Below are 239,033 nucleotides of genomic sequence, written 5' to 3'. Positions count from 1 at the left end.
CCAGTGTGTCAAATATCTGCCCCGTCTCAGGTCTCATTCTGCTGCTTCCCCCTTGTGATCATACCCTGCCCCTCCCCACTCCCCAAGGACTTCTTGGCCTTAGCCCACAAACCTATGCAGGTGGTTCCATCAGAGACTGTCCCCCCCAGCCACCCCAGCCCTCATCCTAAGTCCCATGCTCCCCTCCCCTGCAGGAGGCCACTCCGTCCTCCTAGTACTCTCTTCTCCCAGCATCTCCAGTTCTCCACTGCCCGCTTTTCCTGCTGCCCCACTTGCTGGTCCCCTGGAGTCCCCCAGACATCATCGCTCCTGCAGTCAGCAAGGATTTGGTGGGTGCCTGTTGAGGGGGCCGCTCCTCTGGGGCTGGAGTGCAGCGATGCGTGAAACATTATGATCCCTGATCGCCTGGGGCTTCTGGTCCCATGGGATTTGAGGGTTCCTTGGTTTTTTTCTCTTTCAACCCTTCTTCTCCCTGGGTGACCTCATCAGTTCCCATGGATTGAAATATCCTTATGCCAATGACTTCCAAATTTGTCTCTTCAGCCATGACCTCTCCTCCAAACTCTGGACCCATATATCCGGCCATCCACTTGACATCTCCCTTTGGGGTCTCCCAGACATGTCAAGCAGATCGTGTCCAAGCTGGTGTCCAATCCTTTCCCAGGCAACTCAACTCCCATCTTCCCCATCTCAGTAAATCCCACTGCCACCCCTCCACTAGCTCCATCCAGAAACCTCTACAATCTCCTTGCTTCTCCCTGTCCATATCCACGATCAGGAATCCATCCACAGACCTGTGCATCCTGTCTCTGCAGATCCACAGCCTCACCCCCATCAGCACCCCGGTCCATAGAGAGAGACCTGGTGACACAGATGGTACTTCAGAGAGAGGACATGAATGGTGTCTCTAGTCATGAGAGTCAGGGTTTAGGTTGAAGCTACTCCGCCAGGGAGAAGTGGAGATCCAGGGCCCATCCAGGGACACGCAGGGAGAAACCGCTTCCCCCAGCCTCAGGGTGGAGCCCCTGGTTACCCTCTGAGCCCCAGAGCCTTGTGTCCCCAGGGAGGCAGAGGGTGGAAAAGACTGATGGGTAGAGAGAGTGAGAGCATCAAGACCCCTCTACACTGCAGTACAAGAGGCTCCCTTTTGGGTGGGCGTGACAGGAGACATCCCAGTACGTGGATCCCAGCCTTTGGACTTGGTGACTGTGATCAGCTAAGAGTAAAACTGTTCTTGCTTTATTCTTCTGGGAAAGGGCTACACCTGCTGGGTTCCACACCAGGTGAAGACCGGGCAGGTATTCTATTCAAAAGGGTGTGGCTTTGCCACCCATTTGACAGGAGAGAAAACGGAGGCATGGAGTTACCAGGATGTGAGCAGCACAGCAGAGCAGTCCTGTTCAGGGCCTCACACTCCCTCCCCACAGCCCCCTTCCTGACCCTACAGCCCCCGTTCCAGGCAGTTCCTAGCACCATAAGGTAAGTGGACAAGCCTCACTCTGGAAGGAGAGCACAGGGCCCTGTCCCTCCTGGGGGCCCGCTGAGAAGCACAGTGGAGTTCTCCAGGGACCACCATCACACCGAGGACACGTTACCATAAAGAAAGGGCCCCTGCTCACACACATTTCCCAGTCACTAGCAGTGAGCACGTGGCAGCCTCCAGCAGCTCGGATTCCTCCAGGCCACACCCTAGACCTGGCCACCCACATTCTGGCTTCTCAGGGCACATGGAGCAGCCATTCCCCTGGGCTCTGGGCCCCAGGCACAAGAGACCCAGGCTTGCAGCTGTTTTGCAGAGAGTAAGGGCAAAATGGAAGCTGCAGTGATGAGGGAGAAGGTGCTGGGGAGAGGGAGAGAGATAGCTGGATGGGCAGGGCCGCTGTTGCTGGGACCTCAGCCCCAGGACGGGCATCCTTTCAGCAAAATCTTTGCTGGGCAGCTATGGTGGGCTAGACACTGTGAGGTGATGGCGTCTGGGCAAGACCTACAGGACAGGGGACGCGCAGCCCAGTGGGAAAGACAGGGAATCAGCTCAACCGTCCACCATGGGCCATGTCAGATCCAGTTATCCTACCATCCAGAAGCAGGGGGCCAGGAGGTTAAATGACGTGCTGGTGGCCATGGTGTGGGGGCAGAAGGGCCAGGGTTCAAAGCCATACCCCTTTGAACAGAACAGGTGTAGCCTATTTACCCGCCTCTCCCTCCATCCATCTGCACATTAATTCATTCATTCATTCATTCATTCATTCGCTGAGCACCTGCTATGTGCTGGGCCCTGCTCTCAAGAAGTTTGGATTCTGGTGGGGAGGAAAGAAAAAATATCCAGGTTCATCAGACAAGCAAATAATACAACTACAAAAGTTGTCAAGAGTCTCCTGGAAGAGAAGGAGCTGGCTATGTGGGGCCTGCACACACACGTATGCATATATTCACATGCATGTTCATCCATGTACACATGTGTGCATGCATGTCTGTGTGTGCTTTGAGCATGACTGTACCTGTGTATCTGTGTGTGCACAGATGTGCATGTGCACGTGTCTATCTGAGTGTGTCTGTGTGCAGGCAGGTTTCATGGATGTTTCTGTGCCTGCATACATGTGTGTGAGTGTGTGTGCATGTGTGAATGTGAATGTAATTCCCAACAGAGGTATGAACATAGCTCAGAGGTGGGTGGACTCAGTGGGATGTGCTTTAGGGAGGAAAAGAGGCCCAGTGTGCCAGGGGTCAGGGCGTGGGGCATTGAGGGGTTTCGGGAGGAAGGAGCACGTGGAGGCCAAGCTGTGAAAACCCTGTAGACCATGAGAGGAATTTGAGTTTTATTCAAAATGCAAAGGGAGCCAACAGAGGAATTTCCACATGGCTAGAAAAAAGCACACAGCCATGGGACTGTGGGGAGCACGGAGTGGAGGGGGTGTGAGTGGAGGCAGATGGCCAGGCCAGAGGCCAGCACTGCACCTGCCCAGGTGAGAAAGGCTGGGAGATGAGAAGGAAACCCACACTGACCAAGATTAAAAACAATACGATACAAGGAATTAACAGCAGATGAGACAGTGTAAAAAAAAATAATAATAATGAACTTAAAAACACAGTCATAGAAATTCTCCAAAATGGAATACAAGGAGAAAAAAGACTTAAAAAAAAGACAAGGAAGAACAGAACAGCAGTGAGTTCTGGGACATCAAGTAGCCTAGCATAGGTAACTGGAGTCCCCAATGAACCCCAGTGAGCGTGACCCAGTATCCGCCTAGTAGGACGCTGAAATAAAAATGACTGACCGACTCAGTGCCAGCGAGGACATGGGGCCACTGGACCCCTCCCACACCACGGGTACCAGCTCTTTGGAAACCTCTTCTGCAGATTCTTCCAAAGCTAAATATCCATCTATGTGTGACTCAGCCATTCCACTCCTGGGTATTCTCCAAAGGGAGATTAAAGTGCACAGCCTCCCCAAATCTCGTACACAAAGGTTCCCAGCGGCTTTATTTGTAACAGCCCCAAGCTGGAAACCACCCAAATGCCCATCAGCAGGTGCTTGGGTAAGCAGAGGCCTGGGGTCACCGTTGGTTCAGCTGTTGGCCTCTCCTTCTGTCTCTCCAAGCGCCCTAGGGCAAGTGGCATCTTCAAGCTGAGCCTTGGTTTCCTTTCCTGTGAAGTGGGTCTAGTGAGTGGGCCTGATTTGAGGTGGTGGGCAGGATCAGCGTGGCATCACTGGGGAAGCTCGCAGCCGAGTGTGAAGGGCCCGGCATGGAGGGGTGGAAGATGTCAGGCTCCAAGCAGCCCCCGACGCTGGCAGTGCTCAGGCTGACCCTTGGCTGCCTCAGCTCTGGGAACCCCATGCAGCACGAGGCGTCGGGGCAGGTAGTGGGGCCATAGGAGGCGGCAGGGCCTGGGCTGTGGCCCCGTTCCCTGAAGGGCTCCGTGTGTTCCATGCAGCGGGCAGGGTCAGGGGTCATGTTTAAACGCGGGGGAGCCCAGGGCAGTACCTCCAGGCCGCATGCTATCCAAGTGGCGTGGGCAGGCGGCCCCTTGGATGGTCTCGGGACAGCACAGCAAGGCCCTGGGCACTCACCTGACCAGTCACGTTGGGGCCGCCTGAGGGAACAGGCAGGCAGATCCAACCCATGGTGGGGGGCTGGGACTTAGGATGGTTTGAGGGGTGCGCCGAAAGCCTGGGAAGGAGCCTGGGTGGGAGAGTGGATGCCCGGCACACACACTCGAGTGGACCAGAGGCGGTTGGCTAGGCCACAGCTATCCCGTGCCCAGCACCCTGGTAGCCAGTTCAGAGTGACTGTCCCAGCCCTAGCTGAGGGTATGCAGCCAAAGCAGGGCACACCTGGTGTTTCTGGAAACCCCTCTCCCCATGCCACTGCGTGCCAGCTCCAGTGGCCCCCGTGTCGGTCCTTAGGACTCTGGCCACCCACACGCTGAGCTCCCACAGGGCAGGTCCAATGCCCAGCACACAGGGGAAGCTCAGCCCATGTGCCGGCGGAACGGTGAGATGGGTGTGAATGAACAAATGAAGCATCTCTCTCCCCCTCCCCTCCCCAGCTTCTCAACCACAGAATCTGTGCCTGGCTCAGGAAATGTACCCTTCGTGTGGGTTTTCTATTGCTGCGTAACAAATGGTCACCAATTGAAAAGCTTAAAATGGCATTTATCTATTGTCTTAAAGTTTGGGCAGGTCAGGAGCCAGGACATGGCATAGCTGGGTCTTCTGTCTCATGGGGCTGCAGTCAAGGTGCCAACCGGAGCTGGGGTCTCCTCTGAGGTTTGGGACCCTCTTCCAAGCTCTCTCGGTTGTGGAAGATTGCATTTCCTTGCCCCTGTTCCTCATGGGGCTGGATCTCCAAATCCTGCAGGAGAGTCTCTGACTTCAAGGCCATTTTGAAAGGGCTCACCTGATTAGCTTGGGCCCACCCAGGATCATCTCCATTTTGATTAACTCAAGGTCAGCTGGTTAGGACCTTAATTACACCTGCAGAAGTCCGGCACCTTTGCGATATAAAGTAACCTCACCACGGGAGCACATCCACCCTCTTTGCAGCCCTGCCACACTCCAAGTTGGGGAGTACACAGGTGTGTAGACACCTGGGGGCAGGGATGCTGGAAAGCGTCTGAGTCTCCTCCCAACCACGCTCTCCTTGGCTCTGAGACTGAGTCCTGGCCCCAGGTAGGTAATGAGTGAAGCTTTGCGGAATGAATACACGAGGGAATGAGTGAGTGAGTGAATGTGTGAGTCTGGCATCTTCCATCAAACTGTGACCTTCCCAGGGCCAGGGTCCACATTGGACTCACCTCTGAAATCGCCATGCCAACTAGTGCTCCTGGTTACCTATGACGCTTTGAATGCTCACCTGAGCGAGTGGAGGAGGGAGTGGCGCCCCTGTCTCTCCTCAAGGTCAGTGTCTGTGCAGAGCAGCTCCAAGACCCATTCCTCTGGGAGCCAGGTACAGGGCCGCAAGCTCTGTCCTCGGCACCATCTCCTCTGGCTCCTCCATGCAGCTGACCCTCCAGTGCACAGCAGCAGCCCCCAGGGCAGCACTGGCCACACAGGGACCAGTGGAGGCAGGCTCCTGGCTGTGAGACCTTGGGCAAGGCCTTCTGTCCCGACCCTCCTGGTCTCCATCAGCAAGAGAGGGGTGGCAACACCTGGCTGGCGTAAGGATGGAGCATTCCCCGCATGGCCAGCTCTCAGGGCAATGCCTGGTGCCGTCCAGATGCCCACACCGTTGCCTCCTTTCATCCCTCCAAGAGCATCACCAGGCAGGTGCTGTCATTATGCCCATTTTATAGCTTGGTAAACTGAGGCACAGAGAGGTTAGGTAATACATACAAAGCTGGGGATTGGGCCCAGACAGTCTGGCTCTAGCCATATTGGAAGGGCATTCCCCCTCACCCCTGACTACTGGGTTCCTGAGTAGTGAGTTGAAGACCCTGCTCGTCAGTGTGCTGTGTGACGTTAGCAAGCCAGCTGTCCTCTCTGTTTTGGCCACTGTGTTGGGCTTCCTGGGGCTGCTATAACCAAGTGCCACAGGCTACACGGCTTAAACCACAGAAGTGTATCGTCTCACAGCTCTGGAGGCCAGAAGTTCAAAATGAAGGTTGGGCAGGGGTGGTTCCCGCTGGAGCTCTGAGACGAGGATCTGCTCCAGGACCTCCTTGGCTTGGAGGTGGCCGCCTTCCTGTTCCCAGGGCGCCCTCCCTGTTTGTGTCTCTCTCTGTGTCCAAATTTCCCCTTTTTAGAAGGATGCCAATTAAATTGGATTTGGGCCCACCCTCATGGCCTCATTTTAACTTAATTACCTCTCTAGCGACCCTTTCTCCAAACAACGCCACATCCCGAGGTACTGAGGTATCCTGAGATACCACATCCCGAGGTACACTCCAACATATGAATTTTGGGAGGACATGATTCAGCCAATAGCAACCACAGCAAACTGAGGTGAATTTCCATCCTTGCCCCAGGTAGCACTGTGAGGGACTGAGCTGCTAGGCACCTTAACTCTTTTATTTTTATTACCTGGGGCTCTGAAATCTCACACCCAAACCTTGGGCTGTGTGTCCGTCCCTGGGAGGTCCTGACCTCACTGGCCTCTGACCCAGGGCTTATCTGTCACTCCTCTTTCTTCTGGATTCCGGTTGCAGGCATTGATCCCTTCCCTGGGGTTTATTTTGCTGGGTGTCAGGCAGGAAAAGGGTCAAATTCCAGCATGCAGGTCCGATGTTGCATACCAGGACAGCAGGCATGGGCCACTTCCCCTGGCTGCAGGGAATTTGTCCAGACTGAAGAGGATGCGGCCCTGCCAGCGGCCCAGAGCTGCTGCTCCTCCAGGGGCAGCTGAACTCAGCACCCAGCCTCAGGAAACAGCGGATTTGAAAGCAGAAATCCTTTTCTCTGAAAAGGGAAAAGAAAGTTCCTTCTCAGCATCTCTGGCTTCTTCTCCCCTCTGCTGACCCCAAACTGAGGCACTCATTTTACCTTAGCAGGGGTAAGAAAAAAGGCACGTTAAAAACATTTTGTTTACACTTATTACAAAAATAACGCATCGTCTTTTACCTCGACACGTCCCCAATCTCCCCTCAATCATTAGGGGCAATCCTGGGTTCGGGCTGATTCCAGACGTCCAGAACAAAAGGAAACACTCGACCTCACCCCTTCCCTCGCATATGGCTTACTATCTATCTATCTATTTATTTATTTGAGTTATACAAGCAATACATGTTCAGTATGCACACCTTGGAAAGAAGAGATGGAAAAATATCACCTGCAACCTCTCAGCCACTAATAACCCTCACAAGGATTAGCATGTACCCTTCCATTCTTCTTCCGACACACGTGTGCATGGCTGTGTGTGCATTTACACGAGTGTAGTTACGCACTAATTCAATCCTGCAAACTTGGTGTTAGGGTTAGACAGCTGCCTTTCTTATTAGATAATTTTTTTTAAATTCCAGTTAAAATTAGCAAAGGTGGCAAGGTGCGGTGGCTCACGCCTATAATCCCAGCACTTCAGGAGGCTGAGGCGGGCGGATCACCTGAGGTCAAGAGTTCAAGACCAGCCTGGCCAACTTAGCGAAATCCCGTCTCTACTAAAAATGCAAAAATTAGTCGGGCATGGTAGCGCATGCCTGTAGTCCCAGCTACTCGGGAGGCTGAGGCAGGAGAATCGCTTGAACCCAGGAGGCGGAGGTTGCAGTGAGCCAAGATGGCACCACTGCAATCCAGCCTGGGCGATGGAGTGAGACTCTGTCTCAGAAAAAAAAAAAATTCATCGAAGGCAAGGAGTTGTTATACACCTTAACGTTAACAAAATGGGTTTTAAAAAGAGAAAAGTGGTTTCTGGGGAGGATGTGGCAAAGCTGGCACTCACACATGTATCAGCAGGTTCATGGGTATGAAGCGCACATGTGGTCAGTACTGCCTTCCCACGCGCACCCACATGCACCCACGCGCACCCACATGCATCCACGCGCACCCACACACCCATGCACACTTGTGTTGAACCTTTGTCCCTTGCCTGTCCAATATCTCTCCCACTTCTTCGTCTCGTTTTTAAAGTTAATTTTATTTTTTTCTGGCAGTTTCAGGTTTACAGAAAAATTGAGAAGAAAGTGCAGAGAGTTTCCACATCCGCCCCCTACCCGCAGTTCCCCCTATTACTAACATCTCACTTTGGTGCCGGGTGTCAGGCACCAGGCGTCCTTCTGGCCACGCTGATCGGCTCCTTTGTCACAACTGAGGAGCGCCTGGGATTACTTTATTATGAGACTAAGGCTCCTAGTTTACATGAGGGCTCACACTTGGTGCAGTACGTTCCATGAAATTTGACAAATGTTATGGGGACATGTGCCCACCGCGCCAGTATCCTACAGAAGAGTTTCACTGCCCTAAGCATCCTGTGCTCCTCCTGTCCATCCCTCCCTCCCCGCTAACCCCTGGCAACCACTGACCTTTTTACCATCTCCATAGTTTTGCCTTTTCCAGAAAGTCACGTAGTTGGAATCATAGAGAAAGTAGCCTTTTCGGATTGGTTCTTCTATCTAGCAATATGCATTTCAGCTTCCTGTGAGTCTTCCCATGACTTGCGAGCTCATCCCTTTCTAACAGGAAAAAATATTCTTCCCTCTGATTGGCCCAGGGATGGCCACATGACCCAAGCTAGACCAATGAGAGTTCTACCTGGGATTTCGGCCAGAGTGGGTCTGAACATAGACTCTTTCTTCCCATCAGAATCACAAAAGTCCCTCGCGTTGGCCTGAAAGTGAAGTCAGCATAGAGACAGCAGATGCACAGAGATGGTGTTGTCATGCCATCATTGTCACCTTCTCAGTCGTGTGGTGCCTAAGGTTTACAGCTGGGTTCTCTTGTTACATAAGCCAGCATGTTCCCAGTTTTGCAGAAGGGTTAGGGCTTCTGTTACTTGCAACCAAAACCCCTAAGATAAAGACAAATGTTTTTTACATGCACCTTTTTTTTTGTCAACAAATTCATATGATGTTATTATTTTAAACATTTTTATTAGGGTAAGATTTGCATGCAATAAAATTCACCCTTTTAAAGTGTACAGTTATGTGAGTTTGACAAACACAGCTGTGTTTGATCCCTTTGCCACAACTGAGATCCAGGACAGCCTCATCAGCACAAAAAACTTCTCACTCTGCTCCCCCTCCTCCTGCTCCTGGGAAACACAGAACCCGTTTCCTGCCCCTACAGTCTTGCCTTTTCCAGAACATCACATAAATGGAATCATACAGTGTGCAGACTTTGAGTCGGCTTCTTAGCACGATGCATTTTGGACCATCCATTTGGCTTGTTCTTTTTCATGGCTCAGTAGTATTCCACTGAATGGATGTACCACAGTTTGTTCATCATTCCTCAGCTGAAAGACATTTGGGTTGTTTCTAGTCTGGGGTATTTAAGAATACAGACTCTACACACATCTGTGCACAGATCTTTGTGTGTACTTAAGTCAACTCTAAGGAGGTGTTAGGACCTTGAAGTCAGGACAGTTGGGCCCTCAAAGGATTCTCCTCAGCCTTGCCACATTGCTTTCAGAACTCAGACATATTCTAAGAATGAGAAAGAGGGCTGCTAGGAGAATTCCCCCTACAATCATCAGAAGAAAGGCTTCCAGAAGCAGCCACCCCACTCTTCTCTGTTGGCCTGAACGAAGCCCACCATCAGATGATGAGATTCAAGGGTCCAGTGGGGTGCAGTGTAATGTTTTGATAAACACATACAATAGGGAATGATTCAATCAAGCTATTAACATATCCATCTCCTTGCTCACAGGTATCAACGCATCACATAAATATACAATTACCATTTGTCAGTGCAAAATAATGTTAATATACAATTACTACTTGTCAATGCAAAATAATATTAACATACAATCACCATTTGTCAATGCAAAATAATATTAATATACAATTATCATTTGTCCTTGCAAAATAATATTAATAATAAATATGAATATTAATAATATTAACAATGCATAATAATGTTTACATAATTAATATTAGTCAGTTAATAATATTAATAATTAATACTCAATGCAAAATAATATTAATAATAAGAGCATCCAGTTGGAGTTGCCAGGATGGAGATAACAATGACAAAAATGATGATAATGATTATCTAATGATCCACTCAGCCCTGGCATGGGTCTGACACCCACATGTTATTTTTTTCAGGTCTCATAATACTATTCCAAAGGTCCCCGTCCCTAGTGTCACTGTGAAGATCCTGAAGCTTGCACATGCTCGAGGCAGAGTGAGAGGCATGCCTTCTGTTCACCCGAGACCCACAGTCTGCTTTAGATCCCAAGCAGGTGTTTACGGCAGTTCTCCCCGAAGGACCCCAACCATTGCATGGCAGTTCTCATGGCTTGTTCCATTTGGTGCATCCGTAAGGAGACTCACCCCAGGGCTGGGCCAGGAATTTCACCCTCCCACCTGCTTCCGACTTACAGATGGGACCTGGCTGGGCCCTCACCGCTGTCTTACCCTGGCCAGGCGACTCAACTCAAAGGAAGCCACCTACGCTGTTCAACCTGGTTGGAAATGGAAAGGACTTTGGATGCCATCCAGCCGAGGACTGCCACACCACTGAGAGACCCAGGACACAGAGACACACGGCAGGCCACTGGCAGGGTCCTGCCAATGGGGTGGCTGACCAGAGCCAGGCCTGGCCAGTCCCAGCCCTCCTGCCAGCAAGGACGCAGATCAAAGCAGTGCATGGGCTGTTTGATTTTCTTGTAAGGTCTTGCTGAGTGGATAGTTTCACCCTGGGCTGCTCAGATCTCGGCGACAGAAAGGGAGAATGTGTCCTCTGTCCTCTCACGCCCTGTGTCTGTGCTCCTTGCAAAGGTTGTGAACACATTCACGTGGATTTAATTAATCGCCGCAGGTGCACGTCCACCTCTGCCTTTCCCTCTCAGTGGGTTCCCATGTTTCCACATGGTGGGTTGAGTGTCTGCACGCTAACTGGCTTAGACGTTTGGACGGTCTCCATTGTCAGCATCATTTATTCATTCAACAAACATCCACCGAGCATTTCCTGACCGCCAGATTCTCCTTTGGGTGCTGAGGGTGCAGCGGTGAACAAGTCACCATCCTCAGGAGCTGACATTCTGTAGTTCAGGGAGATGAACAATAAACCAAATAAACAGTAAGTAACCATGAGATGGACCATGTTGGGTGGGCATAAGTGCTCTGGAGAAAAACACACAGGCAAAGGAGTGCGGGGGGATTGGGCAGGTGCCTCTGTGGATACCAGGGCCAGCTCTGACCTTCCTGAGGGGGGCGGTCTGAGCAGGGGTGGAGGGGTGCCGGAGGGAAAACCTGGATGCCAGGGTTGGGGAAGTTGCTTCAAGAAAGCGCAAAGCCCCCAACACGAGAGCTTGACTGGTGGGGAAATGCGGGAGTTTCGGTGGGCTGGGGCAGGGTGAGCGACGAGCATTGAAATAACAGGACGTGGACGACGACGATCAGCAGGTCTGTCTCAGCAGGGGCCTCGTTACATGGGGCGGGGAGACTATTTCCTTGGGATCAGTGTTTAGGCCTAGAATCATTAGCTTTGGGGCTGCGTACATTTTCATGGCCCTGGCTCAGTAGTTGTTATTTCTGTACTGTTTTCCCTCGGTCCTGATCCAGTTTATAGTTACCACCGACAGGATATGATAATCATGCTAACCAACCCTTCCTGAGCACATGCGTGCTTCACACGTGTGAACCTGCTGATGCCTGCGTGAGCGTTGGCTTCATCACATCCTCCCCAGCACCTGCTTTTCTCATTTTAAAATAATTTTGTTAACATGAAGGTGTAGAACACCTCTCTCTGGACTTTGCTGATTTTAACTGGAATTTTAAAAATCCCCTAATAAGAAAGGCAGGCCAGGCGTGGTGGCTCACGCCTGTAATCCTAGCACTTTGGGAGGCTGAGACAAGCAGATCGCCTGAGCTTAGGAGTTTGAGACCAGCCTGGACAACATAGTGAAACCCCATCTCTACTAAAAATGCAAAAAATTAAGTGGGCGTGGTGGCGCACGCCTGAAGTCCCAGCTACTCCAGAGGCTGAGGCAGGAGAATCGCTTGAACCTGGGAGGCGGAGTTTGGGGTCAGCCGAGATCACGCCACTGCACTCCAGCCTGGGTGACAGAGCAAGACTCTGTCAAAAAAAAAAAAAGAAAAGAAAGGAAGGAAGAAAGAGAGAGAAAGAAAGAAAGAGAGAGAGAGAGAAAGAAAGAAGAAAGAAAGAGAGAGAAAGAAAGAAAGAAAGAAAGAAAGAAAGAAAGAAAGAAAGAAAGAAAGAAAAGAAAGAAAAGAAAGGCAGCCATAAGTGAACCCTAACACCAAGCTTGCAGAATTAAATGAGCAAATCGTGTCGCCTCTGCCTGCCTTTCTACCATCATTGCATACGAAGCTTGTTACTTATGTCTTCATCTCACTGTGTCCCCAAATCTGGGGCTGTGTGAGCTGATTTGGGGTGGGACACAGATGGCTGGGTTTTAGCCCTATTGTGAAGGGTGACTTTTAATGTGTAATCTATTTATGGCAAGTGACGTTGATCCACCACATATGGCAGTGCTATCAAGTAGCCAGTAAAAGTACATTTATTTAAGAAAATAAGCAGAGTGGAAGCATCGTGTCAGTGATGGGACAGGTGGTATTCAGCAGCCTCAAGGTGCTGGCGGCAGCTGATGTCTTAAAGACTGCACTGTCTCATTTAATCATCCCAAGCACGGATACTGGAGGGAGTCTTTTTTTTTTTTGAGACAGAGTCTCACTATGTCACCCAGGCTGGAGTGCACTGCCACAATCTCGGCTCACCGCAACCTCTGCCTCCTGGGTTCAAGCGATTCTCCTGCCTCAGCCTCCCGAGTAGCTGGGATTACAGGTGCGTCCCACCATGTCTGGCTGATTTTTGTATTTTTAGTAGAGATGGGGTTTCACCATGTTGGCCAGGCTGGTCTCGAACTCCTGACCTCAAGTGATATGCCTGCCTCGGCCTCCCAAAGTGCTGGGATTACAGGCATGAGCCACGGTTCCCGGCCTGGAGGAAGTCTTATTAGCCTCATTTCATGGAGGAGAAACTGGGGCTCCAGGGCATGGAGGCTGCCTGTGGCCACGCAGCCTGGGAGGCTTGTCAACCTCCTTTGACAAGCACGCCACCTGCATCACAGAACAGCTGCATTTCTAATGTCAGGCTTCTGCTTACATGCAGTTGGTCTTCTCCTGTGAATGGGGAAACTGAGGCCTTGGAAGTCAGTCAGCAGGTCAGGACACAGTTCAGCCCAGAGCCGGGGCTCTGGCCCCATCCAGGGGCTCCCCCAGCAGCCAACTCTGCCAGCCTTTGATGCCTCGCTGAGACAGAGGGTCTGGACAGTGGCCACTCACCCACTGGGCCCACATCCCCACAGGCCTGGGCTCTGGACGCTGGAGGCCTGAGGCTGCACCCCAGGTTGGGGCTGGCCTACCTGCCACGGGGCCAGGGCTGGGTGCTTTCTGCTGAGTCACTAACAAAGCTCAGGCCTGACCACAGGACATTTTTGAGATTCCAGGGCTGGTTCCACAACGGCCGGCATCGGCCCTGCGGCATGTCCGGCTTCACCCTGCCCAGAATCACAGCCTCACAGAGTCTAGAGGGCCCGTGGGGACGGGAGTCCTGGGAACCGAGGTTGGGAGACAATGGGTGGCCCCTCGGTGTGGTGTCCTCTGCTCACCCCTTAGCAGGACCCTGACGGAACTGGGTACAGGCAGAGATTCATCTTCATGGCAGGACTTCAGGCAAGAGAGGCCCCGGGGTTGAAGACAAGGGGCTCAGAGCTTGCTTTTTATACACTTTCAAATTTTCTCAGAGTAGAACAATTTAAAAAAATATAAAATATGGTTAAAAAATTCTCCTACTTAAGACTCCCAGACCCCTAGTTTTCCTCCCTAAAGGCAACTGACATTACCAGTTTCCTGGGTATCCATGCAGGGATATTTTATGCATAAACAACCAAATCTCTATACATGTCCATAGAGAGAGGCAGACGTATCTGCATGTGCATAAACACTCGTGTGTGTGTCCTTTTATCCCAAAGGAAACACTTCTTTTTCCCTTGACAAAGGACATCCTCTGCATCTAGCTTCTAGAAAGTGCTGCCAATTTGGGGACCAAGGGAGGGAGGCTGCAGAGGAACATCGTTTGGTCAAATGTGAAATGTGATCAGGAAGCCGGTGCTCAGCAAACTTATCTGAAGCTCTTGGGGACCCCACAAAGATGAGCGGGTCCCCTTCCCAATTTTCGGACCGTCTTGGCAGAGGCTCCCTGTCATCAAGGACCTGAGGTTGTCACAGCCGGATGGTGTGGGAGCTGGCACTGCCGGGGCTCCCGCTGCCTGGGACACGTACGGCTGCCCAGTGATCCTGAGCGCCGACCCCTGAGCACCTCAGTGTCCGTGACTGTGGAGCGGAGGTACGTGCAGAACCAGCTCTGTCTTCCCAGACACTGTCGCTTTGGTCTAAAGTGATGTAATGTTGCCACGGAAATTCTAATCCCTCCCATCAGGCAAAAATACTTCGATGGGACTGTGTTCTTTCAGCAGAGAGGGTGTGCATTTGAAGTATAGATTTGTTAAACATAGATGCTGAGAACATGACTCTGCTTGGCGTTCCATTTAATTGACCAGAAACCCGAAAAATGTCCTGGTCCTCTTCTTAAGTCTGGGGGTAGCTGCTGCCCCACTATGCACCATCGCTTATCTGTTCTTTTCTGCCCCCTGCAGCAGGGAAGGGGCTCTGGAAGGGTCTGAATCTGGTGTGTCCAGTGTGATCCCTGCACCCATGCCCGGAGCTGTGCCTGGGACCCTGCCCCAAGCAAAGTAATAATCTGAATGATATCCTCAAAGGAGCCTGGCTTGGGCTAACAAGGAAGAACTTCCAACGTGGAGAGCTGTCCTGGCACCATTTCTTCCTGCTGTATTAGTTGAAGACCTACTGTGTTCAGGGCCGTGAGCCAGGGCACAACCACCCCTTGGGAGCACACTCTGCCTCAACCCTGGAGTGGCTCCGAAATGAGTCTTCAGTCCACAAGACTGAGGGTTGCCAATCCTTCTCGGTGAGCCGTGAGGGTGATTCCTCCTTGGGCTTCAGGGGCAGGATGCCCTCAGAAAGATGCCCTCCACTGCCCCCGCACACTTCAGGCTCCCCATGACCCTATGTGGGGAAGGTGTTGTTGCAAGAGGCCCATGGGTGTGTGGGGGTAGTGGGGCTTGTTGGCTGAGCAAGAGCTCAGGCAATACTGCCCGGGTGGAGATTCTGGGACTTTGCACAAGTTGATTCACCTCAACCAGCCTCAATTTCCTTGTCTGTAAAATGGCGCAGTAGTAGTCCTTGTCTTACCGGGTTGTTATGCAACTTAAATAAGAATATCGAGGCCAAGCGCCTAGCCCAGTGCCTGACATGTCGAAAGTGCTTGGTGGGTGCCAGTCTTTCCCCTCCTCATCAAGTCCTGTGGCAGACAGGCCCCCCAGCAGAGCCGGACCTGCCCTGGGAGTCAGGGTAGGAAACAGATGAGGACCTCAGCCCGGGACTGGCTCCCCTTCGGCCAGCACTGTGCAATAGGAAGACTATGTCAGCCTCACCTATAATTTTTAACTTTCTAATGGTCACATTAAACAAAAAAAATTGGCTGGGTGTGGTGGCTCACGCCTATAATCCCAGCCCTTTAGGAGGCCGAGGCAGATGGATCACCTGAGGTTAGGAGTTTGAGACCAGCCTGGCCAACATGACGAAACCCCTCTCTCTACTGAAAATACAAAAATTAACTGGGTGTGGTGGCGCACGCCTGTAATTCCAGCTACTCAGGAGGCTGAGGCAGGAGAATTGCTGGAACCCGGGAGGCGGAGGTTGCAGTGAGCTGAGATCACGCCATTGCACTCCAGCCTGGGCAACAAAGCGAGACTCTGTTTCAAAAAAAAAAAATTCAATTTTTAATTTCTGTGGGTACATAGCAAGTGGTGGCCACATTTTAAAAAGTGAACAGGACAGGTGAAATACATTTTAATAATATGTTTTATTTAACCCAATATATCCAACATATGATGACAACATGCATTCGCCGTTGTGATTATTAGTGAAGTCTTTCACATCCCCTTTTTCCTACTAAGTCTTCAAAATCTGGGGTGTATTTTGTTCTTCCAGGGCATCTTGAAGCAGACCAGCCACGTTGCAAGTGCTTGGAGGCCACGGATGACTGGTGGCTGCTGTTCTGGGAGACAGAATCCTATAGCATCCCCAGTCCTGCAGCACACAGGTGGGACAATTCCAGCTTGATGTCTCAGCCAGCGGGTTCCCACGTCCTCCCCGCCTCTCCCAGGCAGAAGACAGAGTGACCCAGGTAACCAGGTATGGACAGGCGTATCCCTGGGAGAATTTTAGCAGGCTGCCCCAGCAGCAGGGTGTGTCTGTAACACCGTGCCCCCTGCCCCTCTCAAATCCACACAGTGGGCAGCTTACACAGGGACAGAAACCACACTGACTGTCGTTCCTGCCACCTGACTATTGTCCTGTGGCCCAGGGCTGCCCAGAGCCCCTTCCTGCCCAAGTGGCAGCTGGCCCGCTGGATCTGCAGGTGGGTCTTGGGGACACTTCTCATCAGCTCAGCCACGCCGCCCGGGCAGCTCCTCATGAAAGGCCTGCCTTGTGCGCCTGGGTGTGCCCAGGCCGCCGACGTCACCCGAAGCCCCTTCTCATAAATTCCAGCTCCGAGGTTTGCAGTTATCGGGAGGAAGTTTCCAATTGCTGGCTCACATGTGGGAAAATATGTAAGCAAGTGAGAGGCCCTTTTGTCTGGGGCTCAGAGGGGGCCAGTAACCAGGAGGGAGGGTGGCCTGTCCCCAGTGGCGGGTGCAGAGGAAGCGGCTGCGCTCAGGTTTAATGAAGTGCCATGAATCATGACCACCCATCAGGCGCAGATGCTATAAATCACCTGTGACGGGCTTGGCTTGTTTGTTCTTTCTGAAGCCAATACATTGATCAGGGCAGTGGACACGTGAGAAGGCTCACTGGAGGCTCAGACCCTCAGCGACCTGCCGAGGTGAAATCAAACCCTCTTCTTTTAACTTGCAGGAAAACAAGGCCATAAAAAAGGAACTCCTACTAATGAAACCTCCTAGATTCCAAGGAGGAAAACGTAGCTCTCAGACCAAGTCCGTTTTCGCCCTTGCATCTGAAAGGGAGTCCAGGGAATTGCTAATTTTGAACTTTCTATACACCCTTCCTGCCTCTGGATGTGGCCGCCTGACTCGAATTCCTTTGCACAATAAAATGAGGGGGAAAAAAATCACATCACTTCAGCAAAACACAGGCTCGATTTTTCTTGATTAGCGGAAAAGTGTGTGCTATTTAAAAAGACACGTCATATAACTTTTTATTTTTTAGCATTCCCAAGCAAAAAAAAAAAAAAAAGGAGGGGAGTGTGCATTTTGGGAATATGAGCTCAGCTCAGCACCTAATTTGGAAAGACCTTGTGTTTGGTGATGGACTTGGAAAAACAGGCCTGAATCTGCATTTTAAGAAGATGAGATGTGCAGGGTTTCATTCCTTCTTCTCCTGGGCTTCTCTCAGACTCCAAAGAGAAGGGCCCTCTGCTTCTCAAAGTTCACAGGACAAAGGGGCACCTTGGTCCATGGCTGAGAAACTGAGTTGACCCTTAGGGAAGGGTGACCAGGCTCCCTGGCAATCTGCCATCCCTAGAGGACCCCATCTGTACCTGCCTGCTGCTGTCACCTGGCTGATGTCATTCTTTTTTGGGGAGGGTGGTCGGCGATGGACCCTGGACTGCCTCAGGGCGGTCTTTGGAAGTGGCCTCTGAGTGCGTGTTTAGATGACTCCTTGACAAGCACTGGTTTGCTTGTCATCTTCCTCTTCCTCCCCAGAGTGAGAGCAGGAAACCAGGCCTTGTCAACTGCAGGCCTGCACTCCTGCCCCTGGGCGGCCCCAACCTGCACACGCCGCCTGCCCGCCCGCCAGTGCCAGGGCGCCCGCTGCCTGTCAGGAAGGCCAGGGAGCAGATGCTTGTGCCGTGTGCATGGTGGCCGAGCCTGTGGTTGGGCCACGGGTGCAGGGATCCTGTGTGGCCCCTGCCAGGACCGTGGGCTCTGCAGGAGGGCCAGGGCCATAGCATGGGGGAGGCAAGGGGAACCTTGTCATGGTCCCTGTCCTCAGAGACCCCTCCAGCCAGACCTTCCAAGGTGGGTGGTGGGCATTGGGGCCCTGCCTGGAAGAAGCCACTGCCAGCCCCCTCTATGGGACCTCAGGGACCCGCTGGGCTGCGAGCTGGGAAGGGCTCAGCTCAGCCTAGGAGGGCAGTGTGTTTCCAACTTCGCAAGGTCGGCTGAGCACAGGGGTTGAGGAGTCAGTGTCCTTCAGGGAAGGTGGCCCTTCCTTCCTGGTCTTGGCCCATGTCAGCTCTAGAATGTAGGCTGGCTGCAGTGGGGGAGTCTGGACTAGAGGACACTTTTGGGGGGCCTCCTGCTATACTCTGCGTGGGAGAATACAGGAAAAGCCCAGGTCTCAGTAGGCCAGTACCAGCCAGGCTCGCCCTGGGCTCCCATTGACGCTCTGTGGAGTGTGAGGGTCTCACCCCAGACTGGGAGGAAGGGGTGTGAGGCTGAGAAGGCCAGTGACATCCTCGGATGACCTGGGATGCAGCAGAGCTGAGCTGGGGCCAGATCTCATTTCTCCGCCTCAGTGCAGCCTGCTAAGCGTGTTTTCTGTCTGTGGCTGTCTAGGTACGTGGCCAGCAGGCAGGGTCCTGTCCTCAAGCCCAGTGGCTCTGCTGGGGTATAGGGCTGGCCACAACTCACTCACTCATTCATTCATTCATTCAGTCAGTCAGTCAGCCAACGACCATTGTGAGCACCCCCCTCCTGCCCCCCACCTCTGCTGCCAGCCACAGCATCAACCCTTGAAAGTTGCCACAAATACTTTCCCCGGGGCCTGGCTTCAAGTCGCATTCAGAGCAAATCAGAGCTCCTCATTTTGGGATCTTGTCAGGAAAATGAAGGTGTTGAAAGCTGCTCCCCACAGCCCTGACCCAGGGCACTGGACATGGGAGCAGGCGGGGGCCGAGGTCCGGCAAGCTCTGGAACCCCATCCCGCCGTCCTTGGCCTCCCCATCCTCTCCTCTGCCCCTCAGCTTCCTCTCCTGGCCCCTCTCCCCCGGCTTCCCTTCCTTGCAGGGCAAAAGGAGCAATTGCCTCTCTGTGCGTTTCTATTTCTGCACCTTCCGCTTCCTGGCTGGTGGCCGGCTGGCTGCTTCAGAAAGTTCTGGAATCCGCAAGGCCAGCTGGTCCTGGGTCAGGATGTGGGGGCCTCAGATTTCCTTCTCCCCAACAGCTCCACAGGCGTCCCAGGGGCCGGGCGCCCAAGGGTGTCGGGGAAGGCTGTCACCAAGTGAAGGGATTGGGGAGCAAGTGTGTGAGGGGCAGGCAGATCAGCTTTGTCATGGTGACTGACCAGTGCCTGCACTGGCAGGCAGGTAGAGGGCCTGCTGCTGGTTCCACGGACACGCATTGTGCACCTACTGCACACCAGGCCCTGTTCTAGGCTCTGGAAATGCAGTGACGAACAAATACACATACTAGACTTTATTTTGTCCTTTGCAATAGCCCGCAAGGTAAGCACCTTTACTATCAATTTTTCAGACAAGAAAACGAGTTTTAAGTGATTTGCCCAAATCTACATAGTTAGCAAACCACTCAGAATTCAAACACAGGCAGTGGGCTTGAGGCTGTGCCCTTGCTCATCCTCTTCAATAAGTGGATGGTTGTGTGTGTACCTGTGAGAGAGAGGTGGAGAACAGGGGGCTCCAGGTATAGTCACTAGAAGTCTAAATTGTAGTGTACTGTATTAGTCTGTTCTCACGCTGCTAATAAAGACAATACCTGATACTGGGTAATTTATAAAGGAAGGAGGTTTAATGGACTCACAGTTGCACGTGGCTGCAGAGGCCTCACCATCATGGTGGAAGGCAAGGAGGAGCAAAAGCACATCTTACATGGCAGCAGACAAGAGAGTGCGTGCAGGGAAACTCCCACTCCCCTTTATAAAATCATTGGATCTTGTGAGATTTACTCACTATCACAAAAACAGCACAGGAAAGACCTGCCTCCATGATTCGATTGCCTCCCACCAGGTACCTCCCATGACACATGGGAATTATGGGAGCTACAATTCAAGATGAGATTTGGGTAGGGACACAGCCAAATGAAACCATACCAAACACATTTTTTTTTTTTTTTTTTTGAGATGGAGTCTTTCTGTCACCCAGGCTGGAGTACAGTGGTGACATCTCGGCTCACTGCAGCCTCCGCCTCCTAGGTTCAAGCGATTCTCCTGCCTCAGCCTCCTTAGTAGCTGGGATTACAGATGCCCACCACCATGCCCAGCTAATTTTTGTATTTTTTAGTAGAGACGGGGTTTTGCCAGGTTGGCCAGGCTGGTCTTGAACTCTTGACCTCAGGTGATCTACCTGCCTCGGCCTCCCAAAGTGCTGGAATTACAGGTTTGAGCTGCCACGCCCGGCCCAAACACATTTTTAAAAAATATCTCAGTGTTCCAGTGTCTGGTTGTGAATCCTCACATCACCTCTGGGCCTGCCTTAGGGCCGAGGTAAGAGCATGCAGGTATTGGGAAATCTGACTTGGAGTCACACACTCCCTCTCTGGGCCTCATGCTGTCTCTGTGGAAGGAGCTGCTGGTCTCTACTGGGCAGGGGTGAGGCCAGTAGAGTGGTGCAATGGGTACGACCAAGCTGGCAACCCATGCCATGTGTGCAGGGGAGAACACGGCCATCACCACCCAACACTACTTGGAGGGCTAGAGGTGACCCCGTGGGCAGCTGCCCATGCCTAGAGACACATGGAGATATACATTGGCTGCTTAAAAAATGGGATTGTTCTAGACCTGCTTTCCTGAAACCTGTTTTGCTCACAGATTGGTACAGCGAGGTCATCTTTGCATGTCAATAAAAACAGAAAGCAGGGCATAATCTCCATTGCCTGGCAGCATCCCCTGCATGGTTGCATCATCATTTTAGGGACCATTCTCATGTTGATGGACGTGAGTGCTGTTCCCAGTTCTCCTCTTATCAGCGACTCTGTACGGAGCCACCTTGGACACGTGTCCTTTAACACGCATGCGAATAGCGCTGTGGGCTAAGTTCCTGGAGGGAGGATTTCTGGATTAAAGGGTTTGCAAATTTTACACGTTGATTCCTATGGGAGGTGCCTCTGTGTTTCTGAGGAAAGCAAGAGGATGGGCCCTTAACATTGCACACAGGGTTATTGATGAGTTCGGGGAGTGCCTTCTTCTTTATATTAAAAATCTTTTTTCTTTACTACACTTCAGTGTAGGAAATCCAGGAAGTACAGCAAAGTACTCGTTCATTCATTCAGTCATTCATTCAGTCAGCCAACTATTTTTTTTTTTTTTTTTTTTTTGAGATGGAGTCTTGCTCTGTCACCCAGGCTGGAGTGCAGTGGCGAGATCTCGGCTCACTGCAAGCTCCACCTCCTGGGTTCATGCCATTCTCCTGCCTCAGCCTCCCGAGTAGAGTAGCTGGGACTACAGGCGCCTGCCACCACGCCCAGCTAATTTTTTGTATTTTAGTAGAGACGGGGTTTCACCGTGTTAGCCAGGATGGTCTCAATCTCCTGACCTCGTGATCCGCCCACCTCAGCCTCCCAAAGTGCTGGGATTACAGGCGTGAGCCACCGCGCCCGGCCCCAACTGCTATTAATGAGCACCGCCTTGCGCTCCCCAGCTCTGCTGCCAGCCAGAGGATCATTTAAAAATTGAAATGGCCTGTTACTCCACACAGAGGTAACCTATTAATCTATCTGTCTATCTCGTATGATATTTGGTTCGTTAAATGTCTTATCATAAGCCCAGCCCTGTGTTGTTAAATAGCCTTCAAAAAGATAATAATAACAAGACCTTTGGCCGGGTGCAGTGTCTCACGCCTTTAATCCCAGCACTTTGGGAGGCCGAGGCAGGAGGACTACTTGAGTCCAGGAGTTCAAGACCAGTCTGGGCAACACAGCAAGTCCCCATCTCTACAAAAAATAAAAATAAATTAGCTGAGTGTGGTGGTGCGCTCCTGTAGTCCCAGCTACATGGGAGGCTGAGGTTGGAGGATCGCTTGGCTCAGAAGGTGGAGGCTGCAGCGAGCTTTGAGTGCCACTGCACTCAGCCTGGGTGACAGAGCAAGAATCTGTCTCAAAAGAAAGAAACAAACAAACAAAAAGAAAAAGTTCACCATAGCTCATGCTTATTGTAGAAAACTTGAAAAATTTGGAGCATTGGAAACTGCTCAGTGTCTGTGTTTACAGGCTGGTATGCTTCACTGTGGTATATTTGTTATGCGTATGCAGACGTTTCATTTTATGTAATCAGTATCATATTGCGGTACCAGTTTTGTCTCCTGCATTTCACTTAACAGACCGTGATTATTTCCCCATAGTGTTAAGTCATTTTTGAAACATGATTTTTAATGGCTGAATAATGTTTTATAGAGCAGATGTTTCATCAATGACCTGTTTTTGCTGTTTCCAGCTTTTACGCATTACAGGAAGTGCTGTGATGTTCCTACTTGCACACAGGTCTTTGCACACATGCAGAAGGGTTTTTTAGAGTCATTCTTAGAAGTTAGATATGAAGTCTAGCTGCATAGTGCCAAACTGTCCTCCAGAAAGCTGGTAGCAATTATATTCCCACCAACGTTGTAAGAGAATACGGCCATCAACACTGCTGAGTAAGGATATTTTGTCTATAATGGCTGCAAATCACATTTCTTTGCTTACTAGTGAGAACAAACACCTTTTTAAAAATAGGATTATCAACCATTTGTATTTTGCTCATGAAATTCCTATGTAGCTTTTAGTCAGTCATCTAGTGGTCATTGGTCTTGTTGATTTTTAAGCGCTTTTTATATATAACAATATATTAATCTTTTGTTTTCTGCGTTGTGGTATTTTAGCAGTGTCTTTTGAGTAATCAGTTTGGTTTTTTTCTTAATATAGAGACTTTTATTTCATGATCAAATGTCTTGAACTTCTTTTTGGTCACTATTATTTTGTTCTTTTTTTTTTGACAGTCTTGCTCTGTCGCCAGGCTGGAGTACAGTGACGTGATCTCGGCTCACTGCAACCTCTGCCTCCCAGGTTCAAGGGATTCTCCTGCCTCAGCCTCCTGAGTAGCTGGGACTACAGGTGCCCACGACCACACCTGGCTAATTTTTGTATTTTGAGTAGAGACAGGGCTTCACCATGTTGGCCAGGATGGTCTTGATCTTATTTTGTTCTTTTTTAAGTTCAGAAAGATCTTTCTTAACTAGAGCTTGGTTAACTGTGCATTTCTGTTTCTGCAGCTGGGGCCCAGCAGCACCTCAGCTGGAATGTGGCGTTTTTCGTTGCAGGGAGAAGTGGTGAACCTGCGGCCCTCAGGCTTGTACCTGCTTCACTGGGGGAGGCTTCGGTGAGGGGGTATCTGGGGGACAGAAATGGCCTGTAGGGTGATCCCACCCTAGAATGTTCAGCAAAGCCTACAGAAAGGGGGTGCTCTGCTCTCTCTCTGCAGAAGGTGGCCCAGCTCAGCAGACACTGTGTGGATGTCACAGCCCAGTAGTTCAGAGGACCCTGGACCACCACCTAGACAGAGAAGGCCACAGCCTTGGCAATGTCCAGACCCTTCCTCCTCTGATCCCACAGGTGTGGCGTCACCCAGACAGGAGGCTGCAGCTGTAGAGTCAGACAGCCCCCTTTCTGCACTGGCAGGAGACGCCCAGGACTGGAGCCTTTGGCGGGGGTGGGAGGGCTGATGGCGGGTGTGATGGGGTGGGAGGGTGACGGGACAGTATACCTTAGGTGTGCATGCTCCTGTGGTCTCATTCCTATCTGTAAATGGGTCCCCCCATTTGTCCTAGCTTTTACATGAGGACACACATTTGTCCTAGCTTTTATATGGTTCTATATTTTCCAACTACTCATGTGTCCCTGGGTTTGCTCATTCATTCATTCATTCATTCATTCATTCATTCATTCCCAGTGCCAAGACTGAGGATTCAGCAGTGGATGAGCTTGATAGTGAAAGAAGAATCAACCAACCATGGGAGGATGAGATAAGCTCAGCAGCGGGGAGGGCATGAAGCCAGGCAGGGGACAGAGCTGGGTGGGGCAGGATGTGGGACATTTTAGACGTGGGAAGGAGAGTGGGGAGGGGAAGTCTCGTTCAAGCAGAGACACTTGAGACACTTGAGGAGGGTCTGGTTGAAGCACACAGTGGTTGCGGATCAGTGTTCCAGGCGAGGGGCAGGGAGGTGCTCTGTGGGCAGAGGCCCCAGGAATTCATTCTGGAATCAGTGATGAGACTGGGACTTCGCTTTAACGGATCCCGGACCCCTAATTAGACCGTCCCATCTTCCCTAAGGATTAAAATGCCACCTTCGCAACACGCTAAATTAGTGTGTGCATAGCAGGTGCCGTTGCGGGCATTTTGTCAGGTCCCTGTGAGTCCCCACCTAAGGTGCTATGGTGGGAGGGAGTGATAGCCAAGGAGAGGCAGGGAGGGGCTCAGGGTTATGTGAGGAGGGGTCTTTGGACTCCAGAGTTCCCCATCTTACAAGTTAAATGTCTGGAAATACATGGCTTTTGGCCCCACCAAGAAAGCCAATGATACTGTAATGCCCAGTTCTTGCATTTGGAGTGGTTTGAACGATTATGTAGTAACTCCTGAGAAGAACAAGCATTTTACTTCCCCCACCATCCCAAAGATTCACAGGTCTGTCCTCCTTGGGACAGTGGAGAGACAGTGGATTCCTGCCTGAATAAGCCCTTCTCACCCCACATGACTATGACGCTTTGTAAAGGGGCATTGCAGAAGGATGTGCTGGGGGTGGCAGAGAATCCTGTGGAGCTCTAAGCAGGGCTTCCTCAGGAAGAGAGTCCCTCTCCTGCCCCTCCACAAGGTGGGTATCCCCAGGAATGGGGCCCCACTCTCCATCTTGGAAATAGAACACAGGTGTGAGGAAGGCCAGGGCCCCCCAACCCCCTCATTGGGGCAGATAGGGGTCCAGATGAGGCAGGTTCAACCCAAGGTCATCAACAAGTACTAGCAGAGATGCCTGGAGCTGGCGGGAGGACAGAAATGGAAACTGCTCATGGAAGCCCTGGGCAGGCGTGGGATGGGAATAACTTTCACCTGGCTCAGTTCAGGGGAGAACTGTGTTTTCAGTATAGTTAGTGGGTAATGACCAAGTTATTTATCTCCAGAATAAGGGTAGGACACAAATAGCTAAAATTAGAAAGTGGAGACAATACTACCAACCTTACAGGGATGAAAGGATGATAAGATAATAAATACTATGGACAACTGAGCACCAACAAATTAGATAACCTAGAAGAAATGGACAAATTCCTAGAAACACACAAGTTACCTAACCTGACTCAAGAAGAAATAGCAATCTAATAGGCCTACAATTAGTAAGAAGCATGAATCATTAATCAAAAGCCTCCCAACAAAGAAAGCCCTGGACCTGATGGCTTCAGGAGTGAATTCTACCAAACATTTAAAGAAGAATTAATACCAATTCTTCTCAAACTCTTCCAGGAAAGTGCAGAAGACAGAACATTTCTTAACTCGTTCCATGAGGTCAGCGTTACTCTCACGCCAAAGCCGGACAAGGACATCATAAGAAAAGAAAACTACAGACCAATACCACTCAGGAATACAAATGCAAAAATCCTCAACAAAATATTAACTAACCAAATTCTATAACGTATTAAAAAGATTATTCACCATGGCCAAGTGGGAGTTATCTCAAGAAAGCAAGGTGATTCAGCACAAGAAAATCAACCAGTATAATTGATCATTAGGAGAATGAAGGGGCTGAGCACAGTGGCTCACACCTGTAATCCCAACACTTTGGAAGGCCAAGATGAGAGGATTGCTTGAAGCCAGGATTTCAAGACCGGTCTGGAAAAAATAGCGAGACCTCATCTCTACAGTTTTGTTTTCTTTTTAATTAGCCAGGCTTGGTGGTGTGTGCCTGTAATCCCAACAACTTGGGAAGCTGAGATGAGGGGATCACTCGGGCTTAAGAGTTTGAGACTGCAGTGAGCTCTGATTGTGCCACCGCACTCCAGCCTGGATGACAGAGTGAGATCCTAAGTCCAATAAATAAAAAAATAATAGAATGAAGGGAAAATAAAAACCCCACATGATCATCACAGTTGATGTGGAAGAGGCATTTGAAAACACTCAGCACCTTTTATGATAAAAATCTAAGTGAACTAGGAATAAAGGGAAAACTTCTCAACGTGATAAAGGGTATTTATGGAAAATCTATAGCTAACATCATATTCAATGGTGAAGGGGTGAAAGCTTTCCCACTGAGATCAGGAACAAGCTAAAGATATCCCCTTTGCCATTTCTATTTAACATTGTACTGGCAGTTCTAGCCAGAGCCATTCAGCAAGAAAAAGTAATAACAGGCATCCAAATTGGGAAGGAAGAGGTAAAACTATCCATATTCACAGATGACATCCCCTCCCCTCCCCTCACCTCCCCTTTGCTTCCTTCATTAATTATAGAGACAGGGTCTTGCTCTGTTACCCAGGCTGGAGTGTTGTGGCACAATCATATCTCATTGGAGCCTCAAAGTCCTGGGCTGAAGCGATCCTCCCACCTCAGCCTTCCAAGCAGCTGGGACTAAAGGTGTGTTCCACAATACTTGGTTATTTAAAAAAAAAGTATAGAGCTAAGGTCTCACTATGTTGACCAGGGTGGTCTCAAACTCCTAGGCTCAAGCAATCCTCCTGCCTTGGCCTCCCAAAGTATTGGGATTATAGCTGTGAGACACTGCACCTGGCCTCATAATCTTTTATAAAGAAAATTCCAAAGAATACACAAGAAAGTGACTAGGCTAATAAATGAATTCATCAAAGCTGCATGGCAAAACATCAGCACACAAAAGTCTGTTGCGTTTCTATACACCAGCAATGAATAATCTGAAAAGAAAATTAAGAAAGCAATTCCATATATAATAGCATTTAAAATAATTAAATACTTAGGAAAATACCTAGCCAAAGAAATGAAAGACTTTCATGCTAAAAACTACAAAACACTGCTGAACAGAATGAAAGGATATCTAAATAAATGAAAAGACATCCCATGTTCACAGATAGAAAGATTTAACATTGTTAAGATGTCAATACTATCCAAAATGTTCTATAGATACAACATAATTCCTATCAAAATTCCAAGAGCCTTTTTCACAGAAATGGAAAATCCAATCTTGAAATGTGTATAAATTGCAAGGTGCCCCAAACTGTCAAAATTACTTTGAAAAAGAATAAAGTTGGAGAACACACATTTCCCAACTTCAAAAAAATTACTAGAAAGTTACATTAATTAAGAGTATGGTACTAGCATAAGAACAGACATATAGACTGATGAAATAGAATAGATAGCTCAGAAATGAACCCTCACATATATGATCAATTGATTTTTGACAAGAGTACCAAGACCACTCAAATGGGGAAAGAATAGGTTTTTCAATAAATGGTGTTGGGAAAACTGGCTATTCACATACAGAAGAATGAAATTGGACTTTTACCTTGCACTATATACAAAAGTTAACTAGGATCAAAGACCTAAACTGAAGAGCTAAAACCATACAACTCTTAGTTAGAAAACACTGGAAAAATCTTTTTAACACTGGATTTTATAACAACTTCATAGGTATGACATCAAAAGCACAAACAACGAAAGAAATGAGATAGATAAATTGGAATTCATCAAAATTAAGATTTTTTTTTGCATCAAAGGACATTATTTAAAACGTGAAAAAGGCTCGGTGTAGGGCTCACATCTGTAACTCCAATACTTTGAGAGGCTGAAGCAGGAGGATTGCTTGATGCCAGGAGTTTGAGAACAGCCTGGGCAATGTAGTGAGACCCTAACTCTACAAAAAAAATTAGCAAATTAGCCAGGTGTGGTGGAGTGCACTGGTAGTCCCAGCTACTCAGGAGCCTGAGGTAGGAGGATTGCTTGAACCCAGAGGTTTGAGGCTGCAGTGAGCTATGATCACACCACTGCACTGCAGCCTGGGTGACAGAGAGAGATGCTATCTCTAAAAACAAAATGAAGCAAAAAAATGACACACACTGTGAAAAGACAATCTACAGAATGGAAGAAAATGTTTGCAAATTGTATATCTGAGAAGAGATTAATATCCAGAATACATAAACAACCCCTACAACTCAACAACAATAAAAACCAACAATGCAATTCAAAATGGGCAAAGGACACAAAGAGACATTTCTTTAAAGAAGATGGCCGGGCGCGGTGGCTCAAGCCTGTAATCCCAGCACTTTGGGAGGCTGAGATGGGCAGATCACAAGGCCAGGAGATCAAGACCATCCTGGCTAACACGGTGAAACCCTGTCTCCACTAAAAATACAAAAAATTAGCTGGGCGTAGTGGTGGGCGCCTGTAGTCCCAGCTACTCAGGAAGCTGAGGCAGGAGAATGGCGTGAACCCGGGAGGCGGAGCTTGCAGTGAACCGAGATGGCGCCACTGCATTCTAGGCTGGGCGACAGAGCGAGACTCCATCTCAAAAAAAAAAAAAAAAAAAAAAAAGAAGATATACAAATAGCCAACAGGCATAGGAAAAGTCATTAGGGAAATTCAAATCAAAACCACAATGAGATACCACCTCATGCTTACTAGGGTGGCTATTACTTGAAGGAAAAAAAAAGGAAAATAGCAAATGTTGGTGAGGGTGTGGAGAAACTGGAAGCTTTGTGCAGTTTGGTGGTTCCTCAAAAACTTAGACATAGAACTAAATATGACCCAGCAATTTCATGCCTAGATACGTACTCAAAAGAACTGAAAGCACACCAGTGTTCACAGTAACATTATTCAGAGCCAAAAGGTGGGATCGACCTAAGTGTTCATCAACAGATGAATGGATAAACAAAGTATAATACATCCAGACAATGGAATATTATTCAACTATGAAAACTATGAAAATACATGAAATTTTGATACATGCTGCAACATGAATGGACCTGAAAAACATTATGGCAACAGTCTTTGGGAGGCTAAGGCGGGTGAATCACCTGAGGTCAGGGGTTTGAGACCAGCCCGGCCAACACCGTAAAACCCCGTTTCTACTAAAAATACAAAAATTAGCCAGGCTTGGTGGAGCACACCTGTAGTCCCAGCTACTCGGGAGGCTGAGGTAGGAGGATCACTTGAACCCAGGAAGCAGAAGTTGTCATGAGCCGAGATCACGCCACTGCACTCCAGCCTGGGCAACAGAGTGAGACTCCTTCTTAAAAAAAATAAAAATTATATATATATATATATATATATATATATATATATATATATATATCAAGTGAAATAAGCCAAATACAGAAGGACAAATACCATATGACTCCACAAATATGAGGTGCCTGTGATAGGCAAATTCATAAACAGAAAGTAGAATACAGGTTACTAGGGCTGGAGGAGGGGGAGAGGAAGATTATTGTTTTATGGGTACAGAGTTTCCTTTTGGGAAGATGAAAACTTTCTGAAGATTGATGATGGTAATGATCATACAACACTGTGAATGTATTTAATGACACTGAATTGTACACTCACAAATGATTAAAATAATAAATATGATTTTATGTGTATTTTACCACAATAAAAAGTAGAAGTAAATCTGTTACAGGAATGGATTGTTCCCCCAAAATAATAATAATAATGAAAGGAGGCTGTTGGTTCAAGCTCCTCCCTCCCGCCTTCTGCTTCAAGCATGTGCCTGCAACAGCCAAAGGTTATAAACTGGTGGGTTTGAAGCAATGTCTCAGCACAAGACATGAAATGTACCACCTGTGCTGGTGCTCTCCTTGTGATAATAATGGTTATTAGCAGAGAAGCTGGGCAGGGTTGGACGCAGGGCCATCTGGACCCCTGAGCTCTGCTGCCCTGGCTGGGAAATTTAGGGTCCTCACTATGTGACAAGGACCTCTTAGCAGGAAGCACAGACTAAGTGGAGGTCATTGCACCTGGGCTTGTGGGGGGGCCTCGGATGTTCACAGCCCCTACAGGGGAGCACACAGCTGAAGCTTGACAGGGAGCCACGGATGGCTTCTCTTTGGAAAGTTCTGCATACCAGAAAGTTCTTCTCCTACTTCCCCAAGTCAGTCTCCCTGCATCTCCCTGACCCCACCAGCTCCAACTGTGGGGCCTGTTCTCCTCCATGGAGTTGTGAAGACAAAAGTGAATGTCCTTTCATGGGACTCACCTCCAGATGCTCAAAGACAGTATGACATCCCCCAAGAGGCCTCGTCCCCAGACCATCCACCCCGAATTCCTCCAAATCTTCCTCATAGCTCCTGTTCTGCTATTTTTATAGCACATGCTTTATTGAAGGGCATGACTCACAGACAGAAAAGTACACAAATCGAAGTTTACAGCTTGAGACAGAGGTTGACCAGAATCCTCCCCAGAAGCCCAGCATCCTTTCCAGTCATCGCACCCTGCAAGGGAGCCACCAGCCTGGCTTCTGTCGCCACAGATGAGTTTTGCCTGTTTTGAACTCGACTTAATGTGATCATGCAGAATGTGCTCTTTTGTGCCTAGCTTCTTTCACTGAACATGGTATCAGTGAGATTCATCTATGACGTTATGTGTAACATAGTCCATTCATCATCATTGATCAGATTCATCATCATATGAAGATACCACCATTTATCCATTCCACTACTGATGGGCTTTTTATGTTAAGAACATTCTCATATATGTCTTTTGGGACACATATATGTGTGTTTCTTGCGTGTTTACCGAGGGGTGAAGTAGCTGAGACATAGGGTAGGTGAATTAGTCTGTTTTCACGCTGCTGATAAAGATATACCTGAGACTGGGCAATTTACAAAAGAAAGAGGTTTAATGGACTCACAGTTCTACCTGGCTGGGGAAGCCTCACAATCATGGTGGAAGATGAAAGGCACATCTCACATGGCAGCAGACAAGAGAAGAGAACTTGTGTAGGGAAACTCCCCTTTATAAAACCATCAAATCTGGTGAGACTTATTTACTATCATGAGCATAGCACAGGAAAGACCCATCCCCATGATTCAATTACCTCCCATTGGGTCCTTCTCACAACATGTGGGAATTGTGGGAGCTACAACTGAAGATGAGATTTAGGTAGGGACACAGCCAAACCACATCATTAGGCATGTTGCAGCTTTGTAGAGACCACCAAACCTTTCTCTACTGTGGGAGCGCCACTTACTCTCGCCAGCTGAATGTGAGCATTCCAGTTGCTCCATATTGTCTCCAACACTTGGTTTAGTTGGCCTTTGTCAGTATAGTCCTTCTGGTGGAAGTAGCATGGGGTTTCTGAATGTCCTTGCTATGCTAGCCCCACAACAAGACCCAGCTATCTTTGCTCCTCTCAGCACAGAGCTATGGGAGGGCTCTCAAGTCTTTAACCTGGTGTCTCATCTTCTGTTACTGTAATCTCCCATTCCACACCACCTCTTTGGCAGACACGTGACATTGTTGGTTCATTTTGAGCTTACTGTTGACTGAAACTCTAAGGTCAGAGCCATCCTCCGCCATGCCTGGCTTCCTCTTCCCCACTGTTCTCATGTGGAGGGTTCTTGGAGTCATGGCAGTTCAAGTCCCAGAGCCTAGGGACCTCACAGCCAGGTAGCTCTGCAGTCCCCATGGCCTGGACGGCATCCACTCTGTGTGAGAAGATGGGGCTCAGCGTTCAGCTTCTGCTGCCACAGGGAGACCTCAGGCAAGGCCCTCTGCCTTCTAGGCTTGGGTCTCTGCCTTTCCAGTCAAGGTGATAAATTCACCTGCCCAGACTGTTGCTGGGAGACTTATCAGGGTCTCTGGATGCTGGTGAAACCCCAGCCCCAGCCAGTTTCCAGGTTATTGACACCATCACAAGAAAGAATTTAGAGACAAGTCAGGTGAAGCGAAAGGCAAGGAGCTTTTATTGCAAATCCAAAGTACACACTCAAGAGGGAAGCACAGTGTACTCATGAGAAGTTTGAGTTTCTAATTTTGTGGACGTTTCTTTAATTAAAGGGTGGAATCATCAGGTGTTCTGGAAAAAGAGGGGATTTCAGGGACGCCCCCTGGTTACTGCCCTCTTTCTCTCTAATTTGGGTTTGCCTGGAAGAGTCCTGGATATATCACCCTGACCGCTGTGGCTCAGGCCGTTTTCTCTCCCTTATTTTGGGTTTTCTGTTATCTTGTGGTTTCTTCGCCTAGTTCCTGTTTCAGCTTTTTGGGTTTTTCTATCCTCCTGCCAACACCTCCTGCTATCTCACTTTCTGTCTCACAACAGGAGGTCCTGGAAGTGGACCTACTTTATCTACTGCAAAAGGCCTCAAGAGTGGATTTTTGCTGTCCCTCTTAGAGCCCTCACTGGCATTCTCTTGGCAGGTGGGAATCGGGTGGGATTCCCAGTGGACAGGCCATGCCCCTTTGGCTGTGGGCATGTGTGTCACCTGCTCCTCCCCCTCCCTTGTCCCTTCCCCTCCAGCCCTGCCTCTCCGCATTCCGGGCTCTGACTTACTTGGTTTTTGTGTTTCCAGTGTCATCTCTCCTTCTCGCATCCTGTCTCTGTTTCTGTCTCACTCTCGGTCTCTCTCTGAATCTCTCTTTTCTCTGACTTGGCAGGTCTGAGGTGCCCGCTGCCTGCTGAGGCTCCCTCCTCTGGATGAAGGCTCCTAGGAAGTTCATGTTACCCTGACACGGAGCTCATCCCTGATCCCAACCACAGGGCCTGGCACCTGCTCCGAGGGCCAACAGCCTCCCAGGCGCCTGTGCCAGCAGGGAACACCTGCAGCTTCTGCTTGGCAGCCTCCAGGAAAATGGGGTGCAAGCAAGGCCAGGACAGAGGCAAGACAGGTCGCTTCACTCAGTCCCTGCCGCCTCTGAGGGGACTCTACCCTCAAAGGAGCCACGTAGAGTGCCAGGCCTGGAGGACACAGCACCTCACCTTGTGTGGAAATGCAGCATGGGAAGGACCGCAGTCATGACCGTGGGAATTGCCGGCATTTTCCACGACTTTGCTTTCTCCTAGGCCCTGTGCTGAACACATTTCACGTGTGACTCAGGGGATCTTCCAGGCAACACTGCGAGTGACTTGTCACAAACAAGGAAACGGCGGCATGGGGTGCTGCTGGCTCAGGATGGGGCAGGCCTGGAACCTGAGCACACTGTCGGGCCCTGGACCCCTCACCATCCTGCAGTGCCAGGAGAGGGCAGGGGCGGCCCCCAGGGAGGGCACCCACCCAGCCTGAGAACCGGTGGGGGTGGGCAGGAGGAGAGGGAGTTGTTCCCGCTATAACCCAAAGGATCACGGGGAAGCAGCCACAGGAAGGGAAGGGTCAGGGTGGGGGAAAGAGGCAAAGATCTGGAGGCGAAGAGGGTTTTGGCTCCTGGGGAACTGAAGGAAGCATAGTGCAGTTTGAGGACCCACTAGGCAGGGCTCTGGGGTGGGGTGGGGTGTGGGCAGCTGCATCATGCATGCTCCTGTCTCAGAGAAGACAGTGGCATTTCTGGTCCTTTTCTTGCTACATGGGGTGAGCTACTGACCATGTTACACAGATCTAGAATTTTCTCCAGTTTGGGGGTTTCTCTCAGAATGATAATAAGGCAAATTCCTCTTGTACTCCCCAGATGGACCTGTTCTTCCTACCATCCCTTCTCTGCCTCAGGGAGCCCAGTGGGTACAGACCTCCCTGGAACTGCCTCCAACTCACCCACCCATCCACCCGTTTATCCACCCACTCACCCATCCAGCCATCTTCCTACCTATGATGGTTAACTGTATGTGTCAACTTGATTGGGCCACAGGGTGCCCAGATATTGGGTCAAATGATTCTGGGTGTGTCTGTGAGGGTGTTTCTGGATGTGATTAGCACAACGATGTGTAGATGGAATAAGCAGTGTGCCCCCCTACCCCCACTCCCAGGGATGGGCCTCACCCCATCCATCCAGGGCCTGTAGAGAACACAGGGGCCCACCCTCCCCCAGGCCAGTGGGGATTCTCCTGCCTCCCTGAGCTGGGCCACTGGTCTTTTCCTGCCTTCAGATTCAAACTAAACCGTGGGCTCCTCCTGGGTTTAGAGCCCACCAGCCTCTGGACTGGAACCACACCACAGGCCCTCCTGGGCCTCCAGCTTCCTGATGGCAGAGCCTGGAACTCACTGGCCTCCATCACTGTGTGAGCCAGTTCTTCAATATAATTCTCCTCTATATACACACACCCTATTGATTCTGTTTCTCTGGAAAACCCTGACTAATGTCCCTCCACATTCTAGTGCCTCCCGTGTCCCCTCCGTATGCTGGGTCCTGTGCCCCACATGGGGACTCTGGTGAGAGCAGGGCGTTTCCTCAAACACACGCACCACTCATGTGAAAGCACACACAGATATTCTCACATGCCCAGACACAAAAGCACACAGACTCGCCCAGGCACCCACACCCACACACAGAGTGTCTGTGCAAGTACACACGTGCACACATGTATGTTCCCAGATATCCACAGAGAGACCTGTGCCCTGACAGGTGCCTGGGCATGTTAGCTCAGGTGCACACCAAACTGTAGCTGCAGGCCACACGAGGCACACGCCCTGCAAACACAGGCCCATGCCCCAGTGCACACGGGCAAAGACGTGTGTGCTCCCATGTGGGTGTGCATGCTCATCAACTCACATGGGTGCCCTTGACCAACTCACACAGCACACAGGCTGACTCACAGACACGCAATACCCCTACACACACATGCACACATGCACACGCATGCACATGCACGTCGGCCCACAGTCATCCACGATGGTGAGTATTTTCCACGTTCCTTGTTGCTAACCGAGGTCACCAGTTGGGACTTGCTAAATTGCTGCTGCAGAAAAAGAGCCGTCAGCAGTTTCTGGCTCAGGCTGCCTTGCGGGGGTGCCCTCTGGCTCCTCGGCTGCCTGGTAACCAAAACCCAGGCCCGGCCTCAGGAATGCTGGCAGCAGGAGGGAGGGGGAGAGTGCATTTACCCCGTCATTTAAACATCTCAGTGTGGTACACAGCACAGCTCGGTGCTGCCCGTGCCCAGCCTGCTGTGGGCACGTGAGGGGTGGGGTGGCTGGCGTGGCTGCTGGTGCCCAGGGATCCCGGAGTCAGCATTTGCCCCGGGCCCCCCCACATCCTGCTGCCCAGAGCCCCCTTCCTGGTCCCCACTGTGGCCTCTGTCTTGCTCACCACACCCACCCCACACCCTACGCCCTACTGAGCCCCCCCGATGTGGACCCCCTCGCTCTTCATGTCCCTTCTCTGGCCACCCCCACACAAGCATGCTTCTGGGGGCTCTGCAGGCCCCCGGTGGTCTTGCACCCACAGCTGGGCTGAGGACAGCGCCCCAGCTGCTCCGCTCTCTAGGCTTCCCAGACTCCACAGGGCCCTCAGCCTCGGCTGTCCTCAGGGCGCTGCCTCCTTCCTCCTGTCCTCGTCGCTTCCTCCTCTTCCTCCTCCCCCATCCCTTTCATAATGAGTTTGCTGTTTCTGTCACTTGCATGTCCTTCTAAGTCAGGCCTAGCAATGGGGTTGGTTTCCAGATGAAACCAACTGGACATGCTGGCTTCCTGAGAGGGAGCCCTGAGGAGAGATCCTAGGGGGGAATCCTGAGGGAGGGGGTCCTGAGGAGGAATCCTGAGGAGGGATCCTGAGGAGGGAATCATTAGGAGAGATTCTGAGGAGGGATCCTGAAGAGGGATCCCGAGGAGGGAATCCTGAGGAATCTTGAAGAGGGATCCTGAGTGGGGATCCTGAGGAGGAATCTTGAAGAGGGGATTCTGAGGAGGGATCCTGAGGCGAAATCTTGAGGAGGGGATTCTGAGGAGGGATCCTGAGGAGGAATCTTGAGGAGGAGATTCTGAGGAGGGACCTTAAGGAGGGATCCTAAGGAGGGAATCCTGAGAAGGGATCCTGAGGAGGGATCCTGAGGAGGGATCTTGAGAGGGATCTTGAGGAGGGAATTCTGAGGAGGGATTCCAAGGCAACCACATCACAATGACTGGGGAGTGAGGGTTTTACGGCCATTCTTACCCCCAGATGACAGGTCAGACTGTGGTCAGAGGGATGTCTAAGCCACTAAATGTGACTGTATCAATTTAATACCCTGCAAGATCTCCCCATTGTCTGGACTTTAGGACACAGCTCATCACCAATGTCTACATTTTCCTGCTTGGTCACACTCATCTCTCCCCACTAATACTGGTCCTTCTGGCAGTTTATGGAATGAACCACATTCTTTCTGACCACAGGGCCTTTGCACAGGCAGTCTGTGAATTCCCTCCTCCTCCTGACTGGGGGCATGGGGCTGTGTCCATGCAGACAGGTGGGCGCTGTTCTAGCTCAGGCTGCTGTGACAAAGCACCACACACGAGTGCCTAAATAGCAGGCATTTATGTTCTCACAGTCCTGGAGGCTGGAAGGCCATCATCAAGGTTTCACAGGGCTGGTTCCTCCTGAGGCCTCTCTCCGTGGCTTGTAGACACTGCCTTCTCCCTGTGTCTTCACATGGTCATCCCTCTGTGTGTGTCTGTGTCCTCATCTCCTTTTATTAAAAGGACACAGTCATATGGGATTAGGGCCCACCCTAATGACTTCACTTTAACTTGATTACCTCTTTAAAGACCCTAGCTCCAAATGCTGAGATACTGGGGGTTAAGAGCTCAATGTGTGAATTTCAGAGGGATACAATTCAGCCCATCACAGGCAGCTTTTAAAAATTCACCCAAATGTTCCATGTGAGTGAGCAAGGGCTCTAGATGCCACCTCATTCTTGTTCCAATATCTTCTCTGACCCCAGCCTCCTTCGTTCAACCCCTCAAGCACTCTGTCCAAGCTCACTGGTGGCCCAGGACACTCTAACTCAGCTGGTAGTGTTTGATCCCCCGAGAGTGGGAGCTGCAGGAGCAGGCATTGTGTCTCACTCATCTGCTGACCACTGGGAGGAAGAAGGCTGTGCCCTGGCCAGTGCTGTGCTGCTCTGCTGCTCTGTGCTGGGCTGTGGAGGCAACCACGCTTCTGCCCTGCCCTCCTAAGGCCCATGGTCCAGCCAGGGGGATGAATGGATGTCACAGCATGAATTGTTGGACCCTTTAACAAAGGCCTACAGCATGGGGTTTCCAGAGGGGTTGGGGGATGGCTTCTTGGGGGTGGGATTCTCTGGGTGGATCCAGTCCTGGTGGCTACAGGAAGGGATGGGCCACATTTGTCTGGCATCCTGCCTACAGTAGGCACCGGTTTCCACCACCCAGTGTCCACTGTTGTCTTTGGATCACAGCACCTGAATGAATCCCTTTTTGGCCCTGAAGCCACCAGCACTAGGCATGGCCTGGGCAGAGGTCACCACTCGTGTGCCCAGCTTCTAAAAGCCAAGGGTGGTCATTGCCCTGGGCAGGGTTCTTTGGACATAAAAACAGAGGTGGATGGCGGCAAGGACAGAAAACAGAAACGGCTTCAGCCAGCCCATTCCGTCAGTGACTTCTGGTGGGACAGCTGTCATTCACAAACCTGGGAGGACTGGGTGTGCCCTTGGAGGCTGGTGAACAGGGGGGGCCCACAAATGGATAAAGGGCCTGTGCTGCTTGCACTAGGGTGGGTCAGTTGGCCTGGAAAACAGAAGGGCAGCTGCCTCCTTCTCTAGACTGGCTCTGTGGTCATCTTTCACCTGAGGGCGTCTGTTTAAAAGAAAATCCTCAGAACAAGATGTCGAGATCAGCCGGTAGCTCTCTTGTCCTCCATTGGCCCAAGCTCCCTGGGGGCAGGCCAGAGTTTCTGGGCCTCTGCATTTCTGACATTTGGGGCTGGGCCATTCTTGGGGTGGGGCTGTCCTCGGCCCTGTAGGATGTGTAGCCGCAGCCCCGGCCTCTGCCTGCAGGATGCTCATAGCACTCCTCCCCTCTCCAGAGTTGTTACAGCCAAAAATGTCTCCAGGCACTGCCACGTGGCCCCTGGGGGCACCATCACCCCCTGCTGAGACCCTCTAATCTAGCCTCAGTACCTTGTACTGTTAACTGGACACTGTGAGGGGCCACAGGGCCACGGGTCTGAGGTGGAGGCAGGCGTGTCCATGTGTGTCTGGGGTTTCTGCAAGGGGAATGCTGGTTCCAGCCGGTTTCTTCAGGGGAGTTACGGCTGTGCCTCTGGTCATCTCTTGGCTTTCAAGAATGAGTTTTCTGGGCTTTTCCTTCTGGGCTTCCCTGGAGGATAGAGGTGCCCACTCATGAAGCCTGTGCCTCGAGACTTAGGGCTAAGGGGGCTCTGCTTGGTTGGGGAAGGGTGGTGGACTGCAGGGCCTCGAGCTTGGAGGAAGGACCGGGGGTCCCTGAGCAATATCACAGAAGCTTTAGGAGCCAGCAGGCCCAGCCAGGGGATGCTGGACAAGTGCGGGAAAACTCCCCAGGAATCCTGGATCCCATCTGTGGGGTCTCTGGCTGCCTCCTTCCTGGGCTTCATCCCAGGACCTGGCCCCGATCTGGATGGTTCTGTCACTGAGGGCAGGGTTCTCATCACCTGGAGCCCTGCTGTCTGCAGCAAGAGGGAGGGGCCTGGGACCCTCTTGCTGTCAGTGGTAGAGGCTAGAAGAGGTAGCTCAAGGACTCCCACCCTTCTCCCCTGCCCACACACGAACTCTGGCCGACTGCCCTCTCCCGACTCAGCCAGCTGCCACCAGCCACTGCATTCTCTGGTTCCTTTACTCCAGCCCATCTCTGCCAGCAGCACCTCGCCTTTGTTCCTCTCTGTCAAGAAGACAAAGATCCAAGGCAAGGCGCGGTGGCTCACGCCTGTGATCCCAGCACTTTGGGAGACCAAGAGGAGAGGATCCATTGCCTGAGCCCAGGAGTTCAAGACCAGCCTGAGCAACACAGCGAGACCCCACCTCTGCAGAAAATAAAAAAATTAGCCAGGCATGGTGGTACATGCCTGGGGACTCAGCTACTTGGGAGGCTGAGGGGTGAGGATCGCTTGAGCCTGGGCTCAAGGCTGCAGTGAGCTGTGATTGCACCACTGCACACCAGCCTGGGTGACAGAGCAAAGCCTCCACTCAAAATAGGAAGAAAGAAAAAAGACAAAGATTTCTTCCCCGTGGTGTTTCTAGTCTAGAGGGGGAGCCAGGCAGCCAGGAACCAGGGCACCGACAAAGCAGATGTGTGATGATGAATTAAACCACCGCCCACGCCCACCACTGGCTTTTCCAGGCTGCCCGCAGAAAACATCCCTCTTAGGGGTCCAGCGACCTGGACCTAAATCCAGCCCTGTCCCTGCGTGGCCCTGTGATCATGGCAGGTTTCTGTTCCTTGTGTCTCTTACTTGGCAGAGGCCCGAGACCCACACTGCTCTGCTCCTGTCCCCACGGCGGGGGGACCTGGGAGGGAATTAGCAGGATTCTGCTTCCACGCCAGCTCCCAGGGTCCGCTGCTCTGTGGAGGCGCAAAGTCTTTATCTGGTGCAAGAAGCCACAGGACCCAGGCAGAGCCCTGGGGGACTGTGCTGTTTCCCACAGTGTTCCTCCCCATCCCCGCTGCCCTCCCCGGCCCTCTGGGGGATGGGAGCAGAAGCCTCTGTCTTTCCCAGGCCCAAGGAAGGGCAGAGGCCGTGGGCGGGCCCTGCAGTGTGGATGGCCTGCCAGCCTCTCCTTCCCGATGGCTGGGGTCAGTGCGGGAGGATGAGCCGGGAGCAGCAGCCCTGGAGAATCGGCCAGGTCACCCAGGTTGGCAAATCCCCGTAGCTCCCACTGCCACCCCCAAGTCCAGCTTCCTTCATGGTCCAGACGCTCCGGCCCCACCAGCTCCTTCCCCTCTTTCAGATCTTCTAGTGGGCCATGCTCCGGGCTACCCCAGGGCCTTTGCATGGGTTTTTTTGGCACCAGGCAGGACTCTCATCTGCCTCCCGCTTTTGCCTCCCATCCTTCCCTTCAGGCCACTCCCTGCCTTGGATCAGACCACAGCCTCGCCTGCCGGCCCACCCCTCTTCAGAGCAGGTTGTAACGTTACCTCCTGCCATCATGAAGCCACCTCCAGCCCTCCCAGCAGCCGGCTTCCGAGGGAGATAAGGACGACAGCTGCCCCACCTAGCATTGGCCCCAGGGGTGCTCAGTGATGATGGGGGAGGCACCCTTGAGGCCCACTGGGGATCGGTGCAGAAGATGGGAGTCCGATTCTGCCCTTCCACAGAGCTTTCCCACCCTGGGATACCTTGTCCTTGCCTGTACCCCTGCCCTCCTGGGAGTCACCTTACTGCAGGTTAGTACTTGGGGCCCCAACACCAGCCATGACTCCACTGTGGATTTGATCAGCAGCCTGGGGCCAGCTGCCCACCCTGCTGTGGACACAGGGTCCCTGTCACCTCCAGGGGTGTCTGGAGTCTGGGGACATATTAGCCTTGAAGGGATTAGTGTCTGGCGTGGACGACGACGTCTCCCACTGCACTGCTGCACCACAGGCCCTTGCCAGGGCATGGTAGAGCTGGGCTGTGTTGGGATCCCTACTGAGGGGCACGTGTCCATCTGTCTCCCATAGCTGGGTCCCGACAGCATGGAGCGGGCCTCTGGAACCTACTAGGCACAGAGCCAGGGTGAGGCGCTCGCTGCCGGGACACACAGGAGGCCCGGTGACACCAGAACAGCCATCACAAACGGTGGAAACACCAGCCAGGCAGTGATGGGCTAACCAGGCCAGTGCTTCCCAGGCCTCATCTCACCTTACCATGCCCAGTGCAGGAAGAGAGGCACAGAGAGGGGGAGCAACCTGCCCAGGGCTGCACAGCACATGACGGGGACTGTGCTGTGTGACCCTGGTTTCTCCTGGTCCCACGAGCCAGTGTCACCCACACCACATGCTGGTGTTCCACCGGCCACCTTCCTTCCTCTCCATGTTCCCACCAGAATCAACTGATTTTTTAAAAAATTCAGTACAATGTTCATATAGTAAAACAGCCAGATCTTACGTGACCACTCAATGACCTCTTCCACTTGTCTACACCTACATCACCCACACTCCCAGCTCAAGAAACGGAACTACTTCATCCACCCTACAAGTTCTCTCAGTCGCCAGCATACTCAATACGTCTCATTGCCATAGACGAGTTTTGCCCGTTTTGAACTTTGTATGAATAGACTCACATGGTGCGTTCTCTGTCTGGCTTCTTTTGCTCAGCGCAGTGTTTTCGGGACTCACCAATGTCGCATCTGTGGTTTGTCCTTTTTCCCTGCTGAGTGATGTTCTGCTGTGTGGATCTACCGCTGTTGCCTACTGGTGGGCGTGTGGGTGAGTCCAATTTGAGGAATATAGACGCTGTGAACCCCCATGTGCACGGAGCTTCCGTGTGGAAGGACGTCTGTACTCATTTCTCCTGTGCAGATACCCTGGAGTGGGCTTGCTGGGCCATAGGATTGACAAAGGCTTAGCTTTATAAGAAACTATGATTCGAATGCCCTTTAACAATTACTATGGAAAATTGCAAACATTTACGAAAGGAGGAGAGTGGAGTGAACTGTGGAAACCAACTCCAATCCCTGGAGGCGTTTTGTCTGCAAATTTCAATACGTATGACAGGACTGACTTCCACAGAACGAGCCTTTGGGGACAGGCTGCCTCCAGGGGTGGCTGGTGGAGCCCCTCAGCCCAGAGGAGCCCCCAATACTTCCTACACCCCACAGACACCAGCCTTGGCCACTGTCTTCCTTGAGTTGGGGGATCAGTGGAGGTACCCGTCCACCCTGGAACATCCCAAGAGGGGGCCAGTGTTCTGGGGGGACTGGATATGGGGCCAGACGGGCTGGGATGCAGAGCTCCCCCCCCTCTGCCTCCTCCCCTGTGGTCCAGGAGGTCTGGACCTGCCTTGGGATCCCTGCCCGGATCCTGGGTCCTGCTCCTCCACCCTTGCCAGTTTTCTCACCTGCTGGTCTAGGAAAGCCAGTTTCCAGGCAATCCACTGGGGCCCCGCCGTGCGGGGGAACGTGGGTGTGTGTGTCCAATGCACAGTTGAGGCTGGCCACTGTCCCAAGCTCCCCAAAAGACTCACCCCCCTCTGCCCCAGCTGGATTCCTCCCCAGCCTCCCCACCAGCCTGGGCATATCCCAAATCCCAGCTTCTACTCCAGCCCTGGGGCTTCTGGATACACCTGGCTGCCCATGGGTGTTTGCAGCCCTTTAAAATCAGTGTAGTGAGGAACCCAGGAGGCGCCTGCAAAGGCCACTCCCCTAAGGACATCGTTTTCACTCAATCTCCCCTCCAAAGGCATCGGTGTGAGTTTTGCAGATTAATAAGCAGGGCTGCTGCGCTGAGTGCGTGGAGCCGCCATCACCATGCTTTGTGGGCCCCCCGACCCCGGCGGCCAAGCAGGACCCTGGCTCCCCAAAACAATGCCCGCCCGGCCTGGGTGGCACTGTGCGATCCCACTTGAAAAGGCCTTTCGCCGGGGCTGCCTTTTAAGAGGGGGACAATTGGCAAGAGGCCTGGCGCTTATTCATGCAGAACAGCAGTGAAAAGTGCTCGCAGCCAGTGTCAGGGGTGGGCAGTGCCCAGCACAAGGGGCCCGTGGGGTGGCGGGACGTCAGTCGCTAGGAGACGGGCCCGCCAGGCATCTCCCCAGGGCCCCTCTGGCTCCCTCAGTAGGGCTATCCTAGCCGCGCTCAGTCCCTGTATCTGTCAGCCCCTGAGCCTTTTCCTCAGCTCGCCCGGGTGTGCTGGGAGACATGGGCAGCCATGCACCCTCTCTGAGCCTCCATCATCCAGGGGCAGTTTGGGATATTCCCAGCATCCTTTGCTGTTCTAACCTGCTCCATCCCTCATATCACTCTCTGCCTCCCACATGTCTGGACCTCGCCAGCCCCGTCAAACTTTGACCTTGTCCCCCAAACTCCTCGTTTTCTCTGCGAACCTCCCCTGCCTCCGAAACCCAAGGCAGCTGCCGTCCAACGATCGGTTCCCTGTTTGTTTCCATCACGCACTCCACCTTCCACTCCTGTCTGCCTTTGCAGCAGGATACCCCTGACCCCGAAACCCAGGGCAGCTGCTGTCCAACGATCAGTTCCCTGTTTGTTTCCATCACGCACTCCACCTTCCACTCCTGTCTGCCTTTGCAGCAGGATCCCCCTGCCGCCCTAACACAGAAGGAGGCGGACGGGCAGAAAGGGAAGGGGCAACCCTGGGGTCTGGTGGTGCCTAGGCAGCTCTCCAGACAGGATCTGGGTCTTTGAGGTAGGATCGTGCTGTTGAGTTACTAGAATAATCTCTGCCCACACATGGCCACAACCCAATGCCCGGGCCGCTGGCTCCTTCTTCCTTCCCCAAAGGTCTTCACAAATCCACATTCCATCCCCTCTGGGGATTTAGCTCTGCGGTGAGAACCCAGGAGGCCCCCTGAGTCCTGGGCCAGAACACTTCTCAGTGCACCTTGGATGGGGCCACCCTCCCCTCTCTGTCCAAGGTCTTGGTTTTGTTTGCTTATCTGCTGCAAGCACCACTCCCCTGTCGCGCCCCATCCTACCCCTCCTCAGCACCCTCCCATACCCGCGTTCCCCATCCCTTCTTACCTCTCCCTCCTCCTCCTCCTCTCCCTCCCCTCCTGTCACTGTCTGACCCTTCACCTTCATGCCAGTCTTCCCCTCCAGGCTGCTTTGCCCTCTGGTCCCTATGTGCTGAGGGGGATGTGGAGGTGAAGGGGCTCAACATGAGCCCTCTTCCCAGCTACCCCTAGACTCAGCAGGGAAGCGTCCGTTGCCCACACTGAAGAGGAACAGAAAGAAGCAAAGTTTCCCAGGGCCCAGGGCTGCAGGACAGCCCAGAGCGGAAGCCAAGTCACCTGAGTGATTCCATTTATCCGTGATGGAGGGAGATGCTGGTGGCCAGGGCTCACAGGCCTTGAAACCCTGAGCCTGAGAGGCCAGCCCCAGCTCTGCCATGGCTCTCTGTGTGGCGCTGGCAAATGCTTTCCTTTTGGCCTCAGTTTCCTCATTAGGAAAGTGAGCTGGCACATCCCCCATGCCATGCACTCATTCGCTGGTGGAAGTCGGTGGGCATGGCATTGCCTATCCTCTGTCCCAGAAGACTGGATAGGAGAGGTAGCAGAGCATGGAATCGTTGCATTTAATTGAATAATAGAGACCTGGAGGTGGCAGGAGGCTTGCAATTGGCCACTGTGGGATTGTTTACACCATGGAAATTGGCAAACACTGATTGATTGTTTTGTTGACTGTCTAGACTTCAGAAAGTGCTGGAGAAAATGTTATTAATGTTAATAATGCAGATTAAACATGAAAGTACATCATTCTGTAGCTGTTACACCATGAATAGCATAGAAAAAGAGAGGAAATATTCTTCCGGTATTCAAGAATCATGGCCAGGCATGGTGGCTCACACCTGTAATCCCAGCACTTTGGGAAGCCGAGGCGGGTGGATCACCTGATGTCAGGAGTTTGAGACCACCCTGACCATGGTGAAACCCTGTCTCTACTGAAAATACAAAAAGTGGCCAGGCATGGTGGTGCATGCCTGTAACCCCAGCTACTCGGAAGGCTGAGGTAGGAGAATCATTTTAACCCAGGATGCAGAGGTTGCAGTGAGCCAAGGTCACACCATTCCTCTCAAGCCTGGGCGACAGTGTGAGACCCTGTCTAAAAAAAAAAAAAAAAAAAAAAAAAAATCATTACCCAGTTCAGCAAAGAAGTATCTCCCATTCTTGACAAATGAGGTAAAGTTCTGATATTATGCCTTTGTTATTTTATGTAGGTGTTATTTGTGGAATGAAAATGTCAACCAACAGAACCACACTTGTTCATAAGTTGATCCATACGTTGGCTACAGATACAGAATTCAGCAAAATCAACACAAACATTCACTGAGAATCAATTGGCAGTGTGGAATTTACAATAGAGAGCATTGTGTATTTTATTATTGTTTATAAATTGGGTCTGGGCTTTGGGGAGGGCTCCCTGGCAGAACTGGTTGAAAATCATAATGGATAGCCAGGGAGAATTCTTAACTCATGCCTCAAAAAACTAGCCAGTCTTAAGTGCACAGATCAATGAATTCTCACCAGCTAAATCACAGACCAAGCAGCAAAACATTGCCACTGCTCAGACACACCCATCTGCTTGCTTCCAGTCCCTCTCTCTCCCACAGTGGAAGTGCCTTCCTGACTGGACCCCATGGGAAATGTCACCTGTTTTTGATATATAGCATACATTCTTTTGTGTCAGGCTTCCTTTGCTCAATATTATGTAGGTAGGATCCATTACATTGCTGCAGGTAGCTGTTAATCATTCATTCTCATGGCTGCCTGGTATTCAACTATTCAAATATTTCACAGCTTATTCACTCATTCTATTGTTGGTGGACATTTGTGTTGTTTCCAGTTTGGGATTACTATACGTCAGTGTTGCTATGAACAATCTCATGTGTCTCTTTACGTAAACATTTATGTAGGGCATATACATAGGAGTGGAATTGTTGTGTCTTGGGTTATCATGTGTTCAGCTTTAGCAGACTCTGCAAAACAGTGTCCAAAGTGGTTCCACCTGCAGGCACTGCATGGCTGCCCTGGGTGCCCCATCTCACCTCCAACACTTGCTATTGTCTATCTTTTTTCTTCTTTTTAACTATTCTGGTGACCATACATGGTATTTCATTGTGGTTTTAATTTGAATTTCCCTGACAACTGACACAAGTGAGCACTTTTTTGTATGCTTATTGGCAATTAGAATATCCTCTTTTGTCAAGTGTCTGTTCAAGCTTGTTGCCCATTTTGATGTCAGTGCAGCTGTTTTTCAAAAATTATTGCTGTAAATGAGTTCTTTTTAAATGCTACATACTCAGACACTGTACTGCAGATAATTTCTTCTACTCTGTGGGTTTAATTTTCACTTTCTGTTGTCACTTAATGAACAGATTTTCTTAATAACCTTAGTACTGTTTAACTTATAAGCATTTCTCTTTATGGTGGGTGCCTCTTGTATCCTGTTTAAGAAATCATCATCTGCTCATGTGTCATGATGTTCCCTTACGTTTCTCCCAAAACCCTCACATTTCAATCTGTAATCCATCAGCTATTGCATTTTGTGCATGCTATAGGGCAAGGGTTAAGACACAATTTTTCCTTAGGGATACCTTGTTGATTCAAACCCACCCCCTGCAGGGACACCTCTGCCACAACATGTGGACCCTATGTCTGTGGGTCTCTGTTCCATTGATGGTTTGGCTGCCTGTCAATGCTTCACCATCTGATTTACTGTTGCCCTGTCATCACTTTTGAGACCTGCTGTCAGCCCTCTGCTTTTGTTCTTCTTCATGATTGCTTGACTATTCTTGGCCCTTTGCAATTTCCCGTGAATTTTTGAAATCTGCTTGTTAATGTCCAACAAGAGGGACTTTGACAGGAAAATATGGGGGTGAAGCAAAGCGGATTCCAGGAAGAGGAAATTGCTTCATTCGGTCATTTTTCCATGCATTTAACACCTCCTTTGTTCTAGGCCCTGGGAACCCTGAGCTGAGTGGATTAGCACCAGGCAACCACCTGAGAGGGAGGCCCTGCACCCATCCATGTTCTACTGATGAGTAATTTGAGGCCTGGAGGAAAAAAAATCACTGATCCAAGATCACAGAGTAAGTGCTGAGTGAATGTGCACCCAGGCCCATCTGAGGTTAAAGCTCATTCACTCATTCATTCATCATTCCACAAACATTAACCTAGCACCTACCATGTGCCAGGCACTGTGCTAGGTGCTGGGGATGTAGCTGTCATCATCCGCATCCCTAACCTCCTGCATCTGCCCAGGCTGCCCACAGGATAGATAGAAGTTTGAAGGAAGGAGAAAAGGGGGACATGCCAGACTGAAAGAATGGCATGTGCAAAGGCCCAGGGGCATGAAAACACCTGGTGCATCTGGGGACCACAAGTGAGTCCTTCTGACCGAGCAGAGGGAGGAAGGGACAGTGGGTGGTGGAAGGTCTGATCCAGGGTGAGGAGCTGGGCTCTGTCCCAAGGATGTCAGGGGCTAATACATGCCAAGGGTTCATGGAGGCCCTAGGGAGGAACATGAGGCTGGAAACAAGCAGGCGAGCTTTCCTTGTTCAGGAGGGGACCAGTCCTGTCCTACTGGCATTGACGGTGGCCTGCAACTTATGGCGGAGGAGGGGTTGAAGGGAGGCCTGGAGGCATGGTCAGCAGGACATAGACAGAAGAGGAGGGCCAGATCCAGGAGCAGGGACAGGGATGCAGGGATCAGAGAAGAGCTAGGAGTGGGGGCAAGGAGGCAGAAGAAGATGGCCCAGACACCTGAAGGCCAGCCTTAGAGGACATGAGGGTGGCTGGGTCACAGAGTGAGCCAGCTGCTGTGGTCACCTAGGCCATGAAGCCCAGGCAGCATGGAGTGGCGGTGGGGAAAGCCTCTTAGCTGGCTACGGGTTTGGGGTCAGTGATGCCCCAGACACCTCGGCCTGAGGCTCTGGGCCTCAGCATAGGCTTTTGCACACAGTGTGCTCAATGAATGAATGAATGGATGAGACCCTCTGTTTGCAAGCATTGAGCCATGCTCACTTCCTAAATATTGGCTGTTATTTCACCTGTTCCCCTCAATAGCCCCAGGGAAATGGAGGCTCAGAGAGAGAATGGAGCATCCATGGCCACATGGCTAGGACCCCCTGTGCCACCCACATGGGGGAGTTTTGAGATCAGATCAGCCATCCTTTGTCCTCCCTGTGCCACATGACTGTAGCCAATGGATGCCTTTCTCATTCTCGCTAACAAGGAGATGCCAAGCCAGGCCTGGGTGTTCCTGGGAGCCAGGTCCCCCAATTTAGCTGCCATGTCCAGACAAGCCTGGAGTGAGGCTAATGCTGGGGTCGGCAAACCCGGGGGGCAGCCCCTGCCCCACCCTCAGCCACCACGCTCCTATTCACAGCCACGGAACAGAGGCCAGAGAGAAAAGGGCTTGCCTGGGGTCCCAGTTCACACAGTTCCCAGGTCTCTGGGCAGGCGACTTGCCAGCAGGAAGCATCGTGTACAGGTGCACAGGACTCCGAGGCTCAGAAGGCCCCTGGACTGCTCTACACTCTTGAAATTCCTCCTCATCTTGGAACAGGCGCTGCCTTTCACTGTGCCCGGGCCCCACATGTTACCTGGCTGGTCCTGACTCGGCCACCTCCCTCTGCCAGAGCAACACAGCGTCTCCTTTCCCTTGAAGGCTCTTGTCCATTCCAGGGCACAATTGCTCGGATTACACGTCAGGAAGTGCATGAAGAAAGGACAGGAAAAAAGGAAACATTCAAACTTTTCCTGGTGAAAACAGGGGCTCATTTTAGCTTCAACATCAGGGCATCTACACACCATTGCAAATGCAGAGGAAGATTAAGGCTGGGCATGTCACAGTGGGGGGCTACCCCTGGAACCCACTTCCCAGGAACAGTGCACAGGGGTGCTTGGAGCCAGGCTGCTGCCCTCCGGCATGGGGAAGGGGCAGCTGGAGTGCCCGGTTCAGAACCTCGAGCCCTGGCAATGCTGCTTCTGGCTGGGAAGCACTGGGAGAACCTGAGCCGGCTTGGGCCTCAGTTTCCCCTCTGCAAGCTGGACTCTCCAGAGAGCCCACCTGTCTGGGTTGGTGTTGTGTTCATGGGATTGTTGGGAGGAAGTATGGGAAGCCCCTTCCACGGTGCCCAGTTTAGGTGAGTGTGCCATAAATGATGGCTTGTTATCTGAGTGTCAGCACCACAGCTCTTCAGGAAAGCCCCCACTGGGGTGCTCTGCAGAAAATAAACCTGAAGCTTCAACTGGGCTCAGCATAAACTGTCCCCACAGGGACTTTCAGACACCAAAGTGACTCCCTGGCCCAACAGGGACCACTGTTGAGTGGCCCAGATGAGCAGGAATCTCCCTCACGAATCCATGCAGGAGGACCAAGGGCCCCAGGACCTGTGGGCAAAGAGCCCAGGCTCCTCCAGGGTTTCTTATAGCAGGAGGAGGAGGAGGATGCCTGGTGGCCCCATTGATAACAGTTGGAGACCCCGTCTCTCCATCCCCTTCTTGCCATCTCTCAGTCACTCCTTCCCCACAGCCTGGCCCTTAGGTGGGCTGTGAGGGGGCCCTGGGCACGGGATTGAGAGCAGCCCAGGAGCAGCGGCCCCCAAGTTGTTTTTCCCAATGCAACCTTTTTCCAATTAGAATCCACAGGCCTCTAGTCACTTAGACCTCCCAGAGGGCAGGCCACCTAGGGCAGCGGAAGGCGATAGCTTTTCCTGGGTGTGCTGAAAGCTGGGGCCACCACACCAGGCTCCATCCCCTGAACAGCAACCACTGTCCTCTTTGAGGAGGCCTGCGTTTTGGCAGAGGTGCTGACAGCTCCCAGCTAGGTCAAGGGCTCTCATCTGGCCTCTCCATCTCCTCCTCCTCAACCTCAAGGTGAGACGACCGCGGATGCACAAGGTGGGACGACCGCGGCTGCGCAAGGTGGGACAACCGCGGCTGCGCAAGTTGGGACGACAGCGGATGTGCAAGGTGAGACGACCGCAGATGTGCAAGGCGGGACGAGGGACGACCACGGATGCACAAGGTGAGACGACTGCAGATGCCCAAGGTGGGGTGACCACGGATGCCAAAGGTGCCCTAGGTGGCAGAGGACAGCATACTTTGTGTTTTCTTTTTTTAACTTTTGCTTTTACTGTCATTGGATATAGGCTTCCCAGGAAAGCATGGGGCCTCAGGCAAGGGGACCCTCTGCAGCTGACAGCTGTGCGTTTGGCAGGCCAGTCTCTAGCCCCTCCAAGCCAGCAGTGAGAGGCACACAGTTTGTGATATGTGCAGCAGATCCCCGTGGTCACGGCCCACTCCCACACCTCCTTGCTGCGAAGTGGGTCCCTTAGCCTGACTTGAGGCTCTGCGGGCTCCCAGGCTGGTGGATCACACACTCAGTAAGCCAAAAGGATGGTGCCGCTGGGGGGCTGGGACAGAAAAGACAAACTCTGACCTGAAGTTTGTGTCCACTTTAGTCCAGATGAATCTCCGATCTTTCAAGAGTTGAATATAGCCAACTGGCCAAGCAGCCAGCTGGCCTCAAGGGAGGGGCTTTACAGGGGACATTCAGCAGACAGTAGCTAGGTCAGCCTTAGTAAGTGAGGGCCCATCCTTGCCATCTCGGCTACCCTCTCCAGTGATCCATGGTGCCGGCCCTGGCATGGCCAGTGAGACTGACTGATGACAGCTGGTTGGACCACCTTGCCTACCTGATTGTTCAGTGCCTGTTTGGTGGCAGATGCTTCCTGGAAGGAGCGCAAAGACCTTCCTCTTTAATTCCCACTCCTGTACGCCCATCCATCAACCTCTGCTCCAGGCCTCTTGTCCCTCATCTTTCTCCTTCCGGGCCCCTGATGAGCTGGCCAAGCCATTCACTGCTGCCTCTCAGCCCCGGTGTTTTGACCTCAGGCTGCTCCTCTTCCCACACACAGCGGAGGGCCAGGTGCATTGCCTGAAGCTCTGCCCATCAGAAGTATTTGTGTTTCTTTCAAGGTCATCACTGAGCGAAGCTGTGGTTCAGCAGCTATCCACCTCAGGTTGTGCTCACCATCCATAAGCCATGCTCCAGCTTTTTCTTCTCTGGCGTCTGGCCCTACCGAGTTTACATGTGTCCCTAGATGTGAGCTGAGGGACACTGGAGCCGCAATGGTGAATGAGGCAGGGTTCAAGGACACCTGCTCATGCCTGCTAGTCCTCCTGGTGTTCCATCTCAGGTGGCCATCCTCTCTTATGATGCAGTCTTGCCAGGCACATCCAACTTATGATGTGGTGGAGCTGATAGAACCCAGCTAACGATGGGTGGCTGTGGCCACATGCTCCCCAGTCCTAGGAGAGGGAGGGACTGTGGCAAGGATTTGGGTGGTGAATGAAGCACTGGCCCCCAGGAAGGGGAGCCCAAGACAACCTCTGGCTCTCAGAACAATGGTATCGTGTCCAGGAATGCTCAGTGCTGAGTCCTCAAAACATTCATTCATTCATTTATCTAACAGCTCCCAAAACCGACTTTGTGACAGGGTCTGAGCAGAGTCCTAGGATGCAGAGAGGAATTCAGCCTAGTCCCTGCCCATGATGAGAGACAGGCAGTGAGAGTCACAGGGGGACAGACACCTTGTGGAAAGGAAAATCCAATTCAACTCACCCACAGTTTGAGTTCCCACCCAAGACTTAAAGCCTGGAAGACTTCCTGGAGGAGGGAGTGGTCTCTGAGTCTCCTGAAACTGACAAGCAATCCCTTCCAGATGGATTATCAATGACAACCGCATCACTGAGCACTCACTGTGCTGAACCATTTCCGCCCATTTCCTGTTCAGTCCTCACAGCAACTCACGGGCGGCCTTTGGGGCGAGTGGACCTGGGCTTGAATCCCAACCCTGGCTCTGATAGCTGGATGATCTTGACAAGCTGTGTCTTCATACCCCAGCGAAGGAACGCGAAGTTCAAGGGAGATACAGCTTGTCAGGGTCATCCAGCTATCAGTGCCAGGGTTGCGATTCAAGCCCAGGTCCACTTGCCCCAAAGGCCAGGCCCTTAAACCGTGGTGCTTTCTGGTGCTGTTCACCGTGGACGCCTGGCTCTCATCTCCGAGCCTGGGGCAGGCGCACTTCCGGTCCCTCTGCTGGCGGGAGAGTCATGTGACTGGAGCTGGCCAATGAGTTGCAAGGGGAGGAGTCGCGTTATTTCCCAAGCAGAGTATCTTATTGCAAGATTTCCCCGTGCTCCCCTGCCCTCTGCATATCTGGGAGGCCCCTGCAGGTGTGTGGGGTACACGTTGTGTGTGTGAGGAATCAGCCTTTGCTGTCTGGAGCTGCCGAAATTTGGCATCCTCTGTTCCTGCAGCACGACTTCCTCTATCCTGACTGATGAACACGGCTGGAGTCAGGCCTGCTGAGCCAGTGATTCGGGCGTGGCCTGAGTATCTGCTTGCTTGAAAACAGAGCCTTGGGGCTTTGACACAGGCCACATACAACGCCTGTGCTGGGTGGTCCTTCATCCTCTTGCAATGTGACCACAAACCCTGACCCTGTGTGATTCCCAGCCACGCATCTTTGGCGTCTCCTGCCTGTCCTCCTCCGTGTCTGCTCTCCATCCTCCTGTTGTGGTCTCCTTTGCAGCGTGCTCAGGCCCCAGCACGGCAGCTCTCCTCTGAGATTCCTGGGCCGTCAGGCAGGTGGGCCTGTTTGAGGTGCCCGGCAACTAAGGCCTCGTCCTGCGGACAGTGACCTTGGCCCTCGGCAGGCAGCAAGGAGCTGCCCTGAGAACGTCTCCTGTGTGCCCTGGGCACGTGGGTCTCTGCCTCCCAGACAGGATTCTCTGGCTGCTGTGGTCACCACAAGCCCAGCGGCCTGCCCCGCCCCTCCCCATGGACTCTTCCTTTTGCGCCACTCACGGTTGTGTCTGCTCTGTGCTCCCCCCGACCCAAGCCCAGTTCTGGACTCTTTGGGGCTATAGGAACTTGGAATGAAAGTTCCATGCCTGGTCCTCCACGCTGTCTGTGTAACCACCCACAGGGGCCTGCAGCATTTGTGTACACTTCCTGGTACAAGTGAGTCTGGTGGTGGTTTTGGATGGGGATCATTTACAGCAGTCCCGAGCCAGGAATCCAAAGCCCCTTTTGCCCCCTAGGGCAGTGGCTCTCATTTGTGGCTGCTGGGGCCACTAAGTCCTGAAGTTGTTTGCGAGCTCCAGATTCCAAGATGGCAGCCAGGTGTCTGCGGCCCTGGCACCAGTTGATCCTCGCTGGGTGGCTCTCCTTGGGGTCTGAAGCTTGATGCCATCAGGCCAGAGCACACTAGTGGCCAGAACCATTGGGCATCCTGACTGGCCCTTCTGCTTCTGGCCCGACCAGCCACTGGGGTGAGCTTGGCTGTGCAAAGCCTCCCTGCTCCTCCCAGGGGGCCCCGATCCTGCTGGAGGGAGCATTCTGGTTGCCCTGGCTCTGAGAAGGTTGCTTTGAGAGCCAAGGAGGTCACGAGGCTGGGAAGTTGCCCCAGGAATGTGCCCACTGGCTGTCCAGCCTTCCTACGCCTCACTGCCAGTGAGTGGCCACTCCAGGCCGGCCCCAGGGCAGGGCAGAGACCAAACCCCATGGCCCTGTCTGCAGACCTGAGTGTGGTCTGGCTTCCCAGCTGACCGAGGTTGGTCCCCACATAGTCCCAAGTTCCAAGCAGAGCCACCCAGGGCCCCTTTGTGGGCTCTGAAAAGACAAACAAACAGCTCCAACCGGTGGAAACATCTCTGACTCTCCCAGTTCAGACAGCCTGGGCCAGGACATAGAGAGACCCCAAAGGGAGCCGCTTCAGCAGCAAACAAGCCACAGCCTGTGTGCAGGGAGCTGACCAGACGCCCTGCAGCCGCCGGGAAGCTGGCAGAGACAGATGGCGTCTGTGCTCAATGGGGCACACAGGGAGCAGAGGCCTCCGCTGGAGCCCACCCGGCCACCCGCCCGGCAGAGGCTCCTGGGCCGGCCATGCAGGCAGGGAGAGGAGCGCCAGGAGGTGGGGGATTGGCCTGCCATGAGGCCCGCTGCGTGCCCGGGCCCTCCTGGAGTCGGGTTCCTCATGGTACCAGCAGCCATGGATCGTTGTGACAGCAGAGGAAAGGCCAAGGCACCCCACACAGGCCTCCCTGGCACAGGGAAGGCGACGGGGGCCGGTTCTAGTTAGAATCTGTCCTCTCGGTCTGGACCCTTATTAGTTAAGTGCTAATATTTTATCAGTACCTGATATGAACACCTGCATGTCAGCCACTGTTCTCAGGGCTGTCCCTGCTCTATCATCTCTTGGACTCCTCAACAACCCACAATGCAACATCCGGTGATGATTCTCACTTTGGGGATAGGGAAACTGAGACCCAGGGGAGCTCCATGACAGTGCCAGAGAAATTCAATCTCTGGCCCCAGTACTCTGCCTCTGCAGTGCTCTTGCTGAGCCCCTCCAGGGATAGTGCCAGCCAAGGAGTTTCATTTTTTCTGAGTCATGTTTTAAGAGGAAGGAAAGACCAGGCGCGGTGGCTCACGCCTCTGATCCCAGCACTTTGGGAGGCCAAGGTAGCCAGATCGCCTGAGCTCAGGAGTTCGAGACCACCCTGGGCAACATTATGAAACCCCGTCTCTACTAAAATACAAAAAATTAGCCGAGCATGGTGGCATGTGCCTGTAGTCCCAGCTACTCAGGAGGCTGAGGCAGGAGAATCGCTTGAGCCCCAGAGGCAGAGGTGGCGGTGAGCCAAGATCATGCCACTGCACTTCAGCCTGGGCAGCCGAGTGAGACTCCGTCTCAAAAAATAAAAATAAAAAATTAAGTAAAAATAAGATGAAGGAAAGAGAGCTTTTCATAAAGTTAGAAGGGAACCCATTCATCAAGCACCTACTGGCTCTTGGGCAAAGATTCTCCTCCTCCTGACTCCTGCCACCTCAGCGGCTGTGGCCTCACAGTCCACACAGTCTGTACTTCCTGGGGCCCTACTGTGTGCGGGATGGGAGCCATGTGCTTTCTGAGCCTGGTCCTACTTCATCTTCTCAGCAATGCTGTCAGGCAGGACTTTGTTTTTTTTCTTTTTCTTTTTCTTTTTCTTTTTTTTTAAGACAAAGTCTGTCTTTGTCGCCCAGGCTGGAGTGCAGTGGTGTGATCTTGGCTCACTGCACCCTCTGTCTCCCAGGCTTAGGTGATCCTCCCGTCTCATCCTCCTGAGTAGCTGGAACTACTGGTTAAGTTTTGTATTTTTAGTAGAGACGGGGTTTTGCCATGTTGGCCAGGCTGGTCTCGAACTCCTGGACTTAAGGGAATCTGCCCATCTCGGCCTCCCAAAGTGCTGGGATTACAGGCGTGAGCCACTGTGCCCGGTGGAGAGGGATTTTTGTTCAGCTTTTACAGATGAGAAAAAAGAGGCTAGAAATGGTTCACCTCGTGTGTCTGACTTTAAAATGTTGAGGGAAGATGAAAAGGGAAGGGCAGGGAGGATGCTGAGTAAGGGGGTGGCTATCCGCTGTCTCCACCTCTGCGGGGAAGGAGGGTCCTTAGCCATGCCCTGTCCCACAGTGACCAGCCTCGGCAGGTGTGGCGGTACTGAGCTTTGAAACGGACAGGCGTGAAAGCCAAACCCCAGGGGCACTGTGGTCCTTGTCACACCAGGTGCTGATGATCCTAACCTGGTTCTGAGCTCCACAGGGGTGTGCACCCCGCACCCTGTGTCCAGGGCTCACCCGGTGCCTGTGTGCAGAGGGCAGGGGCCCTGTTGGGATGGAAGGACACAGAAGCCCTGTGCCACCAGCTCTTGCAGGGAGAGCATAGCCCTCGCCAGGCCAGTGGTCCTGATAGCTCGGGTGCCAGCAGATGCAGTGTGAGCTCTGGAGGGCTCAGCGGATCTTCAAGGCTTCACGACGCCCCAAATCTCAGGCCTCAGGAACGGGAGGGCTCAGAGTAGGGCAATCCCAATTCAGGCTGCGTGGGGTCCCGGCTCAGGGAGAGCAAACAGGGAGAGACAGCAGCAGCTCCAGTGTTCAAGAGAGCAGGGGCGTGACCATCCCAGCCTCCAGAACCGCCTGGCCCAGGGCTCTGCACTCAGTAGGTACCAACTAATGCGTGCCAGGGAAGGAGCTGATGAATGGGGGCTGCCTCCCTGTCCAGTCCAGGCTGTGCCTCCCCATGGGTTTCCCCGGGGCACCTCCGCGAAGCCCAGTCCGGCTTGTGGTAGAAATGGCTCTTTCGTGGACCCGTGGCTGCTCATGTCCTTCGTGTGTGTCCAGCACGGGACACCCGGCCAGCCGTGTGGGTGACAGAAGGAGGTGCCCCACCCTGAAAGGACCCCTGAGCCCAGACCTCTATGGGACCTTTTCTAGAGATCTGCCGAGCGCAGGTCTTCTCCCTGGGAGCCTGGAAGGGGAGCAGGAGCCTGTGATCGAGGGAAGCAAACCCCCTGGCATCTCCAGGGAGAAGCCCATGGGCAGGGCGTTTGGGAGGGAGGCAGCCACCGTGACATGGGACATCAGGCACCTGAGTCAGTAGCCCCAGGCAGGTCCCAGCCCTGGGAAGTCGGGGTCCACAGTGGCCCCTGCTGGGTTAGGTGTGAGGCATGGGGGCGGCTGCGCCCGTTGGGTGCTCTGTGTTACAAAGGGGCTGGACGGTAGAAGCCTTGGCCATTCTGGAGTCGCAGCCCCCGACGCTCCTGCCTGCCTGGAGTCTCCTGAGGCTGCTCGTTATATGGGAGGTCCCCAGCCCCTGCCCTGACACTTGAAGGCCATGGGAGACTGATCCCAATGTGTCTCCTTCGCCCAACTGTCTCTAGTAGGGTGAGCGACTTGTCCCGGCTCGCCCAGGACTTTCCCAGTTTCAGCACTGAAAGTCTCACATCCTGGGAACCCCCTCAGTTCCCACACATCGGAGCAGCCTCGGAACAGCCTCTGCCACCTAATCCCACAGTTTGTGCGACGCCGCCCTTGGTATCTGCTGCAGGGTGCAGGGCTCTTCACCCCTGCTCCAAGCCCCCTGCCCCCCACAGCATTGGCGTTTGAGTTCTCTCTGTTTTTAAATCAAGTAGATTTTTTCCCAGAGAGGTCCATTTTCAGCTCCGACTGACTCTAGATGAGAAGCTGCATGCCATGCCAAACAGAGCTGGGCACGTCGCCCCCTGGGGTGGCCATGTGCGTTCACGGGTGGGCGTGTGCGTTCCTGGGTGGGCGTCTGCGTTCACGGGTGGGCGTGTGCATTCCTGGGCGGGCGTCTGCGTTCACGGGTGGGCGTGTGCATTCACGGGTGGGCGTCTGCATTCACGGGTGTGCGGTTGCATTCCTAACTGGGCGTGTGCGTTCCTGGATGGGCGTGTACGTTCACAGATGGGTGTGTGCGTTCCTGGGTGGGCGTGTATGTTCCTGGGTGGGCGTATGTGTTCACGGGTGGGTGTGTGCGTTCACAGGTGGGCGTGGGCATTCCTGGGTGGGCGACTGCATTCACGGGTGGGCGTGTGCGTTCACAGGTGGGCATGGGCATTCCTGGGTGGGCGTCGGCATTCCTGGGTGGGCGTGTGCGTTCCCAGGTGGGCGTGTGCGTTCCCCAGTGGGCGTGGGCGTTCCCAGGTGGGTGTGTGCAGGAGCACTCGGGGTGTGTTCTTGTGTGTGCTGGGTGTGTTGGTGTGTGCGGGTGTGTGCCTCCAAGCCCTGCCTTCTCCTACCCAGGGACCTGCCCTGCCACAGAGCCAGTTTCTGACCCTGCTCTCACCCCTCTGGGCCACCAGCCCCCATCTCACCCTCTCCCGCCTGTCAGTTCCCCAGGGTGAAGGCGAGAGGGTGAAGGCGAGAGGGTGAAGGCGAGAGGGTGAAGGCAAGGGTCTGATGGGTTCGTTACTGTCTTATCCCTCCCAGACAATGGGAAGAAGGGCCTCCTGGAGGCCTGGCAACCCCATCTGGCCCCATTTTGGGCTGAAGGCATGGGCCTTGGCTGGACCCCCAGACCCCTGGCACCCCCTTCCCAGGAAGGGAAGAGGAAATGTTCAAATGCTCCCCACGGCCCCGCAGGCACCAGCCTGAGGCCCATTTGAGACCACCCCCAACACCACCCCAAGATCCTCGAGGCCACCCCAGATAGGGCCTGCAGAGGCTTCTGGGCTCAAAGCTGCTCAGAGAAGGGGCTGGGCTCAGCACAGAGCCAGCAACCCTGGAGGAAGGGCCGGAGAGCTTTCAGCCGAGGGTCATTGTGAAGCCGAGATTAGACCCAGGTGTCCCCGACTCACCGCTCTGCAGCTGTGTGTTGTGGGCTGACCCCAGTCGCCTCATGTGTACGCTGGGGTGATGATAGGAATTACCTTCCTCATAGGCAGCTCCAAGACCCATTCATTCATTCACACATTCATTCATTCTGTAGATAATGATGGAGACGCGCCCACCATAAGTCAGATGCCCTGGGCATGGTGTGAGGACCTTGAGCTGGAAAGGACACGCTTCCGGGCCCCAAACTGACATCTAGTGGGTGGGGTGGGGAGTTGGCTGTGAAGGGCAGACAAACAAGCGGGTTGTTGGGGAGCCGCGGATGACGCAGGAACTGCAGGCAGGCGTGGGCCACAGGCCAGGAGCCCGCTTCCTGGGTCCTCGGAGCCTGGGCCCTCGGTGCCCATGTGTCCCTGGCCTGAGAACCCCTTGCTCTTCGCCTGGGGAGGGCCAGATGGGGGCCCTTTAAAGCCGGGGCCTGGAGAGGGAGCTGCGTGCTCTGGGCCCAGCTAACTCTCTGGTGCTCCCCAGCATGTCTCATCTTCCCAAATCACCCAGACGTGCTGACACCCCACTCTGTGCTGTCCCTGGGACCACCACACCCACTCCTCCCTGGGGGATCCTCTCCTGATGTCTTTACCCCTATGTCTCCTTCCTGTGTGCAGTTGGCTGAATCATGGCCCCCAGACGTCCACATTCTAATCACAATTCACATGGTGAATGTGCGACCTTACCTGGCCAAAAGACTCTGCAGACGTGACTGGACTATCCCTGGGTGACCGAGGAGCCGGTCTGTGTGGCCCCAGGCCCAGGGAAGTAGCTGCTGTTGTGAGGACAAACAGGACAAGGAGGAGGAGGCCACCCCTGAGAACAGCTCTGCACAGCGGGGCTGACCTGCTGGCCACACTGCACAGCCCGGGACACACACAGAAACCTGGGGCCCACGCCGGCCGCCACTCTCACCTATGGGCTGAGGGACTCACAACTTTGCTGGCACCTGTCCCTGCTGAGACAGTGTGAGGACAGGGAGCTTTCCTTCTCACTGCACCAAGGCCTCTCCCCAGCCCTGCTCAGGGCTAAACCCATCCTCTTCTGGAGTAAGAGTCTGCAGGGGGCCCCTGCCAGCATGAAGTGTGGCCTCTCCAGTGCCACCTAGGGACCCCAGGGAGTCCCAGGCCCATTCTCCCTCTCAGCACAGTTGGAGGAAGTGGGTCAAGTGGGGTCCTGTCTGCCCAAGGTCACACTTCGAACCCTGACAGTGACAAACAGGGCACCAGACCCCACATCTGGGCTCAGACTCCATATCTAGAGTCACCCTGAACCATCTCCTCTACCAAGGGTCTCTGGGAAAAGGCCAGCCTGGTGACCCCTCAGGCCCAGGGCGAGCCCTGTCCTTTCCATGTGGCCTCTGTAGAATGTGACCTCGTCCCTCATGGGCCGCTCAGCCCCAGGCAGTAGACTGTGCTGGGAATGGGCTTCCTGCTCTTGCAGCCCCATGCATGGGGGAGCAAGGTGAAGAGGCAGCTACCCCTGGGGTCCCCCCACCCCAGTGCCATCCGGGGAAACCTGGGGAATGAGCAGGGCCCTCCCTGGCCGCAGGTCTGGTTCATCTTGGCCCCAGACTCCGGCCCACCCCCACATGGAGCAGTGGACGGCAGTGGAGAGGGTCCTGGCTGAGCTGCAGGATCTGCAGGAAGCAGACCCATGCAGAGGAAGTGTCTGGTGGGATAAGCTGCCGCCTGGCTGCGAGCAAGATCTGCCCCACCCACCCCGGGCACAACAGGCTCCCAAGGGGTGGGCTGGGGAGGAGCCTCCGAGGCCTGAGGTGCCCTGTCCTGGGCACAGGAGGCCGCTGGAGAGGAGGCCACACCCATCAGGCCTGTTTTCCTCTGCAGCTGTAACACGCCAGGTGTGGGTCGCAGCTGAGCAAGTGCTGACAGCTGGTGTTCCCATGCTCCTGGGGGCAGCATCTCGCAGCCACTCCAGGGGCCATGTGCACGCTGCCTGCCACCCGGCCCCGCCTCCCCCAGATGGAGGTGAGTCCAGGAGGTCAAGTCCTGCCCCAGCTCAGCCACCAACTCCCAGGTGCCTGACTGGGTGCCGCACTCTACGAAGAATCTGTTTCTTCGCCCATGGCGGTGTGCCCTGCTCCACGCCCACCATCTGCCTCACCCTGTGCTACAGTTCCTGCAGGCACCATAGTGCAGCACCGCAGGCTGGGGCTTCCAGGGCAGACATGTGTTCTCCCACATTCTACAGGCTGGAAGTCCAAGGTTAAGGTGTCGCAGGCCTGGGTCCTCCTGAGGCCTCTCTCTCTGGCTCGCGGGTGTCGCCTTCCCCCTGTGTCCTCACACGGTTGTCCCTCTGTGCATGTCTGTGTCTCAATCTCCTCTTCTTATAAGGACAGCAGTAGGGCCCATTCTAATGGCCTCATTTTAATTTAACTACTTTTTTTTTTTTTTTGAGACGGAGTCTTGCTCTGTCACCCAGGCTGGAGTGCAGTGGCGTGATCTCGGCTCACTGCAACCTCTGCCTCCCAGGTTCAAGAGATTCTCCTGCCTCAACCTCTCAAATAGCTGGGACTACAGGCACCCACCACCATGCCCAGCTACTTTTTTGTATATTTAGTAGAGATGGGGTTTCACCACATTGGCCAGGCTGGTCTTGAACTCCTGACCTCAGGTGATCCACCTGCCACAGCTTCCCAAAGTGCTGGGATTACAGGCGGGAGCCACCACGCCTGGCCTTAACTTAATTACCTTTTTAAAGATTCTGTTGCCAAATACAGTCACATTCTGGGGCACAGAGGGTTAGGGCTTCAACTTAGGAATTTTGAGGAGAATGTAACTCAGCCCATAACACTCCCCAAGGAAGTAGAAGACCACCATTGGTTCACTCATGCATTCACTTACCCCACAGATACTGGGTGGGTGCCCTGCAGAGCTGTGGACAGTGGTGGCCATGAGGGATAAGATGGCCAGGGGTGACCCCAACCTCAAGGGGCTCACAGACTGGGAGGCAGAAAGGAAAGATGGATGAGACAGGCAAACACAATCTTGAGGTTTAGAGTCATGCTGGGCCCCTTCTTCTCTTGCCTCCTCCATCTGATGCAGGAATCTAGTAAGCCCTGCTTCCAGAACCTTCTGGAACCTGCCCGCCTCTACACACGGCCACCACCCTGGTCCACTTGCATCTCTATCCTGCCCCAGCTGCTGTCCTTATGCTCATAGCGCCCAGGGATCCTGCCTAGCCTACGTCAGACTACAGCCCTCCTCTACTCAGAACTTACCGTGGTTGCTTGTTCCCATCAGAGTAAATGCCCAGGTCCCCACAACAGCCTGGAAGGCCATACCGGGGGTGGCTGTGACCTGCTGTCCACGTCTCCCACTGCCCACCCTCTCCCCTGCTCCAGCCGCCCGGACTCCTCACTCCTGCCTCAGGGCCTTTGCATAGCCATAGTTCCCACTACCTGGGACACCCACAGAGCTCTTCCCCTCTCTTTCTCCAGGTCATAAGTGAGGCCACCTGACACCCTTCTTTCAGTCGCCCTCCCCACCCTCTGATTTGCTTCCTGCTCTGACTCTCTCTCTAACATGTATCCCCTGCAGCCCAGACAATTTCCTTCTTTATTTTGCTTGTTCTTTCTCCCTCCACCAGAATGTTGTCTCCACGAGGGTAGAAAATTCCAGTTTCATCATGGCTGTGTGCCCAGCACCTAAAACAGGGCCTGGTGCTCAGTGCTTGAGTGCATCTGACAAGTTATTATTTTTTGCTCAAGCGTCGGCAAACATTTCTGTAAGTGGCAGATGGTCAATGTTTTTGGTTTCGCGGTCCTGAAGTCTCTGCCAGAGCTCCCCGACTCTGGCATTGGAAAGCAAAGCAGCATAGACAACATGTACAAGAATGGGCATGGCCATGTTCCAATAAAACTTTATTTTAAAAAGCAGGTGGGGGCAAGATTTGGCAGGTGGGCTGTAGCATGCAGGCTCCTGGTTCATCTAATGAGTCAGCGACTGATCCCCACACTCCACAAACCCACAGACCCTCTCTCTGACAGCCCTCCCTGTCCTGGCCATGCCCTCCACCCCAGATCTGTACCATCCATAAACTTCCAAGGCCACCAGGACATTTGCAGCTCTTGGTTCTTTGGGCCCCTGGAGTCCCCAAGGAGGAGGCTGGGCAGGCACAATTCTCCCCATTCTGCAAACAGCAAAGATGAGGCTCAGCCAAGCCAGCATTCAGGGCCATGGCTGAGAGGCATGTGGCCCTCTCTCCTCCCGCTCTCTTCTTTACCTCACTTCCGGGGCAAACTGTACCACCTGACGCTGCCGTAGCCGTCTGCCCTTTCCTCCCGGATGGCCTTCCCAGCCGCCCTCTCCTCAGTTCCACCCAAGCCCTCAGATACGGTGTCTCGGGGCAGCCATCTTGGTGCACCCCGAGCCAGCCCTTCCTGCGTTCTGTGTCCTCCTGGAGGATTTGTCAGGTTCCCCAGAGCTTCTAGGAGAGACGCCAAGTCCTGAACCTCAAAAGAGATGAGAGAATCACAGACCAGCGGCCCTCAAGTCCTCTTGGCCCCCCACAGTGCTGAGCACACTCTGCCTGGTGCTGAGGCTGCTGCTGGGGCTGGGCACTGTAACTTGGATGCGAGTTACCTGCTGGTCCCAGCAGCAATTGCGCCTGCACTCTGCTAGTGCCTGCACTCTTCTAGTGCTGGGCCTTCACTCATCTCCCTATGTGCATTCCAAGCAGTACCCCTAGACACTGTTACCATCCCCATTACAGCTGAGGAAACTGAGGCACGGAGAGGTGAAGTAACATTCCCACAACCACACAACACAACAGGCATTCAGGCAGCATCTGTCTGTCTCCAGCGATTACCTTTTTGGTTCCCTCTGAAAGAAGACTTTCTAAAGGATGATTACTGCTGGGCTTTGAAGGATGAATAGAAGTTCACCAAGGAAAATGGTGCAAAGCGCAAAGGCAGGAACTGCTCTGGTCTGGGTGTGCAGACAGCCGCAGGAAACTGTGGAGGCATAGACACGGAAAATAATGTGAGAAACCTTCAAACACCAGTCCAGTCTCTACCCACAAAATGGAATAAGAACGGGACCAGTCATGGAGGTTGTTTAGGGTTCAGGCTGAACCCCACCACTGCTTCTTTTCCTGGAGGTTTGGGGGGCCAGAGGCTGATCTAACATTCCGAGGCCAACCTGGCAAACACTTGCATCCAGTTCTCTACTTTCTGCCCACAGCTTTGGCCGTCACCTGTTGTGCGGTGCGGACAGACACAGCCCGTGGGAGCACACCCCAGGGCCCCCCGGCTCCTCACTCACATGGAAGTGAGCACCCACAAACCACTGTGGTGGAGACCCACCGGTTACAAGCAAGGAAACCCACTCTCACTCCTCAAATAAAAGGGGAATACTATTACAAGGATGCAAAAGACGAGTTCTCAGGTATTGGGAATGAATTGATTTTTCCTAAAAAGATACGTTCATGCCTGACCCCTAGTACCGTAGATGTGGCCTCATTTAGAGACAGGGTATTTATAGAGGGAATGGAGTTGAAATGAAGTCATGAGTCTGGGTCCTAACCCAAGAAGCCTGGTGTCACACAAAGGGGAAATTCAGACACAGGGACAGACAAGCATGGAGGGAAGGTGGCCACATGAAAACCGGGGCAGGAGTGAGACCTCGACCAGCCAGGGAACCTCAAAGACCCACAGGAAACTGTCAGGAGCCAGGGAGAAGTGAGGAAGCATGCTTCCCCAGAGCGTCTGGGGATAGCATTGCCCTGCAAACACCTCGTCCCAGACTTTCAGCCTCTAGAACTGGGAGAATAAGTCTGTCTTCTCGAAGCCACCCAGTTTGGGGTACTTTGCTCCAGCAGCCCCAGGAAACTCTTGCAACAGCTCACTGTGGACAGGAGCTGAAAGCAGCTGGTGCTCAGTTCGAGGCTGCAGTGAGCTATGATCATGCCACTGTCCTCCGGCCTGGGTCACAGAGCTAGACCCTTTCTCATAAATAAATAAATAAATAAATAAATAAATAAATAGAAGGGATTTTTAAAAACTTACCAATTCAATTTCAGGGCATCTGGAAATGCCAGGGCTTCCCAGGTCTCCTTCATCCCTGCTTCTCTCTCCACATCACCACGGCCACCATTTCTCCAAGACTAGATTCTTCTGTTTCTCCTTGTCCCACACATGGCCCAGCATGGGCACCCCACCCCAATGTACTGCAGCCTTCCTGTGAAAGCACCTTTCCTCAATGGGCAATGCCTGCCAGGCCACTGGTCAGCCACAGGGGTTGGCTCAGCTCATGGGTCCTTCTCTTGCCCAGTCAGCTTTGGCCAGGGAGGAGACAGGCCATTGATGTCTACTTCCGCCTCACTTGACCTTCTCCTCTCTGCCTATTCTGTTCTGTCCACCTCTCTACTCTGCATGTCTGTCTCAAACCTCCCTCTGCCCCTCTGTTAATAAGGACACCATCATTGGATTTGGGGCCTACCCAGATAATCCAGGATGATCCCTTCCTCTCAAGCTCCTTAACTCAATTAGCAAGTCCTTTCCTTAAGGGAAATGTCAGAGGCACATCTTCATGTCTACAGTGATAATGAATTATTAGTATCACATACACACACAAACACTTAAATTGTGAAAAAAAATCATCCTATAGAAAAATGGGGGGAAACCTTAACAGAAGAGGAAATTTAGAGACAAAGCTTGGATGACAAATAACCATTGAGAAACTGTTCAACCTAACAGGGAAATGCAAATTCAAACAAGTCATGTCATTTCACATCCTGCTCCCCCAAGATTTACAGAAATTTGGAAGTCTGACATTAGCAAGTGCTGCAGGAACATAGAGAAATGGGAACTCAGACTTTGCCAGAGTAAATTGGCCAAGGGACTTTGGAAAGCAACTTTGCTTCCTAGTGAAGCCGACTCTGGCCCTTCCCTGTGAGCCTGCAATTCCGCTCCTAACCCCAGCCCTAAGCGCTCATAAGAAGATGTGCACAAGGAAGTCCACTGCAGCATTTTTAATGGCAAATTTGAAAACAGCCTAAATGTCCATCAATAGGAGAGTGGATGGATAAATTGTGCTGTTTTCACACAATAAAATACCGTGGAACAGTGAAGATGAGCACACACATCAGATATCACTAACATGACATTGAGACTAAGGAGGCATACAGCTACATACAACGTGGTGTCCTGAAGTCCCAGGATCCTGGAACACAAAAAGGACATGAGTGGAAACACTGGTGGAATTTGAGCCAAAGTGTGACTTAGTTGATGGGGATGCACCAATGTAAATGTCTTAGTTTTGATCAATGGACTGTGGTTATATAAGATGTTCAGACTAGGGGAAGCTGGTGAAGAGTGTCAGGGAACTTGGCATCTGTGCAACTCTTCTGTGAATTCAACATTATTTCAAGAGGAAAAGTAAAAACAAAAGCAAGTTACAGGCAAGTATATACAATATTAGACTGCTTGTATTCAAGTGACGCTTATGGAAAATTGTTTCATATATTGTTTAGGGAGATATAAGAAGTGAGCGCATAAAGAGAGCTGAGGGCCATGCTTCTCCCCACTGCGAGTGGGGTGGGGAAGGGTTGTGGGAGACTGGGGAGGGGGAAGAGGGATGCAGGAGGGATTTCCACTACCTTGATACTGTTTTACTTCTTCAGCTGAGTAGGGGTGTGCCTAGGTGTTTATTCTATGACTCATTACACTTTTGGTATGCCTGACATATGTCATGATAATTTTTTAGAATCCTGTAAACCTTATGTAGCCCCAACTGCTCAATGCACAGGCAAAATCAACTCAAGAAATCGGCGTCAGAGAGGGGCTGGGAACGAGCCTCCAAGTTCCAGTTTGGAATCTCTCTTCACCACATGAAATGCTTCCTGGGCGGGTTTTCTGGGTGCAGACAGGAGGTTATAAGTACTCTAACAAGTTCGAGGGGCCCACTCCAGAAGGGCAGGTTCCAGCCACCCTGACTTGCCCAGGGCAGGGACACAGCCTCACTCCAGGCACATGGCTCCTTGCCCCTCTCTCCCTGACTCGAGACCTTGCCCAGACCTAGCCCCATGCCCAGGGTCTCCTGGCCCCTGAGTTGACTTTTGCTTCTAAACAAGGTGAAAAGGCAGTTGATGTAGCAAGTGGGGGTGGCAGTGTTCCCTGAGGGGTTGAGTGGGTGGTCCGTGTATGTGGGTGTGTGGTCACCGGGGCCCTGGCACTCAGAGAAGATGCCTGCTGTGCCTGAAGAGGGAGTGTGAGGCACACTGAGGGGGCTTTGCAAACACTGATGGTTTCTTCTCTTATTAAAGTCAGGCATCTCATTAGGGCAAACCTGAGAAATGCAGAAAAAGCAAAAAATTTAAAAATAAAAGAGAAAAACAACCACATGCCCGCTTCCCCTGCCCCCCATAACCACCACTTATGCCCCGAGTTTTTCCTTTATTTTTCTGAAGTGCAATTACTAGGTCAAAGTGAATGAATAATTAAAGACTCAATGCAAAATACCAAAGATTTGACCTTTGGTATATATAGAGAGAGGGAAAGACAGAGAGAGGAATAGAACCTCCCTTCTCTAGTGAGGGGAAGGGGATCATTTTTATAGCCCAGTTTTACTTCTTGTAAAAGTCCCATGACACCAACATTCAACAGCATTCGAACTGAGTCACCTCACCCTGAAGCTCATCATTAATTTCAACATGAGATCATTTCTTCAGCCCTGCCAGTCTTCATCTACAAAGAGGCAAGTTCTGGTTTGCAAGTGACAGTTGGTAGACGTCCTTGGAAGTCAGCTTTCTCCCCGTGCCGGTTTGCCACACAGATGGGTTCACACAGCATTTTCTTGGTAGGAACTATCTGATGAGCAGCAGACACCTCTGTGGTGGATGGACTGTGGGCTCGAGGGTCCAGAGGGGGCACTCCCTGTATTTCGAGGGCTACGAAGCTTAGCTGGCCCCTATGTCTGGGCCTGGGGTTGTTTTCACAGATGATTCTGCAGGGGTGGTGTCCGCACGGTGGTGGGTTGCACTCAGTGGATCATCTCTGCACAGAAATCCCCAGCTTAGAGCTGCACTTCGTGGCACTGAGTGTGGAAAGTGAAGTTGTTGGCCTGGTGAGGATCATCAACAGGAAGCAGGTGTTGGCTGGACTGGGGAGAGCGTGTCCCAGGCCCCCCACCACCCTCCGCCCCGCTCTCCAAGCCCGGACTGCCTCATCCATAAGCCCGGACTGCCTCATCCGTAAGAAAGGACAAATAATACCAAACTCATAGACCTGTTGTGAGGTAAATACCTGGGCAAATTTTCACAGAGGCTTTAAATGCTTTAAACCAGGAATCTCCAAACTTCTTTTGCTGTCTTCCATTACTTAAAAAAAAAAAATTTTGAGCTTGCATCCCCAGTAAAATATATATAAATTTTCTTTTAATTTGTATACATGTACATCTACCATACCAATAAGTTATAAAACATTAGAAAACACATAACAATATTGAAATTAAAAAGAATGAAATTTAGGGCTGGACATGGTGGTACACACCTGTAGCCACGCCTACTAAGGAGGCTGAGGTGGGAGGATTGCTGGAACCCAGGAGTTCAAGGCTGCAGTGAGCTGTGATCACACCACTGTCCTCCGGCCTGCATCACAGAGCTAGACCTTGTCTCTTAAAAAAGAAATAAATAAATAAAAATAAAAGGGATTTTTAAAAATTTACTAATTCAATTAGTTTAAAGGTTAAAGGGCTAACACAGTTTTTAATTTCTTGAGTCTGTTTCGTAAGAAATGTACCAATTCATTTACATTTTCAGATTTATTAAGCATATAGTTTAGTAGACACTATCTTTTAAATATTCTGATTTGTTCCCTTTTTCTCTTTGCTCTTTTTTTGATTGTCATTTATTCATTTTGTAAAATGTGCTGTATATTCATCAGGGTTATACGGAGAAACAGATTGATTTTAAGAGGAATCAGCTCAAAAAACTATTACAGAGTATCACAGTGTTGCCCAGGGTGGTTTCGAACTCCTGGACTCAACAATCCTCCTGCCTTGGCCTCCCAAAGTGCTGGGATTACAGGCGTCAGCCACTGCACCTGGCCTATTCCCTTTGGCATTTTTCTCTTTTCTGTTTTTGTTTCTCCATCTCTAACTTAATCAATCTTTGCAAAGCTTTGTTGTCGAAGCACTAGTTATTAGCTTTGTTGATGCTGTTTTTTTCCTTTTTTCTATCTTATTAATGTCCTCTCTGATTGTTATTATTTCCTTCTTTTTACTTTTTTTTAGTTTCCCCTATTTTTTATGTTTTTTTTTTTTTTTCCGGGGGGGAGTTGGTCACTTAGCTTTGTAAAAGTTTAGCTTTTCTTCTTTTCTAATATAAGCATTTTAGACTTTAATTTTTCTTTAAATGTCACTTTCACTGCATCCCACAAATGTCAATACATAGCATTTTACCATCTTTTAGTTAAAAACATCGTATCATTTCCACAATTTCTTCTTTTCTCTTTGAATTACAGTTGACCCTTGAACAACAGGGGTTTGAACTGCATGCATCCACTTATAGGCAGGTTTTCTCCCACCTCTGCCACCCCTGAGACAGCAAGCTAACTCCTCCTCGTCCTCCTCCTCTTCCACCGCCTCCTCCTCCTCCCCACTCCTCACCCTCTACCCCCTCCTCCTCCTCAACCTACTCCTCCTCCTCCCCGCTTCTCCTCCTCCACCCCTCCTCCTCAGCCCACTCAACATGAAGATTGTGAGGATGAAGACCTTAATGATGATCCACTTCCACTTAATGAATAGTGAATATATTTTCTCTTCCTTATGCATTTAAGAACATTTTCTTTTCTCTAGCATATTTTATTATAATATTATAAGACTATAGTATACAATACATATAACATACAAAATATGTGTGAATTGATTGTTATCCGCAAGGTTTCCAGTCGACAGGAAGTTATTAGTAGTTACATTTTTAAGGAATCAAAAGTATACGGGGATTTTAGACTACACAGGGGATTGGCACCCCAAACCCCACATTGTTCAAGCGTCAAATTACAAGTGTGTTCTAAAATTTTTGAATATGTAGGGGTTTTTGAGTTATTTTATTATGGATTTCTAACTTAATTTCATTGTAGTCAGAAAATGTGTTCTATATTATATCACTTATTAGAATTTGTTGAACTTCTGTGGCCTGACACGTTGCCAATTTTTATAAATATCCCATATGTTCTTGAATACACAGAATGTTATTCTTTAATTGTCAGGGGCCGGATATGCTTATGTCCATTAGCTCAGGATAGTTTATTTTATTTAACAAACACTTAGAGATTGCTAACAATGGACCAGACTTTGTTCCAAGTGGTTTATAAATACTGAGTCATTTAATCTTCGTAGCACTCCTTTGAGGTCCATACAGTTATTACCACCATTTTAGAGATAAGCACGCTAAGGCTTTACAAAATTTACCAACTCAATTTCTTTAGAGGCTAAAGGGCTAATATAGTTTTCAATTTCTCGAGTCCATTTTTTTAAGAAAGGTACCTCATTTCATTTACATTTTCAGATTTATTAAGCATATAGTTTACTTAAGTAGGCACTATCTTTTAAATATTCTGATTTCTTCCCTTTTTCTTTTTGTCTCTTTTTTTCTTGATTGTTGTTTATTCATTTTGCAAATGTACTATATATTTGTCAGGGTTATCCAGGGAAACAGATTGATTTTGAGGAATTGGCACAGAGAGGTTAAATCATTTTCCTGAGCTCAAACACACAGCCAGTAAGTGAGAGAGAACTGGGATTTGAACCACGTAGTTTAGCCAGAGTTTGTCTTCTTGAATACCGTTCTATGCTGTGATATTCTAAACTGCTCTATTCTTTTTTTGGCCGGGTGGTACTACCAAATATCGAAATAGACCATTAAAATATCACTCTATAATTATGAATTTATCTATTTCTCTTTGTAATCATGCCATTAAAAAAAGATACTTCTAAGGCAATACTGACAAATGCAATAAATTCTAGCGAATTGTTATATCTCCTTGGGAAATTGTACCTATCATCCTCTACACTTTTTTATAATCTTAAAAGCCATTTAGTTTGACATTAATATCGCTGTATCAGATTCTTCTTGGTTAGTTTCTGCTTAATACATACTTTTCATCCATTAACGTTTCTATGTCTTTACATCATAGGTGTGTCTCTTGTAAACAGCATATAGCTACATTTTGTTTGTTTCTAGTCAGTTCATACAAACTCTTTTGAATTGTGTTTTTAGTTAATTTACATTTACTGTAATTAATAATATTATAGGAGTAATATCTACTGGTGTCATTTTGGACTTGCCATTTTTGATGTATTTCTTATGATTATTATTCTCTTGTTTGTATTAGATTAACTGAGTTTCATTCATTCCTGTTTTGCCCCCTACTCACCTGGAAGTTATATAATAGACTTCTAATCTTTTGGGGCTTTAATTTACAATGTTTAACACACATGTTTGACTTAAGTAAGTATAAATTAACTACCTCCACCCAATTGGGTGAAGAATATAAGAACTTGCTGAAGAATATAAGAACTTATAGTCTTAAGATTGTCTTCCTTTTATCTTGTTAATTTTATTCAGTATTATTTTCACATTTTTCAAAGTATGATTTTATTATAATAATAGTATTTTATACTGTCAATGTTTGTTAGGATTTACTCACATGTTCATCAAATTCTTTCCAATTTCTTTATATATGCATTTCTTTCAGTGTAGATCTCGTAAGTGGTAAATCCTATTTTATCTTATTTTATTGTGGTAAAAAACATTTACCATGAGTTCTATCCCCTTGACAGATTTTTAAATGCCCAACTCAGTCTTATCTTTAGACATAATGCTGTATAGAGATCTCTAGAACTTCTTCATCTTGCGTAACTAAAATTGATACTGGGTGATTAGCACCCATCTTACCAGCCACCCCTAGCACTCACCATTCTAGTCTTTGCTTCTGCGAGTTTGACTACTTTAGCTACCTCATGTACATAACATACTATATATTATGGTATATATAGTATATTTACAAAAAAGACTACATATTATGGTATATATAGTATATTTACATAATATATTACATGTAAAATATATGGTGTATTTTATATAAATATACTATATAATAATATATTGTCTATACTATATATTATAATATATAGTATATACACACTATATATTATATTATATATAGTATATATAATGTATATAGTATATATATAATGTATATAGTATATACACACTATATATTATAATATATAGTATAGATAGTATATAATTATATAATTATATAATTTATTATATATTATATTGTACATTGTATATTGTACATATAAATTTATATTAATACATATATAATAGATTATATATTATATATTTATATTGTATATTGCATTTAGAATATATTATGTATTTATTATATATTATATATAATATAGTACATATCATTATAATATAGTATATATTATATCATATATTGTACATATATAATACATTATATATAATAAATGTCGTATATATACACCACATTTTTAAAAACCCACTCATCTGTCAAAGTAAGTGGTAAATTCTATTAATATTTTGGGTCCAAACATGTCTTTATGTCACCCTTGCTCTTGAAGGATAGTGTATCAGCTATATAAGCACCATTTGATCATCATTTTTTCTCAACCTTTGTATCATTTCTGTTGTTTTCTGGTTTCTATTTTTACTGTCAGCCTAATTGGGCTCCTTGGCATGTCATCTGCTTTACTTTTCTATCAGATGAATTTATGAGTCCTCAACACTGGGGCCACCATGCTTTGCTCCTGTGCCCCTCCTTCTTTCTTTCTCCAGAAACTTGCCACTAGGTGGAAGCCAGAGTGGTTGTCATACCCACTTTGTGTGTTTCCCTCTCCCGGGGGCCCCAGTCCTGCTCTACCTGTTGGCATTGTGTTTAAAAAAATCGTTATTTCGTCCATTTTATCTCATTTTCTAGTTGTTTCAATGGGTGAATTAACCCAACCCTTTTCATGACCATGGCCCAAACAAAGAAGTCTCAAGACATGGAGCTTTAATTTAACTTTTAATTTTTAGAAATTCTATTTGGTTCATTTTGAAACATATCTATTTCATCTTCATGATGACTTGCCATTTCCGTGTTTTCAACTCCTCCTTGTAGTTCCTTGAACATTAAAAATGTATTATTCTATCGTCTTCACCTGCAAACATCAGTGCCTTTGAGGTTTTAAACCCATGCATGCTGATTCTACTCCTGGTGATCAGTTCCTTTGTGTTTGTAATTTATTATTGTGAGCTCATCTTCCGATGGACTTTATTTATAGAAATCCCAGATGGTCCTGAAGTCTCTCTGGTGAGGTTTTGGGTTTGATTCTTCTAGATGCCCCATGGGTCACTGGTTCAGGCTCACTCTCTATGGTAATTTCTTGACTTGAGAGTTACCAGGCCATAAGGTAAATAGAGGCATTTCAATCTGAATGCAGTCTGAAGACAGACCAATGATGATGGGTTCCTAGTAGAGAGGTTTTTCTTCCCCTGTCAACTTCATTTCATTTCCCTGAGCCAGTGGGCAGACTTACCTCCTTTACCCGTGTCCTGAGAGGGAGGCACTTTGTGAACACTGGCTCCCCATGGGGTGCTCAGCTCTGACTCTGCCCCACATGGGACAGGAGCCTCATCCCTGGCCCCTTCCTGGCTGTTGAGCACGGCTGCAGCCTCCGGGGAACCACAACCAGCGATCCCTCCCAGGTCTTCTGCGGCCTCACCCCACAAACTTCCCACCCTTCGCTTTAATTCTGTCTTTATTTCCACACCGCAGAGATTTCCCTTGTTTTCTCGTGCCCCTTAGCTATGCACTGAAAAGGATGTTAGTTAAAATGTATACAACATTTCTGAACGTTGCATAGAGGAAAGGCATAGAGCTAATCTGTACTTCCATGTCGCTGAAGGCAGACGTCTTTCCTGTAATATTCATTATGCCCTCATTAAGTAGGTGCTATTCTTGCCCCCATATGTATAGACGAGGAAACTGAGGGACAGAGGGGTTAAGTGACTAGGCCAGAAGTCCACAGCTACCAGAGGCAAAGGCCAAGATTTGAATCCAGGCTGTCTGGTGTCAAAGTCCAGGTTTTTTCCACTGGGCTTGCTGCTTCCAGGGGCCCCAGTGCTGCCAGTGAGGGCTGCCAAATAAAGTAAAGGATGCGGCTGGGTGGGGCTGTGTCACCCATGGGAGATAAAGGAGAAAGGACATGTTACATCTTCTAGGAAGCTTCCTTAAACAGGCGAGTAGCATGCACTTTCTTCGATCCTTTGTCCATACAGTATTTAGGTTATACTAAAACTTTTGTTGTTTATCAGAAATTCAGATTTAACTGGGCATCCTGTATTTTTATTTGGAGTGAAATCTGGCACCCTGCTGCCAGCTGCGGTTAGGAGCCGTCAGGCCTGCCCCAGCCAGGCTGATGCACATTTCCGGGCATTTGCAGCACAGCATCTCAAGGCTTGGTGGCTGTACTCCTTGTCCATCTGATTGAGGGGCCAGGGTGATCACCCACAGGATGCCTGCCCCAGCCCCTCATTCAGGGTGGCAGCCACTGCCCCTGTTTAGCTCAAACAACAGCCCCAGGCACCTGCCCCTGCTTAGCTCAAACAACAGCCCCAGGCACTATGGGAGGCTCCTGCTCCTTGCTGTCATCTAGAGGGGTTGGGACCTCATGATTGGTGTTGTCCAAGGCAGGGGCTTCCCCAAGGATCCCACTGGGAGGATTGGGGGCACACTTCCCCGACCTCTACCATGGGGAAGGGAGGAAAAAGTCCTAAATTTGGAGTAAATATGGGAGCAAACCCACAATGCCAAGAGGGACCCAGCAGGGGCAGCTGAGCCTCAGGTCTGGGGACATTCTCAGCTCCATCCTGAGCCCCCACAGCATGGTGAGGAGGATTGCAAACTGGGCCAACCTTTCTGAAGGGCAATTTCTCAATTCATGTCCAAATGTCAAAAGTGTATCCTCTTTGACTCAGCATTTCTACTTCTGGGAACTTACGGGAAGGAATGTTCCAACCCGGTGCAAAGATGATACATCCAGGGGTGTCAGGGGCTGTAATACCAGAAAACTGGCAATGGTCTGCATGTCTGTTGATACTGGTGAAATCATCAAACCTCTGCCTGATGGAATTGCAAGCAGCCTTTAAAAATCTGTGAATCTTTATTTGTGGGCGTGGGAAGCTACCTGTGATCCCCTTTACAGTGAAAAAGACACATGGCCCACCTGTAGTAAAGACCATCTATCTGGACTCTCTTGCAGCTAGGTGTGGCCATGTTACACATGGGAAAAGAAGATAAAGAAAAGGACATATTGTAGCTTCCAAAAGTCTTCCTTAAAAGGCAAGTGACATGCACTTTGTTCATCCCTTCTTTTTTCTTGCTGCCTGGGACTTGGACGTGATGGCTGGAGCTCTGGCTGCTGTTTTGGACCCAAAGGCAAGAACCATACCTCCAGGTTAACGGCTCAGAGAATAGTCAGGAGGTGACTGTCTCCAAAGGCTTTGCAGAGCAGGACCAACCACCTCCTATCCCATTTCTAGACTCTCACTTGAGAGAGAAAGCAATTTCTGTGTTGTTTAGTCCACTGCTATTTGGGGAGGTGTCTATTATTCACACTAGAACCTAACCCTGACTAATATAAGTAGTTTCTTTGGCAGGTGAGATTTGTAGGGATTTAAATGTTCTTTTAGATTTTTTTGTTTCTTTTGCATGTATGTCTTGAACATTTATCTGTCATTTATATTGTTTAAAAAAACTTGATTTCAAAGCAAATAAGGAAAAAATAAAGAAATCTGACAAACACCCAGCTCTTACAGTGAGCCAGCCACTGTTCTGAGGACTTTACATGAACTCTCTTGAGTCTTCACAGCAGTCCTGTAGGGTGCGTTAGTATCCCCATTTTACAGAGGGAGAAACTGAGGCACAGGGCAGTTGAGTCCCTTGTCTGTGGTGCCTCAGCCAGATGATGAGAGCATGCAGGCAGCTCCATGGGAGCATGCAGGCAATCCATGACCTCGATCATGATGCCACCCTGCCACCCTGGAGACCTCCAGCCTCAGAGGCTACCCAGGCCTAGGCTCCTACCTTCTTCTCTCCCACCATTTGAGGCTCTTCCCCAGAGCTGCTTTGGAAAGTACCTTAAGTTCTGGGCTGCCTTAGCCAGGGGCATAGGCCATGGAGTTGGCCAAATTCATTCCTCTCTTCATTCATTCTACAAACATTTCTGAGTGCCCACCCTACATCTGCCACTGTGCTGGGCACAGGGATGAAGTGGTGGGCAGGAAGGCATGGGCCTCACCCTCAGTCAGATGTTAGAAGACAGCCCTGTGTGGCATTGCTGCTCCTATAGAAGAGGCCCCTGGGGGACATGGGGGTGGCCTTAGCCAGGGAAGTCAGAGGCAGCTTCCCCGGAAGGGACACGTGATCTGGGATCCGAGGCAGGGGTGGGAGTTACCTGTGTGACGGGGGACGGGGAAGATGCTAGCTGGAGGGGATGGCATGTGCTAAGGCCCTGTGGCAGGAGGGGTTAGCCCACACACCCATACACACCCCCTCATTCCATGCCCACCACAGCCCACCCTCTGCACCCTCCTCCAAGAAGGCAGACAAGTCACCCGTCCTTCCCCAAGGCTGGAGGACAAAGACCTGTCCAGGTGCATCTTGCCAGGGAGCCTGGAGCTGTGCTCTAGCCTGGACCTGCCTGCAAAGGGGGAGGGGGCCCCAGAAGAGCAACCCACCCATTCCCCCCACCACGGAGCCCTTCCAACACCCCCAGGGCCTCTCAGGCTGGCACTGGGTGGTCAGCCTCACAACTCACTGCTCAGTCCCTGAACACTGTGAGAAGTAGGCATAAGAACCCCATTTTCTTCAAGGAAAGAACTGGGTCCTTGAGGGAATAGGGGCTGGCTCACGCATGGGGTTACAGGAAAGGAAGCCCCATGTGTGGCCTGTCCTCGACCCCACAGTGAGGACTGGTGACGGAAGAGTGAGGGCACCAGCCAGATCCTGCCTCTCAACTGTGGCTTCATTAAAATACATAGACACATGCACACTCACACACACGCACACACCTGCACCTGCACATGCACACACAGGCACACACATGCACACACTCGCACGTGCACACATGCAAACACATGCAGACACACACCAGCACCTGCACATCCACACACTCGCACATGCACACACATGCACACACACACACACACCTGCGCATGCACACACACATGCACACGCATGCACCCCTTATATTCATGCCTTTATGGGCTCACAGTTGGTGCGAACTGTGAGCAGAAGGTTTGCAGGGGGCTAGATCCGGCTCTGGCCCTCCCTGGCTGTCACCTCCAGCAAGTGTCCTCCTTCTCTGTGGGACCCATTTCCCCACCTGCAGCGTGGGCACCCCGACAGCCTCTACCTCCTGGGCTTGCTTCTGGAGGATGAAAGCAGTCCCATGCCGAGTCCCTGGTGCAAGGGACAGCTCAGAAGGAGGTCACCATTGTTACTCTGCCCCTCTGAGGCTATTGTGGTCACCCTGTCCCACTGCCCTGGACTGGCTTGGGGGCCAGGCTGGCATGATCATGCTGCTCTAGGCTGGCAGGTGGAGCATTCCCAGCCCCGGTTCCAAGGTCCCCCGAGGCGCTGACAACACTTGGAGGGAGACCATGCAGGCTGGGCTTCCTGACCACCCAGACCCTTCAGGACCACCCCCCATCCCACCCCACCATGGATGTGGCAAAGGCCCTGCCTTGGCAAGCCTTCCCCAGACCCTCTGCTCTGCTGGAGCTCCAGAGCCTCCCAAACGGGGCCCCCAGTTCCTGCCATGAAGACCTGAGGTTGAGGCGGCCTTGGGAGGCCTTGGCATGATCTGGGGCCCCTTTGGGCCTGAGTGGCCACTAACTCCGTGGCTTCTTGTGTTAAATGTCATTCACATTTGTCACCCCATCGTGCCCCTAGTTCAACTCACACCAACTGCAACATGTTTCCAATGGGGGTCGCACTGCCCCAACTTCCTGAGACACTTATCTGACCCAGTCACTCTCCCTCTCAATCCTTCAATAGCTCCCTATTGCCTTCAGTCTCAATGCTGTCTCTGCATCCCAGGCAGCCACACAGCAGGGGCTCTGTACCCGTCTGCTGCCTTGGAGGGTGGGGAAGGGGCATCTGCCCCACATGTGGCCCCACCTGTCAGGTTTCCCCGATGCTCAGATGTGCACCAGCTCCCATGGGAGGGGAAAGGAGTGTGGGGGCGAGACTTTCAGCCTGTGCTCCCAGCAGCAGTGTTTCAAAAGAGTTTGTTTTCTTTCAAAACAGAATATATCGAGCGTCCGGCCGGCCAGTGGGTCTGGGGCCAGAGACCAGAGAAGTGCTGCAGGCACTGGGCATGCTGAGTGACATCACCATGGGCCGGTGCTGGCAGGGGCTGGGCCAGACCACAGGCAGCGGGTAGTGCAGAGCCCTCCCCGAGCTGGGCCAGGTCTGGCACAGGGGTCCCAACCCTAGTGGGTTCCCAGATAGGGGCTGAAGAGTCCCTGAGTCCCCTGAGCTCCCGGTGGACTCCACTGTCTCAGTGTGCCAGCCCAGTCTTCACTCCACCCACTGGGGTGCTCCTGGGCAGTGGGCAGACCTCCCGCTCTGTCCTCCTGGCCCAGCATGGAGGTCTTCGGGGGCGGGAGAACAGTGAGGTAGTCCCCCTTTACCTGCGGGTGCACTGTGCCTCGTCAATCAGTCTTCCAAGCAGCCTTTGAAACTGCTTCCCTCTCTACAGACGAGGAAACTGAGGCTCACAATGCTTACTGTACATGCTTAGAGTCCAGTGTTTCCTCTTCCCTCCCTCCCTTCCTTCCTCCCTCCTTCTTTCCTCCCTCCTTCCCTCCTTCCTTCCTCCCTCCTTCCCTCTCTCCTTCTTTCCTTCTATTCTTCCCTCCCTCCCTCCATCCATCTTTCTTCCCTCCCTTCCTTCCTCCCTCCTTTCCTTCCCTCTCTCTTCCCTCCCTCTTTCCCTCCTTTCTCGCTCCTTCCTTCCTTCTCTCCTCCCTCCCTCCCTCTTTCCTTCCTTTCTTCCTTCCATCCATCCTTTCCTCCTTCTCCTCTCCCTCCCTCCCTTCTTTCCTCCCTCCTTCTTTCCCTCCCTACTCCTCTCCCTCCCTCCTTCCTTCTCTTCATCCTCCCCCTCCCTCTTTCCTTCCTTTCTCTCCCATCCCATCCTATTGTACAATAATGTAATAATGCTTCGCTGGGCACGTGGCCTCCCAGATAAACACTGCATTTCCCAGACTCCCTTGCAACACATCCCAGCCATGAATAAGTTCTGATTGAGGCCACTCCAGCTGAAGCTCCATAAGCCCTTTTAAGCCTTGCCCTTAATGGCAAGAGGTGTCCCCTCCTCCCTCCCCATCTTGGACCCAAGATGGAAGTGACTTGCTGAGGATGGCGAGGGAGAGAGATAGAAGGAGCCAGGCCCCTGGCACTGTCAGGCCACCAATCAGCCCTGGGCTGCCTATCTCCCTTTTATGTGAGATCTTGACGCAGGGATTGAGCCCCTGTGTTTTTAGGTGTCTTTGTTGCAGCGGTGTAACTAACTCATGCAGAATTGCCCCAAGCTTCGATCTGGGGACTCACATCTTTTACCACCATGCGCTTCGGCCTCTTTATGTTTCATTTGGGCAGTTGGATCTCAAGGGGTCTCGCTGCCAGCAAAATGAACAAGCTGCAGGCTACCAGGGCACCACGGTTTGGTTGGCTCTGGGCTCTCAGCTCTCCATACCCAACCCAGGACCTGGCCCAGGGCAGGGGACCGGCAGAGTCTGAGAGTCCCAGAGCCTGGACCTGGGTGGGTGCTTTGGGAGGCACAGAATAAGGAGGGCGGCTAATGCATATCCAGTGCATTTGGGAAGGGTGCTGGGCTGGGCATGCCTCTGTGTGGTCTCCATCCATCTCTTGGGCACCTGCAAGGGGTTTGACCCAAGGCTAGGCACTTCCCACATGGTCCAGCATTCTTTACTTTTCTTTTTTTCTTTTTTGAGACAGAGTCTCGCTTTGTCACCCAGGCTCGAGTGCAGTGGCAGGATCTCGGCTCACTGCAACCTCCACCTCCTGGGTTCAAGTGATTCTCCTGCCTCACCCTCCCAAGTAGCTGGGATTACAGGTGCCCCCCACCATGCCTGGCTATTTTTTATTTTTTATGTTTTTAGTAGAGACAGGGTTTCACTATGTTGTACAGGCTGGTTTCGAACTCCTAATCTCAAGTGATTCACCCACAGCTTCATCGAGGTGGAATTCACGAACCAGCAGTCCACCCATGTGAAATGTGCAATTCAGTGGTCTTCAGTATATTCAGACTCGGGCATCCAACACCAGAATCAATGTTAGGATATTTTCATTCTCCTGGAAAGAAACTCCACACCTTCCAGCCATGCCCCACAACTTCCCCACCCCCCATTCATTCCCCAGCCCCAGTAACCACCCTTCTACTCTATCCCTCTACAGACTTGCCAACTCTGGGCATTTCATTAAATGGAATTCTACGACATTTAGTTTTGTTGTGACTGGCTTCTTTTACTTGGCCTAATGTTTTTGAGGTTCATGCATGTTTGCAGCATGGACCAGGAGTGCATTCCTTTTCAGGGCTGAATAATATTCCCTTGTGTGGCTAGACCACAGTTGGTTTCTCTGTGCGTCAGTTGCTGTGGACATTGGGTTGTTGCACTGTGGCTGCTGTGGATGGTGCTGCTGTGAGCTTGGCTGTGCAGGTTTTTGTGCAGACATGTTTTCTGTTCTCTTGAGCAGGTACCTGGGAGTGACTTGCTGGGCCCTGTGCTAATGCTGGTTAACCCTTTAGGTTCCTTGTTGCACTGGAACTATGCAGACTGTGAAGGCGGCCTGGGCTTCTGTCTGGCTCCAGCATCTGCAGCTGGCAGCCTTGGGCAAGTCCCAGCAGCTCAGATTCTGCCTTTGCTGTCAGTAGCACAGCAGGGGGCAAGCATGTGTGTGAATTTGCAGGGGGTCCTGTAATTCATAGCAGGCCCACTGGGGCTGCTCACCGAGCTCCATTCTCTCCCCCTGGCTGAGGCGGTCAGAGGGGATGAGACAGAGAGATGCATAAGGATCCACCCTCCCAGCCGACCTCCTGCTGCCCTGAAACCTGCTGCTGAATTTCTCTGGGCCCAGCCTGGGGCTTTGCACACCTGCCCACTAGCCCCTGACGACACCATCTCAACCCAAAGCTCCCTCCCCGGGCCTTGAGTTATCTGGGGAGGGGGGCGTCATAGAGCCCTCAACTCTCCCTCACACCCATGGCAGAGGCTGGGCCTGCCCTGGAGCCGATGAGGACCTTGCAAGGGGGTCTGCCACAGTCCTGGGGGGTTCCCTCCAAGGGAGGGACTGAGCCCCACCCATCCGTGACTCTGTCTTGACGTAGGCTCCTGCCCCAACCCCAGGTCACTGTCTCTTCTCCACGATTGCAAGTGACCTTAGCCCCGCTGCACCGTTGGAAGGGACGTCGGCCTGTGTGGGTGGCAGTTGGTATGTGGACTCAAGACCTGCGGCACCTCTCAAAGGCTCGCGTGGCCCCCGGACACCCCTGGTGGCCCTGCCCTGACCCCAGGCGTAACCTCACCTGGGCCCTCTGATTCAGCACCCACAGGGCCCCTGTGAAGCAGATGCTATCACCATTGCCCCTTCACAGATGAGGAAACTGAGGCACAGAGCAGGAAAGAAACTTTACCATGGTGACACTTGCGGCAATTCAGAGCCTGCTGTCACTCAGGGACCTCATCCGGCCTTCACTGCCCACAGCACTGCCCAGGGTCAGCACCAGTGCACCTTTGGGTGGGATGGGAAGCTGTGAAACCCAGAGAGGGACAGAAATGGGCCCAGGAAGCAGCCCAGGCCAGTCTGGGAGGTGGCTCTCCACCATCACCTTCTCTGATACTCAAGGTGAGGCTGTAGGGGTGGGTGGGAGTGGGGTCCCTGCATCTGGAGGGCAGGGTAGGATAAGCAGGGTCCCTACACCACCTTGTTCTTGCTCTGTGACCAGAAATGCTGCACATCCCTGAGAAACAGTTCTGTTCTCTATCAAATGGCAAAACCTATCATGGGAATGCTTGTTGTAAAGGCTACTAGTATTTACATATCAGGTATCAATAAGGATAATAAATTGTGAGCTTATTATTTGCTAGCCCTATGCTGAGTGTTTACTAATGATTGCTTCATTTAGCCTGAAATGTGAATTCAGATCAGATTTCAGAGCTGACATTCATAATTGCTACCTCCTCCCACAATAATCATTTAACAGCTGCCATTTACTGGGCTCTGGCTCTGGTAGGCTGCAGGCTGTGATTTCATGTGACTTCTTACTTGATCCTCATGACAACCCTCTGAGTAAGTACTGCTACCATAATCTCCACTTCACAGAAGAGGAAACTGCAGCTCAGCGAGGGTGAGTCACTTGCCCAAGGTCACACAGCTGGTCTGCAGCAGAGCTAGGATTTGAGTCGGGGTTGTGTGGCTGTAAGAGACATGCCTGTAGCCATTCTGCTCTGTGCTGCCTCCTAAAATGCCCAGCCTGTTGTCCTAAACTGGAAACAGCCCAGCTGTCCATCAGCAAGGGACTAGATCAATAGACTGCAGTATGTTCATGCAATGTGGTATCACCCAGTAATGAAAAGTCATGAACTATTTCTACATTTAACAGCATGGAGGCATCCCACAGATACTATGTTTTAAGAAAAGAAGCCAGATGTTTTAAAACACATATTGTGTGGTTCTGTTTATGTGATATTCAGGAATGGACAAAACTAACCAATGGTTAAATAAGTCAGAATGATGATTACTTGTGAAGTGAGTACACCCTTGGAGTGGGAATTCTGGAGGGACTAGAAATGATCCACCTATTGATCTAAGTGGTTGTGATTGTTCATTTTGTGGGCCAGCTAGGCTGGGCCACAGGATGCCAGATAGCCAGTGAGTGATTTCTCGGCGTGTCTATGAAGGTCTGGAGGAGACTGGCATTTGAATTCATGGGCTGAGTCAAGCAGATGGCCCTTCTCAGGGTGGGTGAACACCATCCAACCTATTGTGGGTCTGAATAGAACTAATAGATGGATGAAGGGTGAATTAACTCTGCCTGATGGCCTGAGCTGAGACATCAGTCTCTTTCTGTCAGCACTCATGGTTCTCAGGCCTTCAGATCTAGATTGGAATCAACACCATTGGTTCTCTGACTCTCAGGCCTTCAAACTACACCACTGGCTTTCCTGGGTCTCCAGCTTGCAGAGGGCAGCTTGTGGGACTTCTCAGCCTCCATAATCCTATGAACCAATAACTTACGGTAAATAAAGAAATACACACACATGCGCACACACACACACACGCACACACACACATATGCACACACGCACATCCACACACACAGGCACACACACACATCCATGCACACACACCACACACACACATCTCCTGTTGGTTCTATTTCTCTGGAAAACCCTGACTATTATAGCAGTGGTTATGTGGATGCACACATATGTATGAATCAATAGCCTGCTAAAACAAAGACATCTACATAATTCAGAGGATCTTAACAGAATGTAGAGTCTATATAATATGACATTAAGATTGTCTATGATACAATCCAAAATTATTTGACATACAAAGAAACAGGAACATGCAGCCCATTCTCAAAGGATAAAAAAATTAACAGATGAAAGCACCAAGATGACTCAGACATTGAAATTATCAGACAAAGAATTTAAAGCATCTACTACAACTCTACTCAATGAGATCAAGGAAATACATTTGAAATGAATAAGCAAATAAGAAATCCTGGCAGAGAAAGTATTAAAAGAGGATATTGGAATTTTAGAAATAACAAAGAAAATATTTGAAATGTTTAAAAATCACTGGATGGATCAATAGCAGAATGGAAATGAGAAAGGCAAAAGTCAGCAAACCCATAGATCAATAAAATGAGTCAATCAGAAGGACACAGAGGAAAAAAAGATTGAAGAAGGAAAGGAACAAAGAGCATCAGGAACCTGTGAAGCCATATCCAAAGCTCTTAAACATTATAACTAGTCCAGAAAGAGAGGAGAGTGAGATGGGAGCAGAAAAATCTTTGAAGACATGACTGAAAATCTTATATATTTAGTGTAAGACATAAGTTTACAGATTCAAGAAACTCAGAGAACCCCAAACAGGATAGAATCAAAGAAACCATGCATAGAGCAACTACATACACACAGGGAAATGCAGCCAAACAGCCAACAGATAAATTAATATGGAATACTATAAAATATTCAAATAATCCAAAAGCATGCAGAGAAAGGGGAATAAAGGAACCAAAAAAGAGAAAAGATCAGCATTAAATGTTAATGTTCTAAACACTCCAATGAAAAGGAAGAAATTGACAATATGGATTTTTAAAAGCAACACCCAATTATGTGCTGCCTACAAGAGATTTACTTTGAATACAAAAACACAAATAAGACAAAAGTAAATAAACTGAAAAGAATAAACACAAGATGCAAAGAATAAACACAAGATGTCAGGGTGGCTATAATGATATTAATTAATCAATATGAGACATTATTAATAATAATTACTCAATAAGATGTTAACTAATGTTAATAATTATGCATATTGATCAGTTAATTAATAATAATTACTTAATATTATATTATGAGCAATTATTTTTAATTACTCATATAGATTAATATTAATACTTATGTTGATATTAATATTAATAACTTTCAATACAGCAATATCAGAGATAAGGAGAGACATTTTACATAATAAAAGGAATGATTAGAAAGGCATAAAAGTGTAAATTTTGATTTGTCTAAAATATATAATATAGCTTCAAAATATATAAACAAAATTAATAAAGGGAAGAAATGCACACAAATCCCACTATCACAAAGAGAGATTTTAATACCCTTTCTCAGCAATTAAAAGAACAAATATATAAGAAATTAGTAAAATAATTAATAATAATTACTCAATATGATGTTAACTAATGTTAATAATTACACTTATTGATTAATTAATAATTACTCAATATATTAATATGAGTAATTATTTTTAATTACTTATTTAATTGAAATTAAATGGCAAAAACCGCAATTACTTTTGCACCAACCTAATATAAACATAACTATTCATCACCTTGATCTGACTGATAACTATAGCACACTATACCTAGCAACTGTATGTGGTACATTTCACCAAGAAAGACCATATGCTGGGCCAGAAAACAAGTCTCATTAATTTTAAAAGAATAGAAATCATGTAGGGTGTGTACTCTGACAACAACTGAACCTAATTAGAAATCAGTAATAGTAGGATGTCTAGCAAAACCCCAAATATCTATAAATGTTTCATGCGTCTACAAATGACTCATGAATTCAAGATGAAATCACGAGGGAAATCAGAAAATAATTTGAATTGAAAGACAATGAAAATACATCCTATCAAAATCTGTGGGATTCAGCCACAATAGTTGTTAGAGGGAAGCTCAGAACTTTAAATACTTACATTAGAAAGCAAGAGCAATCTAAAATCAATTACCTGAAGATCCACCTTGAGGAGTTAGAAAAGAGAAGAGCAAAGTAAAGCCAAATTAAGTGGAAGAAAGGAAAAAATAACAGTAAGAGCAGAAATAAATGAAATAGAAAACAGACAGACAAAAAAGAAGGAAAAAAAGCCAAAAGTTGATTATTTGAGATCAACAAAATTAATAAACTCTTAGCTAGACTGTTGAAGTAAAAACGAGAGAATACAAACTACCAGTGCAGAAACTGAAAGGGTATTTATTATTAACACAGATCCTACAGACTTTTAAGGGCTATCATAAACATCTTTATACCAAAACTTCAACAACTTAAATTAATTGGACAAATTTCTTGAGAAGTAAAACTTAAATTGATACAAGAGGAAACAGAATATCTGAATAGCACTACACCTGTTAAAGAAATCTCATTATTATGCTAAAGTTTTTTTTTACCAAAAACTTTTTAAAAAGGAAAATCCAGAGCTAGACTGTTTCATTGGTTAATTTGATCAAATATTCAAGGAAGAAATAAACTAATCTTAAGGAATTTTTTCAGAAAATGAAGGAAGAGGTAGCATCACCCAACTCATTTTATAAGGCCAGCATAACCCTAAAGAAGGCAGCAGCTGCTCAGGAAGGCAGCAGGGGCTGCACCTTCCATGGAGCCACCGGGAGCTGGGGGAACAAGCGGGAGCCCCACCCCTTCTGAGTTGGCTGAGGAGCTCCCTGAGTGCTCCTGCCACCACCCAAACTGTGGCTGCAGACCCAGGCCTCCAGTTCCACGGAGAAGGCAGGAGACCCACCCTCCTGGGTGAAGCTGCAGCCACCCAAGTCTGGCTTCCTGACTTCCCAGGCACCTGCTACCTGGCTTATCCCTTTTGTCGGTGCCTACTCTGATCTTGGAGCAAAGTCAGGGCCAAGCCCAGGCACCATGAACAGCAGTGGGAGGCAGACAGATTCCTGGGCAGAAGAGGACAGGTCCACTGGTGAGGCCCCCACATTCAGGCCAGGAAGGGCCTGAAGGCTAGGGACCAGGCTGCCTGTCCCATGCACCAGAGTGGGAGCTGGTGCCTTTTCTCAGCTGCCCATGGCTGCCCATGGCTGCCCATGGACCAATCGGTGTGCACTTCCTCCCCTGTGAGGCCCATAAAAGCCCCAGGCTCAGTCAGAGCTGAGCAGACAACAGGATGACCAGCTGCAGCTGGGAGCTACCCTGTTCAGGGACTCTCTCTGCTGAGAGCTGAACACTCAAGGGGATGACCTGCCTACAGAGAGGAGCTACCCACTGCGGGTCTCCTCTGAGCTGTCCTAACACTAAATAAAGCTCCTCTTCATCTTGCTCACCCTCTGCTTATCTGTGTATCTCAGTCCTCCTTAATGCAGGATAAAAACTCAGATAAACGTGCCACCAGCCATACAGAGGTTTCTGGCCAGAAAAGTGACACCCTGCAGATTCCATAACACTAATATAAAAACCTGGCAAAGACATTCAAAAACAGAAAATTGTAGACCAACATTCCTCATGAATATAGACACAAATATTCTTTAAAAATATTAGCAAAACAAATCTCATCATATATAAAAATAATATCAGAACTAAGTAAGGTTAAAGCCAGGAATACAAGGTCTGCCAAATGTTCAAAAATCAATCAATATGATTAATAATATTAACCAAATATAGGAGATAAGCCTTATGAATTTAAAAATACATATTAGAAAAGCATTCAATCAAATTTTATGCCCACTCATAGTAAAAAAAATTCCAGCAAACTAGTAATAGTAGGGAACATCCTCAAATGAACGAAGGTCATCTACAACAAAGCTACAGGCACTATTATGATGCTGAGTCTCACATTTTTTCCCCTTAAGGTCAAGGAAAAGGTAAAGGTGCCCACCTTCTGTAGCTATATCTGGTCAACATTGTACTGGCAATCCTAGTCATTGCAATAAGGAAAAAAAAAGAAAAGAAAAGGAAAGCTATAAAGTTACTAAAAATTGAAAAGGAAGAAATAAAACTGTTTCTATTGGCAGCTGCTATGAAAATTTACATAGAAAGTCTCAGGAAACCCATAAAATAACCATCACAACTATTAAGTGAGCTTAGCAAGATCACAAGATCCAAAGTTAATGTACCAAAATTAACCCCATTCTTATACAAATAGCAGCAAACAGTTAAAAAATAAAGAAAATTGGCCGGGCGCAGTGGCTCACGCCTGTAATCCCAGCACTCGGGAGGCTGAGGCGGGCAGATCATGAGGTCAGGAGATCAAGACCATCCTGGCTAACATGATGAAACCCTGTCTCTAGTAAAAATGCAAAAAATTAGCTGGGCGTGGTGGCACGTGCCTGTAGTCTCAGCTACTCAGGAGGCTGAGGCAGGAGAATCACTTGAACCTGGAAGGTGGAGGTTGCGGTGAGCCAAGATTGCGCCACCGCACTCCAGCCTGGGCAACAGAGCAAGACTCCATCTCAAACAAATGAATTAATTAATTAAAGAAAATTTAAAATTCTATTTAGGGTAGCACCAAAATAAATAAATAAATAAACTTCCACAAAAAAACTTAGGAATAATCTGACAAAAGACAACCAATACTCAACACCACAAATTATGAAACATTGCTGAGAGAAATTTAAGACCTAAATAAATTAAGACATATATCATTGTTCATAAACTGGAAGATTCAATATTAAGGTGGCAATTGTTCACACATTTACAGAGTCAACACAATCCTGATAAAAATTGTCAAGCTAATTCTAAAATTTATAGAGAAATGCAAAGACTTAAAATGATGAAAAAAATTATAGACAAGAAAACAAAGTTGGAGGATTTGTCTAATTTTAAGTCATACTTGAGAAGCTACAGGAATTGAGACAGCCTCGCATTGGTGGAAGGACAGACACACAGATCAATGGAATAACAGAATAGAGAATCCAGAAACTGCCTCACACACATACAGTCGATTTATTTTTGGCAGAAGTGCCATGGCAATTCAGTGGAGGGAACATAGAGTCTTTTCAAAAACTGGTTTCAATCAATTGGATTCCCAAATGAACAGCAATCCTCACTGAAAACTGTAAGTCTTCTAGGTGAAAATAGAGAAGAAAATATGTGTGACCTCAGGGTTGGCCCAGATTTCCTAGATAGACTACAAAAAGCACAAATCATGAATGCAAAAAGTTAATACATTGGTCTTTACCAAATTAATAACTCTTGCTCTTTGAAAGATGCCAGTAGGAAAATGAAAAGGTAAGTGTCAGACTGGGGAAAAGGCAAGTGTCGTGTTGGACTGGGAGATAACATTCATTACACAGATCAGATAAAGGACTCATATCCAGAACATATCAATAACCCTTACAGCTGAAGAAGGACAAGGCAGGCCAATAAAAATGGGTAAAAGATTTGCATTAATTCTCCACTGAAGAAGATAAACAAATGGTCACATGAAAAAATCTTCCATATCATCAGCCATTGTAGAAATATGGATTGAAATGACAATGAAAGATCACGATGCCCTTATTAGGATGATGAAAATTAAAAAGACAACACATATCATGTGCAGATGTGCATAGCAAACAACTAGAGCTCATATATACACTGCTGGGAGTTTGAAATGGCTCAGCCACTTTGGAAAAGTTTGACTGTTTCTTAGAAAGCTAAATAATATATACCTATCATCTGACCTAACCATTCCATTCGCAGGTATTTACTCAGGAGGCATGGAAACTATGTCCCTACCAAGAATTGTACATGAATGTTCATAGCAGCTTTATTCCTAATGGCCCCAAGCTGGCAACAACTCAAATGTCAATCAATGGGTGATTGATTGAATACTCAAACTGTAGTGTCTCCGTGGAATGGAAGACTACTCCGCAATGAAAAGCAATGATTGGCTGGGCGCGGTGGCTCAGGCCTGTAATCCCAGCACTTTGGGAGGCTGAGGCAGGTGGATCATGAGGTCAAGAGATCGAGACCAACCTGGCCAACATGGTGAAACCCTGTCTCTACTAAAAATACAAAAATTAGCTGGGCATGGTGGCGTGCACCTGTAGTCCCAGCTACTCAGGAAGCTGAGGCAGGAGAATCACTTGAACCCAGGAGGCGAAGGTTATGGTGAGCCGAGATTGTGCCACTGCACTCCATCCTGGGTGACAGAGTGAGACTCTATCTCAAAAAAAAAAAAAAAAAAAAAAAAAAAGGTAAAGAAAAGAGAAACAATGATTTGTTGATGCACACCACACCACGGATGAATTTCAAAGCACTTATGCTCAGAGAAAGAAACCAGATAAAAAATTAGAGTACATCCTTTGTGTTTCTATTTGTGCCGAATTCTGGAAAATGCAAACCAATCTATCATGAAAGAAAGCAGGCCCATGGTTGCCTGGGGACAAGCCTGGAGATGGGGGTGGACTACAGGGGCACAGGGAAAAGAAATGTGTGACGGGGGATCAGGGATGGCCTCACAACCTTGACAGTGTCAATGGCCCCATGTGGTTTACATACATCAAACTCGTGAAATTGCACACTTTAAGTATGCACAGTTTATTGTACTTTCATCATATCTCAGAAAAATTGAATTAAAAATTCATGAAGCTGTACACTTAAATTTCCTGTAGCTTATACTTTAATAAAAAAGTAAATAAAAATGTAAAATATATCTTTGACCCTGTCATCCTTGTCCCCCTGAGCCCTCTCTGAGCTCAGCACTTCTGCATGTGAGCATCCAAAGCCCCATTATACCAGTTTCTCCAGACTTCCTTAACCAAGTTCCACAGGCTGGTGATAGGGTTTGGCTCTGTGCCCCCGCCCAAATCTCATCTCAAATCATAATCCCCACTTGTCAAAGGAGGGACGTGGTGGGAGGCGATTGGATCATGGGGTGCTTTCCCCCAGGCTGTTCTCATGATAGTGAGTGAGTTCTCAGGAGATCTGATGGGTTAAAGGTGTGCCACGTCCCCACTCCTTGCTCTCCCTCCTGCCACCTTATGAAGAAGGTGCTTGCTTCCCCTTCACCTTCTGCCATGACTGTAAGTTTCCTGAGGCCTCTTCAGCCATGTGGAACTGTGAGTCAATTAAACCTCTTTTTCATAAATTACCCAGTCTCGGGTAGTTCTATATAGCAGTGCGAAAACGGACATTTATCATCCCACAGTTCTGCAGGCTAGAAATCTGACAAGGAGTGAGCAGGGCTGGTTCCCCCCAAATCCTGTCTTCATGGCCTGTGGATGGCATCTTCTCCCTGAGTCCTCCCATGGTTGTCTTTCCATACGCATCTCTGCATCCAAATCTCCCCTTTTTATCAGGTCAACAGCCATGTTGGATTGAGGCCCACCCTGATAACGTCACTTTGACTTGATTACGCTATAAAGACCCTATCTCCATATAAGGTCACACTCTGAGGTACTGGGGGTCAGGACTCCAACATACACCTTTGGGAGGGGGTATAATTCAACTGTAAACACCATCCCTTCCAGAACACCCTCATCTCTTCCCTGGCCATTCTCTCCCACCCCTTCTCAGCTCACTGACTCTCTCATCACAAAGCATTTCTGGGCCCCCAGGCCAGGCCTGCCCCTGTCAGAGGACTCATAGAACCTCCAGCTTGTCACACGAGGTGCAGCGGTCACTTCTGGTCTCACTTTGTCCTCTCCTGCTAGTCCTCGATGAAGACCAAGATCCAGCTGCTGCCTCAGGGGTTTGCTGGCAGAGTCCACAGTGAATGAATGAAGGAAGGAATGGGTCAGGGAATGAGTGAGTTGCTGTGGCCCTGCTGCACCTCCGTCTCCTCCGCATCTCAGAGGTCACGGGGATCGGACACAGAAATCACGCTGCTTCACCGCCTGCCGGCTGCACGTTCTGGCCCAAAGGGGTCTCGGGAAGCCCAAAGCTGCTGTCTGCACCTTCTTGGCTTTACATTTAGCAGCAATGCTGAGGGAGGCCACAGCCAGAGGGGCCTGGATTCCTGAGATGCTGGTACCTTGGTCCTTTCACATGGGAAGAACACGGGGCACACCAGGAAGAGTCCCCAGGGATTGATGGCAGCACAGGCAGTGGAGTGGGCCAAGGGTGGGAGCTGCTTAACCTGGCAGGGTACTTGGCCTCTTAGAGCCTCAGTTTCCCTACTTGTAACACAGGGATGATAGTGGCCCCAAGGCACAGGGCTGCTAGGAAGCCTAGACTGTGTGTGACAGCTGGCATCAAGCTTGGCACCAGGACCTTCCTCACTCAGGGATGGAGGCTGGTCAGCAGGAGATGCTTGGGAGTCCCCATCCCATGACCAGGTAACAAATGGGTCCCTCAGAGCTGACCAGCAGGGAGTTGATTCCACACAGCAGAATTGCATGCCACCTCCAAGTTTGCAAATCAACCCAACAATGATAAGTGGCAAAATGGAAGATCGAAGAGTGTGCCGTGGGTATGGCGATGGATGATTACAATTCTTTGGCTGTTTAGGATTCATTCTACCTTTAGGAAGGAAGTATTCCCTCTGGTTCAGTGCAAATGCGCCGTGTCAGATGGGGCTGGCTGGTATGTGGTTCCCTCCTTGTGCACTGGCAGCTTAGCCCAGAATGCGCAACTGCTTCCTCAGAGGTGCTGTCAGCGGACTTTCTGGTCCCCAGGGAGCTGAGGGGCCTCCGGCTCAGGCCACCTCAAGGCTCAGCCCTTCAGACAGAAGCACGCGGCCCTGGCTGTTTTGCAGACGATGGCATGAGGCTGGGGGCCTGGGACCCAGCCCCTGTCCTGTGAAAGCAGCAGGTCTTTCACGCCCACTCTGGCTCCTTTCTGACTCTTTCCTGGCTCGCTTTGCCTGGACTTAGCCTCTGACCCCATCATATGAACAGCAATGCCTGGGAATATTGGAGCAGGCTGTCCTCTCTGTTCCCTTCTGTGTCCCTGCCACCATCCCCAGGAAAGAACCCACTGCCTGGGCGGGGACCCCCAGGCCTGCAGGACTGGCCTTTGCCTGTGTCTGGCCTTGCCCCATCGTGCACGGCCTGCCCCTTGTTTCTCCAGGGCACAGGACTCTCTTGCTGCCTTTGCACCTGCTGATCCCCCAAACACCTCCCCTCCCTTCTTGTGAATTTATGCCCATCTTCCAGGTGGGTATTCCTTTGCTCAGGCTACTGTAACAAAGCACTGCAGGCTGGATGGCCTCAACAACAGATGTTTATCATCTCACAGTCTCAGAGGCTGGAAGTCCAAGATCAAGGTATGGGCAGGGTCAGTTCCCCCAAGGCCTCTCTCTTTGGCTTATCCCCGTGCCTCTCTCTGTGACCACATTTCCCCTCATTACAAGGCCACCCATCAGATTGGATTAGAGCCCACCCAAACGACTTCACTTTGACTTAACTACCTCTGTAAAGACCCTATCTGCATATAAGGTCACATTCTGAGGTGTTGGGGTTAGAACTACAACAAATGAATTTAGGGAGACATAATTCAATCTATAACAATGCCTAAGCCCCAGTGTCATTTCCCCAGAGCCTCCAGAACAGATCAGATGCAGGCACCACTCCCTTCCACTCCCCTGTCGTGGCCTCGCATCCCTCAAGGGCATACGTTCCCTGTCTGCTCCACCCCCACTTCCGGAGGCAAGTGTCCATCTGCCTTATAACCTCCGCCGACCCCATGCCTGTCACCAGCAGGTGCTCAACACATATTTGTCAAAAGACACATAACCAAGATTTTGGCCGGGCGTAGTGGCTCACGCCTGTAATCCCAGCACTTTGGGAGGCTGAGACGGGTGGATCATGAGGTTAGGAGATCGAGACCATCCTGGCTAACACGGTGAAACCCCGTCTCTAATAAAAAACAAAAAATTAGCCGGGCGTGGTGGCGGGTGCCTGTAGTCCCAGCTACTTGGGAGGCTGAGGCAGGAGAATGCCATGAACCCGGGAGGCAGAGCTTGCAGTGAGCCAAGATCGTGCCACTGCACTCCAGCCTGGGCAACAGAGCAAGACTCTGTCTCAAAAAAAAAAAAAAAAAAAGACACATAACCCTGTTGGAGCCATGCCCCTTGCGGTCCAGTCTCAGTGCTGTGGTTAAACACACACACACACAGAGTCTATGCATCAGCTAGGAATGCTTTCAATAACAAACAACAGATACCCCAACTAACCTTGCCATAAACAAATAGGAGTTTATTTTTTTCTCACACTCTGAGTCTGGAAGCAGGTGCTGCTGCTGTGGGTCCAGGGGCTGGCATCTCCGTGGTTCTCTTGACTGTCATTCCCACTGGTGCTTCACGGCTGCAAGGTGGCTGCCACAGCTCTGGGCATTGCCTCCACCTTCAAGGTAGGAAGGAAGAGGAAGGACAGTTTCAGGTATGTGTATCTTCTTTTTTAATCAGGAAAGAAAAAACAAAAACAAAACAAAACAAACAAACAAAAAACCTTTCCCAGAAGTTCCCAAAAGACTTGTGGGAAACGGACAGAATGGGTTACATGGCCACCCCCAGTGGTTGAAGAAGCTGCAAACAGCAGCGCTTGGCTCTTCTGTCCTCTGTAATGGGAGGTACTGGGCCTAAAAGAGTTGGGAATGTGATCGAGTTCACCAGCCAGCGGTGTGTCCCCTCCAGAACCTCAAAACTAATTTCAGAATGTCTCCAGCTATTACCTTGCACCTCTCAAACCCCATAATGGGCACACAGGGCCTATACCAATGTACTCCAGCAACAGGCATGGCCCTCACTAGCCTGCTTCCTGCTCTCCTTCTCCAACGTGCTTCTCCATCCCAAATCTGCATCCCAAAAGGCCCAAAACACCAAGGGGCAAGGACAGAAACTTCCTCCAGGAGGTGGGAGGAAGAAGAAGAGACCGAGGGTAAAGCCAGACCCCTGCAGGGGGAGGCAGAGGGAAGTCTGGGAGCCCTCTGCCATCTCAGTCCTAAGACAAATGAATGGGCAAATGCATAAATGAAACTTTACTGCATTTGTGCCTCAAAAAAAATCTGTGCACTCAATGAAAAGACCAGCTGGGGTGTGCTAGAAACAGAGCACCTGCTGCCGGGGTCTCATCCTGGCTCGTGGCGTGGCTTCAGGTGGCTCCTTCTCTGGGCCTCCATTTCCTTATCCGAGGATGGGGTAAAGGTTGGGTCATGGTTTCCTCATGGAGCATTGTCTCTGTGCCCACAGCATGTTAAACAGGAAAGAGTTATGTATGCACAGGTGTGTCCTACATATGGAGGGGAGGCTGTCATTGGAATCCCCTCACAGCCAATGCTGGGAAGAGCCCAAAGATGGCTGCCCTGAACTGAGAGCTTTCAGGGTGACTTTCTGACCTGCAGGGGAAGCCCTTCTAGGATGCTGGGCCATCTGTGCTTCCAGAAGTTTCCTTTGAAGCCATGAGAGATGTAGGCTCTGGGCAGGAGGCAGAGGCTCTAGGGAGCTTAGCTATGCAGCAGGACCCATCTTTCCACAGAGGGGACACTGTCGTCATCTCCTCCCATGTACCAGGCACTGTGTTCAACATGCCCCCAGTTTGGAGGAGCCCATCTGATATGGTTTGGCTCTGTGTCCCCACCCAGATCTCACCTTGAATTGTCATAATCCCCACATGTCGTGGGAGGGACCCAGTGGGAGGTCACTGATTCATGGGTTTTTTTCCCATGCTGTTCTCGTGATAATGAGTAAGTCACATGAGATCTGATGGTTTTTTAAAGGGGAGTTCCCCTGCAGACACTCTCTTGTCAGCCGCCATGTAAAATGTGCCTTTGCTCTTCCTTCGCCTTCTGCCATGATTATGAGACCTCCCCAGCCATGTGGAACTGTGAGTCCAGTAAACCTCTTTCCTTTATAAATTACCCAGTCTCAGGTCTGCCTTTACTAGCAGCATGAGAGCAGACTAATACGCCATCCTCTTCCCTAATGCCCTGTGGAGTCACACACTGGCCCATGGCCCTACACTTCATCCTTGCACCCCATGGAGAATGGCTTATTTTATAGGGGTGTCCACCTTTGGCTTGTATTTCTAGGTAGAGTTCAGTAAATTGATTAAAACACTCTGGGTCTCTTCCACTTTCAGCCGTGTTGGGGTAACTAGTGCTGGACGGGCCATCCCACTGCAAACACACATGATTGAACTGGACAGCATGTTTGAGACAACTCTGGGCGGGCAGTGAACAGCAAGCAGTGCATGACTTGATGCTGAGAGGCAGGGCGCTCAGGAGCCAGCCATGCCACCCCTGGAGACCATCTCCCCCCATGGCTCAGCAGGCAGGAGGCCTCACAGAGCAGAGTGGTCCCACTGAGCTCAAGAGGCAGAGACCAGAGTTCACAGTCCAGAAGCTTCTGGGAGCTATGAGGCAGGGCATCAGAGAGGCTCTGCTGTGGGGGAGGCAGGCGCAGAGGTACCATCAGGGGTCCCCCAGCCAGGAGTCCTCGGCTGAGTCCTGGGGAGGATGAGGCTACAGGAGGGGTGCCCAGCGTGGCTGCTGCAGAGTTAGGGAGGGAAGGAGATGCTGTGGTTCCAGTAAAGCGTGGGGTCAAGGGGGCTGCAGCCACCCAGTGTGCAGAGGTCTCCAGCACCTGGGCATCCAGCTGGGATGAAAGACACTCAGGAGCAAGACCCGCTTCAGACTCACCCCATCACAACCTATGTCAAGCCCTGATGAGATCTGTGGGGGAAGAGGGTGGGTGGTGGAGTCCAACCACGTCAGAGAGGCTTGGGGAGCACCCTGGGCTCCCACAAACCCACGCGGCAAAGTATAAAGCCAAGTACGTGCAAGTTCAGGGTGAGCAGAAAAATCCCAACGCTCCTCAGAGGGGGAAAAGGAATAGAGGTTCCACCACACATCACCCACAAGGTGGGTGCACAACAAAAACATTCCTAGGTATTAAAAGAAAAAACACAGATGGGAAAATGTGACCCACAGTAGAGAAGAAAGCAGTCAAGAAAAACACCCCAAGATAATTCATGGGCCAATAAGGAAATCACAAGGACACAGAGAGTATTCACCACAAAATTTAAAAAATTGATCCATTGACTTCATCAAAATTAAAACCCTCTGCACTTCAAAAAACACGGCAAAATCACAGACTGTGAGAGAATATTTACAACGCACAGCTCCAACAAAAGTTTGCATTCAGAATATTTAAAGGACTCTCGGCTGGGCGTGGTGGCTCACACCTGTAATCCCAGCACTTTGGGAGGTCGAGGAGGGTGGATCACCTGAGATCAGGAGTTTGAGACCAGCCTGGCCAACATGGCAAAACCCTGTCTCTACTAAAAATACAAAACAAATTAGCCCAGCAGGGTGGCGGGTGCCTGTAGTCCCAGCTACTCATCAGGAGGCTGAGGCAGGAGAATCACTTGAACCCGGGAGGTAGAGGTTGCAGTGAGCCGAGATCGCGCCATTGCACTCCAGCCTGGGCAACAGAGTAAGACTCTGTCTCAAAAAAAAAAAAAAAAAAAAAAAAAAAAAAGGCTGGGCGCGGTGGCTCACACCTGTAATCCCAGCACTTTGGGAGGCCAAGGCGGGCAGATCACAGGGTCAGAAGTTCGAGACCAGCCTGGTCAATATGGTAAAAAACCCTGTCTCTAATAAAAATACAAAAATTAGCTGGGCATGGTGGTGGGCGCCTGTAGTCCCAGCTACTCAGGAGGCTGAGGCAGGAGAATCGCTTGAACCCAGGAGGCAGAGGTTGCAGTGAGCTGAGATCGTGCCACTGAGCACACTACGCACAGCCTCACGCAGTCACTGGGGTCGTGCTGAGCCAGGAGGACAAAGGAGAGCCCAGGCTGCATAGAACTCTGTTTGTACAGCATTCTGTGACACATAAATTCACACAGTAGCTACAGGAAGAAGCTCTGGTGTTACCTGCAGTGGGGAGTGGCTGACTGATTGCAAAAGAGGCGTGCAGAAACTTTCTGAAAGTGTTTTATCTCTTGGTAAAAGTGACAGTCTCAAAAAAAAAAAAGGATGTCTAAAGGACTCTCATAACACAATCACAGATAACTCAGTAAATATATGGACAATGGGTGTGAATGTATGCTTCACAGAAGGAAATACCTAACTGGCTAATAAACTCATGAAAAGGTGCTCATCAGCATTGGTAATCATGGAAATACAGATTAAACCCAGTGAGATGCCACTCCATGCCCACTAAAGCACATCAGATGAGATGGGCCACCCCCGGCACTGGCAAGGATGGAGAACATCTGAGTTGTCATGCACTGACGGTGGCCATGGAAAGGTGTACAGCCATTCTGCAGTAATTTGGCAGTTTCTTACAAAGTTAAATATACTTTTACCATACAACCCACTCCTAGGTGCTTTCCCAAGAGAAATAGCATCTGCCCACGAAAAGAGTCATACACAAATATTTATAGCAGCAGGAAGTGGAAATAAGCCCACTGCTTACCACTGCTCATCACTGTGTGAGTGGATAAACACCATGAAAAGGGGCAGGCTGCAGATACGTACAGCCTCATGCAGTCACTGGGGCCATGCTGAGCCAGGTGGACAAAGAGCCCGGGCTGCATAGAACTCTGTTTGTACAGCATTCTGTGACACGTAAATTCACACAGTAGCTACAGGAAGCAGCTCTGTTGTTACCTGAAGTGGGGAGTGGCTGACTGATTGCAAAGAGGCGTGCAGAAACTTTCTGAAAGTGTTTTATCTCTTGGTAAAAGTGGCAGTGACCCAACTGTGTACATTTGTCAACTCACTGAATTGCAGGCTTAAATTAGTGAATTTTATTGTATACAAATTATACCTCCGCAAAGTAGATTTTAAAAAATCAGTGTGTTGGAAGGCCGAGGCAGGTGGATCACCTGAGGTTAGGAGTTCAAGACCAGCCTGACCAACATAGAGAATCCCCGTCTTTACTAAAAATACAAAAAATTAGCTGGGTGTGGTGGCAGGTGCCTATAATCCCAGCTACTCAGGAGGCTGAGGCAGGAGAATCACTTGAACCTGGGAGGCAGAGGTTGCAGTGAGCCAAGATCACACCATTGCACTCTAGCCTGGGCAACAAAGCAAGACTCCATCTCAAAATAAAAATAAAATAATAAATAAATAAATAAAAATAAAAATAAGTCATTGTGGCCGGGCACAGTGGCTCACACATGTAATCGCAGCACTTTGGGAGGCCAAGGCAGGAGGATTGTTTGAGCCCAGAGGTTGAGACCAGCCTGGGCAGCATTGTCAAACTCCATCTCTACAAAAAATACAAAAATTAGCTGGGTGTGGTGGCACATGCCTGTGGTCCCAGCTACTTGGAAGGCTGAGGTGGGAGGATCGCTTGAGCCTGGGAGGTCAAGGCTGCAGTGAGCTGAGATCGCACGCCTGGACTCCAGCCTGGGTGACAGAGTGAGACCCTGTCTCACAAAGAAAGATCATTGAGCTTCACTCTTAAAAGATGTACAATGTATTGAACGTAAATTGTTCCTCTGTAAAAACTGATATTTTTTTTAAAGTCCTAGGCATGGGGCTTGATATCTTGCCTTCCCTCTCTGCCCCAGGCTAGATAACGTAACATATAGCTAAGTTCGTGTGCCCAAATCTAGACATCCCTCAGTGGGCTTGGCCAGGGCTGGATTCCAGGTACGAGTAGACAGGGCCATCATTAGCCCAGCATGACTCAGCATTCGGAAGCTACATTGCCTGGCAGTTTTGCTGTGGTATAAACCACCGCACCTCTCAGAGGTGTATAGCAGTGAAGGTTTATGTCCCCTGCACTTTGCATGGGAGCCACGAGTCTGCCCACAGCTTGCGTGCCAGGGCTCATGCTGAAGGCACAGCTCCTGGTGGCACATGCTCTTCTCACGTCAACCTCAATGGCACTTAGCGCTTGCACTCAGACCAAGGGTCAATGTTGTCCTCTCATCTTCCATTGACCAAAGCAAGCAGGTGGTACTCCCCAGCAGCACAGGGACAGGAATGGAGGCGCTTTCTGCAGGCGGCACTGCCAAGCCACATGGCGTTGGTGGGGACATCCCATTCTCTTAAGGGAGGAGACAGTCATTGTTGGGAAAAGAAACACAATCTGCCACATCTTCCAATCAGCTTTGGCAAGTCATGACACTGACACACTTTGCTCTTTTCTCTGCGTAGCTCCCGTGTCACTCCCTCCATGGGGTGGGACAGAGCAAGGTAGAAGAGTGAGGAGCTGTCCCCGTCCCCTGCTTGTGAACCCCAAGGCTGCATTCTATCGCACAGGTTCTCCGACTGCATTCCTAGCCCTGGGTCCTTGCAGGCAGGAAGGGGGTGGCCCTGTGTGGGGAAGGTGGGGAGTCCACCGGTCCCAGCAGCCGTGTTTCCATCACCTCTGTGTGTTAGGAGATTCCTCACCAGATTCTGATGAAAAGGAAGTCTCTGCCACTGAAAGACACATTTACAAACAGCTGTATGGTCTCATTCAGTTTCCGCAGCCCTGAGGAGCAGGAACTATCATGTCCATCTCCTGGATGAAGAGCTCCAGAGAGATCAAATGACTCATCCAGGGGTGCCCCACTGGCATTGAATGGGGGGTCAAAATGTCAACCCAGGTGTGTCCACCGAGGCTCTTTGCCCCACATCAAGGCATCCCTGGGCACAGGCCACGCTGTGGGGCACTGACTGCCAGCCTCCCAAAGGTGTCCACACACTGATGCCCGGAACTGTGCACATGCAATCAGGGTCGTGCATATGCAAACAGATTCATGCATATGCAAACAGGGTCATGCATACGCAAACAGAGCTGTGCATATGCACACAGGGCTGTGCGGATGTGAGTAAGGAAATGATCCCGAGCTGGATTATCCAAGTGGGCTCTAAATTGAATCTCAGGGTCCTTAGAGAGGAGGCAGGGAGGACAGACAGAAGCAAAGTGCTGTTACAACAGAAGCCGATGGGTGAAATGATTGTGGTGTGTGGTGAAGCTATGCTGTTGTTTTGAACATGAAGGAAGGGGCCACAATCCAATGAACACAAGTGGCCTCTAGAAGCTGGAAAGGGCCCCCAGTGGATTTCCCTCCTGAGCCTCCAGAAAAACCAGCCCTGCTGACTCCTTGATTTTAGCCCAGGGAGACTGATTTCAGACATTTGACCTCCAGAATGTATGGGAATAAATTTGCATTGTTAGAAGCTACTTCATTTGTGCTAATTTGTGACCGTAGCCACAGGAAGCTAATACACACACCAAGCAGTGACAACCTCTCTCTAGGGCATAGAACTTTTCACTGTACCAAGCATATCCTCTATGGCATTAGACTCTCACAACCCAAGCTGAAGACACTGAGCTTGGAGAGGGGAAGGGACCTGCCTAAAGTCACACAGCCACTGAAGGTGGCACCAGGACTGGGCCCAGGTCTTAGGTTCAATGGCTGCAGTACAAAGACCTTGAGCATTAGACCAGGGTTGGCGAGGAATGTAGCAGGGGCTGGTGAGCACCAGTTGCCTTTTCTCCTGTCCAGCCTCTCTTCCCAATATGCCTGGAGCTGTCTCTCAACCTCTCCAGCTTGGGGGTGTAGTTTTCCTTAGATTCACTAATCTACCCCATATGCATCCAACAAATGCCCCCTTTGCCTAGGTCAGCTGGAGTTGGTTTCTGTTCCCTGGACACAAAGAACCACAATTGAATCCCATGGTCACCCCAGGGTATGGGGGAACTTGGGGCCTCTCCCACTGTAGCCAATCACCTTTCCCACCCCATCTCAGCTTCCTGAATCATAGGGTGAATAGTTAAGCAACCACCAATTGGGCTTCCCACCTACACTAATCCCAGAGGCCTGGTGGGTTTATCCAGCCCGTATCAGGTGTCCTGGGAAGGCTTGCTCTGTGGCCTCATAGCTGTCCCATGACAAATTTATTAAATGCTCTGGCAGGACAGACTCTCATGGGGATAGACATCTGGCTGCAGATTGGACTGGCAAATGGACAAATGGACAAAGGGACCAGAAAGACTTCACGATGTGAGACTTTAAGCTTTGGCCCAGGGCAAGAGAGGGGGCCAAACAGAAAGGAGGTGTGGGGCAGAGAATCAGAGAAGCTGGTGTTTCCTCAGTGCCCACACAGACCTGCCAAAGTTCTAGTGCTTTAGTGCATTGTAGCTGTCTTTATAGCCAGCCTGACAGGATCCCCATTATACAAATGGACAGACAAAGGCTCAGGTGATGCTTTCTCACCCAAGTCACACACAGCCAATTAGTGGTGGGCTCAGAATTTTAAGTCATGTCTTTCCAATCTCAAAGCTCATGCTTTTTTCATAGCATCACACCTTGAGAAGCCACGAGGTTGCTGCCAGGGCTGAATCTGGCTCGTGGCATTCAGGCCAATTCAGTAAGTGCATATGGAGCACCAGCTGTGGACAAGGGGCTGTGAAAGACTCAAGGGAGAGTCCTGTGGTTTTGAGCTCTGCCCTCAAGTAGGTGACCATCTGATGGGGCAGACAGAAAAGACATGCCCTGCTTCTGCAAGAAGAGTGTGGCCCAGGCAAAGGATGCCTGTACATGGGGAAATATTTCAAGTCATTGGCAGAGGCTGGGGAAGGCTGCCTGGAGGAGGGGACATTTGAGCTGCAAAGGATTTTTACAAGTGGGAAAGCCAAACTTTTCTCAACAACTAAATGGGAACTATAATAGCTGCCTCTCACTGCTGTGCACACACATATACAGACACAAACACAACTGGACACCTAAATGGTATGAAAACAATAGTACAAAGGTGAGACATGGAATGAAAGTATACTGCAATAAATTTCTTTTACTAGATGTTAGGTAGTATAATATCACTGAAGGATAATATTATTCAAAGATAGACTGTGATAAGTTAAAGATGTATACTATAAACGCTTTAGCAACCACTAATATAATACAGCAAAGAATTACAGCTAATAAACCAACAAATAAGATAAAATGAAGGAATGAATAATACTCAATCACAAAGAAGGTAGAAAGGAGGGAAAATGAAACACAGAACAAGTAATACAAATACAAAACAAAAATCATGATGGCAGAATTAAATACTATTATATCAACAATCACATTAAATGTAAAGGTCTAAACACCTCAATTAAGAAACAAAGATTGATAGGTTGGATAAAACAAGCAAGACCCAATTACATGCTGCCTACAAGAAGCCCACTTTAAATATAAAAAAAATAATAATTTTAAAGCAAAAGGATAAAAAAAGATGTACCACACTAATTACCATGCTAATGTACTTTGCTATGTTCATATTTGCTACTTTGCTACACTAATAGCAAAGTAGATTTTAGAGGAAAGAATATTGCCAGGAATAGTCATTTCATAATGACAAAAGGTTTCAATTCTCAAGTGAACATAACAATTCTAGATGTTTATATGCCAAATAAGACCTTCAAAATACATGAGGCAAAATGAATAGAACTACAAAAGAAATAGACAAATCCAGTTATAGTAATAGGTTTCAACAGCTCTATGATTGACAGGGCAAATGTACAGAAGTCAACAAGAATATAGGGCTGGGCATGGTGGCTCACACCTGTAATGCTAGCACTTTGGGAGGCCGAAGCAGGCAGATCACCTGAGGTCAGGAGTTCTAGACTAGCCTGGCCAACATGGCGAAACGTCATTTCCACTAAAAATACAAAAATTAGCCAGGTATGGTGGTGCATGCCTGTAGTCCCAGCTCTTCCGGAGGCTGAGGCAGGAGAATTGCTTGAACCCAGAAGGTAGAGGTTACAGTGAGCCAGGATCACACCACTGCACACCAGTCTGGCTGACAAAGTGAGACTCTGTCTCCAAAAAAAAAGAAGAAGAAGAATGTAGAAGACTTGAATAACACTAGCAATCTAGCAATCAATGTGACTCAACTGGCATGTTTAGAACACTTCACTCACGACAGCAAAATATAAATTATCTTCAAACACACAGAACATTTTTCAAAAATATATCATAATCTCATCTCAATAAATTTAAAAGGGCGTGAAAAATCTCAATAAATTTAAAAGGATACAAATCATTCAATGCATGTTTTCTGGCCAAAATAGAATAAAATTAGACACCAAATAATAGAATGATATCTGTAAAATCCCCAAATATTTGGAAACTAAATAACACTTCTCTGTAAAGCACAGTTTAAAGAAATCAAAAAGATAATTAGAAAATGGAAATTGGAAAACATTTTGAAATATTTGAAAATGAAAACACAACCTACAAAGTCTGTGGGATGTGATTAAACCAGTACTCTAAGTAATTTATAGCACTAAAATATCCCAGCTTTTACCTGAAGAAACTAGAGAAAAAAGGACAAATCTAACCAAAGAGAAACAGAAAAAAAGGAAATAATAAAGATTAGAGCGGAAATCAATAAAATAAAAAAAATAGAATCAATGAAACCCAAAACTGGTAATTTGAAAAGATCAATCCGACTTACAAACATCAAACCCTACTCATCAGAAAGAAAAGAAAGAAGACAAATTACCAATATGAGAAATGAAAGAGGTAGCATTACTACCGATTGCACACATATTAAAAGGAATATGATGAATAATTGTATGCGAAGAAATTTGACAATTCAGATGTAATGGACAAATTCCTTGAAAGACAAAAACTAATAAAGCTCACTCAAGAAGAAATAGATAACCTGAATAGTCCATATTTTTTAAGAAGTTAAAAACTTTACTACAAAGAAAACTCTAGGCCTCACTGGTGCATTTTACAAAACACTTAAGAAAGAAATAATTTCAATCTACACAAAATTTGCCAGAAAATTTAAGAGAAAAGAGTATTTCCAACTTATTCTATGAAGCCAGCACTACTGTAATATCAAAATCATACAAATATATTACAAGAAAAGAAAGCTACAAACTAATATCCCTCATGAAATAGATGCAAACATTCTAAACAAAGTTTTAAAAATCAAGTCCAGCAACACATAAAAAAATAATACATATGATCCAGTATAGTTTATTTTAGGAATACAAGTTCGGTTTAACATTAGAAAACAATGTAATTCATAATATTATTGCGAAAATATTATATTTACAATATAAAAGCACATTGTCTCAATGGATGCAGGAAAAGCATTAGTCCAAATCCAACATATATTGCTGATAAAAACTCTCAATAAACTAGGAATAAAAGGAAACGTCCTCAACCTGGTGAAGGGCATCTGTGAAAAACCCGCAACTAACATCATACTTAATAGTGAAAGACCAAAATCTTTCCCTCTAAGATCAGGAATAAGGCAGGGATGTGCTCTCTAACCACTTCTAACCAATATTGCATGGAAGGTTCTTGCCAGTCTAGTAAGATTTTAAGAAGAAAGAAAAAAGAAGGAGGAGGGAAAGAGAAGGGAAGTAAGGGAGGGAGGGAGAGAGGAAGTGTCTTTGAATCAGAAAGGAGCAAATGAATCTGCTTTATTTACAAACAATTCGACCATCTACAGAGAAAATCTTATGGAGTCTATGAAAAAAGCTACTAGAAGTCACCAACGAGTTTAACAAGTTTGCGGTATAGAAGATCCATATACAAAAAGCCATTGTGTGTCTGTATAATAGCAACATGACACAACCGGAATAAAAACATTTACAGAAACACGACAAAAATAGGAAATACACACATAGACAAGTCTGATAAAAACCTGTGTGAAACTGAAATTTGCTGAGAGAAATTAAAGAATACCAAAATAAATTGAGAAATAGACCATATTCATGGGTCAAAAGATGCCAATTCCCCCAAAATGGATCTACAGATTCAAAACAATCTCAATCTCAATACCAGTAGTTATAACCCAGCCATTTCACTCCTCAATATGTACCCAAGAGAAATGAAAGCCTATATCCATACAAAGGCTTATACACAGATGTTCATAGCAGCCTTATTGTAATAGCCCCAAACTAGAAACAACTCTGATGTCCGTTAACTGGGGAGTAGATAAAAACAAACCAGTGCATCCACTTAGTGAAACAGTACTCCGCAATAAAAAGGAACAAACTAGTCATACAAGTGACAATGTAGATGAACCTCAGAATACTTATACTGAGCAAAAGAATCCAGGCAAAGCAAGAGTGCATACTTTATGACCCTATTTATATAAAATTCTGGAAAATGCAAACAACCTATCATGAGAATTAGCAGAGAAGCGTTTCCCTGGGGATGGGGGTGGGGAGGAACATGGGAAACTTTGGGGGTTGTGGACATATTTATTGTCTTGATCATAGTGATATTTTCATGGGTGTATAAAGATGTCAAAACTTACCAAATTGTACACTTTAAACACATGCAGTTTATTGTATGTCAATTCTGCCTCAACAAACAATTGAAAGGGAACAAAAATATCTTTCTTTTAGGTATGAAGATAAGAGGAAAGAAGACTGTATGGTCTTAATGTTAGGATTTTGTTTTTAAACCAAGAATTTAGTTGGTTGTCGGGGTATTCTCTTAGCTTTTTAGCCCTCTAAGTTTTTCAGCAGCATCTCTTTCTAGGCCCAATTGGTTGAGATAGAAGCAACATTCTTCACCCAATGAGAGGCAGGGGCCCCCTTTTTCACCCATTGTAAGATCTAATCACCATCTATTTTGGAGGACTACTCCAGCCAAAGAGTCTAGTTGGTCTTGGACTGTCTTTTTTTGTTGTTTGTTTGTTTGCTTGTTTGTTTGAGACCGAGTCTTGCTGTGTCGCCCAGGCTGGAGTGCAGTGGCATGATCTCGGCTCACTGCAACCTCCGCCTCCTGGGTTCGAGCAACTCTCCTGCCTCAGCCTCCAGAGTAGCTGGGATTACAGGCATGTGCCCAGCTAATTTTTGTATTTTTAGTAGAGACAGGATTTCACCATGTTGGCCAGGCTGGTCTCGAACTCCTGACCTCAAATGATCTGCCAGCCTCGGCCTCCCAAAGTGCTGAGATTACAGGCGTGAGCCACCATGTCCACCCTGGTCTTGGACTTTTATCAGGCTTTGGGCTATATCTTTTAATGAACCTTGCAGTTCTGTTGACAGAGCTTTAAAGTATGTTAAGGAGGTGGTCAATCCGCCTGCTCCCAACCCAAGCCCGGAGGTTATACCTAAGGCGGCCATTAAAGGAATAACTTGGATGGCCCTTCTTTTTCTAACATATTGGACGGATGGAATGGGTAAAGATAGATTAGGAGGAGCTAGTCCAATGGAGGGAGAAAGATAAACTAGGGTACAGGATTCTATTCGGACCAGGAGAGGCTTGCATTTGCTAATATGGAGTCCAGACAGGAACCCATTGCTTCTCTAGAAATTAGATGCAAGCCTCTTTCTCCAGGCTCACTGGGTGTGCTGATTCTACTTTTCCATCTTCAAGCAGCAGAGATGGGGGTAGGAGAGCGAGCGACCATGGAAGGAAAGTTCCTGACCTCTTGTAAAGCCTGGGCCCGCCACGCCTGTTCTGTGCCAGGCCAGCCCCTTTTGTTCAAGCCTGTTGAGTTGGACTTCCATCAGGCAACAGCTCAGAGAGAAGCTGCCGGCCCTGTAGCCACGGGACAGGGGGGTGCAAAGCCATAAGAGCCTTGTGCCAGGCAGCTTTCCCAAAGCAATACACATTGTCCCTGGGTTCAGGGTAGAGCAACTCACTGGGAGGAGGGAGACCTGGATTCCGGTCCAAGCTCGGAGACTCAGAGCTATGTGACTTTGAGCAAGTCACTCCCCTTCCCATGCCTCAGTTTCCTCCACTGGGCAGGATGGGGACAGGGGAGAGGCGAGCCCCTTGGGTCCAGTATGACACAGCAGTTTTATCAACCTGTGAGCAGCCTCTCCGGGTGGATGAAGCAGAGCCACCCCCATGGGAATGGGCACAGCTTTGCCCGGGTTCCTGAATTCAGGAGACCTGGGACCAGTCTGTGCTGCCAGCCCTGGTAGCCAGTGGCCAAGCCTGCTGGGCACTGGGCCTGCCGCTTCTCAGCACGTGCCTTCCCAGAAGTCAGCATGGGAGGCACACATGGGAGCTGCTGTCCCCAAGGAAGGCACAGAGCATACCAGCAGGGCCTCTGGCCTTGGGAAACAGGCCCCGGAAGCTGGAAGTAGGTGACCAACAGTTCTGATTCTCCCATGCAGAGGAGAAGCTTCCCAAGATGGGGACCTTGCAGTGACAAAACCAAGCAGGAAAATCCCAGGTGAGCTGGAACAGCTGTTCACCCTAACAGAGCTGCCACATTCCACGACACTTCCTCCTCCTCCTCCTCCCTCACCACCATCACCTGTTTTTCCACCATCAAGACGAGCAGGGCCTGTACTGAGCAGTGAGGAAGCTATGGTTCCTAAAAGTGGGGCCCTCTTACCGACTTCTCTCTCCTACCTCAAAAATAATTTCTTGGGGGCCGGGAGTGGTGGCTCACACCTGTAATCCCAGCACTTTGGGAGGCCAAGGTGGGTGGATCACGAGGTCAAGAGATGGAGACCATCCTGGCCAACACGGTGAAACCCTGTCTCTACTAAAAATACAAAAATTAGACGGGCGTGTTGGCACACGCCTATAATCATAGCTCTTCGGGAGGCTGAGGCAGGAGAATTGCTTGAAACCGGGAGGCAGAGGTTGTAGTGAGCCGAGATTGCACCACCGCACTCCAGCCTGGCCGACAGAGCGAGACTCCATCTTAAAAAAAAAAAAATCATTTTTCTTTCTGATAAAACCCAGTGTGGTCGAAGATTTGGGGTTCACCGGCATCCTCTCTCACCAGCTTTCCAATCCTCAGCAAACTTGAGTAGAATGTGTCAAATCCCTCTAAAATCTAAATATGCTCTGACACAGCAATTCCCCGTCTAGGAATGTACCCCACAGAAACAATGGGCTAGGTGTGAAATCTGAACACACAAGTGTGCCCACTGCAGGGATGTTCAAGGTCACAAAAAATTGGCAACAACCTACATGTGCATCATTGGGGATTGAACAAATAAGTTCTTGTAATAGGTGACCAAGAAGTTTCATTTTAACAAGTCAGGGAGCTGTGCTCGTTGCCCAGAAAGATTACAGAATATGCCAATGCTTGAATAAAGCAAGTTCCAGAACAGCCCGTAGCCATTCCGCTGACAAGAAGTGGCATGTGTCTACCTGGGGAGAAGTGGAGAGTGTCTGCGAGGGTTCCCGGGGTCATCTCTGGGGGCAGGGGTGACTATCAGCTGATTTTTAAAGAATTTTTTCCTTGCATTTTCCTGTGTCATTTCAATTGTTTCAAATGAGACTTTATGTAATCCATGAGTGCAGTCACTGTGTTCCACTGTTTGTTTATTTATTTATTTATTGAGACAGAGTCACACTGTGTCATTCAGGCTGGAGTGCAGTGGCACGATCTCGGCTCACTGCAACCTCCACCTCCCGGGTTCAAGCGATTCTCCTGCCTCGGCCTCCCAAGTAGCTGGGATTACAGGCGCGAGTCACCGTAACGGGTACTTTTGTATTTTCCGTAGAGACAGGGTTTCACCATGTTGGCCAGGCTGGTCTCAAACTCCTGGCCTCAGGTGATCTGCCCGCCTCGGCCTCCCAAAGTGCTGGGATTATAGGCGTGAACCACCATACCCAGTCTGTTCCGCTGTGTATAAAAAGTTTCCTATAAAGAGGCTGCCTGGGGACATGAGGGTTGGCAGCACATCTCGACCTCTGTCCTCGGACATCGGGGCCTAGAGCTGGGTCAGTCCCAGGGTCTCTGGAAAGAGACAGCCGGAATAAGCCAGATTTGGTCTGCCAAGACCAGAGTCTTTTGTCCCCACATTTGGAAGTCAGCCCTGTCATAAATTTTGCTTTCTTGGGAAGGTTCTGGGAATTCTGGGAGACTGAAGGGGTGAGAGGTGTAGAGAAGGATTCTTTGGTTTGCAAAACACAGAAGCCCAACTCCAACTCCTGAGGTCATTCTATAACCTGTGTAACTCAGAGGCTAGGAGTGGATGGTGCTATCTTCAGGCACAGCTGGATTCAGCAACTTCAACGAAGCCCCTGGGCTTCTCTTTGGCACCATCTGTCTTTCTCCTCCTCTTTCTCCCCATCCTCCTCTTTCAGTGCTTCTTGCCTCTGCTGCTCTTAGTGAGTTATCCTTAGACTTCCCATGGCAAACGGGGACTCTTCAAGGGGGAAGAAAACTGTTGGCAGGCTCAGGCAGCTTTGTAGCTCTTGAGCCAAAGCAGAAGAGGCCCTGGGAGAGATACACTGGGCCCAGCCTGCATCAAAGGTCCACCCCTGTGACCGGGAAGCATGGATCCTAGGACTGCCAGCCCCCTCCGAACCACACCGAGGGAAACATACATTGTGTGAGATTCCCCAAAAGGAAGAGGAGCTGCCCACTGAACAAGGAGGGTCTCCTGCTCCCCAGAAAAAAGTCTCGGATGCCGCGGTCCTCTGCAGCAGCATTCTCTAGACCCTGGCCTTGTCTGCACAGCAGCCAGAGCTGGCCCATCCTCGAGGCCCACAGTGCCTCAGAATTACAGTTAATCACAGGCGACAACAGGCCTCGGCCACTATAATCCCCACACTGCCCAGAAAGGGAAGCAATATCACTCCCTTTACTGATGAGAAAATTGAGCTTCAGAGAGTCCAGGCAAGTTGCCCCAGGTCTCCAGATAGTAAGTAGCAGAATTGGACCCAGAAGTAAGGTCCTCCGACTTCAAATCTTCTCTTGCTATGCTTCTCTTGGGTTGAGGTTGTGAGGTATCACCACCACCTTTGTCTCCACCATCACCACATTGACATCCCATCACAACTACCACCACCTCACCATCTCCACCTCCAGCATCACTACCATCATCAAAACCATCACCCGCACATCCACCACCACCATCATGAACACCATCCCTTCTGCCTCTACCACCATCACCATCACCACCACCACCGCCATCACCAAAACCATCACTCTCAGCTCCACCACCACCACCACCAAAACCATCACTTCCACCTCCACCACCATCACCATCATTAACACTAGCATCACTAAAACCATCAACTCCACCACCACATCACTAAAATTATCACCTCCACCACTAATGTCACCATCCCCACCACCACCATAACCATCACCCCCACCATCATCATCACTAAAACTATCACCCCCATCTCCACCACCATCACCATCAACATCACTAAAATCACTACATCCACCTCCACCACCAACATCACCATCACCACCACCACCACCACCAAAACCATCACCCCTACCTCCACCACCACAACCAAAACCATCACTTTCACCTCCACCACCAACATCACCATCACCACCACCACCACTATCACCAAAACTATCACCCACACCTCCACCACCACCACCACCAAAATCATCACTTCCACCTCCACCACCATCACCATCATTAACACTAGCATCACTAAAACCATCACTTCCACCACCACATCACTAAAACTATCACCTCTACCACTAACATCACCATCACCACCACCATAACCAAAACCATCACCCCACCATCATCATCACTAAAACTGTCACCCCCATCTGCACCACCATCACCATCACCATCACTAAAATCACTACCTCCACCTCCACCACCAACATCACCATCACCACCACCACCACCACCACCACGACCACCAAAACCATCACCCCTACCTCCACTACCACTACCACCATAACCAAAACCATCACCCCGACCATCATCATCACTAAAACCATCACCCCCATCTCCACCACCATCACTATCACTAAAATCATTACCTCCACCTCCACCACCAACATCATCACCACCACCATCACCAAAACCATCACCCCTACCTCCACCACCACCACCAAAACCATCACTTTCACCTCCACCACCAACATCACCATCACCACCACCACCACCATCACCAAAACCATCACCCTCACCTCCACCACCACCAAAATCATTACTTCCACCTCTACCACCACCATCACCATCATTAACACTAGCATCACTAAAACCATCAACCCCACCACCACATCACTAAAACTGTCACCTCCACCTCCACCACTAACATCACATCACCACCACCACCATAACCAAAACCATCACCCCCACCTCCACTACCACCGCCACCATAACCAAAACCATCATCCCCACCATCATCATCACTAAAACCATCACCCCCATCTCCACCACCATCACCATCACTATCACTAAAATCATTACCTCCACCTCCACCACCAACATCACCATCACCACCACCACCACCATGACCACCAAAACCATCATCCCCACCTCCACCACCACCACCACCCAAATCATCACTTCCACCTCCACCACCACCATCACCATCATTAACACTAGCATCACTAAAACCATCACCTTCATCACATCACTAAAACTATCACCTCTACCTCCACCACTAACATCACCATCACCACCACCACCATAACCAAAACCATCACCCCACCATCATCATCACTAAAACTATCACCCCAATTTCCACCACCATCACCATCATTAAAATCACTACCTCCACCTCCACCACCAACATCACCATCATCATCACCACCACCACGACCACCAAAACCATCACCCCTACCTCCACTACCACCACCGCCATAACCAAAACCATCACCTCCACCATCATCATCACTAAAACCAGCACCCCCATCTCCACCACCATCACCATCGCTAAAATCATTACCTCCATCTCCACCACCAACATCACCATCACCACCACCACCACCATAACCAAAACTATCACCCCCACCTCCAACATCACCATCACCATCACTATAACCATCATCCCCATCTCCACCACCACCATCACCATCACCATCATCACTAAAATCATTACCTCCACCTCCACCACCAATATCACCATCACCACCACCACCACCATCACCAAAACCATCACCCCCACCTCCACTATCATCACCAAAATCATTATTCCCACCTCCACCACCACCATCACTAAAACTATCACCTCTACTCCACTGCCAACATCATCATCACCACCATCACCAAAACAATCACCCCCACCTCCACCACCACCATCACTAAGCCCATCACCTCCACTTTCACCACTACCACCACCGCCACCACCATCACCATCCACAAAACTATCACTGCCACCTCCATCACCACCATCACTCCCACTTCCACTGCCAACATCACCACCACCACCACCAAAATCATCACCTCCACCTCTACCACCACCATCACTACCACGACAATTCACAAAAATATCACCCCCACCTCCACCACTAACATCATCAAAACCATCACCCCCACCTCCAGCATCACCATCACTAAAACCATCACCTCCATCTTCACCAGTACCATCACTGAAACCATCACCTCCACCTCCACCATCCTGACCACCTCCACTATCACCATGAAGAGCACCAATCCCACCACCGCCACCAACAATCCACTACCACCACCAGCATTGCCAGTACTACTGCTATTACCACCATCACCTCATCACAATCAGCACCGAAAACAACACCACCATTACCATCACCATCATCAACTCCACCCCCAGCACTATCAAAATCCTATCACCATAACTACCTCCTCACCACCGTGTCCATCAGCACCACCATCACCACCCAATGCTACCACACTGTCACCATCACCACCACATCACCACCCCACTATCACCCTTAGAAATAACCCACCACCACTGCCAGGATCACCACCATCAGAAACAGCAACTCCATCACCATAGCAACAACACAAACATCACAACCACCATCTGCCAGGCAATTCATCATGGAGCCATAGTTCTTAGATGTAGACATAGCCAGGGAACTGTGAAGCTAAACTGAAAGGGAGAAGTCAATTGAATCAGATTTTCCAAGTGGGAACTCCTTTCATGGAGACCAGGCTTGCACCCAGCTCTTTTGTGGCCGGAACCCAGCATCCTGCTCACAGCATTGAAATGTCTCAGAGATGGCTGAGCTGATCCCAAAGGCCTGCGATTGTGTTTTTGGGAGAAACACACGTGAGTCACTGGGGCTGACATTCTTTGGGATCTGACAAAGTTTCTACTTTGGGGACCTGCTAACTGACTCAGCAGCGATTCACTGAGGAAAACCAACAGGGCAGCTGGGAAAACGTGCCCCATCAGTGTGTGCTGGGGCCACTGTGCGCTGGAGCTGGGGCTGGGGGCTGCACACTCGGCTTCTTGCTGAATTCTGTATAGAACTCTAGGTGGAACTGAGCCTCAGAGAGATGATGTGGGGCACCCCAAGGGTGCACAATGAGTAACAGGTAGAGGCAGAACTTGAACCAAAATCCCTGTGACCCTAGAGCCTCCAGTCATCATTGCCCTGTGCTATCACCACATGGTCACCGGGCTGGCCTTCCATCTGCTGCACCCTCATGGACCTGGGAGCCCTGCTCTGGCTTGCACCCAGCTTTCCAGGAGGATGCCTGGGTCGTCCTGGGGGTGTTTAGAGTGTACCCCATCAAAGCCTCCTGCATAGGGAGGCAGTGGCACATCACAGCTAGAGGCCTCTCTGGGGTACAGACCACCCTCCTAGGCTGCCACAGAATGGGGAAGTGTCAGGTTTCCACTAGGAAAGAATGACTCAAGTTGGGAAAACTACTGGGTACAGGGAAACCATAGGGGCAGGCAGTGCACCACAGTCCATGCCCCAGGGCTGCGGCCACCCTGAGGCTGAAGGTTTAAGGGAAGGCATAAGCCATGCCAGAACCTGGAAAGGAGGGAATGTTGGAGAGGGGCCTGCCTTGGGAGAAGCTTAAGACCTTCAGTCTAGGGACACAGCCTGCCCAAAGTGACCCCAAAGCTTTCGATGCTGTGACATGAATATTCTGACTTCACCCTCCCCTCTCCCTTTCACCTACAGCTGGGGCACTCCCAAAAGGAAGCCAGAGGGCATGGGAGCTGAGGAATGAGTCCATCGGGCTTAGCCCCTGAAGCAGAGAGCAGAGCAGAGGGCAGGCCTGGAGGGGCAAAAGAAGGCATTTCCGGCACAGGGGTTCTTGCCCTGGACACCCACAGAACTCCTGGGGTGCAGGGACTCTTGGGGCCTCCTCAGCTTGGGCTGAAACGCTCCCCGGGTTCCTCTCTTCTTGTCTCTTGGCTCCTGCCCTGCCCTGGGGGTGGTCAGCGTTACCTCTGGGATTGACAGAGGGTCCGTCCACACCTCTCACTCTCTCCCTGCCTCACTCATGGCCTGTGTCTCCCTACCACTCTCCTGAGTCCCACTTCTCTTTCTTTTCCTCAGCTACTGTCTCCATCCCCTGAAGGATCCCGCATTGTGGTTTATCCAGACCCAACTTATGTGGGTGTTAGAGTGAGAGACCCAACAGTTACCTAAGACTTTTGGGGAGGCAGGCTGGGGGCACCCTGTGCAGTCTGCAGGGGAAGGATGCAGCCCTGGGGAGGAAGGACACCCGCTGCCCTGGCATCTGCACACAGGGCACTGGGTAATGATTCCCCCGGGTGAATGTCTGGCTCAGGAATGTGGACTTTCCCAGGGGTGGGAAGTTGGTGGCGAGAAGGAGAAACGCCCTTGGTTTGGGGACTCCTGCAACGCGCCCTGAGGCCGGAGGTTGAAAAGCATAGAAAGTTGAGGTCTCTGCTGGAGTTACCCACCAAAGGAGGGTACCACTGGATGGGGTGATAGGTGGCCAAAGTGGGGGAGACAGGAGGCAGCGGCCAGGGGGAGCATGAAATCCTTCCAATCTCAGGTCTTCCAGCAGGTCTGGGGGTCCTCAGGGGGTTGCAGGTGGCCCTGGAAGTATCTCTGGGGACCAACGTGCACATGGCCCCATCTACACGCACCCCTTCATCCTGGGCTGTGCTCACTGCCTTCTTGCAAGGAGCAGAACTCACCACCACTGTCCCTGTGGGTGCCAGCAGAACGCCCAGAGTCGTTGCCAGTGGTCAGCCTGTAGAGCACCCCTTCCCTCTGCAGAGCTTGCATCCATGTTGGGAAGTCCCCAGGCTCCACGTCCAGCATCGTGGTGCACAAACACCTCCGCCTTCCTGCCCCTCTGTAGCCTTTGACATTGACTCCCTCGTCAGACAGTAAGGGAGCGTGTCCTCCAGGCTCTGGGAAGTGCGGTGAACCCACCTCCCTTTCTGCTTTAGCGGAGCTCAGAGCCTGCTGAGGGAGGAAACACAGGCACTGTGCCTGCACATAGAGAAAGGCCTCACTCGGCCTTGAAGGCCACCCAGTGTGGGTGACAATGGACTACACTGGAAACCTTGCTAGACAGAATATCCAGGGACAGCAGTCACACTTGGAGCAAGGGCTCCCAGACAACAGGTGGTCTGATGGCATCTAGGAGTTGCAAATAGATCCATGTGGCAGGAATGTGGGGAAGTGACAATAAAAGGGGGACAGAGCTAGGTGGGGGTTGCAGATTTCAAGAATTTTGCCAGCCAAGACTACAACTTCAGGGCTTTATGTAAGGCACAGCCAACATCAGATCTGTAGGTTTAAAGGGGGCCTCTGGCTGCTGGGTGGGGAATGGACCAGAACAGAGCAAGACTGGAGGCTGGCGGCCAGCGAGGAGGCAGTTGGTTGGTCCTAGTGAAGACAGGCAGTGACCTGGACCTGGGCAAGGGGAGGAGAGAAGGAAAGTTTGACAGACTCAAGGGCTCCAGTGAAATGTCAAAGGAGCCAATTTTGCTGATGAATCGCCCATAGGGAGTGATAGAGAGGGCGGTGGCAAAGATTCTATTTTGGAGAAATGAGTGAATGAAGAATATGAGAGAGGAAGGTTTTGGGTAAAGATATGCATTGCTCATGTCTGGTCATGGCATAGTAACTTAAGCTATAAGCAATCAGAAGACTGGACAGAATACAGAAGGCCAACATTGTATCCCTGACAGAACAAGCTTTCAATCCCCAAAAGAAGAAGAAAAAAATATGAGATGAGCCCCATGATCTCCCTGGATCTGTGCTTGGGGACAAATTCACAATCAGGGTGCAGTGAGCTGGGATCCACATTGAATACAATGGCCCTCACACTGTGTTCAGAGCGGACAGAGACTAGAGTCTGGAATAGCTGAATGTGTTGGTCCATTGCTTTACTATAAAGGAATACCCGAGAGTGGGTAATTTATAAAGAAAAGAGGTTTAATTGGCTCACTGTTCTGCTGGGTGTACAGGAAGTGTAGTGCTGGCATGTGCTTCTGGTGAGGGCCTCAGGAAGCTTCCAGTCATGGTGGAAGGTGAAGTGGGAACAGGTATGTCACATGCAAGAGCAGAAGCAAGAGAGAGAAGGGGCAGGTGCCACACACTTTTAAACAAGATCTCACATGAACTCACTCATCACTAAGGGGATGGCACTAAGTCATTCATGAAGGATCCACCCCCATGATCCAAACACCTCCCACCAGGCCCCACCTCAAACACTGGGGATTACCTTTCAGCATGAGATTAGTAGGGTACAAACATTCAACCTGTATCACTGAAGCACCTAGAATCTTCAAGGCAGGGCCTTGGAGAAGAGGGAGCTGCATAGGGGAAGGAGGAAGAAGTCCAGCTGAGGGGCCCTGCCTGCTGGTGAGACCACCTCAGGCTTAATGAAGAATGACTCCTATAACGTTGAGAGTGAAACAGAGATTCCAGATGTCAAGCAGTGCTCGGGGACTTTGGAGTTCTTTCCTAACCAGAGTACAGAGAACTCATTAACACAGCAGGCATCTATCTGCAAGGCCAGAAAAGCCTCATCTTAGTAATAAGGTCCACATCCTTGAGTAAAGCCTGCTGTAGATCTTCTCTAACAAAGCCTTTAGAACTAAGCCTCAAAAAGATTTGCATATTGGAGCTGGATGCTCACCAAGTTGAGAGAAATTTGGGAAACACATTAGGCTTCCCACAGATCAGCCATAACAAATAATAAGACCAAGACTACACACACTCAAGTAATCCACCAGTAATTGAAATGCCTCCTGGAATAAAAATCAACCCTTTTCAGAGCAGGATATCAGAATCCAGAGTTTCTGCAACTTATCACCCACAAGGTCCAAAATATAATCCAACAATTATCAAACACACAAAGAAACAGGAAAACATGACTCATAGGCAAAAGGAAAACCAAAAACCATCCGTAGAAACCAATCCTGACATAGCCCGAATAACAGATTTGGCAGAAAAATCATTCAAAGCAGCAATAATAAATATGTCCAAAAAAGTTAGAGAAAAATATGCTTGACAAATTAATGGAAAATATGATTGTCATAAGGGAGCAGATAAGGACTCTAAGCAGAGAAACAAAAACTACAATCAAAAGAACCAAATGGAAATTCTAGAACTGAAAATAACAACTGAAATGAAAAAGTCACTGAATGAGATAATGAATTCCTTAGTTTGAAACACACCATGATGTCTGTAGGGTATCCAAACAGAGACATTAACACATACACTGGGAGACATGACTCTGAAATTCAGGAGGGAGGCCAGGCTGGGAGAGAGGTCTGCAAGTCATCAGTACAGAGGTAAGGATGGAGGAACTCATGCAGGAAGCCTGTGGACACTGGTGTGATCCTTACTTCAGCCTATGCCCCACTGGGGAGGTAAAACCAACCAACCAACCAAACAAACAAACAAACAAACACTGATCCCTAGACAGGCTATGTGACTGCAAACACCCTTTCAATCCCGTCCCTCAGAGGGCTCCATCCCCCAAGCATAGCCTTGTCAACCTTGCCCCTCAGGATCCCCACCTATTAATTACAAGCTCCTCATGGAGCATAGAGGTGCCTTAGGGGATGTTCTCTGCCAATTAGAGCCACGGGTTGGGAAAGCTACTATGAATTGGGCTACTTCCACCTCCTCCCACTCTTGCAAAATGTGCTCTATAATCTTGCTCGATTCTAAACCCAGTGAGGCCTTCGCAATGCCCCATGCCCCTAGGCTCCGGAACCTCAGCAGAGGAGTGTAGGGGGTGGGTGGCAGCTGTCAGGAGCTGGTCTTGGCAACCCAGTTCCCAGGGCCTGTTGGAACTAGGAACAGGAGCAGGGCTGCTGAGATGGGGTGATAAACTCCCCATCAGAGGAGAGGTAATTGTTAACAGCAGAGTCTTTATCTGAGCTCTCACCTGTACAGGCACTGTGCTGAGCTTGTTACATCTATCATCATAACATCCCGAGGAGGTGGAAAGTTCCATTTTCCAGGTGACAACACAGAGACCTAAAGAAGTCAAGTGACTAACATAAGGATGAGAGAGAAAGTGGTAGGACCAGGATTCAAACATAGGTCTCTCTGACTCCAGAGTCCGTGTGCTTCACCTCTAGGCTCTGAGACTGGATGTGTGTCCAGCTGTTCTTCAAGCCAATTTCTTCCAGAGTCCCTGAAAATGGCTGGAAATGGCTCATTGTCATGGTGGAAGAGCCTGCTGATGGAGGAAATAAACCACTACCACAGCCACCATCATCAGAAACAACAACTCTATCACCATAGCAATTGGTGGTAGGATCATTTGAACCTGGGAGGTCAAGGCTCCAGTGAGTCTCAGCAGAGGAGTAGGGGGTGGGTGGCAGCTAGGGTTAGGGTTACGGTTAGGGTTAGGCCAGTCCAGTTGCTGAGGTGAAACGGCTGGGAAGCATCCTTCTCCCCAACAGCCAAATCATAAATCAACTCTGTTGTCTGTGCCTTCAAACATGTCCTGAACCTGCCCCATCTCCCCAGCTGCACTACCTCCCTCTCTAGCCTGGTCCATGGTGATGCCCTCTCACTGCCTTCCTGCTTTCCCCTCACGTGCCTTTCTGTATAGCCCCATGGAGTAGCCACAGTGATCCTTTACAGAACTCAGACCATTCCTCCTCCTGTTTAACACCCTCCTGTGCCTTCCAACCTACACAGAACAAAATCCATGCCTCTGGCCATGGCCTACAAAGTCCAGTGTGATCTGCCCTGTCCTGTTTCTCTATTGCTATTTCAGGCCACAGCTCCCTCTCTTATTCCACTCCAAGTACTCAAATCTTTTTACATTATTGAACAAGTCCAACTTTGCTCCTGCCTCAGGACCAGTGCACTTACTGTTCTCATGTCTTCCCCAGATCTTCATACAGCTGACTCTTGCCATTCAGTCCTCAGTTCCAATCTTATCCTCTCATCAACTCTCCCTGATGCCCCTAACTAAAGTGCCCCCCAGTAAGCTTCAGGCAGTCATCACCTTTAAAACATTTTGTTTGGGCTTTATTTGCATATTTCCTAGCTTCTCAACTAGATGCCAAGCTCCATGAGGTCATGGATTGTATCTTGTTCCCTGTGGTATCCCCAGCACCTCATACAATATCTGGCAAAAAGAGACACTCAGAAGCACTGATCAGGTAAATTAATTTGGGTTGATCTATACAGTCTCAAAGTTCCTGCTTCTATGGTTTAATCAGAATCTAAAGATTCTAGTTGTATTGTTTAACTTTCCACTTATTCATCTAATCATCTGTCCATCATCCACACATCCAACTGTCCATCCATCACCCATCCACCCACCTATTCAGTTATCCATCATCCATTTATCCAACCATTATCCATCCATCCATCCATATATCCATCCATGTACTTATCCTTCCATGCATCCTTCTAACCATACACATACACCTACATACCCATCCATCCAATGATTCTTAGCCCCCACTCTGTGCTTGGTGCTGAAGACCCAAGTTTAACCAGGACATGAAATCTATGCTAGAGAAACTCCCAGCCTTGTCCTCCTCTTCCCTCTGTTCCTTATACTGTGAGCTGCTCCAGGTAGGAACTGCATTAACCTTGTAGGCAGATGCAGGCAAAGTCCTAGGAGGCTGCTCCTGTTTGTAGATAGGTCTACACCTTCTTGGGACTTAGATTTAGACCTTCACCTCTTTCTTCTGTGCCCTGGTCACTGTTGGCTGTCCCCTGGGGCAGAGTCAACAAATTTATCCAGCTCTGAGGCTCCAGATATAAGGGATTTGAGGAGAAGACTCTGCCCCATCCTGAAGAGTCAGCTGAAGCATTTCAAAATTCAGAATGAAGTTCTGAGGGCCTGATGTGTGGTGTGATCTTTGTGCCACAAGACAAGAGGAAGGAGCAAGATAATGCCTGGGGTAGGCAAGAAGTCTTCCTGGAGGAGTTAGGGTTAGAGGTGGACCTAAAGGAAGGGGGCCTTGGGGAGGAGGAGTAAGGGTGAGAAGTATGATGCAAAGGCAGGGATGAGTGTAGTATGAATGTGGGCTGCTAGTGGGGAAGCACAATACTAGTACCCAATGAACTCCTACTCATCCTTCAACACCCAGTCCAAATGACCCCACTTGAGAAGGCTTTCCTAAACTGCCCACTCTCATCCTCCTATTCTCTTCAGACAGAGAGAATAATGATGGAAATGGTGATGCTAAAAATAATCATAACAGTTACTTAGCACCTTCCATGCCAGGCACAGTAACAAATACCTTGTGTCTATCATCTCATCTAACACTATAGCAGTTCACCATTGCACTACCTTATCCCCACTTTTCAGATGAGAAATTGAGGCTTAGGGTGAGTGGGTGGGTTTACATCTTCTTAGTTATAGAAGTTTCCTGACCTATCAGGGGGATTTATTTGTCTTCTGTCTCCCCTGCCTCCACTGCTCATATATACACACTGGAAGTGTCTATATATGCCCAACAGGGCAGGGACAATTTGATTATTTTCTGGGTCTTTGGAGGCCAGTAGAAGATGTGCCCTAGTGCAAGTCTTGTATGAATGTTGGATGGATGGAAGGATGGATGGTTGAGTGGATGAATGGATGGATGGATGGATGGATGAATTAGTGGATGGATGGGTGAATGGATGAATGGATGGATGGATGGATGGATGGATGGATGGATGGATAGATGTACTAGTAGATGGATGGGTACAAGGAGGGGTGGATGGATGAGTGGATGAGTCCGAAGGGTGGGTGGATGGATGGATGGATGGATGGATGGGTGGATGGATGGACCAATGGGTGGATGGGTGGGTGGATGGATGGGCGAATGAGTGGATGGATGGATGGGTGGATGGATGGATGGGTGGATGGATGGATGGATGGATGGATATGTGTGTGTGTGTGAATGAGTGGTTAGATGGATGGGGGGGATGGATGGATGAATGGATGGATGGATGGATGGATGAATGGATGCGTGGATGGACGAATGGATGGATGAATGGATGGATGGATGGATGGATGGATGGATGGATGGATGGATGAATGGATGGATGGATGGATGGATGGATGGATGGATGGATGGATGGGTGGATGGGTGGATGGATGGATGGATGGATGGATGTGTGGGTGGATGAGTGGGTGAATGGGTGGATGGGTGGGTAGGTGGCATATAGAAGCCCTACCATCTCTCTGAAGTTGTTGGTTTTGTGGTGCCTCAGTGTGGCCCATATGAAGACAGCTTCTTGACTGTACCAGAGCTGAGCAAGCGCTGGAGGCCACGTCAGCCCCTCCCATCTTCCCCCCCACACACCTCTCTCTCTTTCATGGTCATTCCCCAATTTGGCCTCCCATCCCATCTTCCTGTTTAGGGGCTCGGCTTTCCAGGGGATGCCCCCTAAACCAAACCTTCATGGCCCCCAACCCACTTGCAGATGCTGCTGGCTTTGACCTCCCACTCCTCAGCTTCCCCAGTCTAGCCCCCGACCCGGCCCCCACACCTCCCCAGAGCCAGCTCCTCTCCCCGCAGCTGTCCACACTTACAAAGCCAGGACTGTTCGATAAAGCCGTGCCAGCTGGAACAAGACACTTCCCGTCTGACGGGAGGTTCTGCATGGAGCCTGTGGGCAGCTGTCAGCGCGAGGGGCACAGGACCGGATCTGGAGGCTGTTCAGGGCCAGCGCCTCCCTTGGCCCCCTCAAGAGGGGCTCTGCTGGGCCTGGTCCAAGGTCCCAGAAAGGGCTTCTCAGACTGGGGGACCTGGAGTAGGGGTTTTAGCCTCCTGAACCCTTTGGGGCCCTCATACTCCCGTCCCTTTGGGATGCACAGGGGCAGCCTCCACACTGGAGCCTGGGAGCTGGTGACATTTGTTTGTTCTGCCCCAGGGCTCAGCCCACAGTGACCAGGGCACAGAAGGAAGAGGTGAAGGTCTCAATCTAAGACAGGCTGCTCGGTGTGGTCACCTGCAAGCCACGGTGGGCCACCAGGGAGGTCAGAGCAGAGGTAATGGCCAAGAGCAGCCCCAGGAGGAGGCTGCTGCATCCCTTCTAGAAAAATCATCTGCTGAATGTCTTTAGGGCAGCTGAGAAAGTCACTCCACCAGCCCTTTCTGCTTGCTCAAAGTCCACTAGGCAATTATTCCACAACTATTTCTTGAGCACCTAGTACATGCCAGGCATGGGGACACAGGCCTGAGTTCCAGCCCTCATAGAGGCTGCATTCCCACAGCCAGCCTCTACCTTCCACTCCCCCAGGCCCAGCCTGCCCGGAGCTGTGCACCAGGCCTGGACCCAGCCTGGCAGAGCCCCTGCCTTCTCTGGCTCTGACTCCTTCTATAAGGCTCTAATTACATCCTGGGAGAAACAATTAGAATGAAACTATGGGTTGTTTTTTTTTTTTTCTCCCCCCTGCCCCGCCCCAAGCTGGGCCTGTTTAATAACTTAATTAAATAAACAGAATTATAATTATAATGTTAATATTTCCTTTCTGTAATGCCGGCACATTCTGCTGGAAGAAGCTTCTCTTGGGAATGGGAGTGTCCCACAGCCCCCAGCACCTCCCCAGTCCAAGGCTGGCTGCCCACCGGCCTCCCTGCTAGTGCCTCAGCCTGGAGCCCACCCGGTTCTGGGACTCAGCAGAGTTGGCAGGAAACCAGCCGGGGGGGAAACAGCCGCGTTCTCTCCTTCCTGAGTGTTTACAGTCGAGCTCAAACCACACGATGAAAATTACTCTGAAGCTCCTAATTGCACATTTCCTTCCTCTAACCATTTTCTTTTGACAGTTGACTTTGAAAACATTTACCACTTAATTCTCCCGAGGCGGGAAGGAGGGAGAAGGAAGGAGGCTGCCCTGCTAGTGAGAGCTAGCCTCCCTGGAGGGGCCAGGCTTGGAGCAGGCGTCCTCACTAGCAGGGTCCCTGGGGTCCCAGGCTGGGGAGAGTCTTGCCTCTCCTCGCGTCCTCACTAGCTAGGCGACCTGGAACAAGTCAATATTGCTTCCTTGAGTCTCATTTCCTCATCTATAAAATAAGATGAAGAATATTCACTTTGCAAAGTAATGCTATGAGATCAGCCAGCACTTAGTAGGTGCTCAATAAATGTTAGATCCTTTCCTCCAGGCTTCTTGGAAAAACACAGTCCCTGAAGGCAGAAGTCTCCCAGCTCTTATTTCCTCTACACAGTGTGGTGTGGAGAAGTTCAGAGCAGCGGTCTGGGTTCACACACGAGCTTGGCCTCCACCTAGCAGAGCAGTGGGGTCTGGGAAAGCAGCTTGCTTTTTGTGACTCAGTTTCCAGGTCTGTAGGAAGGAATAGTGACAGTGCCTACATCACTGGGTTGCCTGGAGGATTCTGTGACTTATGGGAAAGTATGAACAGGAAACAAAGGATGGCTCAGCAAGGGCTGACAACTATCCGCATGGGTCACTCTGCAGGTGGCTGGACCGAGACAAAGTTGGATTCTAGTCTTGGACACTCTTGTGCTGGGAAAGTCCCTGGTTTCAGGGGCTTTCTGTGTCCCTGCTGTGAAATGGGTACGCTGACTCACAGGCTTGCCACAAGGCATGGGGAGGTAGTGGGCAGGAGGCCCCAGTGGGAGGCCTAGCCAATGGCAGGGAGCAGCCACAGTCTTGTCCCAAAGCTAGGAGCCCGAGGAGCCTTTGTCCCAGAGACAATGAAAGGTGGGGGCTGTAGCATCAATAGAGACACCTGTCGGTACTACAGCCACAGTCAGCGGAAGGGAGCACTCGGCGTGGCCAAGAGCGAGACTGGGACCTCTGTGCCCACCCTGCCCAAAGGCAGCAAAGAACCCCCCGGCTCAGGACTCCCCTCCACCCCCATCCATGCCTAGGCTCTGGAGCAGGTGGCCTGGCTTTGCCCCCCTCGCTGTGTGGCCTCAAGCAAGTGACCGAACTGTTCTGAGCTTCCACCTCCACGTCTGCAGACTGGGACTAATCTGGGTTACTGGGAGGACTGGCAAGTTAATACATCACCCAGGGTCTACTGGATCACACAGTAGGCACTCACTGAATGTTGGCATAATGTCCAGGACTGTTATTCATTCCTTCCCAAGCTCTGTGCCACCCCTGAATGGTCCTGGAGCTGACAGAGACAGAACAGCCCCTGGCACTTGCATCCAGGCCAAGTCAGGACCTGGTTTCTGCACCCCTACGGCCCAGACACCCATGTCTCGAGACCCAGTTCTAACGTACCGTCCTCTTGGAGCCTTTCCGCAGGCTTCCTTTCCACATTATACTCATGCCGGGGGCCCACGGGGCTCAGATCCCTGGAGTGCAGGGACAATGGACTTATCTTTGTGGCCCCAGTGCCGTCCTCCTAGTCTTTTCCCACATGCTGTGGGAAGACACAAGGAGATTGGGAGAGGCCGAACTGAGAGCTGGAACGAGACTTAGAAGCACTCACACCAGTGTGCAAAGGGCCCACATTGGCTGGACAGAGACCACCTGCTCGTACCGTGCAGAGCCAAAGGCAGAGAGGAACATAGGGACGGCAGTGGAGATATGGAGAAGGAGACGGATTTGAGAGTCGTGGAAGGAGGTTACAATGATGGAATGAAGCAGAAGAATCTAAGAGCCTGATTCAAGAGATACAAGGGACAGGAATCCCCAGAAGGACGTGTGACACCCATGTGTGAGGCTTGGCCCCATTCCATGAGATGGGGACAGCCCATGGAGGACCAGGATAGGGGCAGGGAGGCCATCCCGTTTGGTTTAGGCCATGTTTGGCTGGGAGCATTTCAGGTGAGAGTCACTGCTCCTCCTCTCTTCATGGGATCACACAGAGAGCCACAAGCAGAGCTGGGAGAAGGATCTGGTCTCCCTTTCCCCCTCATGTGAGTCTAAGACTGTTTCCAGCCCTCCCTGTGGTTTTCCAAGAGGACACTGAGTGGACCGAGTCCAAAGAGGAATGTTCCCTTGAAAACACGCATCCTCTCAGCTGTTTTCCTCTAGAATCATCAGCAAGAGCCCAAAATCCATACATTGTTTTCTGGTGAAAAATAATAGCAATCCTGTCCTGGTTGCCAAGTCTGTGAAATCATGAGCAGCAGACAGGGGACCTCTGGAGCATTCCCAGCGAGCCAGGTGCCAGCAGCCCCCTGTGGCCCTGAGGGCAGGTGCTGCGGGCGGGAGGGTCCGTTAGGGGCCAGCTGGGCCTGGAGTGGAGGCCATAGCCCTCTCTCCTCCAGACACCTGCTTCTGGAGGGACCTTGCCCCCTCCATGCTGAAGTCACTATGTGAATACTAGGACCCCCAGAATTTTTCTCTGGCCAAGATCTCCCCTGAGCCCGGAGCTGCTAACCCAGCAGCTCAAGGCTTCTGCCTCACCCGTGGGAGTCTCTTAAGCAGCTCAACCTCAGTGTGCCCCAAAAGGAACCCACCTCTTTGCCTTCCTTTCTCCAGGTCCCTCTCCTGCTTCCAGTTGCCCCAGCTGCAAACCTGGGAACACATTGAGACCCAGGTCACTGAGCTGCATGTAGTCTCCCTCCTTGAGCTCTCACATCTGCCTCACGCCTCCCACCCCACACTAGCCTCTGCCCAGATAGCTGCCACCACCCCTGACTCACCCGGCAATCTGCCCTCCTTCTATCAGAAAAGGGGTCTTTCAAACAGGATCCGGACAATGCCACCTCCTGCTCCAGTGCACTTCAGGCCACTCCCAGTGGCCCATCAGAACCCCCCACTCACCCCCTCCGCCTGCTTCAGGCCCTGCCTGGGGGCCCCACAGCCACCCACCCCCACGGGACCTCCAATCAGGCCCAAGGCACTCATCACCAAATCTGCCCCAACCTGCATGTCGGCCATGTTTGCAAGAGCTGTTCCCACTCTCAGAATGGTCTTCCCACTCCCCGACCCCAGGGGAAGCTGAGTTGCACCCCCGTCATAGCCCAGGAACCTCTTCCCTGGGATGCATCCCCATCCCCTCCTCCCAGGGCATCCCTGGAGCAGCCCGTATCCCAGGTGCTGCCTGGCGGGCTCCACTTCCCGTGCTAGGTGGCACACTGTGCACCTAAGGCAGTGGGAGCCTTTGGAAAGCTGGGACTTACAGTCACATCTAGCTGGGTTCAGACCCGCAGGAGCAAGAGCCAGGCAACCTCAAGCAGGCCTCGTGGCTGCAGCTTCTGCACATATACAATGTAGGAGACCGCATGACCCAGCCCACAGGGCTACTCCCGCCTTCACCCTACATGGCTTGTTGGCATTCCTATGACGTGCCAGGCATGGTTGTAGGAGTGGTGTGAGAGCAGGGAATGCACAGCCCAAATCCCTGCCACCCAGAAGCTGGCCTGCTCACGGACAGAGGCCCAGCATGTCAGATGGTGCCAAGTGCTCCAAAATATTGGGAGAGGCAACTATAAATAGGGGGCCAGGGAAGGCTCATTGTGCAGGCCTTCATTTGAGCAAAGACTTGAAGAAGAGGAGGAAGCAAATCACATGGGTGTCTGGGAAAGAGCGTCACAGGCAGAGGGCCCAGCCAGGGCAAAGGCCTGGGGTATCAGCTGCCCCAAAAGTATGAGCAGCTGCAGGGATGCCATAGCGGCTGGAGTGGAGGAACAGGGTCGGGAGAGGCAAGATGAGGTTGGAGGGGCAGGCCCGCAGAGGACTTTGCTGCCTCCTCTGAGATGAACCCTTGGAGGGTGAGCAGAGGAAGGGCAGGGTCGAGGCTCAGATGTTAACAGATCGAGGGCCATGGAGATGCCCCTGCAGGAAGCCAGGGCAGCTTGGACCAGAGAGGACTGGGGCTGTGGCAGGGAGTGGTCAGGTGTTGAATGCCGTGTGGAAGGGGTGGGGACATCACATGCTTTGCAGTGCTGTTGGCACGAGCTGTGCACTCGGGTGTGAGAGGGGTTTGTTTGGCCAATAACTGATTAAAATAACGAATCCACAAGACATGATAAAGAGGACGACGGCCAAGGCACAGAGGGTGTGGGAGACCCTCTTCCTGGCCAGGATGATGTGTGTGGACCTCCTGGAAGAGATGGCCTCTGAGCTGGGAGAAGGAAGATGGCTTGGACAATTTCGGGAGCATGTGATCCCCATGAGAGGAACAGAGGAAGCTTCCTATCCTGCCTCCTGCTTTGGCCAGTCCCAAACCCTCCTGGGCCTGGTTGGGCAGGACCCAGAACCTCCCCCCAAGGGACCGGGATGAAAGGAACAGCAAAGGTGGGCTGGGAGTCTCTCAGTGGTTAGCACAAGACCTGTAGCATTTCCCCCCACAACCCCGAGAGCTGGCCCCAGCTCTGGCCCCAGTGCTCATCTGGGCTGTTCTGCCACCTACATGGGCTGCGGGGCTAACTTGGGCCCCAGAATCACAGGCACAGGGCTGCCCCAGCACACCCTGGGGTGTAGAGAAGACAAGCGAGCTCCCTGAGCCTCAGTTTCCCCATCCAGAAAACGAGGGTATTGTGTTACATCTAAGCACGGAGGACCCCTCCTGCTCAACCTCGTTAGGGTTCTGTGGGAGCTGGCACTGTCTTCCAGCAAAGCCCCGCCCTCACCTGCTGGGGTGCCCAGAATTGCTACAGAGCTACTCTGCTTGGCACGTGAAGACCCTGTTGTCTCCATCAAATTGCAAATGTGTGACCTTCAATGAGCAGCCCGTTCATGTCCCAGCCCCTTTCCTGACACTGGTCCTGCCTGGTCCTTTGGCACTGATCAAAGACAGTGGGAAGGGGAAACCAAGTCCTAAGTTTTGAGGTTGGGGCCAAGGAAGGGTGATGTGAGGGAGCGCTGCACTGCCCTAGGTAAGACTCACCGTGAGCAGCAAAGGCAGCGAGTGGTATTGATGGGCTGCCCTCTGCCCACTGTGTTGTGCTGGGCACCATGGCACACTTCAGCAAGCATCCCCTGCATGGCAACCACTGGTCACTGCACTTCACAAAGGATGGAACCAAGGCCCAGGGAGGTGGCTTCTGCACAGGAGGAGGGGAGGGGACACTGGACCCCAGCGGGAGGACGTGAGGGCATTGGTGGTCCTGGAAGGACCTCAGTCTTCACTCCCCCACTGCTACCTGCTCTGTTTTCAGCCTGATTCTTTCTTCTTCAGGGCAAACATAGTCTCTAATAGCTTGGGCATTCGGGTGACTTGGGAAATCCTGCCAGGTTTCCCAAGACAAGAGCTAGGTTCTTATTGTTCTTGGGGACTCTAGCCCCCATCGTGGGGCAGGTGCACAGGGCCTCAGGAGTATTAGGGAATGGAGGGAGCAAGGATGGCCCTTATCTCGGGTGGCCAATGGTCACTGGGGCTTAGGCTGCTGAACAAGGTGGAGGGCAGGCACTTTGCGGATAGAAATGAATCTTTGGGGGCCAGACCCAAGGTTGGCTAGGAGACATGGCCTGTTGGCCTGGCCAAGGGGGCCCACTGTGAGGAGCTAGGGGCCCACTGGCTTCTGAACCAGTGCATTCTCACTCAACTGGCTGCTTTTATGAGCCCTGGACTCTGCAGCCAACTTCCCGGCAGCAAAGTGAAGGGGCATCCCCAAGCCACCTGCCAGCATCCGGCTCCTACTGGTGTGGTGGGAAGGAAGGAGACCCAAGCTCCTGGCCATCCCGCAGCACCCAACTCTGTGCCTGTGGGTCAGGCCCCTTACTACTCAGGGCCTCGATGTCTCCAACACCTGTTATTGGGGGCATTCCAGAAAGGAGAGAGTGTCCACATTGACTAATATCTATGAGAACTGAGAAGGCCCTGGGGGCATGCTGCCAAGAGTCCAGCTTTCTGCCAAGCCAACATAATTCAAAAGGTCGTGTGTCCTTCTGGGCAAGGTCCACACTGGGAGGTCTCCGGGGGCAGTGCTGGGAACAAGAACATTCGAGATCTCTCCTGCACCCACGTGTGACTATGCACACGCCTCAGAGCCTCCCCATGCCTCCACCTGCCCATCTGTTAGATGTGATCCTGCCTCTGTCTCTGCCCTGAGCGTCGTGGAGCTCTGTTTTATGTGGAACTGCAGAAGTCTTCTGCAGCTTCTGCTTGCGGCCTGGCTGTCCTTGACTTTCAAGAGGACCGCTTCCTTATAAAATAACCGGTATCTTTCAAGCTCTCCCACTACACCCACTGTTCTGCAGCTATCCAGGATCTTAGCTTATTTATATCAGCTCACATATATTAGCTCGTTTTATTCTTTTTTTTTTTTTTTTTTTTGAGACAGAGTCTTGCTCTGTTGCCCAGGCTGGAGTGCAGTGGAGTGATCACCGCTAACTACAACCTCCGCCTCCCAGGTTCAAGTGATTCTCCTGCCTCAGCCTCCCGAGTAGCTGGGACTACAGGTGCTCGCCACCACACCCGGCTAATTTTTGTATTTTTAGTAGAGACGTGGTTTCACCAAGTTGGCCAGGCTGGTCTCGAACTCCTGACCTCAAGTGATCTGCCACAACCATGTGGGGGGGAATTATTATTATCGTCATGTCCATGCTACAGAGGAAGAAACTGAAGATCAGCGAGGTTGCCAAGGACATGTAGCTAGAAAGCCTGAGCTCAGAACCCGTGCTCTTAATTAAGGCACCACACTGCCTCCCTTCTGATGAAGGCCCAGAGGGGCAAAGGAACCTTGGGAGGTCACACAGCAAGCTATTGGCTGTATACAAACCCAGGATTCCTGACTCCCAGGCCTCTGTTCTTGCACCCACATACTCCAGGTCCTCCATTTATTCCGGGGATAATACGAGCAGGTTCTTCATGGGAGAGAGACATAAAGGAAATTTCTCCTGCAATGAGGCACTTGTGAGATTCTTGAGAGAGATTAATAAAATCTTATCAAAGAGCACAGTGATTCATGCCAGCCCACCCTGTCAATCAGGAATCGGCAGAACTATAATTTCTATCAAACTATAATTAGCTGAATTTCCTTTTGTAATCTTGGGAATCTGAACTGACTGCAGCCTATCATTGGAGCCGTGGGATAATGATCAGCTGCTTCTCGTACAAAAAGGTTAGGAGTCAAAATGCCCTACGGGTCCCTTTGATGTTTAAAGAGGAATCATTAATGCAAAGACACGAAAAAATTAGTGGAATTTCAAATACAAAACAAATGTAGCCTTGTTGGGATCCAGGGTTTCATGGAGGGAGGGATGCTTGCCCGGCTGCTAAACCAGGATGGCTTCCTGGCCATGGCCACCCCCTCCTTGGACAAGTGCCACAGAGTGGGTGAGGAGTGGGGTCAGTATTTCTCTAGGGCCAGCATGGTGCCAGGTAAACAGTGCATACAAGAAGTAAGTGGAGAATGAATGAGTAGATGAATGAATGAATGAAGTGGGAGGGGTTGGTGTTTTGTTCCTACACATGAGCCTTTGCCATCTGTCATTCTACCTGGAATACCTTCCCCTCTTTCTGACTCTCTGCCTGGGGAATCTGCTGCTCAGCCTTCAAGACTCACCTCAAATGCCCCTTCCTTCAGGAAGGCTTCCTGGATTTCCTCCCCAACTTGGCTGCTCTCTCCTCAAGCTCCTGGGGCCTTAGTCTGCATTTCCTCTCCCGCTAACCCCAGTCAAGGCTTCTGTGGCAGGCACCACTCTGCACTGAGGATTTATGTCAATGAAATTGACTTGGGTCCCTGTCCAAGGGGGTCTGCATTCTATTGAGGGGAGACAGAAGGCAGGCAGTAACCTGTGCTCATCAAAAGGTGCTCATCAGCCTTTGTGTGTCCTTCCCCCATCAGGGAATCTCTGGGGAAGACCTCGTCTGCCCCACCTCTGTGTCCCCAGAGCTGAGGGGCATCATCAGAAAATGGATATTAGGATCACAGATCATAAATCTACCCTTAACCCCATCCCCCAGTCCCTTCTCAACCTGGCAGGCAGAGCATCCTTTCAGCAGCCTGAGTCGGACCCATCCTTCCCCTGCTCCCTAATCCATTCAAGCGAAAGCCAAAGGCCTTAAAAAGTCCTGCAAGGGTAGGACCAACAAACTCACCCTTTGAGAGGAGAAGGGGGCCCCATAAGAATACACTAGAGCGGAGAAAACGAAACTACTAGGGAAAGGGAGGGCCCACTGAGAATCACCCCAGAAACCCGACCACCACTGGTCTTCGCTGGACACCATGAACCACACTGTCCAAACCTTCTTCTCTCCTGTCAACAGCAGCCAGCCCCCCCAACTATGAGATGCTCAAGGAGGAACACGACGTGGCTGTGCGGGGGCACCCCACAACCCTGCTCCCCCGACATCCACTGTGATCCACATCCGCAGCGAGACCTCCGTGCCCGACCATGTTGTCTGGTCCCTGTTCAACGCCCTCTTCATGAACCCCTGCCGCCCGGGCTTCAAGGCATTCGCCTACTCCGTGTAGTCTAGGGACAGGAAGATGGTTGGCGACCTGACTGGGGCCCAGGCCTATGCCTCCACCGCCAAGTGCCTGAACATCTGGGCCCTGATTTTGGGCATCCTCACGACCATTCTGCTCATCGTCATCCCAGTGTTGATCATCCAAGCCCATCGATAGATCAGGAGGCATCATTGAGGCCAGGAGCTCTGCCCATGACCTGTATCCCACGTACTCCACCTTCCATTCCTCGCCCTGCCCCCGGAGCCAAGTCCTGTTATCAGCCCTTTATCTTCACACACTTTTCTACAATAGCATTCAATAAAGTGTATATGTTTCTGGTGCTGCTGCGAAAAAAAAAAAAAAAAAAAAGAATACACTAGAGCACGTGGGGCCATCCCAGAAAACTGGTCCCATGTCAGCCTCCCTGGGAGATGGGAGATTGTGCAGGATCTAGCCACTTCCCAGATTTGGTCCCCTCTGCCAGCCTCCCTACTGCTCCACAGCGGGGTGCGCTGTCCAGACACCCCCCATCCCTGCTCACCGTGCCCCCCCGATCCCATCCAAAGCCCTTCTCAGAGAGCACCCTCTTCCCTCACTCTCCTTTCTCTTTCCCAAGGTTCTGATTGCCTCCATAGCAGGCCAGGCCATGTGACTATGGTTACTGCCTGTCTTCCGTCTCCCCTCAATAGAATGCAGACCCCCTTGGACAGGGACCCAAGTCAATTTCATTGACATAAATCCTCAGTGCAGAGCGGTGCCTGCCACAGAAGGCTTGACTGGGGTTAGCGGGAGAGGAAATGAATGAAAAGGACAGGGTGCTCAGCGGTGCCGGCTTCCTGTGTCCCAGGTTCCTGCCATGGCAAATTCAGAGGCTGATGTATGGGCCTCATGGACCCTGAGACCACCAGCCCCAGCCTGGCCCCAGGCCCCGTGCCAGGCTCCCAGCGGCTGCCCTACCTGGCACCTACTGTGTGGGGGCCAGGCTACCACCCCGGCCTCTCTCTTCCCACCCCTGGGAGCCCAGCACTCAGGGTTCACCACCCTGGGTCCCTAAGCTCTTAGTGTAGCCCAGGCTTCCAGTTGGAGAGAGGCTCACCTCTCAGGCCCAGAATTGTGTTCCTGGTGGCATCTGACACCAGGACTCAGGACCTGCCAGAGGTGAGCCCTGCAGGTCAGAGGGCTGTGGGACACTCCTGGCCCCAGGAGGGACAGAGGAGCACCAGGTGCCCACACAAGTCACCAGAGGCGGTGCCTGCCGACAGCCCGACTACAGACGAGGACACGGAGGCCTGGAGCCGTGCATGGCCTGCCCCACACCCTACAGAAAGGAAGCGCTGGGACAGACACAGAGCAGGGCTGCCCACTCCGGAGCTGGCCTGGTCCACTGCAAAGGGGCCACAGGCCCTCTGCGGGAGAGCCTAGCCTGGGTGTGGCTGCTGAGGAGACAGGCAAGGGGGGCAGGTGAGTCACTTTCCTCTCCTCATCCCAGTGAATCTTAGTGAGCTGAGGGGCCCAGTGTTCCTCCAAATGACTGCTAAGGGGCCTCAAGGAGACAGGCACCTAGCCCTCCCATCTGCAGGGAACCCAGCCCAGTGAGGTCAGAGGGCTCCCGGGCTGGAAGGGACCCAGAGGGTGTCCACACCTTCCCGGAGGTCATCTTGCCCAGCCCTCTCTCCCTGCCAGGGGCCCATCAGGCAGGCCTGAGTGCCCTCCACACCCTTGGCAACTGCCCAGTGAGATTTCAGGGAGGTGGCCTCAGGGGTAGACACTGTATGAATGAAGGAATGTGTGGTAGGAGGTGACAGTGGTGACTCAGGGTGACTCAGCTGGAGCCTGCCAAGGGCCTGCTGAGCAGCTGTCTGCAGCCACAGTGGTCCCCAGCCTGCCCACCCTGCAGCAGGGGCCAGCTTCCCTTTCCCCAGGGCCCATCTCTCCTGCTGGCTTCATGCCCAGACATTTAGAAAATGGTGGGAAAGAGGGTGCATGGCAGGTGCCTTGGCTGAGCCTGGGAATGGAGTGAGGGAAGGCCTGTGAGCGGAAGAGAGAGGCGGGGGTGCTGCCCCTCCTCCTAGGAAAACCTGGACACTCCACCATAGAGGCCCATCTCATCCAGTAAATCCCCATAATCCAGACGGGAAACCAAGGCCAGGAGGGGAGAAGACTGGCCATGGTCAAGGGGCTGATAAGGCTGAACCAAGAAAATGACCCGAGTCTCTTGGTCCTAGACAAACCATTGGTCTTCTAGTTGGTGGAGGACATGGGCATTGTGCCACGCATGCCAAGTTTCCATCTGTGAAGCCGAGCAAGCCCCAGCACAGTCTCTGCTAGAAGCATCTCACATTACCCATATCCCAAGCGAGCCCCATCACAGTCTCTGCTAGAAGCGTCTCACATTGCCCATATCCCGAGCGAGCCCCATCACGGTCTCTGCTAGAAGCGTCTCATGTTGCCCATATCCCAAGCGAGCCTCATCATAGTCTCTGCTAGAAGCATCTCACATTGCCCATATGCCTGAGATGACCCAGGTGCTTATTTCACTTTCTACCAACCCCCTATAACATCTATCCACTATCTATCTGTCCATGCATTCATCCATCTATCCACATCCACACATTCATCCATCGTTGATCAATCCATCCTTCCATCTGTTCATCCCTCCATCCATCCTTCCACCCTTCCATCCATCCTTCCACCCTTCCATCCATCCATCCATCCATCCATCATCCGTGCATTCATTCATCACTTATCCATCCACCCATCCCTTCATCCATCCACCCACTCATCCATCTTCCCTTAGACCATCCACACATTCATTTATCCATTTATCCTTCCACATATCTGTCTGGAATTCATACCCTTCGGTTAGTGGATAATTCATCCATCAATTCCTTATTCATTAAACAAACCCTAGGAAGCCTTGACAGGGTAGCCAGTCCTGTGACTTCCCCCTGACCCTCAGCCTTCCACACCCTACTCCCTCCTCTCCAGCCATCAAGCCGTGCTCATCCCAGCAGGCCCCAGTGACTCAGACACGCATGGTCCATGACTTTCAGGAGCTCATAGTCTCAAGGGACAGACAGGATCTGAACCCAGAAAACTCTAAACCAGGCAGAACTGCCAATGCCTCCACCCCTCTCTGTCTCCAGGATGGTGGAGTCCTTAGTCCCGTTCCTGCTGCTGCTGGTCTTTGTTCCTCACCTGCTGGGGATGGGGAGGACCCGAGCTCCCCATTCTCGCACCAGCTGGCTTGGGGAGAGGGGTCGATTCTGAGGGGAGGAGGACTGGGACGGCAGAGAATGAGCAGTGCCTGCCACTTCCTGCCTGGCCTGAGCTTGCCTCCCAGTGCTTCTAGGAGTGGTCTGTGGACCTTCCCAGTGCCTTGAGATCCCCAGATAAGAGGGAGTTCCAGAGGGGCAGCTCAGCCTCATAAAACCAAAATGGGTTGCGTTCTTCCTGTTGTGTTTTTATCATCATGACACCACAGAGCTTTCACATTTCAAAGTGCCTTGCCCCTGTGATGGTTTCATCCCCGCAGCAGCCATGGCCAGAGGGTCAGGGAGGGTGGCGAGAGACCCCTGGACTGCGATTCGGATGACTCCGGGAGCACCTACTGCATGACCTTGGACAGAACTTGCCTCTTAGGCCTCAGTTTCCTCAACTGCAGAAGGAGAGACAACGCCTCCTCACAGGGGCAGCACCAGGGTGAAATGAGACCCTGGATAGGAGACCCCAACACAGTGCCATGTGCATTGTGCTGCACGAAGCTGTGGTCAGCCGGGCGGGGCCAGCCAAGCACACAAGCCTGCAGGGGTTCCTCACCGTGCTCAGTAAAATGTCCAAGCCACTCAGCCTGGCCGACCCCCTGGCCTGGCCTCCATCCCCGCTCCACACCACCCAGACCCCCCACACACTCCTCTCCAGCTCCGACACACCAGGGTCTCTCCTGCACTCAAGCCTTGCACTTGCTGTCTCTCTGCCTGGAGACCCCTCCCTGCCTCTCCTCCCAGCCAGTCCCTTCCCCTAGCTGGTATCTCATCCTTCAGGCTCTGCTCGGATGCCCCCTCTTCCAGGGAGGCTTCTGTGATGCCCAGATTGGGTGGCCCCCCTCCTCTGCATCTCCCCTGCTAAGGGGGGTTGGCACTGGGCGTCCTTACCATCCGGGACTGCTGTTCTGTCTCCACCATCAGATTGGCAGCATGCGGTGGGGGAGAACATCAGAGTCACTGATGTGCGCAGAGGGCCAGTGGGGCCTGGCACTGAGGGGCCACAGGATCATCTGATGCGTGGAGAATGAATGATGCCAGCATGACCCCGGGCTCCCTGTGGACACCTGGAAGCTACTCGCAGGAGGCGATACGAGGTTGGGTTTAGGAGCCTGTGCCCCAACAGGCATCGTTTTCTTCCCATCCCCTTCTCTTCCCTCCCCCTTGGATCCACCCCACACTGAGAGGTGGGAACCACAGAGGGAGCTGGACCAGTCAGCAGAGGCCATCCTCCCTGGGCCTCCCAGCTCTGTGCTGAAACAAGGATGGGTCAGTGGGGCCAGGGGAAGCGCCAAGGTGCTCAGACCCAACCCTCAGCTCCTATAGAATCCTGAGTTTGAGGCTCTGCGCCAGGCCCCTGTGGGGGTGAGCTGGGAGGCACCGTGGGAGACAGAAGCATAGTGGCGGGAAGGGGGGGTCCTGACAGAGGCCGTGGGGTGGACAAACTCAAGCCTCTTAAACCCCAGGAGCACCCTCACTGGCCCCTGCAAACTTGCAAACACCCTGTGAACTGGCTGTAGGGCTGCGGGCCGGGCAGCCCAGGCAGGACACAGGAAGCGGGCGGGTCGTGTTTTTGTGAATGAAACTGCAGCCCAGCTTCCTCCTGGTCTCCACGCCCTGCTGGCCTCGCTTGACCACTCCGTAACCTCAGGCAAAGCACTGGCAGAAAGGGGGAACTTCAAAACGAAAGTGTGAGTCAGACAGGAGAAGGAAACGGAGAGAGAAATTCTTGTTTCACGGAGGCCTCACATGAGACCTGACCTGGGCTGGAACTGCAGCCTGGCCCCCAGCAGCTCCAGTCCCAGGGATGTCCACCTGCAGCCTCGGCCTGCTCGCCATGCCTGGCCCCCAGCCCCTCCAACACCATCTGGATGGGGAGGGGCCACCCACACCCCATCTGGGGCCCTCGACAAGGACGGCTGCAGAGGGTTCCCCGACAGTCATTTCCCATTGATCCCAGGAATGTTGAGTGAGCACCTACTGTGTGCCCGGCCTTGTGCTGTGAACGAGATAAGTAGGGCCCTGCCTTCATGGAGCTGACAGTCCACACTGGGGGCCGTTAACATGGGGAGCAAGTTGAATAGAGTTTGGGGTTGTTCCTTGTGTTACTATGGAGATAAATAGGTTGCTATGACGGACTGGCAGTATGTACGTGGGAGGAGGTGGCATGCAGCTGGGCTCGGAAGGAGGAGATGGGACCACCACAAAGAGCGGAGTGACGTGCATGCCAGGTGGCAGGGAGGCAGCCGGGGGAAGCAGCTCAGGATGTTCTAGGAACTCCAGAGGTTGTTGCGACGGAAGTACAAGGAATGAGGGGGCCAAGGATGAGAAGGAAGTGGTGCACGTGGGGCATTGGGGGTGGCTTGCAAAGCCCCCATTACCTTCTGAGCCCAGAGCTTGGGCAGGGCTTGTGCCCAGACAGAAAGGAAGCTTGCTGAACACCGGGGTTTCCCGCCTTGCAGATGGTCTGCTTTGGGGAAGTCACAGGTCCGTCTCCCTTGGAACAGGCAGGAAAGCCCCTCCATCCTTGGTGTCTGGGGTAGGGGAGTGAGGCAGGGCTGCTCACTCAGCCGCCTGCCTGGGACCCCTAAGCTTCCTCTTGACCCCTGACTCCTCTCCCAGGCAGGTTCTTCACCTCTCCTCCCTTGCTTGGAATGAATGGATTCTGCTGTCCCTTTAAAGGGACCTGAGTCAGAGAGTTAAGAATGAAACTGACTCATGGTAGAAGGGGTGGTCACCAGCTGGCCAGGCGCCAGGGCTGCGGCGGGAGAGGAAGCCGGGCGGCCGCAGCTGCCTGTGTGTGCTCGGCTGCAAAGGGCAGAAACCACAAAACCCCATTTGAAATTCCGCCGTGCAGCGTGTCTTGTGTAATGAGGTTACCCCTCATAATGGGGGCATTCAGGGCCCACACGGGCCTGGGGGCTGGGGGCCTGCCCCCCGGGGCCAGCTGATGCTGATGTCATCTTCAGTTAGGAGTATCCCCTCCCTTGATTAAGAACTTTAAAAAAAAAAAATGCACCAGGAAACTAGAGTGAGAGCCAGAACGGAAGTCTTGGTTTTATTTATAGTTGATAACTTACATCCGGCCTGCTCCTCAGGAAGCACAGCAGGGAGGAGACAGAGCCCAAAGGAGACGGCGACAAAAATGCCCAAACCCCTGAGCTAATGTGGTGACTGAGAGCAAGCCTAAAGCTCCCTTCTGAGCTCCCCAGCAGCCAAAGCAAAGAGAGAAACAGGGTCCTGCAGCATGATGTCACAGAAAACCAGGGACCCTGGAGCCTGGGTTCCAATAAGAACCTTACATTCTGACGCCTTAGATTTCTCCCTGGAAAATGGGGAGAAAAATACTGAATTGGTTGGGAGGGCCATGCAACACACCCAGCACAGTGTCTGGATGCATTTCAGAGGCCCCACCAGTCTAGGGTCTACAGAAAGACAGTACAGGCGCCTCACTCTCCATGCCTGTACGCATGGCAGACATCACTCATGGATTGCAACACGCTTCCCTGGAGCCAGATGCAGCCTCGTAGCCCCATTGCACAATGTCTCCAGGGGCTACCACCAATGCCCCAGTCGGCTGGAGCTGAACTTGCGTGTCCTCCCAGCCTCTAACCAGCTGAGAAAATGACCAGAAGGAGCTGGGTTATCATGATTTTCCCAGCACCTGGCTCATGCCTGCACCTGGGAGACACTCAATAAAAAATTGTCTAGTTAGGGAAGAGGCAGGGAAGAATGGGAGAAAGGAGAAGGAAGAGGAGAGGGTAGGAGAGTTGGGAGAGGAAACTTGGAACTTAGGCAACTTGTTGAGCTTCTCTAGGCCTCAGTTTCCTCATCTGTTAAGTGGGGGGTTTTAGTAGCTACCTCATGGAGTCATTCTGAGGATTAAATGAGGCTGGGCATATAAACCACTTGGCACACAGGACGTCCTCAACAAGTGAGGATGATGATGAGGAGGAGGAGGAGGAGGTGGTGGAGGAGGAGAGGAGAAGCACCTGACACTGGGGGTGGGTGCATAGTGGGCCCCACCTGGCCAGTCCTCCTAACTCCCATGCGCCACCCCCCCAGGGCCTCAACAGTCACAACAGTCAGCCAGGACCCAGCCACCCGCAGAGGCAGGCCCCAGGTGGAGCAGTGAGGGGTGGGGTGCCGGTGGAGGGTCAGGCATGCTCTTCTTCCCCTTTCATAGTCAGGGCAGCTCGATTCTGCCAGGGTCATGCAGAGTGCCCCGGCACCGGCCAGAAGTCCTCGCCCAGGTGAGCGCAGAGCCACATCCATTCGCGCCCACATAATTTCCATGGAGAGCCCATGCCGCCCATGCACCTCCTCAGGGCACGAGCTAATGGCCTGCTCAACGCCCACTCTAAAGGCTTCTCCCAGGTGAGCAACGCCCACCACCCTTGCAGACTGACTCCCAGAATTCCTGTTCCCAGTGCCACACAGAGTGCCTTGTGGTGCATCTGTGACCCTCCTGGCCCGGGACACGTCCACGTCTTCTGCCTCCTGGCTGAGCCCCGCACCTGTCTGGGCACCCTTGTCTCCCTTGTTTCTCTCCCGGTCACCAGCTCCAGCAGCAAACCACAGAGACACAAATGCTCCTCTCACCGCAACACGCAGGGCCTGGGAGAGACAGAGGCGGCCCCGGGATCTGCCGGCTTTGGAGCCCTCCACGAAGTGTCCAGCCTGCCGGGTGAACATGAGCAACGAGTCCCTGTCCCCAAGGGGGACAGACTACAGACAAGAAAACCGATGAATAAATCAGACATCAGCAGGTGGCATTCACCCACCCAAGAGAAGAGGTTACTGGGGTCAGGGAAGTGTCGGCACCTGGTGGAGGTGGAAGGTCAGGAAGGACACACCACGGAGACAATGACACCAGGAGGGAGACTGTTCCAGGCAGAGGCAACAGCGAGTGCAGAGACCTATCGGGAGAGCTGGGGTGTATGTGACGCAGATTCTGAGGGCCATGAGCCGAGGGAAGGAGCCAGACGCTGTCCTAAGTGCCAGGGGAAGTTGTTAGAGGTGTTAAGCGTGGCATGACGTGGCTGGATTTAGGGTCTGAGATGAACTTTCCTGCTCCTGAATGGACTCTGAGGAGAAGGAAGATACTACCATCCGTAATCCACCCCGGGAAGGCACTGACCTCCTTGACCATGGGGAGGATGAGAGGCCGCCGCTCTGTGCCTGGGTCCCCATGGCCTCTAGGGTCCCTTCACGTTTTCACCTCATGATCCTGGAAGCTGGGACCTGCCCAAATCCACCGGGTGGCCCCAGCCTCCCCATCTCTGGGGCAGGGGGTGGGCAGCCTTCTCCTCCTGGTTTATAGCCACAGATGACTCCAGGCACAGTGGTCCTCAACCGCCTCTAGGGACCATGGGGACGGCTGCCCTCTGTGTGTGACGGTGGCTGGGCAGAAGCCAGCTGGGCTGTCGTGGGTAGGGCCTGGAGGCCTCTGGCTGTATGGTGGTCTAGCTTTGGCACCACCTTGGGGGGCTCCGGGTAGGAGGTGTCCACCAGAGGGGACCTGGGCAGCTCAGCAGAGGCTTGGTCACTCCCGAGCCGTCTGTGGGTCCCACTGGTCTGTACCCTCAACCCCACTGACCTGCACTGGTCATGCCCAGCTCTCACAGGATGATGGCCCCAGCCTTGTAATGAGTCACCTGCTGCCCTCCTGCCCCTCCAGCTGGTCCCCCACCCAGCAGCCACAGGGCTTTCCTTAAAACATAAGAAAGACCCTGCTTCTTACCTGCTCAGATCCCACCAAGAACCGGCCACCTCACTCCAGATAAACTCCAGACTCTTCACTGAGCCCAAAGGCAACGAGCAGAAGTGTCCAGAAATCACACAGAGCTCAGCAGGTGGTGAGGCACCTGGACCCGAGTCACCCAGCAGCTGAACAGGCCATCCCTGAGGCCATGCACGCCCCGGCCCTGCAGGTGTGACGGCCGAGGCTTCCACGACGGGGGGTGAGTGGGAGCTAATATGGCTGGTGAAAGCACTGGGTTCAGTGGGGATGGCATCTCCCGCCCTCTGTCCAAGGTGGGGAAAAAGTCAGCTTCAGGTGAGGGAGACCCTGGACGCCTGGCTTTGGGCTGATTCCCCACTCACTTGGCCTCTCCCAAGCATACTTTCCTGCTTTGTAGGGATGTGGGTTCGCGGGACAGTAACAGGAGAATCAAGGCAAGAACTCAGAGGGGGATAGCCAAGGTAGGCGGAGCTGCCTGGTGGGTGGGACTAACCCAGGTGGGTGGGGCTGCTTGTGAGTGGGGCTAGCCCAGGTGGGTGGGGCTGCCTGGTGGGCAGGGCTTTCTTCCCCGTCAACATTTCCCTCTCTCGGTTAAGGCCAGGGCAGAGCCCACACATGGGTGTGCCCAACCTTAAGGCCTGCCCTGGGTGAGTTAAGACTCCCCAGCTCACCTAGGTCCTACCTGAGGGGAACCTACACGGCCAACCTCCTCAAGGATCCTGAAGCCACCCAGAAGACAGTGGGGCTAGGGTGCCATTCATTCATTCATTTATTCATTCACCTATTCATTTATTTACTCGCTTCACCACCCTTTCCTGGGTAATATTAAGAATAACAGTGGGCCTAGGAATATAGAACATTCTTAGGGGTTTCTTGCAGGCCAGGCACCCTAAGAAAAAGTTATGTAACCCACGTGGCCTCGCTGTGAGGGGGACGACTGCTGTCCTCACTTAATAGATGAGGAGCTGAGCCATGGAGGCCTCACAGCTGGGCAGCTGGGGGTGGACCCCATAGACTGGAGGGGGATGGGCAGGGGCAAGGAGTTCTGCTGGCCCCAGGCCTCTTGTACACATCTTGGGAAGTACTAAAAATGAGTACTTGCTCAAGTCCCTCTCTTCATTGAGCACAGGGAGCTCTTGGCCCTTCCCTCCTCCTCCCTTTACCCTCACCGCCCAATTCCACACGGGTGTACTGAGCACTTGCTAAGGGCCAAGACCAGCACTAGGTGGAGCACACAGTAGGAACCCAAGGCAGCCCTCCCTGCCCAGCTCTCCAGGACACTGTCGTCAATGCCAGCGGGAAGCATAGAGAGGCCAGGGAAAGACGGGCAGTCAGGAGGAAGGAGCCAGCGGAGGGGAGAGAGGGCCGGCAGCTCAGTGCACCTGGACCGTGGTGGATGCTGGACTATGACCAGAGACAGGGCTGCAGCCCAGAGCTAGCCCCAGACCCACAGGGCCTCAGGGGGCTTCACAGGCTTTGTCAGGGGTTTGGACTTTCTCCCGAGGGCTGGGGACCCTGCAAGTTGCAGAAACTGGGCTATATTTGGCATTTTAGAAGCCTCCCCCAGCTGTAGTGGAGGGGAATTGGAGGGAGTGGGAGAGGAGGTTCCCATTCTCACTCAGGTGGGAGATGGTGGTGGGATGGAGGGTGACCCTGATTGATAGGACTCAGGGACAAATTAAAGGTGAGGGCCAGGGAGAGGGTTATCCAGACAGCTCCCAGGAAGATGGCAGTGGGATGGAGGGTGACCCTGATGGGACTCAGGGACAAATTAAAGGTGAGGGCCAGGGAGAGGGTTATCCAGACAGCTCCCAGGAAGATGGTGACACCAGTGAGGTGGGGAGATAGGATGGCATTTGGTTCCCACTGAGCTGGAGATGCCTGTACAAAGCTTCTAAGATACCCAAGGCAGAATCTGCAGCTCCTGCAAAGACAAGAGCTCTGCTCTGCCTCCAGGGAATCAGGGGAGGTCTCCCCAGTGCCCTACTGGGACCTCCAGAGACCCTATGCGAGCCTCCCCCAACCCAACCACCAGCCCATCAGCGCCACCTACCGGCTGCTCAGGGCAGGCACTCAGCAACTTGCTGAGGGCAGATCCTGATGTGTCCCCGTTTTACAGATGAGGAAACTGAGGCCAGGAGACAAGATGACGCCTGTTTGAGGTTACGTAGAGGTGGAGGTGGCATAAGACCTCAGTTCTTCCTGGCAGATCCTCTCCAAAGAGCCCCGTCTGAGAGCAGATGGAAGGAGGTGGTGTCAGGAGATACCTTATCTTACTTTTGTCTGCTGTCAGCATTCCAACAACCCTAGATTATTTTGGCACCCCGCAGTGTCACTCAGTCTCACCATAGCCTCACTCTAATTATCAAAGCTCATCTTTTGGGCTGATATCTGCTTCTGGGACTCCCAGTAGCCCACCTGGGTCCTGCTGGGGAGGACTGTAGAAATCTGACTGCCCCAGGTTGATTTTCTCCCTCTGTCTTCAACATTCAGATTGCCAGCCCACCTGTTAAATCATGATGAGTTGGTGATGGTGATGGTGATGGTGATGATAGTGATGATGGTGATAATGATGGCGTTGATGATGGTGATGATAATGGTGATGATGGTGGTGATGGTGATGGTGATGATGGTAAGGATGATAATGGTGATGATGATGGTGGTGATGATGGTGATGACGGTGATGGTGATGATGGTGGTGATAATGATGGTGATGACGGTGATGGTGATGAAAGTGGTGATGATGGTGGTGATGATGGTGAGGATGATAATGGTGATGATGGTGGTGGTGGTGATAGTGATGATGATGATGGTGAACATGGTGAGGATGATAATGGTGATGATGGTGGTGGTGATGATGGTGATGATGGTGGTTATGATGATGGTGATCATGATGGTGAAGATGATAATGATGATGATGGTGGTGGTAATGATGGTGATGATGGTGGTCTGATGATAATGTTGGTGATGATGGTGATGATGGTGGTGATGATGATGGTGATGGTGATGATGGTGGTGATAATGATGGTGATGGTGATGGTGATGATGGTGATGATGGTAATGATGATGATGGTGATGATGGTAATGGTGATGACGGTAATGATGATGATGCTGGTGATGATGATGATGATGGTGGTGATGATGATAATGGTGAGGATAACTTGTACTGAACATGCACCACATGTCAGTAGTTTTCCCACACTATTTCATTTAATCCTCATGACAACTTTATGGCTAGGACTACTGTTATCCCCATTTTACAGAGGAGGAAACTAAAGTGTACAGTGGCTCAGTCACATAGCAAGTTAGCAGTGGAACCTAGGGGCACCCAGGCAGTTGCACCAAGACCTGCTCCTAACATTACCCTATACTGCTTTTGGCTCAGCCTACAGAGCTGTCTTTGTGACCCCTTCTCTGACACTCCTCCTCTGAGCCAAAGGGCAGCTCCTCCCATCATCCATATCAGTCTGACTGCTCTTTCGCAGTAAGACACAATGAGGAAGCCAAAGACTCTAAAGGGAGGGGCACAGGGATGCCAGTTTCCCTCAGAGCACTGCCAAGGAGGGACCACAGCTCCAATGGCGTGGGCATATGATGTTCCACCTGCCACAACTCCATGCCCAACTCTCCTGCTCTGAGGGATCAGGCTTGGCCCTGACCCTTCTGCCTGTGAGCAACTGGTGAGCAGCCAGCCCAGGTTGCAGCCACCAGCATGTGGGCACTGGTCAGCACAAGGCATGTCTCCTGTCCAGTACTCAGGGCCTCGCTGGCCACAGTTGGACTCTGAAAGATTCCTGATGTGGACTCAGATGTGTTTGAGCCTAAAAACATGCTTTTCATTGGTCCCACCCTACTTCAAACAAAACAGAAGCCTGGGTTGTTCTAAAAAACCATGCACAGCTGCATCATCTATTGCCCAGGCCCCAAGGGTCAGGTTCTACCAAAATTTCTACCTGCATGATCCCATTTAACCTTCCAGCTGCCCTGCCAGTGGCCCTCACTCCATTTTACAGATGAGTAAACTGAGGCCCAGAACAGTCATGCTGCCTCTTCAAGGCCATAAGCCGTTGGAGATCAGAGCCAGGATTCTGAACCAAGGCTATGTGAAGCCAGTGGCCCTCTCCATGCCCCACCCCAGCCCAATATGGTGCGATCTTCTTGGGAAAAGTAAGAACTGATGCTGAATTAATTTTTAAAATTGTGGGAGGCAGAATTCTATGATGGTCCCCAGACCCACACCTCTGGTATACATGCCCTACATAGTCCCTGCCCCTGTGAATATGATGAACACTCTATGATAGGATTGTGTTTGATGGCACTGTTGACTTGTTCATTTTGAGAAAGGGACACTAACCTAATGGGCCTGACCTCATCACATGAGCCTTTTACAAGTAGGGTGTTTTCTCCATCTGGTCCTCAAAGTGGAAGTCGGGAATTGGACGATGAGAACCACTGCTGATTTGGAAAATGAAGGGGACCACATGGCAAGGAATGTGGGCAGCCAAGGGAGCTGAGAGTGGCCCCAGCCAACAGTCAGCAGGAAACAGGGACGTCAATCCTACAGCTGCACCTGCAAGCAACTGCATTCGGCCAACAACCCGGATAAGCGTGGATGCAGACTCCTCCCCAGATCCCCCAGAAGGAGCCCAGTCTGCCTGACACCCTGATTTTCACCACGTGAGACCACGAGCAGAAGACCCACAAAGCAGTGCCTGGATGTCTGACCTGCAGCACTTTGAACTTGCAACTGGGGTTGTGGTAAGCTATTGAGTTGGTGGCGATTTGTTATGCCGATAGATAACTAATACGGGTATGCCTGCAGGTGGTCTCCGGGGGATCTTTGAAGGTCATGGCCAGTGGGGCCTTTCCTCAGGAGGTTCCTGAGGCTTGGGTTCCTCCTGGGATGGGGGCAGGGGAGCCGGTTGCCTCTCCACCCAGACCTGCTTGGGTGCTGCAGAATTAGCAGGTGCCACAGTGAGAGCATGAGCTGTGGAGAGCAAGAGGGAGGCCTTGGTTCAAATCACTGCCTTGCACCACCTCTCTGGGCCTCCCGTTCCCCAACAGTAAAGCAAGATGGATGCCAGCAAGTTGTGAGTGAGAGAGTGAACTAAGTGATTCATTAAAAAGTGCGTAGCTCAGTGCCTGGCACAGAGTACGTGTTTAAGAAGCCCTGGGTGGTGATCAGATGCTGATCTCGACATTGTGTTATGATTATCACACACATGACAGAGGGTGTCCAGGCCAAGCCCTATAGCACTGAAATAGGTACCTGCCTCTCTGCCTTGCTGGCTGGCACCCCAAGTAGGAATTTCTCCCGCAAGGAGCAACACAGAAGGCTGGCTGGAGGCCCCTGCTGCTCCTGGGGCAGAGAGGGACCCTGTCCATTCACACTGGTAGAGCCACCTACCAAGGTCCTCCAGAGCCTTGCAGAGGGGTTGAAGAAGGCATTCCTTCAACAATTGTAAAAGGTGCATTTTAGAAACCAAGAGGGTCTTGCTTCTGTGAGTCGGGACTGAGGGTGAACTGGACACCTGGCCCTGTGCCAGCACTGTCAGAAACAAAAAGGAACCAAATCCCTGTTTCCATGCATTCTGGGAGAGAGACTCAGAGACAATGGCTGGCAGGGGATGGGCACAAAGGTGAAACTCAGTCGTTCTGTGATGGGCCCCAGGAATGGAGCAAAGGAGAGAGATTCTTTGCATACAGGTGGTTTACAACACAGTAAACATCTCAATGCAAAGCATGGGGCTTTCTCAGTGCAAAGCATGGGGCTGTCCGAGACGATGCCGGAGCTCGGAGGAGCTGGGCCAGGGAGGGCGGGGGGCTTTGCTGTCAGTGCTGCAGAGCTAGCAGAAGCTTTCCAGGCTGCGCAGGCAAGAGGAAGCAGCCCAGGCAGAGGCAACAGGTGGATGCAGAGGCCGGAGCAGACACGGCAAGTCAGGGAGCTTCGGCTGCTCAGCATGAGTCATGCCCACCTCCCTGGGTCAGAAGCCCCTGGACCTTGCTTCCGGACAAGATTCGTGTCCCAACTTTGGTCCCTTCCAAGACTTACTCAGACGATGGCTTAACTGAAGTGCACTATAGACAGTGAGCCGGCAGCTACATGGGGCCCAAGGGAGAGGCTGGAGGCTGGGAGCGGCACCATAAAGCTAGAGGGTGTGGTTCACAGGTCTGGGTTTAGCTTTCACAGGTGTCTGAGGCCATCGGGTGACCCGGGCAATGGGTGGGGATAGTGTGGGTTCTTATCTCAGGACATGTCACAAGCTACTCCAGGCCCTTGAGATAAGAAAGTTCAATGGCTTTGTCCAGTTGCTTTCATAATTTTTCCTCAAACACCACTTCAGTTTCAATTTTAGAGCAGCACCTGCTCAGGCCCGGCACACAGGCTATGTATTGGTTGTGCCATGCTGTTCTCGTGGCAGACATAACTAATTGATTGCAGAATCCTCACTTTAATGCTCAGGCAACTGATGGATTCAGGGTGTTTGGGGTCTGAATCACTCTTCTGAATTAGATGAACACCTCACCTTATCATGAAGCCTACGTGAAGCCCACCGGAGTCCAACCCTCCTTTCTGCTCTCTGGCTACTTTTGGCCAAGAGAGTTGGAAAATTGTGGTAACTAGCACAAAGGGAGGATGAGACAGCTGTCATCCTCTCTCTGTCTTTGTCTATCACACACACATAGAAATGGAGGCAGAGCAAGGTTAGGTGCATGATTTATCATCTGAAGCACAGTGACGTACATGGTGCACATGGTGGTAGTTACTACAGTTTTCCAGCTATCTCAGCCAAGAGGGCAGAGAGGAGGGTCAGACCCTGGTGGGCTGACCAGGTGGGTGCCAGTACCTGGCACACAAAAGTCGCTCCACCGATGTCGGAGGAACATCTATGTGACCCAGCCACCTCTTGACCAATCCTCCCCGGTACCATCTCTCAGCCAGTTCACATCGCAGCAACGTTTTTGGCCCCTCTGGTTTTCATCTCTTTTCCCAGGAAGTCGGGGGAGGGTGGTGGCGTGGGGCATTGTTCATTAAACGGTTGAAGAGCTAGGGCCTGGAGAAGTTTTCCTGGGGTCTTTAAATGACTGCTGAGATGGATTTCTAGATAAATGCAGAGTGAGCATTTGGAGGTGGGGGACTAGGCTCTCCCAGGGCTTTCAGCTCCCTCCCCCCACCCTCGCCTCCACTCCTTCCTCTGGGAATTAATTGGTATCAAGAGAGAACTTTCGGAAATGGCCATGTTTAAAAGGCCCCTGCTTAATGTTCCCTTTAATTAGAATGGGTTTCACTTGACACCGTTTTTGCTGACCCACAGGGGAGGGCGGCCCTGCCCGGTGACTGCGCGGCGACCCAGGCATTCCCGCGTCTCGGTTATGCCCTGTTTGTGAGCTCACTCAGCAGAGTTCAAAAGAATGGCTTTTTCTGCAGCAGAACAACTGCCAGGGTCCAGAGAGTCACTCCCCTCAGTTCAGGCACCTCTGTGGGAACCTGGGCCCGGGACATTCCTCTGGAAGGAAGAATGTGCACGCGGGCATCGGGGAGGGGGCCTGCTGAGGGCAGTCTCTCAGCAGGCTCAGCAGGCGGGGCATGAGCCCCAGGAGGGCCAGTCTCGAGAAGGGCCCCGGAGCTGGAGGCGCAAGCAGGGTGGGCACGGGGCTCGCCCCCAGGGCTCCACCAGCCAGGCCAGGAGGTTGTCCCCTGAGAGGGTGATGCTAGCAAAGTGGGCCATGGTGGCAAAGGCCAAGAGCTGGGGAAGCCCAGGGGGGCACCTGATGCCACCCAGGCAGGGCCAGCAAACTCCCCAGGGAAAGGTCTCTCTAGAGCAGGACGTTGAGTGAGCCTGGATGAGCTCGGCTGTGCTCAGGCAACAGACAGGCCCGCAGATCTCAGAACCTTCACGCTGCAAAGGCCCATCCCCACTCTCGTCACGCTGTCACAGAGGCCATCCTTGATGGGTGTCCCCTCAGCATTGGCTCGAGGATCTGGGCCGCCTCCAGCCGTGGGAAGGAATGCAGAGCACTCACATTTGGTTCCAGCCGCCGCAGGCTGGGCGCGATGTACAGGCATCGAGTTCCATGGTCTCGAGGAGACTGGGAAGTGGGGCCTTGAATCCTCTGAACCCCGGAAGAGGCGACGGTGTGGGAAGCACAGAGCTCTGTCACTGGCCCATTTCTGAAGGGCTGGAGAAGCAGAGGGAGCTGCGTGTGCAGAGGCCTGGAAGCGGGAGAGGTTTGGGGAAGCACAGGTGTTCAGGATCCCTGGACTATGAGGGGCGAGGGATGGAGGGATGCAAAGAGGTGAGGTTGGAGAATGGGGTGGGGGGAGCCAAGAAGTTTCTGGAAGGCTATGGCGAGCAGCAATGACTTCATCAGGAGGGCTGTGGGAGCCACTGAGTGTTTTCGGCTGAGAGTGACATGGTCAGATTTGACAGGAATGGGCCTATAGGAACAGCCCTGCAGACCCCCAGCAAGACCCCCTGTGAGCTGGGGAGGCCCCATCCACTGTCCCCTGAAGCTCTGGCTCAGGCTGAGGGGCAGCTGCAGGGTCGTCTCGCTCCCAGAATAAACGTTGTTGCCCCAGGCGTCTGACGGAGCGGTCAGTCAGGAGCACGGAGGACTCCTGCTAGGCCAGACTGAGGCAGGGCCTCAGGGCAGGGACAGGTGGGGGTGAATGTGTGTCCATGATTGCAGAGGCCCACAAAGAGCTCCTCCAGGCTCACTGCAGAGCCTCGTGGGGAAACCAGAAGAGAAAAGATGGCAGCCCTGGCCCCAACCCTGACACAGGCCTTCCGTCATCCCGGTCCAGCGGTGAACACCGCGGCCACTTCCTCAGGTCCAGGGTGGACACGGGCATCTGTGGAGACTGCTGAGGCAGTGACTGGACTCCAGCTGGAGAAACTTTGTTCCCTGCAGCCCAGGGTCATCATTCTTAGCCATTCACTCATTCACTCATTCACCCAACAAGCGTCCATTCAGCACCACCATGGGAGCCACCGCTGACCCCAAAGGACACAGTCCCTGCCCTCGTGGAGCTTATTCTAGTGGGAGAGGCAGACTCTGAACAGGTGGGGAAGCAAATCAACAATGACAAAGTGTGTCAGTGAGGGGAACGGCCAGCGAGGGGCAGGAACAGAGCCCCTCATCTGCCCGGGAAAAGCAGTGCAGAGGCTCTCTGGGGAAACCCTGAGATTGAGAAGGAGCCCACAGTGTGGGATGGAGGCAAAGCCACTCCCAGCAGGACGAACAGCACATACAAAGGCCCTGGGGCCAGCAGGACCTGAGTCATTGGAGGCACTAGGAGGGATGCAGCGAGGCTGGTGCATGACAGCCAGGGCAGGTGTGTCCAGAGAGGCCCCGTGGCGGCTCGATTTCAAGACTTCAAAAGGCATCGTGTACAGAATGGGCGACAACAGGTGAGGATGGAGGCAGGGAAACACCCAGGCCTCCAGGGCAATCTCACTAGGCTCAGCATGAGCCGTGCCCACCTCCTTGAGGAAGAAGCCCCTGAGCCTTGCGCCAGACAGGATTCGTGTCCCAGCACTCGTCCCTCCCAAGACTCACTCAGGTGGTGGCCTAACTAAAATGCCATCATCTGAGTAAGTCAGGTGGAAGGATTTGAGAGACCCCTCAGAGGGAAGATCCACCCCTGGTCTTGGGTGATGAACTGGGTCCATGTGTGTGGGTGCAGGAGAGGAGGGTGGGGAGGTCCTGGACTGAGCACCTGGGTAGACAATGGCCATTTGCTGAGGGGGGAAGCAAAGACAGGAATGAGGGGCAGTGAAGCTGAAACCAAGAGCCCAAGGGGGGAATGCCAGGTGCGTGGTGCCCACGAGCCACCCACGTGAGGATGCAGGTAGAGGTCAGCTGTCCGGAGCTCAGGGGACTGGGCTTACTGGAGATTTGGAAGGAACCCTTTCAAGAAGCTCCCCACCATGGAAAGACAAATTCTCCATCTCTATATGTATTAGAGGAATAAAGCCACAAAAGCTCAAGGGGTACTTAGCTCCATGGAAAGGGTGGAAACCATCATTATCCCAATTTTCCAGATGGGGAAACTGAGGCACAGAGAAGCTCAGCAAGGTCCCCAAGGCCACCTAAGTAGCCAGTGGCAGACGTGAGATTTTAATCCAGGCCCTCTGCCCCTGCAGCCCATGTTGTCACATCAGATGACTTGTCTGGGGTCACGCAGTCTTGGCTGAGCACAAAGCTGGCTCTCCTGACTCCAACTGCAGTGCTCTTTCCTCGCCCTTGCCTCAGCAGATAGTTGGAATTCCAGAGCCTGTAGCCACCAGAGAAGTTATCAGCGCATAGCTGAAATTACACCTTGCGAATTTGGATCTAAATCTTCCCCGGCTGTGGTTTTCACCCAGCATTCCTGGGCATAAGACGTCTCAGCTTGGCCCCAGGGGCTTATCGATGGAATTACCAGGTACCAGGAATGTGGGACCCAGGATCCTTATCCCAGAGGATGAGTGGTAAAGTATCCTGTGCCGCCATGTTGAAACTAAGGCAACCACCACCACCCCAGTCTCCTGCGGAGTGGCAGACCAGGGTCAGGCTTGGGTCACACAAACAGGTGTCATTGCTTTGGGACAAGCCAGGGAGCCAGGGGACGAGCCAGGGAGCTTCTGCATCCCCCATGCATCCCACTGTTTCTGAGCACGGTCACCAGGCTTGAAGCCTATGGCAGCCCCATGAATGGGTCTCCATCCCGATGTTATAGACTAGGAAGCGGAGACTGGAGGAGAACAAGCCACCTGCCTGGGCCCCCCACCCAAGGAATGGCAGAACCAGAACACAAACCCCAGGGGCTGGACTTGCATCATTTCTTCCACAACTACATCTTGCATCAGGCTTACTCAGAGCCGGGTTCCAAGACAGGGGCTGGAAACAGACAAACACGAGTTCATACCTGCCCTCAAACATCTCACAGTGGGAGGGAAGGGAACACTGGGGGACACACCATTCACTACGGACGTGGTTGTGCCTTCGAAAGGAAGGAGAGTCCAACACACGCTATGACGTTGAGCTGAGAGGAATAAGCCAGTCCCGGCAGGACAGGTACTGCAGGATCCCGCTAACAGGAGGTCCCTGGAGTGGTCAGATTCATGGAGACAGAAGGCAGAATGGGAGGTGCCAGGGGCTAAGGAAGGAGGAAGAAGGAGTTAACGTTTAACGGGTAGAGTTCTAGTTTGGAAGATGAGAAAGTTCTAGAGATGAATGGTAATGATGATTGTACAAGCATCCTGATGGGTGAATGTACTTTAATGCCACAGAACCATACACTAATAAATGATTAAAATGGTGAATATTATATTATGCGTATTTTACCATGATTAATTTCTTTTTTTTTTGAGATGGAGCCTCACTCTGTCACCCAGGTTGGAGTGCAGTGGCAGGATCTCAGCTTACTGCAGCCTCTGCCTCCCAGGTTCAAGTGATTCTCCTGCCTCAGCCTCCCAAGTAGCTGGGATTACAGTGCATGTCACCACGCCCAGGCAATTTGCGTATTTTTAGTAGAGACAGGATTTCACCATGTTGGCCAGGCTGGTCTCGAACTCCTGACCTCAAGTGATCAGCCCACCTTGGCCTCCCAAAGAGCTGGGATTACAGGTGTGAGCCACCACACCCAGCAAAATTGTTAATTGAAAAAAAAAAAAGAAACTGTTCACTTCATTCACTGGTTCTACAGCAGTGACCTAAAGCCCACTGTGCTCCCTTAAGCACTGTGCTGAGCCCTGGGCTGGGTGAGTGCATGAGGTTGTGTGTGTGATTGTGTGAGTGTGTGTGTGGGCATGCATGTGCGAGAGAGTGTGCACATCAGGGCATGAGAGGCATGTAAAAAAGTGTCCTGCTGGTGGGGTGTGGACGCCCAGGCAGGAAAGCCCGGGCCCACACAGGCAAACGTGGCTGCAACAGAAATAATTGCAGCATAATCATGTGGCCTTCAGGAAGCCAGGCTCAGTGCAGGGCACCTGATGCACACACCATTTAGTTCTCAGCACAGCTCTCTCAGGGAGCTATTATTAATACTATCCTGTCCAACAGAGAAGGAAACTGAGGCTCCCAGGGGGTCACCTGATCCAGGCTACTCAACTACTAAGACAAAGAGCAGGATTCCCACCTCATACATTGGTGATCTGTTGCTCATCCCAAATGACCCCAAACTCAGCAGCTGAAAGCCATACACATTAATTACCTCTTGCAGTTCCTGTGGGCCAGGGATCTGGGAGTGGCTTAGCCGGGTGATTCCGGCTCAGGGTCTCTCAGGAGGTCACAGTCTCAACTCTCAGTTGGCCAGGGCTGCAGTTTTATCTGATGGCTCAACTGGGGCTAAGGGATCCACTTCCAAGATGGCACACTCATACAGCTGTGGGTGGGAGACCTCAGTTCCTAGCTACGTGGACTTTTCTAGTGGGCTGCTTGAGGGTCCTCACAACATGATGGACATCATAATTGAAAAAAGAAAGACAGAAGCCACAGGCCTTTTATGATATGGCCTAGAGAGTCAAACTCCATCCTTTCCACAATATCCTGTCGGTTACAAGCTCAGTCTTATTCAGGATGGGAGGAAGCTACACAAGGATGTGAATAGCAAGAGGTGAGGATCAGTAGATGCCATTTTGAGTCAGCTACCACACCTAGTGTCATCCAAATCTCCTGCCAGGAGTCTGTCTTCTGCTACAAGACCAGAGGTCACTCACACAGAGTTGTTGGCATCAAAAGCCTCCAGAGACTGGGATTTGGTTGCTCTGGAAGAGAGGGGCAGGCCAGGCGGGAGTTCTGTACTGAAAGGAGACAGAAGTGGTACCCGGTCTGAGCCTGGGTCTCAACTGAGAAGCTCACATTAAGCCATAATCACATTTTGGAAACATTATGGGTGTGCGGGCATGGGAGGCATCCTTCTCAGACACATGCCAGCTCAGAAACACACCAGGGACCTGGGGGTGGGTGACCAGGTGAATGGCAGCACTTCTGATTGTGGCAGCAAGAGCTGGATGTTGGTGTCAGATAGACTTGAAATGTGTCCACTGGGTGTGACATTGAGTAAGTTTCCCACATCCACTCTGACCCTCAGTCTCCTCCTCTGAAATGGGATATTGTTTCTCCCACACAAGAGAGGGAATAAAGCCACACGTATCAAGGAGCCTGGAACACACCAGAGCCTTGGGTTCAGGCTCTGAACCCAAGCAAGAAGCAGAAACAGCCATGGCTCAGACCAGGCTATGCTCTGCCACATCGTGACTATGGCAAGCAGTTGGCATGGTCAGACACACTGCACCAGTGAAACATGACTGTCCTTGTCCCAGTTCAGCCAGAAGGACTCTTTCACTCCCACAGACACAGATTAGTCAGACTGACTAGTCGCTCCCTCCTGGGTGTGCCTGGGTGAAAGGGCCAACACCGCTTGTGGTTACTGGAATGCCCCATTAATGAGAAATGATCCGAACAAATATTTCACACCTCTTTTTTCACATTCCAATGGGAAAATAACATGGAGCACGGCGTGTTCCCCTCAAGGATAGCTGACAAAGGAAAAGGCCCTTCCTTTATCTCCACTGGGAGTTTTGTTTTCCTTTTATCTAAAAGGGGTTATCAGTGCTGCTCAAATAAAGAAGAAATGTGTGATTGAAAATGGGTGGAGGATATGCTATTTAGAAAAAAGAAAGCCTGAACAAATGAAAAATTGTATAAAGAGATTGTTTTTCATCAATTTGGCATTCCTTAATTACAGGCTAAATAAACCTCTCACCCTCAGTACAATCAGACATAATTAATGCAGTCTCTGTAACTGATCATTAATTATATCAGTAACACATATTATTTATTGCATGCATTTCATTGTTACAGTGACTCAGCGAAGAGGTGCTGGTAATACAGTTCACACTCTAGGAGGCATAGAAAAGCCAGTTAACTCATCCAAGCTCATGCAGCTAATAAACCGCAGACCCATGATTCAAGTCTGGCAGAGGTCTGACTCCAAAGCTCATGCTTCCCCACCCAAACACCATTCTATCTCCAAGGAAAGGAAGAACAGGTGTCTCTGGCTGAACAGTTGCAAAGCCAAGACTGAAAGGATTTATTTTTAAACAGCTTGACTTTTGTCACTTCACCCAAAATCAATACCAGCCTTGCTTTGTGTCCCTTCTGCAACTTGAGGTCTGACACTAGGAATTGGGGGTAGTGATGGATGCGCAGTACATCAGTGGGTGGGTAGAGGGGCAAAAAAATGGGCTCCTGAAGATTAAGTGGATGGACAGACAAGAAATAGATGATGCTGGGCAGGTGAACAGATAGACTGGCGGTGAGATGAAGGATGGATGCTGCATGCATGGGTGCCTGGCGGGTAAGGTGATGGTAGATGAATGAGTGTGGATGGATTGATATGGATGCTGCATGCATGGGTGTTGGGCAGGTAAAGTGATGAACGGACGGGTGAGTGTGGATGGATTGATGGTGGATACTGCATGCATGGGTGGCTGGTGGGTAAGGTGATGGTAGATGAGTAAGTGTGGATGGGTTGATGGTGGATGCTGCATGCATGGATGGCTGGTGGATAACATGGTGGCATGAATGAGTGACTCTGAAGGAACTGATGGTGGATGCTGCATGCATGGGTGACTGGTGGGTAATGTGATGGTAGATGAATGAGTGTGGATGGATTGATGGTGGATGCTGTGTGCATGGATGGCTGGTGGATAACATGGTGGCATGAATGAGTGACTCTGAAGGAACTGATGGTGGATGCTGCATGCATGGGTGACTGGTGGGTAATGTGATGGTAGATGAATGAGTGTGGATGGATTGATGGTGGATGCTGTGTGCATGGATGGCTGGTGGATAACATGGTGGCATGAATGAGTGACTCTGAAGGGACCCATGGTGGATGCTGCATGCATGGGTGGCTGGTGGGTAAGGTGATGCATGGATGGGTGAGTGTGGATGGATTGATGGTGGATGTTGCATGCATGGATGGCTAGTGGATAACATGATGGCATGGATGGGTGAGTGTGGATGGATTGATGGTGGATGCTGCATGCATGGGTGGCTGGTGAGTAAGGTGATGGATGGGTGGGTGAATGTGGATAGATTAAAGGTGGATGCTGCATGCATGGGTGGCTGGTGTGTAAGTGATGGATGGATGGGTGTGTGTTGATGGATTAATGGTGGATATTGCATGCATGGGTGGCTGGTGGGTAAGGGGATGGATGGATAAGTGAGTGTGAATAGATTGATGGTGGATGTTGCATGCATGGATGGCTGGTGGGTAACATGATGGCATGGATAGGTGAATGTGGATGGATTAATGGTGGATGCTGCATGCATGGGTGGCTGATGGGTAACACGATGGCATGGATGGGTGCGTATGGATGGATTGATGGTGGATGCTGTGTGCATGGGTGGCTGGTGGGTAAGGTGATGTATGGATAAGTGTAGATAGATTGATGGTGGATGTTGCATGCATGGGTAGCTGGTGGGTAAGTTGATGGATGGATGGGTGTGTGTGGATGGATTGATGGTGGATGCTGTGTGCATGTGTGGCTGGTGGGTAAGGTGATGGATGGATAAGTGAGTATAGATAGATTGATGGTAGATGTTGGCTAGAAGGACAGATCAATGGATTGTTAGGGGTCAAGGTGGGCAGTAGAATAAATGAGTGGGTAGGGCCAGTCCATCCTCAGGACACAAGAATCAAGCCCCTGACTGTGGGCCTGACTCCCCATTCCTCTGCAATTATCCCATGGGGTCTGGGAGATTGGCGAGGGCAGGACTTGGTCAGATACGTACCTGAGAGGACAGGCGATTCCTGAGCACTTGCTGCCTGGAAGTCTAGAATCTGAGAGGTGGCAGGGCTATAGAGACCACACTAGTTTTTTGGCAGGACCCCAGAGTGGGAGAGCCTGGCCGGCAAGCACAGGTAACACCAGGGCCCTCCACTCTGACCCTCACTTGGGCTCTGGTGGCTGAAGCCTGCCCCACACTCCAGCCTGAGCTGAACTACCCCTAGACCTGGCTGACTTAACCTCTCCAAGCCTTAGATTTCTAAATGAAGATCATAATATTAATTTAGGAAGATCATTTTAAGGATTCAGTAACATGATGTTTGCAAAATGCATGGCACAGAGTAGGTGCCCCGCAGGTGTGTCCCCAGGGCCTGGGACTCCAGACTCACCTGTGGGTGCCTGAGGCCTCACCCTCCCCCACAGCCCCGGCCTCCGGGAGGTAACTGCAAAAGCTCCAGGCGAGAGGCCCTGGGACCGTGGGAACTTCCTACAGCATGTTTGTCTTGGGCTGCCTGGGAGGGGCTGCCACCTCCGTCAGCTCCAGCAGGAGCTCCTGCCAGGTCACCCAGTGTGAAAAGAAGGAATTGTTCCCGGGACCTTTGCTTCCCTTGTCAAAGGTGACTTGAGCCTGAGATACAAGCACAGCCCCTCTTCCCTAAAGGCCAGGCCAGTCCCAGTTCCGTCCACACTCCCAAAGGGGTTGAAGGAGTCGTCTGTGCTGGGGGAACCCACAATGTCTTCCCTGCCAGCAGGTGTGAGGCTTTGCAGCCGTGAGTCCCCACCCATGAGCCAGCAGCTGGCTAGGGCTCCTCCAGGGTCCCACTAATTCCCACCACTTACCCGGTTCTCATTCCCCTTTGTGCCCCACAATACCCAGCACGGAACCCAACCCAGGGTCAGGGGCTCAGACACTTGGCTGAATCGAACTCCCCAGCCCAGGTGAGACCCCCACCCACCCATCCAGAACAGGGCACCTTCCCCTCCTCCCACCTGTCCTCTACCCTGCCCCCGGAGGGTGTCCCCTGTGCTGGTCTCTGGAGGTGGGCCGCAAGTCTCTATGCAGTTGGACACTTTCCTCACCAAGTTCTTGTCACTCTGCCTCAGCCTCCTCCACCCCAGTCACATGACTGAGGGTCAAGGTCTGCCCTCTCCCAGCCCACTGCCTACTGCCCACCTGCCCTGCATCAACCGGCTGGCAGCCCCAGGGTGTAACCTTCTGGCAACTGTGGAGCCTTCTGGAGACCAGCCATGTGGTGCTCGCTGCAGGCAGCACAGCTGGGGTTAAGGGCAGCCTCGGATCACAGAGGTTCCATTTCCGATTTTCCAGAAGTTGCCGATTATTAATGATCATTGTTCTTTCCTTCTGGGGCATAACAAAGCAGATTCAACTGACAACGGAACAGCAGCAGGTCAAGATTCCCACAGTATGAAATGTCAGCCTCTGGCGGCAATGACATTCACCCAGGGGCACTAAAAATAGACGTAAAAACAGAAGCATGCAGCCTCCGGAGGCTGGAGAGGCCAGGTGAGCTCAGGACTGAAATGACACTTGCAGTGACATCTATGGCCCATGGCAAAGCTGGGCTTTTCCTACTTCCTTTTTTTAAAAATTTTTTTCTTGAGAGAAAAAAAGAAAGTGAACTTGAGAAGGGTCAGCCCAGAAGGACTTTGCTTTTTTAAGTCTGATTTTACGTGCAAAATTCAGGTAGAAAGAAAAACTGCCATGAGATATGAGCATGGGGGGCATCAAGTTGGGCTAAATTCACCACTGCTTAGCCCAGAGAGGCGCAGAGGCTGCTTATTATGCTTCCCAGCTCCTCACTGACCCAGAATTGGCTATGGGACCTGGCTGAGGTCAGCACAGACCAACAGAACTCTTCTGACAATAGAAATGCTCTGTACCTGCTCCGTCCCATCTGGTACCCAATAGCTATAGTAGCACTTGAAATGTGGCTGTAGGCTGGGCACGGTAGCTCACATCTGTGGCCCCAGCTACTCAGGGGGCTGAGGTGGGAGGATAGCTTCAGACCAGGGGTTCAAGACCAGCCTGAGCAACATAGTGAGACCCCAACTCTACAAAAAATAAACAATTATCTGTTCTTGGTGATGCCCACCTCTAGTCTGGGCTACTTGAGAGGCAGAAGCTGGAGGGTCGCCTGAGCCCAGAAGTTCAGTGTTACAATGAGCTATAATGATTGCACCACTGCAATCCAGCCTGGGTGACAGGGTGAGACCCTATCTCTAAATTTAAAAAAGAAAGACCGAAACGATGTGACTCTGGCAATTGAGCAACTGAATTGTTAATTTTATTTAATTTTAATTGATTTAGATTTAAAGAGCCATATTTAAATGATGGCTAGTGTCTACTGTACTAGACCACACAGTTTTAGGCTCTGGGGAAAGAGAGCTGCAATTGATTAGCAATGTCTGCCAGGGACGCAGGCTGGGAAGATAAGGCACAAATGCCATATTACAGAAGGACCAGAGATCCAGTGTGATCTGGGTCACCTGAGACCTAAATCAGTGATTCTGGTGCCTGCACAGTTTCAGCATTCAGGAGGAAAAGTGTCTGTGAAGTTTAGTGTCACCCCCTACTCTTCAGTCTCATGGTCTAGTCAGGCAACTGCAAGTCTCTTTACTAGTTTTCTTCCACAGCAGACAGAGGGGTCCTTCCAAAATACCAATGCAGCCATTATCTACCTTGCTTGAAAGCCTGAATCTAATCCTCCAACCATGGCCACCAAGACCTATCCTGAGGCTGTGCCCCTCTGTGGCCTAGGCCCCTCAGTCTTCTCCACCTCCATCCAACACAGACCCCACCAGTCCTGGCTGGTTCTTCCTCTGCTCCACTGCACAGGAAGCTCCAAAGCAAGGGCTTCCTCTTGCACCATCTTAGCACCTCCACCGAAAGCACAGGACCTGAAGAGTCCCCACGGGAGGCTCACATGATTCCAGGAACTCCCAAGTCTACATTATTTTTATGTCCTTCCAATAATAAGACAAGAATCCTTATCGCCCTGTTTTGCAGATGAGGATACTGAGGTTCAAAGAGGGAAAGAGTTTGGCCAAGAACAAAAGAGAAAATGGCATATCTGAGACTCAGACCTGGGTAGATGTCCCTCCCAAACTTGGCCTCAGCACAAGGGTTGCACTGAGAATGGAAATCAGGTCATAGGACACCCAGTCCACTATTTCTTTTACTATTAACTCAACAAATGTTATGTGATGGAAGGGAGGAAGGGGTGGGTGGGTATGTGTATGGATGGGTAGATGGGTGGGTGTGTGTATGGATGAGTAGATGAGTTGGTGCATAGGTGGATGGATAGATAGATGGATAAATGGATTGATACATGGATGGTTGGATGGATGGATGGATGGATGGATGGATGGATGGATGGATGGATGTGTACATGGATGGGTGGATGGATGAGTGTATAGGTGGGTGGATGGATGGATGGATGGATAGATGGATGGAGATGTGGGTGGATGGATAAATATGTAGGTGGATGGCTAGATGGATGGATAAATGTATGGATAGATGGATGAATAGATGAATGGATCAATGGGTGACTAGATGGATTGATGGATGTGTATATAGATGCATGCAAACACACATGAATGAATGCAAGGGCAACAAAACACGGTAACAAGTCATGAATAGGGAATGGGATGAGGTCATCGTCCACCTTTCTCTTAACCATATTCAGGTATATCAGAAAATGAGGTCATGTGAAAAAATTATTTGAGACTTTTGTTTTTAAAGAGATAAAGTAGCTGGCAAGCTGTGCGTATGGAGCAAGCCCTGAGCTGTGTGAGGGCCTGCTCCCCCCACTCCTCCCCTGCCTCCACTCCCCCCACTCCTGCTGGCTCACTGAACCCCTCCCTAATGCTGCTTTCCCATGGGAAGGCTGAGAAGCAATAGCAATTTCTTCTGAATGGAACTCTCCCCTGAGCCAAAGAGTAAACAGGAGCCAGCAAAGAGCTCAAGTTGGTGTGTAACTGCTCGGGCGGTGATTACATAACCAGGACATACCTGGGAGAGGCACTGATCCAGGGGATTTTAACAAGCAAGTGGGGAGGGCTAGCGTGGGAGGCGGGCAGGGGGAACGCCCAGTGCAGGAATGGCCGTGCAGCTACCTGGCCTTGCTGGGAACTGGAGCCGGCTTGCTTGGGGAGGAAGGACACTCAAGTGTCACTTACTGAGAGCCTTGTACCATGACAGTCCTCTTGCATGATTCCTTTGTTTAATCCTCACAAGGGCACTACAGAGTGGGCTAGTTCAGCTATGTTCCCTTTGATAGATGAAAAATTAAAACTAGACACAGAGAGGGGTAGCCAGGCAGCAACTGTGTGGTGAGCTGGGATAGCCCCAGACTGGCTCCAGGGACTGCAGGGTAGACCGAGCTATAAGGCTGGTGCTTTCTCTTCTCCTCTCCCTTCCCTGCCTTGCTGTCCTCCTTCCCTCCCTCCTTCCTCAATTCCTGCCATCAGATCACGTGTCCAAATATTCTTCCAATTGTCCACCCATCCACCCACCTGGTGCCCAGTGGCTTTTCCCTTCTCTCCACAGTAGTGGACCTGCATCAAGAAAGGGACCAAAGGGAAGCAAGATGCAGCTGCTGCCTGCAGAAGGGCTTTCTGACAAGGACGGGTGATGTAGAAGCATCCACCTGCCACAGGACATAGCTTGAACACTTCGGGTGCTGAGCCCTTCCTGCCTGTGGGATACTGAGCAGTTTTGCAATGATTTTCTCCTTTCACCCGCGAGACGGCTCCAAGTTCAAAGCCATTATTCTCCTGTGGCAGAGAGGAGACTGAAGTCCAGAGAGGTGGGCTCAGGGTCTCATGGGAGCCTCAACCTTGGGACTTGGAGGTCAGGGAGGGCTTTCCAGAGGGGGTAGCCTCAAGCTGGCAGAGCAGTTCAGGGTGGGGGATGTTTTTAGCCGCTAGAGCCTTGGGATGGCGAAAGTGGGGAGAGGGTCCTTTGCTGCCTGGCATTCGGCTGCCCCACTATCCTCCAGGAGGAGGGGACTTGGGAAAGCCATGGCGCACCCAGGCAGAGCCCTGGCCAGGCTGAGGACAATTGGCCCAGAGCAGTGGCTTCAGCCCTAGAGCATGGTTGCAGAGTGAGACCATGCACACTGAGACCCTTCTCTGTGTCTCCCCGTCTACAAAGGGAGGGTGAAGTGAGACAAAGCGTGGAAGCTGTGTTGGCACCTGGTGAGTTCTTAGAGGTGGAGGTCCCTGTGGATGCTGCAACTGATAATACGTATCTCCCCAAAGTCCTGCAGGAAGGGCTGGAGCCCAGCCGACAAGCAACAGGGGAGGCCTTGCGCCCAGGTGTTCTTGCCTGCCTGGGCTGTCTGGGGCAACCAGGTCCAAACGGGGTGTCACCCCCAAGGGCGGGACTAGGGTACAAGTCACATCATGAGGGAGACCTCCCTTTCCCACGGCACCCCAGAGCTGCCAAGCGCCACGCTGCCATTGCATAAGCCACCGACCTGCCACCGCTGGCTGCCCCGTGCGTTGCCACGTAAATAGAACCCTGTATTTACCTACCCTGGGGAAGGGACAGGCCTACCTGGTGGGCGGGGAGACAGCAGCTCAGAGGCCTCCAGCTCTGATTTCTGTTCTGCTCCAAGTGCACACACATCCTGTGCCCAGGAGCTGGGCTTGGGTGGGGGTGCACCGGCAGAAGGGGCCAAAGGAAACTCTGCGTCCTGGGAGCATGGGCCAAAGGCCTCTGGGTTGCAGGCTCAGGTTGCAGCCACCAGCTCTGGGCGGGGGAGACCAGACTTGCCTTGCAGGCTACGGCCATATCTGAGCAGCAAGCGTCAGATGGCACTGATGGCCCCAGAGACCTCCCTGCTGTTGGCACTGGTCAGCTGCACAGGAAGGACAAATGGCCATCTGCACAGCCAGGGCCAGAGCCCAGGAGTCTCCAGGAGCCAGCCATGGGCACAGCCCCACCTGTAACAACCATTCCTCCAGAAAGCCAAACTCAGTAAAGACTTATTTTGTTGTAAAGAAATATAATACATGTTTTAGCTTTAATTTCCATAACATTCTAGATGTTCCTATTCTTGTTTTACACAGGAAGAAACTGAGGCACAGAGAAGTAAATGACTGATCCAAGGCCACAGAGCTAATGGGATGATAGAGTCAGGATTTGAACTCAGGTTTCTCTGACCCTAAGTAGTTATTCCCAATAAGTATGCTGCCCCTGTATTTCATCTCAGTGTTTTCATCTACCAAGTAAGAGCAGTCATATAATCCAAGACACAGCATTACTCTGGGCTCTGCGATGAATAATGGTAGCCTCGTGGCATCTGTCCATAGATGCTTGGCTGGATCAATGAATGGATAGGTGAATGGACAGTGGGACAGGTGGGCAGATGGATGGACAGAGTGCCACATTTATGAGTGGGGTGAGAAGATGGCAGGATGGATAGATGGATAGGTGGTTAGAATGATGACCGATAAGCAGATAGACTGGTACATGGACTAACAGGTGGATGAGTAGATGAATGATGGATAAATGGTTGGATGGGTGGATGAGTGAATGCGTGAGGACTAGAAAGGTAAACACAGATAGGTAGAATGGATGGATGATTGAAGGAGTGATGGGTAACTGGATGGATGGATGGATGGATGGATGGATGGATGGGTGGCTGGATGAATAGGTAAATCGGTGGATGGAAGATGAATAAATGAGTGGGTGGACATGTAGATGGATGGTTAGAAAGGGCTTTGAATGAATAACTAACAGTTGGATAGAGGAATAGATAAACAAGTAAATGAATGGATCAATGAACAGATGGACATGTGGATGGCTACAAAGATGGTTGTAATGAAGGCTAGAAAGATGAATGGCGAGATGGATGAGAAGTTAAGTGGGTGAGTGGATGGGTGGCTCTCCTTCCAATCTAACTCTAGTTGGAGAAGAGACTCTCAAACATCCAAAGCCTAGGCCAAACTGAGAGGGAGAGCACCCATACTAAAGGGTCAACCATATCAGCTCTGTGGTGTGGACGTTGCCTGAAGACTGTCAGGTCACCTCACGGAGCCTGTATCCTTGGTGCTGTGAAACAGCCCTGTGGCAGGTGGAAGGAGTGGTGGTGGCCCAGGCAGGACCCTGGCCAAGCTGTGGAGGCTGCTCCTTTCTCTCCTCCTTCAGTGCCAAGCCAGGGCTCCTACGTCACAGCTACCAGCATAGCCCCTGCCATTCTTCCCTCCTCCCTCTCAGTCAGGGCAGCTACAGGTAGACCAGTAGCTCCTTTTCCCACCCCACTAAAGAAGCCAGGGGAGAGCTCTGGGCAAAGACAAGGGCCTGGGGACGTCCCCAGATCTGACACTGACCTGCCATGTGATCGGGGAGGTGGCACTGCCAGTACCTGATCTCTGCTATGAGCAGCAGTCAGACTGGAGTGGAAATACATGGCAGAGAAGCTTGGAGTTACTTTGAGGCAGCCAGATGGAGCCTCCTCAGCCCCTGGTCACAGTCCCTGACACACCCCACTCAGAGCCCCAGGGATCTCTGGACCCCACTGGCTGGGACCATCACCCAAGGCCCTTCGGACTTCAGTGGACTGAGATTCTGGCCCCAGAAACTGAGTCATCCCAGCCCGGAAGGGAAAGGCAGCGAAGCGAAGAGAATAAGCTCAGTTCATCTGGGCCCGAATCTCCCTGGCTAAAGGTGTCCCAATGGACGTGAGCTTGCTCGAGCCCTGCCACTCTCTGGATATCATGTTTCTGTCTCCACCTGGAGCCCATCTGGGAGGCTGGCATGGGTGAGGGATTTGGTGATTTTTTTTATTTTATTATTATTTTTTTTGAGCTGGAGTCTCACTCTGTCACCCAGGCTGGAGTACAGTGGTGTGATCTTGGCTCACTGCAACCACCACTTCCCGGGTTCAAGCGATTCTCCTGCCTCAGCCACCCGAGTATCTGGGATTACAGGTATCTGCCACCATGCCCGGCTAATTTTTGTAGTTTTAGTACAGACAGGGTTTCACCATGTTGGCCACGCTGGTCTCAAACTCCTGACCTCAAGTGATCTGCCTGCCTCGGCCTCCCAAAGTGCTGGGATTACAGACGCGAGCCATGACTACTGGCCAGACTTGGCGATTTTTACAGGACAGGAGTCTAGGGGATCCTGGGCCTGGCTTGGAGGGGCTGCAGAGGACATGGAAAGGATGTAGGAGCCACGACGTGGCAAGCAAGCCCCAGAGCCGGGGCCTGGGAGCAACTCCCACTGAGCATGGGATGGGAGGAAAGGGGGCAGCCCCTGGGAGGAGGGGACCCAGGTAGGCTGAGGGGACCCAGGTGCCTTCAGAGAGAGCCACATCCCCTTCTCCAGGCTTCTGGTCTTTTCAGAGAGAGCCCCGTCCCCTTCTCCAGACTCCTCTGCTCGCAGGACATTTGGCCAGTGCTGACCTCTGCTCACAATGCTGCTGCCATCTCAGGGCCACCATGGGGTCCCTGTGGGACTCCCTCCGGTACCCTAACTCAGAGGCCTGGGACAGGCCTGGGAGGAGAGGGAGGGGCCTGGAGGAGTTGGGGGGCTCACCGTTCCCAGCACAGCCTGCCTGGGCCGCCTACTCCCCACCGACAAGCCGTCAATCGCTCCCCTGAGAGTCAGTGCGTGGGCCCCAGACCTTGTCAATCTGCCGGAGGACACGAAGCCAGGGCCAGAGCATTCCCACGCTGGACAGCCACTGTGGAGGGGCCCAGGCCGCAGGGTTCCCCCAGCCCCAGGCCTGCAGCTCCAGCTCCCCTGGAGGCCCTGTGTGCTCCCATTCCACACTCGGACTCAGCAAACCAAGCCCACCCAGGGCTCCTCACACCACCTCGAGTCACAGAGCCCACAGAGCTGTTTCCCAGGCTCGTGTGGGTGTGGGAGGGAGCACCAGGCCCACCAGAGGTTGGGAGGGCCTCCAAGGGCCACTCTTCTGGAAGTTTCTGGGGTCACATGAAGGCTGAGACAGTATAGCTGGGGCCTGGAGGCGAGCTGGAAGGAAAGGCCTACACCCCCACACCTCCACTCAGCCCTATCGGTGACCAGGACAGGTGGTCCCTCTTGGGGGCCTGAAATTCCCACACTCCTTGAGGGTTGTCTGAGGCCCCAGTTTTCAGACTCAGTCTTTTCCACCTGGCCAAGAAATGAAAAGTGCAGACATTTTAAAGGAAAGGGAAAGGGCTCAGAGAGGTTAAGTGACTTGCCCAAGGTCACACAGCAAGGAAGTGGAAGAGCTGGGCTTCAAACCCAGAACTGTGCTTTGCATGCAGCAGGTGCTGAATGAATGCATGAAGATTACAACGTCCATAATCTCAGCCATCGAGACCACATGCTGCCTCTGACTGGCTGGCAGCCAGCAGGGCCCAGCTCCAGGAGTGGGGAGCTCACCACTCACTCTGGACCCCTGGCTACTGTAACCTTGCTCATTATAGGTCTGGGTTCTGCCTGAAACTCACAGAGATGAATCAGGTTCCCTTCCCAGGAGCAGCCTTCAGGGCTCCAAGGCACATTCGGAGCTCAACTCCAAAGCTCCTTGACCCCATCCCTTCCCACATCCCTTTGCACGCCGCCTACACCCCAACTCTGACCCACTGGACCTCTCTCTCCCCTGCCGGCCCCCCGTGCTGAGCCCCGTCCAGGCCACTATGGCTCCCGACTGGCCTGGGCCCTCTCAGCCTCTGGTGTGCCCCCGGTCACTCCCTGCTCTGAGGTTGGGCATCTAGAAGGCCACTCTGTGCCCAGGCCTCTCATTTCCTGGCCTCCTCTGTACATGAGAAGCAGTGGTGTGGCTACTGTTGCTAGGCCCAGAGGGCCTCCCTGGGCCACCTTCCTTTACTCTCTTCCTAGGCAGGACGAGGGGACCCCCATGGCCCCAGCCTCCCAGGACCATCAGCCTGAAGAATCTCCCTCTGCGGTCTCAGGGAAGCTGGGTGGGACCCCAAGCCTAAGGCCAGGATAGAGCCCAACACTCTGGGAGGCCCAGCCATTTTCCTTCCCACCACACAGGCAGAAAGAGGCCCCCACCCCAGGGAACAGATGCCCATCAATGCCTCATAGCAGGGAGATTTCTCAGCACGCCTCCCCTGTGAAGCTCCCCAGGCATGTGGCAGAAGGGGAACGTGGAAGCTGCATTTGAGGTGGACGTCACACACCCATCTGCCAAACAAAACCCATTCGCGAGCTCGAGGGCCAGAAAACCAAGCTCATTCACCACAGGTGCCCGCTTAGTGCAGAGAGAGCGTGGCAAGCTTGATCGTCACTTTCCAAAGTGTATTCCAGTTCCACTGGATGTTAACAGGATCAAGGGAGTTTGGGGACCACAGGATGAAGCAAAGTCTTTAGAGAACTTGCTGGGGCTTTTATTCTGTCTCTCTGAGAGGAGAGAGCAAGCTGGGTTTCTCAAACTGATTTAACCTCCTAAGTTCTATTTCTGGACTGTCTTATGGGACCAGCATTCCCTGGAATCCTTTTTGAGAAACACAGCCCATGCTGTTTCTGCCGCCCTGAAGTGCTTGGCTCCTGTGCTCTGGCCCAGCACTGATGTGGCTGGGGAGGATGCTTAGAGAGCTCCAGGGACCAGGCCTGGGCCCACATTCAGTGACGGATAAAGGTGCCTTCCTTGCCTGGTGGGCACAGCCTCTCTGGGGTTATATGGCACCAAAGCCCACAATGCCACCAGCAAAGATGTATGAGGGCCAAACACAGCCCCTCCTGGGGTTCTGGAGACAGGGTGCAGTCCCCACAGACTAGCAGAGCCTACAGCTTGCAACCTGGAGGGGAAGTTCCCGAGGTACCCAAAAAGCTCATGCAGGTGGCTCTATCCCTGGAATAGGAATAAAGACCAGTCTGTTCCCACCCCCTCCGATCTCTGCCATTTCCACCAGCCAAGAGCCTCCAATGCCCTGGTGTCCCAGAATCTGGGAAGTCTGGCCCCAAACAGCCTGTGAGTGGCTACCTCGGGCCCGTGGGTGTAACGGGCACCGAGGCTGGCTCTCTGTTGCCCCATTCCCCAGGCTCCACAGACTCCCTGGCTGCTGGCTGGGCTGCCTGGGCCCCTCCTCTGGGGCCTGCCTCCTGACCCTGAATAGCTTTTCACATTTCCCCAGAAGCGCCTTTGATCCGGCGGGGATCTTTTCCATTGATTCAGCATCTAATCTGGTTTCCCATCTGATTGCAACGGTCCCTCCACGCCTCCTTCCGCTCAGTGTTTTCCTAATCCTCGGCCCTGCTTACTTATCGCTTGCTCCTGAGCACTGGCCAACTCCTTCTCTTCCCCTTGACATTCCTGCCCCATCTTCCTCCCTCTCTCCCTCCGTCCCTCTGCGGCTGGCCATGGCCTTGCCTGAGCCAGGCAACCTTGAGTCTGGGGTGCCTTCCTGGAGTACACATCAGTCAGCCTTTCCTTCCTCCCCTCATTTAACCCAGCGGTTCCCAACCTTTTTGGCACCAGGGACCAGTTTCACGGAAGACAATTCTTCCCTGGACCAGGGGTTGGGGGGATGGTTTCAGGATGATTCAAGTGCATTACATTTATCATGCACTTTATTTCCATTATTATTACATTATATAATGAAATAATTCTACAACTCACCATCATGTAGAATCAGTGGGAGCCCTGAGCTTATTTTCCTGTAACCAGATGGTCCCATCTTAGGGTGATGGGAGACACTGACAGATCATCAGGCATTAGATTCTCATAAGGAGCGTGCAACCTAGATCCCTCACATACGCAGTTCACAGTAAGGTTTGCACTCCTATGAGTGTCTAATGCTGCCGCTGATCTGACAGGAGGTGGAGCTCAGGCCGTCATGTGAGTGATGGGGAGTGGCTGTAAATACAGATGAAGCTTGGCTCCCTCACCCACCATTCATCTCCAGTTCCTAACAGGCCACGGACCAGTTAGGGACCCTTGGTCTAACCAACGTTGATTAAATGCTTTCTCTGCACCAGGTGCAGGGGCCCCCACATCTGCAGCCTTTTGCAAAAACAGTGCTTCTCTCTAGAGGCAGAGACTGAACTCTGGAGGCAGAGACTGAACAAAGAAATGTGCAGGGGGCTGACACACAGCCCACCAGGGTGATCACAAAGCCCTCTTGCACACCACCCTGGAGATGGATGAAGTTGTACCCACTGCGTAGATGGGAAAATTGGGGCTAGAGTTATTTTCAATTGCCCCCGCCACACAGCTGTGAGTGTCAGAGCAGGAACATCTGACTTTCTGACTAGTTCACAGCAGGGCTGTTCTAGTTGTCATTCAAGGTCTCTGGCATTTCATTGCCAATGTCCACATTGACCAGCTACAGGGTCCCAGGGAAGCCATGCTCAATAGAATGTGGCCCAGGCTCTGACATTGTCCTGGCTTGAAAAGTTCGTGCCCCAACCCTGCCCAGGCACACACACCCTGTTCACCTGCGATGGGCACCCCAGGCAGCACCTCCACGAGAAACAGAGGCCAGAGCCCCCTTTATCTCCTCCTCCCTAACAAGACTGCCCAGGCAACTGACCTTGAGGCCCACATGGAGGCAAACAGTCCTGGCAATTATCTTCCAGGGGCGTGGGCAATTAATTGAAAATCTGAGGCTGGCAAACTTCCATGCCCGCCTGGTGGAGAAGGCAGCCCCCTCCCTCCTCCCTCACATGAGGTCGGGAAGACGAGGGGATGGCCAGACTTGGGCTCCTGAGCAAGCAGCAGCTGTGTGGGCAGGACCTGAGGGGCTCAGTGCAAAGTGAAAATGCAGGACGCCTTGTTCAAAGTTATTAAAGAGCATCTAGATGGTGACGGCAGGGCCGGGCACAGTGGCTCATGCCTATAATCCCAGCACTTTGGGAGGTCAAGGCGAGTGGATCACCTGGGGTCAGGAGTTCAAGACCAGCCTGGTCAACATGGCAAAACCCTGTCTCTACTAAAAATACAAAACAAATTAGCCGGGCATGGTGGTGCACACCTGTAATCCCAGCTACCTGGGAGGCTGAGGCAGGAGAATCACTTGAACTCGGGAGGTGGAGGTTGCAGTGAGTCGAAATCGCACCACTGCACTCCAGCCTGGGCAACAGAGTGAGACTCTGTCTCAAAAAAAAAAAAAAAAGAAAAGAAAAGAAAGAAAGAAAGATAGATGGTGGTAGCAGAGCTTTGAACCCTGAGAGAGCCCCACTGACCCAGGGGCTGGTGCAGCTACACAGGTCACTTGCCCGAGAGGCTGGCCTGGCACTGGGCACTTAGCAAAATCCAGGATAAGATCCCTCATCATTTGCACGACCCATGAAACCCCACGTCACTGAGCCCCAGCTGTGGTCTAGCCTCTTGTCCCTCTTCCCTGCCCTCCCAGGTCCCCACCACCCACAGCTTGCCTGTCACTTCTTCAGAGGGTCCTTCCCTGGCTGCCCAGGGCTGATCCCTCCCTCTCTTCTCCATCCTTTCTAGAGGGTGACGTCACACGTGTGTGTGATTGTTCACTGCAGTGCTGGCCCCACTGTGGTGTGCTTGATAAACACATATTGGGGGTGAGAATGGGGAGCCCCAACTTTGTTACCTGCGGGACCCTTACTCTGTGTTCTGAGCTCCTCAGCTGAGGCTCCTGCAGGGCCTGGAGACCCTCGGCTGGTCACTGTCATTATATACCAGCCTGCCCCTCATCCCAGCCCTCAGTCGTGGCTGTGAGCTCTAGAACAGGGTCACGGGGCCTTGCTTTGGAGGCCCCAAGGCACCCAGTGCCGGGTTACATATAGTAGGCATACAGTAGGCACTCAGCAGTACTGAGAGTCCCTGCACTGCATTCTCTGGGCCTCAGAGCCATGGGGCCAGTGAGGGACATGGGCAGCAGAGCAAGAGACAGGGCACGTAAACATCCTGCACATCTGCCCCTGGCTTCTGGCTGTGTGCACCTACACTCTGTCTGTGAGCTCTTCCTCGTGAGACTGCAGGTTATGCTGGCATCCAGACCATTCCCACACAGCAGGGTCTCTCTGGCTGCCTGGTGTCTACAGATAGGGCACATTCCCTCCCAGCCACCCCAGCAAGGAAGACAGTGACCTTGCTCCTCCCACCCAAAGCAGATACACGCTGGAGGGGAGCAGCGGCCAGGGGAGGGTTGAAGGCCATGCTCTGGTGTAGCCGCTCCCTCCCCAGGGCCCAGGGCAGGCCAAATCTTGGGTCTTGGGTGGCATTCCCTGTAGATGCTTCCTTGTTCCCTCCCTCCTTACTGCCAACAACCCCTGCCTCCCTCAGCCAGGCCCAACCAGGGAAGCTAGTGATTCAGCACCCTTAGGAGCCTCCTAGTCACCTCCTTGATGCCAGGTGTGGGGCATTTGGGGCTCGGTTCTCTTCAGACCCTTCAGACCCTTCTGATCCTTCTGGTCCTTTGCAAAACACAGCCCCAGGGTTGAAGGGCAAAGGCGCCGCATCTGCCCTGTTATTGTTCCGTTCTTTCTACTCAGGAGGTGTGGGGAGGCCTCTGTCACAGGGTCTGGGGCCTCACATGGCCACACACGGCCTCAAAGAGGGCTGAGGACCCAGGGGGTCACAGAGCAGCCAAAAGTCCTGGGACACCTGCAAGGACGGAGCCTCACGTTCTGGCAAACCCCTCAGGCTTGTCCTGGTGCCCCACAGACTCCATTGCCAAAAGGGCCAGCATGAGATGGAATAAGGGCTACATCAGGGGCATATTCCATGACTGGGACACAGGGCAGGGGTTCTGCTGGCACTGAGGGAACCCACCCAGGAGATGACTTCTGAGCTGGGATTCAGAGCATGAGTGCAACATTTAGGGGAGGGCTGAGTACATGCTATGGCCCAGTGCAGGTGGGAGGGTGCAGTAGGGCAGGAGGAAACACAGAGGTGCAAAATGCCCTGGGCTTGGGAAGCAGGACAGCCTGCTCCGCACATGACAGAAATATCTTAGCTCCCAGACAAGAATTCAGAGTGATCTTGGAAAGCAGCCAGCCCAGTCTCTTCATGGTGGGGGCTGTGGGGACGGGTGTCGGGGGTGGGGGCAGTGACAGACTTGAGGTCACACAGCTGGTCAGGGAGGAAGCCAGGGCTTACCCAGGCCAGGAGTGCCCTGGTCTGGGCCCTGCCCTCAAGTTCGGGGCACCTAATGAATTTCTTCTGCTTCCTTGTAACTCCAGAAGAGCAACTGAGGTCTAGAGGATGACATCATCAGAGTCATATCAGCTACACGGAGACACAGCCCAGAGCAGGAAAAGGGTACTGGACTACTGCTTTCAGAACCTAGAGTGGGAAATGATTCTCCATCATGGCCCTGGATGTTGAGTTGTCATTGTCTGTTTACACATCTGTCTTCCCACCAGACTCTGAGCAGGATGTAGCAGGTGCTCAGTGAGTGTGGATGGATGGGTGAGTGGATGGATGGATGGATGGATGGATGGATGGATGGATGGATGGATGGATGGATAGATGGACAGATGAATGGACAGACAGATGGATGGAAGGATGGATGGATGGATGGATGGATGGATGGATGGGTGGGTGGATGGTTGGATGGATGGATGGATGGATGGATGGATGGATGGATGGATGGATGGATAGATGGACGGATGGATGGATGGATGGATGGATGGATGGATGGATGGACAGATGGATGGATGGACAGACACGGTGGGTGGATGGACAGATGGGTGGACAGATGAATGGATGGACAGATGGATGGACGGACGGATGGATGGATGGATGGATGCACGGATGGACAGACAGGTGGACAGACGAATGGACAGATAGATAGATGGAAGGATGGATGGGTGGAAGGATGGGTGGGTGGATGGATGGATGGATGGACAGATGAGTGGACAGATGAATGGATGGACAGATGGATGGATGGATGGACAGACAGAAGGATGGATGGGTGGATGGATGGATGGATGGATGGATGGACAGACGGATGAATGGGTGGATGGATGGATGGATGGAGGGATGGATTGATGGATGGATCAATGGATAGACAGAGGGATGGATGGATGGATGGATGGATGGATGGATCATCCATCTGCTAAACTGCCAAAGTGTTTTCCAATGTGGCTGTACCATTTTGCCTTCCCACCAACAGTGTACAAGGGTTCTGGTTTCTCCACATCCTCACCAATACTTGTTATTTACTTGTGTTGACAGTGAAGAGAGAGGTGTTCTTCTCACTCGCATCTCAGGCCAGGTGAGGGGGTCCTCAGAAGCATCTCTGAGGGTCTGCAGGAGATTTTAGAGTTTTGGAGGATGCAGAGCCTGGTGCTGACCCCTGCCTGCACTGCCTAAATGAGGGGTGGCCAGAGCTGCCCTCGGGGTGGCCATCTTCAGGCATGGAGGGGAAAGTGAGTCATGGTGGACAGCCATGAAAAGAAGCCATGAGTGGGTCATCTTGAAAGGACATTTCCTATGAGGGTGAGAGACCACCAGGAGCCACCTGAGGCCCTCCCTAGAGAGGAGCCCAGGATGGGAGCAGTCACAGGCCCTTAGCTGAAGGCACCTGGCCAGGGCCAGAGACTCATGCTAGGGGTTCCCAATGGGGAAAGGCCCAAAGCCAGACATCAAAGGCACACGCCAGAGGAGAAACTCCAAGCCTCATGGGGGAAGAAGGAAAAAGGAAGAATGCAGCAGAAACCACAGCCCAGGCCCTCCCCATGACAGCTGCCCACCCTAGCAGGAGCCGTGGAGTGGGGAAGAGGGTGTACATGGGATAAGAGACTGAAGCTCTGGCCGGGCGCTGTGGCTCATGCCTGTAATCCCAGCACTTTGGGAGGTTAAGGCAGGTGGATCACGAGGTCAGGAGTTCAAGACCAGACTGGCCAAGATGGTGAAACCCCATCTCTACTAAAAATACAAAAAATTAGCTGGGCATGGTGGCACGTGCCTGTAATCCCAGCTACTCCAGAGGCTGAGGCAGAGAATTGCTTAAACCTGGAGGGGCAGAGGTTGCAGTGAGCCGAGATCGTGCCACTGCACTCCAGCCTGGGCGACAGTGCGTGACTACGTCTCAAAAAAAAAAAAAAAAAAAAAAAAAGACTGAAGCTCTGACTTAGACTGGACTGGACTTTCCATTTACTGAGCATGAGACTGTTTGTTAATCCATGAAGGTGTTGAGGAGAGCCACGAATCTGCCCCACCAACCACGTGGGCAGGATAGAGGCCCAGCATTGAAGGCCTGGAAAAAAAAAGAAAAGTGATCTCATGGATTTCCACCCCGAAGATCAGAGGTAGAAATCTCCACCCTGAGATCATTGGAAAAATTGCCACTGCCCCGTCTTCTGGTGGGATTGGGGCCACCCAGTATCTAGAACACATTTGGTGTGAGGAGTGGACCATGATACAGAGTCAGGACCCATCCTGGAGGCCCAGCCCTCCAGGCACAGGCAGAAGCAGACCCGAAGATCCCATCCTCCCAGGTTCCAGGCTGCCCTCTCATTTAACATTGCAGCTGGGTCCCAGAGACCATGCTGGTGGCGAGATGTGAATGTGATCCCTGTGTTTGTGAATAATCCCTCAAGGTCAGCCAGAAACCAGAGAACAATCTCCTCCTTTGTAGGGGGTGCAGGAGATGGGGCAGGAGACTGGCCTGTAGACATAATCAGCAAAAGTGGAGGGGTCCAGGAATGCCAGCCGCATCCTCAAATACCCCTCATACCTCTTCAAGTTGCCCCAGCCAATGCTGTTGTCATTTGGTACTTTAAGTCTTAAAAGAGACACAGGAGTTCTAGACAGGCTACCAGTTTCTGTAAGAAGGTAGTGGAGTTGAGGAGGCAGGGGAGCAATCACCCCTAATGCCATCATCAATCTGGCAAGTTCCAGATGATTCCTGATACCCTAAGTGTAGTATAACAGCAAGTGTGAGCTAGAAGGGAATCTAGGAGAATATCTTACTTAGAGCTGAGTACAACTCCAGAAATTTCTGTGACTCTGGCTTGAAAACTGGTGTGGCCACTGCCCCCCTAGAGTAAGTGCTTTCTAGATACTTGGTTGTCATGTGTGATTGATTTTGCTCTGCTTTCCCCAGCCCTGCCACATTCCAATTTCCTAATCTTGGTGAGCTAACCATAAAATACTTAGAAATAAGTTTAATAAGAAAAGCACTAGATCTCTAGGACAAAAATGATGAAATGTACCTGAAGAACATAAATCAAGTCCTGAGTGAATGAAGAGAAATGATCTTCAAGAAGACTTTATTATCACAGTTGGCAAAGCCTTCAAGGATTAATAGGTGTGTTCTTTTCCATTCGGAATCCCAACAAGGTTCTCAGTTTGGGTTGTGTCATTTCTTTTAAAACTAGATAAAATCTTTATTGTTTTGAAATTGGACTGTATGAATCTGGTGTTCACATGAAAAACAAATCAACCTGCAAAAATTGTCAAAATAGCTTCAGAAAGAGAAAGGGGGTTGGGGCTTGACCAGATTTTGAACCCATGCTGAAGCTACAGTAATTAAACCCTGTACTCCTGGGGTAAACAGATAAGTGAAACAAAACAGAGGGCCCAGTCATTTCTCCAAGTATATTTAGGGACTGAAAATATGACAAAGGACAAATTCTGGGTTTAAGAGGGTTGGGAAAATGACTATTCATTTGGAAGACTTTTAAGTTAAATCCCTACCTCATACCATATACAAAAATGACTTCCAAATGAATTGAAAGAGTTGTTTTTTAAAACTATAAAGGCCAGGCACAGTGGCTCATGCCTATAATCCCAGCAATTCAGGAGGCTGAGGCAGGCAGATTGCTTGAGCCCAGGGTTCAAGACCAACCTGAAAAACATAGGGAGACCCCATCTCTACAAAAAAATACAAAAATTAGCCAATGTGGTGGTGTGCACCTGTGGTCCCAGCTACCAGGGAGGCTGAGGTGGGAGGATCACTTGAGCTCAGGAGTTTGAGGCTGCAGCGAGCTATGATTGTGACGCTGCACTCCAGCCTGGGTGACAGAGTGATAACCTATTACAAATAAACAAAAGGCCCAAATTATAAGTGTATGGATGATAATAAAGGAAAATATTCATATAACTTCATCATGCAGGAAGTCTTCCCAACAAGATAGGAAACGAAGAAGCCATTAAGGAAACAGAAATAAAAGAATTAACTACACAAAACACTTTTAAAAAAGTCTTACAAGACTATGCTTTAGGAAAGCCACTCTGATGGCCAGAGTGGAGGAAAGATTGGAGGATGACACCAGCTGTAAAGGAAGGAGGCATCCAGGGGAAAGAAGTGGCCACGGTCCTTTTAGGAGGTGTCAGGATAAACGAGGTGGTGGCCAGTGGTGATAGAGATGCAACTGAGCAGCATTTGTTTGAATTATTAATCAGCTGTTGGTTTGCAAAAGGGACCAAGATTACCTTGGTATTTAACATATATATGACAAACAAGCTGTATTCATGTATGGGCATAACTTGCCTTTTTTCTCACCAACCCTTTATGCTAGAGAAAACTTCATCTTTGCCTAATCAGATTTACTTCCTTCTCCACCCCGAAAGCAATTCTTGGCATGTGTTTGATGGGAAATGGAAGTGTCAGTTTTATTGGGTGAGTCAGGTGGGTGACAGGCCTTGAGAGCTTCTTGATAGAGCTCGTCTATCAAAGAAAGGAATAATGAAAAGGGAGAGGCAAGAGCAAGGCATTAAATACTCAGATCCCTGCCACCAAGAGAAGTCCAGTTTCAAGGCTGAAGGGGGAGATGGAATGGAATAGGGAGGGGCTCAGTGAATGAAGAAGCCTCTGGATATGGCTCCCTCCCCAACCCACCCCCTCCCCCAGAATTTCCTTACTAACCCAATAGTTTCCAAACTATAGTGTGCATCAGACCCAGCTCGAGGGCTTGTTAAAGTACAGATGGCCAATCCTCCCCTAAAGCTCCTTCTTTAGAATTGCATTGGTTACTCTGTTCCCTGTGTCTTTCCATATAAATTCTAGAATCAGTTTTATAATAACTATAAAGTAGCTTGCTGGGACTTTGAATGGAATTGTGCTGATCTACAGATGAAATTGGGAAGAATTGGCATCTTAATATTGAGTCTTCCAATCCATCAACATGGACTATCTCTCGATTTACTCCCAAGGTTTCTGATTCAGCAAGTCTGAGGAGGGGCCTGAGATCTTGCCTTTCTACCTACTGCCCAAGTGATGCTGATGCTGCTGGTCCAGAGAGCCCACATAGGAGTTCCCCAGTTCCGGCTTTGAAGCCCTGCCTGGTTTGGAAGTTAAGGCTATCCTGAAGACTTGAGCCCCAGGACATTGGAAAGAGCTTTTGTTCTCATGCAAATCACAGGGGGCCAGTTCTCCTGGGGTTTGCATGCTAATAGCTGTCTTTTTTGTTTTGTTTTGTTTCTAATTCACAGCAGATAAACAGTGAATGCCAGGAACAGACAAGTGTGCAGGGTCAGCAGATACAAGCCCCTTGTGGGAAGGGGGTTTTTCTCTAAGTATCAGATTCGTCAATTACTGGGTAAATTTCTAATCTCTTAGGACTTCCCCTTTCAATAAATACTTTCCCAGAAAGTCTCACGAAATCAACCCTGGGTCTAAAAATAAGGCTCTACTCCCATCCCCTGGGCATGAGTGGTCCCCATGAGCCCAGGTGCATGGCTTGAGGAAGGCACTGGGCGGTCACAGGAGTGCTTTGTGGACAAGGTGCCAATGGTGTGGGCAGAGATCTGGCAGACAGTAGTCCCTACTCTCTTCCTGTCTTGATGAGGAGGATCCGAGCTGGCCCAGAGAAGGGGCAAGCCTTCCAGGTAGAGGGAATAACATGGGCAAAGACTCAGAGACCAACACAGGAACTCCATGGTGCTGCGTCACAAAGATGGAACTCTGGTGGCCTCCTCCTGTGCCTGCCTGTGACTCAAACCCCCAGTGCTCACTCTACCTCTGCCTTTCCTTCCTCCTAAGCTGCCCTTAGTGGGTAAAAACTCTTCCCAAGTATCTTCTCACTGATGCTAGCCCAGACAAAGCTTGGCCAAGGTAGGAAGGGGCTCTACAGAGTGAGTCAAGGACCCGCAGGGTGACTCTGGCTTTGCAAGGCAGGAAGCCTAGGAGGGACAGCCTCAGCCTTGGCTGGGGGCCCTGCCTACTCCCCACACTTCCCAGGGCATGCAGAGGCTCCAGGAACAGGGCTCTGTCCCTCAGAGTCCTCACAGGGGCCAGTCTGCTCTCAATCCCTCTGTGTGTGTCCTAATCTCCTTTTCTTATAAAGACACGAGTCCACCCTAACGACCTCATTTAAACTTAATTGCCTCTTTAAAGCCCTATCTCCAAATGCAGTCATATGCAGAGGTTTTGAGGGTTAGAGCTGCAACACATAAATTTTGGGGAACACAATTCAGCCCATGACGGCACCTGTCTGCAGGAGCCTCTCATATGCAGCTGTGTGCTGGGGAGCTGGAGGCCCAGCATTGGGTTTGCACCCCCAGGCCCTCCCACCAGAAGGAAGAGGCAGGGGACCTGGGACCAGCAGGTTTTGGTCCTCTTCTTTTCCTCCATTCCTGCATCCCTGCACTCGGTGGCCTTAATAGGGGAATGAAAAAGTCGTGAGTGAGTGAATGGCAGGTATCCAAGGAAGAGAGAAGCAGAGCTCCCGGTGGATGAAAGGAGCATGATGTCCAGGGGTGAGCAGCACCCAGGGCACTTGAGCCGGGGCAGACCCAGGACCCAAACCACTGGGCCCTTCCATTACCAGGCTCTGCCTCTCACTTGGGAATGTGGCAGGTGTGTTAGCTGGGACTTGTATACTTGTTTCCAATTGCTGCTGTAATAAATGACCACATACTTAGCAGCTTCTAAACAGCACACATTTATTGATCCCAGAATCCTGGAGGTCAGAAGTCCTCAATGGAGTCATGTTCCTTCTGGAGGCCCTCAAGGAGAATTCTTGTCTTGTCTTTTCTGCTTTTAGAGGTCACCCAAATCCCTGTGCTGGTGGCCTCTCCCTCCCTCTGCGCTGGTGGCCCCTCCCTCCCTCTGCACTGGTGGCCCTCTCCCTCGTTCTTCAAAGTACAGCTCTCCAAGCCCTGCTCCCATCTGCACATCTCCTCTGGCTCCAACTCCCCCTTCCTCCCTCTCATAAGGGAGGGCCACCCTCCCAACCCAGGGTCCTCTCCCGTGTCAAGATCCTTCACTTTATCACAACTGCAAAGTCCCTTTTGCCATGTAAGGTCATGTATTCACAGTTCCCAGGGATTAAGAAGTGGGTTGGCTGCAGTCACAGGGTGCCTGGCATCAGAGAGGCTTAAGCAGAGTGGGGTATTTCCATCTCCTACGGCCACCCAAGCTGCGATGACAGCTTTGCTCTGAACCACTCCTTGTCCCCTGGTGATATGGTTTGGCTGTGTCCCCACCCAAATCTCATCTTGAATTATAATTCCCATGTGTTAGGAAGGAACCTGGTAGGAGGTGATTGGATTATGGGGGCAATTTCCCCCATGTTGTTCTCATGATATTGAGTAAGTTCTCATGAGATCTGATGATTTAAAAATGTGGCACTTCCTTCCTCGCGCTCTCTCTCCTGCCGCCTTGTGAAGATGTGCCTTGCCTCCCCTTCACCTTCTGCCATGATTGTAAGTTTCCTGAGGCCTCCCCAGCCATGGGGAACTGTGAGTCAATTAAACCTCTTTTCTTCATAAATTATCCAGTCTCAGGTAGTATCTTTATAGCAGTGTGAGAACAGACTAATACACCTGGTTTGCCAAGTCTAGAGTCCTCCCCCACCCTGAGTCCACACTGTCACTTGGCAGGGACAACAAAACACTTCCTAAAATGCAAACCCGTTTGGGGTGGGATTTTTTTTTCCTCATTGCATTGCAGCTTCCCCATCTTCCTAAACAGAAGCCATGGAGCTCACTTTCCTTATCGAGGGCACTGCATTGGGGTTGGGGGCAGGCAGCAGCCCGACAGATCTTCTGGGATGTCAGTTTCCCCCACAGGATCAATTGCTCAAAGAACGCAGGTGTCATTGGAACGTGCATCCATTCACCCATTCACCCACTTGGCAATCACCAGGATGTGCCAGCATCGTGGATACTCTGGGCAAAGCCAAGAAGACTTGCTTGCCTTGAAGTGGCCAGATGGAGCAACTACCAACACTTGCTAATGTTCCCATCTTCTAATGGGATGTTCTTCTGTAGGACTGAGTTATAGAAAACTATCACCTTTACACCAGTGGCCCAAAATGCCGAGCTTTATGAGTTCATGGGATGTCTTTAGGAGAACTTTATCTCCATCTCAGCTGCTGCCTTTATTGCTCCCTTCTCTCGCACCCCCTGAATCTCTCTCTCTCTCATACACACACACACACACACACACACCATTTCCAATGTATGAGCTCCTAATTTACTATAGAGTAGGAAAAGAAGTTTAGAATATCCGTTATAATTTTATATAAAGAAAGAGTAACCAGGCTATGACTGTAAGGCGGGCATATTAGTGCAGAGCATTTGTGAAACCTCATGCCTTGTCTGCTTCCTTCATGCATCTTGTCTGCGGACGGAGTGGCTGAAATTCTCAAAGCTGGGGGTTAGTGACTCTTCTAACCCTCCACCCTCCCTTCATCCCTCGCTGTGCCCCAGCTCCCAGATCTACCAAACCCAGCTCCTAGTTCTGAGCCTAATATGCACTTAGTGAACATGAAGTCGGCCATTAGCACTAGCCCCTTACCTCTCTCCGGCTGGCCTTGCCTCCTCCAACCCATACCATACACCACAGCAGCCTCAATGATATGTCCACACAGAAAACAGTCCCACATGCTTGAAACCCTTCAGTGGGTCTTCATTTGGGGAGGATACACCCTAGCTCCTCTGGCCGACTTTCAAGGAGCTTCCTGGCCTGACCAGCCTCTTTGGGCACCAGATCCATCTCTGCCCCAGGGTCACAATTAAGAAATGCCCATCACCTACTCTCTGCTCAGCCATCTGAGGTCTACACTAGCCCACATCCCATTCTTCTCCCCTTGGAATTTAAGTTTGCTTTTGCTCCTCAGGGTTCCCACCCAGCTCACCCAATCTCAAGGCATGGTCAGAACAGGCCCCAGACAGCCTCACCAGCCCTGGGTCCTGTATGTCCCTCCCCCTGCTACCCTCCCCTCCACCCCAACAAGTCACCATCACACTGAGCAACCAGAGTCCTCTGGTTAGGGTGGTCTTTTTGCCCTCCTGCCTTTGCCCCTGCTGTTTCCACTGCTGCTATGCCCTCCTCATTCCCCTTTGGCTGTCTGGTAAACATATCTCCTCCAGGAAGCCTTCCCTGATGATCCATTTCCTGGGCAGAGTGAGCACCTCCTCCCACTGGACTTCTGCAGTATGATCTTCTACCTCTCCAGCACAGAAGCCCTGGAACGTGTATCACTAGCAACAGGTGAGAGCAAAGTGGGGCACCGTGTCTTGTGCATCAGGGCCCCATTCCAGTGCAAGCCTTTTTCAGACCAGGAGGATCAAGAGGGGCAAAGGAGGTTTGCAAGATCCAGGTTGGTCAATCAGTGTTTCTTATTCCCCTGGCCATGGTAGCTGGTTTAGGGTTGGGCATACGACCCCAGTCTCACCAATCAAAGTGGATCCAGGGATTAAAGCCTTCTCAGAGGAAGACAGAAACGGGAAATGGAGAAAGTGAGATCGAGTTCTGATATCATTTGAGCTTCTGAATCCAGCCATTCCTGAAGCTGAAATCCCTGAGCTTTTCAAGTACACAAATGCACAAGCCAATTGCACCCAAAATGGTCCTGTCCAATACAGAACTCAAACATGAGCATAGCTCCAGGATTTTGCCATTCTCTTTGGGGAATAAGGGATATAGATTAATCAAGAGCAGGCCTCATGTGTCCAGGACCCTGGGCAGCTATGGTTTACCTTCATCAAGTCATCCAGTACTGAATGGCTTTACCCCAGCAAAGAGGACACGGTGCTTCTAAGAAGGGCACCCATTGGCAGAGTCCGCCAAGGGACATGGTCCCTCCACTAGACTTTCCAGTAAGAGAAATCACCTCTGGGGATGACAAAATTCACAAGAAAGATGAGAGATAGATTGAAAAAATGACTTAGACAATTTGGCACTATGGTACATCAAAAAAAATGCCTACATGGTAGTTAGGCTGGTCCCAACGGTGCCAACACCCCTTGTTGACTTTGTTCAAGTCACTTTCTTGTCTAGAAACCACATCCCACATCCCTATTGAGTTATAGAAACCCAATCCTCTATAACAAAGAGGATGGGTCTGAGTGTGGTAGAGATAATGTTCTTTGCCCCACAGACCCATCCCACTTTCTTCCCTCCTGGACCCCTGCTGCCTTCTGAGGGAGTCAGGGATCAGATTGCACAGAAGCAGTTCTGGATGATGAAAAGTAAAAAGAGACGTGTGTGTCACTTCCAGGCTGAGGCCATGAGAAGCACCATGTGACCCTCCATTAGCACATGAGATGCAAACAGGCTGGATCCCTGAATCACTATGTAGAGCACAGCTGTCCTAACAAGTCACCCCCTTCACTTTGGGATTTGAGTGAGAGAAAATAAGTTCTCACAGCAATAAGCAATTGAGGTTTGGAGATTTATTTGTTATGGCAGCAAAACCTAGCTTATCCTGACTAACATACCAGAGATGGCAAACACATGACACACACACCATCACTAAGAGACTGGCAGCCATCCAGACATTACTAATCCATCTTGGCACATTTTCCTCCCATCTCAGACATGCTCCAGGCAGCCCATACCAATGGACTACCTAAGGACTGTAAGGTGGGTAAAGATCCCTCCAGCTCACAAGTTACCTACCACTCAGGTGGTTGAGCAATTTGACTGCCCCTCATTTGACACACAACGGTCAGGCTTGGGAGTCAAGGGGAAGCTGTCCCTCTGGAAGGATCTGACCTCGCCCCACCACTCACAATTCAGGATTGTCAAAGCCTCGTGTCTTCTCACCTCCTTCCATCACCTCCTTCCCTGCCATGCCCCAAGGGGCTGCTGGACAGAGGCTGCCCCCACCCCAGCCTCTGCCAACTCCCCACCCCTCATCGCCGATTCAGGAAGCCTCCAGGATTTTGGCATCAGTGACATTTTTCTCTGCCTTCTTGCTGTTCCGTAGTAGAGCCAAGTAGGAACTTGTTCCTCTGAAGACTTTGGAGAGGAGCTGCGCTGCCCCATGCTTTCTCATTCTTTCTCAGGGTGTGCCCCAGCCTCAGACCCATGAAAGGCAATTTCACTTTCGGTGGGGCTCCTTCCAGGAGGAACACTAGGACCCAAATGGGAGCAGATGTGTTGGCGGTCAGCTCCCTCCCCGAGCCAGAGCCGAGGGAAGGGCCGTCCTAGGACACAGGCTCCAAGCAGATGAACAGAGGCAACATGACTTTTTACAATGGGGCTTTGATCTACCTAATGTCACAAGACAGGCTGGGGACAAATGCCAGGCTCTGTGTGACTCCCGGTTCCCACAGGAGGTGCCCTGTGCAGGTATTCACACGGGGAGAGTCTTGGCAGGCCCGGCCCCTGGGTCTGTGCCCATCACAGACACAGCCACGGCAATCAGGTTTTGGAAAATCGTGGGTGAGGTTCCTTTGGCCGAGGCTCCAGCCTCCTGCCTGAAAATAGCATGGGGAGGGAGGGAGGGAGGCCGCCCCCAGTGGCAGTGGGCACCCTCCTGGTGTGAATGAGGGTGAGTGTGAGGAATTCCTGTGGTCGGGGCAGACGGCGGGGCACAAAGGCTAGGCTGGCGTCCTTGACAATACCCGCTCTGTCCCTGCAGTTGGTGACCTTCACCAAAGTGCTTCGTGAATGGGCCGTGGCTGCTCCCAGGTGTGTCCAAGCCGCCGGCGTTGGAAGCACATGAAGAGGCCGGGACCGTGGGGAGAGTTCACAGGACGTTTTGTAATTTGGGTGCCCATGAGGGCTGCCCTGGGGCTCGGGCCAGGCCGATGGAGGCTGCCAGGGGCCCATCCTTGGGCTGTCAGCATGCATTATCCCCACCTGTGCTCAGGAACAATGGCCACACCTGTAACTCGCTCCCATCCCCGGGTGGATGAAACGGCCTGTGCCTCCTGCCTGCAGCTCCGGTTTCCCTGCCGGGTGGCCCTCGGAAGGCTGCAGCAGGATGTACAGGCAGCCCAGAAAGATAGCGAATGGTAGGGACTGAGGGAGGTGGGGCGTGGCTCTCCGCAGGCCAGGAGTCTAGTTTAGACAAGGACGTCCCAAGGTTTCTCCCAGTCACTTTTACGAAGCATGCTACTCACACCAGGGTCCTGACTGCCCCGACTCCCTCTCTCACCCGTCTCTGAAACTCCAAAGCCTGGGGCCACCAGGAGCAAAATCTTGGCAACCTCCCTTTTTTCTCCATTTTTGCCTCTCAGCACAGTGAGGTTGGCCCCCTGATGTGTAGACACAGCTACATATTTAACACACTTAGATACCTTTTGCCAGGCATCAAGTATTTGTGTATTGTGCAAATACTCGTTTCAGCCTCACAACAACCCCAGGAGAAGCTGCTATCAGCATCGACTCCATTTCACATTTGGGGAAGCTGAGGTTCAGAAAGGTGAAATCACACAGCTGGTAACAGGCAGGCCTGGGCTGTGAACCCAGGCATCTGGCGTCCGAGACCTTGCCCACCCCCACCGCCTCCCACCTGCCCTGCTCCCGCCGACACCACAACCCAGGGCTCTTTGGTGACACCTGGAAGGGGTCCCCTGAGCACGTCTTTCATGCCCATGCCCTTCCTACGGCCCACATTCCTGGGGCTCGGACCAGGTCATCCTCATCGCTGTACCCCAGCCCCAGACCAGACGAGTGTTTGTTAACTTAAAGGGAACACAGCTGGGAGATCATAGGTGTCATTTCTGGAGCTTCCCCCTGGAGCAGGCATGCCTCAAACACTTCCATGGACGCCCTCATGTTCCTTTCCCAGCATCCCACAGAGAAGCATGAGCGCCATTCCCATTTCACAGGCGAGAAAACAGGATGAGAGCGATACGGTGCCCAGGCAAGCATCACCCAGCTCCTCGTCCGCAGCAGCCATGGGTTCCAGACTCAGCACCTCTTCTGCCTCCATCCTGAATGAAAAAGGGAGGGGCAGAAAGGAAAGGAGAAGGGGTGCGGGGTCATTCGGAGGCGGTAGAGACCTCATGCCACCTGCCAGTAGCAGCCCTACCTGACTCCAAGAGGACAAGGCCTGCACTGGTCCTCACCCACCTCGGGGCTGGCCAGCTTGCCATTTTTGATGACCCCACACTGAGGCCTTAGTCGAAGGTGGCATTTCCGGGTCTGGGGGTTATTTGTTGCAGTGATGGAGAGATAAACAATGAGTTCCAGAAGTCGGCTGGCCAAATCCCAGCCCCACACAATAAACCCCACCTGTGGTGTGCAGGCAGGACGTGAACAGGTGTGTCCTCACCAGAGAAGTATTTAGATACCAGAAAGCCAGCTTGCCTGTGGTGTGCAGGCAGGATATGAACAGGTGTGTCCTCACCAGAGGAGTATTTAGATACCAGAAAGCCAGCTTGCCTGTGGTGTGCAGGCAGATGTGAACAGGTGTGTCCTCACCAGAGAAGTATTTAGATACCAGAAAGCCAGCTTGCACAGCCACAACAGGCCCCTTATCCCAGGCAGGGGGGACAGGAAATGGATGGAAATTTGCATCCTTTTGAATGCATCCTCCGCTTAGTGGGACCAAAGAGACTACCTGAGCCTCAGCGTCAGCTGCGTGCGGACCGACCCCATGCGGACCGACCCCGTGCGGGCAGACGTCTGCTGGTGCCGGGCACTTGGCCAATAGGAGAGCCTCGGGAACGGAATAATGAAGAACTGATTTACCCAGCAGGGCCCTTTCTGTGTCTGGGAAGCTCTCGCACCTTCTTGGAGGGGGCAGGCGTGTTTCCTTGGGAGGAATGCCGTTACACAATCGGTCTGTCAAGAGTCTGCGTTCAGGAATCCAGGCGAGGTGGCTCCAGCTGCGGTCTGCTCCTTTGATTCACACACTCCCCACGGGCAGCCCCAGCCCCTTGGCTCCCTGCTGCCCTGTGAAACACACACCACCCGTGAGGGACCCCACGCAGGAACCAGGCTTGGGTCTGCAGCAGACAGAATGCAGCAGGACTCAGGCGGTGCACCCACGCCGTCTGGAGGCCTCAGAACTAGAATCTCACAAGAAGTCTGCCGGCAGATGCTCCTGCTCCTGCACACTGTACAGATGAGCACGCAGGGGCCAGTAAGGAGCACGCAGCCTCGTGGCCAGCAAGAAGCAGAGCAGAGACGTGGACCCAGGCCTGCAATCACCGATCACCCTGCACAGGTGCGATGTGCTGCAGAGTGTAGGTTAGGACATGGGGTGGAAAGTGTGTCTGGGGGCTAGACCCAGAAATAAGACCATTGAAAAGAAAGCTACATCAAAATAGCAAGAGAAGGGAGGCAACTTGGTGGGATGTTTACATGTTCAAGGAGGGCACTTCCGAGCACTCCATGCTGGGGACTAGGTCACTAGATCACAGAAGCTCCACTCAGCTCCCCCGTGGAACCACCTGGGAGGATCTGTAGAGAAGACTCCCACGTTATTCAGGAATAAGAAGAAATGAGCCGGCAAGCTGCAACAAGACATGGAGGAGTGTGAAGTGAAATCAACACTATCACGAGGTACAGGGACAGGTTGGAGAATTCCTCTCCATCAAAGTCTTAGGTAGAGTTAGCACTAAGAGGAATGCAACCCATTCATTTTACTGATGAGGAGACAGAAGGTCAAGGTGGACCACGGTGGGGTTTGACTCAACATTCTGGATTCCCCATCCCGATGGTTCCTTCTGTATCACAGATCCTAGCTTATAAATACAAAGTCCAGTTTTTCAAAAAGGCATGTAATTAAAAAAAAAATCCCAACTCTCAGGTGTCTGATCCCCAATTCATCATTTCTTCCTGTGAGCCGAGAAAGAAGCCAATCTGAAAAGGCTCCCCACCGCATGGTTTCCACTCTGTGATGTTCTAGAAAGGGCCAAACCGTGGAGACAGTAAAGACAGCAATGGTTGCCAGGGGTTAGAAGGGAGGGAGGAACAGGAGGAGCATCAAGGGTCTCTAGGGCAGTGGAGGTCTTCTGTTTGATACTATCATGGTGGATGGATGTCATTATGCATTTTTCAAAACCCACGGATTGTACAACACAAAGAGTGAACTCTAACCTAAATATGGATTTTAGTGATTATCCTAGTAAAAAAATTAGGACTCAGTAATGTATCAATACTGGCTCATCGATTGTAACAAGCATACCACACCAATGCAGGATGTTAGTAATAGGGGAAACAGAGAGGGTGGGAGGTATATGGAACTCTATGTACGATCTGTTCAATCACTCTGTAAATAAAAAATATTTAAATAATTTTTTAAAAAATATCCACAAGGTCCACATCAGGGCTGAGTACCGTCCAGGACTTACCTTGGGCTGAGTCTCGATCCCAAAGCTCTCTCCCAGACCCTAGTGAAGAGGAAAGAGTGAATGTATGAGCAGGCCTGGGTCCCAGACTGTCTTGCTGGCTGCTGTAGTCACAGTACCTAACAAGGGGCTAGTATACAGTACGTTCTCAATAAATATGTGTTAAATTTATGAATGTTTGGGGCATTAGAAACCCAGGTACCACCTGGGATGAGGAAGTGAGGTTCCAGAGGAGTGGGGAGAAAAATATCAGGGTCATGATGGGCATTTTGGCCTCCTTGAGGGGACCCAGAGGAGGAAGGAGCTGGTGCTCCTTTCCCCATAGAGTGGGGAGAAGCTCCCCCTAGGTCTGCCAAAGGCATCTCGGCACACAGGAAGAAATGAGGAATCAGGGGTCAGACACCTGAGTGTTGGGACTTTTTTTTAATTACATGCCTTTTTGAAAAATTGGACTTTGTATTGTAAGCTAGGATCTGTGATACAGAAGGAACTATCAGGATGGGGAATCCAGAATGTTGAGTGAAACCCCACCATGGTCCACCTTGACCTTCTGTCTCCTCATCAGTAAAATGAATGGGTTGCATTCCTCTTAGTGCTAACTCTACTGGTCTAAGACTTTGATAGAAAGGAATTCTCCAGCCTGTCCCTGTACCTTGTGATAGTGTTGACTGCAACCTTCAGAACAGAACATCTCCACTACCTTGCTTAAAATAGAAAAAGAAGCCATTTCTTTAGGTTTTATACATGGAACTCTGACTTCTTCCTTGGATGTTTCGTGTGTTGGAAGCCACTCCCTTCCCACTCTCACCTAAAGACCTCACAAGCTTAAGAAAACAATAAAAAAGCAAATAAATAAATAACTAATAGCAATTGATTGTGTTCAATTCCAGAAGGTCAAGAAATAGAAGAATCTAGTAAATTACAAGTAATAAACAAACACAGCAACATGCCTGGCACTGCACAACATGAAAGGTACACAGTGTTGAATTAAGACACAATCTTGGCCGGGCATGGTGGCTCACGCCTGTAATCCCAACACTTGAGAGGCCAGAGGATCACCTGAGGTCAGGAGTTTGAGACCAGCCTGGCCAACATGGTGAAACCCCTTCTCTACTAAAAATACAAAAATTAGCCAGGCGTGGTGGCGCATGCCTGTAATCCCAGCTACTCGGGAGGCTGAGGCAGGAGAATCCCTTGAACCCAGGAGGAGGAGGTTGCAGTGAGTCAAGATTGCACCACTGCACTCCAGCCTGGCAGCAGAGCTAGACTCCGTCTCGGGAAAAAAAAAGAAGAAGAAGAAGAAGACATACCATATCTCTTTCTCTCTCTTTCTCTCTTTCTCTCTTTCTCTCTTCCCACCATGTGAAGACACAGCAGAAAGACACCCATCTCCAAGCCAGGAAGAGAGGACTCACAAGAACCCAACCCTGGCCAGGCTCAGATGTCAGGAGTTCGAGACCAGCCTGGCCAACATAGCAAAACCCCATCTCTACTAAAAATACACACACACACACAAAATTAGCCAGGCATGGTGGCAGGCACCTGTAATCCCAGCTACCTAGGAGGCTGAGGCAGGACAATCACTTGAACCCAGGAGGCAGAGGTTGCAGTGAGTCAAGATCTCACCACGGCACTCCAGCCTGGGTGACAGAGCAAGACTGTCTCAAAAAAAAAAAAAAGAGAGAGAGAGAAAATAGAAACCAACCCTAATCACACATTGATCTTGGACTTTTAGCCTCCAGAACGAGCAAAAATAAATGTCTGTTGTTTAAAGCCCCTGGTCTATGGTCTTCTTTGTAGCAGCCCCAACAGACTAATATTAAGTGGTTTCTAGGAGTTGAGGGTGGGAATGAGGCACCCTCAGGGGTGATGGAAACATTCTGTATCTTGACTGTGCAGGTAATTAAACAACTGTGTGTGTTTGTCAGAACTCACAGAAGTATACACTCAAAAGCATTAACTTGACAGGATATAAATTATACCTCAATAAAGTAGCAAAAAACTACACATTACTTACAGGGAGACAAAGATAAGAATGATGAAGACATCTCATCAGAAACAATACAAGCCAGAAGAAACCAGTGTGCGGCGGGAGCTGCGCGGCAGAAAAAAGACCCGCCACCTGTTGGGCTGGGGTGTAGGGAAGCGTCACGGAGCAGGTGCCCTTGAGCTCAGACTCCAAGGGGGAGAACAGGCAAGGTAGCCAGAAAGAGCATTTTAGGAAGAGGGAGGCAGTAGCCTGGACCTCAGCTCACAGCTTGGAGGGGAGGGGAAGTTCAGCCTGCAAGGTGGGCTCAGGCTGGAAACACAAGCTGGGACTAGACACAGAAGAGCCTCCAACTCCAGGCCGCAGACGTTGAATTTTACTCTGGAAGTCGCTGAGGTACAGCAACATGGACAAGAGGCAGCAGCAACATTTTCCCCTTGCCATGCAGATGCCAAGCATATGTAGTGGCATTCTGCTGGCCCTAACCCAGCTTGGCACCTAATTTTAGCCCCCAAACTGTTAGATGTTGCAAAGCATCCATTCTGGGGCTGCCGTGGGCCAATGTCAGAGAGCTGGGAGCATAGGAACCGTTGAGATAAGCTCCCAGGCCAGGAACAAGCACTTCACCTTCTCCAGCCACATCACGAGGCCCTCCCTGGCCTGCCTGGCCCCCACCTCCTGACCTCATCAGCTCTCGGTTGCACTCACTCTGCTGCAGCCACACTGATCCCCTTGCTGCTCCTCCAACACACCAAGCAAACTCCTGCCTCAGGGCCTTTGCACACACTGTGGCTGCCGTAGCCAGGAGCACTCCTCCCCAGGTACCAACAGGGCTCACTCTCAGACATTTCTCAGGGATCTATTCAAATGCCCCTTGTCAGTACAGCACGCCCTGACACCATGACTCAGACAGCCCCCACACCCACCCCCAGACACCCCCAGCCCCTCATCCTAGTTAATCTCTCTTCCTAGCACTCACTTCTTTGTTTCTCCAGGACAGTGGGCCCTGAGTGAATATCTACTGAATGAGTAGGGGACACCTTCTGGAAACTCCTTTCACCCAAACTCTGGCTCTGATGGAAACTACTCGTGGCAGCCAGATGGGTGTCAAGGTGGGTGGTGCAGAGGAGGAAAGTCCAGGGATTGGGGATGAGATCCAAGAGGAGTCACAGCCTGCAGGGCTGGAAGCTGCAGTTGCCCAGTGTAGGAGATCCTCCCTCCTGGGTCACAGCTGTAAAATGAGGATGCCAGAGACTCTTGCCCTACAGCCCAGAGGGCCCATCAGATTGTAACTCATCCTGTGTCTGCTCAGTAACATGTAAAAAGTCTGTATTAGTCTGTTTTCACATTACTATAAAGAACTTCCCGAGACTGGGTAATTTATGAAGAAAAAAGCTTAATTGACTCATAGTTCTGCATGGTTGGGGAGGCCTCAGGAAACTTACAATCATGGCAGAAGGTGAAGGGGAGGCAAAGACCTTCTTCACATGGCAGCAGGAAAGAGAGAGCTAGCAAGAGCAGGGAAGACTGCCTTATAAAACCATCAGAGCTCATGAGAACGCACTCACTATCACAAGAACGGCATGGGGGAAACTGCCTTCACGATCCAATCACCTCCCACCTGGTCCCTCCCTCGACACATGGGGATTATAATTCCAGATGAAAGTTGGGTGGGGACACAGAGCCAAATCATATCAAAGTCCGTACTGCATAGCAGGTCCTATACATGGTACTGGGGTTACACCGTGAGCAAGACAGACATATTTACTGCCCTGTCTACACTAACACTTCACCCCAAGCACATAGTCCAGTAGTGGGGACATATAGTCAGCTGGACCATCACAATATTGACTAATAACAGGTGCAGTGCAGGGCAAGTTCAGGGCTTGGGGATCCTATAAAGGCAGGCAGCCCGGCCTGATACAGGGAGGTGGTCAAGGATAGCTTCCTGGAGTGAACGACCCCCTGTACAGAGTGACCTTCATTAAACAAAAGCTTATCATGCATCAGCTTGCCATGGCTCCACAGGGCCCAGAGGCTGAGGGGTGAGGTCCCCAACTCAGCAGGGAAGGCCCTCCCAAGCTACATCCCTTCCACCTCACCCCCATGGGGACTGCACCAGGGCATCGCCAGGTTTCCCTCCATGCCCCATGTATCAGTTATTCATTGCTGTGTAACAAATTCCCCCATCATGGAGGGTTAAACAATAGACATTTGCTACTCTCACAGTTTCTGTGGATCACAGGGCTGGGCTAGGCAGTGCTGGCTGAGGGTCTCTCATGAAGATACAAGCAGATGTCAGCTGGAGGGGTAGTCCTCTGGAGGTTTGACCAGGCCAGAGGATCTGCTTCCAAAGCAGCTCCCTCATGGCTAGTGAGTGCTGGCTGCTGGTAGGAATCCTCAGTTCCCCGCCAATGTGCCTCTTGAGTGTCCTGATGTCATAGCAGCTGGTTTCCCTCAGAGAGAGGGATTCATGAGGCCAAAGCAGAAGCTTAATGCCTTTTATGGCCTAGACACATGCTGTCACCTCTGCTGCACTGACTCCATCATACAGACCAACCTGGGCTCAAGGTGGAAGGACACCACACAAGGGTGTGAATGCCAACAGGTGACCAACATGGACTTGGAGCTGACTGCCACATACTTCATCTGTCCCTAGAGGCTGAGCAGAGCTGTCTCCCTTGGCCTGCTGCTCTGTGAATTCCTCCTGGGTCTATCTCAGGATGAGTTAGGAGCTCCCTGGGGTTCCCATTTCACTGGCCTCAACCAAACCATGGACCCTGTCCTGTTGCAATTGTTTCTCCCCTGATCTTTCTTCAGAATGGCACTAAGACTCAGAGTAAAGACCATGTCTGACTCACCTATGTCCCCAACACTCAGCAGCCAGAGCATGTTTCAGCACAATGTGTGGTTCAATGAGCATCAGTTGAGTGGGGGGATGGATGGATGGATGGGTGGATGGATGGATGGATGGATGGGTGGGTGGGTGGATGGATGGATGGATGGATGGATGGGTGGATGGATGGATGGATGGGTGGGTGGATGGATGGTTGGATGGATGGGTGGATGGATGGATGGGTGGGTCAATGGGCAAGTGAATGGATGACTGAATGGATGGGTAGATGAATGGTTGGATGAGTAGATGAATGGTTGGATGGATGAGTGAATGGGTGAATGTGTGAGTGGGTAGATGGATGCCTAAGTCAGTGAACGGATAGGTGATTGAATAAAAAGATGCATGAATGGACAGACTAAAAAAGGGCTTTTCCCATATTTCTCCTGCAAGGTAATTGCTTGGGATTCTTAGAAATTTTAAGCCAAGAGAGACCTTGAAATTCATCTACAGACACATCCCCAGATCCAGCAATGCCATCATGTATGAACAGGCCTGATTCCAAGAGTTGGTAAAAAGAGTTTCTTTCTCTCCCCATGATCCATCTCCTGGCAGCAATGCCCCCACCTCCTTCTCACATGTGGGCACACATGCATGTGTGCACATGGGGACACACCACAAGGATGCTCACATGCCCCAGACATCAGGACACTGCTGTCATAAAGCAGCCTGCATACCCCCATGTTAGCCTCACTGGGGCTAGTAGTGCCACACAAGGCCAGCTTCCCCTGGCATCTTGTCCTGAGCTGGGAAAGGGCAAGGCCTGGAGATCCCCAGGGAAGTGGGAGGGGAGGATATCCCTGGCCCTTCTCACCTGACCACCTGCTCTGCCATCTGGTCTGACCCAGCTCTCACAGAGCCCTTCCCCCACCCCTCTGCCTCCCTCTGTTCCTCTCCCCAGAGGCCTCTGTGTGGACCCCAGATCCCCACAAACCCTGTGACTAGGGAATTCAATACTTGCAACAGCTTTTGTTCCTTTTAGGAGGATGGGAAATATTCTTTCAAGCAGACCCCCTTACGGGAAGTGCAATAATACACAGCCTCGGCCTTGCTTCCTGCTTTCACCCAAGGTCTTGAGTGAAAGCAGGAAGCAAGCAGCTCATTTCTGAACAAATGGTGAGGCTGGGAACTGGAGTGGTCTGGACTTTGGGGGCCTAAACGTTATGCAATCTGGAGGGCTTATTTAAGAAAAATAACACCAAATTAACAGCTACAAAGTGCAAAAAAAAAAAAATCATTTAGAATGAGAAAGAAATGACAAATTTGTAAAAAGCTGAACAAACCATAAGTATCAAATCAGAAAAATAGCATATGATTCCACAAGTAAGTAACTGCCTCGGCCACCTCTATAATACCCTTTTCCTACATTTTTTTTGGCTGCATATTCTTTGATTGCTTATTTGTATGACAATGATTTCGTAATATGATTTTCCACAGAGCGAATAAAAAATGCTTCAGTCTGTCCTCCAGCACATGTTTTTTGTTTGTTTGTTTTGTTTAAAAGCAGTTTGTTTACTTTTGATGTCTTAGGGAAATTTCTTTCAATTACATGTGTTGTTATTGGCAAGGCCGTATCTGAAATGTCCTCTACAATTTCTTGCCTGGGCAGGGTATCTGTAAGAGACACCAGTTCTTTGACATCATTCACCCTCCTGATGACCACAGTTGGGCAACCAAGCCAACTGAGCCAGGCCCTCATTCCCTCTGGTCCTGGAGGGAAGAGATGGCCATAAAGCCTGGGCACCATGGCCCTGAGCAGGAAGCGCAGCAGCGACTGCTTCATCTTCCTCCTTGGAGCCAAGAGAGAGAGTCAGTGATCCATGAGGTCCACCTACCAGGTTGCCACAGCCCACAGTCCCACTCACAGTCAAGGAGCATCCTTCAGCGTAGGGGCAGGGAAGCCCACGCTGAACTGTGGGATGGGCCCATGCAAATGAAGGGCCTGGAGCTTCAGCGTCATTATCTTCATTGACACCCTGGTGGTGCCTCCTACAAATGCCCAGAGGCTCAGCCCCCAAAGACTCCTCCAGTTTTCCCTTCCCACAGCCTGGCCACCAGATGAGGTCAGAGAGGCAGGCACATGCCTGACACCCAAGGCTGGGCTGAATGTTCTGCTGGAAAGAGAACAGAGGGTGAACAGAGGACAGGCATCCAGGTGAGGGTTGTGGCCATGCCCACAGGCCCCTGAATTTTGAAGAAAATCATTCACAGCCCTAATTTAGGCCTTCAAAACCTGCAATTCCAGACATTCCCATGCGGAGGTGCTCAGTCCAATGGTTGAGGACATAGAGACCTCATTGCAATGCAAGTGTTTCTCCTGGGTCTTTAAGAGAATCTGAGTCGGGCAGGGGCAACCCCACTCCCAGCAGCCTTTGCTAAGCACCAGGGAGGGTATTTATACCAGCTGTGGGAATTGGTAAACGCCCCAATTTTATGGATGTGGGAGAAGCTGCCCATCCCTAAGCTCCCTAACTCAGCCCCCTGCCCTGCCCCCACCACACACACACACTGATCCCACAAATTCTGCCACCACTGGGAAAAGCCAAATGTCTGGGCCAAACTGAGGTTGAACTTTACTCCCAAGGAAAGACTATTGCCCTGGAAGGATGAGAACGGGGCTGAGGAGATCACCACAAGGGGGCAGAGGGCTCAGCTTTGCTTAGACACAAACTTGCCCTGTACTTCTGGAAAGTTCTCTACTACCCCAAGCCTTGATTTCTTCATCTGTAAAATGAGTGTGCAAGAAGACAACATCTCTGGATTGTGCCCAGATCCATGGAGCTACGACAAAGCCAGTCTTAACAAAAACACAGCCAGGATCACCTGTGTCAGCAACCAGCAGGTGCATGCTCCCCCAGCCTTGGACTCAGGCCACTCCTTTGGGCTGAGATTCCAAAACTCTGCCCCTGGTTTACCTCATCCTTATTCGGCACCCAAAACTTGGTCTGTTCTCGCCATACCACTTGCTGTGCCCCGGGCAGGTTATGGGCTAGCTTGATTCCAGAGGCCTGTTCACTGTTTCCACCCACGGGAAATGCTCTAAGCCTCACCCCCCATCCCCCTGGGCTTGCACACAGGCCCCTTTCTCTAGGAGGCCTTTCTTTGCAACCGTGCCCAAAGAGATCCTGACCCTCAGTTTCCTCTGCTGTAAAATGGGGACATTTGGAAGAACTGGGCTTATGTCATCTCATGCCATCCTACATCGAAGAGGTGACAAGATATTTACCATATTTTGTTTTCCTTTTTTTTTTTTTCTTTTTTTTTTTTTTGAGAAGGAGTCCTACTCTGTCACCAGGCTGGAGTGCAGTGGCGCGATCTCGGCTCACTGCAACCTCCACCTCCCGGGCTCAACCGATTCTCCTGCCTCAGCCTCCCGAGTAGCTGGGATTACAGACACACGTCACCACGCCCAGCTAATTTTTGTATTTTTAGTAGAGACAGGGTTTTACCATGTTGGCCAGGATGGTCTCGATCTCCTGACCTCGTGATCCGCCTGCCTCGGGCCTCCCAAAGTGCTGGGATTACAGGCGTAAGCCACTGCGCCTGGCCTGTTTTCCTCTTTTAACAATAGGTACAAGCTGCCAAATGATCCCAGAGCCCACCTGCCTCCTATAGCAGCACATGAAAGGAGCTTTGTCAATGTCAGTCGGGCCTGCCTCTGAACCCTGTTTCTGACCAGCAGTCTTCCTTGTCCCCACTGTCGCAGTGTCCCAGGATGGGGCTGACACACCTCTCATGCCTGAGCCTCGGTGTTGTCATGACCATGTCATCTCTACCACTTAGTGCTGGGCCATCGGGGACAGGGCTTGCCTTTGCACATCCACAGTGCCTCTCAGGGGTTCACTTCGCTGGTGGGGAGATTCTTGAGGATTAAAATGCTCCGTTCCCCCAGTGTTTGATTGGAAAACCCAACAGAGGTGTTCGTCCCCTCCTGATTTCTCTGGACAGATGAAAAATGTGGGTGGTTTCCAGGGGTAACCTAAGCCGGCAGAGGGTGGGCAGGAGGGGTGGGCAAGGAGCGGATCAAGTGACCTATGAAAGGGGACCCTCGCCATCCACCCACCTCCAGACTGGCTGGGGAGGTTTTCTGTGGGATGGGAGAAGAGTCCAGATGTGGCCAAAAGGACTTACTGCCTTTGATATTCTATGCCCTGCTCATGCTCAGTTTCCCCTTTTGCCCTATTTCAGCCTTACACCAGGCAGAAGGCTGTGAGTGTTTTCTCTTAAAAAAAAAATAATCATCACAAACCTCTTTCGATTATGCTCATTCTGTTACCATTGAAGATGTGGGAAGAGGTGTACAAGGCTTTTCTTTTTTTTGCTTTTTTTAACAATAGGTACAAGCTGTCAACTCATTCTAGGGAAACCCCACCTCCTACAGTTTCTGGAAAAGACACTTTAATGTCAAAAGGGAAAATGAGCCTTCTGATGTGGTTGCTTAAATAGCCCCTGACCAATCTAATTTGAATACAAAATGGCCTATATCAATTCATTTATTTTTGCAAAGAAGGAAGAACTCTTCCCAGGAAGCTGGAGGTCTCCATCTCAACCCACAGGGTCAGTTCAGAATCATCCTCCTTCCCCACAGCTGCAGCTGTGATGGGAAAAGGAAGGCTGGCCAGGAGCCAGAGAGTCGTGCTTCAACCTCTGGTGGCCGTGGGAGTGGACTCAAGTACTTCACCTCCCCTCGTGGAAGCTCAATACCCTCATCTATAAAATGGAAGCATCCCTGCTGACTGCAGAGGACGGATTTGCAATGATGACACATCCTCTAGAGAGACATATCCTCTGAAGTCCTGAAAAAATGTGACACAGAACATATTGTGGCAATTTTGACTTAGAGGAAAGTTTAAGTCACCATCAAAATTCTGCATGGATGTTGTCAGGCTGAATAAAAGATCAACACCCAGCTATGTGCTGTATACAAGAAATCCACTTTAAATACACATATACACATAGGTTAAAGTAAAAGGACGGAAAAAGATATAAAGAGGGATGTTTCATAATGCTAAAGTCACTTAACCAAGATATAACCATTCTAAATGTGTACGCAATGAATAAGAGTGTTTCAAAACACACTAAGCAAAAACAGACAAAACTGAAAAAAGAAATGTAAAAATCCACAATTTTAGGCAAAGATTTTAACACTTCTCTCTCACTAACTGGCAGAACAACTCCACAGAAAATTAAGAGGAACACAGACAACTTAACACAATCAACCAACTTGACCAAAGCAAACTCCTAGAAAGGAAAGCAAGCCGATAAAAGACATTGTGGCTTCTGTCTTATTCTCTCTTGAATCATTCATTCTTGGGGAAGCCTCCATCATGTCATGAGAGCACTCAAGCAGCCCTCTAAACAGGCCCATCTGGGAAAGAACTATTACTTTTAGATGTCTGCAGCCCAACACTTTGATTGTAAACTTATTATGAGAGACCTTGATCCAGGGGTGCCCAGCTCAGCTTCTACCAAATTTCTGACCCACAGAACACTGCGTGAGATAATATGCTTATTGTTTCAAGCCACTAAGTTTTGGGGTAAATATTTATGTAGCATAAGATGATCAATACAAAGGGGACAGGAAAAATATCTGAAGAAACAATGGTTGAAAATTTTCCAAATATAATGTAAACTCTAAACCCACAGACCCAAGAAGCCTAAGGAATCCCACGCAGGATAAAAGGTAAAGACAACTACACCAAGGCATATTGTAATCAAACAAGTGATAAAGAGAAAATCTTGAAAGCAGCCAGAGAAAAAGACACATTATACACAGAGGGAAAAAGACAAGAACAGTAACAATTTTCATGTATGGTGCAGCATATAGTCCATCATAATGAATATGAAAAAAGTGTGTATTCTCTCCTTGGGGATGTTGATTTTTATAAGTATCAATTCAACAAAGGCAGTTAATAGGATACTTATGCTTAGCTTTTCCATGTCTTCTCTCAGTTTCTGTCTAGTTGTTCTATCAATTGCTGACAGATAGGTACTAAAATTTCCAATCATATTTGTGGATATTTTTTCACCCTGCAATTTTGTCAAATTTTGCTTCATTCATGTTGAAGATCCATTAACAGATATATATATATAGCCTATTGTATCTTCCTTATGAATGTCCCTTTGCTATTAAGTAATTTATTACATGTGTTATTATGTTTTTTATGAAATGTTCCTCTTTATACCAGTTATTGCACCTTGCCTAGAAGTTTATTTTATCTGATTTAATATAACCCCTTCAACCAACCTTCTTATGCTTATCGTTTGTATGGTATATCATTTTCCACCTATTTACTTTCAATCTATCTGTGTCTTTATACTTAAAATGTGTCTCTTGTTGACAGCAGGTTGAGTCTTCTTCCTCTCTCTCTCTCTCTCAGAATGTTAAATTTTTTAGCATAATTTTATATATAGTTGAATTTAGGTCCATTTGTCTTCTCTTTTATATTCCCCTATGTTTATCCTTTCCTTTTTTTTGTTCCATTTGGTCCTTAATAGAATATTTTTTGAAATTCTATTTCTCTGTTGACTTAATTAACTATGTCTATTTGCCATTATTTACCAGTGAATTATTTTCTTGTAAGAAAATCTAAGTAGATTCAATTACATTCTAATTCATCAACAATCATAAAAAGTAACTTTAAAAAGATAACACTTAAAATAGCATTAAATAAAGAGCGGCACCTAGGAAGAAGTCTAACAAAAGACATGCAAGACCTATGGAGAAAATTCTAAATCTTCATGGAAAGACACAAAGGAAGCATTAAATAAATTAAGAGATATGTCATGCTCCTGAGTAGAACTCAGTATGGTAAAGATGACAATTCTACTCCAGTTAATGTATGAATTAAGGCAAGTCTAACCAAAATTCCAACAGATTATTTCATAAAACTTAACAAGGTAATCCTAAAATTTATGTGAATGATTAAGGTGCTAAAAACAGGAAGAAGGTCTTGAAAAAGGAAGACGAGGAAAAGAAGGTAGGGAAGGAAGGAACGAGTGAGAAAGAGTCATACCAAAGATAAAGATTAACAGTAAAACTATCATAATTAAAATTGTGTGGTATTAGTGCATGAATAAATAGATTGATGGGACAAAATAGAGAGGAATTTTATGGAAACAATATATAAGAATATATCTGTAGAAAAAAAAGAAAAAGAATTCAATACATGGATTGGGGACAAATGGCTTTACAAAGGAAAACAAGATAAAAATATATCCTTTCCTTACACCTACAAAAAGAAATAAATTTCAGTTGAGCCAAAGACCAAACTGTACACGGAAAATCTATACAATTTGAAAATAAATTCTGATAGAATGCCTTTCTGACACCAAGATAAGAAATTATGTATTAAACTAACACAAAAAGTACAATCAAAACAAGATTTAATTTAACTGTATCAAATGTAAAAAAAAAAAAACACACAACAAAAAAAACTTTAGTATGACCAAAGATACTGTGGGAAAAATGAAGAGAACAGGCACAAAGAAGAAGATATATGCAATACTTATAATTGACAAAGGATTTGTATTAGAATATATTAAAAATGTCTACAAATTTTAAAACCATGGTCAAAGGATACAACGAGTCAAAATATAGCGAAAGAAACCAGAATAGACACTACAACCAACCTCAATGATGATGAAGGAAATGGGAATGAAAGCAGTAAGCGATGCCCCATCATATCCGTCAGACTGGCAAAAAAGAGAAGCTTCATAGTGTTAAATATACACAGCGATTGTAGAATAGGAATTCTCGCACATTGCTTCACATCTGTGTTTGGGACAGGAGGAGCCCAGAAAGGACAGGCTGAAAAACATCGTTTTTTTAGCTAGATCATCGATTGCCCAAACCTTGGTTTTGACAGTAAGAAAGACAGGGGACTGGGACTCTGCCACACTCCAAGACACTCTTTCTACTGGACTAGTCCACAGCCAGAGACTCGGGGCTCAAAGGCATCTGCTGAAATCACTGATCCTTTTGCCCTTGGTCCCCATACCAGCCAGAGCCACTATCCCTGGCAGACGCAGCCCCCAGACTTTTAGCAGTCTGCAGACCAGTGAACTCCAGACTGCAGAACACTAATTCTCTTCCCCAACACCCCAACACCCAACAGCCTCTCCTGGGAGAAATCCAGGAAAGCATCAGGAGCCCATAGGAACTGCACATAAATGGGAGGCATGGTGATGACCACAGGGTTACAGGATAAAAATCTCTATGGGAAGAGGTTACAGAACAGAGAAAGGCAATGGGTCTCTCAGGGCCAGGTTCCAGCCTCTGAGCCACCACCTGCCACTGTGAATTTCGGAATGTGGGACAAACGCAATGCCCTTGGTTAGAGATCACAGCCAGTGTCAGTTCTGGCTACCCAGCATCCCTTCCCACCTCTTCTGGGAACCGTAACCCAACTTTCCTATAAGGAGGACTCCTCCTGGCCAGGATCCATTTCAAGAGTGGCTTCACCCACTGGGCCAAAAGTGGGCCATGTGACCCAAGCCTAGCCAATCAGACCCAGGCCTCAGTGATTGGTCAGGGACTGTCATGTGCCCCAACCACAGCCAATGAGACTCTTGTTGGGGAATGCTGGGAAAGACTCCTGCTGCTTCCTACTAGACGTGAGGCTTGCACTGCTCCCGCCATGGTACGAATGCAGGGGGGAAGCTGGGGAGGGGTCAGCAGAGCCCTGGAGGGTGTGGCCAGAGGGGGAGAGGGCACCAGCGTCCTAGGGCCTGTGGGGCCTGAACCAGGCCCCTCCCTACCACCCCCACCCCCCCCCCTTCCTCCTGCCCTTCGTGTTCACCATCCAATACATTGTGGCTGAATCCACTTCAAGTTGGGGTTTTTTTGGGGGTTTTTTTTGGTTGGGTTTTTTTTTTTTTTTTTGCCTCTCACAAAGGAGAATCCCAGATACCTAGAGGCCAGAGGTCCAGGGCGATGGGTGGGCTGTGTCGGGGCCCGGCCCAGCCTGGCCTTCCGACAGCATCCAGGCAGGCCCTCTTTCCCTCCACCGTCTTGGATGGGCTTAATTTATTGTAGGAAACCCTTGAAGGCGCAGGAGCTTTTGGAGAGCCGGGGACAATAGGCATAAAGCATGCATTTAAGCCGTCTGAATGGAGGCTAGATTTACTGTCTGGGCCAGACGGGATTTTTGTCCCCAAGTCATCTCGGAGTACATTGGCCACTAAAGATCTCAACAGAAGACGAAGACGGAACAAAAGAAGTAAATTTTAAAAGGAACTTTGTCAAGGAGTTTTAGATGTTCACCAGATAGAAAACCGCGGCTGCCCTCACCGAAATGACTTTTGGATTTGCCCAGTGGTTATGGATCAGAGGAAGATGCTAATGAAGTCGTTTAAATGCACGTTTGATGGACCCCAGAGAATGGGACCAATTTCATACAAGCCCACAGCAAGGTTAAGGAATGAAAGAAGGTGGCCGTTAGAGTTGCTGCCGGGGACAAGGCTCCATTGTCGGGGCTGCCTTTTTCAGCCGTGAAGCGTGAAGCGTGTTTTGAACTACAGTGTTTACCAACGTGTACATCCTAGTCTGGCCGACCGGGCCTGCAGAATTTATGACCAGGAACAAACCTCTTAGAGGGGAAAAGAAAACAGCTCTTACCAGCTGGGAAAGGTCTGTGGAGGGCCCTGCGTACTGCATTAAGCACTCTGGGCCCAGCCAGGCTCCATGGGGGGTGGGCGGCATTGGCAAAGCTGGGGCCTGGCATTGCAGATGGAAGGAGTCTTCTCTTTTGAGAAGAACTCAAAGGGGGAATGGGGCCTGCTTGCCCTCCAAGCTTCTTGATCGGTTTCAGTGTATCAGCATCTGGGCCTCTCTCAGCAAAGTCCACCTGTGAGCCTGGGCACTGCAGGTTGCAGGCTGGAGTTTCTAAGAAAGTTTTGGCACCCAGTTTGGATAATGGGGCCACTGTTGAGGGAACTGATGTTCGTGAGCTGACAACCCCCCGCCCGCCGGCCTGAGGATGGGGTTCCCTCTCTAAACCCCCATGTCGGCAGCCGCTGACCTTCATGTTCACTCAAGGCCCTTGACTGAAGGCCCCCATCTGCCACTTGGTTGCCCAAGTTCTATGTTCCGTATGCGCTGGCCCATGCATGGCTCCCCTTCCCTCAGGCAGACCCTGGTGCTACCATCCTGGCCTTGGCGAGCACCTGCCCTCCTCCGCATGACCTGTCCCACTTGTAACGTCATTACCAAGCTCCGTGATAGCTGCTGTCTGCCCAGACTGCGCCTCTGCTCTTTTCTCCCAGCCTCTATCCAAGTAGCCCCCTCTGCCTGGAACAGTGCTACTCAAAGTGTGGTCCCCAAACCAGCAGTGTCAAGGTTGCTGGGAACTGGGGAGACATACATATTCCCAGGCCCCACCTCACACTGACTGAATCAGAACCGCTGGGGGTGGGGGCTCAAGGATGTATTTCAAGCGCTCCAGATGACTCTTCTAGACACTAAGGTTTCAGAGCCACTGTCCCCAGACAGGGTGCCCCTCCTGCTCTGCCTGGTGACTATCTGTCTGCCTCTCTCTATCTCTCTGTTTGTAGGAGCTCAGATCATGCCCTGGAGAAGCAGGTGACATCGCGGAATTTTCCTGGTGAGAGCAGGCAAGAGGAGGAGCCCCTCCATCCTCCCACCTGGGTCTGGGGCTCAGAATCTTCCCTGCTTTCTTGTTGAGTGGCTGGAAACTCCGGGAGTTGTGGCAGGCCAGGAGGCCGGCTTATCCCCAGGAGGGGGCTTTGGAGGCTAGATTCATATCCTAGGGCTGTTCTAACAAAAATGATCAAAAACCAGGTGGCTTAGAACAACAATAATTCATTCTCTTGCAGTTCCAGATGCCAGAAGTCTGAAATGAAGGTGTAAAGCAGGGTGGTTCCTTCTGGAGGCTCTGAGAGAATCACCCCAGGCCTCTCTCCAGCTTCTGGTGCTGGTATTCTCAGGCTTGTAGGCGCATCACCCATGTCTGCCTCCATCTTCACATGGCCTTCTCCTCTGTGTCTGCCTGAAGTCTCCCTTCATTTCTCTTGTAAGGACATCAGTCATTGGATTTAGAGCCCACCCTAAACCCAGAATGATCTCATCTCAAGATTACATCTGCACAGACGCTATTTCCAGATAAGGTCACAGTCAAAGGTACCAGGGGTTAGGATATGAACATATCTTTTTGAAAGACACGATTTAACCTACAGCAGGTGCTCAGGGCAGTTGGGTGGGGGCCTGTGCTAGGGGCCCAACAGCCAAGGCTTAAAGCCGCACTCCACACCTAGGCCTGTGACACCTCCCACAAGCTTCTTCACCTCTCAAGCCTCAACTTCTACTTCTGCAAACAGGGAACAATAAAAGTATCTCCCTGCCCCCACCTTGCAGGGTTTCCAGTTCCAATGTCTACACACTCACCTGGGAGTTATCTGAAATTGTTGTTCACCTGCTTAAACCTTTTGAGTTTCCAGCACCCCCCAGAAGTCCCCACCCTCTAGTCCCTTAGCAAGATACTGGCCCTGCGTGAGCTTCCCACCTTCCTTGACAGCTGCATCTCTCATCATTAGGACCTGGGCAACACTGCAGAATATGGCAGGTCTTCCCTCATCTCTGTGCTTTGCCTCCATTCCCTGACTTCTCTCCCATCCTCCTCCTGTCACCTGGCCTCTCCCCATCCTACTGGCCTTAAAGCTCAGCTCCTGAAGCCTCCCTGATGCTCCTCCCTTCATAGCCCCTCCCAGCCTGGCCACGTGGGCTCGGGCAGCCCAGAGCCTGGGCCTCCTGGTCACACTCTGAGCACACAGCCCATTTTCTCTCCAGTGCTGGCTTGTGTTTGACACCATGCCTGACACATTGGGGGTGCTCAGTAGACCTGTGTGAGATGGACAGCCTCCCGTACAGATGGACGGACAGATGTACAGGTAGGTGAATGAACTTTCGTTGCCCCTAAAGCAGGAGAGACTCTGAGTTTCTGAGACAACGGCCAAGAACTTTCTGATAAGATCTCTGCATTTAAGGTTCAGAAAAACTCGATGAGGACAATATTTTTCTCCCGATTTTGCAGATAAGAAAATAGAGGCATAGAGAAGTCACTTGCTAGTAAATGTTAGAGGCAGCTTTCTAACCCAGGTCCATGTGAACCCAGAAAAAGAGGCAGTGAGCACCTGTTCACCCAGGAGCAGCTCTCAGAAGATAAGATAATACGAGGAGGAGGCAGCAGACCCCTATGCCACGCGTCCACCTGGGGCTGTCCATCACTTCCTGCAAGATCTTGCTGGTAGCCAGATTCTCAGAGACCCCCAGTGAGCCCCGCCTCCTGGTTTTCACACCCTGTGTAGTTTCCTTTCCCCAGGGATGGTCCAAGTGACCAGCAGCCCGTGGCAGAAGTGATGGAATAGCACTTCCAAGCTTAGGTTATGAAAGATTGCAGCTTCAATCTCCTGCCCCACACCCCGTCTCTCTCTCTAACCCCACTCCCTCCCTCCCTCTCTCATCTCTGACTCTGGGGGAAGCACACTGCAGCCCCGTGGAGATGCCCTGTGTAAGCCACTGAAGCCTCTGGCCAACAGCAGTGGGAACCTGAGACGTGTCCACAAGCATGCATGGGAGCTTGGAAGTGGATCCTTCAGCCCCAGCCAAGCCTTCAGACGATGCAGCCTCAGGGACAGTATGACTGCAGCCTCATGAGACCCTGAGCCAGAAACACCCCTCCAAGCCACTCCCAGATGCCTGGCCCTCAGAACCTGGGAGGTAATAAATATTTATGGCTGTTTGAAGCTGCTGTATCGGGGGACAATTTGTTACACAGTAATAGCTAACTGGTGCAGTCCTGGGACTCTTAGCAGTTTGGAGTATCAGTTATTTTGCCAAGGCGGGGAAGTTAACAGTGGTCATTGCAGCAGCTGCACTTGGGGACCACAATAAAGAAGCTTTCTCAGACTGGTTTGAACAAAGTGGTGAATTCTCTGCAAGGACACAGAGGTGTCTCTCAAAACCCAAGGATGGGACAGCAGGCCTCAAGAAGAACTGGAACCTCTGTCCCTTCTGTGCTTCTTTTTACTCCTGTGTTCTCTGCTTCTTGGAGCACTTGGCAGTTGGGAAGTGGCCATTTCAATTCTCGTGGTCAAGAAACCAGCTCAGAAATAACCCAACCAACACAGGTGGGGTCAGGTGTCCATCCTGGCTCCATTTGTCATGGCGGGAGATGGTGATGAAGAGAAACATCCAGGACCATTGGTAGGGCACCCGAATGAGATTCCAGGAGAGGCCAGTTCTAAGAGAAGGGTACTAGAAAGATACCCATTGAAGTCAATACCACATGTGGCACATCCTCCTTTCAGGTGGCAAGTGTGTAGCCAAAGCAAGGTTCAGGGTCCATATTTGAAAGTCAGAAACTGAATAAACTGTTTTCTCCCACCCCGAGCACTGTGGGGAACTCTGCTCACAAATCCACCATCCACCATCACCAGCCGTGCTCATCTGACCATTCATGCAGGCTCACACTTGACCTGATGTGGGTTCTGTCTCCTTTGCTTGAGAATTGAAAGGCCTGGGAGATGCAAAAGCTTTAGGCTCCAGCCATCTCCCCATGTCAGGTAGGCCTTTTGCCTAGTGTATCCAGTTGGTAATGCTGCAGAGATGCATGAAGCTGGAGTCAGAGGCCACCTGTAGTGCTGCCCTGACTTCAGACCTGAGCCCAGCCCAGCAGCAGAGAGGGGGCTGGGAGCCAGAGGAGGCCTCACAGTAACAGCACAGACAGGTGGGGGCCCACAACAGGCCACATGTGTTCAAACTCGAGTGTGGGCAGAGGAGCATGGGAAGCTCAGAGCCCTGAGCTCACCCCACACCCAACACGAGTGGGGTCACCCAAAATCAGCCTGTCAGCACTGTCCCAGCAGCCAGTCGCATGCTACATTAACAAATTTTGCACAGGCCAGCAAGCAGGATCGCTCACCAGCCACCCTCCTGAACTGGCCTATGGGGCCCCAGGATGATGCCATAGCCACAAGTCTGGAGTTCCTCAAAGTACCTGGTCAGCACAACTCAGTTAAACAATGGGCAAAAGACCTGAACAGACACTTCGCCAGAGAAGATGTACAGATGCAAGTAAGCATTTGAAAAGGTGCCCCACATCGTATGTCGTTAGGGAATGGTCCAATCCAGAACACTGATGGCACCAAAGGCTGCTGAGCATGTGGAGCAGCAGAACTCTCATTCACTGCTGGTGAGAAAAATGGCGCAGCCCCAATAGGGAACCCTAATGCAGACTCTGGACTTCACTGGAAATGACGTGTCAGTGTAGCTGCGTCAGTTGTAACAAATGCACCAGTCTGGTGGGCGTGTTGATAACCGGGGCTGCGCACGTGGGGAGAGAGGACCTGTGGGAATGCTCTACTTTCCACTCATTTTTGCTGTGAACTTAAAACTGCTCTTACAAAATAACATTGTTTGTTGTTGTTGTTGTTGTTGTTGTTGTTGTTGTTTTTAAGTATCTAGTCAGCTCCACACATGACCCGGGCAGAGTGGGAAGTTGTAGAGTGCCCCAAGGAGAGAAATGGAACCAGGTCTCATGTGGGGCCAAGTGTGGGCTCCCTGTCCTCTCAGCTGGTCCCAGGAACTGAAGGGAAATTTAGACAACTTGGAGAAAGACACTCTAGGGCTCGGGGCAAAGGGTGGTGTTGATGAGAACCATATTTTTTTATTGCTGGTGTAAGCACTTGTATTTTTCTGATTTTCCACTGGTTCGATAATAAGGGTAAAAGACAATAAAGCATACTTTTTAAGCTTTTGTTTAGAAGTTTTTTTTCCAATAAAACTTCCCCAAAAACCGATAGAAAAAACTGACAAAAGAATTCCTGTTTTGGTTCAAGTTCATGATGGGTGGGAGGCACCATGACCACCACACCTATGTTCATGCCTTCCATCCACAAATCAGAAGCTCCATGAGGGCAGGCAAGGAAATGACTGTCCTTTCCATCCTAAATCCCTGGTGCCTAGCAGAGTGTCAAACACATGCAGGAGTTTAATAAATATTGAACAGAAATATACTCTATCAGTGTATGGGTTCTGGAGCCAGACTTTCTAGGTCTGAATCCCAGCTCTGCCACTCAAAAACCAAGTTCCCCAGCAAGTTACTGGCTCTCTCTGGGCCATGGTTTCCTCATCTGTAAAGTGGGGCTAAGAGTGATATCTGCCTTATAAGGTTGTTGAAGGAATTCATAGTTTAATACACATAAAGTGCCTGAACCAGACATGTTGTGTAGTGATCATACAATAATATCATTACTGTCTCCATCCTCATCATCATTATTCCATGTTGAAGAGGATAATCCCCATCATGGTTCCCTTCCCCTCTGAACCCATTCAGAACCCAGAGTCTCTGCACGGTTATCTCAGCCAAAATCCCTGCCCTCAGAGAGCTGACGTCCCATCTGGGAGGAGACACAGAACAAATAAATAAATATGGAATATGTCAATGCTGAGAAGAACAGAGTCTGTGGTCCCTAGTGCACCCTGCTGCCTCTGACAGGGATGGGAAAGAGTGGACTCATAATAATTAATTTTATTTGTCAACTTAACTGGGCCACAGGGTGCCCAGATATTTGGTCATACATTCTGGGTATGTCTGTGAGGGTGTTGCTGGATGAGATGAACATTAAAATCCATAGACTGAGTAAAGCAGATTGCCCTCCCTAATGTAGGTCAGCCTCATCTAGTATACTATACACACACACACACACACACACACACACACACACACATACATATATATATATTTCTGTATATGTACACATCTTATTGGTTCTGTTTCTCTGGAGAGCCCTAATACAGATCTGCCCATTGATGGTGCTGCTATTCTCCCAGGGGGTTAGAGAACTTTCCTCACTTTGCCCCTGACCCCCATGGTCATCCTCTGTCTCTGTGTGTTGAGAGGACTGCAGTGAGATGATCTGGTGTCTACTCCAGCTCTGCAACCAGGATGACCATAGGAACCACATTAAAGTCCAATCATACCACAAGTGAAAACAGGTGCCATCATGGCCCCATTTTCCCAGCCCCATGCCACAGTCATGACTGGTCCCTAAACAACCCCTGCGGATCACTGCTACATTCCCCTGATGAGTCTTTCAGCCTCTGCCCTGGCCTTTTCAATGAACCCACACCACTTCTCCCAAGGATTCCATGGCCATGTTCTTCCTCTACTGTCAGCCCTGGTGGCCTCCTGTCACCCACAAGGTGAAGTCCAAGCTATGTGACAGGGTCAACTACATGATGTGGTCCAAGGATCCATCCCTGCCAAGGTTCAGCCTCATCTCTTGACATTCCCCTTCTTAAATTTTCAGCTCCTGTAAAGTTAAACTGCTAATAGTACCCCATGGGTGCCAGAATATTTCTTGACTCCTCATCTTTCAGCTATGGTTTGTTCCCTGTGGCCCAGGGTGCCCTTCTATTGCCACACTCTTCTCTTAGACAACTCCTGCCCATCCTTCCACATTCTGCTTATCAACTTCAGGGCAACTTCCCTGATCCTGTACACCACTCCAGATTAGTTTGGGGGCCCCTTCTGTCTCTGTAATGCAATGATGAGTCTCCATTGCACTTACTTCATTTTCAATATTATCTTAATAGGCATTAATCCAAAGAGGTTCTTGGTTCCAAGCCCTGGATCCTGGCCCATAGTTGACACTAGCAATGAAGCAATGAGTCTAGAGCTGACCCTCACCTACACAGTCTTCTGATTTAAGACATAAGGACAACTGTAATCAAGGGAAAGGAAGGGTGATCTTTTCAGTAAATAATGCTGGGGAGACCAGAGAGCCAATGGGGGAAAATGAACTCCTACCTCTAATTTATACCATGCACCAAAATTAATTTTACCTCCACCTATCAATAATGAGGCAGCAGACCCCCTTCTCTTGCCAAAGCAATGTCAAAAGAAAAACAATCCAGATGAACCACAGGATCTAAATAATACAGAAACATCCCAGTTTCAACTGGAAATCACACATCATACCAAGAATCATGAAGATCTCAAGCTGCATGAAAAACAACAATCAATAGGTGCCAACACCAAGATGACAGAGATGTTAGAGTTACCTGAAAATAATTAAAGTAGCCATGACAGAATGCTTCCAGGATCAATTATGAATACACTTGAAGCAAATAAAAAATAGAAAGCCTTTGCAATGAAATAGAAGATAAGAAGAACCAAATGGAAAATTTTAGAACTGAAAAATACAGTATGAGAAATGAAAAATTCACTGACACCTTGAACAGAAGAATGGAAAGGACAGAGGAAAGAGTGAAGTGGGAGACAGAATAACAGAAATTACTGAATCTGAACAACACAGAGAAAAGAGACTGAAATAAAAAATAACAGAGCCTCAGGGACACAACAAAAGGAACCAAGAGTCAAGAAACACAACAAAAAATCTAATATTTAAGTTTCTGGAGTTCCAGAAGGAAAGGAGAAAGAGCATGATAGTGAAAAAATGCTTACAGAAATAATGGCTGGAAACTTCCTAAATTTGTGAAGAGACACAAACTTACAGATTCAAGAAGCTGAACAAACCGTAAATAGGATAAACCAAAGAAATCCACACCAAGACACATACTAATTAAACTTCTGAAAACTAAAGACAGAAAAAAGTCTTCAAAGCACCAAAGAAAAACTGAGAAAACTGAAAGGAAAAATAGACAAGTACAGAATTAGAGTTAGAAATTTCAACACTTTTCTCTCTACAATTGATAGAACTAGACAGAAAATCAACAAGAATACTAAAACACTCAACACTGTCAACTCCCAGGATCTAATCAATATTTACAACACATTCCCCTCAATAACAGAAAAATATGCATTCTTTTCAAGTGCTCATGTAAAATAGATAGACCATATCCTGGGCCATAAAGCAATCTAAAAAACTTTAAAAAATATAAATCATACAGGGTATGTTCTCCAAACACAATGAAATCAAACTAGAAATCAGTAACAGAAAGATAACAGGAAAATCTCTGAACACTTGGAAACTAAACAACACACTTCTAAATTATCTTTGGATCAAAGAGGAAGTTTCAAGGAAGACAGAAAAATACATTGAACTTAATGAAAATGAAAATACAACACACTAGTGTTTGTGTGACACAGCTAAAACAATGCTGAGAGGAAAAATTATACTACAAAATACCTATGATCAAAAAGAAGGAAAAGCCTCAAAACCATAGTCTAAGTTCCCACCTCAAGAAACTAGAGAAAGAAGAGAAAAATCAACCCAAAGAAAGCAGAAGAAAGAAATAATAGAGAACAGCAGACATGAATAAAATTGAAAAAAAATAAAATCAATGAAAAAAGAGCTGTCTCTTTGAAGAGAACAATAAAATGGACACACTTCTAGCAAGACTGATAACGAAAAAAAGGAGGAGAAGATGCAAATTGCCAACATGAAGAATGAAACCGGGAATATCATTACAGACCCTGCAGACATCAAAAAGATAAAATAGAATACTATGAGCCACTCTACACACATAAATTTGACAACTTAGATAAATCAACTTCTTAACCACAACTCACCCAATATGAAATAGATAATTTGCATAGCCTTATAACTATTAAGGAAATTAAAGACATCATTTCAGAAATCTCCAAGCCTGGATGATTTTACTGGACAATTGTACCAATTCTTTGCAGAATAATTAACATGAATTCAAAAGCCATACATATGAGAAAGGAGAAATAAAATAGATAACATGATTATCGCTGTGGAAAATCCCAATGAATCTACATAAACAATACCTCCCAGAAACTAATAAGTTAGTTCAGCAAGGTGACAGACAAGATAAATATACAAAACTGATTGTATTTCTATGTATTAGTAGTAAACATGTGAACATAAAAATTAAAAATACAATGCTATTGAAATCACTCAAAAATTAAATAACTAGATGTAAATTTTTTTGATATACAGAACTTGCATGCTGAAAACTACACAACCACTATGAAAGACATCAAAGAAAATCTAAATAAATGAAGAGACATACCATGTTCATAGATTAGAAGACCCAACATAGTAAAGATGACAATCCTCCCTAAATCAGTGTTTAGGTATGGTTGATATACAGCAATTCCTGTCAAAGTTTCAGTAAGATTTTTTTGTAGATATACACAAGATTATTCTAAAATGTATATAGAAAAGAAAAGGTTTTAGAATAGCTAAAACAATTTTGAAAAATAAGAATAAAGTGAGAGCATTTAGTCTACTTGATTTTAAGCTTAATATATAGGCTTATATAATCAAATAATAATACAATAATCAAAAGTTCATGGTATTGGCAGACAAATAAACATACAGAACAATGGAACAGTACAGAGAACCCAGAAATAGATTCACAAGAATACACCCCACTAATTTTTAACAAAGGTATAAAATCAATTCGATGGAGAAAAATAGCATTTATAGAAAATGGTGCTGAAGCAACTGGATATCCATTTGCAATAAAATGAACTCCAACCTAAATTTCACACCTTTTACAAAAAGTAACTCATAATGAATTATGTACATGTGAAACTATAATACTTTTAGAAAAAAACAGAGGAAAAAATCTTCAGCATCTAGAAGTAGACAAAGAGTCCTTAGACTTGACTCTCAGAGCCGATCCATAAAAGGAAAACTTGATAAACTGGACTTAATCCAAATAAAAATTCTGCTCTGCCAAAGACCCTGCTAAGAGGATGGAAAGACAAGGTATAGACTGGGAGAAAATATTTGCAATCCACAAATCCTACAAAAGAGAAGTATCCAGGCTATAGAAAGAACCCTTAAAACTCAACAGTGAAAGAGCAAACAACCCAATTAGAACATGAGCAGAAGATATAAAGAGACATTTCCCTGAAGAAGATACCTAGATGCAAATATGTACATAAAAAGATGTTCGACATCATTAACCATTAGGCAACTACACATTCAAACTACAATGAGGTATCACTAGACACCTATCAGAATGGCTAAAATAAAAAATAATGGTATCAAGTGCTGGTGAGGATGTGAAGAAACTGGGTCACTCCTACATTGCTGGTGAGACTGTAAAATGGTACAGCCACTCTGAAAAAGTTTGGCAGTTTCATATAGCAAGAACCATGTGACCCAACAATTGAATTCCTGGGCAGTTACTCCTAAATAAATGAAGACTTATGTTCACACAAAAACTTGGACATAAATGTTTATAGCTGCCTTATTGTAATAGCAAGAAACTGGAGAGCAATCCAAATGTTCTTAACAAGTGAGTTATTAAACAAACTAAGATTACTTGGCAATAAAAGGAAGAACCTATTGACAGACACAACAACCTGGATGAATCTCCAAAGAATTATGCTGAGGGAAAAAACAAATTTATTAATCCACTTATATAACATTGTTGGAATGACAAATTTATGGAGATGGAGAACAGATTAGTGGTTGCCAAAGGTTAAGGAGGGTGGGGGACACGAGGAGAGTAGGTGTGTGTATAAAAATGCAACATGAGGAATCCTCGAGGTGATGGAAACGTTCAGTTAGTTCACTGGATCAATGTCAGTAGCCTGGTTGCGAGGTTGTACTATAGTTTTGAAAGACGTTACCATTGGGGGGAGACTGATGAAAGAGTACACGGGATATCTTTGTATTATTTCTCACAACTGCATGTGAATTGACAATTATCTCAAAATAAAAAGCTTAATTTTTTTAAAAAGCCAAAAAGTTTAAGAAATCAAAAAGAGAAAAGCTGTCAAAAGACACTCCGTCTAAAGACAGAGTGAAAAAGCAAGTCACAGAGTGAAAGAAGATATTCATGATACATAGATCCAACCAAAGACTTGTCATCAGAGTATACAAACAGTTGCTAAAGATGAGTTAGAAAAAGACAGACAAAACCGAATGTGTTGTTGCTGTTTTGTTGTTGTTGTTGTTGTTGTTTGAGATGGAGTTTCACTCTTGTCGTCCAGGCTGGAGTGCAATGGCGCCATCTCGGCTCACTGCAACCTCCGCCTCCCTGGTTCAAGTGGTTCTTCTGCCTCAGCCTCCCAAGTAGCTGGGATTACAGGCATGTGCCACTACGCCTGGCTAATTTTTGTATTTTTAGTAGAAACGGGTTTTCTCCATGTTGGTCAGGCTGGTCTCAAACTCCCGACCTCAGGTGATCCACCTGCCTTGGCCTCCCAAAGTGCTGGGATTACAGGCATGAGCCACCGCACCCAGCCCCAAATGTTTTTAAAGTGAGGGAAAGGCTTGAACAGGCAGTTCACAAAAGATGTTTAGATAGCCACTGGGAATATGAGAAGGTGCTCAATATCGTTAGTCATCAGGGAAATGCAGTTAAAACCATAATTATAGCACACCCAACAGAATGGCTAAAATTAAAAAAAAAAAACGACCATACCAAATGTAGGCGAGGATGTGGAACAACCAGAACCTTCCTGCCTTGTCATTGGAAGCAGGAAAGGAAATAGGCCATTTTGGCAAACTGAGTGGTGGGATCTACTAAAGTTAAACAACTACAGTGCTCAGGCCAGCATTTTCAGTCCTAGAGAACAGTGCATGTATGTGTCCACCCAGGATGCGTACTGGAATGCTATACACGTTTTAGTAATGACAGCCCAAGGGCCAGGCACGTTGTGGCTCACACTTGTAATCCCAGCACTTTGGGAGACTGAGGCGGGCAGATGGCTTGAGCCCAGGAGTTCAAGGCCAGCCTGGGCAATATGGCAAAACCCCATCTCTACAAAAAATACAAAAATTAGCTGGGTGTGGTGGCGCGTGCCTGTGGTCCCAGCTACCTGGGAAGCTGAGGTGGGAGGATCGTTTGAGCCCTTGGAGGTCCAGGCTGCAGTGAGCCAAGATCACGTCACTGCCCTCCAGCCTGGGTGACAGAGCAAGATCCTGTCTAAAAACAAAAACAAAACAAAACAAAATGAAAACAGCCCAATGCCAAAAACAATGAACAAACCCATGGTAAATTCCTACAAAGAGAGACTACTCAGGAATTTTTAAAAATAAAATAAAAAATCATGGATACACACAACAAAATGAATGAATCTCAAAAAGTTCATGTTGCTCAAAAGAAACAAATAGAAAAGACCACATACTGGAGGATTCCACTGTTATGAAGTTCAAGGGCAGGCAGAACTCATCTACAGAGACAAAACTCAGATGAGTGGTGACCTGCAGTGGGGGCTATTGGCTGGGAATGGGCACAGGGCAACCTTGCTGGGCTGGAAATCCTTACTACCTTGAGCCAGGCGGTAGTTGCATGGGTGTAAACGTAAGTTAATATCCCCTGGCTGTCCACCTAAAATGTGTGCATGCTACTTATATACGTTAAAACTCAACTGTAGAAAATAGTGTTCAATGGCTTTTAGGTGGATAAATGAGACACAGGGGAAGAGAAGGAGGGAGGGGCTGAGCTCCGTGGGTCAGGAGAATCAAACCCAGACCAGAAACTGACTCGGCTATTAAAACCAGCACCTGTTTCCAGGGACCCAGGAGGCCCCAGAGACAAGGGAGCACCCTGCAGATTCCTGGGCAAAAATCCTGCCCGGCCACAGGGCGGGCTGGGCCACAAGACTGTCCGTGGATGTGGGCCCAGCTTTCCCCCACTTGCAGGAATGCCCAGGCTGGCGCAGGTCTCGGCCTGAACATGTGAGCTCTCGGGCGAGGCTGAGGCAGGGTGGAGGCCAGGGTGGGGGAGCCCAGCCCACGAGGGCTCTGGGTGGACACCCAGCAAGCAGGAGGGGCTCCGTGGGAAGGCCGGGAAAAAACAGTCCCTGGCAGAAAAACTCAGGTCTGCCCCAGGCTCCCCTATAGCTGGCAAGGAGCAAGCATCTAATAAATGTCTGCTGAGCTGCGGTGAATTCCCAGGGCATGGCGACACTCAATGGCTCCATTCCCAGGGAGCTACTCTATGAGTTGCCTCGCTGATTGATTAATGATCAGGCTTTGTGAAACAGTTTACAAAGCACTTCTGACAAATCAAACTCGGGGTTCAGATCTCGGCCCTACCTCTCAATAGCTGTGTAGCTGTGGGCAAATCACTTAACCTCTCTGTGCCCTCATGTCTTCAACTTAAAAAAAAGGAGGGATGATAACAGCACCCTACTTCCTAAGACTGGGTGAATTCATATGTGTAAAGCTCTTAGAATAGTACTTGGCACCCGTAAGTCACACAGGCAGTTAGTGGCACACGCAGGTCTCAAACCCATCTCTATCTGACTCTAGAATCACTACATAGCAGTTCACCATGACAGCCACTGCCCCGTCACAGCCTCCAGGCACTTCACATGTGGCTGGTCCAAATAGAGAGGTGTCGAATTCTGAAGGCTTTTTCCAAAAAAAAAAAAAAAAAAAAAAAAAGGTGTAAAATATCTCATTAATAATGCTTTATGTTAACTAGAAGAGAAAACGTGTAATGTTCCCACACAAAGAAAAGATAAATGTCGGGAGGCCGTGGCAGGAGAATGGTATAAACCCGGGAGGCGGAGCTTGCAGTGAGCTGAAATCGCGCCACTGCACTCCAGCCTGGGTGACGGAGCGAGACTCCGTCTCAAAAAAAAAAAAAAAAGAAAGAAAGGAAAAAGAAAAGATAAATATTTGCAGTGGTGCATATCCCAATTACCCTAACTTAATTATTCCACATTGTGTACATTGATCAAAATGTCACGACTCCCAAATGCATACAACTATATCAATAAAAATATCAAAAAAGAATGCTTTATAGTAGTTATGTGCTGAGACAATTGCATTTTGGATCGATTGAATTAAATGAAATATATTATTAAAATACATTTTGCCTATTTGTTCTTTTTTTTTTTAATGTGACTACAAGAAAACGTGACATCATGCCTTTGAGGTTCACCTTGGATTTCTGTCCGACACCCTGCCCCTGAGTTTTGTCTTTGACACTCTCTCTCTCTCCCAACTTTTAAGCCCCTTGCTTCTCCCTACGTGAGGCACTTTGTTTCCTCCAGGAGAAGCTCAATCCTGAAATTGTTCCCATCTCATCAAAACTCACCCCCTGCATAAGAGCAGCCCGATTTCTGGTGGTCAGAGGGTGTCCCCAGAAAAGAGGTTTCATTTCAGCAAACAGGTCATCTTCTGCCAAAGGAGACAAAATGTGAATTGGGTGCCTCTGGGTATTGGCCACTAGCTAGACATGGGTACCCACCAGCCAGACATAGGTATCACTAGCCAGATGCGGGTATCCACTAGCCAGGCACAGGTATCACTGGCCAGACACAGGTATCACTAGCCAGACACGGGGTATCACTAGCCAGACACAAGTACCCACTGGCCAGACACGGGTATCCACTAGCCAGGCACAGGTATCACTAGCCAGACATGGGTACCCACTAGCCAGACACCGGTATCACTAGCCAGATGCGGGTACTCACTAGCCAGACATGGATATCCACTAGCCAGGCACAGGTATCACTGGCTAGACACAGGTATCACTAGCCAGACACGAGGTATCACTAGCCAGACATTGGTACCCACTAGCCAGACAGGGATATCCACTAGCCAGATGCGGGTACCCACTAGTCAGACAGGGGTATCCACTAGCCAGGCACAGGTATCCACTAGCCAAACACAGGTATCACCAGCCAGACACAGGTACCCACTAGCCAGACACGGGTACCCACTAGCCAGGCATGGGTATTGAGTGGAGGACTGCTATGGTCTGATTGTTTATGTTCCCCCAAAATGCAAACCCCCAAGGTGATGGTGTTAGGAAATGGGGCCTTTCGGAGGTGATTAGCTTAGGGGGACAGAGCTCTCATGAAAGGGATGAGTGCCCTTATAAAAGAGACCCCATAGAGAGACACCTCACCCCTTCCACCCTGTGAGAAAGTGTGGTTTACGAACCAGCCTGCCCTCACCAGACCCTGAATCTGCTGACGCCTTGATCTTGGACTTCCAGCCTCCAGAATAAACATCTGTTATTTACGAGCCGCCCACCCATCTATGGTGTTTTGTTACAGCAGCCTGAATGGACAAAGGCAGGACGTAAAGCTCCTTGCACAAGTGTATGTATATACACAAGCTGCGTATATTAAGGTGCCCAAGGGAGGTGGGCGGCTGGCCCTGAGCCTCCCCATTCTCCTGGCTCCTGGCTCCTGGTCTCTTGCTCACCAGGCAGGTGGACCCCTCAGCAGAATCCAAACCACCCATTTGATGCCAAGGGACTCCCCAGCCCCCATCACGGCATGGAAAACTACATGCACAAGGGCTTCTGGGGACAATGGATTTAGCCAACAGAATCTTGAAAGAGCGCAGGACTCAACCCCATACTGCCTCTGACCTGCCCCTTCCCTCTCTCTGCCTCAGTTTCTCCATTTGTGCAGGGCAAGAGGTCTGGACCTGATGCTCTCTGAGGTCCTTACTGCCTATTGGATAAAGTATAAAACAAAGAGCCATGGATGGAGTCTGGTGTTTCCCAGGCTGCAGCTGGGCTCTGGGCCAGGGCACACCCTCCGGACTCCATGGGCAAACAGATGGGGACAGTCAAATGGGCCACTTGGCAGAGGCAGGCTAGACAAGGCTGGGCTGGCTGGCACCAGGCAGGATGCCCCCATGGTCAGCCCGGGCAGCAGGGAGTGTCTGCAGGACGGGACATGCTTGGGGGCCCACGCCTCCAACCCCGAGGTTCCCCCACCACCTTCCCTCCCTGGGCTCTCTCTCCAGGAATGAGAGCCTCAGCAGCAGGCAGGCCCATGTCCCTGAGTGACCCCACCTAGGCTCAGGCCCAGGGCTGTGAGGCGCCAGCAGCTCATGGAAGCTCGCAGTGGGGTACAGGTCTGTGGAGACTCCAACCAGCCACAAGCCATCAGCCTCATCCTCAGCCCTCCGTCTTCAGCTCAGATGCCACTGGCTGGGGCCAGGAAACGAAGGGTTGTGGGATGACCTGCCCAGGTGGGAGCTGAGAAAGGCTCTGACACATGGCTGGTGCAGGGTGGCTGCCCTGGGTTCAGGTCCCAGACACTCTGCTTTCCAGCTGCACTATTTTGAACAAGCTATTTCCTCTTCCTGAGCCTCACTTTCTCCATCTGTGAAATGGGCATGATCCCAGTGTCTTGCTCTTAAGAGATGATGTCAGGACTACATAAGGAAATGAAATGCATGAAACTTTTGCTGAAAGACAGCTAAAACAAACTGATGATAAGAAAAGAACAGAAAAAAAACTGATCTGGTCTGTTCTTTCAAGAATTGCACCTCACACTGGGCATCAGGAAAGATACTGATTCGAGAATCCAAGGTTCCTGCTGGAAGGAGACCCTTCCTTGGGCCTGTCAAGAAAGTGACCCGCATTTGCCCCACTGGGCACTCAGCCCCAAAAGGTGGAGACTTAGCATAATGTCAGAACCCAGACATTTTTTTTTCCTATTGGAAATTTTTATTATCTTTAAATCCAATTCTGAGGGTACGAAAGTCACAAATGTAGCCTCTGTGAGTCACGAGCCGTCGGCAGAAAAATGCTATTGAGACTTGAAGAGGGCGGCAGAGATCTCCAAAGATTGGGTGGGTTTCTTTAAGCCTCTCAGAAGTTCTCATTTCACAGCCAGCTGACATGCACATAAAGGAGCAAGACTTTTCCCAAGGAAATGTCTCACACAGCCAGGGCAAGGCTAGTCACCCCCACAGATGCCTGTGATCACTGCATCAGGCCTGCTGTCAGCTGTCCCGCTGGGAGGGCAAGGTGCCCATCCCCTCCTGGCCACCAAGGTGTTTGTTTCTTTGGGTTTCTACCGATGAGCCAGGGGCTGCTGATTTTCTTGGCTGTTTCTAAGGCCAAGAAATGTGTCGGGCAGCCTCGGGTACTGAGGCAGGCCAAAAGAGTTCGGGTGCCAGGCCCCAGACATCCAGCCCAACTGCCCAAGGCTGCTTGCTCCCAGTCACATTAGTGACAGCCCATCCCTCACCATGAGCCCTCGCCAGGCTCTGTGTGAAGGGCCTGATGCATGAGGTCTCATTGCAGCCCCACAGGAACCCCTCAAATTGCTATCTTTATGCCCATTTTGCATATGGGAAAACTGAAGCTCAGAGAGGTGAAATGACATGCCCAAGACCCCACTTCTACAAAGTGGTAGAGCTGGGATTGGAATGCATGTCTTTCTGGCCCAGTATCTGCCCCCTTCACCATGCTTCTGCCTCCTGAACTTAAGTCACTAAGAGTTATTTGCCAGCGACTACTACATGGATAGCCTCCATTAGGAACAGAATGGGGACAAGCATGATCCCAGTCCTGAAGAAACTTGTGGCCTGACTGAATGAATAAGCGAAAAAATGAATAAACAAATGAATGATGTGGAGCCTCTGACAATAAACTGATTGAGTAAGTTTTCCTTCTTTGGAATCCTAGTTGCTCTAAATCGGCAGAATCCTGAAAATATTTAAATGTGCTTTTGGATCTGCCTGAGCCTTAGAAAAGGGCTTACTCAAGTGTCACGTTTTGGGGATAAGGCCCAGAAACAGGGACCAGGAGGCATGAAACAGGGCAAGAGGACAAGCCCATCTGAGGGTGTGTCTTACAGCTGGCGCTGCTGCAGAGTGCACACCTCGCCAGCATGAGTCAGATGGCTGAGAAGCTCCCAAAGGCACTGCAGCAGAGAACCCCAGAGCAGAAAGGACAGACTGTGGCAGCAGGAGTGGGTGTTGTCAGATTTTTGCCCCCATGCAGCCAGCTGTCAGCAGAAGGGCTGCAGTAAGGAAGGTGGAGATGATTTGAGGCAGGACACAGAAAGTGTCCAACACAAGGCCCACTGGTGCATTTGTTCATTCTATCGATGTTTATACTAAACCAGATGTTGGAGACAAATAGATATGAGATGGACTGATGGATGGATGGATGGATGGATGGATGGATGGATGGATGGATGGATGGAAAGGCTGGTGATGGAGCCCAGATTCCTCTGCTATTAATAGCCCAGGCACCTCTGCACTGGGAATGAGTCCAAAAAACAAAAGGAGATCCTGAGCCAGGTTGGAGCTGGAAAACCAACAAGACACCCTGAAACAAATCTTTATGTCTGATGCAATTGGCTTGGGGGCTGGGAGGTGGAAGGTGGCCTTCAGCCAGGAGACATAACTTATCTCCTGATGGGCCTACAGAAAAGCCTCCCAGCTCTGGAGCATGTGGGCCAGGGTTTTAATCTCGGCTCCCTTTCTTTGAGGCTGGCTGCATTACCTTGAGCAAGTCACTTGAATTCTCCAAGTCTTGTTTGCCTCATATATAAATGAGGATAGTAGGAGTTCCTGCCCTTGGCCATCTCTGCTGCAATTGTGTCCCCCTGTGGAGGAACTCTCATCTCGTGGTATACCTGGCAGCCCCTTCTCTGGGTGAAGAAACTGGACCTTGAAGTGCAGAAAGTTCTCTTAAGATCCCAAGATCATATCCCAGACTAGAATATCTGGTCACCAATTCTACCACTAGTCTACAGTGATAGATTAATGGGTAGGCCAGTGGGATTTGGAGCCCCAGCTGTGATTCTGAATATGACATGGGCTACTCCAAGACACACATGGAGTCTTTAAGAATACCCCATGGCCTGCTCCAAGTCTGGATTCATCTGTATTCTATTTACACCTCCAGATGTTGACCATCACTGAGTGGAAGGTGGCTACATCACCAAGGGGCATAATCCAGAGGTGTTCTTAGAAAATGAGATGAGCTGTCCACTTCCCAAATGGAGTATGCCAAAGGCACTTATGGACTGGGAGCCCTGCAAGGGGAACAAGAGCCACTCCCATTAAGGCAGAAAGGTAGGGAGGGAGAGATGAGTTTGTTAATTGATCAATTGATTGGCTATTGAATTGGTTAGTTGGTTATTTAATTGGTTGGTTGGTTAGTTGGTTATTTAATTGGTTAATTAGTTAGTTGGTTGTTAGGTTGTTTAGTTAGTTGCTTATTGAATTGGTTGGCTGATTGGTTAGTTGATTGGTTGGTTGGTTGGTTGATTGGTTGGTTGGTTGGTTGGTTGGTTGGTTGGTTGGTTGGTTGGTTGGTTGGTTATTTAACCGATTGATTGGTTGGTTGGTTGGTTAGTTGGTTGGTTGGTTGGTTGGCTGAATGGTAATTTAACCGATTGGTTGGTTGGTCCAAATGGTAAAAGTGATCGTCATCCCTGGAGTTTGCCAGACTGGCTGCATCATCAATTCATTCCTTCATAGTCAGGCAGTCATTCATTCAATGCATTCTGACTGCCTCCTGGGTGAACATTCTGGTAGCAGTGAAGTCTACCAGCTCCCACCCAGGTACAAGCAGTGTGTGGAGCCACAAAACCAGATTCTGTGAATATAGACAGCCTGTCTGCTGCTTCCCCCTGTGGCCTGGCCCAAGTCACAGGGAGTCAGCCCAAGTGGTCAAGCTCTGAAGCCTTGATCATGTGCCTATCTCTCTGGGGCTCAATTTTTTGGTCCATGAAGAGGGGGCAACATGGGCCTCTCTCTTCCAGGGCAGCTGTAAGGGCAGAGGAGATGGTGCCTGAAGCTCTCTGGGCTCACAGACGAGTGCTCTGGGTGGCAGCAGTGGAAAGGACCTGCTCTACTTGAAGGAAACCTGGAAATTGAGAAATGCTTCCTTCAAAAATGATTTTAGGACTGTTGGCAATGGACCCTGTGTTCATTTCCTGGGGCTGCTGGAAGAGATTGCCACAAACCAGGTGGCTTAAAACAACAGAAATTTGCCCTCTCACACTCCTGGAGGCCAGGATCCTGAAATCAAGTGATACAGTTTGGCTGTATCCCCACCCAAATCTTGAATTGTAGCTCCCATAATCCCCACATGTCCTGGGAGAGACCTAGTGGGAGGTAACTGAATCATGAGGATGGGTCTTTCCTGTGCTCTTGTGTTGGTGAGTAAGTTTCACGAGACCTGATGGTTTTATACAGGGGAATTCCCCTGCACATGCTCTCTCTCACTTGCCTGCCGCCACGTAAGACACGACTTTGCATCTCCTTTGCCTTCCACCATGATTATAAGGCCTCTCCAGCCCCGTGGGACAGTGAGTCCATTAAACCTCTTTTTCTTTATAAATTACCCAGTCTCAGGTATGTCTTTACTAGCAGCATGAGAACAGATTCATACATCCAGTGTGGGCAGAGCATTCCGCATGCCACCTCTGCCCCGCCCCACCCCTGGCAGCTCTTGGGAGGAAACTTCCCGCCTCCTTCAGCTTCTGGGGGCTCTGAGTTCCACGCCTTGTAGCCACATCACCCCCATCCCTGCCTCTGTCTCCACATGGCCTTCTTCTTTGTGGCTGGGTCTTTTCTTTTGTCTTTCCCAAGGACATTTATTGTATTTACTGTCCCCTCCCCCAATATAGGATGACCACATCTCAAGATCCTTACTTAACTATATCTGCAAAGACCCTATTTTCAAATAAGGTTACATTCTGAGGTTCCAGGGGGACATGAATTTTGGCGGGAACACCCACTATAGACACCCAGGCAGGGATGGGCAAGTGACCCACCCAGCGGCCTGGAGCCAGTAGGGGACCACCTACTCTTCCACTAGGCACAGCAAGGTCCCCTCCTGGCCCATCCAGGCTGACAGCCCCAGCCCCCAGCTCCGTGGCTCCTGTTGCTTGTGGGATGCACCATCCCCTCCCAACAGCAGACATGGAGTGGGGCAAACTTGAGTGGTCCTCGGTGGGTGGAAACTGCCAGATGGAGTGAGTATGAGCTACACAGCCACCGACAAGTGGGCATGGTGGTCCACTGCCAGGCATCAGGAAAGCAAAGTCAGACAGACCTCCAAGCATGGGCAAACCTTGGGGTCAGTCCGTAAAGAGAGGCACGGTTCCTTCAGGTGGGCCTGGTGGCAAGGTGGCCACTGCAGACAGAGAGGAGGGCCCCTGCAGAGCCAATGGGCCATGTGCTCAGAGCTGGTGGTGGGTGCAGTGTCCACACCAGGGAGAGGAAGGGAGATGAGAGCAGAGATGTCACCAGGATGCTAAGCTAAGGCTTTGGGCTTGATCCAGGGATATTCAGGGGAAAGGCAGGCTCAGAGCCTCTCACGCCATCCTTCGGCCACCCCCACTTTGGAGAATGGATGGGGACTAAGGCAGGGAGACCCATCAAGAGGCGATGTCTATGTGAGCCACACTGGGTTGCTGCCAGCACGATCCAGGATCCAGCAGGGATGGCAGGCAGGGAGGAATAATCCCCTCGGGGGACCACAGTCCTGTCTGCATCTGGGGCTGGGGGTCCTGGAGCCCCCAGGGCAGGAGGGCGGCACATGGATCATCTCCTGGAGACAGGCCCTGGCTCGGAGACACGAGCCCCCATCACACGCCGAGCACAGCCACGACAAATAATTCACCGGAGAGACTTCCTCCACAAGGGGGAGAAATGCCCAAAGGTCCCTTTGTCTTAAAACATTAATGTCCAAGTTTAAATTGGGTTGGGGGACGGAGGAGGGGAAGAGGGGAAGGCGGGGGCAGCAGAGCCGTCACTGGGCATCATTCATAAGCCACACACTGGGCCCTTCATCGGGCCCAAAACTCACCCTTGTGGCTACGCAAAGATTTATTGAAGCCTCAGCGTGGGCTCATTTATTTTCCTCCAAACTGATTTGAAAAGACCGTTTGCATCTGCCCTGGAGAAAAAAAAAAAATGTGCATATTTGGCAAACTTTGTTTGAAAAATCTGCTTGTCCCCAAAGAAGTGACTTCGTGTTTGGTCGGGGGCAGGGGCTGTGTGTGTTGGGGAGGGACTGGGGCTTGCTCCTTCCCTGTCATCTGCCGGCCAGGGAAAGCACCCAGAGCATGAACTCAGACATCCTCTCCTGCACACTGGGACCTACAAAGCCGTTACATGCGGGCCCTTTGCTCTGAGACCAAGATCTCCTTGTGACTTTTTCTAGCTCTCTCGGTGGCATCTGTGCCCAGACAGCTACAAAGTGCAAAGAAAAGTGTAAAACAGAGTATGGAAAAATAGACAATAATAAATTCAAATATCAGCTCACTTTGAGAAAGGAGTAAATGCTCCATTTGCCCCCTTCAGAAAAGAGAAATGTCATTCATGAATAAACCTTGACCCTCTTCATAACCTGAATATACAAAGAGCTCTTACAAATCAGTAAGAACAAGAAACACAATAATAGAAAAATGGACAAAAGATGTAACTGGGACATTCATAAAAGGAAAGTGGGATCAGTAAATACAGGTAACAAAATGTTTCACTTACCAATAATCAAACTTAAAGCATTCCTCCAATCAGTGTAAGCATAGACAACTAAAATATCATTTTGCACTTACCAAATTGGCAAAGGTGTGAAAGAACAGTGGTGAAATTTGGAGAGGAGAGGTACAGGTGGTGGGACCTATCATGGTAACCCCTTTGTGGAGAGCTCATTGACAACAGGTATCCACAACTCAGACCTAGGCAAGCTCTTTGACCCAACAACTCCATGGAATTCAGAGGTTTGGCTCCAAGGGGCATGAAGCCTTATCTAAACTCCCAGAGCATGAGACTGGCTCCTTACTGTGGTCTCCAGGCATGCACTTGCCCCTCAGCGGGCAGCAGCCCTGGCCACATGCAGCCTTGCATTCCAGGAAGCTGTGGACACGTGCCTCTCCCCGACAGTGGATGGTGTCTGGGCTCTGGGTCTGGTGGCTGCAGAGACTCCTGTGAGCGGTGGGTGGAAGCCACAGGGAGCTTGCACTCGGGTCTGGAGGAAAGTCCAGGAACCTTGGAGAGCAAGGAGCCCAGCCAGCTGCAGGGAGGCAAGCAGAGCAGGCCTTGGTCTCCTTCGACACAGATGCCTCTGCACAGCCTCACCTAAAGCAAAGCTCATTCCCCCAAGATTACGGCAGCCCCACCTGCCACCCCAGAGTCGTCTACCCCTGCAACAATGACCTCAGAACCTCAGTGCTGGAAGGACCCACAGAGAACACCCATGCCAAGCCCCTGGCTGACAGATGGGGAAATAGAGCAGTGACTCTCTCAAGGTTGTCCCAGCCATGAGTCAGCGTCAGGGGCCTGACAGCCTCAGACTCTCAGACGTTTCCCAAAAGGGATCACCAGAGGCCACGTGTCACCCTGCTGTTCACAGGGGTTCTCAGGCCACCAGCTCCTCCCACAGTGTGGCCCTGCCTATCAATATAAATGTGTCACTCATGAACGTTTATGCTCAAGTCCCCATTGCTTGGGGACACAAGGGAGACTGAAGTAGACAGGCTTCTGCCCCACTAGTGGGAAATGGCACCATGTCCAGGCCGACGGAGCCCAGACAAGGGTCTGCCCTGGTTTGGAAGGTCAGGGAGGACTTCCCTGCAGAGAGGTTGGGGGCTGTGTTTGAAGGAAGAAGAGGGCCTATGTGGGGTCTCCAGGCAATGGAAGACCCTCCTGAGGCGACACCTCCAAGCCAAGCTCTGCAATCTGGAGTGGCTCCCTTACCTGCGACTCCGCGGGCACACCCTCCTGAGCTCCTGCTACGCACCTGTGCATCCAGCTGTCCACAGAGGAGCCTCCCTGCCTTCCGATGGCTGGTGTCACCACAGTCTTGCCATGAGCCTGGCACCAGAGAGCTCTCCACACACCTCTATTCTTACACAGTTCTCATCAGATTCATTTTACAGATGAGAGGACTGAGACACGGAGTGTTGAAGTTTCCCAGGGTCACGCAGCTGGGAAAGGGGAAGTAAGAATTTATCTGGCTCTAAAAGGCATTCTCTCTGCCCTGACGTCTCCTGCTTCATGGTCCCTGCCAGCCCTCCTGGCTGGACCTCTAGGTCTATAGCCTGCAAGTCTCCGGGATCCGATAGGCTCGGAGTGAGGGGGCACCTGTGCCCTTTCTCTTCCCCGCCACCTCGCCACAGGCTCCCCACCCTCCCAGGCCCGCAGAAGGGGGCTCCTTATGGGAAGCCCACCTGGATGCCAGCCATTCAGGGGTGGAGGCTCTTGGGTGCACGCCCAGGAGCCCACGGGTGTGGAGCAGGCCCCGGGTGTCTCGTCAATCCTGTTTCAAGCCATTGGCCTTTCCCATGGAAGATGTTGAGGAAGACAATAAAGACAGCGACCCAGGGCAGAGGTGGGAGGCGGCAGTCAGGAGTGGAGTGGAGAAGGGTCTTGGGTGGGGTGGGGAGCATGGAGGGAAGTGGTTGTCCCTTGGGGTAACAAGCACCCACCTCTGCCAAGCCTGAGAACATGGTCGGCATTTAGTAATTGCTTGGTGATTAAGATTACCCCCTGCCCCGAAAAAGAGGCACATCCACTATGTACGTGATGGGTGTGACTAAGGAAGGTACTTGCTCTCTGATACCTCCTACGGCAGAGGACGATGGGGAGGGCCTGGGCCCAGGTCAGGGGGTGGACACCAGATCCAAAGGCCGGCCCCCAGCACCAGCTGCAGACCTGTATACAGAAGGCACTCAATACTTGCTTGTCAAGTGAACGCGTAAGCTAGGTGCACCTGCCCTTCTTCCCCACAAGGGGATGGCAGTTTATTCACCACTGAGTCCCGAACCCTGTGCCTCACGCAGAGCCTGCACACGGCGGGTGCCCAGGAAGCCCCTCTTGCCCTGTGTCTATGGATCTTATGACTCCAGGCACCAAGACCGGGGGTTGTACCTTCTTTAGGGGCACACGTCCCCCACTGCCCAGAGCCTGAGGCAGAGGCGTGTCCCAGCAGGAGACAGTCGCATTCATTCAACCAGCAGCTCCTGAGGGACAGACAGTCCCCACACCTGATCCACCTGTCTTCCCAGAGTCTGCATACAGGGGTTCCCTGGGAGACCCTGACTGCTGAGTCCTGTTGGAGGGAACAGCCTCCAGTCAGAGCCCCTGACCATGCTGCGGGGTCTGCAGGGACCCCACAGAGTCTCCTTGGGTGGCATGAGAGGGAGAAGACCCCTCCCATAGCAGCGGCTTGCCAGGGGGTCTCTGACACCATCAGCCAAGACACCTGTCTGTGGAGGAGCATGATTATTGTTGGAGAGCATGGAGGGAGCTCAGTCACCAAACAGATGAACAGATAAACGAAATGTGGTCTCTTCACACATTGGAATAGTATTGAGCCTTAAGAAGGAAGGAAGCTCAGACACACACTACAACACAGATGAAGCTAGACGACATTTGCTGGGTGAGATAAGCCAGACATGAAGACACACATGCCGTACAATTCCGCTCACATGAGGTGCCCAGAGAAGTCAAATCCACAGACACAGAAAGAAGAACAGAGGTTACCAGGGGCTGGGAGGAGTTGCTGTTTAATGGGTACCCAGGTTTTGCTGAGGACTCTGGAAATGTTTGGGTATAGGGAGCAGCAGTGGCTATACCTCATCATGAATGGATGAAATGCCACAGAGTTGTACACTCACAACTGGCTAGAATGATAAATATTATGTTATATTTTACCACAATTTAAAAAATAATAGTGGCTGGTCATGATGGCCCACACAGGTAATCTTAGCACTTTGGGAGGCCAAGGCAGGCAGATCACCAGAGGTCAGGAGTTCAAGACCAGCCTGGTCAACATGGTGAAACCCCGTCTCTATTAAAAACACAAAAAATTAGCTGGGTGTGGTGGCTGGCGCCTGTAGTCCCAGCTACTCTGGAGGCTGAGGCAGCAGAATCTCTTGAACCCCGGAGGCGGAGGCTGCAGTGAGCCGAGACTGCGCCACTGCACTCCAGCCTGGGCAGCAGAGTGAAACTCAGTCTCAAAAAATAAATAAATAATAAAACTAGTAAGGCAGGTGTGGCCTCAAACCAGGCTTCACTAGGTAGGAGCTGTGGGGCTGTGGGCAAGTCACTCAACCTCTCTGTTTCCTGCATGTAGCATGAACATCACAGCAGCGCCTCCCTCCGGGGCACCTGTGGGAGTCACCTGCACAGGCGTGTGCCAAAAATCACACATGCCATCCGTCGGATGACAGTGGCGGGCCCTCACTGGAGCCAGAAAGACTGGGTGAGCCTAGATTTGGACTCCCAGGCTCACAGTTCAGTCCTGACGTCACCTCTCAGCTTGTGCCTCTGTGCCTGGGGCTGCAGTTTTCTTATCTGTCCAAGGGCAGGCTTAGCACCTGTCCCATCACCTCACAGGGATGGCAGGAGGTGCCGGGCAGGCTGGTTTCATAAGAAGTTCCAAGACCAGGGACAGCACCTGCCTTATGGGCACACGTGCCCCACTGCCCAGAGAGCCAAAAGCAGAGACGCCTCCCAGCAGGTTGTGTCCACGTTCATATTTGTCTGACCAGCAGCTCCTGACGGACAGGCAGGCCCCACACTTGATTCACCTGTTTTTCCCGCCCCCATTGTAGAGTGAGTGCATGAGCAAACACCTCTTTTAGCTCAATACATTCTGTCCCCAAACTCGGAAATGCTGTGCCATTCAGATGGAAGCACAGTGCTTCAGAAGAGCAGATTCCTTCTCTCAACCAGGAAGGTGGGCCGTGAAAGGGCACAGAAGGAAATGTTTTGTGTGGCTCCCGAACCCCATAACAGGCCAAGAGAAGAAACAGGGAGAAAGAGACAGACAGAGGGAGACAGGGTGATAAAAGGAAAAGGAGGAGAAAGGAAAGAAAGAAGAAGAAAAAAGGAGAGGCCGGGCATGGTGACTCACACCTGTAATCTCAACACTTTGGGAGGCCGAGGTGTGTGGATCACTTGAGGCCAGGAGTTTGTTACCGGCCTGGGCAAAATGGCAAAACTCCATCTCTACTAAAACTACAAAAAAATTAGCTGGGCGTGACGATGGGCGCCTGTGGTCCCAGCTACTCAGGAGGCTGTGGCAAGAGAATCGCTGGAACCCAGGAGGCAGAGGTTGCAGTGAACAGAGATTGCACCCCTGCACTCCAGCCTGGACCACAGAGCGAGACCCTGTCTCAAAAAAAGGAAGGAAGGGAGGGAGGGAGGGAGGGAGGGAGGGAGGAAGGAAGGAAGGAAGGAAGGAAGGAAGGAAGGAAGGAAGGAAGGAAGGAAGGAAGGAAGGAAGGCAGGCAGGCAGGCAGGCAGGCAGGCAGGCAGGCAGAAAGACGGAAAGAAAGGAGGAGAAAGAGAGGGAGTTAGAGAAATCAGAATGAGCTAAAGACCCACCCATCAACATGTGTTTCCCTGTGTTATTAAAACACTTTGTCTTTACAACTCAGAAAATTAAAAAAACTCTGCCAGACCCAGGCTCTCCACATCAGTATTCATGACATCTGTCTTCTCCTATAAAACTCTCTGAATGAAGCCTCCCCTAGTAGAAAACGACTCTCTCCTCTCTGCCCGCTCTTTCTTTCCCCTTCAAAACAGATTGCGAGACAGATGATTGCATTGTTTTGTCCGATTTCCATCTGAAAACTCCCCTCCGTGTTGGCCACTGGGCGCCCCTATTAAGGCCCGGGCACTGAGGGGCCACGTGGGGTGGCCGAGCCTCTGTCGCCCGCTCCCTGGGGCCTTTCCATCGGAAGAGGAAAAAGGACCCAGCAGACAAAGGTGCGGGACATAAATTAAGCCCGAGCTTTTTAAGTTCAAACTGAATTTTCTTTATTTTTTCACAGCTGTCAGAGGAATCGGGTAGAACTCCAGTAACGCATGTTTAATGTATTAAAAAGTGGGGGGGAAGCAAACCGTCCACTCCGAATGTTCCGTCCGCCGACTTGCATTGGGAACATTATTTCGGGCCAGTGAACTCCGAGCAAGTCAAGTGTAGAGACATGGACAGGGGCCAGGGACCCCCCACCAGAGGCTGTCATATCTACTGAAAGCCCACTTGTCATAGCTGGACGGGGGCAGGAGGGGGACAAACGTCTCAAAGTGCTGGAGACTGCCGCCAAGTCGGCTGGCTTCACCGAGGCTGGCTGGCTGGAGCTGGACAGCCCACGAGGCCTTATGGACCACCATACCATCCCAGCCAAGCTGCGGCTGGCCACCTCACTCCAGGCCCTTCCTTGGGCCCATGGGGAGGGAGGGCTCTCTGGAACCCAGGCCTGGTGACGCAGCCAAGAGAGCGAGCTTTATACATAAGCGCCAAAGGTCGCTATGGTTAGGTCAAAAGACATGATGGGTAAACTGAGGCAGGGAGTCCAAGGGCTTCCACCCAGCCGGGGTCCTTCTCCCTGCGCAGCGTGGCCCAGAAGGAGCAGGAGAGGACGCGAGGCAGATTGGAGTCCCGGCCATGGCTGAGCAGACATGTGACCCTGAGCAAGTTGCCAGGTGACCAAGCTCGCCTGTGCCTCATGTTTGAGCTTTGAGTGAGGAGCCCACACTGCTGGCCGTGTGAGCTGTCATCGGCCCTGCTACTGTCATGACCACCACGAGGCCTCAGGAAAAGAGGAAAAGAGGACGGTGTGCCTTCCTCCCTTGGCAGCCGGGACACACCCCACCCACCAGTCCTCACCAAGTGCACGGCCCACAGGGCTCCAAATTCAGCCTTTTCCCAGGCCAGTGACGAAACCCCGGGGGCGGGGGGAGAAAAACAGCGTCCCTTCAATAGCACGTGTTCACCACCCCTTCCTCAACACCACATCCCCCGATGAATCACTGTCTGGGAGAGGGGTTCGCTCCAGCCAAGGTCAAGGCAGGTTTCCCAACCAGACTGGCTGAGTGAGTGCCCCGCAACATGGCCAGGTCTGATTCTTGCGCCGACAAAAGCTGACCCTCAGCGAACACGAACAGCTTCTCCAGCACTGACTTACTCAAGAAAGGTCATCTCCTCACCCCCTTTCCAGATACAGAAGCTGGGGCTTGAAGAAACTCCGTGGCTGACCCAGGAGCCAGGGTTTAGCTCTGAGGGTATTTCCTCTGCGTGTCTCACCCACCGTAAGCGGGCCGGAACCATCTGCCCTGGACGCCTGTGCCATCGGAAGCCACTCCTTCTGCTGGTCATTCACTAAGTCCCTCCAAGGCCCTGCTGCTCTCCCTCCACCCTCCAGTAAGCAGCCCAGGTCAAACAGAGCAGGGTGGAGATGGAGGTCCCCCCTGCCACCCGAGCCCGCCAAGGCCATGAGGACTCTGCCACACCTTCCCACCTTGCATCTCCAGGCAGGATGGTATCTGGGGCCTCCGCCGTGCACACCCAGCCCCGCTCCCAGGCACCCCACAGCAGTCAGACTTGGACCCGTTGAAATCTACTCATGCCAGTCAGATTAAACAGTGTCCCCCCAACGGGGCCCCATGACACAACCGTCAAGGCCTGTTCACTCAGGGAGGAGATGACCTCTGCTCCTGCCTGCACAGACCCAGAGGAACAGAGCTCCTCCACCCAGCCCCGGGCAGCCATGAGTCCGGGCCTCCCTGAGAGGTGCTGGGTGGGCCCCACCCCCCAGCACCATCCTCCCACCTGAGATCCCTTTGGACCCACGCGCCTAGGACTCAGACCAAGGGCAACGTTTCTAAAAGAACCCTGGACACTGCTGTGCCCTGGCCTCAGGTGCAACCTCGAGCACATCCTGGCTCCTTCTGGGCCTCAGTTTTACTGACTGTAAAACGGAACAAACATCTCCGGTGCCCCCCACCCCATAGGGTCACAGTGATTCTAAATGAGCAAAGTAGAGGTCCCTAGAAAATCATCAGTCATGACCTGGCTGCTGTCCTGAACACTCACCCGGGAGCCCAGAGAGAAAAGGCCAGGGTGCCCTGGGCTGAGTATTCCCGCTCCATGTCCTGAGGGCAGCAGAGCCCCAGCTTCCCAGGGACCCCAAAAACACCCTTCTTTCTGGGCCTCTGTGTCAGCATCTGTGCATTGAGGGGTCATTTCTAAGGTTCTTCCAGTTTTAACCCTTTTCTTGTTTAGGGGGAAAAAAAAGTGCGGCTCGAAGCCAGCACTCATTTAATTTTACATAAACACACTTCTTGAGGCTGAAGCAAATCTGACTGCTTTTCAATGAGAAAATAAAACATAAAAACTGTTCTTGGAGTCATTTCTAAACAGAACTAACATCAGACTCGCGTGAATCATCAGAATCGTCTATTTTGGAAAAAACGGATTCGTCAAATCAATCTTTGGCCAACAAACATCCGAGAACAACCACGCGTAGGAATTCTGTGTTTTCTAGGATGTGACATTTTCAGCGATCGAGAATGACTCTATTTTGTAAATGGAAATGCCGCTACTAGAAACAGAATGCTATGAGTAGGATATGACGTCTTTTGTTTCCAAAGTCAATATACTAGAGCGATGCAAAAATAATAATAAAATCGAGCTATTTCGTGGCGGAGTTATCTCGGGGTAAACACTGCAGTCGCAAGCCCCTGGTGAGTACTCTCAGGACAAATGGGAAAAGGCTTAAACTCTGTTTTCCTCTGACTCAAAACCCACAGGGTCCCCAAAGTGGCCACTTGCTGCTGCTGAGGGTCGCAGCTGGTTCCACCTCAACCTCTTTGACGCGAATGCACCCCGGGGCAGCTCACACCCCTGTGGTCGTCCTCCGAATGCCAGGCAGTCTCAGTGAGGAGCTTAGGCCAGCAGCTCGCAACGGGCAGGCAGCATCTCAAAGAAAACGCCCACAGTGCATGGGTGCCTGCCACGCTCAGAGGCCCCTGATGGAGCTGCCACAGGGACTGGGCAGTGTTCACAGAGCCTGGACCTAGTTCAGCTTAGAGACCAGGAGCTGGGGGGAAAACACCAACCCCCGGGGCACCGACAGCCTGAAACCATCAGGAGCAAAAGCCACACACAGCGGGGAGAAGAACTACCTGGACCCACCAGAGCCCCTCTTGGGAGGTTGAACTCAAGACGGCAGGAGCAAGAGCCGCCAGGGAAGGCGCCCCGACGGAGGGCGGGTCACCGGCTCTGTTACCGTCCACACTGCCATGTCCAGGGTGGTCAGCGCCGGCCCAGCCTGGTGTTGCACATCAGGAGAGAGAAAGGCTGGGTGCAATGACAGGTCTGCCTGAGGGTGAGAGGGGGCCCCCTGCTCAGTGAAATGCCAGCCAGAGGGGGTGAGAGGGAACCCTCGGTTTGGTGAAATGCCAGCCAGAGGGGGTGAGAGGGAGTCCTCCATTCGGTGAAATGACAGCACTGTCTGAATATGGCCTGCTTGATGGGCAGGGCACTGTGGGAAACTGTCCGTGGCTTTCTGCCAATCCCCCCACTTTACAGATGAGGACAGCGCAGCTCATGGAGGGGAGGTTGGCTGAAATCTCAGAGCCAGTAGAGCTAGGGACTGTGAGAGTCAAGTCCCCGCCACTCACCCTGCCCTGCACAAGCTCCTGCAGTACAAGGAGGACCAGGGACACCAGAGGCAGGCAGAGAGACGATTATCATAGGCTTGAGCACAGAGTCACCCCAGCACAGGGAACCAGGGCAAGGCAGGGCATAGTTCCAGTTGAGGAGCCACTTGGACCACCTGCCAGGCCCCTAGGTGGTCCTCCTCCCCAGACTGGCTCAGCTGTGAGGCTGCCTTAGGTGTCTGAGAAGCCAACCTTGAACTCCGCAGCTCCATGTATGGCTCCGCAATGAAGCAGGTGACAGCAAGCACCCAACCTTGGTGAGCCTCAGACCTCCCCCCAGGTAACCCCTGGCTCCCTCAGGGCTGCGGGCACCTTCTCTACAGCTAGGGACTTCTCCAGGCCTCTCTCACCTGCCTCACGCTGGCTCAACCTGCAGCCTGGCTTTGGACATCATTCTCCCGGGAAGCATTCCCTGGCCCCTGAGAGCAGGACATGGGCCTCCTCTGGACTCCCCTACCACCTTCCCTGCCACCTAGAGGAGCCACTTCTGCCCTCCATGTTCCCTTCCCCTTTGCAGGACAAGGGCAGAGACTGTGTCTGCTTCTCCCCTAGGGCCTAGAACAGTCTCAAAGACCCAGCCGACCAAGGCACATTCCCAGATCCCAGAGCCAGCAGGCTGAGGAAGGACACAGCCTGCAGATGAGTGGACAGTAGAAAAGGCCCAAGTTGTGAGGTCTTGCAGACCCACCTTGGGGTCTGAGGAGTTTGAGGAGGTATAGTCAAGTCATGTGCCTTTCAGGGGTCTGTGTCCTCATCTGTGGTCAAGATAGCAATGCCTGTTCCCAGCAGATCATAAGTCACATGAATGACGTTTGCAAAAATCCCCAGCAAAGTGCCTGGCACAAGTATGCACCCCGCCAAACACGTATGCACACATGTGCACAGACATGGGACAGACATGGGCATGCACACACAAATACACTTGTGTACACATGCAGGTATGTACACCTGCCCAGACACACGTGTGTGCACACAAACGCACACACAACATGAACACATTTGCAGTGTATGTGTGTGTGCACGCATGTATAGCCACACACATGTGCACATATACATGCCTACAAAAACACACATGCACATATGCACACACACATATGCACACACACACACACGGACACACGCACACCCATTAGCTACTGCTCCTCCCCAGGATGAGAGAGCCCTTGCTGCGCTCATCCACTGCTTTCAGCTTATGGTGTGGGGGTTCTCCCAGGGCAAGTCTCTTTGCAGAGAAAAGACAAATCCAGGGCTCACCCCTTGTCCTCCTGAGCTGATGCCCTTCCTCCAGAAAACTCCGCCTGTGCCCCCAGCTCAAGCGAGGATGTCAGCTCAGATTTGGGCATTTCCTAGGGCAGGTCCGGCTGTAAAATCTGACACTCAGAGTCCCGGTGCCATTGGAGGCCAGAGACGTTAATTGCTTTTCTGAATGACGCTTTTAGGGGCTGAGGGCAGAACTGGGCTGGGGCTGTCAGGCCTGAATGGAGCCAGCAGAATCAGCTCCTTGCGTCCTCCCTGGAGAACAACAAGAGGGCCTCCAGCCCAAGCCTCTCCTGCCGCGTGCTGACCGGTGCCCTGCCTCCCTGCCGGGAGACCTCCGCGGAAGGCCCCTGCGCCCTGAGACAATAGCAGCACCTGCCAGGCCGTGCTCTCCCTGGGGAGCCCTGGCCCGTGCCGGAGGCCGGGCGCCTGGCATGAGGCCACCATTGTTTGCCTCCCTCCCTCTCCAGGACTCCTCCACAAAGTGACAGGGCAGCCCCCGAAGGTCACCTCTGGGGCACTCCCGGCGGCTCCCCGGCATCTGTCTCAGACGGTGGGCAGCAGGAGAGGGGCCGGCCCAGGCCTATTGTTTGGGCCCAGAGCCGCTCCCACCCGACGGGAGAGGGGCCCATTGTCCCAGAGCAATCTGCCTCACTCCTGCCTCCCCATTTTCTCCAAGAAAAAGGGGAACCACGCATGCAGCACACAGCCGGGAGCCCTCTGTCAGATCTGACTCCCGGCGCCCCTGCTCCCCACCAGGGGGCTGCTGCCCTTCACCCCTCACTCCTCCCTTGCCATACTCATTTTTAAAGTTTGAAAACTTGAGTCCGGGTCTCTGGAGCCCTTCGCAGTTCCTGCTGAGGGTCTTCCAGCTTCCAAAGCGGGCATCCAAGCACCAAAATATGTTTGAACAGGGACACTGCAGGACACGCCTTTTTATTCCCACCTGATATGATGTCATGCTTCCCTCACCCACCTTCCTGCCTCTCCAGATTGCCCACGGGCAAGCTGCTGATTTCTTTTGTCAGGCTGGAAGGCCCTAAGAGGGGAACAGCAAAAGCTGTTTCCTTGTAAGTCTTGAAACTTCCATTGCAGCCAAAAAAAACAAAAAACAAAAAAAAAAAAAACCCTTCATTTTTTCACAAATGTTGTTAACAAGGAGATTAGACAATCAAGGAAATAATTTGGCCTCCATAGTCCTCAAATGATATCCACCTACATAATCCCAGGCCAATGCTTGAGGCTTTTGGACACAGACTTAGTCTGGTGTTTCAGAGCCATCCTAAAAGTCTGGCAGCAAGAAAAAAACCAAGGTGAGTTATTTCTACTCCCAGCTCAGGGGGTCCTCTGCAGCCAGCACCACCACGGGCAAGAGGTAAAAAGCCCAAGACTAAAGGCCGGCCCAGCCGCACTGAGATGCTTGTGTTCCTTCAAGTCTTGCTCGTATGAATCTTAATTAAACACAGCGAGGAAAGTTACTAAAGTTAGTTAATGAAAGGCAGGATTGGACAGGGGCTGTGAAGCAAGAGAGGATCTGTGCTGCTTGAATCTTGGGATAAAAATTAAAAGGCAGTGTTCCCCTGAAAGCATCACATGCTCACTATGGGGAAAGCCCCAAGGGAAACCACGCCTCCACACCCCAACCGTGAGGGGCCCTTGCCAAAGTCCTGAACGACAGAGCCCAGTTTCTCCCCTTCTCTCCAGGACCCAGCACAGGGCCCACCCAGAGCAAGTGCTTGGTTGTTACTTGGAAGAAGGGATGGAGACATGGAGGGATAGAAGGATGCAGTGATAGAGCAATGGTGAGATGGAGGGATGGAGAAATGAGAGACGGATGCATGGAGAGATAGGAGATGGATGGATGGATGGATGGATGGATGGATGGATGGGTGGGTGGATGGATGAATAAATGGAGGATCAATGAGTGGATGGATGGAGATATGGATGGATGATGGGTGGAGGGATGATACATGAATGGAGAGATGGAGGGATGGAGAGACTGCTGGAGGGATGGAAACATGGACGAATTAATGGAAGGACAACTGATGAATGGATGTATGGAGGGGTGGAGAGATGGATAGATGAGTGGATGGATGGATGAAGAGATAGAGAGATGGATGGATGGATAAATGGATAAATGAATAAAGGATAGATGAATGGATGGATGGAGAAGTGGATGGATAATAGGTGGATGGAAGGATGAAGAGATTGATGGATGAATGGAGGGATAGAGAGATTGATGGATGATGGATGGATGAAGGGGATGGATGAAGGGATGAATGGATTAGGAAGGGATGGAGAGACGGATGGATAGATGGAGAGATGGAAGGATGAAGGTATGGACAGCAAGCACACAAAGGTCACAAATTGCTCATTTGTGTCCTCTCCTTTGAGGAACATCTACAAGATAGGCTCACCCTATCTAAGCCTCAGCCCTGAGGAAGGCCAACCACAGTCAGCCGGCCATGTTGGTGGCCTTCTTCCCTAATGGCTCCCTCCTGTTCTGGTCTTTTGTAGACAGAGAACCTCCTTGCAATCAGACTCACACACAGCATCTAGCAGACGGCCAGTTCCCCACCTCTGGGCACGTCCTCCTTCCCTTGCCCGGAGAGCCCCCGTCTTATCCAGGCATTATCTGCTCTGTGCTTCACCAGCCCCTCTCCAGCCCAGAGCAAAGGCTGCTCAGGCTTCACCCTCTCCTGGCAGCTCCCGTCTGTTGCTGGAGATTGGTGTAGACATGACGCATGGGACACACCCTGACCAGTGAGGCACAGGGAAGACTGCTGAAACTGGGGGCTGCTCCCGGAAAAGGGTTTCTTGCTAACAGAGGGGAACACCACAGGGAAGTGCCCCTTCCCACTTGGATGTTGTCCCGTAGGGACGTGATGCTAGAAGAAGCTGCCACCATCTTGCAGCTGAGGAGTCACCCAGATCACTGATGTCATGAGTGCTTGGATGAAGCTGCCCTGGAGCCATCCTCATCCAGACTTATTGAATCCTTTCTGGTTGGGTTTCTGTGCTATGAGGTCAGGAGCACATATCTAGTGATGGGGTCTCACTATGTTGCCCAGGCTGGTCTCAAATTCTTGGCCTCAAGTGCTTCTCTCACCTCAGCCTCCCAAAACCTTGGGATCACAGGCATGAGCCACTGTGCACAGTCCCTGAGCAAGTATCCAAATGGCCCATCATTTCCCATCAACCCCAAGAAGTCAGCACTGATTAACATTCCTGAGTTAATGAGGAAACAAAGACTAGCAGAAGCTTCTGGACCCACCCTGCTCTACCTGCCAGAGAGCTCGACTGCTCCAGGGTACCCGGGGTGAGCCCAGCTCCATCTTCCCTGAGGCCACCCAGCCTGCGAGGTGCCAGCGATGTCCCTGTAACTATGGCTGGATGTTAAAGGCATAATACAAAGTGAAAGAAGCCACACTGAAGAGACTGCCAACTGCATGGGTCTATTGATGCGATTCTAGAAAAGGCAGAGCTATGAGGACCAAAAACGGATCCACCACTGGGGGGCTGGGGTGGGAGGACGCACGAGGGAGCTTTGGAGGTGATAGAAATCTTCCGTATCTTGATTACGAGGGTGTCTGTGACTACTTGCATTTGTCAAAATTCACCAAAGCATACACCTTGAAAGGATGGATGTTACCGCATGTAAATTATCCCTCCATTGGCCTGGCTTCCTAACATGCTCCCTTGGCTAGGTTGGGGTTTCTGGGGCCATGACCTGAGCATCCCAGGAAGAGCCAATCCCAGGAAAAGCTCATCCAGGGGACACTTTTCTTGATTAACGAATCTCTTCCCTAAAAATGAAATATTCGTGGAAGCCCAGAGCACAAAAAGGACCAAAGCAAAGACACCTTCTCCTCCAACCAAAGGCATCCTTGAAAAGTCCTGGGGTGCCCCGGACCATGTATGCTAGTCAAGGGCAGGTTCCACCCAACCAGAGAGGCTGGCAGAGTAGCCCCTCCAGCGGTGAGAGGACCCCCCCGGCCTGCTGGATCCATGAACCCAAGCATAGGAGGGGCCTAGGCCACTACCCGACACAAGAAGGGGGCTGTGCTGTGGAGATCACGCACAGGCAGGGGCCACCGGGAGTGGAAGGCACAGCACTGAGCCCGGAGCACCGTCAAAAGAGAGGCTTGGGCCCAATCAGTAGCTCCCCAGCAGCCTTCTGGAGAGGCGGCCACGCACACGGGCTTCCAGGACCCAAACCCCACCACTCCTCCTGCTCCGGCCGGGCCACCCTGGGCCCGTCCCTCTGCTGCTCTGCGCCTAGGTTCCCTCAGGTGTGAAATGGCAATGGTAACAGCACCTACCTCACTTGGCCTGTGCCTGTTAAACAGGATAACGAGCACAACCATCCAGGCGTTAACAACTCACTGAACACCCAGGCGGCTGTCCTCGCTGTCACCTCATGGCGAACAGGAGCTGGGGGTGAGCAAGGGGCCACGTGCACCCCCCACCAACCTCCCCCTTCAGCCCCAGCAGGCTCATCTGGTTTCTATCCGAGGTCTCCATGCGATTGGGCATGAAAGGAAAGCGCTGGTGCTCAATGAAGTTTGAAAACTCCGGTCTCTGTGGCCCCTCCGCCGGCCGCCTGGGACCCTGACCACCACTTGCCTCAGGCCTGGAAACAGGCCTAACGCTGTCCAGGCAAGCAGAATCAAAGGCCCTCTGTCGAGCGCACATTTTCCAAGCGCTTGGAGGGTCTGTGAGGTCCTGGGAGGTGGGGAGGACGCGAGGTTATAATTGGCCTCCCCTGGGCCAACAGTACTTCTTAAGAAGGCGCCGCACAAAGAGTGTCCAATTTCCCAACCCGGCAGACCGTGGGTTTAATTAAGGTCCATAAAAATGTAGCCGGCAAAGTGTAAGAGGTATTGCATCTTTCCCAGTCAATATGGGCATGTGTCTTACCTGGAAAAAGTGGTTTATGCAGAAAGAATTTCCCAAATGGGTTCCATATGCCTGCTTTCCCCCATAGCGGGGCCTTCCACCGGGGCCGGGGTTGGGGGCTGGGACATGGGCCCTCCTCCCAGCACGGCCTCCTCGCTCACCCTCTGCCGGCTGCCGCTGTTTAAACAGAAGACGTCATGGCGAGTGATATACGGTGGATTCCAAAGATTGTTTCATCCAGGGGAAATTGCTCCTGGAGCCAGCTCCATCCCAGGTAAGCCACAGAGACCTACTGTGAAGTGAACTGTTCACCCTCCCGCAGGCCCTGAAGCAGGAAGTGCTCCTCATGCCCACTGCTTACTGTCAGTTACTCCATGGCCCAACAAGGGCGCCAGCACAGGGCCAGGCACTCGGGACCCCAGAGATGGAAGGGACCACAGGGGTGTCTGGCTAGCGTTCCCCATCACACTTTCCAGATGGGACCACTGAGTTCCAGGGAGGGGACACAACTAGCCCGGGACAACGGATCTTGGAAGCCGTAAGAGTGGCATTGATTCGGGGTACCATGGAAGTCAAAAGGTAGTCAGGAGAGGCAGAGAGGAGAGAGGGGGAGCGAGAGGGCATCTTTAACGCCTGTTCCCAATGCTAGATGCAACCCCAGATGTCCTAGTTATCTGAGCCAATATAAATTCTCTGCCCCTCATGATGGTGGCTCCCCCCGTCTCTTCATCCACATGTCACCTCCTCCAAGGAGCCTACTGGGCTGCCCCACACTTCACACAACTCTCCAGCTCCTCCCTCTGAAATGTTACTTTGCTCATGGGTCGGTTAACTTACCCACTGGCTATTGCCATCAGTAGTACTGATTCTCAGGAGAGCAGGAACCATACTTGTCTTGTTCATTGTGGTATCCCCATGGCTGGGACAGATCTAAGCATATAACAAGTGCTAAATGATGACGATTTATTCATCATTATCA

General features: G+C 50.7%; 1 protein-coding gene, 4 long non-coding RNA genes and 1 pseudogene across 12 annotated transcripts, besides 32 other annotated features; 2 read left to right on the top strand and 4 right to left on the bottom strand.

Moving 5' to 3' along the window:
• Window positions 1-4,633: 4,633 nt before the first annotated feature.
• Window positions 4,634-8,603, bottom strand: LINC02953 (long intergenic non-protein coding RNA 2953). Its single transcript, NR_172877.1, has 2 exons — window positions 8,452-8,603; window positions 4,634-6,895 (listed from the first exon to the last, which is right to left on the bottom strand). It is a non-coding gene; the product is annotated as a long intergenic non-protein coding RNA 2953 (long non-coding RNA).
• Window positions 13,145-13,719: an enhancer, noted in NCBI's record as "H3K27ac-H3K4me1 hESC enhancer chr11:69235307-69235881 (GRCh37/hg19 assembly coordinates)". NCBI's record gives its function as "activates a minimal SCP1, AML or CMV promoter by ChIP-STARR-seq in primed H9 embryonic stem cells {active_cell/tissue: H9 hESC(primed)}" and the evidence as "EXISTENCE:reporter gene assay evidence [ECO:0000049][PMID:30033119]".
• Window positions 13,441-13,585: an enhancer, noted in NCBI's record as "145 bp enhancer 149 fragment used in the MPRA reporter construct; PK_construct_3358". NCBI's record gives its function as "activates an SV40 promoter by MPRA in HepG2 cells {active_cell/tissue: HepG2}" and the evidence as "EXISTENCE:reporter gene assay evidence [ECO:0000049][PMID:23512712]".
• Window positions 13,508-13,518: a transcriptional cis regulatory region, noted in NCBI's record as "NFE2L2 motif; enhancer activity is reduced when this motif is scrambled". NCBI's record gives its function as "necessary for full MPRA enhancer 149 activity {active_cell/tissue: HepG2}" and the evidence as "EXISTENCE:site-directed mutagenesis evidence [ECO:0005528][PMID:23512712]".
• Window positions 14,294-14,869: an enhancer, noted in NCBI's record as "H3K27ac-H3K4me1 hESC enhancer chr11:69234157-69234732 (GRCh37/hg19 assembly coordinates)". NCBI's record gives its function as "activates a minimal SCP1, AML or CMV promoter by ChIP-STARR-seq in primed H9 embryonic stem cells {active_cell/tissue: H9 hESC(primed)}" and the evidence as "EXISTENCE:reporter gene assay evidence [ECO:0000049][PMID:30033119]".
• Window positions 23,671-24,430: a transcriptional cis regulatory region, noted in NCBI's record as "candidate enhancer chr11.3769 targeted for multiplex CRISPR interference". NCBI's record gives its function as "positively regulates CCND1 and MYEOV gene expression with high confidence in K562 cells {active_cell/tissue: K562}" and the evidence as "EXISTENCE:mutant phenotype evidence [ECO:0000015][PMID:30612741]".
• Window positions 32,133-32,768: a transcriptional cis regulatory region, noted in NCBI's record as "candidate enhancer chr11.3768 targeted for multiplex CRISPR interference". NCBI's record gives its function as "positively regulates MYEOV gene expression with high confidence in K562 cells {active_cell/tissue: K562}" and the evidence as "EXISTENCE:mutant phenotype evidence [ECO:0000015][PMID:30612741]".
• Window positions 33,040-33,540: an enhancer, noted in NCBI's record as "H3K4me1 hESC enhancer chr11:69215486-69215986 (GRCh37/hg19 assembly coordinates)". NCBI's record gives its function as "activates a minimal SCP1, AML or CMV promoter by ChIP-STARR-seq in primed H9 embryonic stem cells {active_cell/tissue: H9 hESC(primed)}" and the evidence as "EXISTENCE:reporter gene assay evidence [ECO:0000049][PMID:30033119]".
• Window positions 34,241-35,003: an enhancer, noted in NCBI's record as "H3K4me1 hESC enhancer chr11:69214023-69214785 (GRCh37/hg19 assembly coordinates)". NCBI's record gives its function as "activates a minimal SCP1, AML or CMV promoter by ChIP-STARR-seq in naive H9 embryonic stem cells {active_cell/tissue: H9 hESC(naive)}" and the evidence as "EXISTENCE:reporter gene assay evidence [ECO:0000049][PMID:30033119]".
• On the bottom strand, window positions 61,747-97,118 carry LOC105369370 (uncharacterized). The gene is made up of 5 exons (XR_950269.4): window positions 96,822-97,118; window positions 92,580-92,748; window positions 67,392-67,515; window positions 67,146-67,219; window positions 61,747-66,963 (listed from the first exon to the last, which is right to left on the bottom strand). It is a non-coding gene; the product is annotated as an uncharacterized LOC105369370 (long non-coding RNA).
• Window positions 74,151-74,351: a silencer, noted in NCBI's record as "peak1324 fragment used in MPRA reporter construct". NCBI's record gives its function as "represses an SCP1 promoter by STARR-seq MPRAs in K562 erythroleukemia cells {active_cell/tissue: K562}" and the evidence as "EXISTENCE:reporter gene assay evidence [ECO:0000049][PMID:32103011]".
• Window positions 90,832-91,764: an enhancer, noted in NCBI's record as "H3K4me1 hESC enhancer chr11:69157262-69158194 (GRCh37/hg19 assembly coordinates)". NCBI's record gives its function as "activates a minimal SCP1, AML or CMV promoter by ChIP-STARR-seq in primed H9 embryonic stem cells {active_cell/tissue: H9 hESC(primed)}" and the evidence as "EXISTENCE:reporter gene assay evidence [ECO:0000049][PMID:30033119]".
• Window positions 94,412-94,911: an enhancer, noted in NCBI's record as "H3K4me1 hESC enhancer chr11:69154115-69154614 (GRCh37/hg19 assembly coordinates)". NCBI's record gives its function as "activates a minimal SCP1, AML or CMV promoter by ChIP-STARR-seq in naive H9 embryonic stem cells {active_cell/tissue: H9 hESC(naive)}" and the evidence as "EXISTENCE:reporter gene assay evidence [ECO:0000049][PMID:30033119]".
• Window positions 94,912-95,413: an enhancer, noted in NCBI's record as "H3K4me1 hESC enhancer chr11:69153613-69154114 (GRCh37/hg19 assembly coordinates)". NCBI's record gives its function as "activates a minimal SCP1, AML or CMV promoter by ChIP-STARR-seq in naive H9 embryonic stem cells {active_cell/tissue: H9 hESC(naive)}" and the evidence as "EXISTENCE:reporter gene assay evidence [ECO:0000049][PMID:30033119]".
• Window positions 96,629-96,858: an enhancer, noted in NCBI's record as "active region_5158". NCBI's record gives its function as "activates an Ori minimal core promoter by ATAC-STARR-seq in GM12878 lymphoblastoid cells {active_cell/tissue: GM12878}" and the evidence as "EXISTENCE:reporter gene assay evidence [ECO:0000049][PMID:35858748]".
• Window positions 112,768-113,634: an enhancer, noted in NCBI's record as "H3K27ac-H3K4me1 hESC enhancer chr11:69088091-69088958 (GRCh37/hg19 assembly coordinates)". NCBI's record gives its function as "activates a minimal SCP1, AML or CMV promoter by ChIP-STARR-seq in naive H9 embryonic stem cells {active_cell/tissue: H9 hESC(naive)}" and the evidence as "EXISTENCE:reporter gene assay evidence [ECO:0000049][PMID:30033119]".
• Window positions 122,810-123,039: an enhancer, noted in NCBI's record as "active region_5157". NCBI's record gives its function as "activates an Ori minimal core promoter by ATAC-STARR-seq in GM12878 lymphoblastoid cells {active_cell/tissue: GM12878}" and the evidence as "EXISTENCE:reporter gene assay evidence [ECO:0000049][PMID:35858748]".
• Window positions 122,810-123,380: a biological region, named in NCBI's record as "H3K4me1 hESC enhancer GRCh37_chr11:69078345-69078844".
• Window positions 122,881-123,380: an enhancer, noted in NCBI's record as "H3K4me1 hESC enhancer chr11:69078345-69078844 (GRCh37/hg19 assembly coordinates)". NCBI's record gives its function as "activates a minimal SCP1, AML or CMV promoter by ChIP-STARR-seq in naive H9 embryonic stem cells {active_cell/tissue: H9 hESC(naive)}" and the evidence as "EXISTENCE:reporter gene assay evidence [ECO:0000049][PMID:30033119]".
• IFITM9P (interferon induced transmembrane protein 9 pseudogene) lies at window positions 130,452-130,907 on the top strand (annotated as a pseudogene).
• Window positions 134,547-134,735: a silencer, noted in NCBI's record as "fragment chr11:69066990-69067178 (GRCh37/hg19 assembly coordinates)". NCBI's record gives its function as "represses an EF-1alpha promoter that drives an FKBP-Casp9 reporter gene in an ReSE screen in phorbol 12-myristate 13-acetate-treated (for megakaryocytic differentiation) K562 erythroleukemia cells {active_cell/tissue: K562(+PMA)}" and the evidence as "EXISTENCE:reporter gene assay evidence [ECO:0000049][PMID:32094911]".
• Window positions 135,516-135,775: an enhancer, noted in NCBI's record as "active region_5156". NCBI's record gives its function as "activates an Ori minimal core promoter by ATAC-STARR-seq in GM12878 lymphoblastoid cells {active_cell/tissue: GM12878}" and the evidence as "EXISTENCE:reporter gene assay evidence [ECO:0000049][PMID:35858748]".
• Window positions 135,516-137,253: a biological region, named in NCBI's record as "P300/CBP strongly-dependent group 1 enhancer GRCh37_chr11:69064594-69065793".
• Window positions 135,529-136,390: an enhancer, noted in NCBI's record as "H3K27ac-H3K4me1 hESC enhancer chr11:69065335-69066196 (GRCh37/hg19 assembly coordinates)". NCBI's record gives its function as "activates a minimal SCP1, AML or CMV promoter by ChIP-STARR-seq in primed H9 embryonic stem cells {active_cell/tissue: H9 hESC(primed)}" and the evidence as "EXISTENCE:reporter gene assay evidence [ECO:0000049][PMID:30033119]".
• Window positions 135,932-137,131: an enhancer, noted in NCBI's record as "P300/CBP strongly-dependent group 1 enhancer chr11:69064594-69065793 (GRCh37/hg19 assembly coordinates)". NCBI's record gives its function as "activates an origin of replication core promoter dependent on BRD2, BRD4, P300/CBP, MED14 and CDK7 cofactors, with strong dependence on P300/CBP, by STARR-seq in HCT116 cells {active_cell/tissue: HCT116}" and the evidence as "EXISTENCE:reporter gene assay evidence [ECO:0000049][PMID:35650434]".
• Window positions 136,356-136,425: an enhancer, noted in NCBI's record as "active region_5155". NCBI's record gives its function as "activates an Ori minimal core promoter by ATAC-STARR-seq in GM12878 lymphoblastoid cells {active_cell/tissue: GM12878}" and the evidence as "EXISTENCE:reporter gene assay evidence [ECO:0000049][PMID:35858748]".
• Window positions 136,391-137,253: an enhancer, noted in NCBI's record as "H3K27ac-H3K4me1 hESC enhancer chr11:69064472-69065334 (GRCh37/hg19 assembly coordinates)". NCBI's record gives its function as "activates a minimal SCP1, AML or CMV promoter by ChIP-STARR-seq in primed H9 embryonic stem cells {active_cell/tissue: H9 hESC(primed)}" and the evidence as "EXISTENCE:reporter gene assay evidence [ECO:0000049][PMID:30033119]".
• Window positions 136,971-140,103, bottom strand: MYEOV (myeloma overexpressed). Of its 7 annotated transcripts, none has more exons than NM_001293291.2 (3): window positions 139,682-140,103; window positions 138,763-139,025; window positions 136,971-138,666 (listed from the first exon to the last, which is right to left on the bottom strand). In NM_001293291.2, the coding sequence occupies exons 2-3, from the start codon at window positions 138,901-138,903 to the stop codon at window positions 137,866-137,868; spliced, it is 942 nt and encodes a 313-aa protein (NP_001280220.1). In that variant the 5' UTR covers window positions 138,904-139,025; window positions 139,682-140,103; the 3' UTR covers window positions 136,971-137,865. The 7 variants fall into 7 exon arrangements, with proteins under 7 accessions (NP_001280220.1, NP_620123.2, NP_001287852.1 ...); NM_138768.4 differs by having other exon boundaries at window positions 138,763-138,931; NM_001300923.2 differs by having other exon boundaries at window positions 138,763-138,857.
• Window positions 140,981-141,532: an enhancer, noted in NCBI's record as "H3K4me1 hESC enhancer chr11:69060193-69060744 (GRCh37/hg19 assembly coordinates)". NCBI's record gives its function as "activates a minimal SCP1, AML or CMV promoter by ChIP-STARR-seq in naive H9 embryonic stem cells {active_cell/tissue: H9 hESC(naive)}" and the evidence as "EXISTENCE:reporter gene assay evidence [ECO:0000049][PMID:30033119]".
• Window positions 145,347-147,528: an enhancer, noted in NCBI's record as "VISTA enhancer hs2073". NCBI's record gives its function as "enhancer in: other[5/5]" and the evidence as "EXISTENCE:transgenic organism evidence [ECO:0001131][PMID:17130149]".
• Window positions 175,779-176,048: an enhancer, noted in NCBI's record as "active region_5154". NCBI's record gives its function as "activates an Ori minimal core promoter by ATAC-STARR-seq in GM12878 lymphoblastoid cells {active_cell/tissue: GM12878}" and the evidence as "EXISTENCE:reporter gene assay evidence [ECO:0000049][PMID:35858748]".
• Window positions 183,086-186,257, bottom strand: LOC105369368 (uncharacterized). Its single transcript, XR_001748070.1, has 3 exons — window positions 185,859-186,257; window positions 184,290-184,455; window positions 183,086-183,491 (listed from the first exon to the last, which is right to left on the bottom strand). It is a non-coding gene; the product is annotated as an uncharacterized LOC105369368 (long non-coding RNA).
• A 13,066-nt stretch (window positions 186,258-199,323) lies between these two features.
• Window positions 199,324-205,509, top strand: LOC105369367 (uncharacterized). 2 transcript variants are annotated; one of them, NR_188531.1, is made up of 5 exons: window positions 199,324-199,377; window positions 201,290-201,339; window positions 201,572-201,875; window positions 202,542-202,642; window positions 203,244-205,509. It is a non-coding gene; the product is annotated as an uncharacterized LOC105369367 (long non-coding RNA). The 2 variants fall into 2 exon arrangements; NR_188530.1 differs by having other exon boundaries at window positions 201,572-202,642.
• Window positions 224,803-225,302: an enhancer, noted in NCBI's record as "H3K4me1 hESC enhancer chr11:68976423-68976922 (GRCh37/hg19 assembly coordinates)". NCBI's record gives its function as "activates a minimal SCP1, AML or CMV promoter by ChIP-STARR-seq in primed H9 embryonic stem cells {active_cell/tissue: H9 hESC(primed)}" and the evidence as "EXISTENCE:reporter gene assay evidence [ECO:0000049][PMID:30033119]".
• Window positions 225,303-225,804: an enhancer, noted in NCBI's record as "H3K4me1 hESC enhancer chr11:68975921-68976422 (GRCh37/hg19 assembly coordinates)". NCBI's record gives its function as "activates a minimal SCP1, AML or CMV promoter by ChIP-STARR-seq in primed H9 embryonic stem cells {active_cell/tissue: H9 hESC(primed)}" and the evidence as "EXISTENCE:reporter gene assay evidence [ECO:0000049][PMID:30033119]".
• Window positions 226,186-226,686: an enhancer, noted in NCBI's record as "H3K4me1 hESC enhancer chr11:68975039-68975539 (GRCh37/hg19 assembly coordinates)". NCBI's record gives its function as "activates a minimal SCP1, AML or CMV promoter by ChIP-STARR-seq in naive H9 embryonic stem cells {active_cell/tissue: H9 hESC(naive)}" and the evidence as "EXISTENCE:reporter gene assay evidence [ECO:0000049][PMID:30033119]".
• Window positions 226,687-227,187: an enhancer, noted in NCBI's record as "H3K4me1 hESC enhancer chr11:68974538-68975038 (GRCh37/hg19 assembly coordinates)". NCBI's record gives its function as "activates a minimal SCP1, AML or CMV promoter by ChIP-STARR-seq in naive H9 embryonic stem cells {active_cell/tissue: H9 hESC(naive)}" and the evidence as "EXISTENCE:reporter gene assay evidence [ECO:0000049][PMID:30033119]".
• Window positions 237,430-238,054: an enhancer, noted in NCBI's record as "H3K4me1 hESC enhancer chr11:68963671-68964295 (GRCh37/hg19 assembly coordinates)". NCBI's record gives its function as "activates a minimal SCP1, AML or CMV promoter by ChIP-STARR-seq in primed H9 embryonic stem cells {active_cell/tissue: H9 hESC(primed)}" and the evidence as "EXISTENCE:reporter gene assay evidence [ECO:0000049][PMID:30033119]".

Source organism: Homo sapiens, chromosome 11, assembly GCF_000001405.40.
Source record: "Homo sapiens chromosome 11, GRCh38.p14 Primary Assembly".
Classification (NCBI taxonomy): Eukaryota; Metazoa; Chordata; class Mammalia; order Primates; family Hominidae; genus Homo; species Homo sapiens.
Note: the sequence above shows the minus strand (reverse complement) of the source record. Positions and strands in the feature narration are given on the sequence as shown.

What these genes read in the sequence shown, in the direction of transcription:
- MYEOV (XM_047426763.1), bottom strand. Translation starts at nt 138,903, where the DNA reads ATGGCCCTCAGAATCTGCGTCACATACACCCCAGCTCTCCCGATAGGT. An exon ending in TGACCTTCCACCTCCACCAG is followed by an intron (nt 138,667 to 138,762) that starts GTGCCGACACTT and finishes TCTTGTCTGTAG; the next exon opens with TCTGTCCCCCTTGGGGACAG.